This window comes from Schistocerca serialis, chromosome 8, assembly GCF_023864345.2.
Source record: "Schistocerca serialis cubense isolate TAMUIC-IGC-003099 chromosome 8, iqSchSeri2.2, whole genome shotgun sequence".
Classification (NCBI taxonomy): Eukaryota; Metazoa; Arthropoda; class Insecta; order Orthoptera; family Acrididae; genus Schistocerca; species Schistocerca serialis.
The window spans coordinates 145,043,895-145,332,252 of record NC_064645.1 but is presented as its reverse complement, the minus strand read 5'-3'; the positions used below and the strand labels follow the sequence as shown (position 1 = coordinate 145,332,252).

The 288,358-nt window shown below is 42.7% G+C and overlaps 1 protein-coding gene across 1 annotated transcript; it reads left to right on the top strand.

The window, feature by feature from the left end:
- Window positions 1-87,230: 87,230 nt before the first annotated feature.
- On the top strand, window positions 87,231-228,852 carry LOC126416876 (testis-specific serine/threonine-protein kinase 4-like). Its single transcript, XM_050084759.1, has 7 exons — window positions 87,231-87,234; window positions 95,035-95,258; window positions 137,728-137,897; window positions 164,147-164,296; window positions 177,087-177,366; window positions 195,165-195,347; window positions 228,622-228,852. The coding sequence occupies exons 1-7, from the start codon at window positions 87,231-87,233 to the stop codon at window positions 228,850-228,852; spliced, it is 1,242 nt and encodes a 413-aa protein (XP_049940716.1).
- The last annotated feature ends 59,506 nt before the right edge of the window (window positions 228,853-288,358 follow it).

Sequence of the window (288,358 nt, the reverse complement as noted above, 5' to 3'; positions counted from 1 at the left end):
ATTTTTGTTTGTGTGATGTCTTTGTGTATGTGACATGTGACGCAGTTAGAAACGAATCCACCTTAAAAGTTAGTATAAAAAATGGTTGTTCAATAATATTCGGCCCAAATTATTGCCATTTGGAAGGAACTGTTGTACTTGCTTATACTCTGCAAGAGCTGCTCGATCGAATTTCTTGACCAGAAAGCAATAATGACAGTGGCTCTGGTGGCGGTATCAACTATGGTAATTTGACCGTTACGCTCGCGCACCATAGTCCTGGCGGTTCGTGCAGAAACCTCAAAGCACTGCAGTGATTACAAAGATTGTCTTTGTTCTGAAGTCGACCTGCGGCATAATCGACATTGGATAGTATCCGCACGCTAAACGTTCACTTCCAATTTTCACGTTTAGCTATCTGTTCTGACGATTTTCCAAGTATTGTATCCGTTGTTCCGGAGTCGTCATGGATCGCGTTTGAGAAATTCTTATCCGATTTGCCTCTATACGTTGTCTATGCTCTTCTTCAGCCCCATTGACACGACAGTCATCTAGTTGGCTTAGGTTGCGCGTACGCCGACCGATATTTCGGCGCCTCACTGGTGGCATTTCTTTCCAAAGAAATAAACCACGAACTAAAATCAACTGAACGTTTTCAACACACCATATCACCAGGAATTGATATCAATTCAGTCTTTGCAACACACGAAAGATATGATTCCCATCCATAACACATTGAAATATCACTTTCACTTGTATACTTGTACATCTACATCTACAGGGATACCTGCAAATCACATTTAAGTGCCTGGCGGAGGGTTCATCGAACCACCTTCACAATTCTCTATTATTCCAATCTCGTATAGCGCGCGGAAAGAATGACCAACTATATCTTTCCGTACGAGCTCTGATTTCCCTTATTTTATCGTGGTGATCGTTCCGCCCTATGTAGGTCGGTGTCAACAAAATATTTTCGCATTCGGTGGAGAAAGTTGGTGATTGGAATTTCGTGAGAAAATTCCGGAGCAACGAAAAACGCCTTTCTTTTAATGATTTCCAGCCCAAATCCTGTATCATTTCTGTGACACTCTCTCCCATATTTCGCGATAATACAAAACGTGCTGCCTTTCTTTGAACTTTTTCGATGTACTCCGCCAGTCCTACCTTTTCCGCAAAATATAGTATCCATTGCGGTATTTGTAGTTGTTATGAAAACATCTACAGCAGAAAAATAATGTGACTGCAGAATTGTCAAACCGACCTTGAGATGTTTTTGATGGAGATTTTCATATAAAAATACCATGCAAGTTTACGACTTTTTCTGGTGGATTTCCCAAAAATGTCATACAAACCTTCCATGACATTTATGAACACAAAAACAACAACAACAACAACAACAATAACAACAAAAATCAGCCAAATCGGTCGAGCAATTACCTAGCGTTGATGTTTCATAGATGCAGCAACTGATTTTTATTAATATAAATACTATTGCTGCAATAGACCAAGTGTGTAATGCACATAGTGTGCAGGATATAGTTCAGGTCACAGGCGGATCTGTGATATAAAGGAGGTGTTTTCCGTACCATGACATGTGCCCGCTCGTTCAGATTACCGTTAACATGAAACACGATTTTTATTGGAATGTTCTCTGTGACCAACTGGTTCTGTTCCTTTAGCATCTTCATCATGAGCATGCTGTGGACAATTCCGCCTTTCAAGATAGCAACATCTGTGTTCACAGGGCGGCACATATACCTTCCTGCTTGACGAACATTCAGTTACACTACAGTATCTCGAATGGCCCAGAAAATCACTCATTCTGAAGCCCGTAGAAAAATGTCTGGGACTATTTGGAATAGTGGGTGATACGTAGCAAACAACATCCTGCAGTTTGGTAGTTCTGCAGGATGTATTCAGCAATGAGTGGTTTCAGCTTGATTTGGCAAACCCGATGAAACAAAAGGACTTTCTTCATTGTTGTACTGAATCCATTATTAGTGAGAGAGGCGGTGATACACGGTATAAGCGAGTTGTCTCCTGGGGTTGCCTGATGCTTTTGTCCAATGTACTTATTTCGTCAATAAGTAGTGTAGTACACGTTCTAACTGCCACAATCGTATTTCTGCTATGAAACTAAAACTCCCAAAAACTGGAGTTTGGATCTCTCGCTCGTCCTTTTACTCCAAGCGACGAGCGATGGACGGCCATAAAAGATTCTTTCCAAAATGGAACGATGACTCTGAGCGAAGGGGAGATAAGGGGCGGAAAAAAAGCGAAAAAAAAAGAAACTACGAGAGGAAGACAAGACTAAGAGCGGCTTGGCGCGCATATTTCGTGGATTAAACGGCGTCAAAGAATCGAGCCCGAGCTGAAGTAATTAGGCAAATGAAGGCAGCGGGAACAAAAGCCTGCGACCGGGAGTGTCTGGGGAGGAAGGAACAGCGCCCGGCCATCAGCACAGGCACGGAGATCCCGCCGTCCCTCCAGGGAACTACGGCCAGCAGAGGCATACGCACGCTAATGCACTGCGTGGTAATGGGCTCTGTCATCTCTGCTCGGTAGAACATTCGAGCATTTAACAGAGAACACACAAATTGCCAGGCTTGTGTAGCATTTATTTATATTGTAGAAAATGTGTTGACCGACATATTTAAACAAACCGGCATTGATACAGATGAAATTATGATCGATTTGGATGTGATCCCTTTGTTCACTTAAGTCCCGGTGGAAAATACATTAAAATTGTTAGCAAACCACTTTCCTCCGGAGACCATAAAATTACTTCGCCAGACGTGGGTGCACCACACCAGCTGTGCATGGCAGAGTGTGCTTCGCACCAAAGTTGAGTAGCAACGGCTGCTTTGTACCGATGTTGCGTGGTAAAGGGTACTTCATAACCAATGTTTCGAAGCACAGAGTGAAGCCTGTCGATTTTACGTGACAGAAGGTACTCTTTAGCGGTGTTCCATTTGGATACGTGCGGAAATGTCACACAGAAAATGTAGCTCGCGCCAGACTGGTTCTGAAGTCGGACGGCCCACAAATGACCTTAGCTCGCATCAGAATTTTTATCATAAATCTATGCAATGTCCCAGGACCAAAATTACCGCCATGGTGCTTAAATCTTTCAGCCATAGAAACGTAAAGGTTACTAGTGTACAGGCAGAGCTGGTAAATATGACATATTTTTGGCAGACTTTCGCGAAACCCTTGACATCTGTCTTCAGGGTTCCACCGGCACTGGTTACTCACTGTTTATTAAACTCTCCAGTAAGTCAGACAAACTTATGACCATTCGCGTCGCCCTTCTTTTATATGTTCAATAACATCTAGTGTTAGTCGCATTTGCTACGAGTTCCACATACTTTAACATTTTTCTAAGTTGGGTCGTAGGAGTGTTTTGTAAGCAGTCTCCTTCGTACACTGACTGCATTTTCCCAGTAACCAACTAACGACCGAAGATCTGCCATCTGCTTTCCCTATGATTATGTCTATGTGATTATTCCTTTCTTGTTCCCAGAAATCGTGACACTCTGGTGTTTGTGCCAACTGAGATTCCAATTGTGTAATATTGTAGTCTTAAGAAGCCAACGTTCCCTGTAAGATAATTATCGGTAGAGCCTACACCTGCAACAGACTTTAAAGTTTCCAAACAAATTGTGAATGGAAGGTCAGGCGATAGGAATATGTGTTCCACTAATGACAGTGCAGAGACAGGCTCATTTATAGTGGTGGAGTGAAGGAAGGAATATTAGGATTTAACGTCCCATCGACGACGAAGTCATTAGAGAGATCACAAGTTCCGACTGGATAAAGAAGGGTCTGGAAATCGGCCTTCTCCTCGTCAAAGGAATCACCCCCGTATTTGCCTTAAGATATATAGGGAAATCATGGAAAACCTAAATCACTATAGCCCCCCAATGGCGATAAGAACTGTACTCCTCCAGTGACTTCCATCCTTCCGGATGGAGGGGTGAGCTACATCGACATTTTACCATTACTGAACAAGATATTCACAGCTGAATTCCGCTTCTGCACAATGCTTCTCGTCTCACACTGCCTAGAAGGAACTGTGATAAAAAGCAGACTCACAGAAATGTGGTTGAAACTAACTAGTGAAAGGTGGCTACACTGAGCCACTGCGCCAGAGATTGCGCCAAAGAGTACTATTAAGCCGCCTCCACAGTGCTTGTTAAGAACTCGTAGCAGACAGTGCGTGGGCAGAGCTCGTAGAAGACAGTTCGTGTTGAGATGTGCGAGTGGGCAAGGCTTGTCGAGATGTTGTAGTTAGGAGTGCTTGTTCCATGTTTTATCCAGTTATTTGATGGGAGAGATAGCAGATGTTATTTTAATGAAGATATTGTAACGATCAGAGTGCTTTTCGTCAATATATATGAAGGTAAAATATTGCGTGTTTTTTCATTATTTCCGTGTTTTAAATAATGCATCATGACAGGTTCTTGTATTAGAGTGTAGTTCTGCTTTCATTACGCGATTATAGTATTTGTAATTTTCTTTTATCACGTCAGTAAAATTGGTATTTAAAAATTCATGTCTTGTTGAAGAAGAACCGTGCCAGATGTGCGTTGAGTCATACTTCCACATACAGAACAGTGATACTTGTGCTTGGTTTAGTAGGTTTTATAGTTGCTGGGGACTTAATTAATTAACTGTGTTAACGAAAATTTTCATTTTATTCTGTGTTGTAGTTCTATGCAGTCAGATTGCGTAATAATGCTAGTCAGGGCCAACCGTTTATGAGAAATAGCGTAATCGGACTTACAGCTATTAAAAACAAAAAGTATTTGCAAATTTATTTAATTAAGCCCCCATGCACTAGGCGGTGGCTGAAATAAGACTTTTAATACCAGATAGAAAGAAGGTTGTAACCCCAATAATTTAGATCATTCATAGGTTTCAGTCTATTTAGGATTGTGTTTTGTTTGTATTTTTTACTATTTCTGTTTATTCTGATTTTGTACCAAGCATAAACCATTTCTATATGCATAACATAAGCTACGAAATCATTGTAGGGTTACTGGTGCACATGTAGGATCGACAGAATTTTAGCGATAGGACAGGAAAAGCTGGATGGAAGTACCCCTGTGCTAAGGAGGAAAAAGCAAGCAAATGGAAAAGGTGGAAGGCGCGAGGAGAGCGTGCTGAGATCAAGGGTCCAGTCAGTAGTCAGCCAACATAGTGCATATCTAGAATTGTATACGGGGCTAAAATCTTTACAGCTATATAGAAAAATCGGATTGTTGCTGGCTCCATGGTACAAAATGAGGAGTGTTTTAACACAGCTCCATGATAAGTTGTTAAGTAGATGAATTTTGCGTGAGCTTTGTAAACGCTGAGGCTGAATCAATATAATATTTGATGCCATCAACGTAGTACTTGACATTGTCAACGTAGTTTGATGACAACCTACTCTTCGTTCAATGGAAAATTTTCGGGGCTGACAATAGTCAAGATTCTCATTTACTCCAGCAGCGACTAATATCTTTACGGAACATTTCGAAGAACATGTGTTAAATTCGGCTCCATCTTGCTTTTTTTGTTATTATAGTTTGCATTATGGCAACGCCCTTGCCGCAGTGGTAACAGCGGTTGCCGTCAGATGACCGAAGTTAAGCGCCGTCGGGCTAGGCTAGCATTTGGATGGGTGACCATCCGGTCTGCCGAGTGGTTTGGCAAGCGGGGCGCACTCAGCCATTGTGAGGCGAACTGAGTTGTTACTTGATTGAGAAGTAGCAGCTCCGGTCTCGTAAACTGACATATGGCCGGGAGAGCGGTGTGCTGACCACATGTCCCTTCATATCCACATCCAGTGACGCCTGTGGTCTGAGGGTGACACGGCGGCCGGTTGGTACCCCTGGGCCTTCCAAGGCCTGTTCGGACGGAGTTTAGTTTTTTTTTTAAATTTTACATTACGTTATGTTACACCAATGATACCATTACCGCTTTCGACTCTCACGATAGAGTCAATCTAACTTCTATACCAAACTGTACGTCCTTGAATATTTTGAAAGCCCACCGCACCTTGTAAAACTATAAGTGCTAGTTCAGATAAACTTGGAACAAGTTCCAAACAGAAATTTATATCAAAACTTGAAAAACGGTACCCTGTATTATGCTATCTGACTTGTAAAAGGTAAGAAATGACGTGCTGGAGCCCTTGCACACAGAATTTTATCCCAGATCTTCTGTGATGGGATCCTGAATGACGCTGCCTGACTGGCAAAATGTAAATAGTGGTGTGCTAGAATCTATGCAAGCGCAACAGGGGTGTTTCTTTGTAAAGTATTTCCAAAAAACATAGATTAAATACTACGTATACACACTGCCCAAACAAACACCAAATTTATAATGAATCTCGCCTTATAAGGCATTATTGCAATGATTATGTGACCATTTAGGCTGATTAGATCATTGCTATGGTACTTTTATTTCACAATGCTGATTCTGTTTTCCAAGGCGACAGGGTCCACGTTAACATAGTTCTCATCGTACGGCACTGGTTTTATGAGTACGAGGATGCACTGTCGCGTTTCAACTAGTACCACAGGCACCCCATATCAATGTTATTGAGTCCTTGTGATCTACATTGGAGAGAAGGGTACGTGATCCCTACCACTACCATCTTCGTTACCTGAACCTGCCACTATTTTGCTGGAAGGATGGTATAAGTTTCCATTAAAAACCATGTATTTACCCATTCCGAGACGACTGGAAGCCGTTTCGAATGCAAGCGGATTTCCTACACCGTATTACACATGGTAACGTGTTCTGTATTTGATGCCGTCACACTTTTGTCAACCCTCTGTACATAGTGCGACAGTGTGTATTTATCCAAGCTTGATCGTGAGTATTAGCACTATGCTATAATTGTAACGAAGTGTAGCAGCATAGATCTCGCCGTTGCAAAAAAACTATTGTGGCGTCCCTGAAAAAATTCACCACATTCAGAGAATTCTAGACTCTCATTTCATTCATGAAAGGTATGGTCACTGAACTTGTAAGTAGGCTCTTTAGGTTTTTGTGTTAGTAACGTCACGTAGCGCTCTGTATGAAAATCACTGACTGTGCTGCGTGAAGTCTGTGGCTGGTTTGCATTCTTCAAAATTTCGACTGACTCTGCTGTAGGTGTGCTCTGTTGTGGCCCATTACGTGTCTGCATGCCAAGAGTCTGCATTGTCTTTCTGTTGGAAGGACCACACTACTTCTTCAAGACTGCATGGAAATCCACTACTTCCGCGTGTATTTTCTTTTACTGCTCAGACTTTAAGAAAAAAAAAGTGCAATTACTACTGTGATGAATGATCAGCACTGTCTTTATGGACTGTGAGAAAATCTTTGCTTTTGACCAAAAGTGTATCAATAAGTGTGTGCACATGATATCTTTGCTATCGTAATTATGAATTTTTTTTTTCAAATCTGTATTGGCTAATGGCCAAACCAATTTGTTAAATTTTTGTGGGGAGCATGGTGGCTATGTAAGTAGGCTGTTCGGGTTTTTATGTTGGTAACGCCGCGTAGTGCTATGTACAGTATGAAAATCACTGACTGTGCTGTGTGCAGTCTGTGGCTGGTTTGCATTGTTGGAATATTTGCTATTGTAGTGTTGGGCAGTTGGATGTGAACAGCGCATAGCGTTGCGCAGTTGGAGGTGAGTCGCCAGCAGTGGTGGATGTGGGGAGAGAGATGGCAGAATTTTGAAAGCGGTCGATCTGGACGTGTGTCCATCAGCAAGAGTAAATTTGTAATACTGTCTACCATGAATGATGACTTTTGAATGTTGTTAAGGTAAATACATTGTTTGTTCTCTATCAAAATCTTTCATTTGCTAACTGTGCCTATCAGTAGTTAGTGCCTTCAGTAGTTAGAATCTTTTATTTAGCTGGTAGTAGTGGCGCTCGCTGTATTGCAGTAGTTCGAGTAACGAAGATTTTTGTGTGGTAAGTGATTCATGAAAGGTATAGGTTATTGTTAGTCAGGGCGATTCTTTTGTAGGGATTTTTGAAAGTCAGACTGCGTTGCGCTAAAAATATTGTGTGTCAGTTTAGTGTTGATTAGAATAAGTAAAGAGAGTAATGTCTGAGTACGTTCAGTTTTGCTCAGCTGTTTGAAAATCAAATAACGTGGAGGTTTACTAGCACAGTAATTCAATAATTTTTCAAAGGAGATGTTTCAAACTGTCGAATCAGATCTTAAGCGAGAGCTTTTACATAGAGTGGTTCAGACCACATGTTGCTGAGGCTGTTACACTATGCTGCAGAAGTTACTTTTTTCCATCTGTCCCATGTGACTGCCACGTGTAACTGTGACTCAGACTGTGACGTGTGACTGTGACTGGCACTGTGAAGCTCTCTGTGTGGGTCACGTCCCACCAATAAAATTGTGATCCTAGGAAGAGAAAGATACAGGGTGACGTTTTAATTTATTACTTATTCGTTTCTAAATTTATTTGCAGCACACTCTGCAGATAGTGTCCACATGTACCACTGAATGTATCTGCAAAGTTATATCGTGGTGTGATTCGTAGTTCAGGAAAGAGGATGCCACAAAGAGTAAAAGGGGGGACATTGAAACAACTCAGGAACACATGGAACAGTTTAATACAAATTTGTTATGTACACGACATATTTTTATAAAAATATTGTGGGAAGATACCACTGCTACTCCTAGGTTTGGGAGTGTGAATAAAAGAGGCGACGTAAAAATGATCCTGACGAAACGACGGGGTGAAATTCGCTAAACATACAGGATGTATCATAATTGATGGCGTAAACAGATACAGTTGAAAGTACACGATACTGGAAGCAAAAAAGTCTTAGCAAACATAAGGTCGAAAATGCATACCTTAAGAGCTACGAGCAATTTTTCATCTTCGACACTGTGAAGCAAATCTCTTCTACTGCAAGTTCTTTGCTTTCCATATTTTGGGAACTGGTTGTATGGCACAAAACAAGAAGAAAAGTCCAGTAAACATGTGCTCTAAATTGCATTCCTTAAGAGCTATGAGCACTTGTTCATCTTTGCTACTTTGAAACACAACTCTTCTAATGATCAAGTGCTCGTAACTTTTAAGGTATGCGTTTTTGAGCGCATGTTTCCTGGACTTGTTTTTCTTATTTTGGTCCTTACTACCACTTCCCAAAACATTGAAAGCAAAGGACTTGCAGTAGAAGAGATTTGTTTCACAGTATCGAAGATGCAAAATTGCTCGTATCTCTTAAGGTATGCATTTTCGACCCTATGTTCGCTGAGACTTTTTTGCTTCCGGTATCGTGTACTTTCAACTGTATGCGTTTACGCCATCAATTATGATACACCCTGTATAGGTGAAAAACGTATGCAGATGTGTGTGAAATATGTTAAAGACTTGTGAGATATTTGACATGCGCGGCGGGTAAAAGGCAAGCTACATACATTGATTGATAAGCGAAAGCGTTATGACCACTGCCCACAGCGACGCTGGATACAGCTGGTCGCGTTGCGGTCACGTGACGCGGTAATAGAAATAAGTAAGCGGAGCAGACACGGAAAAGCGATCACCATACCGAAGATATGGGCTGCAAATGGGGAAATCCATTAAGGTAAGCGGCTTTGAAAAAAGGTCAAATTATTATTACACAGAGCCTATGAACGAGTATCTCGAAAACGGTGAAGCTGGTCGGATTTTCGCGTGCTACTGTCGTGAGCATCTACGGGAAGAGGTAGAGGACAGGGGAACTACCATTAGGCTTTAAATGGTTGAACGTCCACAACTCTTCACAGAACATGAGGTTCGGAGGCTTGTCTGCTCTGTAAAGCAGTATAGATGGCGATTTGTAGCATCTCTGCTGAAAGGGCACGATGCTGGTGCACGTACAAGTCTTTTGGAACACACAGTTCATTGTACATTGTTGAACATGGAGCTCCGCAGCAGGCCACCCCTACGTGTTCACATGTTGACCCAACGACATCGACAATTATGACTGCAGTGGGCACGGGACCATAGGGATCTGACCGTCGTTCGATGGAAACGTGTCGGCTTTTCGGGTGAATCACGTTTTTGCTATAGTAGGTCTAAGGTCATCTCCACAAACGCCGACATCGAGGTGAACGGCGGTTGGGAAAGTGCAGCGCGGCTCGGACACAGGCTGGTGGGAACAGTATTATCCTACGGGAGACATACTCCTGCGCTTACATGGAACCTGCGGTAGTCTTCAAAGACACACTGGCAGCTGCGTCCCTTCATGCTTGACGTCTTATACGACGGCAATGTCATATTTGAGCAGTATAACTGTCCGTGTCTCGGAGCCAGAACCGTGCTACAGGTGGTTTTACGAGCATTATAGTGATATTGATGTTGATGTCTCTATATCCAAATTAGCCAGCTGTAAATCCTATGGAGCCTATGTGGATCGCTATCGGGCGCCATCACCACTTACGCAAATCAGTGACCCATTATTTATACGAATTACAACACCTGTGCGTAGACTCTAATACCAAATACCTCCACAAACCTACCAAACAACTGTCGTAACCACGATACCCAGTAAGAGTAATGTATTTCGTTCCAAAGACGGACAAACAAGCTATTAATACTTTGGTTCATCAGTGTATAAAGAGACGGACTCTGAGTACCAAAAAGAAGGAAATTTGTGAGTACACAATGTGGGGAGTACAGTGACAACGTTTGTTATGCAATTTTATTGAAGACTGGTATACTACGCAGCCATCGCCATATTACATCAGCAAAACATCTGAATAAATCCAATAAATTTATGTTACGACAAAAAACCCTCGTGTTAGGCGATCAATGTATGTCTCGGTTACAATGTCGCAAAAAATCCACTATTACTCTAAGTTTTCACATTTCCTGATACAAGCGTGTTGATAATAGTAGGAAACCGGTAACATTCCCCCCCCCCCTCCCCCCCCACAGTTTCTCAAAGAATGGAATTCTCTTGCATAAAACGGCCTTAAACATCTGATTGCTTTAAAAACGAATTAATGTGTTAAATGTTTAAAGTTAATCAAATAAAATCTTACAAAAACTACTGAAAGGTGGCTACACTGAGTCACAGCGCCAGAGATTGCGCCAAAGAGTATTATTGCGCCGCCTCCACTGGGGCAGTAGTAGTTCAGAGGTTGCCGTGGGCAGTGCTTATTAAGAGGATGTCGATAGCGGTACTAGTTGAGGGCATGTCGTGTGCAGTTGTTCTGTTGGGCGAGACAACAGATGTTGTTCGATTGGGGATGTTGCAGTGATCACAGTGTATTTTTCGTCAATATATATGAAGGTAACAAAAAATTTTTTATTTCAAATTTCCTAAATAACAATGCCTCTTGGTCACAGGTTCAGTCAACAAAGCATCTGGCTTGTGTTCATGTTGTTGTTGTTGTGGTCTTCAGTCCTGAGACTGGTTTGATGCAGCTCTCCATGCTACTCTATCCTGTGCAAGCTTCTTCATCTCCCAGTACCTACTGCAACCTACATCCTTCTGAATCTGCTTAGTGTATTCATCTCTTGGTCTCCCCCTACGATTTTTACCCTCCATGCTGCCCTCCAATACTAAATTGGTGATCCCTTGATGTCTCAGAACATGTCCTACCAACCGATCCCTTCTTCTGGTCAAGTTGTGCCACAAACTTCTCTTCTCCCCAATCCTATTCAGTACCTCCTCATTAGTTATGTGATCTACCCATCTAATCTTCAGCATTCTTCTGTAGCACCACATTTCGAAAGCTTCTATTCTCTTCTTGTCCAAACTATTTACCGTCCATGTTTCACTTCCATACATGGCTACACTCCATACAAATACTTTCAGAAATGACTTCCTGACACTTAAATCTATACTCGATGTTAACAAATTTCTCTTCTTCAGAAACGCTTTCCTTGCCATTGCCAGTCTACCTTTGATATCCTCTCTACTTCGACCATCATCAGTTATTTTGTTCCCCAAATAGCAAAACTCCTTTACTACTTTAAGTGTCTCATTTCCTAATCTAATACCCTCAACATCACCCGACTTAATTCGACTACATTCCATTATCCTCGTTTTGCTTTTGTTGATGTTCATCTTATGTCCTCCCTTCAAGACACCATCCATTCCGTTCAACTGCTCTTCCAAGTCCTTTGCTGTCTCTGACAGAATTACAATGTCATCGGCGAACCTCAACATTTTTATTTCTTCTCCATGGATTTTAATACCTACTCCGAATTTTTCTTTTGTTTGCTTTACTGCTTGCTCAATATACAGATTGAATAACATCGGGGAGAGGCTACAACCCTGTCTTACTCCCTTCCCAACCACTGCTTCCCTTTCTTGTCCCTCGACTCTTATAACTGCCATCTGGTTTCTGTACAAATTGTAAATAGCCTTTCGCTCCCTGTATTTTACCCCTGCCACCTTTAGAGTTTGAAAGAGAGTATTCCAGTCAACGTTGTCAAAAGCTTTCTCTAAGTCTACAAATGCTAGAAACGTAAGTTTGCCTTTCCTTAATCTTTCTTCTAAGATAATTCGTAAGGTCAGTATTGCCTCACGTGTTCCTGTATTTCTACGGAATCCAAACTGATCTTCCCCGAGGTCGGCTTCTACTAGTTTTTCCATTCGTCTGTAAAGAATTCGAGTTAGTATTTTGCAGTTGTGACTTATTAAACTGATAGTTCGGTAATTTTCACATCTGTCAACACCTGCTTTCTTTGGGATTGGAATTATTATATTCTTCTTGATGTCTGAAGGTATTTCGCCTGTTTCGTACATCTTGCTCACCAGATGGTAGAGTTTTGTCAGGACTGGCTCTCCCAAGGCAGTCAGTAGTTCCAATGGAATGTTGTCTACTCCGGGGGCCTTGTTTCGACTCAGGTCTTTCAGTGCTCTGTCAAACGCTTCACGCAGTATCGTATCTCCCATTTCATCTTCATCTACATCCTCTTCCATTTCCATAATATTGTCCTCAAGTGCATCGCCCTTGTATAGACCCTGTATATACTCCTTCCACCTTTCTGCTTTCCCTTCTTTGCTTAGAACTGGGTTTCCATCTGAGCTCTTGATGTTCATACAAGTGGTTCTCTTATCTCCAAAGGTCTCTTTAATTTTCCTGTAGGCAGTATCTATCTTACCCCTAGTGAGATAAGCCTCTACATCCTTACATTTGTCCTCTAGCCATCCCTGCTTAGCCATTTTGCACTTCCTGTCGATCTTATTTTTGAGATGTTTGTACTCCTTTTTGCCTGCTTCATTTACTGCATTTTTATATTTTATCCTTTCATCAATTAAATTCAATATTTCTTCTGTTACCCAAGGATTTCTACCAGCCCTCGTCTTTTTACCTACTTGATCCTCTGCTGCCTTCACTACTCCATCCCTCAAAGCTACCCATTCTTCTTCTACTGTATTTCTTTCCCCCACTCCTGTCAATTGGTCCCTTATGCTGTCCCTGAAACTCTGTACAACCTCTGGTTCTTTCAGTTTATCCAGGTCCCATCTCCTTAAATTCCCACCTTTTTGCAGTTTCTTCAGTTTTAATCTACAGGTCATAACCAATAGATTGTGGTCAGAGTCCACATCTGCCCCTGGAAATGTCTTACAATTTATAACCTGGTTCCTAAATCTCTGTCTTACCATTATATAATCTATCCGATACCTTTCAGTATCTCCAGGGTTCTTCCATGTATACAACCTTCTATCATGATTCTTAAACCAAGTGTTAGCTATGATTAAGTTGTGCTCTGTGCAAAATTCTACCAGGTGGCTTCCTCTTTCATTTCTTAGCCCCAATCCATATTCACCTACTACGTTTCCTTCTCTCCCTTTTCCTACACTCGAATTCCAGTCACCCATGACTATTAAATTTTCGTCTCCCTTCACAATCTGAATAATTTCTTTTATTTCATCATACTTTTCTTCAATTTCTTCATCATCTGCAGAGCTAATTGGCATATAAACTTGTACTACTGTAGTAGGCATAGGCTTCGTGTCTATCTTGGCCACAATAATGCGTTCACTATGCTGTTTGTAGTAGCTTATCCGCATTCCTATTTTCCTATTCATTATTAAACCTACTCCTGCATTACCCCTATTTGACTTTGTGTTTATAAGCCTGTAGTCACCTGACCAGAAGTCTTGTTCCTCCTGCCACCGTGCTTCACTAATTCCCACTATATCTAACTTTAACCTATCCATTTCCCTTTTTAAATTTTCTAACCTACCTGCCCGATTAAGGGATCTGACATTCCACGCTCCGATCCGTAGAACGCCAGTTTTCTTTCTCCTGATAACGACATGCTCTTGAGTAGTCCCCGCCCGGAGATCCGAATGGGGGACTATTTTACCTCCGGAATATTTTACCCAAGAGGACGCCATCATCATTTAATCATACAGTAAAAGCTGCATGCCCTCGGGAAAAATTACGGCCGTAGTTTCCCCTTGCTTTCAGCCGTTCGCAGTACCAGCACAGCAAGGCCGTTTTGGTTATTGTTACAAGGCCAGATCAGTCAATCATCCAGACTGTTGCCTTGCAACTAGTGAAAAGGCTGCTGCCCCTCTTCAGGAACCACACGTTTGTCTGGCCTCTCAACAGATACCCCTCCGTCGTGGTTGTACCTACGGTACAACTATCTGTATCGCTGAGGCACGCAAGCCTCCCCACCAACGGCAAGCTCCATGGTTCATGGGGGGGAGGTGTGTTCATGTATTAGACGGTAATTCTGGTTTGTATGTGCAATTGTAGTATTTCTGTTGTTTTTTTTAGTTACTTCATTGTAAATGTTGTTTAAAATATCTTGTCGTATTGAGGAAGAATCGTGCCAGATGTGTACGTTGAATCACATTTCCACACACAGAACAGTTACACTTGCGCTTTGTTGTTTTGTAGCTTTTATAGTTGCTGGGGACTTAATTAATTAATTGTGTTAACGGAAATTTCCTTTCATTTTTTGTTGTTATTCTATGCAGTCAGATTGCGTACTAATACTGCTCAGGGCCAACCCGTTACGAGACTTCGTAACCGGATATACAGCTACTACTAAAAATATTTTCATTTAAAATAATTAAGCCCCCATGCACTACTTTTTCACGCATGCCAATTTTTATGACACCATATCTCCTGACCTATCTGTCGTACCTTCAGTGATATATGTGGATAATGTATGAGAAAAGTGTTGTGAAAAGTGTTAACAGTAAAAAAATGAAAAACTAAAACGTAATGTGTGATGCTGAAATTTTCCTGCATGAACAACGAAAATGTAGTAAGCGATAAACTTTTTTCCTTCCATTATTTTCTGAGCTATGTTAGCGATAAAAAGTGTGGAATGTATTTGAATTATGAGTAAAGTTTGTTCGAAGTCACTAAGTGCTATCATTCTCGAACATTTTTTAAATTCGGTCAATAGTCGTGCGAATACTGAAAATCAATTTTTTCTGTTCCTGGAAGCCGTTGGAGAGGCAACCTTCATCTGGAGTCGGGTGACCAGCTGTTTTCTAAGACAGATAGATGTTTTATTTTGCAGAAAGTTAATTGCCGATCGTCATACCGTCAAAACACTCACACAGAGACAAACTACAATTTAACTCATTTTGCGATGATGCGTAACACGAATAAATTGGGGATTCTCTAGTAAATATCCTTTGGAGGTGATTGGGAAGTTTCGGTGAGGAAAACGCATATTCAGTCTGTAAACCATGAACTTCAGGGGGAAGGGTGAGGGGAAGAGGCGACCTGTTGCAAAAACGTTATATTATTGTTTACTTTTCAGCCATTGTATTTCTTCCCACTCTTCATTCCACCCATTAAGGTCCTCGCTTTATGTTCAAGGGTGTAGTGGGGTACATTGAAATCCGAGGACAAAACTTAATATGTGCCCAGTTTGCGCTGCGTTCTGTGAGAGCAGGTCACCGTACTCGTTTTATTGGAGGCTTTCACACGTTGGAAATCACTTGCATTATTACCTAATGGTTGGAATCGATCGTCCAAACTCGACCGAACCCTAAGCAAACATGAAGCTTAAGCGATGTTTCACCCTCTAACTTAGAAGTCTGCTCCGGTCAGTTCTATGCAAGTTAATGTGGTGCTTCATAAAGTGTCTCTCTCTCTCTCTCTATCTCTCTCTCTCTCTCTCTCTCTCTGTGTGTGTGTGTGTGTGTGTGTGTGTGTGTGTGGTCCCGTCAGAGTGTAGGCTTTCAAACGTCTATCAAACGACACAAAGTGTTTAAGAACGACGCGTGGAACTTCGACGCTACAGTCACCTGCTACAAACGCACAACTGAACACCACATCTAGGTGTCCCATTAAACGGACTACTTGATCCTTCCGAGATTCGATCAATCAAGCAATCTTCCGAATTTCGTCTGGCGGAGGAATCATTAAGACAACATACCAGTGTCGATTTCGACAGAGTATGAAATACGGTACCGTACTTTCAGAGGTTGGCTCTGGTGAAAAATGAAACAGTGTCTCAGTACAAATATCCCTTAGCCTTTCGCCAGAGAGCACCACCGGTCAAGAGGGCGAGCAGGTGGATCATATCTTTGGCTCTGGAGTGGTATGTGTTCAGCTGCTACTGTCTGCGGTACCAAGCGCGTTTGGCACGTCTACATGTTTATTAGGCAGGAGGGAGGGCTGCACCAACAGCCTCCTCCGAGAAGAGACAGAAAATTGCTGAAGTATTAGACTAGGAGATGAGATGGATACCGCTGCACGTCTCAGAGTATTTGGATCCGGCGGCAGTTCCCCAGAGTACCATACGTTTGAGTCGCAGCCTGACACTAGCAAGGCAGGCGGCAGTCGCGAATCATGCAGCGCGTGGAAACCAAAATCTGTAAAAATCCGATGGTGGAAAATGCTCTGGACAGCAAATGTTAAGTTAAATAAAATCAACATCGATGAACAAAACCATAATCATCTTACACAACCTCACACAATGTCATAAAGTTCCAAATCAAAGCAAAGCTCCAGGAAAGACAGATACAGTAGTGTTCGAGTACTGGCGGAACGAAGGCTTCAGTGACAATCTATGAACTACCGATCGCCCTCTTTTTTGTACGTAAGTTTCATACTTTAGGAAGAGTGGGATGTTCGAGTCAGCAGCCCATTGTCAGCAGCCGGACTAGGGTATTACCGACCCATATGTAGGACGCCGTGAACACGACAACACAAACGACTGCCCTCGGAATGGTGCCGTGACTGGAATAGTGATAAAACGCGTCATTTCGTTCACTGACGAATCGCATTTGTCAACTACCCGGATGGCCAGAATTGGTGAGTATGGCGGCCATCTGGTCAGAGGTCCCATTCTTCCAATGTTTTGGACAGGCAGAGAGGTGTTACACCTGGCTTCACGGTATGGGAAATAGGGGTGTTGATAAAATATCGACATTTTCGCAAACAAATTCGATATACATCGGTAGCGTTTTTGCATTGAAGTATCGATATCAGAGCGAAAATGCTGTATGGCGACATTTTTATTTTCTATTATATCTATTATGTTTTTTTCACAATTTTCGGTAGAAATTTGAAGGTGTTGTTTTGAAATTGTACTAGAACATAACATTACTTTCACTGTGTGAAGAAACCTCACTACTTTTTGAGCTGTCATCACGTCTGACTGTGTGAAGTAAGTTATGTGGCACAAAATAAACCCTATTGCACTGAGATGTGGCGGCGAGAATGGTATAACAAGATTTCGGATGTGAAAAAATATCACACCAGCTGCGTTAAAAAACAACTTTTAACGCAACTAGTATGCTATTTCTTCACATCGGTATTCTTCAAAAACAGTTGCTGAAAATGATGAACAAAAGTCTAAATGACAACAAGATTGATTTGCCATGGACAGAGACGTGACAGGGGAAATGCTGACGGAATCGACGCTCGGCCCTTCCAGTAGAAACTGGAACGGTTAGCTTCACAGTGCTATTTTGACACTACAGCTGTTAGATGACTGGTGTTGTCAGAAATTAAAAAAATAGGGTAGTCGAAATGAACCGTTTCCGGACAAATCCGATATGTGACGAAACCGAACGACGGACCCACCGCACACCTTTTATTGCGCCACTCACATGCAGTTACCATTGCTAGCAAAGTGGTTATCGCCAAGCTTGAACATGGATCGTTTTCCTTCCAATTCTTGCTCTAAGGTGGACAGACAGACTGCTAGCTTGTTGGTGTACAGAATGTCTAATAATAAATGAGTACTTAAATATACAGCTTTAAAACCGGCAGTATATTTACAATGTGCAGCCGATATTTTTATAGGCCGTTACGTCTATATTTTTTCCGTTGTTATATCGATATAACCATGTACTTTTCCGACATACCGAGAGCCAATAATGATAATTTTTTAAATATCGATATATCGGATTCCTGATATTTTTAAAAATATCAATAGTCCTCTGGAAACAATCGGGTAGCACTTCAGATCATGGCTGCCAGTGACTGAGCGAACTCTGTGGACATCCTGCACCCTCCCGTGCTACCTCTCATGCGGCAGCATTGTGATGCCATTTTTGAACAATCTATCCTCGTCCACACATGGCACGTGGCTGTTTCAACATTCTTAAACCATTTAGTAACGATTCTGTCAACAATGGCAGTATTTACGAGGGCGGTTCAGAAAGTAACCTACGATTGGTGACAGTGCGGGTTGTGGGGGGAGTAGCGACGCCATCTGTGCGTTCACGCACTCAACAGGTCAGTCGGCATCAAGCTGTGGTCGAGTGAACGTCGTACCTGCGCTAGTTTAGTTTTTGTGGCAGTTTGAAATGTGTGCTGCAATAGAAAATCCCGCCAAATGTGAAGTGCGTGCTGTCATAAGGTTTTTTACAGCCAAAGGATATTCTGCAGCAGCTATTCATCGTGAGCTTTGTGCCGTGTACTGACCAAAAGTTATGAGTGACGGAGTTGTCCGTGAATGGGTACGTTTATTTAAAAGTGGACGAGAAAACGTTCATGATGAAGAGAGGAGTGGTAGACCATCATTGGTGACTGACGAACTCGTTCAGACAGTTGATGCAAAAGTTCGTGAAAATCGACGTTTCTCAATGTCGGAGTTGTCTACTGGTTTTCCACAGATTTCTAAGACTCTCTTGTACGAGATAGTGACAGCAAGATTGGGTTACCGTAAGTTCTGTGCACGATGGGTGCCCAAAATTCTTACCGACCACCACAAAACTCAAAGAATGGCCTCTGCATTAGACTTTCTGTCACGTTATGAGGACGAAGGAGAACCATTGTTAAACAGAATCGTGACCGGTGACGAAACCTGGATTAAGTACGTGAACCCTGAGACAAAAGAACAATCAAAGATGTGGGCACATTCAAATTCGCCTACCAAACCAAGAAAAGCCTCGCAAGATTTTTCTGCCAGAAAACTGATGGCAACGGTGTTTTGGGATGCCAAAGGGGTGTTGTTGGTTGAATTCATGGAACGTGATACGACCATTAATCAAGATGTGTACTGTGAAACAATAAAAAAGTTACGACGGGCTATACAGAACAAACGCCGTGGTATGCTGACTTCCGGTATCGTTTTTTTGCACGATAACGCCCGTCCTCACTCTGCTCGCAGAACAACGGCCCTTCTTGAGTCCTTCAAGTGGGACGTTATCAACCATCCACCTTACAGCCCAGACCTGGCGCCAAGTGAATATCACCTCTTCATGCATTTGAAGAAATGGCTCGGGTAACAGCGGTTTGATGACGACGAAGAGCTCAAAGATGCGGTCACAGGCTGGCTCCAGGCACAAGCGGGTGATTTTTATGCAGAAGGAGGAGGAGGAGGAGGATATTAGTGTTTAACGTCCCGTCGACAACGAGGTCATTAGAGACGGAGCGCAAGCTCGGGTGAGGGAAGGATGGGGAAGGAAATCGGCCGTGCCCTTTCAAAGGAACCATCCCGGCATTTGCCTGAAGCGATTTAGGGAAATCACGGAAAATCTAAATCAGGATGGCCGGAGACGGGATTGAACCGTCGTCCTCCCGAATGCGCGTCCAGTGTGCTAACCACTGCGCCACCTCGCTCGGTGCAGAAGGAATTTCAAAGCTTGTGAAGAGATACAATAAGTGCCTCAATCGCTATGGAGACTATGTAGAAAAATAGTGCAAAGATGTAGTTGTAAGATGTATATATTAAAATATTTTTATTTAACTCGGTGTAGTTTTTTAAATCAACCGGAGGTTACTTTCTGAACGGCCCTCGTATATTAGGCGACTAGTTTCAAACCTTACAGGTTCACTTTGAAGCCTGGCCTAATGAGACTGCACTGAGAGTGCCTGCTCTTAGTAATGGAAATGAGCGTTTGGCGTCATTGGCCGGGAGGCCCCTCGCGGGGCAGGTCCGGCCGCCATATCGCAGGTCTTATTACATTCGACGCCACATTGGGCGACCTGCACGCCGGATGGGGATGAAATGATGATGAACACAACACAACACCCAGTCCCTGAGCGGAGAAAATCTCCGACCCAGCCGGGAATCGAACCCGGGCCCAGAGGACGGCAATCCGTCACGCTGACCACTTTTTTTTTGTTTTTTTTTTCTTTTTTTTTCTTTTTTTGTTTTTTTATTAATTTGTTTTTCTACCCCCTTTTTTTAATAAAATGGAACTAAAAAAAACAAGTGCCACCGCCACTTTTCATCCTATAAAAAAAAAAAATAAATAAAATAAAAAAATCTGGTCCACTTCAGGCGTTGGCTCCTGACTAAACCTACCCCAGAGAGCTGCCTATATACCAGGGGAAATATGGGAAATCAAGGTTAGGGCTATCCTTACAAACAAAACAAAATCTACCTTTTTCTGAAGTTTATTTTAATATTTTTTTGTTTTATATTTATTTATTTATTTTATTTTATTTTATTATTATTATTTTTTTTTTATTTTTTTTAATTTTTTTTTGTGTGTAATTGATCAGAGGCCTTCTGCGCCCCGCTGGTAATATGTTGAGTCACGTCTTCTCGAAATTGATGTGTTCCGTTCAATTGTTCAGAAATGTTCATTGGTTCAAACAGGAAACCTTCTCCTCTCTTGGCTTAACACATTCCAGCTGCAAGGCGGCTCGTGGAAAGCACTCCCAAGGAAGTTCGAGAAAAATTGTCTGTATTTTGGGTGACGGACAACGACATAATGACGGTCATTGAGGTATGTCCAAAAATCGAGTACAGAGTCTACAGTTTGTCCAAATAAGTAGTGAATGGCATGTCCGCGAATCCAATTCACAGCATTGGTCTTTGTCCGAGGAAAATAGTCACGTTCCGGAAATAATAATGAAAGGGGAGTAATCCGATCCGGAATGTCCCGCGTTAGAAAAGCCACAATACGTCGAACCAAGTGCCAAACCTCCGCCGCCGGTCCGCAAACAAACTGATGTTCATCATTGTCTGGCACTCCACACGTGGAGCATAGAGGTGATTGGGCGAGGTGGATACGATGAAGGCGAAATTGGTTGATTTGCTTACCATTGACAGTTATGTACCAGACAGATTGAACATTCGTGTCAAGGTAACAGGCGAACACCGCGCGCCATACATGACGCCAGTCAACCTGTGGGAACTTTTGTTCAATCGGGTTGGGTGGACGACCTAATTGGAGGACATTGTATACTGCCTTTGTCTTGAGTAAAAGCTGTCTTGGTAAGGTGAGGCGTAGATAACTGAGTTCCAGAAAGAAGTACCGTATATAATGGAACTGGGCCGGAACATCCGAGATCATCACTGGGGCTGACAGTGAGACCGGCGAGTATGCCGACAGGAGGAGACCAGTGAGGCTCGTTGGGCAACGTGTCCATACCGTCATCTGGGAGCTGACAAATAGGGCGCGAGCTCTATCCGGCACGTGAAACAGACCTATCCCACCTCGTTCACGGGGAAGAGTAAGGGTCGCATAGTTAACTTTGAACAACATCCCAGAGCTGACGAAAGATGCCATCGCTGCCAACATGCGACGTGCCACAGTAAGCGGGAAAGGTAGAACTTGCGCTACATGGGGAACTCGGGATGCGATATATGTATTGACATATCGAGCTCGTTGGAGAATATCTAGGGATCGAAGGCGATGGTCCATAAGACCTGCTCTGATCATTAAAAGGAGGCGTCGGCAGTTGATGGTGGCTGAACGCCGGAGATCAGATGAAAAATCTATTCCCAAACAACGAATGGTATCAACGGTGGTGAGAGGTGTAACGCACTCCACGAGAAGTCCCGTGCCAATGAACATAACTTGTGACTTACGTACGTTTAAAGAGCTACCCGACGCCTCACCATAAGTCGCTACCCACGTCAAAACAGCTCGAACTTCGTCGGCATTACGTAAACAGATGACGACATCGTCAGCATAGGCCGTGCAACAGAATCGGAAGCGATCTATGGACAACCCTACCAAACGTTGTCTTAGTCCACATAGCAAGGATTCCAAGGAAAAGGCGTACAAAATTGCTGATAGAGGGCAACCTTGACGTACGGATCGACCTATTATTATCGGTGGAGTGAGTCTGCCATTGTACATAATCCTGGATGAGGCACCCCGCAGAAGGCGCATCACTACCGTGATAACGGCGACCGGGAAACCCATATGGTGGAGAACGGCCGTAAGGAACGAATGGTCAACCCTATCAAAAGCTTGACTGAAGTCCAAAGACGCAAGTGCCCCAGAGAGGCGTTGTGCCTGGGTAACGGCGATCATATCCCTGTAGCGGCATAAAGCCGTGCGAATATTGTTGTCGCCTCCCAAAGAGGCTTGGTCTGGCGACACAACATATCGGGCAACGTTTTTAAGTCGTGCTGCCAAAAGGCGAGTGAAGATTTTCATATCACTGTTAAGGAGGGTGAGGGGCCGATAATCACTGATATTGTTGCCACCGTGCGGTTTATGTACAGGAATAATAATTCCTTCCATGAAAGCGTCCGGCACAGGTACTTCCGGAGACATCAGTTCCCGACAGATGGAGGTGAAGGTGGACTCTAACAAATCACGGAAGGTGCGATAAAATTCGAGGGGAAGACCGTCGGGGCCCGGGGAGCGATTGATGGTTCCTGCTCGGATCGCATCGCGGACTTCCTCATCAGTCACCTCCGACATCAATTCAATCGACGCATCTCCTGGGATACCACCGAAGTTGAGCTGTGAGACTTCCTCGATCAACTCTGGGGAATGTGGAACTGCGGCGTAGAGCTGCCGGTAGTGGGCGTGAAGCACATTCCCTATGGCAGATTGGGTTACGTAGCGACGCCCTTCTTGATCCGTTAGGACGTGAATCAATTTTCGGCGTCGATTTTGTCGTTCTTGGATGATATGGTACATTGACGGATGTTCATGAGGCATGCGATCAGCAGAACGAGATCGTACTATCGCCCCTTCCAAATGCCGTCGCATGAGATTGGAGATTTGGGCCTTAGCTTGGTTCATCCTTGTATGGCGCTCAGGGGAGGCTGGCATCGTGGAGCATTCTCGTAGGATCCTGTAGTAAAAGTCCATAGTGCTCTTCCTCCAGGCGACAACATCTTTGCCATACCGGATTAAAGTTTTTCGAAGAGCAGGTTTTGCACACTGGATCCACCAGGATATGGTAGACGGATACGTGGGTCGGCGTCTATTACATGTGATCCAAGTGTCTTCTATTAGAAGTCGACAGTCAGGTGAATTAAGAAGTGCCGTGTTCAGTTTCCATAAACCACGTCCGTGCCATACTGCCTGTCTTGTGAGAACAACATCACAGAAGTAAGCCTCATGGTCTGAGAAAGCAACAGGCCAGATTTCAGCCTGTCGAGTGTGTTGAATTAGGGATCGCGAGATGTAGATGCGATCCAGTCGGCTAGATGAGTGCGCAGTGTGGTACGTAAAGCCCAAAAGATCACCGTGAACATGTCTCCACGTGTCGACAAATTGTAGCCGCGTGACGACTGTTTCCAGAGCTGCGCATGGTGAGTGACGCGGCAATTGATCCTGAGGTCGCTGGGTGCAGTTGAAGTCTCCACCCATGATCCAGTCATCGTGTGGTCCCATAAAAAGGGGTGTGACTTCATTCGCGAAGAAGGCATTGCGTTCACGACGGTAGCTGGAGCCCGACGGCGCATAAATATTGATGATGCGTACACTAAAGAGAGTAAGGGCCATACCTCTGCCGCTGGGGAGGTATAGGACATCTTCGGCAGGAAGACCTTCGCGTAAGATGATGGCAACACCACTACCGGTGTCCGAAGCGGGAGAAAGATGCACCGTGAAGCCATGTGGTGGTGAAAAATCGGCGACATGCACTTCCTGAAAAAGCGCAATATCTATGTCCGCATCATAAATCATATCGCGGAGCAGCGCTAGTTTGTGGGGCGCACGAATGGTCGCGAGGTTAATCGTTGCGACACGATAATGCTGGTGTTGGAGTCCCACAGGCACAGGCGGGGCTTCTTCTTCAGGAGCGAGAGGTCGTCGATCTTGCCGGTCCGCTGAAGAGGCTGCTATTGTGGAGAGTTTGCGGGCGCGGGCGCAACCGATGGGGGTCCCCCATCATCAGCAGCATCCACCCCAGTCCCTTCGATCTCCACGTCGTCTGCCCAGGAGACTGATGCTGCGGTAGGGCATCGGCTGTGCACGGCATCCACGTGGAGAAGAGACGTAGTTTTCGTCTCATCGGATAGGTTCTCTTCAACGTCGACCTGTGGGGGCGACGGCGTCAGTAATGAGGGGTGTTCGTTGCCAGTGGTCGCCTGTGGCGGGTCTGTCGCATCAGCCTTTCGGTCATCAGAGATCGGTTTGTCGTCCATCTTCGGGTCTACATCCCCGGTATCCATCCGTAGAATGGATTCATCAGGGGGTGTACGGCTACGTTTCTTTCTCTTTCGTGTCGACCCTTGTTTTCGAACAAGTCGTTCAGAGTCCGATGGCGGGTGGCTTTCGTCTGACTCCGGACCAGTCTGAAGGAAAGCAGAAGTAGGTACCACTCCCGGATCAACGTCCATCTCAGTAGCATTTTCAGTCACAGTGCTGCGATGATTCGGCAGGTTAGGATCTGGCGTCTGGGGCACCTCAGAAGGAATCTCAGGAGCGGTTGCATCTACCTGATCAGACGTCGTCAACGGAGCAGGAAGACTCTGTGTAGACGTGCTACCTTCCTGGGCAACCTTGGCGTATGTGACAGGGATCTGAGTCATCACCGCTGGGGACGCTTCCTCCCCGACCGGCGTCTGGATCAGGCGGCGTCGCATGCAGGCGGATCTGACGTGGCCTTCTTGTCCACAACCCGCACATGTTCGGGGTTGGCCGTCGTACATGACAATGGCTCGCACCCCGCCAATGGTCAGGTATGATGGTATATGCTTTTTCAGTTCAATTTTGACCTGACGCACACCATTAAGGACATGGTAGGTCGTGAAGGTTTGCCATTTTTCCTCTACGTAACCGATGACGTTACCGTATGGTTGTAACGCAGAGACAACTTCGTCCTTCGGCACTTCAAAAGGTAGTTCAAACACCCTAATCGTGCGTTGACCGTACTCTGCGAGTTCAAGTGTTACAGCTCCGACGTGACCATCAGAGTATTTGAACTTAAGTCCATTGGCATGGCGGCGAATAACATCTTCACACACCTCGGTGTTTGTCATTTTAATATGAACGACACTACTCGTGATCGAAAAATGGATTCCGATAACGTGGTTAGGATCTAAACGAACTTCTTCACGTATGAACGTTTCAACTTCATGTGCACGAGGTCGCGCATGTTCAGCTGGGAAGGAAACTTTAAGGGTCGCGCGGCGGTAAGCGCTCGACATGTTGTTCACGGTGGACGGACGCAAGCCTGGAAGCTACGACGCGGAAGTAAACAACGCCTGCAGCGGAGCACTGGCCGGCGCGCGGGGCCGTCCGCACGCTGCCACGGCTGAGAGCCGACTTACCACTCAGCTACTGGGGCGGACCTCTTAGTAATAAACATCAAAGTGGCAACACATGATTTGTAAATGTTTGCAGAGTTAATGCCATAATCCACTCGTGCCTTCTCTCAAGTCAAAATCAAACCGGATGTCAACATAGCCAACAGCACCAGCAAGAGTACCTTTATCATGCCTTCTGAGACTCTAGTGGCATTTCGCGATAATTGATAGCTGGTAATGCAAGAGTATTAGGAGGGGTCTGCATGGCGCGATCTCTAGGATTAAATGATTTTTAGATAAAGCGTGCAGATGACGTGCAAAAGGGCTCGTATACAGAGGCCAGAGGCATTTATTAAAATTTTCTTTCTTGACTTTTTATATTTTATTTCTTAATTTTAGTTTAAAAAATGTCTCTGAGCACTATGGGACTTAACATCTCAGGTCATCAGTCCCCTAGAACTTAGAACTACTTAAACCTAACTAACCTAAGGACATCACACACATCCATGCCCGAGGCAGGATTCGAACCTGCGACCGTAGCAGTCGCATGGTTCCGGACTGAAGCGCCTAGAACCGCTCGGCCACCACGGCCGGCAATTTTAGTTTAATTTTATTCCGTTTTTAGTTGAGAGTATGTAGGTTTTCACTTTTAGGCAACACATAATGACGTTTTCAGTTTTTAACGGCTGCATTAGCTACCCAAGATAGTGTATTATGATCTCACAGCGAATAAATAGGAAATACTGCGCACTGTGTGACACGTAGCACTATGTTTCGCACGAGACCGCTTTGTAGCGGATATCGTACCATTTTAATGCAATACGTGGTTATGTATGCATGTCAAGCTAGAAAATATGTTAGATCATGATGTCTGAATTTGAAATAATGTTTCGAAGGAGAGTACTAACGTGCATCTGTAATTAGATTAGCATGTTTAGTTAGCAAATTATGTCTGGTGTGATGCTGGCGTAATCGTTGGGGCACTGTATGGAAAACGTTGTTCATGCAGCATGAATGACCAGTAACGCAAAATTGTTCAGAGCCATGTAAAATGCTTGAGCATCCGCATTTAAGTATTCGTCCTCTGTGACTTACGACAACAGGACTCTCATGAACGGATACGAGCTATGAGTACAGGACAAGACGATTTCAATGTGGTCACGCTTGACTAGAGGTGGTAGTCCCGTGAGACGCTGTTTAGTGGGACTATCAAACTGTTTTTTTACTAAAAAAACCATATTTACTGTTTTTTAAATGTTTTATGTATTTAAACTGTTTATGTATGTAGACTTTTGGAAGATCACCATGCATATATACGATGCAAAACTTGTAATGAAACAACAAATGCGAATTTCATTTGATTCATTGTACTTTATGTTAAATGTGGCTGGTTAATAAGGGCGCTGCGGGACCCCATTTTAATTCGATGATCCCATTGGCTGTTCAAATATGTAACGTGTACACGCCACACTAGTACACTACTGGCCATTAAAATTGCTACACAAAGAAGAAATGCAGATGATAAACGGGTATTCATTGGACAAATATATTATACTAGAGCTGACATGTGATTACATTTTCACGCAATTTGGGTGCATAGAGCCTGAGAAATCAGTACCCAGAACAACCACCTCTGGCCATAATAACGCCCTTTATACGCCAGGGCATTGAGTCGAACAGAGCTTGGATGGCGTGTACAGGTACAGCTGCCCATGCTGCTTCAACACGATACCACAGTTCATCAAGAGTAGTGACTGGCGTATTCTGATGAGCCAGTTGCTCGGCCATCATTGACCAGACGTTTTCAATTGGTGAGAGATCTGGAGAATACATGCTTCCAATCTGCATTCACCGCGATGTCGCCAAACACGGATGCGACCATAATGATGCTGTAAACAGAACCTGGATTCATCCGAAAAAATGACGTTTTGCCATTCGTGCACCCAGGTTCGTCGTTGAGTACACCATCGCAGGCGCTCCTGTCTGTGATGCAGCATCAAGGGTAGCCGCAGCCATGGTTCAAATGGCTCTGAGCACTATGGGACTTAACATCTAAGGTCATCAGTCCCCTAGAAATTAGAACTACTTAAACCTAACTAACCTAAGGACATCACACACATCCATGCCCGAGGCAGGATTCGAACCTGCGACCGTAGCGGTCGCGCGGTTCCAGACTGAAGCGCCTTTAACCGCTTGGCCACTCCGGCCGGCACGCAGCCATGGTCTCTGAGCTGATAGTCCATGCTGCTGCAAACGTCGTCGAACTGTTCGTGCAGATGGTTGTTGTCTTGCAAACGTCCCCATCTGTTGACTCAGGGATCGAGAAGTGGCTGCACGATCCGTTACAGCCATGCGGATAAGATGCGTGTTATCTCGACTGCTAGTGATACGAGGCCGTTGGGATCCAGCACGGCGTTCCGTATTACCCTCCTGAACCCATCGATTCCATATTCTGCTAACAGTCATTGGATCTCGACCAACGCGAGCAGCAGTGTCGTGATAGGATAAACCGCAGTCGCGATAGGCTACAATCCGACCTTTATGAAAGTCGGAAACGTGATGGTACGCATTTCTCGTCCTTACACGAGGCATCACAACAACGATTCACGAGGCAACGCCATTCAACTGCTGTTTGTGTATGAGAAATCGGTTGTAAACTTTCCTCATGTCAGCACGTTGTAGGTGTCGCCACCGGAGCCAGCCTTGTGTGAATGCTGTGAAAAGCTAATCATTTGAATATCACAGCATTTTCTTCCCGTCGGTTAAATTTCGCGTCTGTAGCACGTCATCTTCATGGTGTAGCAATTTTAATGGCCAGTAGTGTATCTGTATTTGTGTAATACTTGTAGATTTGTTGTTATTCACTGTTTGAGTTAATGAAGGTGTTCAGACGCATCTACATTTAAAACGCGACACTCCTACTGGCTGCGGACGTGCGCTTGTACGTGAGGCGCGACGCTAGCGCCATTGAAAATCCTAACAATAATACAAATCCAAAAAGTATGAAATTAAAGAAATATGGCCTGCCGGTGTGGCCGAGCGGTTCTAGGCGCTTCAGTCTGGAACCGCGCGACCGCTACGGTCGCAGGTTCGAATCCTGCCTCAGGCATGGATATGTGTGATGTCCTTAGGTTAGTTAGGTTTAACTAGTTCTAAGTTCTAGGGGACTGATGACCTCAGATGTTAAGTACCGCAGTGCTCAGAGCCATTTTGAAAGAAATATGAAACTACCTCCACCTCTGTTAATTGCGTAAATTCATTTCAATCACGAATCCCAATAGTGGAAACCCCATTGCTTTTCATAACTCATTTACCTCACAGAAAATCTTCATAACACGAACTACAGCAAGTACTGCAAGTAGCAACAACAGCCAGCTAAATAAAAAGATTCTAACTACTATACACTCTAACTACTAGGAGGCAAAAGCAAGATTTTGTTGAAGAGCAAACAATGTATTTAGAAAATTTTACCTTATTCACGTGACATCCAGTCCCAAAAATTATATAGTTGATAATAATTCCAATATCCAAACATTATCAACAACTTGTATCATCATACATTTCCTTACATATTTTCTTATAAACTCATCATTTCATCTCAATTTACATTGTGTGTTCTACCAACACAGAGTTTCCACTAGGAAAATCATGTCCATACTCGCTAAATGCCCGTCCGTCCAAGCACAGAATATCTTGCCAGGGCGCAGAAGGCTTTCAGTGATATTAACACAGTCTATAGCTCTGCCAACATACAAACAGGCTACTTACATAGCCCCCCTGCACCCCCTAAAAAAATTTTACAAAGTGTTTTCGGTAGTGGCCAAGACTACTTTGTTAAAATTTTTATATTAACAATATCAAATAGAGCAGATGTACAGAAAGGTCAAGTAATATGCTGTTGGTCAATAAAGTACAAATTCTCCTCACTGGGACAGTGAGGAGAATTTGTACTTTACCTTTGTCATGTGACATCCAGTTCCAAAAATTATATATTTGTTAATAATTCCACTATCCAAACATTATCAACAACTTCCATCATCATAAAGACAGTCCCAATAATTCAACAGAAGAGAAGTCGACTCCAGTTTTACGCACAAATGCTAAGCAGTATATGAAAATGTACAAGTAAGCCGTGCACAACCATGCAATGCTGAAGAAGTAGTGTTGTCCTCCCCACGGAAACACAGTACTGACTCTTGACATGAAGATTTGAAATGGTATCGTAAACTGATAATGGGCGAAAACAGAGCAGGCCCACAGCAGTATCAGTCGAACTCTTGAAGAATATTGGTGGAAGAGCCTACTAGCTCGGTGGTAACGTGCTCGGCTCCCATGCAAGCGGGCCCGGTTTCGGTTCCCGGTGGGGATGGAGATTTTCGCTGCTCAGGGGCTGGGTGTTGTGTTGTCCTCCTCCTCATTTCCTCCTAGTCACCGGCGCACAAGTCACCCACTGTGGCGTCGAGTGAAATACGACTTGCACTTGGCGGCTGAACTTCTCCGAATCGGGGCCTCCCGGCCAACGACGCCATCCGCTCCTTTCCATTTTGGTGGAATCGGTAGGTCACCACAGAGCAGACCCACTGTAGTCTTGGTATAGATTGTGATTGTAGTGAGCCACCAAAGGTGCAGACCCTCTGTAGTCCTTGTAAAGATGGCCAGCAGCCATCCGTTGCAAACAATGTATTTAGAAAACTTTACCTTATTCATGTGACATCCAGTTCCAAAAATTATATATTTGTTAATAATTCCACTATCCAAACATTATCAACAACTTCCATCATCATACATATCCTTGTATATTTTCTAATAAACACATCATTTCATCTCTCTTTACATTGCGTGTCCTACCAACACAGTCTCCACTAAGAAAATCATGTCCATACATTTCTCTATCCACTCGCTAATTGCTAGTCCACCCAACCACAGAATCTGTTGCCGAGGGTGAAGAGCACTGTCAGCGAAATTTTCAGTCTATAGCGCTGCCAACATACAAACAAGCTACTTACAATATCAGCAGCTCTCTTCCAGGATATACTGTCGAGTGAAACGTTCAGCATAGAGAGGGGAGGGGGTCCGTCTCTCACCGCCTGTTCCATTCTATTCCTGCATTTTTTGCTGTATTTATTAAATTTATTGTGATTGTAACTGTGCTCCAAATTGTTCTATATTCTGTTGACACTATACATACGCCCAGTCTAATTAATGAATGCTGGGAGCGACCTTAAGAAATTCTGCCTATTCCACTGCTGCCAGCATCTCTCACGCAGTATACTAAGTTAGACTGTGTGCGTATTCGGTACTTCTTACCTGCAAGAAGTATGATTCTGCATAGTTACTGATATTCAGTTTATTTTATCTATTTCCTGTTACAGCTGCCAACGATATCCATTACTACCACTCGTACTTAGGGTATTAGGTTGTTTCACCACGTTTACAGCCTTTCAGCTGAGTGTTATTCTTATCTCATGCTGTGCTCCTTTTCCACTCATTCTCTCTCTCTCCCTCTCTTTCATACACACACACACACACACACACACACACACACACACACACACACACACACACGGACGCACAAATATACTCTTTTTTCGATGTTTAGTCTTATTACTTTCTGGTTCGATCCATTTACATTTATTTACTGTTTAACATTTTCAGTTACATACTACAGCTCTGTCAAAGGTGACAGTTACTCTGTATTTGCACCTGTTCCCCTTTTGTAATATCTTTTCCAGTGCTGTTCACAGGTACCGTGTCCTCATAGATGACGGTAGTCAACTGCAGTGTGATGGTAACTCAGTAAGCCGAAAAGCCGGCCGTTGTGGCCAAGCGGTTCTAGGCGCTTCAGTCTGGAACCGCGCGACCGCTACGGTCGCAGGTTCGAATCCTGCCTCGGGCATGGATGTGTGTGATGTCCTTAGGTTAGTTAGGTTTAACTAGTTCTAAGTTCTAGGGGACTGATGGCCTCAGATGTTAAGTCCCATAGTGCTCAGAGCCATTTGAACCATTTTTTAAGCCGAAAACCAGTGAACTAAATAAGTTGCTATTGTAGATTCACAGTTTTGTGCTTTGCATTCATAATAGTACATTGGCTTAAGAGGTATCTTCCCGAGAAATGACTGCACTTGTACAGGATGCTTTAAAATAAAATGTGTCATATTCCAACACGAAAAACTAGAAGAAAAGATCCTATGATGATAAGTCCAGGAAACGAGATACGGGCTAATGTGTCCCCTGATTCCCAACTGTCTGTAACGCCGAAGTAGACATTACGGGCAGTGCTGCACGTCGTTGCCACTCATTCTGGGACATCCTTCGCCCTTCATCGCAGTGATCTATTGTCTTGTTCAAATACATCTGGCTCCATTCGGATTCTGTCACATGCATTGGTCGCACGCTCCTGTATCGTTTACACGTTGCCGATAGGTTAGATATTCATTAGCGCCTGTAAATGTCACCATGGCCAGAAATCCAACGGATTCAAGTGCAGCTGACGCGGAGGCCATGCTACGGGACTTCCCTGACCATCACATCGTTCATGAAACGTTGTGGTGAGGTGATATAAGACGTGCTCCATTTTACGTAAGCCACAGGCACTGTGTTCCTGCAACAGAAATGTTCTCCATTAGCTCTGGTGATTTATCGCACAGAAATCTCTGATCAACAGAACCACCAAGTCTGTTTGGTAATGTGAATAGCCCTATGAGTCTGCCACTGACAATTCCTACGCGTACACTGACACTGAAGCGATTCTGAGGCTTCGCCTCAGTGGTCGATACAGAACTTGCATCTGGCCTGAAGTGCATTTTGTGGTAATTTACTAATCCATAACTTGTGAATCCTGTTTAATCTGTAAATACTGGCACGTTATCGTCTTGTTCCAGATCTCAACAGTTGTTGGTTTCAAGTCATACCAACTGCAGAGAAAAAAATTAGTAGACCCTTTTTGAGGTTTCCAGTTCACTCAATATTGTCGCAGAAGAATCTGAGTAGCACAGTAACCGTGATGTAGTGGTTATGATAATAGACAGTTACATGGAGAGTCGTGAGTCCTAAACTCACCTGAATTGTAAAATTTTGATTTATACAGGGTGAGTCACCTAACATTACCGCTGGATATATTTCGTAAACCACATCAAATACTGACGAATCGATACCACAGACCGAACGAGAGGAGAGGGGCTAGTGTAATTGGTTAATACAAACCATAAAAAAATGCACGGAAGTATGTTTTCTAACACAAACCTACGTTTTTTAAATGGAACCCCGTTAGTTTTGTTAGCACATCTGAACCTATAAACAAATACGTAACCAGTGCCGTTTGTTGCATTGTAAAATGTTAATTACATCCGGAGATATTGTAACCTAAAGTTGACGCTTGAGTACCACTCCTCCGCTGTTCGATCGTGTGTATAGGAGAGCACCGAATTACGTAGGGATCCAAAGGGAACGGTGATGGACCTTAGGTACAGAAGAGACTGGAACAGCACATTACGTCCACATGCTGACACCTTTTTATTGGTCTTTTTCGCTGACACACATGTACATTACCATGAGGGGTGAGGTACACGTACACATGTGGTTTCCGTTTTCAATTACGGAGTGGAATAGCGTGTGTCCCCACATGTCAGGTCAATAGATGTTCAATGTGGTGGCCATCATTTGCAGCACACAATTGCAATCTCTGGCGTAATGAATGTACACGCCGCAGTACATCTGGTGTAATGTCGCCGCAGGCTGCCACAATACGTTGTTTCGTATCCTCTGGGGTTGTAGGCACATCACGGTACACATTCTCCTTTAACGTACCCCACAGAAAGAAGTCCAGAGGTGTAAGATCAGGAGAACGGGCTGGCCAATTTATGCGTCCTCCACGTCCTATGAAACGCCCGCCGAACATCCTATCAAGGGTCAGCCTAGTGTTAACTGCGGAATGTGCAGGTGCACCATCATGCTGATACCACATACGTCGACGCGTTTCCAGTGGGAAATTTTCGAGCAACGTTGGCAGATCATTCTGTAATTGAAAACGGAAACCACGTTTGTACGTGTACCTCACCCCTCATGGTAATGTACATGTGCGTCAGTGAAAAAGACCAATAAAAAGGTGATAGCATGTGGACGTAATGTGCTGTTCCAGTCTCTTCTGCACCTAAGGTCCATCACCGTTCCCTTTGTATCCCTACGTAATTCGGTGCTCTCCGATACACACGATCGAACAGCGGTGGAGTGGTACTCAAGCGTCAACTTTAGGTTACAATATCTCCGGATGTAATTAACATTTTACAACGCAACAAACGGGTCTGATTACGTATTTGTTTACATGTTCAGATGTGCTAACAAAACTAACGGGGTTCCATTTAAAAAAAAAAAACGTAGGTTTGTGTTGAAAAACATACTTCCGTGCATTTTTGTATGGTTTTTATTAACCAATTACACTAGCCTCTCTCCTCACGTTCTGTCTGTGGAATCGGTTCGTCAGTATTTGATGTGGTTTACGAAATATATCCAGCGGTAACGTTAGGTGACTCACCCTGTATATTCGGTTCGAGCACAGTCTAGAAAAAAAATGGCTCTGAGCACTATGGGACTTAACATCTATGGTCATCAGTCCCCTAGAACTTAGAACTACTTAAACCTAACTAACCTAAGGACATCACACAACACCCAGCCATCACGAGGCAGAGAAAATCCCTGACCCCGCCGGGAATCGAACCCGGGAACCCGGGCGTGGGAAGCGAGAACGCTACCGCACGACCACGAGATGCGGGCAACAGTCTAGAAGTATTCAGAAATGTTAAGAATCATTGTGAAGGAATGTTTTGTAACTGTATATATACCGAATGCGTTCTGGCCCGAGGCAGTTAGCTCCACGCTCTTGTACATGCAAATGCTAAATAAACCCTCGTTAAGTGAAGTTAGTGTTCGTCATTCATCTAACTACACCTTCTTATAAGTGACAATATTTATTGTTTCCACAGTGCATATGGAGTGCACGAAAGGATTCCATTTGCAGATCAATAGCGCAAGCGGTTCTGAGGCGACAGGTATCGAGCCATGCTGAAACAACCATATTAGTATGTGGTATAGGCTCCAAGGGCGGCAATGCAGGAACTGACTCTGGCGTGCCGTCGATCGTACAGATGGCGAATGGTGTTCTCCGATACGTTACACCACGCCTGCTCGACCTGTTCACATAGGAGTTGTTGGTTGACGGGTCGTACGAGTCGCTTCTGGTCCCATCGTATCCCAGACGTGTTCGACTGGCAAGTTTGGAGTTCGTACTGGCCAGGGAAGTTGCTGCACTTTTTGTAGAGCACGGTCAGTTTCACAGGCGGTGTTTGGGCGAGCATTATCCTGTCGGAACAACATATCACTCTCCTGATGCAAGAGCAGCAAAAAAAAAGTCTGACAAATTTCTGCATGTACCGAGCACTGGTTAGCGTCCCCTCCAGAAACACCAAAGGTGTACGAGAGTTGTAGCTTGTCGCTCTACAGGCCGTAAGGCCTGGGATGGGCCAGTGTGTCTTGGACGAATGCACTCTACGAGGCAGCGCTCACCAGACCTACGTCGTACGCGCAAACGGCAGTCACTTGCCTGCAAGCAGACTCTGTCTTCATTGCTGAAGACCACGGCGCGCCATTTCATCTTCCAAGTGATCGTCTGATGGGACCAGCCGATCCCAGATCCCTGTGGCGTTAGTGGAAGACGGGCTAGAGAAGTGCATGCCCCTTGTCCCGCTGCTAATAACCGGTTCGCAACAGCCCTTTTAACATGTCTGGGCTCACAATCCATTTCATCTGTGCTGTAGCAGCAGTAAGAACTACCACTGCTGCGCTTACAGTACCACGATTCGGGCGGGCGTCTGTGCTGCGTGGATGTCCAGAACCTAGCCTACGGGCCAGTCTGTTCACGTGACCACTGATACCAGCATTGTTGCTCAACTGACGCAGCAGATCCGACTTGTGTGGCAGTTCTCCGAAAGGGCCATCCAGCCGCTCGGAAGGCCCCACCCCGCTCAGTTGGCTCTAGGAAGCACGAGTGCATATCCGTGGCAGAAATGGAAAGCGTTTTAGTGTCAGACCACAGGTGGCGCAGCGGTTAGCACAATAAATTCGGTATTATGGAGGACGACGGTTCAAACCCGCGTCCGGCCATCCAGATTTAGGTTTTCTGTGATTTTCCTAAATCGCTTCAGGCAAACGTCGGTATGGTTCTTTTAGAAGGGCACGGCCCATTTCCTTCCCCGTCCTTCCCTCATCCCAGTTGACCGATGACCGTGCTGTCTGGTCCCCTACCCGCAAGTCAGCCAATGAACCAGTGCCAGACCAGGGAATTTTGTCTCTGTTCACACGTGGTGGAGGGACCCCACCTATAACCATAGTTCGATACAACTTCGCACTGCCGCGTAATGAAGAGAAAACGAAAGCACAAAATATCAGACAAACTGTGTGGTTGGACTGAAGAGTTTCTAGCAAACAAAACATAGCATTTCGCCCTGAATGGAGAGACGCCTTCAGACATAAAAGTAAATTCGAGCATGTCCCAAGAGAGTTACCTAGGATCATTAATTTTCACAATATACGAGGTGCCACAATAAACTAATGAGACTGATGGGAAAAAAATGTTGCTTTCCGTTTTAGTCAAGTTTATTGTTGTCTCCTTCAAAGTAGTTCCCTTCAGATTGCACACTTTTTACAGCGCTTCTGCCATTGATGGTAACATTTCTGGAACTCATCTTCTGTAATATCCTCCAAGACCCTCGTCACAGCTTTTGGACATCTTGTGTTGTTTGAAAATGGTGTCCCTTGACCGCCATTTTGACTCTTGGAAATAGAAAAAAATCGCACTGACCGATATCTGGTGAATAAGGTGGCTGTGGTAGTACTGAAATTTGTTTTGAAGTTAAAAATTGCCGTACTGACGGAGCAGTATGGGATGGCGCATTATCGTGATGCAGAATCCAATTATCAGCAATGTTGGCACGGACACGAAGAACTCTTTTTACGAAGTCTTTCTAAAATTTCTTTGTAGTAATATTGGTTAACTGTTTGTACAGGAAGCACCCAATCTTTATGAATAATTCCCTTGGAATCAAAGAAGCACACAAGCTAGCATTTCATTTTTGACTTTGACATGCGAGCTTTTTTTGGTCTGGGTGATCCCTTTGAGCACCATTCCGAACTTTGGCGTTTTGTATCTGGATCGCACTGAAAAAACCAACTTTCACACGGTTCAACAGTTCTGGATTGATTTCCGTTTGCTCTAACAGATCGGCTGCCACATTTTTCCGTGTTTCTCGCTCATGTGGTGTGTGATTTTTGGGGACTATTTTTGCACAAATCTTTCTCAAAGCAAGATCTTCAGTTATTATTAGACGAGCCGTTTTTCGATTGATGTTCAGTTGTTCTGCAATAATTTTCACGGATAATCTTCGATAAGATCGTATGAGTTCACGCACCCTAGCCAAGTTGACATCCGCCAGAGAGGTTCACGGTCGTCAACTTCGGTCTTCGTCTTCAACATTCGTTCTGCATTCACTAAACATTTTATGCCAACGAAAAACTTGAGCTCTTGACATAACCTCCTCTCCAAAAGCCTTCTGAAGCTTACCATAAGTTGTCGTCGCGTTTTCCCCCAATTTAACGCAAAAAGAAATGGCATACTGTTGCACAATATTATGCGGTTCCATTCGCTGACGAGAGACACAAACACGTGTTAACTCACGACTGAGCAGTTGCATCGATGTGCCGCTTGGACTAGAAGCAGCTTTAGACGAAGGTCAAAGATATTATGCCTACGCAATCCTGCAGGGTTGCCACATCTTGCAAAAAAATAAGTCTCATTACTTTATTGTCGCACCTTATATAATTAAAGTAGCAGGTAACATTTCGCTGATGATGGTTCAAATGGTTCTGGGCACTATGGGACTCAACTTCTGATGTCATTAGTCCCCTAGAACTTAGAACTAGTTAAACCTAACTAACCTAAGGACATCACACACATCCATGCCCGAAGCAGGATTCGAACCAGCGACCGTAGCGGTCTCGCGGTTCCAGACTGCAGAGCCTAGAACCGCACGACCACTTCGGCCGGCTCGCTGATGATGCTAGAAAATCGTAGTGAAGTGCAGAAAGACCTGAAGAGGATTGAGTTTGACGGAGAGAGTGGCAATTGACCTTCAACATAGACAAATGTAACTTATTGCGAATACATAGACAGCAAGACCTTTATTATTCGATTGCGCGACCCCAGAACAATGACTGGGAGTATACGCATGAAGCGATTTGTAGTGGAACGACCACATACAATTGAGGTTAAGGCAGGTGCCAGACTGAGATTCGTTGGAAGAATTCTAACATTCTGCGTGGTGTCTGTTTGTTCTAAGTCGTGTCTCCCTACCACTTTCGCGCAACGACGCTCTGAGCGTGTTTTTTTAGGGAATTGACTAGTTTGAACCTGGGACTTGTTGCTGGTAAGAAGACGCCAGACCACACATGACATGTAGAGTTCAGAAGAATTTAGTGAGACTAGCGATGATATAACCAAATACTTAATGATTTCAGCGTCAGCTCCACTGCACTCCCTGTAAAAGAATCTTAATACTAACTAAATTTAGTGGAAGGGGTTCAAGGCTTTCCTATTTTTTGTTAGCTGGTAAAAAAGCAGTCGAAAAAGCAGTTAAGTTGACCATTGGAAATTTTATTCTACTCATAAAACATTGTTTATAAATTGCACTATTGATAAAAGGAAATGTTTTAATACAGGATGATAAAACACCAACTGCGTTCAACAAAAATGTGAACGAATATTCCCTGAACGGGTTTCCAAGTTCTACAATGGATCGAAGGATGACCTATGCCATATCACATCTATAATCTAGGTTTAAATTATCTTTCACAAAAGAGAAAACTATCAAAATGCTCTACAGTGACCCTTAATTATCTTTAATTACTTATCTAACTTGTCGTAAATTACAGTGGCTGATGTGACTTCTCAATAATTATATAACATAAAAATCATCGCGTTTCAGATTTTAACTCACGTAGCAAATGTGAATACCATGAGCTTTAATTGACGATCGACACTAGTATTACGCAAAACGGGGGTGTAACAGATGAGACTTCTGCAGTTCTGAGTGAAGCTTTATGCGCTGTTATGCAGCATCGCGTGCGTTCATTACCTTGTCGTTGGTTAGGCAGCTTCAGGGGGGCAGCGGGCGGCGCAGCTTCACCTTCGCCGTCTCGGAAGCAACTCCTTTCTCTAACTTCTCCTTACTACAATTTACCGAAGTTGGTTTTAAAAAAAACTATCTGGCTGTATTTTCATCTGACCAATCAGGGTCTTAATGTTAACTTTAAGCTCTGCCTACAAAAATTCTGTCTATCCAATGAGAAACGTTATACTTTTCGTGGTGGGGCAATGTTTTTAACGTTTGCAACATAACAGAGACGCGAAAAAGTCTCACGCTAAAACCTGCGGCTGGTGTGGCCCTTTTAGTGTCATCGTAAGATCTACTCTGTTCTTCTGGAGGGCTCTAGCTTTTAACATGGGCTTGGGGGTGGTCCTGTCGGTTAGCTGGCAACGTGGGTGTCCGTCCCTTATCGTGGGAGCTTCTAGCTTAAGACGGTTCTGCTCTCGGCTTCTGTTCTCGTTTCTCCCCTCGGAACTGCGTCTGTCTCACGGTGGGAAGGTATGACATGCATTTAGGCATTCTTGTGTTAGTCTGTGGTATTCCATTTGCTCACTCGTTACTCGTATTACTTTGGTTAATTTAATGTCACAATTTATTCGGAGCTATGTGACATACTACTGGATTTGCTTATCATGTCAGGGTTTTCATGGAAGGTGTTGGATTTGCCTGACACCTTACAGAATCCTCGGGAAATGTAGTCAGTCAACAAAGGATGTAGCTCTCAAAGCACTCGTTCGACCAATACTTGAATACTACTCGTCAGTGTGGCATCCGTACCAAATAGGACTGACAGAGAAAATAGAGAAGATCCAAAGAAGAGCAGCACGTTTCGTTACAGGTTCATTTCGTAAGGACGAAAGCGTCACGATGGTGATCAAACTCCAGTGGGAGACACTGCGGGGGAGTCGTTCCGCATCACGGCGTGGCTCGTTGTTTTGACGCAGGAGAAAATCGCAACAAGAAGAAGGAGCTGTGCGACATAAACGGACGTTGGTAGCCGTGTTTCTACTTCTGAAAGATGGTGCCTATTCAGATTTCGCTCCAGGAGCATGAGAGTCGCGCTAGTCCTGCCACCATAAGGATGCGTATCAGGCTTGGTTTACATACGCGCTGAAACGGTCGTGAGCGTTACTTACCTTTGAAACGGGACGTGGTGAATTGATATTAGTAGAGAATGTCTTTAGGGCGACAAAGACGCCTTTGTCAACGACCCACCGAGCTTGAGCGAGGTCGTGTAATAGTGCTACGAGAAGCTGGATGTTCCTTCTGCGATACTGCAGAGAGATGTGACAGGAACGTAGCCACTGCATACACCTGCTGGCAGTGGTGGTCGCGGGAATGTACGTTACCGAGAAGACTAGGCTCCAGACGGCCACATGAAACTACTGAGGCGGAAGACCATCGTGTTCGATGTGTGGCTGTGGCGCATCATACTGCATCTGCAGGAGCAAATTGAGCACCGGTTGGCACCACGTTGCCTAACGAATTAAAATGATTACTTCAAGGACAGTTCCGAGCCAAATGCCCTGTAGCGTGCATTTCACTGACCCCAAACCACCGCCATTGGCGACTTCAGTGGTGTCAAGCGACAGCTCATTCGAGGGCAGGGTGGGAGGCGTGTTGTGTTTCCTGATGAAAGCTTGTTCTGCCTCGGTGCTATGGGTCGTGTGATGGTTAGGAGGAGGTCAGATGAGGGCCTGCAACCAACCTGTCTGCGTTCTAGGTACATTGGACCTACGTCTGGAGTTGTGGTCCTGGGTGCGATTTCGTACGACAGCAGGAGCACTCTTGTGGTTACCCACGCACTCTGACTGCAAATTTGTACCCGAGTCTGATGATTTGCCGTGTTGTGCTGCCATTAGCAAACAGCATTCCAGGGGATGTTTTCCAACAGGATAACGCTCACCCACATACCGCTGTGTAGCCCATCATCCTCTACAGAGTTACGACATGTTATCTTGGTCTGCTCGAACACCAGATCTGTCTCCAATCGAGCACATACTGGACATCATCGGACGACAACTGCAGCGTCATCCACAAACAGCATTACTCGGTCCTATATTGACCGACCTATAGCAACAGCCGTAGCACTCCATCCCACAAACTGACATCCAGCACCTGTACAACTCAATCCATCCACGTTCGAATGCTTGCATTCAGCATTCTGGCGCTTGCACTGGCTATTAATGCACCAACATTTCACATTTGTTGTGACTTATCTCGCGCTCATATTAACCTGTGCTCTTGTTAACCACTTACATACGAGGGTCACTCCAAAATAAATGCACACTGTTTTTTCTTAAATCCATCTTTTATTCTACATGTTTGAAAGTTTTACAGTGTGTAGATACATCCTTTAGGAACAGTATTTTCATTTCTCCACATATTTTCCATCCCTCTCAACTATCTTACGCCATCTTGGAACCAGCGCCTGTATACCCGTACGGTAAAATTCTGGACCAACCTGTTGGAGCCACTGTTTGGCAGCGTGCACAAGGGAGTCATCATCTTCAAACCTTGTTCCACGAAGAGAGTCTTTCAGTTTCCCAAAGAGATGAGAGTCACATGGAGCCAGGTCAGGACTGTAAGGTGGGTGTTTCAGTGTTGTCCAGACGAGTTTTGCGATCGTTTCCATGGTTTTTTGACTGACAACGTGGCCGCGCATTGTCGTGCAACAGCAAAACATCCTGCTTTTGCCGATGTTGTCGAACACGACTGAGTCTAGCTTGAAGTTTCTTCAGTGTCGTCACATATGCATCAGAATTTGTGGTGGTTTAGCTTGGCATAATGTTCACAAGCAAGAGTCCTTCGCAATCGAAAAACACCGTAGCCATAACTTCTACAGCAGTAGGTGTTGTTCTGATTTTTTTTTCTTGGGTGAATTTGCATGATGGTACTCCATTGATCGCCTCATCGTCTCTGGCGAAAAATGATGGAGTAATGTTTCATCACCTGTCGCAATTCTTCCAAGAAATTCATCTCCACCATTCTTGTACTGTTCAAAAAGTTCGCTGCATAGCGTTTTTCTTGTTTCTTTGTGTGCCACTGTCAACATCCTGGGAACCCACCTGGCACAAACCTTTTTTAACGGCAACACTTTCAGTATTCTGCAAACACTTCCTTCCCCTATCCCAACGTAGCGTGACAAGTCGTTCAGTGTGATGCGTCTGTCAGCAGTCACCTATTCGTTAACTCTCTGCACATTGTCTGGAATGTGTGCAGTACGAGGCCTGCCGCTGCGAGGACAATCCTCAATATTGCCGTGCCCGCTTTCATAACGTAACCTCCTTGCCCACCGACTAACTGTACTGCGAACGACAGCAGCATCTCTATACACCTTTTTCAACCTCTTATGGATGTTTCCCACTGTCTCGTTTTCACAGTACAGGAATTCTATGACAGCACGTTGCTTCTAACGAACGTCAAGTGTAGCAGCCATCTTGAAGACATGCTGTGGCGGCGCCACTCACGGAAACATGTTGAACTAAGTTTGAAAACAAGTGGGAAGGGTGTATCTATGCACTGTAAGGGTCAATTCTAGTGTCCGATACCACCCGTCAGCTTTGACCAATGACGATTTGTGTGATGTTGTTTTGTTTGTGCCGCAGTTGCTGTCGATGAGCGTTAAATGATTTCTTTGGATTTTCTCGTTGCGCTTCTATATTAAAAATTCGATGTAGATTGTTTTGTTTTCATCTCGTAATTTGTTCTCGGCAGCTTTTGTTAATGAAAGTAGTCGTGATTTATAAGTAGTCGTGATTTATAAGGTCTTGATTTCTCACGCTGTTCGTTATGGATGAGTCAGTTGTTTTTACTGCGAAAATTCTGCTTCAGAAAATGAGTGACCGTAAATCAGCTATAAAATTTTTGCAATCATTGGGCGTCATTGCGGGGAAAGAGAAGGATTTCAGTGTTGCAAGGCCATTTAGATGAATACTGTTGGAGGAAGGTTATTGTTTATTTCTTGCATTTATGAAAGTAGTCAGCAAAATTACATGCCTCGTTTTGTTAGTTATGTGTTGGTGGGTCTGATACTTTTTTTTTTGTTTTACGTTGCGTTTTTTTATGTTACTGTATTGTGCGAGTGTTACTTTTTTGGTTTCTCTGGAGGGAGGTTTTTCTGTCGTTTTAATACTTTTTGGTTACAATGGTAAGCCGAGGGGTATTGCTGTGTCTTTGCCGTAGGGTTTATGTGATTGTCTCGTGGTTTCATTCTTTTTATTATTTTAAACTTTTGCGTCTGATTGAGGGCGGGAAGAACTGATTTGAGCGGTACCTCATTCGTGCCTGGACTTTGTTTTTCTTATCATTTTTCGTTAGTTATACCTTCTAACATTATTATTTCTTGTTATGTTCTTATTTCGTTCTTGTCAGCCTAGATCTTTGACTCCTTTGGAAGTTCATATGAGGTAAGTTTCTTTTTATGTAGCCACTATTATGTTTTCCTTTTTGATGTTTTTGGTACACTTGTCTTATTTTTACTGTCACACCTGGTGTATCGATTTTACTGAGTGTTATTTGGAGCTACTGCAGCTGGTGTGACTTTCGTGTAGTATAGTTACCGGTTGCAAGGTTTGGTCTTTTTTGCATTTTATTTCTTTGCGTGTGCAGTAATGTGTGTAAAGATTTTCATTTTTTGAAAGTCTAGTCGTATTCTGTAGTTCAGTAACAAGATTATTTTTTACGCACGTTTCTGATATGTTGTAAGATTTTTGCGCAACAAACAGTAATATTGGAATCGGTAACTAGAAATGACCTCCTACATAGGTTGCTTCTAGTTACCGTTTCCAACTATTCGACGATTCATTATTTAGATCGGTTTTGCAGTACGTGTGGAAAATATGATAGAACAGGCTCTGTTAACGGTATACTGCGCCTTCCACATCGGTGGCAACAGGATCTACACAACGCTGTTCTATTATATTACATAATATATGTTCTCGTAATTGCTCTCGTGTTCTTATTTATTTCAGTTATCTTCAACTCGTTTAAATGAAATGAGCGCGAAAATAATAGTAGCATCAAATGTGTTATTTTATGACATACTACATTCATTTGTTTACGAATATAATCTGTTCCATTCATAGATTGTCCATTGCAGCATCTTTGCCTTACGTATGACGTGATTGGTCAAAGCGGACGGGTGGTATCGGCCACTAGAATTTATCCCACTGTAAAACTTTCACACATGCAGAATGAAAACTGTATTTTTACAAAAATAGTGTGCATTTCTTTTGGAGTGACCCTCGTATCTTACCTAGAAAAATATTCAGGAAATTTTATTAATTATTGTTTAGTGTTGTGAATTTTTCACGTCATTGGGGTCTAGTGAAGCAGGGGATGCAACCCGTCGGCTTTGACCAATGACGTCATACATTAGTCATAGTGATGTCTTCACTTCGAGGCATAGATAATAAAACAGTTCTGTGCTCCGGATAAACGCTATCATTGTACATTAAAATAATTATTCGTAATGATATTGAGGTAATTTAGAGTATTAGTTTGTTATTGTAGAACAATATTTAGTGTCTTATTTTCATTATAGGAATGGATTTGTCTGTTTGTGGGTATGTAATTTTCTTTACTGTCTGTCTACGCGAGCTTCGGTTGCTCCTCGATATTTCCGTGTGGTAAGTTCACTTTTCCATTTGCTTCTTTCACTATTTTGACATATTTCACTGTTTTATCCCACCAATGTGTGTATTTTCGTGTTATGAAGTACGTAACAGAAATTTCTCACCTGTCGATCTTCTTTCGTTTCCCAGCACTAGTACTAGTGACACATTTTCGAATGTGTACTTGCTATATTACAGGCGAAATCCCCGACACAACTAAAATTTGTATCCCGACCTTGACTTCGCCTTTATACTGACACTATATATGTCAATTGGCGAGCAAGATAACAAATGTAACGGATGGGATACTATTAGCGTCCAAGGCAACAAGAAAACTGTACCCCATAGTGAAGTACGGGATACAAATTGTACATGTGTCGTCTTCTTGTCTCCGTGTAGTTCGATTGAGGCACAGGTTCATATGTAACGTACGTCTATTTCCACCTTTTCGTTTCCAGTGTACATATATAGAGGTCAACGGAAGTCTGGTATACATATATTACATACGTAGGTCATTCTGTCATCAGTAGTACTGATATGTACGTAACAAAAGACTGTTAATAATAGCGGAGACGAAATATACAACACATCTACAAAACTTCCTGGCAGATTAAAACTGTGTGCCAGACCGAGACTCGAACTCGGGACCTTTGCCTTTCGCAGGCAAGTGCTCTACCAACTGAGCTACCGAAGCACGACTCGCGCTCGGTCCTCACAGCTTTTCTTCTGCGAGTATCTCGTCTCCTACCTTCCAAACTTTACAGAAGCTCGCAGGAGAGACGTGTACTTCCTTCCTCGTGGAATGACTGGAACTGATCGGCTGTCGGACCTTCTGCAAGGATCGCAGGAGAGCTTCTGTAAAGTTTGGAAGGTAGGAGGCGAGGTACTGGCAGAAGTAAAGCTTTGAGGACCGGACCTGTGTCGTGCTTCGGCAGCTCAGATGGTAGAGCACTTGCCCGCGAAAGGTAAAGAGTTCGAGTCTCAGTCTGGCACACAGTTTTAATCTGCCAGGAAGTTTCATATCAGCGCACTCTCCGCTGCAGAGTGAAAATCTCATTCTGAACACGTCTACAATTTGTATCTCGTTTTCCACTTAGGGTTTGATGCATCGTTCGAGTGAAGAACAGGACAGAAATGCTAATGAAAACGAAGAAATCGACGTACGCTGAACTTGTATCCCGTACTGCACTTAAGCAATACAGTTGTTTCGAGATACAACTAACACACATGTAACGTGATGTATTCTTTGCTAGTAATATGTTTCATTCATTTCTTTCCATTGTATTTTGCGGAGAAATACTAAGATACAAACACGGGATATCGTTAACGTGAAAATACTACTGGGCCTTATATATGTGAGGTACAGTTTTTCTCTCTTGCATTCCTTTGTTTCTGAACATTCTTCTCAGCTCTTTCATCTTTGTAATACATGCTCTCTGGCCAATTCTGACGTCATTGGTCAAAGCCGACGGGTTGTATCCCCTGCTAAACTAGACCCCGTCATTGTGTATTGCTTCCTCCTATGTGTTGCTCGTGAAAAGGTCGCGAAGGAAAAAAAAATTAGAGAGATTAGAGTCTACACAGAGGCATACCAGCAACCGTTCTTCGCTCGAACCATAAACGACTGGAACGGCTTGTGGGGTATAGATGTGAGTGTACGCGGCCGCTCGGGCTGGTGACGGCTGATGTCCACCGGCGGTCTGTTGCGGGGGCGGGCGCCGTCTCCTAGCGACGGCAGCAGCGACCGCGGCAGGATGGTGCTGAGGGAAGCGCCGGCCCCAGCCACCGCCGCCGCGCCCGCCCACGCGCACTCCTCCGCCCCCGGCGGACGCGTGGCCCCCGGCCCACAGCCCTCGGTTCAAGTCCCCGGTACGTACCCTCAGGCCGAGGGCCAACTGCAGCCGTATCCGTCCCACTAGTTGGACGGCCGCATACTACCGCACTCGTCCGACCAATCGCACGACACGTAGCTGCACTGGAACGCGTCCACAGCACGCGACAAAGTTGGCCGCGTACCACCGTACGCGGCTGCTTGACGGAGGGATCGTAATGCAGTCGGATTGGTCGGACGTAGTCGGCGCAAACGAGCGCTCGTTCCTGTTTTTGTCTGGGTGTATTTTGTTCTTAATTATGAACTGTGGGGTAATTTCCAAGAATGATTGCCTATCGAAGTCGTGGGGTCCAAACGATACATATCGAACGTGCGGTTGTAAATCGATCATACGACTCCGGTGTCGGGTGTTGTGAGTATGTTTACAGTGGTCACTGCAGCAACGACAAAAGACGATCGTTGCAAAAATGCTTGTAATTGCAAAGGAGACGACTTACCTCACTCGTCGTCGGTGTTGTCGTCATGTGAAAGTCCATTACGGTGGTCTGGATGGATGATTTGGAAGAGTCGAACCATGTATTCTTCCTGATACTCGTTCGTTTTCTGCACTGTCCGCAATGATATTGTAGCGGTATTTCAGCATCTAATCAGTTCTTACGAATTTTTCACACTTCGCACCACCACAGTCCACACAGTCCCTTCTTTCCTCGTCTGGTAGTACTCCATATTTGCGACAAAAAGTCAAACAATTTTTAAGCTGGATAAACATGGAATTAGATTTTTCCATGTGAGAGAATCCGCCAAACAAATGTCAAAAGACATCCCACTCACTAACGACATAAATCGTTTGAGTTTCCCTGGCAACTCACAAACACTTTGCGAAGGTGTGTAATTTAGAGCAACTAAAGGAACGACGGAAAACAGATAAAAATGACGATCACAAATAATTGATCACGACACCCGCCACCGGAGTCGCATGATCGATTTACGATGGCACGTTCGATATGCATCGTTTGGACCCCGCGAATTCGATAGGCAATCATTCTTGGAACTTACCAAATGTGGACGTGAAGAGTTTATAGCTGTTGTGAAAGAGAACAGGCCACGGCTAAAGTCTAGATCAGGGAGAGCAGAAGCCTGGGCGGTGCTTGTCTACTGCTCATAGGTTGGCAACGCCTCATTTCGCGTTGCCAGTTGGATGATTCGGTAATTTCCAAGAATGATTGCCTATCAAAGTTGGAGGTCTCCAAACGATACATTTCGAAGATGCGATAGCAAATCGATTACGGAAGTCGCGTGGCGCGCGTTACGAGTATGTTTGAAGGTGTCACTACAGAACGACAAAAGAAAAGCGTTAGAGAAGCTCTTATAAATTGAAAGGAGACGACTTACCTTACTCGTCGTCGGTGTTATCGTCTTGTGACAGTCCACGTGATGTATAAGCTGCAGGGATAATTCCTTTTTTCCCGTACCCAGGGTAAACTCTGCCAATATCGCGCAGGAATATCGGCAGAGTGTCGGATGCGTCGACTTTCCCCTGCGAACGCAAGTTGTGAAAGTATAGGCACTGGAACAAATACAGTTCGTCCCTCTGTCCTTTTTTTTTAAATAGTTTTTAAATAGAGGTGGAGCCCCTCCACGCCCACACCGGCATGATGGCCAACACAATAGGTCTACTGCCATCTCTGCATAAGGGTTAGTATTCACTAAAGCCAGGTATCGCAGGATGTGGGTACTGCGATCTTTGCGTACGTCTGGTTAAGGTTAACCATTAATACGCTCTCGTCTGGAGATAGATTGGGTCGAAGTCGAACGAAGGGTAGCGGTTTGAAGGGCAGAAGAAAAAAAGTGCCAGGGCAAGAGCCTCTGCGATAGTTAGGTCGGGTGGTAAGAGCAGTAGCCGATGGCTTGCTGCCTGCGATAGGTCGTGCATGGGTAGGCTTTGTTAGTAGTGGGTATCATGCATGTCGATACCTTGACGTTGTGCGGTTGTGTTGCTCTGAGGCTTGCGCTGGGTGCCGGTGTAGAGTCCTCGTTCAGCGTCAGCAACCTGCAACACTTAGGTTTATTAGCGTTTTGGTGTCCGATAGGTCATATATCGGATGCACAGTGTAAGGTGATGTTGGCGGTTTGTTTGTGCGTCAGTGGGCGAGCTAGTCGGTGTCCCTGCTGTGGCCTGTTGGTCGGCTCTAATAGCAGCTGGTAGTTACCAGTGTTGCTGGTATGCAGGGGCTTGCCGACGTTTGTCGCTTGTTTGCGTATGTTAGTTTACGATAGGTGGCTATGCCCTAGCTAGCAGTGTCTTTGGCCGCTTGTGCTTCCACCTATGGTTGTGATCGTAGTTTCCCAGAGTGAGGATGAAAGGATTGTTCGAGTATCTCGAGTTCCTGTATAGTCGTGTGGCGTGTTTTTTTCTCTGTACTGGACGCCCTTCTCTTTTTATGCTGGACTTGACAGACTTCCACAACCGTTCTATATTCTGGGTATGGAAACTGGCGTCATCTGAAGAGACAAACTCAACGGAGTGGTTCACGAATTCGCAGTCGAATCCTTCAGCATTGAGCGTCTGGTACGACTGAAACCCTTCTGTGACGACTTTTGTTCCAGGCAGTATGAAATGTTTTATGAGACCCACTAAAGTCACCTCAGTTTCTGATGCTGTGGTTTGCAACGTATAATCTCGAATCTAGCACGATACGAGAATTACGCTCGTCTGAATCGATAATTTAGAGGACTCGAACCACGTATTTTTCCTGATGCTGGTTGGCTTTCGGCAAAGTCCGCAATGAAATTGCAACGGAATCTCAGTGTCCACACTCCTCTTACGCAGTTTCACAGACTTCGCAGCACCAATCAACACAGTCCCTCCTTTCGTCGTCCGGTAGAAGTCCGTATTTCCGGCAAAAAGTCAAACATTTGTCTACACTGGATATGCATGGAATTAGAGTTTTCCATGTGAGGCAATCCGCAGAAGAAACTTGAGAAGCAGCACACCTTACACTCGCTATGAAGAGAAACTGTGTCGATTTCCCAATGGAATGACAAATAATTACGGCGGTAATGTAATGTACTCGAATTGAAGAAACAACGCAAAACTGATAAAAATGACGATCAGACATAATTTATCATAACGCGCACCACGAGACTTCTATAATCGATCTACTATCGCATCTTCGATATGTATCGTTTGGAGCCCTCCAACTTTGATAGGCAATCATTCTTGGAAATTACCGAAGATTCTATGACATAACCAATGAGAGGCGAGTAGAGGAGGAATCTATTTGTAACGCCGAAATTGTAACCACTGGCTTGTTTGCGTTTTTCCGGTATATTAGTGAGTTTATAGAGAAATATTTTGTGATTGCTATAAAGTGAACTGATTTATGTGATTTATTTCTGCACGGCCCCGACGTCCGTTAGTGCATGTCTCATGGTTAGTTACAAAGACACGAAAATGTATCAAATGTGGTGTTGAAATGACTATGCAATCGATCAGTGCGACACACGGACTAAGTGGATGAAAATTTCTTAATTAAACCATAGGACAAGGTGGGTGGATCAATGTTTATTAATAACAGAGTCGCGCGTTCGATGTATTAATAAACATTGCTCCACCTACCTTCTTCCATAATTTAATTAGAAAAACATAGATCCACCTATCCTCTCCTATGACTTAATTTAAGAACATCGATCCACCCACCTTCTCCCATGATTTAATTGGAAAGCATTGATCCCCTTACTAAGTGTCCTCATGCAGATCGATTGCGTAGCAACGCAGAGCAGAGAAATATTTCACTGCTTTTTCGAATATAATCATTTACAGCAATATGTCACCCTTCTTTCCAAATGTATTACCCCGAAACACGTCGTCTCCCTGCTGGTCTCTCATTAGCTGCGTAACACATGCAACTGATACATCTTCTTTTGATCCCGTCATACCACACGGCGAGCGCTGACAACATTCCTGTAAGAAAGATGTAAATATGGCACTGACCCTTCTCTAGACTTTTGCCCAGGCCACTACAGTGACCCAAGTGAAACGGTCCCTAGGCCGACTGTGGCCGTCTATGTATCAAATCTCCCAGACAACAGTGCAGATCTATTCCGTATACACACATGTAGATACAACGACCTCTCCATTGTTACACATTTTTCGTAAATTATTTTTAATAAATTTCAGAAATGTTATTATAAGTTTAACTTTGTACAGTTTCTTTTCTTTTGAGACCGTTAAATATGTGTAACGCTCACGGCAATGTTAAACTCAAACGCTCCCCAGGATGCGTAGTTTCCCTGAAAATGGATCATTTCGTAACTGTGAGCTGAGTAGCTGTGAGGATCTATTGAAACCTATCAGTGTTCATTCTGCAGAAGCTGAAAAATTTTCCCGGGTCTCTCTCGAATTATTCATGTAAGTGATACAATTCTCCTGACCTGCTTCGTATAGCGCTGACCCAGAGCTTTCTTCGCTTGGGTTTGGTCCGTTCCTCGTAAAGTATGCATTTTCTAGAAACCACAAATCACTATACCTTGCCCGATAAAGCAGTTCAGTTACCTCGTGAGTGCCAGGCTTGTGGTGAATGTTATTCGGCAGCTTAGGACGAGCTTCATCGGTTGGGCAGAGTCGTACAGCGATACGGACGACATGTTTGCGGAACGCCCAGCCTCGCACCTCGCCACTGCTGCCGCTTTCGGTACCGCTACGTCAGTGTGTTACGGGATAAGGAAGAAATTACGATACTGAACTTCGGCTTTGACCAGTAGCGTAGCTTACGAACTTCAAACGACGTAAACAATACGGCTGTTGTAACGTTATGTCACTGGTCACTGGCGATATTCTGAAAGACAAAGAATACATAAGATTTTGTGTACGACAATTTACTACATCGGTGGAGGGGGGAGGGGGGAGTAGTGCGATTTTCAACTGTGATCAACCACATAGACTGATGATTCCAAATATTATGACCACCTGCATAACGGCTAGTTTGTCCGTCTCTAGAACGAAATGCATAAATTATTCTGCGTATCAGGGATCCGACAGTTTGTTGGTAGGTTCGTGGCATTAGATGTCTGCGCACAGGTCATGTAATTCGCGTAACTAACAGGCCATTGACTCGCGAATGCGGTGATGGCGCCCGATAGCGACCCAGATAGATCACATGGAATTTACGTCAGGCGAATTTGGTCGCTGAGACGTCAACGTGATTTCACTCTAATGCTGCTCAAATCCCTGCTTCCGGTTCTGGCTCCGAGACACGGACAATTATACTGTTGAAAGGTGTTATCGCCGACTGGGAAGACATCAAGCATGAAGGGATGTAGGTGGTCTGCAGCTGTCAGCGTGTCTTCGATTACTACCACAGGTCCCACGCAAGCGCAGGAGAATGTCGTCCACAGCGTAATACTACTCCCACCAGCTTTCGTCCGTGGCGCGCTGTACGTTTCGAGCTAAGATTCATCTCGATGACGGTGTTTGTGAAGATGACCATCGACCTAGTGTAGCAAAAATGTGAATCACCCTAAGGGCCGACAAGTTTCCATAGATTGACGGTCGAATCTCGATGGTCTCGTGCCCACTGCAATCATAATTGACGATGTCGTTGGCTCAACACGTGAACACGTAGAGGTGATCTGATGGGAGCTTCATATTCAACAATGTACAATGAACGGTGTGCTCCGAAGCACTTGTGCGTGGACCTGCACTGTTCTCTTTTGGCAGAGATGCCACAAATCACCATCTATCCTAATTTACAAAGCAGGCAAGCCTCCGATCCCCGCGATCTGTGAAGTGTCAGAGGCGTCCAACCATCTAGCACCTAGTGGTAATTCCACTCTCATTTTACCCCTTGCTGTAGATGCTCACGACAGTATCTACATCTACATCCATACTCTGCAAGCCACCTGACGGTGTGAGTACCTCTATCGGTTCTCCCTGCTATTCCAGTCTCGTATTGTTCGTGGAAAGAAGGATTGTCGGTATGCTTCTGTGTGGGCTCTAATCTCTCTAATTTTATCCTCATGGTCTCTTCGCGAGATATACGTAGGAGGGAGCAATATACTGCTTACTCTTCGGTGAAGGTATGTTCTCGAAACTTCAACAAAAGCCCGTACCGAGCTACTGAGCGTCTCTCCGGCAGTCTTCCACTGGAGTTCATCTATCATCTCCTTAACGCTTTCGCGATTACTAAATGACCCTGTAACGAAGCGCGCTGCTCTCCGTTGGATCTTCTCTATCTCTTCTATCAACCCTATCTGGTACGGATCCCACACCGGTGAGCAGTATTCAAGCAGTGGGCGAACAAGCATACTGTAACCTACTTCCTTTGTTTTCGGACTTCATTTCCTTAGGATTCTTCCAATGAATCTCAGTCTGGCATCTGTTTTACCGACGATTAATTTTATTTGGTCATACCATTTTAAATCACTCCTAATGTCTACTCCCAGATAATTTATGGAATTAACTGCTTCCAGTTGTTGACCTGCTATATTGTAGCTAAATAATAAACGATCTTTCTTTCCATGTATTCGCAGCACTTTACACTTGTGTACATTGAGATTCACTTGCCATTCCCTGCACCATGCGTCAATTCGTTGCAGATCCTCCTGCATTTCAGTACAATTTTCCATTGTTACACCCTCTCGATAAACTACAGCATCATCCGCTAAAAGCCTCAGTGAACTTCCGATGTTATGGACAAGTTCATTTATATACATTGTGAATAGCAACGGTCCTACGACACTCCCCTGCGGCACACCTGAAATCACTCTTACTTCGGAAGACTTCTCTCCATTGAGAATGACATGCTGCGTTCTGTTATCAAGGAACTCTTCAATCCAATCACACAATTGGTCTGATAGTCCATATCCTCTTACTTTGTTCATTAAACGACTGTGGGGAACTGTATCGAACGCCTTGCGGAAGTAAAGAAACACGGCATCTACCTGGGAACCCGTGTCTATGGCCCTCTGAGTCTCGTGGACGAATAGCGCGAGCTGGGTTTCACACGATCGTCTTTTTCGAAACGCATGCTGATTCCTACAGAGTAGATTTCTAGTCTCCAGGTAAGTCATTATACTCGAACATAATTCGTGTTCTAAAATTCTACAACTGATCGACGTGAACATTCGACCAGCTTCTCAGTTTTCGAGATACTCGTTCACACGCTCTGCGTAATAATAATCTGTCATTTTTGAAAGTCATTTATCTCAATGAATTTCCCTATTTGCAGCCCATATCTTCGCTAGTGTGGATCGCCCGTGCCTGTCTGCTCGGCCTACGTACTTTTGTTGCCACGTCACGTGCCCATAAGGCCACCAGACGCCATTCAACGTCGCGTTGAGCAGTGGTCGTAATGTTTTGGCTTATCAGCGTAAGAGGTGAATTCAGAAAGCAAGTTACACATTATTGTGGCTGTCCAAGTAACTTTCATTGAATGCTGGTCAACATGTCAAAGTAACAGATACCTGACACTGTTCTTGAATGTAGTCACCAAGTCTCTGCAAAAAACTATCGGAACGTTCTAGCAATCGCTCAGTATCCCGACAATGCAAATCCGCTCGTTAATCGCGAAGTCATTCCAGAACAGCCGTGTAAACGTCCTCATCGCTAGAACATCTTTTTCGCCCCCTGATGCTCTTTCAACTTGCAGAAAAGATGAAAATTGTACGTTTCAAGATTTGGAGTTCCCGATCAGCTTCACCTACGTTCGCACGCTCTCGGTCAAATTGATGGCACCATTTCACCAAGGCTGGTCCCGACACTTGTGTTCGGTCCGTATTCCACCAGAATTCCACGGCGAATCGGTGTGCAACTTAGACGTTTTGTCCACAAGGGTCGTATTGCCCCGCGTACTTCAACTCTATGGTGCGTTTACAGTTACCGCTCCACGTCACACTGTGGTGCACCTGTTAACCCTACCACAGCAGAACTCTGTGTGCAGGAAACCGGGGACACGCACGCCCTTCTGACAGTGTGTGCGTGGGTCGACGTGTGTAACTAACTTTATGAAGTCCCCACGTATAAATGAGAGAAACATTTCTTGATAAGAAAAGAAGTCTATTCCAGTATCATAAAAACATGTTCTGCCCTAGCAGTAGACATCAGCACACACTGTAAGAACTAAAAAGTTCATTATCTTCAAAAATCTTACAAGGAACCCCTTCACTGCGAGGTCGCAAGTTCGATCTACAGTAAGGCTCATATGAAAGTGCTGTGTTAACAGTTATGAAGGGGAAAAAATATTAGCTGCTAAAGACTCACCATGTGCATCAGAAGGGCGACAGAAAATGAGTGTCCGTTAGGTGTAGAGATCAGCCTTCTATGCAATGTACGTATTACATTTCACAAAATGGATACCGTCGACATTCAAGAAATGTTAAATCAAAGCACCAACTTGCACCGTGAACCCGGATGATAAATGGCGCACTACAGTGATCACAAAGGTTCGAACTATCAAGGTCGAAGGCGAACTCCTTGGGAGTTACAAACCGTGCAGAACGTTCAGGTAGGTATCTAGTCTTAAAGAATGCATATAGAATCATATTGGTACAACGCAGCGACGAGAACTGATGGAATGTGATAGCATGCAACCGAATGCGGCAGCGTCTGTCTTGGAGTATATGGTGAAATTGGCTATCCCTTAAGACCTAGTGCAGATAGTACGATAACATGTTTGATAGGTACGGAAAAAACATCGGGAGGCTGATTTTTGCCAGTGGTTCTAGACAGTATGAATTGCAATGTCACACGCTTATTATGATGGATAGTTTTCTCTAAAGGATTGTTACAAGCGGACTAGAAATCAAGCAAAAGCAAGTGAGTTTGAACAGAAATTAGCCAATAGCTTTGGTCGTACTATAGTTGTAGTTCTCTTACGCCGATTTTCCCACTCTTGCTTGCTGTGACGTAAATATTCCCTACTGCTCTTGCAAGATCACGCACACGATGAAGGATCGTAAGGGGAAGAGCACCACCAGTTTCTCGAAGCACAATAAATAACTTTACAGCCAATTTATCATCCCGACTAACGATAGGCGTAATTGTATACGAATGTGTTAGGGCATTGATGTTAGGTGATAATGATACAACTCTCTTGGTATTTTCATATGCATTTACTCATCAAGTTCAGCTTGGTCGAAGTTGAAAACGAATTCCTTACTGAACGATAGGATAAGTTAGTTTATCTCATCTACAAATTTTCGCACCGATTCCGCTGTTTGATGTGCATCGTCAAGTTGACGCGTTGTTCGAATTTCGATGACTTATGTCTTCCAGTTTTGTAGCACTGAAGTTGTACAACCATCTACTGCATCCCTTGAAAGCATTGTAATCTGTTTCGCGCGCTCAATATCATGCACATCCCGTAAACTGTATCGAGCATCCTTGAAACGCGCAAACACCGTTTTTGGTAACAAGTGCGCTTCGTCCTCCCTTGAATACCCGTAGTTTTTCTAATGCGCTGTTCGGTCATATTGTTGCGGACTTATTCGAAATCTGATCATAACTTCTTCTTTTTTTTTTACAATGTTGCGGATTATCTTCCATATACGTAATTATGTTTAATACCCGCTCTTTGGACGACAATTGTCCTTCACTACGTTTCACTGGAGACCTGCTTTGTGGCTCCTTGTCTGACAAGGACGACGAAGTACATGGCTCGAAACCTGTTGCAATATCACATTCAACTGTTAAGCACGTATCATCGTCTTTGTACTTCTCATGTACATTGTCCACACAGTCGAGCGTATACGACGCCACACTTTCCACTGACTCATCTTGCAGAAACGCTAATATTTCATCTGCCACCTCTTTCTCACTCTGCGACAGTCCTTAGGTTCCTTCCTGACGAAGTATAGACTTGGGCAACTGATATTGTAGATATAATGCGATGTTTGCTTTGTTTATCGTTGCCAGTGCTCTGTTTTGTATCAACACCACTAGCACTGTAGCACTTGTGGGTTACTCGATGACTAAGCAGTTGAACTATGTTCCATAGCCTCATGCTGTGTTCACTGTTAGATACCTCAGTTCCCGTCCCATGTTGCCATTAACAGCCAACATTGTGCTTGCATGATAGACAATGTGTGGGGCGTCGAATGCCGTAAACATCATTGATCTTTTGACACCTCGCTCTCAAGGGGTTTCCGTAAGCTAGTATTGGTAGAGAATTTCACCTATAAAGCTCAGGTTTCGCGTATATGGACTTTTCAGCAGCAAATCGAAAATGGTTTGACCAGAAGAACTTTAGCTATTTGTCAATAGCTTATCGTAAAAACAGCACTACAGATGGGGTGAAGACAGCGATGAACAGTGTGAAATTAAAAAAAAAGAAAAATAAATCAAAACTACTATCGGTAAATGCACATACGCCACACAGCTCAAGTGGATACTGCGATACGCAGCTCGCAATAGAATTGTGTATTAAGTGTAAATATAAATGGTTGTCACAACAGTAACTTCAACTATTTATCGGGAAGAAAACACCTGAGTGTCGAGGAAAAGCACTGCATTTGTACTGGCGATACCAGATTATGCATAACATACATATACCTATGTGTCGTGAAGGCGTTCGGAAGAGTCAACTGGAGTATACTGCTGACAATTTTAAAAGATGTTTCCATAGACTGGAAAGAAAGATGGTTAGTAAAAATGTTCACAAATCTGAAAATGACAGGGTAAGGAATAAGGAGAAGGGGGGAAATGACTATTGGAAAGGGTGTGAAGCAAGCAGTTTCACTGCCACCGAAGCTGTTCAGCATATATGGAGAAGAACTGATGATAGGTAACGCCTTAGAGGACACAAGAGGCGCTGTAATTGGCGAAGAAAGGATGAAGACTATAAAATACGCGGATGATCAAACAGTACTGGCGTAACCGGAAAAGGAGTTATCAGACATGCTGAAGAATACTGCAAGAACGGGCGAGGAGTATGGAATGAAGATAAATATAGTAAAGGCAAAAGTGATCAGAATAAGCAAGAAGAAAGCATAAGTGAACACATTCTTGTACGAAGAAAAAACACGGAATATATAAAATCTTTATTGGTTCAAATGGTTCAAATGGCTCTGAGCACTATGTTACTTAACATCGGTGGTCATCAGTCCCCTAGAACTTAGAACTACTTAAACCTAACTAACCTAAGGACATCACACACATCCATGCCCGAGGCAGGATTCGAACCAGCGACCGTAGCGGTCACGCCGTTCCAGACTGAAGCGCCTAGAACCGCACGGCCACACCGGCTGGCAAAATCTTTATTGTACCCGGGAAGTTTAATGGCATGGAACGAAAGCTCTATTGAAGATATAAGGAAGAGGATATTCACGGAGAAGAGAGCATCTAGGAAGGTGAAGCAATTACTAACTGGTGCATTGTAACGGAGCTGAGAAACGTATTTGTTAAACATTGTGTTTGAAGTGTAGTGTTAAGCAGCAGCGAATCATAGGAGGAGGATGGTTAAGATGAAGGGAACTGATAGACCTAAGAATGAAGGAGTAATAAAGAAAACAGGGGAAGAAAGAAGATTATTGAAAGCGATCAGAAAGAGAAAATAATCTTCGCTGTGGCATCTGCCGAAAGTGAATTGTTTGCAACCAAGAATTATAGAGGGATAAATGGAAGGAACGAGAGGAAGAGGACGAAGGGAACTGGAATATTGAACGACAGGAGAAATAATATAACATAGGAACAGATGACGGAAGATGCCCAGAAGGACGCGATGGACAGCCTCCAGTTTAAAGTGTCGTAAGATAGATACTCTAAAGAAGAAGGAAGAAAAATATACCTAGTAAAGAAGAAATAATAATAAATCCATTAAATATTACAACTCCATCCGAAACAGAAGAGCCAGTATATTGTTTTTCTTTCACAGCAGAGATTTCAACTGTAATTTATCTATAAATCAACGAAAATATGGCAACAAATAGAGCTGGAAAGAAACGCAGTTTAAAATGCTTACCTAGAAATGGCGTCACAAATGGCTCTAAGCACTATGGGACTTAACATCTAAGTTCATCAGTCCCCTAGACATAAAACTACTTAATCCTAACTAACCTAAGGACATCACACACATCCATGGTCGAGGCAGGATTCGAACCTGCGACCGTAGCAGCAGCACCGTTCCGGACTGATGCGCCTAGAACCGCTCGGCCACCGCGGCTGGAAATGGCGTCACAGCAACCATTACAATTTCGTCAGTGATCAGAGCCGTCGCTTAGTATCGCCAACTCTTCTTGACTCTATACGTACCAGGGTACAAATACGGGCTGTGATACCGCGTTCTGAAACGCACACCTCTTGTATTTCGCGGACGGTTCAGGATATCGAAAGGAGATCCCATATGTGGTAGTAATTCGAGGGATACCTAAGTCTGTTGTATGGGTAAGACCCTTAAATTTGCTATCGAGCAAGATATATCAAACAAATGTTTTTTTAATGGTACAATATACAGTACAAGGTGTTTATACCAACACGCCCTATTGTCAATTTACTTTCAATACAAAATTGAACGAAATATATTTATTTACTTCTCAAAAATAAGTTATGTGTCAAGTTAAGTTAAAAAATTTACAACTTCAAATCAAAACACATCCACGTAAGGCTCTGCGACGACGAGAAGAATGTGTAGTCTCTATTCACTGTCCGTCCAGGTCCACTGCAGCATGTCCGGAGGTACGATGCCGATGATTTCCACAGTCCGAGTACGAAAGTCTTGAAGATATCGCGCTGCAGTGGAGAACGTCCTGTTCTTCACGCAACCCCAGAGAAAAACATCCAGTTGTGTGATATCTGGAGAACGTGGAGGCCAATTCATGGTCTAACCAGCCCAATACAGCGTTCTGGAGATGTTCGATTCAGAGTTGTCCGAGCATACAACGACCATTGAGGTGGAGCTACTTCTTGTTGAAACCAAAGGTTTGGTTGCAAGTAGTCAACCTTGGGAAAAGCAAACACCCCCAAGAAGTCTAGGTACGTCCTTCCTGTAACGGTCTCCACAACATCGGAGAACGCCCCAATCGTCTTGTTTGTCGCGTTGACAGAGGAGATAGAGAAGATCCAAAGAAGAGCGGCGCGTTTCGTCACAGGGTTATTAGGTAAGCGTGATAGCGTTACGGAGATGTTTAGCAAACTCAAGTGGCAGACTCTGCAAGAGAGGCGCTCTGCATCGCGGTTTAGCTTGCTGTCCAGGTTTCGAGAGGATGCGTTTCTGGATGAGGTATCGAACATATTGCTACCCCCTACTTATACCTCCCGGGGAGATCACGAATGTAAAATTAGAGAGATTCGAGCGCGCACGTTCTTCCCGCGAATCATACGCGACTGGAACAGGAAACGGAGGTAATGACAGTGGCACGTAAAGTGACCTCCACCACACACCGTTGGGTGGCTTGCGGAGTATAAATGTAGATGTAGATGTGGATCACGCCAAACGGTCACTTACGGACTATTCGCACCTTATTACTGATACAGAGTGTATTCCGTTACGCCCCACATGCGAACGTTACTTTTATTCAACGTTCCAGAAACATGGAATATGGCATCTTCTCAAAATACTGCGCTTGACAGGAAAGTAGGATTCCAGCCGATTCGGTTAAGCATTTTACAGGCAAATCCGTATCGCCCTTGTTCGTTATCTGCCTTCATGGCTTGCTGAATCTGCATCTTGTATGAGTACTGTCACAACCGCTTTTTGGGAACCTTATGAATTTGTGCACGTTGTATCTTGAAGACACTGTTAAGTCTGACGTACTGACTTGCGTGGGCTTCGCTAGAACGCAAGGCGGACTTTTTCAACGTGTTCTTCAGAGACACGCCGAACCCCTGCATGCGGCTTAGAATGCTGTTAGTGTCCAGAAACTGCCTTCACCATGCTTTTATCCTCTTGGCGTCTGGTGCTGCTTTCTTGTGATCAGAACGAAACTGCCTTTGTATCGTAGCAATGAATTTAAACTCTACGCACCAAAGCATCTACATCTACATCTACATTTATACTTCGCAAGACACTCAACGGTGTGTGGCGGAGGGCACTTTACGTGCCACTGTCATTACCTCCCCTTCCTGTTCCAGTCGCGTATGGTTCGCGGGAAGAACGACTGTCTGAAAGCCTCCGTGCGCGCTCTAATCTCTCTAATTTTACATTCGTGATCTCCTCGGGAGGTATAAGTAGGGGGAAGAAATATATTCGACACCTCATCCAGAAACGCACCCTCTCGAAACCTGGCGAGCAAGCTACACCGCGATGCAGAGCGCCTGTCTTGCAGAGTCTGCCACTTGAGTTTGTTAAACATCTCCGTAACGCTATCACGGTTACCAAATAACCCTGTGACGAAACGCGCCGCTCTTCTTTGGATCTTCTCTATCTCGTCCGTCAACCCGATCTGGTACGGATCCCACACTGATGAGCAATACTCAAGTATAGATCGAACGAGTGTTTTGTAAGCCACCTCCTTTGTTGATGGACTACATTTTCTAAGGACTCTCCCAATGAATCTCAACCTGGTACCCGCCTTACCAACAATTAATTTTATATGATCATTCCACTTCAAATCGTTCCGCACGCATACTCCCAGATATTTTACAGAAGTAACTGCTACCAGCAGAGTTTGTGCCTTCTCCTGAACTGACGCTACTTTCGCTTGGACGGATGACAATCAAACAATGAAAACTCACCAAACGTTGAAAAATTTGGGCATCAACTTTAGGTCTTTCTACACCCTGCGCAAAAATGAGACCTGAAACAAAGAGAGATTTACTGTTTTTAGACAGCCTAAAAATATGGGTCATTTTGGTGTAGGCGCCTTGTACTTTTTAACGGCCCTTCTGAAGACGCTCATAAATGGTGACGTCGAAGATTCTCACAAAAAATATGGAGCGTGGGAGTGGAAGACGTTTTAAGTGTCTTTATTTCCACGAAACTCGTTTTCAGTGCTGCTGTGTTTTCGGTAGTCCGTTCCATGTCGCTGGAGATGATCCAGGTGCCAAACCACGGAGAGTCAAACATGCGTAAATGGCTGACGCATGGCATGCTTTCCTCTGGAATTCCATATTGTAAAAGATATGAAAAGTGGCTTTTGTTGACTGAAATTTCTCATAATCAGAGATGGGAACGAGCGATCTGTATTTGCTTTGAAGCAACTTTTAATTGCCAAGATCGCATTCAGTCCTGTTTGTTCCCGATGAGCGGTTTCAGAAGAACTCTGTCATCTTCCCATCTTCAGAAGTTTTTGCTGTTACAAGTTCTGCCGTGTTTACATTATAGTGGATCGTATGTAGCACATTCCACACAGGTTTATTAAAAATAAAATAAAAACAGGTTTGTCACAAATAAAAACAGTACTGTTAAGAAGCACCTTGTGTAACCGGGGTTCTTATACACCTCTGACATTGCACTTATAACCTGTTAGAGGTTGAATTGCGTAACAGTGCACATTTTTACACACACATTACGGGCTAAACACATGATGTATCGACATTCTTTGAACTACACAGTTCACTGCATAAAAGTACAAAATACAGGTTGATCCTTGCAAAGAAGAAAACAGCAACCAGCGACTGTTAATAGTGCTATCTATTCCCAAAAATAGCGCCGTTACTGGCTTCGAACCAACAGTTTTGTCTTCAGACGGCGGTTCAATTTCCCATTATATTTGTTGCGAAAAAAGTGGTCCAACTGAAACATTCATATTTCTTTACGTACTACACGAATATGTAATAAAAATGGGGGTTCCTATTTTTAAAAAAACGCAGTTGATATCCGTTTGACCTATGGCAGCGCCATCTAGCGAACCAACCATAGCGCCATCTGGTTTCCCCCTTCAAGCTAGACAAGTTTCGTGGCCGATCGGTTCTAGGCGCTACAGTCTGGACCGCGCGACCGCTTCGGTCACAGCTTCGAATCCTGCCTCGGGCTTGGATGTGTGTGATGTCCTTAGGTTAGTTAGGTTTAAGTAGTTCTAAGTTCTAGAGGACTGATCACCTCAGAATTTAAGTTCCATAGTGCTCAGAGCAATTTTTTTCGACAAGTTTCGTTCTTTGTAGTTTTTTCGTTTGACGCTTATATCGTGAGATATTTGGCTCGGTCACGATCAATGTATAATTCGGTACTTAGAAAATTTTCCACTATTTCTTTTCTTCACATATAAATGTCCCAGTGAATAACATCAAAATCTCCATGAGGCTTTTAGCGGATGATGCTGTTGTATACAAAGACGTCGCAACGCTAGAAAATTGTAGAGAAATTGTAGAGAAGAAGACCTGCGGACTATCGACACTTGGGACTGGCAGCTGACCCACAATGTACACAAGTGTAAGGTATTTGCGTACAAACAGGCGGAAAGAAACTTCATGTTTTGAGTACAAAATCGTCGAGCAATCAGTGGAGACAGTAATGTCCATTAAATACTTAGGAGAACGAGTTCAGAGCTCTTTATAGTGGAATGACTACCTAAAACTATTGGAAGGAAAGGCAGATGTCAAGCAGCTTCATTGGAAGAATCCTTAGAAAGTGTAACGAAGATGCCAGAAGACGTTTTCTCGGGATGACCTGAAACTATTAACTTCCATGACTTTATTTTTTTTCGCTGTCTCACTTTGATTTTTTATTGGTGGTTGAAGCGTGAAAGTTCTGCCTGCAAACTGGGGCGCTATTTATGCTGCTCGCTGCACTAACGCTGTAATTAGTGTACTTCTGCAAATGACAGCTCGTGGCTAATTACACTCGGAAACTCGCAACTAGCTGTTCCCTTTTATTGACGAGCTATAACACTCAGTCAGTTTGCGCTAGACTCTGGTTTTAACATCACAGCCTGACGCAACAATTAAACCCTTTATTCCGGTAATGGACTCTGGTCATGACGTAGGGCCAGAATCCACAATTCCAGCTGTCCTGGTTATTTTCAGTTTTGAAATCCGCTAAAATCTGACATTCAACGTTTTTGCAGAAATCCAGCAAACTGACTTCGATTGAAGCAACTCAGAAAAAAAGTGATATCACACAAAGGCAGAGGTACAAAACACTTTGCTTAAACTTGCGAAATAATACACATGGACGTCAGGTGACTAATAAAAGAAAGAGATAAAATCTCCGGACCCCGACCATGATTTTCATGTAATTTCACTCGATTATAACACAAAAGCTATGTTTGGAAATCCCTTATCAAATCTCTCCAATATGAGATAGTCCTTCATGATTTCTGCTCTCTGATATGTGACTGGCTCTGTTCGTATTGGTATATAATTAAATTTGTAATGAGAGGGTAAATAAATAAAATATAAAAACAAAGATGGAAGTCTCTATTGATCCATCATAGACAGAGGACATCAGCTTGTCAGGTAATTATCCACGAAATTCGCCAACAGCTCTGTGATTAAGATGTTATTTTATTTTATTTTGACTAGCAGTTTCGTGATTCTACTATCCCATCTGCAGGCCCCATATGCATCTTCTAGAAATAAGCGATACTGTCCTATAGTTCCATTTATTCCTGGATGTCGTGAAATGAAAACCGTGTCTCAAATGCTTCATTGGAAGACTTGATTACAATCAAGCACTTGGGATACGGTTTTCAATTCACGACATCCAGGAATATATGGCACCATATGACAGTATCGGTTATTTCTGGAGAGATGAAATGGGGCCTGAAGATGGGATAGTAGATTGCCGAAACTGATAGTCAAATTAAACTAAAATAACATCTCAATTACACGACTGTTGACGAATTTCATTGGTAAAGATGGAAATGTTTTCGTAAGTGAACGAAAAGTGATTAAATCCAAGTGTACAGATGTCAAATTATGATAGTATCCAATGAAAAAGTGATGATACAAATAAATTTATAAAAACATACTCAGAAGACGAAAGGATCTACTACTAAAGACAAATACAACGAAAAATCTGTCAGGAACAAAGAGGGCTATAACAGATATTTGCGGATTAAAAGACTGGAAATGGAAATGAAGTTCCATGTTTCTTGACAGAGCGTGGGGGAACGATGCAGAAGACCCGCACCGCCGTACTAGGCAAGGTCGTAATGGAGGTGGTTTGCCGTTCCCTTCCACCGACCGTAATGGGGATGAATGACGACGAAGAAGGCGACACAACAACACCCAGTCATCTCGGGGCAGGTGAAAATCCCTGACCCTGCCGGGAATCGAACCGCGAGACCACTAAAAGACTAGCTCGTGTAAACTGGGTCTGACAAGTAACAATATGTGGAAATACGAACTATGAGCAAGGAATTAAACGTAGCATAAATATGCTGTGAGTGCAACAATAAAACTAATATTCTATGCACGGATTCCATAATATCAGGGAATAACAACACTGAATTAATAAATACGCTGGCACACTATGTGATCACAAGTATCCGGACACCAGGCTGAAAATTACTTACAAGTTCGTGGCGCCCTCCATCGATAATGCTGGAATTCAATATGGTGTTGGCCCACCCTTAGCCTTGATGACAGCTTCCACTCTCGCACGCTTACTTTCAAACAGATGCTGGAAGGTTTATTGGGGAATGGAAGCCCATTCTTCAGGGAGTGCTGCATTGAGTAGACGTATCCATGTAGGTCTGTGAGGCCTGCCACGAAGTCGGCGTTCCAAAACATCCCAAAGATGTTCTATAGGATTCAGGTCAGGACTCTGTGCAGGCCAGTCTATTGCAGGGATGTTACTGTCCGTCAGAGGGCGTGCATTATGAACAGGTGCTCTATCGTGGTGAAAGATGCAATCGCAATCCCCGAATTGCTCTTCAACAGTGGGAAGCAAGAAGTTGCTGAAAACATCAATGTAGGCCTGTACTGTGATAATGACACGCAAAACAACAAGGGGTGCAAAACCCCTCCATGAAAAACACGACCACATCATAACGCCACCGCCTCCGAATTTTACTGTTGGCACTACACACGCTGGCAGATGGCGTTCACTGGCCATTCGCCATACCCACACTCTGTCGTCGGATCGCCACATTGTGTACCGTGATTCGTTACTCCACACAACATTTTTCCATTGTTCAATCAACCAATGTTTACGCTCCTTACACCAAGCGAGGCGTCGTTTGTCATTTACCAGCGTGATGTGTGGCTTATGAGCAGTCGCTCGACCGTGAAATAGAAATTTTCTCACTTTCCGCCTAACTGTCATAGTACTTGCTCTGGTTCCTGATGCAGTTTGGAATTTCTGCGTGATGGTCTGCCTATTACATATTACGACGCTCGTCAACTGTCGGCGGTCTCTGTGAGTCAACAGACGAGGTTGTCCTGGACGCTTTTGTGCTGTACGTGTCCCTTCACGTTTCCACTTCACTAACACATTCGGAAACAGTGGACTTAGAGATGTTTAGGAGTGTGGAAATCTCGCGTACAGACGTATGACGCAAGTGATACCCACTCCGTGAGTTCGCGGAACGCCCCATTCTGCTCTCTCACGATGTCTAATGAGTACTGAGGTCGCTGATATGGAGTACCTGGAAGTTGGTGGCAGCATAATGCACCTTATATGAAAAACGTATGTTTTGGGGGTGTCCGGATACTTTTGATCACATAGCGTTATCTCTTACAATCAGTATCATCTGAAGAACCCAAGGTCATGTAAATAGCTTCAGCAAAAGGAACTGTTCTTTTGGAAAGATGCATGTAAACACCAATATTCAGCGTTCAATGAACGCATCATCGAAAATTCATAATCACTGCAAGACAACTAAAAATTGTGACACGTTCGTACGAATAAAAGAAATAGCCATTCCTTCGGTTCACTGGCCACATCTGCGGATTTAGCAGATTTGACACTCAAATATTATCAGATATTTCGCTGTGCTGCTCTTTGTATGTCAGATGCACACAGCCACAAACATGACACAGTTTAAATTTTTTTAACAACATTTAATGGTAGACTGTGTAAATCACGGAATTTCCTGATTTTTTAGAATGGTTTGAGAAATTTGCTTTTCAACATTGTCTCTGCTCGCCATTAAAACTTCAGGAGTAGTACGGAGCGTAAATACAGAAATTTTGACTTGTTGTGCATTTACAGTTTAGTAAGAATACATAATTACATTTGTAGGTGGTTCGGAGGTACGCGAGGTTTGAAATTTAGTTACATTGCTGCCACGTCTTCCAAAAATGGTTCAAATGGCTCTGAGCACTATGGGATTTAACATCTGAGGTCATTAGTCCCCTAGAACTTAGAACTACTTAAACCTAACTAACCTAAGGATATCACACACATCCATGCCCGAGGCAGGATTCGAATCTGCGACCGTAGCGGTCGCGCGGTTCCAGACTGAAGCGCCTAGAACCGCTCGGCCACTGTGGCCGGCCCACGTCTTCCGAAGGGCCGAGTAATCCGGTGGGTGGGCCATGTAGGCCACATGCCGGAATAAGATAGGTAAAGAAGGCTTTTAAGAGGAAACCAAACATCAGATGCCCCATAGGATGACCATGACAGTGCTGGATAAACGACTTGGTGAAGGATCTGGCAGCTCTGGAGGAACCGAGCACAAAACAGAAAGTAATGGAGACGGTTTGTGGAAGCAGTGCGTCGTCAGCAGGGCTTGTGATCCCTGGATATCGGTACGAATGCAACAGCATGTGCTACCAGTATGTGCTACCAGTATGTTCCAAAACGCCACGCATAAAAACAGGATTTCACCGGGGCTCATGCCTCGGGTTCTATTGGATTGCCGTTGAGCTAGTGACCATTTGCATGTCCAGCAGAAGGATCGTCTGACTGCAACTATCCTACAGTACAGAGTCAAAGTTTGATTATGACACACTTCCTCCAGCTTAGGCAAATCGAGCAAATCGGTTGGCTATTTTTGCATTACATGTGATCTGCAATGTGTCTTAAACGGCTTACAGAGGTACCGTTTAGATAATGGGCCGTTATTGAGGAAATCAGAAAAAAGCGTTTGTCACCAGGTTTTCGCAGTCAGGGCCAGATACCTAAATAACTAACCGCAGTAAATTGGTCAAATTTGAACGGTATGTTCACTAGGCGTTTATGTAGAAGTGCCACCGTCCAGTTTTCAAGAATCTCTATCCGTTATCGGGAAACACAACAGAAACATTGTTTTTGGATACCATAATAGAACCCCGGATTCCAAGAGGCTATGCACAAAAAAAGGGCTGTAATTTTTACCATGTATTATTAAGAGGTCTTCTCTAACAACATTGAAAATTTTCTTGGTATCTTTATCCATTTCCGAGAGAACTGATGATCAAACTTATCCTACTTGCACACGTAAAATACGCAAGTAAAATCCGGCGTGAGGTGAAAGCGTAGCATAGAAAGTGACGTAACACGGATAAATAGGTTCATTGGAACCCCATGTTGTAATACGGAAGTACATGCAAAATTTTTATGCTTGTAAAATATGGTCTGAGCTGTAAATAAAATTAGTTTTCCGTTATTTCAATTTCAGATAAGTAAACTATCAAAATTTTATAACCAATGAAGTTCGTTTCATACTTTATACCTGTAAAGTTCTTTTCATATGAACGACACGCCCTGCTGTAGCAGGGTAAAGAAGGGAACGAGCGGAAAAATGTTCCTGTCGGAGCACCAAAAAAAAGCGAATACGTTCATGTTTAAATGACTCTGACTGAAAATTGAAGTATCATCTGCCTCATTCCACATTTATCAGTACCTTTAAACTTTTTCCCAAAAATTTTGGTGTGTGAACAGATTCGAATATTTCCAGAATGAATTTTCACTGTGCAGTGGAGTGTGCGCAGATATGAAACTTCCTCGCAGATTAAAACTGTGTACCGGTCCGGCACACAGTTTTAGTCTGCCTGGAAGTTTCATATTCGCATATTTTTGTACTGAGAGAGAAGTGGGAAAGAGACGGAGAAGTAATAAATAGTGGAAGATAGTGGACAGTGATTGTGGTATAAAAAGAGCGAAGGATACAATGGCAGTGTGAGAGGAAAAGAGGGAGACAGTGGCAGTGGAACGTATTTGATAGTAACAGAACAGTGCCAGGAAAAGTGACGAAGGAGACAGTGCCAGTGGGAGGCTAATAAAGAGAAGGAGAATGTTGAAGTGGGTGAGAGCCAGTGACATTGAGACACAGAGTCTATAACAATGACAACGAGGAAGAGAGAGACAGTGATCGTGAGAAGAGACAGCAGCAGTGGAAAAGTATGAATGAGATTGCAGCAGTAAGAGAAAGCAAGAGGGAAACATTGACAGTGAGAGAAGACGGTAGTAGTGGGACAGAACGAAGGAGACTTTCACTGTGAGATAGGAGACAGTGAAAGCTAGTGAGACAAAAGGAGATAATAACAATGGGTTGGGACGAATGAGTGAGCGAGAATGGACAGGTGGGAGTGTACGGGCATGAGCGACTTATGGTGATGGACTAGTGGGTGTGAGTGAGATACAGATAGGGGAGCTCGTGGGCGTGACATGTGAGTTGTATGTTAAAAAGAGTGCAAGTATGTTCGAGTGCCAAAATTTTGGTAAAATTTTTAAAGTTACTAAGGAAGGTAGAACGAGGCAGCTGGTACCTCTCTTTTCAGTCAGTCTTTTTAAAAACGAGCACATTCGCCTTTTTTGTGCTCCGATAGGAGCATTTTTTGGCTGGCGTATGTACGTACTTGTGTGTATGGTGCCACCTCTTGCAACGAGAATGGCTCAACCCGGCTTCACACCGAGTCGAACTGAGCTTGGATGACTGATACGGGTGCGTCATTGCATACTCCTCCAATTCTACGCCACAGTTCATCAATCTTAGTAGCTGGTGAGAGGTGGCATGCCAGACTAAAGTGCCTGATGTGACTGTACTATCCAACATGACTGAGTGATCTGTCGTATCCCACACGTAAATGTTGCCTGCGACAGGACGACAGGGTTTGGGGAGAAAGGGAGTCTTGACCTATGTTACTAAATTCCCTTATGAAAAAAAGATAAGGATTGGAAATAGTACTTCTGAGTTTATTCAGTGAATACCTTCCACCTGGTATACATTTGCTCTAAATGAATTGTATCCATGAAATACCAACTGTTTATAAAGAGATGGTGACTAAAAGCACCGTTTCATGTATTAAAAGAACCAGTCAGTACTAATGGCATCTGCACCCACGACACAGCAGTCCTCAGCTACCAAGGATAGAACTCCGTGTTATGTTCCGAACTACAGCAGAAAACTCTGCTCAGCCCTGCTGCACTAATAACTTCGGCTGTTTCTGCCAATACTACTATCTCTTCACTTCCACAAGGACTTACCTATCCTATCTATTTTCTATCCTGACTGCTGTAACTGCTTCCGAGTTTTAATAAATTTCCCCTTCACCCTTATCTTGTCGTAATGAAGGTCCCTCGCCATCTCATTGGCTCTAATTATGCAGAAGCTGAGTGGAGGAAGGGAGACATCTGTTGTAAATTCATGTCCTTCAGCTGCTATAGGCCATTCGTGACGTTTATGTGCCTCTTCCAGACACTCTCTCGCTTATCCCTCTCTTCAGCCGTCGGCACACGGGACGAGGCAGCTAACGTTGACATGCACACAGACGGTATATCCCACGTTGCGAGACTCAGCGCCGTCGGCCACAGCACGAGCCGGTTAACGTGATTTGCACTCTCAGCGCTCTCCAGTGGTAGTTGTCGGCTTTATATGGTTCGTAAACCATACGGTTTGTTCACAAAAATGGACGTGCGTAGAAATCCTGCGAAAGCTCTATTAAAACGAACATTTCCTTTTCTGACCATAAGCTAGTCACATCATTTTTCTACAGTATATATAAATAATGTGTAATAAGACAAACATAAAAAAAATTACATGTCCACTCGGGAAAGACATCAGCTGACAGAAGTTCACCAAATCAAGCAAACTCAGTCCTGACAGACAGCGCACTTATAACATCAAATACTACAGAAATTATTTCTATTAATTACATACGAAACCCCCACAACCTTTTAGAAAACACGAAGGTGGAAGAAAAATGGGTACAGCCAGATGCGAGCCTTCATCCGATATATTCGCATTTCCATATCGCGATGCCTCATACAACTCCTTCATAGTGAAATTCGACTTATGCTCACCTCGTTTTGTGTACTTTAAGCACTGGAGTGTTATTGATATTTAATTGTACAACAAATCCTAATGAGAACGACATGTGACTTCGTAGACCTTCCCAGCGTAATAAGTTTTGAAAGTCTCTTCGGGTTTGCTGCCGGACCCTAAAATCAACTCGAGTCGATATTTCGGAAGCACAACTGTTTTTCATCTTCAGGAGTACGCTGCCTGTGCTGTTGAGTCCCGCTGGGAACAGTTTATTAGCTGTATAACTCCTCCAATAACACGATAATAGTGCTGAACTTGGTGCAGAAGTCAGAAATTTCTTGCGTGGGCCCTGTTTATGATACAAGTACGCTTATCAGGCAGAACGTTATGACTACCATCTAATAGCCCGTATGTCCACCTTTGGCACGGGTAACAGCGACGATCACCGTGGGATGGAAGCAATGAGGCCTTGGTAGGTCACTGGAGGGAGTTGGCACACAAGTCACCTAATGCCCATAGATTCCGGGGATTGGGGCGATGAGCTCTGACAACACATCCAATCACATTCCAGATGTGTTCCATCGGTTTCAGATCTGGCGAGTTGGGAGGCCAGCACGTCAACTGGAACTCTCCACTTTGTTTCTGGAACCACTGCATCACACTTCTGGCCTTGTGACATGGTGCATTATCTTGTTGAAAAATGCCACTGCCGTTGGGAGATACAATCATCATGAAGAGATGTAGGAGGTTTGCAACGAGTGTGCGATGCTGCTCGGCCATTACTGTGCCTTGTACGAGCCCCACTGGACACGTAAATGCTACCCAGAACATAATGGAGCCACCGCTAGCTTGCCTCCGTCCCGCAGTACACATGTCAAGGAGCTGTTCACCTGGAAGACGACTTATTCGCATTCGCCAGCTCCCCCCCCCCCCCCCCCCCCCCCCGCCCTCAGCATGATTAAGAAGGCAATCAGGTTTCATCAGACCATGCACAACGCTCTGACACTGCGTCAACGTCCAGTGCCGATGGTCACGTGGCCATTTCAATCGTAGCTTCCGATGTCGTGGTGCTAACATTGGCACACGCATGGGTGGTCGACTGCGAAGGTCCACCATTAGGAAGGCTCGGTGCACTGTGTGTTCAGGCACACTTATACTCTGTCCAGCATTAAATTCTGATATTAACTCCGCGACAGTTCGCCGCCTGTCCTGTTTTACCAATCTGTCCGCCCTAGGACGTGCGACATCTGTAATGAGGGGTGGCTGGACCTTGGATTCTCCACGTATTGAAGACACTCACCACAGCACACCTCGAACACCCGACAAGTCGCACAGTTTCCGAAATGCTGCAGCCCAGCCTCCAGGCCATCACAATCGGCCCTCCGTCAAACTCAGACAGATCGTGCGACTTGACCATTCTGCACATGGACAGCACGCTCACTGATAGTACATGCACCGTGCGTGTGTCTGATTCACAGTCATTCCTCGCCAGGTGACGCTGCTATCGCCTGGACGGGTTTTTATCGATAGTAGGTCGTTGGTTATAGTGTCCTGGCTGATCAGCGTAAGCGTAGCAACTATTGTGTCTTTGTTTACCGCAGTGTTGGCTGTCTTACACAGTCTTATTGTTTACACAAGAAATAGTGGAGTCAGTAGTATTCTTGGTTTCGTCGAACGCTCTGTTACCCTGAATCAAATGCATGCAAAACAATCGGAGCATCTAAACGCTTAAAATGGTTTCTAATGTTATCATACTTACAGGCGAATGACATCAACGTATGTTCATAAACAAAATTACTGGTACAAAAATCAAAATGCTGTGGACGTACAAGTCTCTCGAAGACTACCTGTACACGAACAAGCGTTTAGAGGGTGATCACCACAGACAGAAAAACAATGCCTGTCAAAAACAGATAGTACTCAGAAGACATGGCCGATGCCAATGTAATATCGTACACAAACACATCTTCGCTAGGTATGTGAGCGACTAGACTTGCAATTCAGAATGAGATATTTACTCTGCAGCGGAGTGTGCGCTGATATGAAACTCCGTGGCAGATAAAACAGTGTGCCGGACCGAGACTCGATCTCGAGACCTTTGCCTTTCGCGGGCAAGTGCTCTACCAACTGAGCTACCCAAGCACGATTCACGCCCCGTCTTCACAGCTTTACTTCTGCCAGTACCTCGTCTCCTACCTTCCAAACTTTACAGAAGCTCTCCTGCGAAACTTGCAGAACTAGCACCCCTGAAAGAAAGGATATTGCGGAGACATTGCTTAGCCACTGCCTAAGGGATGTTTCCAGAATAAGATATTCACTCTGCAGCAGAGTGTACGCTGATATGAAACTTCGTGGCAGATAAAACTGTGTGCCGGACCGAGATTCGAACTCGGGACCATCACCTTTCGCAGGCAAGTGCTCTACCAACTTTTTTTAAATTTAAACACGCTTTTTCTGAACGACAAACGAAATATGCCCCTTCTGTTGTCTTTGTTTGCAACTTGACTTGAATAAAAATAAATGTAAATTCCATTGAGAAGGCAGTTACATAATTGTTATGGAAATGTAACTGCATCTGTAAATTTCGTTCTCTGTGCGTGAAAAAACGGAAAGAAGCAAACTCATTATTGCTGAAAAGTAAAATTTCCTTATTCTGAAGGTAATGAAGTAAAATAAGCTTCTTTTGCTTGATTTTACACATAATTAACATAAATGTGTCTTCGTGTGAAAAGAAAAGGAAAGAAAGACAGAAACTAAATAAAGGGTGTATACCAGTTCCATCACTGTGCTTCCCCGTAAACAAAGTAATACACATAGGCTTAACTGGTCTATACTGATGATCTTCTCTGATTATTTTCTGTTGGAAATCCTCCTCCTGCTACGTGAAGTACAAACTTTAACCGAAAATCATTCGTCAAATATACGAAATGCTAGGATGTGTAATGTAAATTACGCGTTTCTATTGGTTACAGGATTGTTGTAGTTAATAAATTTGCGTAATTTTCTTGTATTTTTAGTACACATCAACTTGTGATGCTCAGTTGTAAGGTATACCCAGAAGTCCTCCTAATTGCTCGATTCTTTTGTTAGGATGTAATGCATCGTTTGGCCTTTCAACCAGTTAATTGCATTTCGGTTTGTTTTAAGGTAAGGTATACCGTCAGGGTTTAAAAATTCAGCAGTCGTAACGGCATTGGGCGTAGTTCTGCTGACGCTCGCTATCTTTTGTCTTATGTAGAGCCATATTTCTTTTACCCTGTCACACAGCAATCTATGCTCTTCGGTATCTGGTATATTACATAATGTACACAGCGGTGACTCGGCCAATCCAATAGAGTGAAGTTTAGAGTTTGTCGTAATTTTTCTGTTTACAGCAAAGTACCAGGTCGATTTGACATACGTTGGCAGGTTCCGGCAGTGAATATTTTCCCATATTGTTTCCCATTTATAACAAGGATACTTTTGTTCTACGTCGTTTCTGGGTTTGTCTTTCATCAAGTTATTGTAAAGTTCTTTTACTTTCATGATGATGTCGTTTTCAGGAATCCTTGCCTGTATGTAGCTGTATTCTACGAAAAAGTATTTCAAGTGGTATAGTCCGTTGGGTATGTGTTGGACATTTATAGGTGCACTGACGTCAGCAGGAGCTATTTCGTTTAACAAATGTGCAGTAAGGGTACCACTTGGCTCTTTCCATTGTTTGTATGTGGTAGCAAGGTATAAGGCTTGCGCTTTTATGCTGACATCGGTGAGATTTAACCCACCACGTTTCGTAGGGAGCATGAGAATGTCATATTTGACTTTGAAAATACGTCCGCGGCTCACAAAGTGTCCTAGTGCAGATGCGATGCTTTTCAACAAAGTCGCAGGCGGTGGCAGAACTTGTGCTACATAATTAACTTTGGATGTGATGTATACATTTGCCACTGTTACTTTTTGAAACTCATCGAGTTTCCTAATACTATGTGCTTGTACAGAGGCGCGTATGCTGTTAAGTAATTTTCGATAACTCGCAGCAATAGTGGGCTTGATATTTCTTTTAAAATCTATGCCGAGACATTTCATGGTTACAAGCTCGCGTAAGAGATCCTGCGTTTGCGTCCCAATTCCACGGCCGATGTTGAAAATCCCCGACTTTGTTCTATTAAGTTTTGCACCAGATGCCTGTTCATATTTTGTTACTGTTCGTAGTGCGCTCTGTACTTCAGCGCCATTCACGACTAGGAAGCCAACATCATCAGCGTATGCCTTGCACACGATCTTTTCTCCATGTATTTGTAGTCCTTGTAGATGTTTCATAAGGGAGGCAAGCAGGGGCTCGATGGCGATGGCGAAGAGTGCCATTGACATTGGACACCCTTGCCTAATGGAGCTGATGACGTCAGTTGGGCGTCTAATGTGTCCATTGATGACAAATCTGGCTGAGTTGTTTGTTAATGTATTTCTTACTACCGCAATGAATCTAGGTGGGAAGCCCATTGCGCCCATGGTGCGAAGGAGGAAACTATGATTAACTCTGTCGAAGGCTTTATCAAAGTCGAGTGAGATGAGTGCACATTTTATTTTGCAGACTTCGGCCGTAGAGATTAGGTCCCTGTAATCACAAAGGGTCTGGAGAATTCTCCTATCTTTGCCCACACTTGTTTGATAAGGGCCAGTGACGCTAGTCACTGTGGTTTTCAGCCTGCGAGCGAGGATACGGCCAAAGATTTTGTAGTCGCTGTTTAAAAGCGTAATTGGCCTCAGAGCGCTTACAGATTTCGTATTGGTAGTTTTTGGCACTAACACTACGAGTCCCTCACGAAATTCTTTCGGGATGTCACTTTCAGGGTTTAGCAGTTCGTTGCAGATGAGAGTAAACTTGCCTTTTACGAGGCCACTGAATCTGCGATAAAATTCTGCCGGAATTCCATCTGCCCCTGGAGCCTTATTTTTCGTGCTTCCATATATAGCTTCTTCGACGTCTTGTTCAGTCACTTCCGAGATGAGAGTTTGTGCTTCCGCGTGGCATACTCTGCCCTGGAGGTTGATCATTAACTCGTCTTGAAGCTGTTCGTCAACCGGCTGACTAGACATTAAGGATTCAAAATGCTGTACGATTGCCTCTTTACTCTCTCTTTGCTTCGTCAGCTTCCTTCCATCATCAGTTGTTATTTCAGATCTTGCGAGACGCCCCTTTGCTTTCACGAATGACATGATAAATGGAAGTGACCTCGTGCTGTGCTATATTCTGGGCACGCGACCTTATTTGGTAGCCTTCCAGTTGTTTACGCCGTAGTGCTACAATTTTTGCTTTAATTTTGTTAATTCTGTCGTAGTTGTCCACAACTGTTGCATCGGACTTGTACAAATCCCTTAGACATTGAAAGTAAAATTCTATAGTTGATTTGTACCAAAAGTTTTTGTCTTTTGAGTAGTTTATGAAAAACCTCCGTATTTTAGGTTTGGCATGTTTCAGCCACCAGTCAGTGCCAGAGTTGTACGAGCTAAATTTGCTTTCACACTCTCTCCATACCTTGTAAAATGCCTCCTGACAAGCATGGTCTTCCAGATGTGACACGTTGAGCTTCCATGTGCCTCTACCTCGGAAGGTCCCTTGTTTTATCAGATTGGTTGTGCATATGTATGCAGCATGATCCGAAAAAACGATAGGCAATACTTCGGACTGCAGAGTGAGGTGTTTCAAATTGTGCGTTACATATATCCTGTCGAGACGGCTCGCCGAGTGACTTGTGGCGTAGGTGAAGCCAGGGGCTGCACCGTGCATATGCTCCCCTGAGCCTATTACTCTTGTAAGAGGTCCGAGCAGATGTAATTTCGATGTATTGCTCATGCGCTGCCTGCGATATGCAAGGTATAAGAGAATCACTGACCAGAGAGCAGTGTTGACTGAGTAGGAACTGTGTAGCTGTAGCAGTAAGTTGTTGCTAGTCTGCAGTCTGCTCTGGTCTGGAATTGTGTATCGTGTTGGCTGGGCTGGTCGCGGTGTAGCGATGCTGGAGCCTGAGTATTCTTGTATAAGATAAAAAGCAGCCTCGCGCATATCTAGTAATGTTATCTGAACTCCCATGTAAATGTTTTTAACACTGTCCTAATAATAATCTTTGTCATATGAAGCAATTGTTTTAACAAGCATTCATTTCAATTTAAAGAATTTACTAATTTCTCCAATCCATGAGCATTCCGATTGTTGTAAAAAAAAATCACTTGTTTCCTTTCATAAATGACAAATCTATCGGCCAGCATTGCACAGAGCTGTGTCGGAAAAATTTATTGTAAGAGCAGATATATTCGGCAATTTTATTGAGGTAAGAATTTTTCCTTTTTTATTCAGAATGATCTTACAGGGCCGTGACGCAGCACTGCTGTCGTCCAAAATGTACCAGGTTACTGAATTTATTTTTTATTACGAGGTTTAGGAATTTTTCTGTTTCGAGCTTACATTAAATGAGAAAAGAATTTGCAGAACGCTGCAAATAAATTTTAGATTCTGCGTTACAGACAATGCCGGTGAAACTTCAAAAGCAAATTGTTGCATCCAGGCCAATTCTAGTTTCTGCATTACAGGCCAAGCTGATGAAAATACAAAAGCAAATTGTCGTATCCAGTCCAAAGGATGACTCCGTATTCTGTCATTATTAATTACCTTAAATTTTCTCACGGTTAGAAAGTGCTTGTAATCAAAATTATCGTCTCTGAGTGTCTGAGTATGTTCAGGATTGCATGAGACTCTATTTGCCTGTGTCTGTTCGGAATCTTCTAAGTCACGTACTCTCTGTAAATTACCTAAATTATACTGGCTGTGTGAGTCTGACAAATGTTCGCAAAGTGGCGTATGCTGTGATGTGTTAAAGGCTGAAACATTTTTCATCTCTGTCACTTCTTGCTGTAAAGTTGACAATTTTCTACGTAATGTATTATTGGACGAACCTATCTCACTGATTGTCTGCTGTAAATTTTGGAATTCGGGTGTTTGATTAAACGAAATTGGTGACGTATCGTCTGATTTGGTGTCATTATTACTTTCGATAACATCAACACGACTGGCCAATTCATCATATTTTTCAGTCAGTATTTTTACCTGATCGTCGTTTTTAGTATCGCAAGCATTAATTTGTTCTTGTATTTTACGTGTGGTTTTGTTTAATTTCTTAACGTCTGCTGTGACGGCATCGGGATCCTGTATTAGTTCTAATTGTTCAAGTCTGTCGGTCACTGTCTGAAAGTCTACTGTGTGTGTGTCTGTTTTTGTTTTAAGATCAGAGATTTCATCATGTAATTCGGTGTTCAACTGTTTGATAGTATTAATTTCGTCTGATACTGCAGCAATATTGTTGTCTACGTATGTTTTTGCTTTCGTAAACAATTTACGCTTATCTTCCTGTCTCTGTGCAGTAATTGTTTCCATGACTTGTTGCTTTACTTTATTCTGTTCCTGTATAAATTTACGGTAACGCGTTTCACTGTTTTGTAGGTGGTGATTAAAACGTTCGTCAATTTGGCTGTTCTGTTGGTCAAATTTCGCGTCTACTTTCGCATCCAACGTACGTTAAAGTTCTGCTAACATTAATTTAAACTCGTCGCGTAACTGTGTTGCGTTTTCAGAGCATTGTTTAGCGACTGCACTAATTTCATCTCTAAGTAATTTAGTTGTGGCTGCATGTGTATTACTTAATTCTTGAGCCACAGATCTAATTTCTTCACTACTACTCCTAGCACAAGCCTTAATTTCCTCACGTAATTGTTCTTTAGTATCATGACATTGCGCGGCAACGGCTGTAATCTGTTCACTAAGTTGTTTGTTCTGTTCATATAGGTTGTCGTGTTTCTCATTCAACTGTTTGAAATTTTCATTAAGGTTGTCTTGTTTTTCATTAAGTTGTTTGGTCGCCTTGTTCTTTCTTGAATTGTAGTAATAATGCTACAACTTGATCCATGCCAAAATTACCTACTCTATTCTCTGTGCTGTTTGATGGCGTACCTGCAATTGTCATGTTTTGTGTAACCATTTGGTCATTCTGCGATACTCGAAAAGGTTTGCCAATCGGATGTGCACTGTGAGTCACTACCTCGGAACCAAATAAATCTGACGTATTTTGACTACATTGTTCATCTTCGTGAGAAAAATTTATCTGTTCACAATTCAAATTTTGCAAACCGGGTGTGTCAAACTGGGCAGCGTTCATTGTATCGGAACGTGCCGCGTCATCAATTGTTAAATTTAGTGTGGACATAATTGAATTTATTTGCCCATCATTAGGATCTGACTCAATATTAGTGATCGGCAGGCACTGATTATCCGTAATTAGGGGATCATCATTATTACACTGAGTGTCGCAAATATTATCGGTCAAATTACTCGACTCGACTATTTCACTCATTGCACATCGCGATGTACTGTTAACAGTTTTTCGAGGCATTTTTCATAAATCAAAATTAACCACAAAATGAAACAAAGACAAAGTGAAATGGAACAAACAATTAGAACAAAGAGCAATAAATTGCCGATGATCTGTGAAAGAAAAAGTGACAAATTAGTAAATGCGTTGCGCCAGATGCAAACTACGTTTACGTAAATAAGAGGAGATATATGACTACTTCTCAGAGATTCACAAAGAAATACGATCCTGGCCGGTTGTCGCCAAGTGTAACCTCCCCACAAAATTTTAATAAATAATAATAATGAATATGATTCTAATTTTAGTGCAACCTCAGAACAAAATTGGTTCTCATTTATAACCTCCCTACAGAAATTCATTCACATTTAACCTCCACACAAAATTTGTTTCCCATTTAATGTACCCACAAAATTCTTTTCTCATTTAATGTAAGCTCGAAACAGAAAAATTCCTAAGCCTCGTAATAAAAAATAAATTCAGTAACCTGGTACATTTTGGACGACAGCAGTGCTGCGTCACGGCCCTGTAAGATCATTCTGAATAAAAAAGGAAAAATTCTTACCTCAATAAAATTGCCGAATATATCTGCTCTTACAATAAATTTTTCCGACACAGCTCTGTGCAATGCTGGCCGATAGATTTGTCATTTATGAAAGGAAACAAGTGATTTTTTTGCAACAATCGGAATGATCATGGATTGGAGAAATTAGTAAATTCTTTAAATTGAAATGAATGCTTGTTAAAACAATTACTTCATATGACAAAGATTATTATTAGGACATTGTTAAAAACATTTACATGGGAGTTGAGATAACATTACTAGATATGCGCGAGGCTGCTTTTTATCTTATACAAGAATACTCAGGCTCCAGCATCGCTGCACCGCGACCAGCCCAGCCAACACGATACACTATTCCAGACCAGAGCAGACTGCAGACTAGCAACAACTTACTGCTACAGCTACACAGTTCCTACTCAGTCATCACTGCTCTCTGGTCAGTGATTCTCTTATACCTTGCATATCGCAGGCAGCGCATGAGCAATACATCGAAATTACATCTGCTCGGACCTCTTACAGTCTTAAGTCATTAACTATACGTTCCAGTTCAGTACACTTGTTGAAATTGGGAGTTTGGTCTTTGGCATGCAAAACTCAGTTAAAATCTCCTCCCAGGATAAGGTGTTCATATCGAGTTCCAAATAGTGGGACAATTTCTTCTTTAAAGAACTCCGTTCTGCGGTGCCTGTTACTGGATCCTGAGGGGGCACACACGTTAATGAGTCGTATGTTGTTTATTGTGGCCGCTATGCCTTTACTGTTTGGTAGTTTTACTACATCTTGGACTACTATGCCCTCCTTTGTGAGCAGAGCCGTGCCCATTTCCGCTCTATGCCCTGGGTTTGTAATGGCGTTGAAGTCAGGTACGTTATCGAGCTCAATGTCTGTCACTTCTTGTAAAAGTACAATGTCACTGTCAGAAGCATATATATATAAAATCTTTTAAGTTCCGTAGTTTGAAGGATCTATGAATCTTATTAAGGTTTACTGTCGCGACTTTGTATGCTTGTATGTCAGACATTGTTCGTTGTACTTGATCTAACTTTAAAAAACATTCTTCTGTTTTGTCTCGCAAGCGTCAGCTTTAAAACGCATTTTAATAATATTCACCGGTAGCAAATGTTTCAGTAGTGTGTCCTTGTGCTTTAGAATGTTCGTTCGCGGAGACTTCTTCGTTGAAGAAATCAGCCACCTGTGGGGCTAGCTTACAGTCTGTCTTCGTTTCTGAAACTTCTGTCATTTCTTCGTCGGCATTGTTATGGTCGCTTTCGTCTGCCCAGCTGGTTGAGGTTGTCGTCGTGGGTGGGACGAATGAAGCTTCATGAGAGTGACTCGTTTCTTGGGGATGGTTGGATGCTTTCTTTGTTGGCTTTCCTTGGACGTCTCGTTTTTCCAGCGCAGAAGGGGAACGCTCCTCAGAAACTGGTGTCGCTTTCGTGTTGCTATAGATCTGTTGGCTTAAGGTACCACCTATTTCCTTCGCTTTTTGTCGGAGTGTGGGAGCTGTCTCCTCTGCACCTTTGCGCGCCAGCCGGCGTTTCTTATTTTTCTTTGGAGAATTGCCTCTCGACGGCCTTTCTTCAGGATCCAAGTTAGTGCCGCTTTCCTGCAAGGTGTGTCGGTCTTCAACTTCCGGCGGACCTGCTGCCTTAACAGTTGCAGGTACCTGTTTCGGTGGAACTTCAACTGTTTCCGTAGATTGGCGGGACTCTTGTAGGTCGTCAGCTATGACGGCACTGACGTCCATCGGAATTTCAGTGTCGGGAGAATTCGTATTTGCACACGATTCTGGGGCTGAGGAAGCAGTCGGTCGTTCGCGTGCCACGGCGGCGTAAGTTCCTGGCAGTGTTGTCATCGTCGGTGGCCTGGCGGCCTCGCCGGCCGGCAGCTGCGCCACGCGCCGCTGTACACATTCTGCACGAACGTGCCCAGGCTCGTTACAGGCGGCACAGGTTCGCGGTTGGTCGTCATAAATTACAATCCCTCTATATCCGCAAACATTGATGTACGACGGGATGTGCTTTTGTAACTCTACTCGAAGCTGCCGTACGCCATTTAGTATTGGGAATTTATGCGCGCTTGACCATTTCTCGGCAAAGTTGCTGAGCACTTTCCCGAATGGTGAAATTACGGCATTTATTTGGTCTGTTGTAATCTCAAAAGGCAACTCGAAGACTCGAACTGTGCGAATGCCAAAACCAGCATGTGCAACAGTAACTTCACCAACGTTTCCGTCTGAGTGCTTAAATTTCATGACACCTCCGGAAGACTCAACTATTTTCCCGCACAACTCGGAACTACGCATTTTAACAAACACGACACAAGCTACAATCGACAGGTGGATCCCAATTACATCATTAAAGGAGAGCTTCACATCTTCTTCTAACCAATTTTCTACTTCAAACGACTTGGGTCTGGCATATCTAGGATCAATTTCAACGTATCTTTTCGACTTGGTTGAGCCATCACTGCATGCTACTCATTACTTCTCGAAGTGTTCTATAAACAGAGTTTTAAGCCGCAGCAAGCGCAACACTTACCACGCGGAAACACAGGGGGCGCAGCGCACACCACACTGCGTACTACCTCCACGCCGTCCGCCGGCGAACTATCAAACCATCTGAGCTACCCAAGCACGACTCAGGCCCCGTTCTCACAGCTTTACTTCTGCCAGTACCTCCTCTCCTACCTTCCAAACTTTACGGAAGCTCTCCTACGAACGTTGCAGAACTAGCACTCCTGAAAGAAAGGATATTGAGGAGACATGGCTTAGCCACAGCCTAAGGGATGTTTCCAGAATGAGATATTCACTCTGCAGCGGAGTGTGTGCTAATAAGAGACTTCCTGGCAGATAAAACTGTGTGCCGGACCGAGACTCGAACTCACGACCTTTGCCTTTCGCGGGCAGGTGTTCTACCAACTGAGCTACCCAAGCACGACTCACGACCCGTCCTCACAGCTTTACTTCTGCCAGTACCTCGTCTCCTACCTTCCAAACTTTACGGAAGCTCTCCTACGAAAGTTGCAGAACTAGCACTCCTGAAAGAAAGGATATTGAGGAGACATGGCTTAGCCACAGCCTGGGGGATGTTTCCAGAATGAGATATTCACTCTGCAGCGGAGTGTGTGCTGATATGAAACTTCCTGGCAGATAAAACTGTGTGCCGGACCGAGACTCGAACTCGGGACCTTTGCCTTTCGCGGGTAAGTGCTCTACCAACTTTTTTTTTTTTGAAGTTTTTTTTTACTGTGTGCCCAACCAAGACTCGAACTCGGGACCTTTGCCTTTCGCGGGCAAGTGCTCTACCAACTGAGCTACCCTAGCACGACTCACGCCCCGTCCTCACAGCCTTACTTCTGCCAGTACCTCGTCTCCTACCTTCCAAACTTTACGGAAGCTCTCCTACGAACGTTGCAGAACTAGCACTCCTGAAAGAAAGGATATTGCGGAGACATGGCTTAGCCACAGCCTAAGGGATGTTTCCAGAATGAGATATTCACTCTGCAGCGGAGTGTGTGCTGCTATGAAACCTCCTGGCAGATAAAACTGTGTGCTGGACGGAGACTCGAACTCGTACGACACACGGTTTTGTCTGCAGGAACTTTCATATCAGCGCACACTCCGCTGCAGAGTGTATATCTCATTCTGGAAACATCCCTTAGGCTGCGGCTAAGCCGTGTCTCCGCAATATCCTTTCTTTCAGTAGTGCTAGTTCTGCAAGGTTCGCAGGAGAGCTTCTGTAAAGTTTGGAAAGTAGGAGACGAGGTACTGGCAGAAGTAAAGCTGTGAGGACGGGGCGTGAATCGTGCTTAGTAGCTCAGTTGGTAGAGCACTTGCCCGCGAAAGGCAAAGGTCCCGAGTTCGAGTCTCGGTCCGGCACACAGTTTTATCTGCCAGGAAGTTTCAGACTTGCAATTTTCTACGTCATGTAAAACGATCACCAGAGTTCACTACTATTGTTCGTGTTCAGCTGACAGACCTGGCAGGGCATATAATGGGCATGGATAGCACTAAAAGTTGAGTGACTATTGCTCAGGACATAGAGATGCCGCGCTCTCGAGTAAGACAGTTTTATCAGCACCGGCAGAATCTGAAAGGGGCTTCATTTTGGGTCTCCACTGTCCGGCTGGTCGAATCATGCAATATTAGGATTTATGAGCTATTTAGATGTGAAAGTGTGCCGATGTTGGACTCCGGGGGCAGGCACTTCCGTCGCCAATGTACCGATCGACCATGACTGACCACTGGGGGTGTAAGAGAGGATCGCCATATTTTGCATCAAAAACATCGCACCACCCCCTTCACATTTGCTCGTGCCGTCCGAGAACAAGAAATGGAGTGATGAAATCTTCTCGAGTGGTCAGTCGAGTGGTCATGTCGTCTTGTCGCAACGCCTCGAGACGTTTCGTATCTGTCATCTTCGCTTGAAGATGAAGGGTGCGAAACTCAGATTTCATCATTGGAATACGCCGAGTACGATTGCAACCACATATAAGAAGTGGAATCTCTGTAACATGCTGCGGCATCCTGCATAATTGGTTGAAGGCAAGAAGCGGCTGGACTAGAGAATTGCCGCCCCATACGTAGGCTACCGTTACCACCACAACAGAAACTGCTGCGTCTGGAGTGGTGCCGTGACGGGAAAGCATGGGCTGCTAATGAATGGCTTAGCACTGTGTTCAGCGATGAATCACGGTTCTCCATTATCCGGGGTGACAATCTGCGGTCACTATGGCGGTGACCTGGCGAGAGATCCCATTCATCGAATGTTTTGGAGAGACCCAGCAGTGTTACTGATGGCGTCATGATATAAGCAGCCATCGGGTAGGACTTCTGGTCGCAGCTGGTAGTCACTGACGGAACTCTGAAGACAGAATGACACGTCACGTGTTTGTGTGTTACCTCTCATGCGACAGTACTATGGTTCTATTTTTCTTAGATGGAAATGCCCGTTCACCCATGTCTCGTGTCTCCATGCACGATATTGAGGTATTCACGTGGCCAGGAAGGTCCCTATGTAGTCCCAGACATAACATGCGTGTGACCAGCTCGGACTTCCTACTCCACCCCATTGCCATTCTCTGGGATGCTGGAGACTAGCTATAACAGTTGTGGACCATCATTCTGCAGGAGAATGATACAATGACTTTATGACATCTTTCTCAACCGAATCAGTGCATACATCCAAGCCAGAGAGGGTGCGATGTCATACTTAAATGGGCACTTCCTGCCAATTTAAATGACGTCACATACCCTCTCAAGCCATGAAGTTACATTTTATTTTCTCCTCCCCTTCCAGGTGCTTCACTTTTTTGTCAGGCAGTGTGGTAGTGTAAATTACCGGTTGTGCATGAGTTTACGTGTAACTGGAATCCATACATGTTATAAAAACGGATGTACATAGGTTGAGGCACCCACATGCGTTGCTCATACTGTGGCATCAAGCAGTCAGGCCTGCAATATGAGAGGTCTGCCAAGCGAGTGGATTTATTCTTATTTATCGAGTAACATCAATGACTGATTATGAACTCTATTACTCACAATTAAGCTACAAATTATTCTTCAGTTTGAATATTACGCAACGGAAACGGATAACACACGTCTGACTTTGTAATTTACACAACTCTGATTGTTCACTACGCGCTGGCAATACCACACTTTCTTTCTTACCCAACGGCTTTGATCAACACGTGGCCATCGCACCGAATATGAATGGCGCATGCATTATAAATTCTGGTTATCATGACTACACAATATGCGATGAACAAGGCCACCAATCTTTTTCTTTTCACTATCTTTTTTATTCCGACAAATTCTATTCTGATTCAAAGATAACCTAAACACACCATTACATGTTATACAACAATTACATATGAGAAACTCCGCCCAGTGGGCATGGCTTTACATTGGTGATTCTCTATCTTATGGTCTCCTAATGATCTAACGCTACAGTGCATTTTCTTGATAGGATGGTGGATCTTTTGCTATATCTCACACTTCGACTCTCACACCCATCATCAGGAAAATTTCCTCCACACCGAGCGGTACAAAAAGCAACATGCATAACGCACTGCCTCTGAAGCTATCTTGCTACTCTTCCATGCAAACCACACATAATTAAATTATGTGAAATACATCACACTGGCAACATAGAATACAATCACAAAGAATAGTCACAATGTTAGAATCACTTCACTTTCAGCTTTCCCACTTCAATTAATATTCATTCCAGTTTCACACGACACTGCCCCACTTCGAAACTTTTCTTCCCTACTACGAACTCTGGAGGATATATGCACGTCTTCCTGTGCAATGCAAGCCAAGTGGCGTTGCTGGATAGACGGCTGACTCACCTTACTTCTCTCTCAGAGTATTATCGTTTGAATCAAGCGTCACACGGAAACGTAACACGCAAAATAATATTAAGAACATATTCATCACACACGCGAGTCCTCAACTGATACCGTGGACGAGTACTTCTCTTTATCCTTTGTCTCACACACAGATTGAGAATCACACAGTACTCACCACGTGGAAGTACTCGTCTCTAATTTCAAGTCCTGCACACACCATTTCTTAAATACTTCCAACTTATAGTACACACGCCAGTAATTCAGCTTAACTTTAGCACTCGGAAGTATTTGAACTTAGTACTAGCACTCGCAAGTATTTCAACTTATTGCTACACGTGGTTCCATTGTGACCATTGGTCACTTCAGAAGATTACTTCGATCCCCTTAATATTACCTGCCTGTCATTTAATTCTCCCCCCAAAAGTTCCTGAAATAGGTCATCTCGCACCTCTGCCGAGGTGGGGGAGCACCGTGCTACTGTATTGGCCAGCCACATTTCAGGTGCTCAAAGCTCAGGTAAATTTCATTTCTTTGGTTCACCAAAGGTGACCAAAGGACCGTCTCAAAGATGATCATATATTGCACATTCACTATCTGCGGTTAGCAGACGACCATACATTCATTCATTTCACAGATCTCACCAAATTGGCGTAGGGATTTATTTTGTGCGAGTGCACATGTGATCAATTAAATAAATAAATTGTCCTTCTTTCCTACACTGGTATCTGGCTTCGGTGTATTAAGTGAAATTGAGTTATTATTACAAAAAGTATGTTGTTCTGACAAGAATAACGAAGAATATTGTACCTATTTTCAATGTCGGGCTGTACTGTACCCTTTAAATGTACATGCGCATGTAAGTAAGTATGTGCGTGTGTTCCACATCATCTCCTAAACCACTGGACCAATTTCAGTCAAATTTGTTGCTCATATTACTTAATGTCAGGAAACAGTCGCTGTGGGGACAAGAACCACTTACCTATTAGAAGGGAGTGAGTGAGAAAGAAGTGTTTCCCACAACGCGCGAATTCCCAGACTTAGTTGATACGTTACTTGAAACTGAGACCACTTAGTTACTTGCAACAAAATTAGACATAATTTCAAAATTCCCAAAACTTTTTCTCTCTGACGACCCCCCACGATACGACGAGAGCGAAAAAGTTTGTCGCTTGCTACATTTTAGCTGTTCATGCAACAAAACTGCCGCATCAGGCCGACATTTTAATTTATCCCTTCTTTACTATTAACTATATCCGCGATATATTTTGTAGACAGTATTCACATATATCAATGAACGTACATGCAAAATTGTATCATTATACGAAACATAACTCAGAAGATACTACATCTTAAACACCGAGGTGCGTGGAACTCTTCCAAATCATGCATGACGTTCAAAGTTATTATTTCTTTGCTACTAACTCTACTCGCAATACATTTTGCGGACAATGGGTAAGGAGGAGATGGACAGAGATGGGCAGGAGGAAATGAATAGAGAGTAGCAAGAACAGATGGACAGAGAAGGGTGAGAAGGAGATGGACAGGAAAAGGAGGGAGGAGTGATGGAATGCTAGATGAGGAGATAGAGGGCACAGGAGGAAATGGACTTCGAGGAAGGGGGGGGGGCAGATGGACAGAAGGGAAGGAGCAGATCGACAGAGGGGGAGGAGCAGATGGGCGGAGAGAGTGGGGAGCAACAGATAGCTAGCGAGAGGAGGAGTAGTAGCAGATGGACAGAGAGGGGAAGAGGCAGACATGGATAGAGAATGGGGAATGGGGGATGGAGGAGGTGGACAGGGAGAGGGAGGAGAAGGAGATGGACAGCGAGGTAGGTGGAAAAGAGGGAGAAAGACGAGGAGATGGACTAAGAGTAGTTGATAGACTAAGAGAACTGTAATAAATACATACCTGGACAATTCCGGATACTCAGCTAGTAAAGACATAAACTTGATTTTAAATTTCTGTTCATGTACTTGCTTTTCTTTTAGAAGGGTGCTTCCACGCATATCGTCCATGCTGTAATTGGAGTTACTCCTATCAATTTCGTGGTGTTAACCTTTTATTCCGTACTTTTCTTTGGAACACCAAATGATCTTTTTTGTATTTGTAATTGTTCAAGGATGTCTGGAAAAACAGTGAAAAAATAATACATTCTTAATTTGGAAAAAAAAAATTATTTACACTTTGCATTTATGCAAAATTATGTGGAACTTACTACATGTGCTCATAAACGTCACTCTGCATTTATGGAAAAGTGTGTGAAATTTACATTATTAATAAACCTTTTCATCGCTTAAAACAGAGTTTTATACACCAGATGAACAATAGTTAAGACTGAATTAATGTTAATATCGAAAATTACATAGATGTATAGATGTGTAATAACTGTTCAAATAGTTTTTCTAGTTCTGGTCCCTTGGAATTTCCCTTACGAGGCTAATCACAACGTTTCCGCATGATCAGTATCTGGTTCATTATCTGATCTGAATTATAGATTATTTCCTTCCCCACTGTCAATTTTCGTTTGTGTACAAACTACATTTCTGCACACAGAACGAAAAGTTTGTATCCCCATTTATGTGGTTTATCTTTAACATAAATTTTCATGTGTTCACATTGGTTACGTTGCACAAATTTGTTAACCAAATGACACTCACTTTTTGCAACCGAAAGATATTTTTTATTCATGTGATCATTTATAGGACTAATTTTGTAGAATTTGACACGATCTCGACTCTCGAGGGCTGGACCCTTTGTATTGTCCTTGAAATGAAAAATTGTCGTCAAAATCTCAAAGTACCTCTGAGACACTGTCTGTTTTACCAGCTCAGCACCAGTAACATCATTCCAGTGTTCACAAACAGCAGTAGGAGGAGCCAGATTACTAATAACAGTTAGGCCTGTAAATATGTAAATATCATGAGCATTACAGTTATAGGTTTTGTTTGGTTTCTTCTGTGCACTGTAAAGATTAGTTTATCTATAATTTTTACCATTAATTCGTCAATTTAAAAAATATTGAAAAACTAATACGGCGTAGATAACGCATTGACTGGCCCAATGCGGTGTTTCCTTTGAATCTAATAAGGTCATTTACAAATGGAGCACTTTGTTTTTACAAAGTGATTCGATTTTTCTGTACCTTTGGGTGTTTTTCAGAAGTTTGTAGTAGTCGTATATCAGAAAGAAGTTCATTATATCATCCCCCCCAAAAAAATATTTGAATTATGTGTAGTACATATAGTAATATCAGGCTCTTCAGAACTAAACCCCCAAAATCACAATTGTTACCATTTTTCATTGTCTTGGCATACTTCGCATTAAACTATCACAACGTCATTGTCACTGTCATTGAGAATTTCATCAATCCATGCACAGTTACTTGTTTCACATAGATCAGCTCTATGGTAATTACTTTTAAGTAATAAAGTCGAATACAGGTTTTTAATCACCTTTCTAAGGCTTTCATATTTCTCAATAGCATCACTATTTAAACACAAGTTATATAAGAAGATCTATTTTCATTCAAATTATTAAGCAGCCTACTGTCACTGCCATAGCTGGTAAATGAATTAATATGATCATCTATACATGTCTCCTTGCTAGTATTTAAATAAAGAGTTCATTTGCTGTGATACGGTCTTTAACATCTCTTAATCTTTTAACAGTGTCCTTGGGTACCTACACAGCAGCATTGTCAGTACTACACATTTCTTCACTAATACCTAATGCCTCCAATTCTTGTTTAAAAAAAAAATGGTTCAGATAGCTCTGAGCACTATGGGACTCAACATCTTAGGTCATAAGTCCCCTAGAACTTAGAATTACTTAAACCTAATTAACCTAAGGACATCACACACACCCATGCCCGAGGCAGGATTCGAACCTGCGAACGTAGCAGTCCCGCGGTTCCGGACTGCAGCGCCAGAACCGCTAGACCACCGCGGCCGGCTTCTTGTTTAAACAACCAAAATACTTTTCTTCTTCATTACTATACTCAGTATCACTTATTTACAATTGATTATATTAATTGACGTCAGTATTACCACAAACATCATCAATATCACTACTCATATTACCAACATCACCATTTCGTATTTCATTACTGTTTAACTATCCTGTTTCACTTAAGTTGCAGCCAGTTAATACATATTCACTTTTTTCGTACCTGCTTCTTTCAATAGTTCCTGAATTTCAAAACCATCGCAAAAACCACTTACTTCAGCGTCTGACAAATGACAAGTCTGTATTCTGTTACAGAATTCCGATAAATTAATTTCTTCTGTATTCTCTTTTCCAATTTCTGTGTGCTGACTTTCGTTATTTGCATATTTTGCTTTACTTGGTGATCATACTTCTTTCTCAAGAGATACAGTGTTAACAGGACAGTACACATCTTTAAGATTTAAGATAGCTACTGATCGCTTCACTAGAGTGTTTTTCTTGTGTGTCCATATTAGTGTAATTTCTGGTCCGTTTGTTACTTACTTCATAAGCACCTAACATGTGGACTGACAATGGGACACTAGCTAGTTTTTGTTTCCTGAATTAATACCCCATCCTGCTTCATAGTGTAGTAGTTATCATCTCTATTCCAGTTTCTGTTCCATCTACTACATGTTGCTCTCCAGAATGAAAATTATTACCATTTACTCTATTGTGTTCCTTCTGATAGTAATTGTTACCATTATGGTTACTATGTTCCCTTCTCTTGTGATTATTACTGTGCCAATTTTCTTACTACCTACTTGAAAATTGTTGTGCCTATTATGGTTGTATTTCCCTGTTTTTTTTTTTTTTTTTATTCCCCAAGACTCTATCTATGAGGGCTCTTCGGAAAATAAGTTCCGATCGGTCTCCTTACCTTGTAATCTTACCCCCCCCCCCCCCCCCCACGCACATCACTATTAAAATTCTGTCTCTGCACAAGTTTTGAAAGCTTCGTGAGGCGTAAGATATACAAAAGGCAAACTTCTTAGTTATCTTCATTTCCTCTTGTTGTTGGCTCCAGTTCTGCGGTACTCACAATATGCTAAAGAATTTACAAAGCCAAAGAATTTACAAACTTTCTTGGCAAAAGAAGAATCTTCTCTAAAATATAACATAATTTTATAAGTGAATCCAGAAATAAATTTAATAATTAGCTTTATATTGTGCAATTAATAATAGGAATTTTAAGTATACCATAAATTTGGTAATTTCAAATATTTATAAAAGAAGAGTAATTTTAGCTGTACATACAGAGTACTATTAAATTATTTTTTTACAAATTTTAGCCCGAAACATAACACATCGTATACAAAATCGTATGAAGTTCATTCAGTTAAATAGCTGATATAATGTTCACCTATACAAGAATCGATGGTAAACGTGGTATCGGTTATTTCTATAAAAAAAGGTTATGTTAGAGGAGGGTGTCTCATTACAACCTTCCAGTTATTTCTCTACATAGTCACCGCTGAGGCTTAGACGTCTGTCGTTGCGTCATACCAACTTACAAATACCCATGTCACAGAAGGCAGCCGCCATTGCTTTCCACCAATTCTCTGTACTGGTCTATAGCTCGTTGTCTGTGCCAAAATGTTGTCTTCCTAGCCGGCAGTTCATGTGAGGAGAGATGATACTCAGTGCGAGCCAATTAAAGGCTGTATTGTGGGAGATCAAACATTCACATAGAAAACGCTGCAGGAGCTTCTTCAATGCCCCTGCAGAGTGCCGCCGAGCATTATCATGAAGAAGGAAATGCTTGGCAGTTATGTTGTGTTATGTTATGTGGGCTGCATAATATCATGCGAAACCTCTCACCAGGCCCTTGTATTTGGCGGGAGACACTGTTTCCTATATATCTTTACGTGCTGAGAAGAGCGACGTGACGCGGTCGACATATACATTAGAGGCACTGGCCAAAACGTATGAGCAACGCATCATCAGATTTTAACTGTTGTTTCCATTTCGCGCCCAATCGGACCTTACTTTCCGAAGACCTCTCGTAACTCATCTACATATTTCCAAAATTAGCCTTTCGTGTTGTTTGGCTCATAGACCAGGTCCCACTATACCTCAGCTGGTAACTTTCTTTTTGAGGCATCTATTTGGGTGAGTTCATCTAAAGGCTTGCTCAAATCAGCTAACTTTTAAGTTGATTTTTGCAAAACTGTTTCATGCTGATATGCTCTTCCCTGCAATTTGGTCCATTGAGAAATTTACTTTTTGTTTTAGCTTGTTTAGTCTCTGACCAAAATCTATCTGCAAATCCTTCCTCGAAATTTGCATAGTCTGAGTCATCATTAGTATACCGATTAGATCAACTTAATGCTTCAACTTCTAGAACTTTCTTAACAAACTTAATTTTCATGATGTCAGTCATATTAAACACAAAATTATATCTGCAATGCTGCAGAAAATCTACAGAATGTGAATCATATTCACCTAAATGTTTTTCACTGGAATGTTGCAAAACATGGTACCAACATTGTTAACAAGATTCCTGTTAACTACATCATTGGGCAATACTTCAACTTTTGTGCACAGAACTGGAACACTACTTTCTGGGGTGCTGGTTTTGTTGTTACTTAATATTACATTCTCTGGAAATTGATTGTATGCTGTCCTGTTTGACAAAATTACTTTCAAAAAGTACCAGTTTAGCAACGACATTAGTTTCCAAAGTTGAAATTTGACTTTTTAGCTATCTTCAGTGTTTTCATCTTTGATATTTTTGACTTCAGTTTTAAATTTAAGTTCAGTTTCTTTCGTCTTGGACACAACATTCTATACTCAACCATCTAATCCACTAATTTTTCCATTGATATCGTTTAGTTGAGCTGTATTCTTACCGATACAATCAAATAACGCTCCTATTGAATGATCGAATTCTATGAACTGGTCCTTACTTTCGTGTTTAAATTTTTTGAACAGACCATTACGATTTCAAGTTCCTCATTAACATTTTAAAACTGAACTTTATTATCTTTAAGTTGATCTTATTGTTTTAATAGTTTACCAGTGTCTTTTTCCTGTTCTACTAATTCATCAATAAAGCTTTCTTGTTCTTGTTTCATAACACTACTTAAGTCTCCCACGTCTATATTATCCCCCACGTCTATATTCCTGTTCAATTACTGTCATTGTCAACGATTATGCAATGAAACACTTCACCATTGAAAGAAAGGAAAAAAATAAAGAAAATATTTCTTTTAAGTACTTTAATTGGTTGTTGGACGTCGACGGTGTTAATTGTTCACCACAAATTTTATTTTTAATCCTTTTCTTCTTCTTGATTACGAACTCCTTTTGCACTTATTGTTACTATTTTGTAGCTGTGGTTCAAACTTGTCTGACTGGTCATATAAATTACGTACTTAAAATTTTCACAGCATATATACTTTTTAATCTGCAGCAAGAAAAATAATCCAACATAGTATTTACATTTTACTTTCAGAAGATCCCGGACGAGCCCCCATATTCTAACCATAACCGCCGTCTTATAACCCAAAGTCGATTCAGCAATTTTCAGTAATTCTCAAGTAAGTTTAAATTTGGGTGGCTGGCCACAATTTCACAGCACTTGGCTTGCTGAGATAGTGACGCACTGTAGAGAAAGGTAGCAGTGGTAGAATTTAAATAAACATTTTTCATAGTACTCGTTTGTTACAGTACTTCGTTGTTGTCGAAAATTATAGGACTGTAATCCAATCCATGCTAGATTCTGAAATACACCTTCATATACTTGTCTAAGGGGTGCTCGGTTTCATTTTCATAAACGGTATGAACACTGGTTGAGTTTCAGTCGTCGAACAGATATACTTTTAGTTATTTCATTTCACAATACACTTAAATTCAACCTCCATGCTAACTAAAGACGTACATTACTCGTACTCCATAATACACTGAACAAGAACAAAGATTTACCTATAACAACCTGTAGCAAAGAAAATAATAATACATATCAATCTATGCAAAATTGTCCATGGAAAGGAGATTACAAAAACAAAGCTAAAGTAATTGTTTATCATTGCCTGTCTTTTTAAGAAGTCAATAATAATCATAGTAATTACAGAAAGTGTTTTTATATGTTGACGTTTATACATTTTAGTATAGCTGTTTTGTAGTGGGTTTCTGGGTTTTGAGTCTTTAACTTGGGAATCAGTGACTTCATATTACTGAAGATCGTCTAGTGCATTTTACCTCACTATAACAAGTTTTATTACAATCTCCAGACACATCTTCGGCTTGGAAGATCACTGACTTTAATAGAATTGTCTTTAGAGATGAGTACCGTTTTCTTTACTCCTGAAGACCTGCGAAGACGTGTCTGGAGACGCCCCGGACAATGGTGGGATAACAATGTGACTCTGACTCGATGATGGTCCGGAGTGCCCTTTCGTAACAGATCTCCTTTTGTTGTCAGCCGCGAGAATCTTATGCTACATAGGTACGTCGTCGATACTGTATGCTCCATTTTGTTGCCATCCATGCGAAGCCATCCTGAGCTTACATTTCAGCAAGATAATGCCCGCCCGCACACGGCGTGAGTTTCTATTGCTTGTCATCGTGCTTACCAAACCCTACCTTACCCTGCATGGTTGCCGTATCTCTACCCAATTGAGAGCGTTTGGAGTATTATGGACAGGACCCTGCAACCAGCTCGGGATTTTGATGAAAAGGGGCAGAATTCGACACGATTTTCCTGAGGAGGACATCCAATAAGTCTATTAATCAACGCAAAGCCCAAAAACTACTTGCGTAAGGGCCAGAGGTGTGACAATGCGTTAACGACTGGCTCAATCTTTGAAGGTCTTTCTCTTAAATAAACCACAGAGTTTTTCTGACATTTCAATAAGTTGTTGATCTGTACATATATATTGAATCTGCTGTTACCCGTCCCATTCGGAAAATTCCTTCGTGACATGACTGCTGTTTTTTAAAGAGTGTATTAACTACCGGAAATACAAACTGCTACCAACAGTCACCATCAAAAGAGTGACAATGCTACAGAGGCAACACACATTGTCGCGTCATGAGCTGAGTAGCGCATTCTAGTGGCAGTTTCTTTTCAGTTCCTTTCATAATGCAACGCTGCCATCTGCAAGGCTGGTTCAAGTGTTAAACTTCAAGGACAAATATAAAAATGGGAACTGAAAGAAATGGTTAAAATTTAGTGTCCATTATTCGCTCTATTAGCAGCTGCTACTACACAAGAGGCAGACAGTGAAGCAGTAGCGGTAAGGTGGTGGTGTGTGGTCTAATCAGGGGTGCGCGAGCACGAACGAAGCCGCGAGCGCACGCACCATCGCGACCTGCCACGGCGGGCGTCCAGCGAGTACCTGCTGGACGAGGAGGAGGCGCGGTCGGTGTCCGTGGCAGACATCCGCGCGCCCGCGGAGGACCTTTGGAGGGACCGCAGCACAGTCCTGGAACGACACGGCTTCATCCCGGAGGAGGTCATCGGATCCGGCTCCTATGCTGTCGTCAAGGTGACCACCTACGTCATCCACATCTACGTCTATATTTACACTCTGCGAGCTACACTGTGTGATCAAAAGTATCCGGACACACCAAAAACATACGTTTCTCATATTAGGTGCATTGTGCTGCCACCTACTGCCAGGTACTCCGTATCTGCGTCCTCAGTAGCCATTTGACATCGTGAGAGAACAGAATGGGGCGCTCCGCGAAATCACGTACTTCGAAAGTGGTCAGGTGACTGGGTGTCACTTGTGTCATACGTCTGTACACGAGATTTCCACACTCCTAAACATCCCTAGGTGCACTGTTTCCAATGTGATAGTGAAGTGGAAACGTGAAGGGACACGTACAGCACAAAAGCGTACAGGACGACCTCGTCTGTCGACTGACGGAGATCGCCGACAGTTGAAGAGGGTCGTAATGTGTGATAGGCAGACATCTGTCCAAACCATCACACAGGAATTCCGCACTGCATCAGAATCCACTGCAAGTAGTTATGACAGTTGTGCGGGAGGTGAGAAAACTTGAATTTCATGGTCGAACGGCTACTAATAAGCCATACATCACGCCGGTAAATGCCAAACGACGCCTCGCTTGGTGAAAGGAGCGTAAACATTGGACTGTTGAACAGTGGAAAAAAGTTGTGTGGAGTGGCGAATCACGGTACACAATGTGGCGATACGATGGCAGGGAGTGAGTATGGCGATTGCCCGATGAACGTCATCTACCAGCGTGTGTAGTGCCAACAGTAAAATTCGGAGGTGGTGGTGTTATGGTGTGGTCGTGTTTTTCATGGAGGGGGCTTGCACCACATGCTGTTTGGCGTGGCACTATCACGGCACAGGCTTACATGGAGATTTTAGGCACCTTCTTGCCTTCCACTGTTGAAGAGCAATTCGGGGATGGCGATTCCATCTATCAACACGATCGAGCACCTTTTCATAACGCACAGCCTGTAGTGGAGTGGTTACACGATTATAACATCCCTGTAACGGACTGGCCTGTACAGAGTCCTAACCTGAATCCTACAGAAAACCTTTGAGATGTTTTGGAACGCTGACTTCGTGCCAGGCCTCACCGACCGATATCGATACCTCTCCGCAGTGCAGCACTCCGTGAAGAATGGGCTGCTATTCTCCAAGAAACCTTCCAGCACCTATCTGAACGTATGCCTGCGAGAGTGGAAGCTGTCATGAAGGCTAAGTGTGGGTCAACAACATAATGAATTCCAGCATTACCGATTGAGGGTGCCGCAAATTATAAGTCATTTTCAGCCAGGTGTCCGGATACTTTTGATCACATAGTGTATCTGGCGATGTGTGGAGGACAGTACGTTTGATGTCTATATCTTATTCCCCTTAACCGTTTCGCTGAAGGAAAAGTGTCTCCGAAGAACTATTTTTAGTGTGCCTTCGCACGATCTCCATCACATTTACAATAAGGAATTTTGCGCAATGCTCTTAATTTCTGAGCGATTTTGCAGTTTTCCGTTTCTTTTCCAACACTGCTGCAGCCGTTTGTCAGTTGCAAATTACATTGAAGTATTATGAAAAACAAAAGTTATGAACAAAAGTTACAATGAGGTAGCCCGGGGAGTGGGACGCAAAGATGATTTTTACACTAAGGTGACAAAGTAATGGGATAGCGATATGCACACACACACACACACACACACACACACACACACACACACACACACACACACACACACAGATGACGGTACTATTGCGTATAGAAGGTGTAAAAGGGTAGTGCTTGACGGAGCTGTCATTTGCACTCAGGCGATTTGTGTGAAGAAAGTTTCCGATGTGATTACGGCTACACGAAGCGAATTAAAGAGTTTGAACGCGGAATGGTAGTTGGACCTAAAAGCCTAGGACATTTCATTTCGGAGATCGCTAGGAAATTCAGCATTCCGAGATCCACTTTATCAACAATGTGCCGAGAATATCAAGTTCGGGCATTACCTCTCACCACGGACAACGTAGTGTGGCCGACGGACTTCACTTGACAATCGAGAGCAGCGGCGTTTGCGTAGTGTTGTCGGTACTAACATGCAAGCAGTACTGCGTGAAATAATTGCAGAAATCAATGTGTAGCGTACCACGAACGTATCCGTTTGGACAGTGAGCAGAAAATTGGCGTTGATGGTCTGTGGCAGCAGACGAACGACGCGATTGCCTTCGATGACAGCACGACATCGCCTGCAGCGCCTCTCTTGGGCTCGTGATCATATCGGTTGGACGCTAGAAAACTGCAAAACCGTTTCTTGGTCAGATGAGTCCTGATTTCAGCTGGTAAGAGCTGATGGTACGGTTTGAGAGTGGTGCAGACCCTTCGAAGCCACGGACCCAAGTTGTTAACAAGGCAGTGTGCAAGCTGGTGGTGGCGTCATAATGGTGTGGGCTGTGTTTAAATGGACTGATCTGGGCCCTATGACCCAACTGAACCGTTCATTGACTGGAAATAATTATGTTCGACTAGTTGGAGACGATTTGGTGCCATTCATAGACTTCAAGTTCTCAAAACATCTAGAAAATTTTTATGGCTGGCATTGCGCCATGTCACTGGGCCATAATCGTTCGCGATTATTTATGGATGTGAGGTCCGCCAGTTATGCAAAACACCGTTTTTCTCAGTACCCAAACATGTTTCGGCACCACTGTGCCATCATCAGTGATTTTTCGTTTTTATTTATTCTGCAATGTGAACATTTTTCTAAATGATAATAAAATTATGTGCATTTTTAGTTCAAGCAACAGATCGTTTCTTATTGTAAATACCTTTACATTTGGTGTGCATGGATTTTCTCATCAACATCATGACAAGCTACCTGTAGTAATTAACACAAAAGTGATCCAGAAAATTCATGCACACCAAATGTAAAGGTATTAAAAAAAAACGATCTGTTGTTTGAACTAAAAATGCACATAATATTATAATCATTTAAAAAAATGTTCACATTGCAGAAAAAATAAAACGAAAACCCACTGATGATGGAACAGTGGTGCCGAAACATGTTTGAGTACTGAGAAAAACGGTGTTTTGCATAACTGGCGGACTTCACATCAAAAAGTTTTAACTGCAAACACGGCCAATACAAGGAGCTGCAAATAAAAAAGATGGATAATTCGTTCGCGATTAGTTTGAAGAACATTCAGGACAATTCGAGCAAATAATTTGGCCACTCAGATCACCCGACATCAATCCCATCGAATATTCATGGGACATAATTGAGAGGTCAGATGGTGCACAAAATCTTGCACAGGCAGTGCTTTGCGATTATGGACGGCTATAGAGGGAGCATGGGTCAATATTTTTGCAAATAAAAAAGATGGATAATTCGTTCACGATTAGTTTGAAGAACATTCAGGACAATTTGAGCAAATGATTTGGCCACTCAGGTCACCGGACATCAAATTCACCGAATATTCATGGGACATAATTGAGAGGTCAGATGGTGCACAAGATCTTGCACAGGCAGTGCTTTGCGATTATGGACGGCTATAGAGGGAGCATGGGTCAATATTTTTGCAAATAAAAAAGATGGATAATTCCTTCGCGATTAGTTTGAAGAACATTCAGGACAATTCGAGCAAATGATTTGGCCACTCAGATCACTGGACATCAAACCCATCGAATATTCATGGGACATAATTGAGAGGTCAGATGGTGCACACGATCTTGCACAGGCAGTGCTTTGCGATTATGGACGGCTATAGAGGGAGCATGGGTCAATATTTTTGCAAATAAAAAAGATGGATAATTCGTTCGCGATTAGGTTGAAGAACATTCAGGACAATTCGAGCAAATGATTTGGCCACTCAGATCACCGGACATCAATCCCATCGAATATTCATGGGACATAATTGAGAGGTCAGATGGTGCACAAGATCTTGCACAGGCAGTGCTTTGCGATTACGGACGGCTATAGAGGGAGCATGGGTCAATATTTTTGCAAATAAAAAAGATGGATAATTCGTTCGCGATTAGTTTGAAGAACATTCAGGACAATTCGAGCAAATGAATTGGCCACTCAGATCACCCGACATCAATCCCATCGAATATTCATGGGACATAATTGAGAGGTCAGATGGTGCACAAAATCTTGCACAGGCAGCGCTTTGCGATTATGGACGGCTATAGAGGGAGCATGGGTCAATATTTTTGCAAATAAAAAAGATGGATAATTCGTTCGCGATTAGTTTGAAGAACATTCAGGACAATTCGAGCAAATGATTTGGCCACTCAAATCACCCGACATCAAACCCATCGAATATTCATGGGACATAATTGAGAGGTCAGATGGTGCACAAGATCTTGCACAGGCAGTGCTTTGCGATTATGGACGGCTATAGAGGGAGCATGGGTCAATATTTTTGCAAATAAAAAAGATGGATAATTCGTTCGCGATTAGTTTGAAGAACATTCAGGACAATTCGAGCAAATGATTTGGCCACTCAGATCACCCGACATCAATCCCATCGAATATTCATGGGACATAATTGAGAGGTCAGATGGTGCACAAAATCATGCACAGGCAGTGCTTTGCGATTATGGACGGCTATAGAGGGAGCATGGGTCAATATTTTTGCAAATAAAAAAGATGGATAATTCGTTCGCAATTAGTTTGAAGAACATTCAGGACAATTCGAGCAAATGATTTGGCCACTCAGATCACCGGACATCAAACCCATCGAATATTCATGGGACATAATTGAGAGGTCAGATGGTGCACAAAATCTTGCACAGGCAGTGCTTTGCGATTATGGACGGCTATAGAGGGAGCATGGGTCAATATTTTTGCAAATAAAAAAGATGGATAATTCGTTCGCGATTAGTTTGAAGAACATTCAGGACAATTCGAGCAAATGATTTGGCTACTCAGATCACCCAACATCAAACCCATCGAATATTCATGGGACATAATTGAGAGGTCAGATGGTGCACAAGATCTTGCACAGGCAGTGCTTTGCGATTATGGACGGCTATAGAGGGAGCGTGGGTCAATATTTTTGCAAATAAAAAAGATGGATGATTCGTTCGCGATTAGTTTGAAGAACATTCAGGACAATTCGAGCAAATGATTTGGCCACTCAGATCACCGGACATCAAACCCATCGAATATTCATGGGACATAATTGAGAGGTCAGATGGTGCACAAGATCTTGCACAGGCAGTGCTTTGCGATTATGGACGGCTATAGAGGGAGCATGGGTCAATATTTTTGCAAATAAAAAAGATGGATAATTCGTTCGCGATTAGTTTGAAGAACATTCAGGACAATTCGAGCAAATGATTTGGCCACTCAGATCACCCGACATCAATCCCATCGAATATTCATGGGACATAATTGAGAAGTCAGATGGTGCACAAAATCTTGCACAGGCAGTGCTTTGCGATTATGGACGGCTATAGAGGGAGCATGGGTCAATATTTTTGCAAATAAAAAAGATGGATAATCCGTTCGCGATTAGTTTGAAGAACATTCAGGACAATTTGAGCAAATGATTTGGCCACTCAGATCACCCGACATCAATCCCATCGAATATTCATGGGACATAATTGAGAGGTCAGATGGTGCACAAAATCTTGCACAGGCAGTGCTTTGCGATTATGGACGGCTATAGAGCAAATGATTTGGCCACTCAGATCACCCGACTTCAATCCCATCGAATATTCATGGGACATAATTGAGAGGTCAGATGGTGCAAAAAATCTTGCACAGGCAGTGCTTTGCGATTATGGACGGCTATAGAGAGAGCATGGGTCAATATTTTTGCAAATAAAAAAGATGGATAATTCGTTCGCGATTAGTTTGAAGAACATTCAGGACAATTCGAGCAAATGATTTGGCCACTCAGATCACCGGACATCAAACCCATTGAATATTCATGGGACATAATTGAGAGGTCAGATGGTGCACAAAATCTTGCACAGGCAGTGCTTTGCGATTATGGACGGCTATAGGGGGAGCGTGGGTCAATATTTTTGCAAATAAAAAAAATGGATAATTCGTTCGCGATTAGTTTGAAGAACATTCAGGACAATTCGAGCAAATGATTTGGCCACTCAGATCACCGGACATCAAACCCATCGAATATTCATGGAACATAATTGAGAGGTCAGATGGTGCACAAAATCTTGCACAGGCAGTGCTTTGCGATTATGGACGGCTATAGAGGGAGCATGGGTCAATATTTTTGCAAATAAAAAAGATGGATAATTCGTTCGCGAATAGTTTGAAGAACATTCAGGACAATTCGAGCAAATGATTTGGCCACTCAGATCACCGGACATCAATCCCATCGAATATTCATGAGACATAATTGAGAGGTCAGATGGTGCACAAAATCTTGCACAGGCAGTGCTTTGCGATTATGGACGGCTATAGAGGGAGCATGGGTCAATATTTTTGCAAATAAAAAAGATGGATAATTCGTTCGCGATTAGTTTGAAGAACATTCAGGACAATTCTAGCAAATGATTTGGCCACTCCGATCACCGGACATCAAACCCATCGAATATTCATGGGACATAATTGAGAGATGAGATGGTGTACAAAATCTTGCACAGGCAGTGCTTTGCGATTATGGACGGCTATAGAGGGAGCATGGGTCAATATTTTTGCAAATAAAAAAGATGGATAATTCGTTCGCGATTAGTTTGAAGAACATTCAGGACAATTCGAGCAAACGATTTGGCCACTCAGATCACCCGACATCAATCCCATCGAATATTCATGGGACATAATTGAGAGGTCAGATGGTGCACAAAATCTCGCACAGGCAGTGCTTTGCGATTATGGACGGCTATAGAGGGAGCATGGGTCAATATTTTTGCAAATAAAAAAGATGGATAATTCGTTCGCGATTAGTTTGAAGAACATTCTGGACAATTCGAGCAAATGATTTGGCCACTCAGATCACCGGACATCAAACCCATCGAATATTCATGGGACATAATTGAGAGGTCAGATGGTGCACAAAATCTTGCACAGGCAGTGCTTTGCGATTATGGACGGCTATAGAGGGAGCATGGGTCAATATTTTTGCAAATAAAAAAGATGGATAATTCGTTCACAATTAGTTTGAAGAACATTCAGGACAATTCGAGCAAATGATTTGGCCACTCAGATCACCGGACATCAAACCCATCGAATATTCATGGGACATAATTGAGAGGTCAGATGGTGCACAAAATCTTGCACAGGCAGTGCTTTGCGATTATGGACGGCTATAGAGGGAGCATGGGTCAATATTTTTGCAAATAAAAAAGATGGATAATTCGTTCGCGATGAGTTTGAAGAACATTCAGGACAATTCGAGCAAATGATTTGGCTACTCAGATCACCCGACATCAAACCCATCGAATATTCATGGGACATAATTGAGAGGTCAGATGGTGCACAAGATCTTGCACAGGCAGTGCTTTGCGATTATGGACGGCTATAGAGGGAGCGTGGGTCAATATTTTTGCAAATAAAAAAGATGGATGATTCGTTCGCGATTAGTTTGAAGAACATTCAGGACAATTCGAGCAAATGATTTGGCCACTCAGACCACCGGACATCAAACCCATCGAATATTCATGGGACATAATTGAGAGGTCAGATGGTGCACAAGATCTTGCACAGGCAGTGCTTTGCGATTATGGACGGCTGTAGAGGGAGCATGGGTCAATATTTTTGCAAATAAAAAAGATGGATAATTCGTTCGCGATTAGTTTGAAGAACATTCAGGACAATTCGAGCAAATGATTTGGCCACTCAGATCACCCGACATCAATCCCATCGAATATTCATGGGACATAATTGAGAGGTCAGATGGTGCACAAAATCTTGCACAGGCAGTGCTTTGCGATTATGGACGGCTATAGAGGGAGCATGGGTCAATATTTTTGCAAATAAAAAAGATGGATAATCCGTTCGAGATTAGTTTGAAGAACATTCAGGACAATTTGAGCAAATGATTTGGCCACTCAGATCACCCGACATCAATCCCATCGAATATTCATGGGACATAATTGAGAGGTCAGATGGTGCACAAAATCTTGCACAGGCAGTGATTTGCGATTATGGACGGCTATAGAGCAAATGATTTGGCCACTCAGATCACCCGACTTCAATCCCATCGAATATTCATGGGACATAATTGAGAGGTCAGATGGTGCAAAAAATCTTGCACAGGCAGTGCTTTGCGATTATGGACGGCTATAGAGAGAGCATGGGTCAATATTTTTGCAAATAAAAAAGATGGATAATTCGTTCGCTATTAGTTTGAAGAACATTCAGGACAATTCGAGCAAATGATTTGGCCACTCAGATCACTGGACATCAAACCCATTGAATATTCATGGGACATAATTGAGAGGTCAGATGGTGCACAAAATCTTGCACAGGCAGTGCTTTGCGATTATGGACGGCTATAGGGGGAGCGTGGGTCAATATTTTTGCAAATAAAAAAAATGGATAATTCGTTCGCGATTAGTTTGAAGAACATTCAGGACAATTCGAGCAAATGATTTGGCCACTCAGATCACCGGACATCAAACCCATCGAATATTCATGGAACATAATTGAGAGGTCAGATGGTGCACAAAATCTTGCACAGGCAGTGCTTTGCGATTATGGACGGCTATAGAGGGAGCATGCGTCAATATTTTTGCAAATAAAAAAGATGGATAATTCGTTCGCGATTAGTTTGAAGAACATTCAGGACAATTCGAGCAAATGATTTGGCCACTCAGATCACCGGACATCAATCCCATCGAATATTCATGAGACATAATTGAGAGGTCAGATGGTGCACAAAATCTTGCACAGGCAGTGCTTTGCGATTATGGACGGCTATAGAGGGAGCATGGGTCAATATTTTTGCAAATAAAAAAGATGGATAATTCGTTCGCGATTAGTTTGAAGAACATTCAGGACAATTCGAGCAAATGATTTGGCCACTCCGATCACCGGACATCAAACCCATCTAATACTCATGGGACATAATTGAGAGATGAGATGGTGTACAAAATCTTGCACAGGCAGTGCTTTGCGATTATGGACGGCTATAGAGGGAGCATGGGTCAATATTTTTGCAAATAAAAAAGATGGATAATTCGTTCGCGATTAGTTTGAATAACATTCAGGACAATTCGAGCAAATGATTTGGCCACTCAAATCACCCGACATCAAACCCATCGAATATTCATGGGACATAATTGAGAGGTCAGATGGTGCACAACATCTTGCACAGGCAGTGCTTTGCGATTATGGACGGCTATAGAGGGAGCATGGGTCAATATTTTTGCAAATAAAAAAGATGGATAATTCGTTCGCGATTAGTTTGAAGAACATTCAGGACAATTCGAGCAAATGATTTGGCCACTCAGATCACCGGACATCAAACCCATTGAATATTCATGGGACATAATTGAGAGGTCAGATGGTGCACAAAATCTTGCACAGGCAGTGCTTTGCGATTATGGACGGCTATAGAGGGAGCATGGGTCAATATTTTTGCAAATAAAAAAGATGGATAATTCGTTCGCGATTAGTTTGAAGAACATTCAGGACAATTCGAGCAAATGATTTGGCCACTCAGATCACCGGACATCAAACCCATCGAATATTCATGGAACATAATTGAGAGGTCAGATGGTGCACAAAATCTTGCACAGGCAGTGCTTTGCGATTATGGACGGCTGTAGAGGGAGCATGGGTCAATATTTTTCCAAATAAAAAAGATGGATAATTCGTTCGCGATTAGTTTGAAGAACATTCAGGACAATTCGAGCAAATGATTTGGCCACTCAGATCACCCGACATCAATCCCATCGAATATTCATGGGACATAATTGAGAGGTCAGATGGTGCACAAAATCTTGCACAGGCAGTGCTTTGCAATTATGGACGGCTATAGAGGGAGCATGCGTCAATATTTTTGCAAATAAAAAAGATGGATAATTTGTTCACGATTAGTTTGAAGAACATTCAGGACAATTCGAGCAAATGATTTGGCCACTCAGATCACCGGACATCAATCCCATCGAATATTCATGCGACATAATTGAGAGGTCAGATGGTGCACAAAATCTTGCACAGGCAGTGCTTTGCGATTATGGACGGCTGTAGAGGGAGCATGGGTCAATATTTTTCCAAATAAAAAAGATGGATAATTCGTTCGCGATTAGTTTGAAGAACATTCAGGACAATTCGAGCAAATGATTTGGCTACTCAGATCACCCTACATCAAACCCATCGAATATTCATGGGACATAATTGAGAGGTCAGATGGTGCACAAGATCTTGCACAGGCAGTGCTTTGCGATTATGGACGGCTATAGGGGGAGCGTGGGTCAATATTTTTGCAAATAAAAAAGATGGATGATTCGTTCGCGATTAGTTTGAAGAACATTCAGGACAATTCGAGCAAATGATTTGGCCACTCAGATCACCGGACATCAAACCCATCGAATATTCATGGGACATAATTGAGAGGTCAGATGGTGCACAAGATCTTGCACAGGCAGTGCTTTGCGATTATGGACGGCTATAGAGGGAGCGTGGGTCAATATTTTTGCAAATAAAAAAGATGGATGATTCGTTCGCGATTAGTTTAAAGAACATTCAGGACAATTCGAACAATGATTTGGCCACTCAGATCACCCGACATCAATCCCATCGAATATTCATGGGACATAATTGAGAGGTCAGATGGTGCACAAAATCTTGCACAGGCAGTGCTTTGCGATTATGGACGGCTATAGAGCAAATGATTTGGCCACTCAGATCACCCGACATCAATCCCATCGAATATTCATGGGACATAATTGAGAGGTCAGATGGTGCACAAAATCTTGCACAGGCAGTGCTTTGCGATTATGGACGGCTATAGAGGGAGCATGGGTCAATATTTTTGCAAATAAAAAAGATGGATAATTCGTTCGCGATTAGTTTGAAGAACATTCAGGACAATTCGAGCAAATGATTTGGCCACTCAGATCACCGGACATCAAACCCATCGAATATTCATGGGACATAATTGAGAGGTCAGATGGTGCAAAAAATCTTGCACAGGCAGTGCTTTGCGATTATGGACGGCTATAGAGGGAGCATGGGTCAATATTTTTGCAAATAAAAAAGATGGATAATTCGTTCACGATTAGTTTGAAGAACATTCAGGACAATTCGAGCAAATGATTTGGCCACTCAGATCACCGGACATCAAACCCATCGAATATTCATGGGACATAATTGAGAGGTCAGATGGTGCACAAGATCTTGCACAGGCAGTGCTTTGCGATTATGGACGGCTATAGAGGGAGCATGGGTCAATATTTTTGCAAATAAAAAAGATGGATAATTCGTTCACGATTAGTTTGAAGAACATTCAGGACAATTCGAGCAAATGATTTGGCCACTCAGATCACCGGACATCAATCCCATCGAATATTCATGGGACATAATTGAGAGGTCAGATGGTGCACAAGATCTTGCACAGGCAGTGCTTTGCGATTATGGACGGCTATAGGGGAGCATGGGTCAATATTTTTGCAAATAAAAAAGATGGATAATTCGTTCACGATTAGTTTGAAGAACATTCAGGACAATTCGAGCAAATGATTTGGCCACTCAGATCACCGGACATCAAACCCATCGAATATTCATGGGACATAATTGAGAGGTCAGATGGTGCAAAAAATCTTGCACAGGCAGTGCTTTGCGATTATGGACGGCTATAGAGGGAGCATGGGTCAATATTTTTGCAAATAAAAAAGATGGATAATTCGTTCACGATTAGTTTGAAGAACATTCAGGACAATTCGAGCAAATGATTTGGCCACTCAAATCACCCGACATCAAACCCATCGAATATTCATGGGACATAATTGAGAGGTCAGATGGTGCACAAGATCTTGCACAGGCAGTGCTTTGCGATTATGGACGGCTATAGGGGAGCATGGGTCAATATTTTTGCAAATAAAAAAGATGGATAATTCGTTCACGATTAGTTTGAAGAACATTCAGGACAATTCGAGCAAATGATTTGGCCACTCAGATCACCGGACATCAAACCCATCGAATATTCATGGGACATAATTGAGAGGTCAGATGGTGCACAAGATCTTGCACAGGCAGTGCTTTGCGATTATGGACGGCTATAGGGGAGCATGGGTCAATATTTTTGCAAATAAAAAAGATGGATAATTCGTTCACGATTAGTTTGAAGAACATTCAGGACAATTCGAGCAAATGATTTGGCCACTCAGATCACCGGACATCAAACCCATCGAATATTCATGGGACATAATTGAGAGGTCAGATGGTGCACAAGATCTTGCACAGGCAGTGCTTTGCGATTATGGACGGCTATAGGGGAGCATGGGTCAATATTTTTGCAAATAAAAAAGATGGATAATTCGTTCACGATTAGTTTGAAGAACATTCAGGACAATTCGAGCAAATGATTTGGCCACTCAGATCACCGGACATCAAACCCATCGAATATTCATGGGACATAATTGAGAGGTCAGATGGTGCACAAGATCTTGCACAGGCAGTGCTTTGCGATTATGGACGGCTATAGAGGGAGCATGGGTCAATATTTTTGCAAATAAAAAAGATGGATAATTCGTTCACGATTAGTTTGAAGAACATTCAGGACAATTCGAGCAAATGATTTGGCCACTCAGATCACCGGACATCAAACCCATCGAATATTCATGGGACATAATTGAGAGGTCAGATGGTGCACAAGATCTTGCACAGGCAGTGCTTTGCGATTATGGACGGCTATAGAGGGAGCATGGGTCAATATTTTTGCAAATAAAAAAGATGGATAATTCGTTCACGATTAGTTTGAAGAACATTCAGGACAATTCGAGCAAATGATTTGGCCACTCAGATCACCGGACATCAAACCCATCGAATATTCATGGGACATAATTGAGAGGTCAGATGGTGCAAAAAATCTTGCACAGGCAGTGCTTTGCGATTATGGACGGCTATAGAGGGAGCATGGGTCAATATTTTTGCAAATAAAAAAGATGGATAATTCGTTCACGATTAGTTTGAAGAACATTCAGGACAATTCGAGCAAATGATTTGGCCACTCAAATCACCGGACATCAAACCCATCGAATATTCATGGGACATAATTGAGAGGTCAGATGGTGCACAAGATCTTGCACAGGCAGTGCTTTGCGATTATGGACGGCTATAGGGGAGCATGGGTCAATATTTTTGCAAATAAAAAAGATGGATAATTCGTTCACGATTAGTTTGAAGAACATTCAGGACAATTCGAGCAAATGATTTGGCCACTCAGATCACCGGACATCAAACCCATCGAATATTCATGGGACATAATTGAGAGGTCAGATGGTGCACAAGATCTTGCACAGGCAGTGCTTTGCGATTATGGACGGCTATAGAGGGAGCATGGGTCAATATTTTTGCAAATAAAAAAGATGGATAATTCGTTCACGATTAGTTTGAAGAACATTCAGGACAATTCGAGCAAATGATTTGGCCACTCAGATCACCGGACATCAAACCCATCGAATATTCATGGGACATAATTGAGAGGTCAGATGGTGCAAAAAATCTTGCACAGGCAGTGCTTTGCGATTATGGACGGCTATAGAGGGAGCATGGGTCAATATTTTTGCAAATAAAAAAGATGGATAATTCGTTCACGATTAGTTTGAAGAACATTCAGGACAATTCGAGCAAATGATTTGGCTACTCAGATCACCCTACATCAAACCCATCGAATATTCATGGGACATAATTGAGAGGTCAGATGGTGCACAAAATCTTGCACAGGCAGTGCTTTGCGATTATGGACGGCTATAGAGGGAGCATGGGTCAATATTTTTGCAAATAAAAGGATGGATAATTCGTTCGCGATTAGTTTGAAGAACATTCAGGACAATTCGAGCAAATGATTTGGCCACTCAGATCACCGGACATCAATCCCATCGAATATTCATGGGACATAATTGAGAGGTCAGATGGTGCACAAGATCTTGCACAGGCAGTGCTTTGCGATTATGGACGGCTATAGGGGAGCATGGGTCAATATTTTTGCAAATAAAAAAGATGGATAATTCGTTCGCGATTAGTTTGAAGAACATTCAGGACAATTCGAGCAAATGAATTGGCCACTCAGATCACCCGACATCAATCCCATCGAATATTCATGCGACATAATTGAGAGGTCAGATCGTGCACAAAATCTTGCACAGGCAGCGCTTTGCGATTATGGACGGCTATAGAGGGAGCATGGGTCAATATTTTTGCAAATAAAAAAGATGGATAATTCGTTCGCGATTAGTATGAAGAACATTCAGGACAATTCGAGCAAATGATTTGGCCACTCAAATCACCCGACATCAAACCCATCGAATATTCATGGGACATAATTGAGAGGTCAGATGGTGCACAAGATCTTGGACAGGCAGTGCTTTGCGATTATGGACGGCTATAGAGGGAGCATGGGTCAATATTTTTGCAAATAAAAAAGATGGATAATTCGTTCGCGATTAGTTTGAAGAACATTCAGGACAATTCGAGCAAATGATTTGGCCACTCAGATCACCCGACATCAATCCCATCGAATATTCATGGGACATAATTGAGAGGTCAGATGGTGCACAAAATCTTGCACAGGCAGTGCTTTGCGATTATGGACGGCTATAGAGGGAGCATGGGTCAATATTTTTGCAAATAAAAAAGATGGATAATTCGTTTGCGATTAGTTTGAAGAACATTCAGGACAATTCGAGCAAATGATTTGGCCACTCCGATCACCGGACATCAAACCCATCGAATATTCATGGGACATAATTGAGAGGTGAGATGGTGTACAAAATCTTGCACAGGCAGTGCTTTGCGATTATGGACGGCTATAGAGGGAGCATGGGTCAATATCTTTGCAAATAAAAAAGATGGATAATTCGTTCGCGATTAGTTTGAAGAACAATTCGAGCAAATGATTTGGCCACTCAGATCACCGGACATCAAACCCATCGAATATTCATGGGACATAATTGAGAGGTCAGAAGGTGCACAAAATCTTGCACAGGCAGTGCTTTGCGAATATGGACGGCTATAGAGGGAGCATGCGTCAATATTTTTGCAAATAAAAAAGATGGATAATTTGCTCACGATTAGTTTGAAGAACATTCAGGACAATTCGAGCAAATGATTTGGCCACTCAGATCACCGGACATCAATCCCATCGAATATTCATGCGACATAATTGAGAGGTCAGATGGTGCACAAAATCTTGCAGAGGCAGTGCTTTGCGATTATGGACGGCTGTAGAGGGAGCATGGGTCAATATTTTTCCAAATAAAAAAGATGGATAATTCGTTCGCGATTAGTTTCAAGAACATTCAGGACAATTCGAGCAAATGATTTGGCCACTCAGATCACCCGACATCAATTCCATCGAATATTCATGGGACATAATTGAGAGGTCATATGGTGCACAAAATCTTGCACAGGCAGTGCTTTGCAATTATGGACGGCTATAGAGGGAGCATGGGTCAATATTTTTGCAAATAAAAAAGATGGATAATTCGTTCGCGATTAGTTTGAAGAACATTCAGAACTATTTGAGCAAATGATTTGGCCACTCAGATCACCCGACATCGATCCCATCGAATATTCATGGGACATAATTGAGAGGTCAGATGGTGCACAAAATCTTGCACAGGCAGTGGTTTGCGATTATGGACGGCTATAGAGCAAATGATTTGGCCACTCAGATCACCCGACATCAATCCCATCGAATATTCATGGGACATAATTGAGAGGTCAGATGGTGCACAAAATCTTGCACAGGCAGTGCTTTGCGATTATGGACGGCTATAGAGGGAGCATGGGTCAATATTTTTGCAAATAAAAAAGATGGATAATTCGTTCGCGATTAGTTTGAAGAACATTCAGGACAATTCGAGCAAATGATTTGGCCACTCAGATCACCGGACATCAAACCCATCGAATATTCATGGGACATAATTGAGAGGTCAGATGGTGCAAAAAATCTCGCACAGGCAGTGCTTTGCGATTATGGACGGCTATAGAGGGAGCATGGGTCAATATTTTTGCAAATAAAAAAGATGGATAATTCGTTCGCGATTAGTTTGAAGAACATTCAGGACAATTCGAGCAAATGATTTGGCCACTCAAATCACCCGACATCATACCCATCGAATATTCATGGGACATAATTGAGAGGTCAGATGGTGCACAAGATCTTGCACAGGCAGTGCCTTGCGATTATGGACGGCTATAGAGGGAGCATGGGTCAATATTTTTGCAAATAAAAAAGATGGATAATTCGTTCGCGATTAGTTTGAAGAACATTCAGGACAATTCGAGCAAATGATTTGGCCACTCAGATCACCCGACATCAATCCCATCGAATATTCATGGGACATAATTGAGAGGTCAGATGGTGCACAAAATCTTGCACAGGCAGTGCTTTGCGATTATGGACGGCTATAGAGGGAGCATGGGTCAATATTTTTGCAAATAAAAAAGATGGATAATTCGTTCGCGATTAGTTTGAAGAACATTCTGGACAATTCGAGCAAATGATTTGGCCACTCAGATCACCGGACATCAAACCCATCGAATATTCATGGGACATAATTGAGAGGTCAGATGGTGCACAAAATCTTGCACAGGCAGTGCTTTGCGATTATGGACGGCTATAGAGGGAGCATGGGTCAATATTTTTGCAAATAAAAAAGATGGATAATTCGTTCGCAATTAGTTTGAAGAACATTCAGGACAATTCGAGCAAATGATTTGGCCACTCAGATCACCGGACATTAAACCCATCGAATATTCATGGGACATAATTGAGAGGTCAGATGGTGCACAAAATCTTGCACAGGCAGTGCTTTGCGATTATGGACGGCTATAGAGGGAGCATGGGTCAATATTTTTGCAAATAAAAAAGATGGATAATTCGTTCGCGATTAGTTTGAAGAACATTCTGGACAATTCGAGCAAATGATTTGGCCACTCAGATCACCGGACATCAAACCCATCGAATATTCATGGGACATAATTGAGAGGTCAGATGGTGCACAAGATCTTGCACAGGCAGTGCTTTGCGATTATGGACGGCTATAGAGGGAGCGTGGGTCAATATTTTTGCAAATAAAAAAGATGGATGATTCGTTCGCGATTAGTTTGAAGAACATTCAGGACAATTCGAGCAAATGATTTGGCCACTCAGATCACCGGACATCAAACCCATCGAATATTCATGGGACATAATTGAGAGGTCAGATGGTGCACAAGATCTTGCACAGGCAGTGCTTTGCGATTATGGACGGCTATAGAGGGAGCATGGGTCAATATTTTTGCAAATAAAAAAGATGGATAATTCGTTCGTGATTAGTTTGAAGAACATTCAGGACAATTCGAGCAAATGATTTGGCCACTCAGATCACCCGACATCAATCCCATCGAATATTCATGGGACATAATTAAGAGGTCAGATGGTGCACAAAATCTTGCACAGGCAGTGCTTTGCGATTATGGACGGCTATAGAGGGAGCATGGGTCAATATTTTTGCAAATAAAAAAGATGGATAATCCGTTGGCGATTAGTTTGAAGAACATTCAGGACAATTTGAGCAAATGATTTGGCCACTCAGATCACCCGACATCAATCCCATCGAATATTCATGGGACATAATTGAGAGGTCAGATGGTGCACAAAATCTTGCACAGGCAGTGCTTTGCGATTATGGACGGCTATAGAGCAAATGATTTGGCCACTCAGATCACCCGACTTCAATCCCATCGAATATTCATGGGACATAATTGAGAGGTCAGATGGTGAACAAAATCTTGCACAGGCAGTGCTTTGCGATTATGGACGGCTATAGAGGGAGCATGGGTCAATATTTTTGCAAATAAAAAAGATGGATAATTCGTTCGCGATTAGTTTGAAGAACATTCAGGACAATTCGAGCAAATGATTTGGCCACTCAGATCACCGGACATCAAACCATCGAATATTCATGGGACATAATTGAGAGGTCAGATGGTGCAAAAAATCTTGCACAGGCAGTGCTTTGCGATTATGGACGGCTATAGAGGGAGCATGGGTCAATATTTTTGAAAATAAAAAAGATGGATAATTCGTTCGCGATTAGTTTGAAGAACATTCAGGACAATTCGAGCAAATGATTTGGCCACTCAGATCACCGGACATCAAACCCATCGAATATTCATGGAACATAATTGAGAGGTCAGATGGTGCACAAAATCTTGCACAGGCAGTGCTTTGCGATTATGGACGGCTATAGAGGGAGCGTGGGTCAATATTTTTGCAAATAAAAAAAATGGATAATTCGTTCGCGATTAGTTTGAAGAACATTCAGGACAATTCGAGCAAATGATTTGGCCACTCAGATCACCGGACATCAAACCCATCGAATATTCATGGAACATAATTGAGAGGTCAGATGGTGCACAAAATCTTGCACAGGCAGTGCTTTGCGATTATGGACGGCTATAGAGGGAGCGTGGGTCAATATTTTTGCAAATAAAAAAAATGGATAATTCGTTCGCGATTAGTTTGAAGAACATTCAGGACAATTCGAGCAAATGATTTGGCCACTCAGATCACCGGACATCAAACCCATCGAATATTCATGGAACATAATTGAGAGGTCAGATGGTGCACAAAATCTTGCACAGGCAGTGCTTTGCGATTATGGACGGCTATAGAGGGAGCGTGGGTCAATATTTTTGCAAATAAAAAAAATGGATAATTCGTTCGCGATTAGTTTGAAGAACATTCAGGACAATTCGAGCAAATGATTTGGCCACTCAGATCACCGGACATCAAACCCATCGAATATTCATGGAACATAATTGAGAGGTCAGATGGTGCACAAAATCTTGCACAGGCAGTGCTTTGCGATTATGGACGGCTATAGAGGGAGCGTGGGTCAATATTTTTGCAAATAAAAAAAATGGATAATTCGTTCGCGATTAGTTTGAAGAACATTCAGGACAATTCGAGCAAATGATTTGGCCACTCAGATCACCGGACATCAAACCCATCGAATATTCATGGAACATAATTGAGAGGTCAGATGGTGCACAAAATCTTGCACAGGCAGTGCTTTGCGATTATGGACGGCTATAGAGGGAGCGTGGGTCAATATTTTTGCAAATAAAAAAAATGGATAATTCGTTCGCGATTAGTTTGAAGAACATTCAGGACAATTCGAGCAAATGATTTGGCCACTCAGATCACCGGACATCAAACCATCGAATATTCATGGGACATAATTGAGAGGTCAGATGGTGCACAAAATCTTGCACAGGCAGTGCTTTGCGATTATGGACGGCTATAGAGGGAGCGTGGGTCAATATTTTTGCAAATAAAAAAAATGGATAATTCGTTCGCGATTAGTTTGAAGAACATTCAGGACAATTCGAGCAAATGATTTGGCCACTCAGATCACCGGACATCAAACCCATCGAATATTCATGGAACATAATTGAGAGGTCAGATGGTGCACAAAATCTTGCACAGGCAGTGCTTTGCGATTATGGACGGCTATAGAGGTAGCATGGGTCAATATTTTTGCAAATAAAAAAGATGGATAATTCGTTCGCGATTAGTTTGAAGAACATTCAGGACAATTCGAGCAAATGATTTGGCCACTCCGATCACCGGACATCAAACCCATCGAATATTCATGGAACATAATTGAGAGGTCAGATGGTGCACAAAATCTTGCACAGGCAGTGCTTTGCGATTATGGACGGCTATAGAGGGAGCATGCGTCAATAATTTTGCAAATAAAAAAGATGGATAATTTGTTCGCGATTAGTTTGAAGAACATTCAGGACAATTCGAGCAAATGATTTGGCCACTCAGATCACCGGACATCAATGCCATCGAATATTCATGCGACATAATTGAGAGGTCAGATGGTGCACAAAATCTTGCACAGGCAGTGCTTTGCGATTATGGACGGCTGTAGAGGGAGCATGGGTCAATACTTTTCCAAATAAAAAAGATGGATAATTCGTTTGCGATTAGTTTGAAGAACATTCAGGACAATTCGAGCAAATGATTTGGCCACTCAGATCACCCGACATCAATCCCATCGAATATTCATGGGACATAATTGAGAGGTCAGATGGTGCACAAAATCTTGCACAGGCAGTGCTTTGCGATTATGGACGGCTATAGAGCAAATGATTTGGCCACTCAGATCACCCGACATCAATCCCATCGAATATTCATGGGACATAATTGAGAGGTCATATGGTGCACAAAATCTTGCACAGGCAGTGCTTTGCGATTATGGACGGCTATAGAGGGAGCATGGGTCAATATTTTTGCAAACAAAAAAGATGGATAATTCGTTCGCGATTAGTTTGAAGAACATTCAGGACAATTCGAGCAAATGATTTGGCCACTCAGATCACCGGACATCAAACCCATCGAATATTCATGGGACATAATTGAGAGGTCAGATGGTGCAAAAAATCTTGCACAGGCAGTGCTTTGCGATTATGGACGGCTATAGAGGGAGCATGGGTCAATATTTTTGCAAATAAAAAAGATGGATAATTCGTTCGCGATTAGTTTGAAGAACATTCAGGACAATTCGAGCAAATGATTTGGCCACTCAAATCACGCGACATCAAACCCATCGAATATTCATGGGACATAATTGAGAGGTCAGATGGTGCACAAGATCTTGCACAGGCAGTGCTTTGCGATTATGGACGGCTATAGAGGGAGCATGGGTCAATATTTTTGCAAATAAAATGATGGATAATTGGTTCGCGATTAGTTTGAAGAACATTCAGGACAATTCGAGCAAATGATTTGGCCATTCAGATCACCCGACATCAATCCCATCGAATATTCATGGGACATAATTGAGAGGTCAGATGGTGCACAAAATCTTGCACAGGCAGTGCTTTGCGATTATGGACGGCTATAGAGGGAGCATGGGTCAATATTTTTGCAAATAAAAAAGATGGATAATTCGTTCGCGATTAGTTTGAAGAACATTCTGGACAATTCGAGCAAATGATTTGGCCACTCAGATCACCGGACATCAAACCCATCGAATATTCATGGGACATAATTGAGAGGTCAGATGGTGCACAAAATCTTGCACAGGCAGTGCTTTGCGATTATGGACGGCTATAGAGGGAGCATGGGTCAATATTTTTGCAAATAAAAAAGATGGATAATTCGTTCGCAATTAGTTTGAAGAACATTCAGGACAATTCGAGCAAATGATTTGGCCACTCAGATCACCGGACATCAAACCCATCGAATATTCATGGGACATAATTGAGAGGTCAGATGGTGCACAAAATCTTGCACAGGCAGTGCTTTGCGATTATGGACGGCTATAGAGGGAGCGTGGGTCAATATTTTTGCAAATAAAAAAAATGGATAATTCGTTCGCGATTAGTTTGAAGAACATTCAGGACAATTCGAGCAAATGATTTGGCTACTCAGATCACCCGACATCAAACCCATCGAATATTCATGGGACATAATTGAGAGGTCAGATGGTGCACAAGATCTTGCACAGGCAGTGCTTTGCGATTATGAACGGCTATAGAGGGAGCGTGGGTCAATATTTTTGCAAATAAAAAAGATGGATGATTCGTTCGCGATTAGTTTGAAGAACATTCAGGACAATTCGAGCAAATGATTTGCCCACTCAGATCACCGGACATCAAACCCATCGAATATTCATGGGACATAATTGAGAGGTCAGATGGTGCACAAGATCTTGCACAGGCAGTGCTTTGCGATTATGGACGGCTATAGAGGGAGCATGGGTCAATATTTTTGCAAATAAAAAAGATGGATAATTCGTTCGCGATTAGTTTGAAGAACATTCAGGACAATTCGAGCAAATGATTTGGCCACTCAGATCACCGGACATCAAACCCATCGAATATTCATGGGACATAATTGAGAGGTCAGATGGTGCAAAAAATCTTGCACAGGCAGTGCTTTGCGATTATGGACGGCTATAGAGGGAGCATGGGTCAATATTTTTGCAAATAAAAAAGATGGATAATTCGTTCGCGATTAGTTTGAAGAACATTCAGGACAATTCGAGCAAATGATTTGGCCACTCAGATCACCGGACATCAAACCCATTGAATATTCATGGGACATAATTGAGAGGTCAGATGGTGCACAAAATCTTGCACAGGCAGTGCTTTGCGATTATGGACGGCTATAGAGGGAGCATGGGTCAATATTTTTGCAAATAAAAAAGATGGATAATTCGTTCGCGATTAGTTTGAAGAACATTCTGGACAATTCGAGCAAATGATTTGGCCACTCAGATCACCGGACATCAAACCCATCGAATATTCATGGGACATAATTGAGAGGTCAGATGGTGCACAAAATCTTGCACAGGCAGTGCTTTGCGATTATGGACGGCTATAGAGGGAGCATGGGTCAATATTTTTGCAAATAAAAAAGATGGATAATTCGTTCGCGATTAGTTTGAAGAACATTCTGGACAATTCGAGCAAATGATTTGGCCACTCAAATCACCGGACATCAAACCCATCGAATATTCATGGGACATAATTGAGAGGTCAGATGGTGCACAAAATCTTGCACAGGCAGTGCTTTGCGATTATGGACGGCTATAGAGGGAGCATGGGTCAATATTTTTGCAAATAAAAAAGATGGATAATTCGTTCGCGATTAGTTTGAAGAACATTCAGGACAATTCGAGCAAATGATTTGGCTACTCAGATCACCCGACATCAAACCCATCGAATATTCATGGGACATAATTGAGAGGTCAGATGGTGCACAAGATCTTGCACAGGCAGTGCTTTGCGATTATGAACGGCTATAGAGGGAGCGTGGGTCAATATTTTTGCAAATAAAAAAGATGGATGATTCGTTCGCGATTAGTTTGAAGAACATTCAGGACAATTCGAGCAAATGATTTGGCCACTCAGATCACCGGACATCAAACCCATCGAATATTCATGGGACATAATTGAGAGGTCAGATGGTGCACAAGATCTTGCACAGGCAGTGCTTTGCGATTATGGACGGCTATAGAGGGAGCATGGGTCAATATTTTTGCAAATAAAAAAGATGGATAATTCGTTCGCGATTAGTTTGAAGAACATTCAGGACAATTCGAGCAAATGATTTGGCCACTCAGATCACCGGACATCAAACCCATCGAATATTCATGGGACATAATTGAGAGGTCAGATGGTGCACAAAATCTTGCACAGGCAGTGCTTTGCGATTATGGACGGCTATAGAGGGAGCATGGGTCAATATTTTTGCAAATAAAAAAGATGGATAATTCGTTCGCGATTAGTTTGAAGAACATTCAGGACAATTCGAGCAAATGATTTGGCCACTCAGATCACCGGACATCAAACCCATTGAATATTCATGGGACATAATTGAGAGGTCAGATGGTGCACAAAATCTTGCACAGGCAGTGCTTTGCGATTATGGACGGCTATAGAGGGAGCGTGGGTCAATATTTTTGCAAATAAAAAAAATGGATAATTCGTTCGCGATTAGTTTGAAGAACATTCAGGACAATTCGAGCAAATGATTTGGCCACTCAGATCACCGGACATCAAACCCATCGAATATTCATGGAACATAATTGAGAGGTCAGATGGTGCACAAAATCTTGCACAGGCAGTGCTTTGCGATTATGGACGGCTATAGAGGGAGCATGGGTCAATATTTTTGCAAATAAAAAAGATGGATAATTCGTTCGCGATTAGTTTGAAGAACATTCAGGACAATTCGAGCAAATGATTTGGCCACTCCGATCACCGGACATCAAACCCATCGAATATTCATGGGACATAATTGAGAGGTCAGATGGTGTACAAAATCTTGCACAGGCAGTGCTTTGCGATTATGGACGGCTATAGAGTGAGCATGGGTCAATATTTTTGCAAATAAAAAAGATGGATAATTCGTTCGCGATTAGTTTGAGGAACAATTCGAGCAAATGATTTGGCCACTCAGATCACCGGACATCAAACCCATCGAATATTCATGGGACATAATTGAGAGGTCAGATAGTGCACAAAATCTTGCACAGGCAGTGCTTTGCGATTATGGATGGCTATAGAGGGAGCATGGGTCAATATTTTTGCAAATAAAAAAGATGGATAATTCGTTCGCGATTAGTTTGAAGAACATTCAGGACAATTCGAGCAAATGATTTGGCCACTCAGATCACCGGACATCAAACCCATCGAATATTCATGGGACATAATTGAGAGGTCAGATGGTGCAAAAAATCTTGCACAGGCAGTGCTTTGCGATTATGGACGGCTATAGAGGGAGCATGGGTCAATATTTTTGCAAATAAAAAAGATGGATAATTCGTTCGCGATTAGTTTGAAGAACATTCAGGACAATTCGAGCAAATGATTTGGCCACTCAAATCACCCGACATCAAACCCATCGAATATTCATGGGACATAATTGAGAGGTCAGATGGTGCACAAGATCTTGCACAGGCAGTGCTTTGCGATTATGGACGGCTATAGAGGGAGCATGGGTCAATATTTTTGCAAATAAAAAAGATGGATAATTCGTTCGCGATTAGTTTGAAGAACATTCAGGACAATTCGAGCAAATGATTTGGCCACTCAGATCACCCGACATCAATCCCATCGAATATTCATGGGACATAATTGAGAGGTCAGATGGTGCACAAAATCTTGCACAGGCAGTGCTTTGCTATTATGGACGGCTATAGAGGGAGCATGGGTCAATATTTTTGCAAATAAAAAAGATGGATAATTCGTTCGCGATTAGTTTGAAGAACATTCTGGACAATTCGAGCAAATGATTTGGCCACTCAGATCACCGGACATCAAACCCATCGAATATTCATGGGACATAATTGAGAGGTCAGATGGTGCACAAAATCTTGCACAGGCAGTGCTTTGCGATTATGGACGGCTATAGAGGGAGCATGGGTCAATATTTTTGCAAATAAAAAAGATGGATAATTCGTTCGCAATTAGTTTGAAGAACATTCAGGACAATTCGAGCAAATGATTTGGCCACTCAGATCACCGGACATTAAACCCATCGAATATTCATGGGACATAATTGAGAGGTCAGATGGTGCACAAAATCTTGCACAGGCAGTGCTTTGCGATTATTGACGGCTATAGAGGGAGCATGGGTCAATATTTTTGCAAATAAAAAAGATGGATAATTCGTTCGCGATTAGTTTGAAGAACATTCAGGACAATTCGAGCAAATGATTTGGCTACTCAGATCACCCGACATCAAACCCATCGAATATTCATGGGACATAATTGAGAGGTCAGATGGTGCACAAGATCTTGCACAGGCAGTGCTTTGCGATTATGGACGGCTATAGAGGGAGCGTGGGTCAATATTTTTGCAAATAAAAAAGATGGATGATTCGTTCGCGATTAGTTTGAAGAACATTCAGGACAATTCGAGCAAATGATTTGACCACTCTGATCACCGGACATCAAACCCATCGAATATTCATGGGACATAATTGAGAGGTCAGATGGTGCACAAGATCTTGCACAGGCAGTGCTTTGCGATTATGGACGGCTATAGAGGGAGCATGGGTCAATATTTTTGCAAATAAAAAAGATGGATAATTCGTTCGTGATTAGTTTGAAGAACATTCAGGACAATTCGAGCAAATGATTTGGCCACTCAGATCACCCGACATCAATCCCATCGAATATTCATGGGACATAATTAAGAGGTCAGATGGTGCACAAAATCTTGCACAGGCAGTGCTTTGCGATTATGGACGGCTATAGAGGGAGCATGGGTCAATATTTTTGCAAATAAAAAAGATGGATAATCCGTTATCGATTAGTTTGAAGAACATTCAGGACAATTTGAGCAAATGATTTGGCCACTCAGATCACCCGACATCAATCCCATCGAATATTCATGGGACATAATTGAGAGGTCAGATGGTGCACAAAATCTTGCACAGGCAGTGCTTTGCGATTATGGACGGCTATAGAGCAAATGATTTGGCCACTCAGATCACCCGACTTCAATCCCATCGAATATTCATGGGACATAATTGAGAGGTCAGATGGTGCACAAAATCTTGCACAGGCAGTGCTTTGCGATTATGGACGGCTATAGAGGGAGCATGGGTCAATATTTTTGCAAATAAAAAAGATGGATAATTCGTTCGCGATTAGTTTGAAGAACATTCAGGACAATTCGAGCAAATGATTTGGCCACTCAGATCACCGGACCTCAAACCCATCGAATATTCATGGGACATAATTGAGAGGTCAGATGGTGCAAAAAATCTTGCACAGGCAGTGCTTTGCGATTATGGACGGCTATAGAGGGAGCATGGGTCAATATTTTTGCAAATAAAAAAGATGGATAATTCGTTCGCGATTAGTTTGAAGAACATTCAGGACAATTCGAGCAAATGATTTGGCCACTCAGATCACCGGACATCAAACCCATTGAATATTCATGGGACATAATTGAGAGGTCAGATGGTGCACAAAATCTTGCACAGGCAGTGCTTTGCGATTATGGACGGCTATAGAGGGAGCGTGGGTCAATATTTTTGCAAATAAAAAAAATGGATAGTTCGTTCGCGATTAGTTTGAAGAACATTCAGGACAATTCGAGCAAATGATTTGGCCACTCAGATCACCGGACATCAAACCCATCGAATATTCATGGAACATAATTGAGAGGTCAGATGGTGCACAAAATCTTGCACAGGCAGTGCTTTGCGATTATGGACGGCTATAGAGGGAGCATGGGTCAATATTTTTGCAAATGAAAAAGATGGATAATTCGTTCGCGATTAGTTTGAAGAACATTCAGGACAATTCGAGCAAATGATTTGGCCACTCCGATCACCGGACATCAAACCCATCGAATATTCATGGGACATAATTGAGAGGTCAGATGGTGTACAAAATCTTGCACAGGCAGTGCTTTGCGATTATGGACGGCTATAGAGTGAGCATGGGTCAATATTTTTGCAAATAAAAAAGATGGATAATTCGTTCGCGATTAGTTTGAGGAACAATTCGAGCAAATGATTTGGCCACTCAGATCACCGGACATCAAACCCATCGAATATTCATGGGACATAATTGAGAGGTCAGATAGTGCACAAAATCTTGCACAGGCAGTGCTTTGCGATTATGGATGGCTATAGAGGGAGCATGGGTCAATATTTTTGCAAATAAAAAAGATGGATAATTCGTTCGCGATTAGTTTGAAGAACATTCAGGACAATTCGAGCAAATGATTTGGCCACTCAGATCACCGGACATCAAACCCATTGAATATTCATGGGACATAATTGAGAGGTCAGGTGGTGCACAAAATCTCTCACAGGCAGTGGTTTGCGATTATGGACGGCTATAGAGGGAGCATGGGTCAATATTTTTGAAAATAAAAAAATGGATAATTCGTTCGCGATTAGTTTGAAGAACATTCAGGACAATTCGAGCAAATGATTTGGCCACTCAGATCACCGGACATCAAGCCCATCGAATATTCATGGAACATAATTGAGAGGTCAGATGGTGCACAAAATCTTGCACAGGCAGTGCTTTGCGATTATGGACGGCTATAGAGGGAGCATGCGTCAATATTTTTGCAAATAAAAAAGATGGATAATTTGTTCGCGATTAGTTTGAAGAACATTCAGGACAATTCGAGCAAATGATTTGGCCACTCAGATCACCGGACATCAATGCCATCGAATATTCATGCGACATAATTGAGAGGTCAGATGGTGCACAAAATCTTGCACAGGCAGTGCTTTGCGATTATGGACGGCTATAGAGGGAGCATGGGTCAATATTTTTGCAAATAAAAAAGATGGATAATTCGTTCGCGATTAGTTTGAAGAACATTCAGGACAATTCGAGCAAATGATTTGGCCACTCAGATCACCGGACATCAAACCCATCGAATATTCATGGGACATAATTGAGAGGTCAGATGGTGCACAAAATCTTGCACAGGCAGTGCTTTGCGATTATGGACGGCTATAGAGGGAGCATGCGTCAATATTTTTGCAAATAAAAAAGATGGATAATTTGTTCGCGATTAGTTTGAAGAACATTCAGGACAATTCGAGCAAATGATTTGGCCACTCAGATCACCGGACATCAATGCCATCGAATATTCATGCGACATAATTGAGAGGTCAGATGGTGCACAAAATCTTGCACAGGCAGTGCTTTGCGATTATGGACGGCTGTAGAGGGAGCATGGGTCAATATTTTTCCAAATAAAAAAGATGGATAATTCGTTTGCGATTAGTTTGAAGAACATTCAGGACAATTCGAGCAAATGATTTGGCCACTCAGATCACCCGACATCAATCCCATCGAATATTCATGGGACATAATTGAGAGGTCAGATGGTGCACAAAATCTTGCACAGGCAGTGCTTTGCGATTATGGACGGCTATAGAGCAAATGATTTGGCCACTCAGATCACCCGACATCAATCCCATCGAATATTCATGGGACATAATTGAGAGGTCAGATGGTGCACAAAATCTTGCACAGGCAGTGCTTTGCGATTATGGACGGCTATAGAGGGAGCATGGGTCAATATTTTTGCAAATAAAAAAGATGGATAATTCGTTCGCGATTAGTTTGAAGAACATTCAGGACAATTCGAGCAAATGATTTGGCCACTCAGATCACCGGACATCAAACCCATCGAATATTCATGGGACATAATTGAGAGGTCAGATGGTGCAAAAAATCTTGCACAGGCAGTGCTTTGCGATTATGGACAGCTATAGAGGGAGCATGGGTCAATATTTTTGCAAATAAAAAAGATGGATAATTCGTTCGCGATTAGTTTGAAGAACATTGAGGACAATTCGAGCAAATGATTTGGCCACTCAGATCACCGGACATCAAACCCATTGAATATTCATGGGACATAATTGAGAGGTCAGATGGTGCACAAAATCTTGCACAGGCAGTGCTTTGCGATTATGGACGGCTATAGAGGGAGCATGGGTCAATATTTTTGCAAATAAAAAAGATGGATAATTCGTTCGCGATTAGTTTGAAGAACATTCAGGACAATTCGAGCAAATGATTTGGCCACTCAGATCACCGGACATCAAACCCATCGCATATTCATGGAACATAATTGAGAGGTCAGATGGTGCACAAAATCTTGCACAGGCAGTGCTTTGCGATTATGGACGGCTATAGAGGGAGCATGGGTCAATATTTTTGCAAATAAAAAAGATGGATAATTCGTTCGCGATTAGTTTGAAGAACATTCAGGACAATTCGAGCAAATGATTTGGCCACTCAGATCACCGGACATCAAACCCATCGAATATTCATGGGACATAATTGAGAGGTCAGATGGTGCACAAAATCTTGCACAGGCAGTGCTTTGCGATTATGGACAGCTATAGAGGGAGCATGGGTCAATATTTTTGCAAATAAAAATGATGGATAATTCGTTCGCGATTAGTTTGAAGAACATTCAGGACAATTCGAGCAAATGATTTGGCCACTCAGATCACCGGACATCATACCCATCGAATATTCATGGGACATAATTGAGAGGTCAGATGGTGCACAAAATCTTGCACAGGCAGTGCTTTGCGATTATGGATGGCTATAGAGGGAGCATGGGTCAATATTTTTGCAAATAAAAAAGATGGATAATTCGTTCGCGATTAGTTTGAAGAACATTCAGGACAATTCGAGCAAATGATTTTTCCACACAGATCACCCGACATCAATCCCATCGAATATTCATGGGACATAATTGAGAGGTCAGATGGTGCACAAAATCTTGCACAGGCAGTGCTCTGCGATTATGGACAGCTATAGAGGGAGCATGGGTCAATATTTTTGCAAATAAAAAAGATGGATAATTCGTACGCGATTAGTTTGAAGAACATTCAGGACAATTCGAGCAAATGATTTGGCCACTCAGATCACCCGACATCAATCCCATCGAATATTCATGGGACATAATTGAGAGGTCAGATGGTGCACAAAATCTTGCACAGTCAGTGCTTTGCGATTATGGACGGCTATAGAGGGAGCAGGGGTCAATATTTTTGCAAATAAAAAAGATGGATAATTCGTTCGCGATTAGTTTGAAGAACATTCAGGACAATTCGAGCAAATGATTTGGCCACTCACATCACCGGACATCAATCCCATCGAATATTCATGGGACATAATTGAGAGGTCAGATGGTGCACAAAATCTTGCACAGTCAGTGCTTTGCGATTATGGACGGCTATAGAGGGAGCAGGGGTCAATATTTTTGCAAATAAAAAAGATGGATAATTCGTTCGCGATTAGTTTGAAGAACATTCAGGACAATTCGAGCAAATGATTTGGCCACTCAGATCACTCGACATCAATCCCATCGAATATTCATGGGACATAATTGAGAGGTCAGATGGTGCACAAAATCTTGCACAGTCAGTGCTTTGCGATTATGGACGGCTATAGAGGGAGCAGGGGTCAATATTTTTGCAAATAAAAAAGATGGATAATTCGTTCGCGATTAGTTTGAAGAACATTCAGGACAATTCGAGCAAATGATTTGGCCACTCACATCACCGGACATCAATCCCATCGAATATTCATGGGACATAATTGAGAGGTCAGATGGTGCACAAAATCTTGCACAGTCAGTGCTTTGCGATTATGGACGGCTATAGAGGGAGCATGGGTCAATATTTTTGCAAATAAAAAAGATGGATAATTCGTTCGCGATTAGTTTGAAGAACATTCAGGACAATTCGAGCAAATGATTTGGCCACTCAGATCACCCGACATCAATCCCATCGAATATTCATGGGACATAATTGAGAGGTCAGATGGTGCACAAAATCTTGCACAGTCAGTGCTTTGCGATTATGGACGGCTATAGAGGGAGCAGGGGTCAATATTTTTGCAAATAAAAAAGATGGATAATTCGTTCGCGATTAGTTTGAAGAACATTCAGGACAATTCGAGCAAATGATTTGGCCACTCAGATCACCCGACATCAATCCCATCGAATATTCATGGGACATAATTGAGAGGTCAGATGGTGCACAAAATCTTGCACAGTCAGTGCTTTGCGATTATGGACGGCTATAGAGGGAGCAGGGGTCAATATTTTTGCAAATAAAAAAGATGGATAATTCGTTCGCGATTAGTTTGAAGAACATTCAGGACAATTCGAGCAAATGATTTGGCCACTCAGATCACCCGACATCAATCCCATCGAATATTCATGGGACATAATTGAGAGGTCAGATGGTGCACAAAATCTTGCACAGGCAGTGCTTTGCGATTATGGACGGCTATAGAGGGAGCATGGGTCAATATTTTTGCAAATAAAAAAGATGGATAATTCGTTCGCGATTAGTTTGAAGAACATTCAGGACAATTCGAGCAAATGATTTGGCCACTCAGATCACCCGACATCAAACCCATCGAATATTCATGGGACATAATTGAGAGGTCAGATGGTGCACAAAATCTTGCACAGTCAGTGCTTTGCGATTATGGACGGCTATAGAGGGAGCAGGGGTCAATATTTTTGCAAATAAAAAAGATGGATAATTCGTTCGCGATTAGTTTGAAGAACATTCAGGACAATTCGAGCAAATGATTTGGCCACTCAGATCACCGGACATCAATCCCATCGAATATTCATGGGACATAATTGAGAGGTCAGATGGTGCACAAAATCTTGCACAGGCAGTGCTTTGCGATTATGGACGGCTATAGAGGGAGCATGGGTCAATATTTTTGCAAATAAAAAAGATGGATAATTCCTTCGCGATTAGTTTGAAGAACATTCAGGACAATTCGAGCGAATGATTTGGCCACTCAGATCACCCGACATCAATCCCATCGAATATTCATGGGACATAATTGAGAGGTCAGATGGTGCACAAAATCTTGCACAGGCAGTGCTTTGCGATTATGGACGGCTATAGAGGGAGCATGGGTCAATATTTTTGCAAATAAAAAAGATGGATAATTCGTTCGCGATTAGTTTGAAGAACATTCAGGACAATTCGAGCAAATGATTTGGCCACTCAGATCACCCGACATCAATCCCATCGAATATTCATGGGACATAATTGAGAGGTCAGATGGTGCACAAAATCTTGCACAGGCAGTGCTTTGCGATTATGGACGGCTATAGAGGGAGCATGGGTCAATATTTTTGCAAATAAAAAAGATGGATAATTCGTTCGCGATTAGTTTGAAGTACATTCAGGACAATTCGAGCAAATGATTTGGCCACTCAGATCACCCGACATCAATCCCATCGAATATTCATGGGACATAATTGAGAGGTCAGATGGTGCACAAAATCTTGCACAGGCAGTGCTTTGCGATTATGGACGGCTATAGAGGGAGCATGGGTCAATATTTTTGCAAATAAAAAAGATGGAGAATTCGTTCGCGATTAGTTTGAAGAACATTCAGGACAATTCGAGCAAATGATTTGGCCACTCAGATCACCCGACATCAATCCCATCGAATATTCATGGGACATAATTGAGAGGTAAGATGGTGCACAAAATCTTGCACAGGCAGTGCTTTGCGATTATGGACGGCTATAGAGGGAGCATGGGTCAATATTTTTGCAAATAAAAAAGATGGATAATTCGTTCGCGATTAGTTTGAAGAACATTGAAGACAATTCGAGCAAATGATTTGGGCACTCAGATCACCCGACATCAATCCCATCGAATATTCATGGGACGTAATTGAGAGGTCAGATGGTGCACAAAATCTTGCACAGGCAGTGCTTTGCGATTATGGACGGCTATAGAGGGAGCATGGGTCAATATTTTTGCAGCGGACTTCCAACAACTTGTTGAGTACATGCCACGTAGACTTGCTTAACAACGCCATGCAAAAAGAGGTCCAACACAATATTAGGAGGAATCCCATGACATTTTCCAGCTCAGCGAACATTTTCTGCAGAGAAGTGTGTGTGTCGATTTTAATCGTTCTCCTCGTATTTTCAGTTTGCTTGTCAATTACATTTGAAGGACACTATTCTGTCTTTGAAAGACTCTGTGACGTTCCTTGGCCTCATTTTCTGTTCCAAACTGTCGTGTTTACCACACCTGAAGGACGTGAAAACAAGGGCACAAGAGGCACTGAACATCTTAAAGTTCCTTAGCCACAGGTCTGAGGAGCAGACAGGGCGCGTCTGTTCCAGTTTCATAGAGCTTTCGTGAGATCACGGCTGAATTGTGGGTGCACGGTATACATATCAGCAAGACCTTTTTACCTGCTGATCATTGATGCTGTTCACCAAGTTGGTGACGGATGCTAACAGGATCAGCCCCATAGTTAATATCTGTGCTGAGACTGGGGAACCGCCACTTACCATTCAGCAGCAACTCCTCATAGTGCGTCGAGTATACAAGATCTTCGCTGCACCGACTTCACCAACGTACCATAATGTTGCTCGTTCAGCTATGGAACGCCTTTTCTCCAGTCGGAGAATACGGTATTACAGTGCCTATGTTGTTAAGAAGTGCGATGTGATGTACCTTGCGACATGCACAGGAACAGGCACTATGGTGACCACAGCCGTTATGTAAAATCCCAGTCATTGTTGTCATTCTATCATACGCCGGAGTCCCCCCCCCCAAAAAAAAAACAAAAAAATCAAAACGCAATAACATTTCTGTGAGTGGAGCCTGTGTAGTACGTATTTCTACCACTAGGCGTGTATACTGCAACTGAGTGCCAGTTCAGTGCCTCCTGTATTCCCGACCTGGTTTGTTCTCTTTATCTGCAGTGACTGTTTTTGCTAGCGTTGTTGTCTTCTTGTGTCTTTTTTATGACGGAAAGCTTAAGTGTACAACGTGCGGCTGTAAAATTTTGTTTTCTGTTCCGTAAAAATATCATTGAAACTGTTTCTATGTTGAAAACAGCTTACCATGATGGCGCTATGGGAAAAACTCAAGTGTACCACTGGTTTCCGCGATTTAAAAATGCCGACAGGTCGATTGATGACAAAACTCGCTCTGGGCGTCCATAAACTGTCCGAAATGACGGAAATATTGAAAACATTCGAGAGCTTGTGCTCACAGACCATCATCAGACAACTGATCAACCGTCGGAGATTTGTGGGTTACCTTGGAGTTCGGTTCAGCGAATTTTAACGGAAAATTTGAGAACGAAAAGCGTTGCTGCCAAGCTTGTTCCTTTGGTTCTGGCTCACAATCAAGAGGAACGGCGAGTTGAAACATGTCGTGCTTTGAAACAACAGCTAGAAACTAATCCAGATTTTCTGTCAAAGTGGTGATGAGTCTTGGTGCTATGGTTACAACCCAGAAACATAGCAACAATCAAGCCAATGGAAGATGTCATCGTCGGCTCATCCAAAAAAAAAAAAAAAAAAAAAAATGTTGTCAAGTCAAGTCAGGTCAAACATCAAAACAATGCTGATTACCTTTTTGATGCCAAGGACGTAGTTCATTCAGAGTTTGTTGGCCCAGGTCAGACCGTCAATCAAATCTGTCATTTGGAAGTTTTAAGAAGATTGCACAACAGTGTTCGTCAAAAAAGATCCGATTCGTGGCAGAGAGGAGACTGGTTTTCCCACCACGACAAGACATCTGTACACACAGCCTTCTCCGTTAGACAGTTTTTGGCTAAAAATGATATGGTTCCGCTGACCCACGCACCTTACTTGCCTGAACTGGCTCCGTGCGACTTTTCTGTATTTCCAAGCATGAAAAGGATCATGAAAGGACACCGGTTTGGCAACATTAAAGAAGTCAAGAAAAAACGACGGAGGATCTGTCAGCCATTTCCAAAGAGGACTACAAAAATGTTTCGAAGGGTGGAAGCACTGGTGGGACAAATGTATTGGTTGTAATGGAAAGTACTTTTGAAGGGTATATGGTTGTTTTGCAAACAATTTGAAAATACATAGTTTTGTAAAATAATTGTGGTTTTGTTTGGGTACCCTCTCCTACAGCTGATGATTATCCATGTTCGAAATTTAGAATACATTTCATACTTTTCTCCAATCGTTCACGACGAACCAGGCGTTTGAAATCCGCGTAGAGTGTGAGCTGCAGTCGCTTGGTGTGAGGCAAGTACAGACCCAGATCCAGAGTTTTAACCGACTGCCACCCTGGTTACTGCAAGGCACAGCGTAATTTTAGATTTAGTGCAGTACATGGGAGGATAAATTCCTGTTTATGCTTTAAATACATATTTTCCAACATTTGAAATGAGCAGCACAACTACTTTGCCATGTTCACGGATGGGTCTAAACAGGGGGACTCCGTTGGTTGCTCTATTGTTTTTCCCTGATCGTGTCCTCAAGATTCGGTTTCCTCCAGATTTCACTGTCTTCGATGCCGAATTATACGCCATCCTGAGTGCGCTGGACCATATGAGATGTGCCACGTCCTCTTTAGATGTGCCATGTCCTCTTTAGAAATTGCTCGTCTGCTCCGACTGCCTAAGTGCTCTTCAGTCTCTACAACATTTATACCTGGCAGATAAGGTAGTCCAGCGCATCCAGGACACCTACCCAAATTCCAAAGGCTGTAGAAGGAAACGTTTTGCTGCTTGGTTCCAGAGCAGGTGTGTACAAAAGGGAGCGAAATGTCGAATGTAGCTAGCCAAGGAGGCGAGTCGTGACCCTCAGTTCGGTGAGCGTGTCATTGATAACCTCGTCTTTCAACGCCCCTAATCCATAAACACACACAAACACAAGCACGATATCCTGTTTTTCTGCTTTCTCCCGTCGTCGTCATTTCGGGAGAGAGAGACTGAAACTGATAATATGTGTTACACCATGTGGCACCAGTTTGATGTTTATCAAATTTTGTGGAGATATTCATCATGTAACGTGTATTAAATGATTAAATTGTCATTCCATTTTGAACTGAAGATCACCATCGACCTCACTATGAGGTATTTGGAAGCAAATAGCCACCACCGTCGACTAGAGGATTTTCTAGTCATGCTTGAAACACCTGCTGTGTCAGTTTGTGAAGACTGGTGAATGGAAGCCAGTATGAAATTATAGGTCTTCTCAACTCATGCCATACAACCTCCATGGCTGACGAATCAGGGGACTGGGTAGGCCGTTCAGGAGTCCGTACGTTCCTCAACAAGTCTGTGGAGTGAACTGCAGTGTGCCGTCTTACACTATCCTGTTGGAATGTGCCATTTGGCGCACTGGTCATGAATGCTATTCTCGCCCATTACTGGAGAGCATCCAGTCTTCCTTCAACAATTACGGCCCGGCCGAAGTGGCCAAGCAGTTCTAGACGCTACAGTCTGGAACAGCGCGATCGCTACGGTCGCAGGTTCGAATCCTGCCTCGGGCATGGATGTGTGTGATGTCCTTAGGTTAGTTAGGTTTAAGTAGTTCTAAGTTCTAGGGGACTGACGACCTCAGCTGTTAAGTCCCATAGTGCTCAGAGCCATTTGAACCATTTTTTCAACAATTAAGAAATAAGTATTGATGTTTAATGAGAAGCTATAGTTACAATATTGAAATTTCTAGATGAAATTCAACATAACTTTAATAGATAGGCCTATAGAAATACTAACCAAAACGACATAAGAAAATCTATGCAGGGCCGGTACTCGAACTCGTATTTCCCGCTTGGCTTACCATGTCGGTAACTTGACTATAATGCAATAATGTTACAAAAGGTTATTTCTAGTGTCTTTTTTGCACAGTCATCCATTTTTATCCACCTCTATCTCAACACCTACCAATTTCTGGGGCAAAACCCAACAATTATTGCTTGAGCTAAATTGTAAATTTCTTGGTTATTAGCAATGCGACAGACATGCAATTTGGGTGGTTTATAGATAACAGCCCATCCTACACCTACAATTTGAAATAGCGTGAAAATCTACCCCTCACTGACTACAGTTTTAGAAAAACTGAAAACTGTGGGGCCTTATCCCCACTAGCCTAGGTGCATGACATGGAAGTTTGTGTCGGTCTGGAAAGCTGATATGAAACTTTCTGACAGATTATAGCTGTCTGCCGGACCGAGACTCGAACTCGGGACCTTTGCCTTTCGCGGAAAGTACTCTACTAACTGAGCTACCCAAGCACAACTCACGAACCGTCCTCACAGCTTCAATTCTGCCAGTACCTCGTCTCCTACCTTCCAAACTTCACAGAAGGTCTTCTGCGACCGTTGCAGAACTAGCACTCTTGGAAGAAAGGATATTGTGGAGATATGGCTTAGCCACAGCCTGGGGGATGTTTCCAGAGTGAGATTTTGACTCTGCAGCGGAGTGTGCGCTGATATGAAACTTCCTGACAGATTAAAACTGTGTGCCAAACCGAGACTCGAACTCATGAAACTTCCTGACAGATTAAAACTGTGTGCCAGACCAAGACTCGAACTCGGGACCTTTGCGTTTCGCGGGCAAATGCTCTACCAACTTTTAAAAAAAATATAATTTTGTTCGTTTTCATTCGTTGTATCTGCTTGGGGCGAACGTCGCAAGACACCCGTTTCAGTTCGTCGTTGATCCATTAACTCAGATTTTTATTGCAGAGAGCTTCTAACACTCTGACCAAATACGCTGAGTTACCGTGCCGGCACCAACTGAGCTACCCAAGCCACGCCTCATCGCCCGTCCTCACAGGTTTAATTCTGCCAGTACCTCGGCCTGGCACACAGTTTTAATCTGTCAGAAGTTTCATATCAGCGAACATTCCACTGCAGAGTGAAAACCTCATTCTGGAAACATCCCCCAGACTGTGGCTAAGCCACGTCTCCGCAATATCCTTTCTTCCAGGAGTGCTAGTTCTGCAAGGTTCGCAGAAGAGCTTCCGTGAAGTTTGGATGGTAGGAGACGTGGTACTGGCAGAATTGAAGCTGTGAGGACGGGTTGTGAGTCGTGCTTGGGTAGCTCAGTTGGTAGACCACTTGCCCACGAAAGCCAAAGGTCCCGAGTTCGAGACTCGGTCCGACACACAGGTATAATCTGTCAGGAAGTTTCATATCAGCGAACACTCCGCTGAAGAGTGAAAATCTTTCGGGAAACATCCCCCAGGCTGTGGCTAAGCCATGTCTCCGCAATATCCTTTCTTCCAGGAGTGCTAGTTCTGCAAGTTTCACATAAGAACTTCTGTGAAGTTTGGAAGTTAGGAGACGAGGTACTAGCAGAACTGAAGCTGTGAGTACGGGTCGTGAGTCCTGCTTGGGCAGCCCAGTTGGTAGAGCACTTACTCGCAAAAGGCAAAGGTCCTGAGTTCGAGTCTCGGTCTGGCACACAGTTTTAATCTGCCAGGAAGTTTCATATCAGCACACACTCCGCTGCAGAGTGAAAATCTCATTCTGGAAACAGAAAACCTCTTCTCGCAAAGCCAATAAACATATTCTTGTGGTAAGAAAAGTCAATTTGGGAAACCATTAAATCTTTCATGGAAAAAGAATAAAATTCTTCTCTAACAGCATTAAAAACGTTTCAGAAACCAATTAACTCTTTCTGGAAGAAACTCTCAGTACTAGCGGGCCCATCGGCACCGACCGACTACCGTGTCACCCTCTGCCAATGCTTCACTGGATACGGAATGGAGGGGCACGGGGTCAGCGCACAGCTATCTCGGCCGTTGTCAGTTTTCGTAACCTCGAGACGCTACTGCTCGGTCAAATAGCTCCTCAGTTGACACTTTACACCGCCTTCATTTCCTCCCATCAAGGAAATCTCTCTGCCAGTACCGGGATTCGAACCAGTGTCCACATGTCAGTCAGCTGTGCTGACCACTCAGCTAAGGAGGTGGACTTCTGAAACAAAAAAAGTAGTTGTACTCTTCTGGAAAAGAGAGAAAAAAGCAACTCTTCTTTACATTTGCGTTGTAGCATGTTTTTAATTCCCAGTATTTTTGAGCGAAATAATTCCAATTTTGATGTCGTAACTATATAAGGAACTGATATGACCATGTGTGACACGTACCGTTTATGCTTTGTGGTCAGACTGAAGAGCCAATCATGTCGTTATGTACTGAGTTGTGGTACTGCTAAAAGTGCCGCACGGATCATGTGGACCGATCTTTTGCGGCTCTTGACCAGAACATCAGTAGAAGCTCGACACGCTTATCTTTTTTAGGATCCTAAACACTCGAACAGTATTCAAGACTGGTTCTCACTAATGTCCTGTACGCAACCCGTCTATATAGATGAGCTACACTTTCCTAGAATTCTCCCAATAAACTGAAACCGACCATTCGCCTTCCCTACTACTCACCTTACAAACTCGTTCCGTTTCATATCGCTGTGCAACACTACGCCGAAATATTTAAACGAATTGATTCTGTCAAGCAGTGCACCACTAATAATGTATTTGAACATTACAGGGCTGTTTTATCCTTTCGTCGGAATGAATTTAAATTTTTCTACATCTACGAATTCCTGTCATTCATTAAGTTAGTGAGAAATTCTGCCTAAGCTACCCTGTATCTTCCTATAGTCACTGAAGGACGCCGGCCACGGTGGTCTAGCGGTTCTAGGCGCTCAGTCCGGAACCGCGCGACTGCTACGGTCGCAGGTTCGAATCCTGCCTCGGGCATGGATATGCGTGATGTCCTTAGGTTAGTTAGGTTTAAGTAGTTCTAAGTTCTAGGGGACTGATGACCACAGATGTTAAGTCCCATAGTGCTCAGAGCCATTTGAACCATTTGAGCCACTGAAGGACGATACTTTCTCGCAGACTACAGCGTCGTCGGCCAACAGCTGCAGATTTCTGCTCAACCTTTTTGTCAGATAGTTTATGAATATACAGGGTGTTTCCGCAAGAGGGAGCAAGAATTTAACAGGATATAGAGGATGCTCCATTGAACAGTCTGAGGTAGGGAACCTGGAATCGGAGAAGCCAACGTAAGAAGGTAATAGGCTTAAAATCACGTTACTGTGTACTTTTTTATTTACATTAGTTAAAGATAACTGCAAATACCATCACTGACACAATGAACGTACCATTTGTACTGTATCTTATAGAATGTGCTGAAACTGACGGCCATAAACCTCAATGCAAGCATGACATCGGCGAACAATATTCTGACGCAGCTTGTCAAATATTCCTGGTGCGTTTCGAATCACATCACAGGCAGCTACAATTCTGGCAACTAATTCCATCTCCGTATCCACTGGTGTCTCACACTCAAGTGACTTTAGATATCCCCATAGGAAATAACCAAGGGGGATCCAGATCAGGTGACGCCGCAGGCCATGGAATAGGACCTCTCCTTCCAATCCTGCGACCAGGAAGTACAGCATTGAGATGCTTGTGGACATCCGCACTGAAGTGAGGTGGTGAACCGCCATGCTGTATCCACATCCTCTCACGAACAGCCAAGTATACGTCCTCCAACAACTCAGATAGAACTCTTTGGTTGGCCGGCGTGGCTGAGAGGTTCTAGGCGCTACAGTCTGAAACCGCGTGATCGCTACAGTCGAAGGTTCGAATCCTGCCTCGGGCATGGATGTGCGTGATGTACTTAGGTTAGTTAGGTTTAAGTAGTTCTAAGTTCTAGGGGACTGATGACCTCAGATGTAAAGTCCCATAGTGCTCAGAGCCATTTGAACCATTTAGAACTCTTTGCACGAACTTCAAGCACAGGTGGCCCTTCAGATAGCCAGTTAGACTTCTTAGTAATCAGGTTCGTCCTCCTTGTTTCTTTGCAGGAAGTAAATAATGTACATGTAAATAAGCGGCACAGTACGTGTAAAGGTGTACGTACCTTAGTTGTAAGTAAGATGGAAAACAGTAATGCTAGACAAAGCGGTAGACAAGTTTACTTCCATATCTCCTTATGCTGGCTTCTCTGACCCCAGGTTCCCTATCTTAAAGTGTTCAGTGGAGCATTCTCTATGTCCTGTTAAATTTTTGCACGCTCTTACGGAAACATCTTTGATAGAGCAGAAGAGTGATCTTATGACCCTTCATTGAAGCATTCCTGACGACTTCTCTGACGAACATTCACTATACAGGAAAATATAGTGTTTACACGAATTCTTTACAGACGAATGGAAAAACTGGTAGTAGCCGACCTCAGGGAAGATCAGTATGGATTCCGTAGAAATGTTGGAACACGTGAGGCAATACTGACCCTACGACTTATCTTAGAAGAAAGATTAAGGAAAGGCAAACCTACATTTCTAGCATTTGTTGACTTAGAGAAAGCTTTTGACAATGTTGACTGGAATACTCTCTTTCAAATTCTGAAGGTGGCAGGGGTAAAATACAGGGAGCGAAAGGCTATTTACAATTTGTGCAGAAAGCAGATGGAAGTTATAAGAGTCGCGGGGTATGAAAGGGAAGCAGTGGTTGGGAAGGGAGTGAGACAGGGCTGTAGCCTATCCCCGATGTTATTCAATCTGGTATATTGATCAATCAGTAAAGGAAACAAAAGAAAAGTTCGGAGTAGGTATTAAAATCCATGGAGAAGAAATAAAAACTTTGAGGCTCGCCGGTGATACAAGCAAAACAAGGATAATGGAATGTAGTCGAATTAAGTCGAGTGATGCTGAGGGAATTAGGTTAGGAAATGAGACACTTAAAGTAGGGATCAAAATAACTGATGGTGGTCGAAGTAGAGAGGATATAAAATGTAGACTGGCAATGGCAAGGAAAGCGTTTCCGAAGAAGAAAAATATGTTAACATCGAGTATAGATTTAAGTGTCAGGAAGTTGTTTCTGAAAGCATTTGTATGGAGTGTAGCCATTTATGGAAGTGAAACATTGACGATAAATAGTTTAGACAAGAAGAGAATAGAAGCTTTCGAAATGTGGTGCTACAGAAGAATGCTGAAGATTAGGTCGGTAGATCACATAACTAATGAGGAGGTATTGAACAGAATTGGGGAGAAGAGGAGTTTGTGGCACAACTTGACTAGAAAAAGGGATCGGTTGGCAGGACATATTCTGAGGCATCAAGGGATCACCAATTTAGTACTGGAGGGAAGCGTGGAGGGTAAAAATCGTAGAGGAAGACCAAGAGATGAATACACTAAGCAGATTCAGAAGGATGTAGGCTGCAGTAGGTACTGGGTGATGAAGAAGCTTGCACAGGATAGAGTAGCATGGATAGCTGCATCAAACCAGTCTCAGGACTGAAGACCACAACAACAACAACAACAACTATTGCTACAAAGTCTTCGAGGTACCCACTTATCCGAGAACATGTTCCGTGTGCACGGTCCTTCCAGTGAGGCACTGGTCAAAGGCTTTCTGGAAATATGGGAATAATGAATCTGCCTGTTGCCCTTTATCCATGGTAAGAGCGAGAAAAGAGCAGGCTGAGTTTCGTACGAGCGATGATTTCTAAATCTAGGATTCCACTTGAGACCGTTCGTATTCACCGCTGACTCTGGTCTTATTATTTGCAGAAGGCACACTCACTGAAGTACAACAGGGATGTGGCGATCAAGATAATCTCCAAGTTCTACGCTCCTTCTGACTATATGAGGAGGTTCCTGCCGAGGGAAATCGGAGTGGTACAGAACTTGAAGCACAAGAATATGGTCAGATTCCTGCACGCCATTGAGACGACTCATCGGTAAGCTGTAAAGTGTTTGGTTTGTTGTTTAATTGTTGTATTGGAAACTGAACTGGACTGGACTGGTTTCCCATTCTTTAACTTTGAGTATGTTGTATGTTGTAGTCCTGAGCAGTGCAAGTGGGGTAATTACGAAAAATATATCTGATAAAATGAGTCACCAAACCATTCTAAAACTGTAAAACTGTATATTAATTAACTTTTACTACAACAATCAAAAAACTTAAAAATGTGTACTAAATAAGCTGTTCCATGAAATTCTGTGCTTCACAGTACTGCGAACAGTAGTACAATGCGTGACATCACAGTGACTGATGGTGCCACACACAAAGCTAACAGAATAAAAATTATACATAAAATTACAAATCAAATTTTGAGGGAGTAAATGTCCAAAATGATTGTGTAAAAATTTCCTATAATTTAACGTATTAAAACTCACTAAACAAAATTCCAAACATTAAAAGACATACACGTGAACGTAACACTGCACGGTGAGAATAAGACTGCGTGCGTAAGAAATGAGATCTGCGCGAAACTTACCCGGAAGTGATTTAACTGTATCCCACTGTAATGTTAAACTGGCCCTAAGAAATTATCATGGCTTATGGCTAGGGAAACCCGGTACTGCCCGAATATGATGAACATGATAGCACAGCGCAACTGCAAACCATCTAAAGAAAAGAAAGCCCTGCGCAGTGCAGCATATGCAGCTATTCTAAGTATATTAAGTTTTAGTTTTACTTTTGTACAAATGTGTAATGGGGGAAACTGTTATTAGAATATTAAACTTTCGTGTGGAGACGATGGAGGATATTGCATTTACTGAATGATGTAAAAGAGACTAGCAGTCAAAAAATGTATTGAAACTCTGATCCTTTAACAATTGCAATCAATTTTACAAAAAGCATTTATACAAAAACCATGCCATGATACTAGTTACTGAAATGATAAAGAACTGGTGAATTTCCAATGCTGAGTGCAGGCGATGTGAGCAGATACCGTTTTTTAATCACGTCTGATCAATTAAACTACATAACCCGAACCAATAAGAAAAAATCCCACTTAAACTTCCACTTTTTTAAACACATCATAAATTACTCACAAGCAAGCAGTGCGGCGACAGCAGTACCTGCAAATCGTCAGCGACAACATTAACAGAAAATCGTCTGTGCTCCGTTAACAATTTGTAAGCTGCTTAGCAGTGTGACCAACACCCAAATAGATCACATACTACTCTTAGAATGCGGTTCGCAACGACAATGCTAGTGGCAAGCATAGATCACACTACTCATATTCAGAACCTCTGTAGCGTAATATGTCGACTATTGAAGACTTCTGTTTAAAAAGTATCAAGTGTACAGATATGAAGTACGACACATTGTGAAAATATAGAGCTCAATAGAGCTCGCATCACTTTTATTGAATACTAAAAATAAGCCAGAAATCTTAATATTATATCAACTTGTATGACGCCAAGTTTTATCCAAAGTGGTTGCTTACAATATTAAGAAAACATTTTTGATGAAAATATGATTTTTCTTCTGTCTTGGTGAGAATGTTGCCAACCTTTTTGGCTCATTAACCTGAGAAACAGTGTTCTGGAAATGAATACACATAGAACAAACAGTAATAATTGTCTCATAAAAAATCACTGTCTCAAATGAGAAACGAATAAGTCTTGAATGTAGAAAGGGTCAAGCTATTCATGCAGTTCCGCGGCATTCTTCTGGCATTGCTTTTATTTCATGTTACAAATTAACTAACACTTCGTTGATCATCTTAGGCTGTTTCTGATTTCTCCAATGTTTCTTGAGCTACTTGCTTCTTGTTTTCTCTCTTCTACTATTCACTTTTTTCTTAAATTTTTTGCGTTTAGAAAAACTCCCTATACCTCAGTTACTTTCGTTTAACTTACTTTTCTTCTGATCTTATAGAATTTTTTAAACCAATTAGGTTTACCTGCTAGTATTTCAAAGTGTCAACACTTTTCTCGAGTAGCCTGCTATAAATCAGTGTTTTTTGTTATGTATTTATCGTATGGCTTTACCAGTGCAAGTGAGGTATTGACATCGTAAATTTACATAACATAACATATAAATACAAATATACATATACACACATACATAATAATATAAACAGAACAAACACCAGTCATTATTAAATCTGAGCAAAGTTGAAATGTAATCACAGCTATAATTCGTCAAAAAGTTATATCCAAATGTGACAGCCATTTAATGGCAGCAGGGCTGGCCTCCACGAAGTCTCTCCAGTCACCACAGAATCTTCGCAGTGGGCAATCTTGCACTAGATGTTGTAATGTTTGTTCAACAGTTTCACAGTCACACATTGGGTTATCATTGGCGCTCCATTTGTACAGCACGGATTTAGTTCTCGCGTGTCCAGTTCTCACACGGTTAAACTGGCGCCAGATTTTACGAGGAAGCTGCATTCCTGAGAATTATTGGCTGGGGTCCTCTATATTGTGTCGGTTAATGTCACTATTGCTCCACTTGGTTTTCCAGGATTTGTGGCAGTCATAGGTATTTCCTTGGGCAAGTGTTCTGTCTTCCCATATTGTCGCTCTTGATTTAAGGCGATGTCGACAGCGGTCATCTAGTACTTGGTGTATCGGTAGTATACTTGCCTTATCTGCATGATTTATTTTCTGCCATTCCTGAATTGTTGCCTGCTGTCTACGGATTTCAGGCGGAGGGATGTTTGAGAGATCATGAAGCCATTCTAGAGGTGTTGACTTTAGTGTCCCTATTATTGTCCTCATGGTTCATTGATCTGGGCGTCAATCTTCTTCATATGGGCACTCCTGCTCCACACAGGGGCACAGCACTCTGCCACGGAATAGACGCGTGATAGTGCTGCAACACGTAGTGTATTTGCATCCGCTCCCCATGTGGTACCTGCCAATCTCTGGATGATGTTATTTCGGGATTTCAATTTCTGGCTAGTTAGTTCCAGGTGTTTCTTGAAGGTAAGTGACCTGTCAAGAGTTATGCCTAAATATTTGGGAAATTTGTTATGTTTAATTCGTTTTCCGCAGAAAGTAATGTTTAGTTCTCTGTCTGCTAGTCTGTTATTTAAATGGAAGGCGCAAGTGTCTGTTTTGTTTGGGTTTGGGCACAGTCTCCATTTTTTGTTGTACTGGTTTAGTACTTCTAGGTCAGCTGTTAGAGTTCTTTCACCATCTTCTAGCCATTTGCTTTGAGTAGCTATAGCCATGTTATCAGCGTAGCAAAACTTGCTTGACTCAGTGTCTATCAGGTCACTGATGTAAACATTAAAAAGCATTGGAGCCAGTACAGATCCCTGGGGGAGTCCGCTTTTTATTCCTTTTGACATGCTGCTTTGTGACCCCAGGTTTCCTTTGAAATATCGGACTTTCAGCATTTTTTCCAACAGGTTTGTCAATTTCAAGCATGGAATCATCTTTGAAATTGATCAGTGTTAGGATGTGCCCACAGTACAATAATATTCCTGTTTCTAATCGGACATATAGCTCAGCCACTTATTTGAGTCCTCCTTCTACGTTGCTCTTCATGTGAAACATTCCTGCTGGTCAATATATTTCTGATAATTTTCCTTTGTTATTTAATAATATACAGACGGAAAAAATCACCACACTAGGAAACAATTATGCGACATAAACGAAATTTGGTAGGAGTGCTTATACACCTGAAAGATGATGTCTATTCAAAGTTCGTGTCAATCGCACAAGAGTGGCTCTAGTAGCGCAGTTATGAGGGTGCCAATCAGATTTGCTTTAAACACACGCTGTAACGGTCATGAGACTGGACGTGCTGAGTTGATGTTAACCAAGAATGTCTTTAGAGCGACAAAACAGCCATTATCACCACCTCAGTGGGTTTGAACGAGGTCATGTAATACGAAAATGAGAAGCTGGCCGTTCCTTCTGCAGTACTGGAGAAAGGCTTGGCAGGAAAGTAGCCACTGTACTTGATTGCTGGCAGCGGTGGTCACGAAAATGTACAGCCGCAGCAAGACCGGGCTCTGAACGACCACGTGACACTACCAAGAGGGGCGACCATAGTGTTCGGCGTGTGGCTCTGTCTCATCGTACTGTATCTGCAGCAGCACTGTGAGCAGCAGTTGGCACCACAGTGACACAACGAGCTGTTACAAATAGGTTACTTCAAGGACAGCTCCGAGCTATATGCCGTGTAGCGTGCATTCCGCTGACCCCAAACTACCACCGTTTGCGATTTCAGTACTGTCAAGCAAGAGCTCATTGGAGGGTGGCTTGCAGGTCTGTTGCGTTTGCTGATGAAAGCTGATTCTCCCTCGGTGCCAGTGATGGCAGTGTGGTGATTAGAAGGAGACCATATGAGGGCAGGCACACTGGACCTACAGCTGGAGTTATGGTCTGAGGTGCGAGTTATTATGACAGTAGGAGCACTCTTGTGGTTATTCCATGCACCCTGGCTGCAAATTTGTACTTCAGTCTGGTGATACGATCTGTTGTGCTGCCATTCATAAACAGCATTCCAAATGGTGTTTTCCAACAGGATAACGCTCACCCACATAAACGCTGTTGTAACCCATCACACTCTACAGAGCCCCGACTTGTTGCCTTGGCCTGCTCGATCACCAGACCTGTCTCCAGTCGAGCACATATGGCACATCATCTGACGATAACTTCAGCGTCATCCACAATCAGCATTAATCGTCCCTAGGCATGGAACTCCCTCCCACAAACTGACATTCGGTACCTGTGCAACATAATACATACAAGTTTGCATGCTTGCACCCAACATTCTGGCGGTTACACTTGTCATTAATGTACGAGCATATCCCTTTTGGCTGGTCGGGTGGCCGAGCGGTTCTTGGCGCTACGGTCTGGAACCGAGCGACCGCTACGGTCGCAGGTTCGAATCCTGCCTCGGGCATGGATGTGTGTGATGTCCGTAGGTTAGTTAGGTTTAAGTACTTCTAAGTTCTAGGGGACTGATGACGTCAGCAGTTAAGTCCCATGGTGCTCAGAGCCATTTATACCATTTGAACTTCACTTTTGCAACGGCTGGTGTCGCGCTTACATTAACCTATGGTCTTGCAATGTTAATCACTTGAATATATTACCTAGGAAAATGTATTCCCGAAGTTTTATTACTCTCCAATAATTATTTTCTGGTGTTGCGATTTTTCCTCCGTCAATGTATCTTCGTTTTCAAATTTAGTACCTTAGACCACAGTTTTGACGTATTCGTGCGTTACAGCTGATTTATTATGATTTAGTGCAAACTTCGCGGGTTGTTATTGTTTTCTTGTTGCGAACATCTTTTGTTAATTTTATTGCTAAACTTTTACTTATTAATGTTTCATTGATAATTTTTTTAGAAGTTATTACTCTGTATGACCGCCAGATGCCAGTGCTGATATTTTTCATCATTTTCCCGTGATTTGTGTCTTACCTATTTTCTCTGTATGTCCTATCTGGTGATTGTCCCAGACGAGAAGCAATACCACAATAACGGCTGAACGTGGATTTTGTAAGCTACCTCCTTTGTGGCTAGACCACAGTTTCCGAAGGTTCTTCAATTGAATCTCAGTCTGGCGTCTTACTTTTTTTAAAATACACTCCTGGAAATTGAAATAAGAACACCGTGAATTCATTGTCCCAGGAAGGGGAAACTTTATTGACACATTCCTGGGGTCAGATACATCACATGATCACACTGACAGAACCACAGGCACATAGACACAGGCAACAGAGCATGCACAATGTCGGCACTAGTACAGTGTATATCCACCTTTCGCAGCAATGCAGGCTGCTATTCTCCCATGGAGACGATCGTAGAGATGCTGGATGTAGTCCTGTGGAACGGCTTGCCATGTCATTTCCACCTGGCGCCTCAGTTGGACCAGCGTTCGTGCTGGACATGCAGACCGCGTGAGACGACGCTTCATCCAGTCCCAAACATGCTCAATGGGGGACAGATCCGGAGATCTTGTTGGCCAGGGTAGTTGACTTACACCTTCTAGAGCACGTTGGGTGGCACGGGATACATGCGGACGTGCATTGTCCTGTTGGAACAGCAAGTTCCCTTGCCGGTCTAGGAATGGTAGAACGATGGGTTCGATGACGGTTTGGATGTACCGTGCACTATTCAGTGTCCCCTCGACGATCACCAGTGGTGTACGGCCAGTGTAGGAGATCGCTCCCCACACCATGATGCCGGGTGTTGGCCCTGTGTGCCTCGGTCGTATGCAGTCCTGATTGTGGCGCTCACCTGCACGGCGCCAAACACGCATACGACCATCATTGGCACCAAGGCAGAAGCGACTCTCATCGCTGAAGACGACACGTCTCCATTCGTCCCTCCATTCACGCCTGTCGCGACACCACTGGAGGCGGGCTGCACGATGTTGGGGCGTGAGCGGAAGACGGCCTAACGGTGTGCGGGACCGTAGCCCAGCTTCATGGAGACGGTTGAGAATGGTCCGATACCCCAGGAGCAACAGTGTCCCTAATTTGCTGGGAAGTGGCGGTGCGGTCCCCTACGGCACTGCGTAGGATCCTACGGTCTTGGCGTGCATCCGTGCATCGCTGCGGTCCGGTCCCAGGTCGACGGGCACGTGCACCTTCCGCCAACCACTGGCGACAACATCGATGTACTGTGGAGACCTCACGCCCCACGTGTTGAGCAATTCGGCGGTACGTCCACCCGGCCTCCCGCATGCCCACTATACGCCCTCGCTCAAAGTCCGTCAACTGCACATACGGTTCACGTCCACGCTGTCGCGGCATGCTACCAGTGTTAAAGACTGCGATGGAGCTCCGTGTGCCACGGCAAACTGGCTGACACTGACGGCGGCGGTGCACAAATGCTGGGCAGCTAGCGCCATTCGACGGCCAACACCGCGGTTCCTGGTGTGTCCGCTGTGCCGTGCGTGTGATCATTGCTTGTAAAGCCCTCTTGCAGTGTCCGGAGCAAGTATGGTGGGTCTGACACACCGGTGTCAATGTGTTCTTTTTTCCATTTCCAGGAGTGTAGTTTAATATGATCTTTCCACTTTCATTCGCTTCATGCGCATAGTATGGGTATTTAATGAATGTGACTGCTTCCAGTGTATATTGGCTAATCGCGTAACCATATCATGAAGGGATTTCCGGCTACGTATGAGCGATTTGGAGGGTTTTCTCCATCATAAGGTGGCAGTTCCAATTCTTCGCTCAGGTTCATTCCTCCTGAAAAACAAATGATGTCGAATATTTTTTTTTTAAGGAACATGCCGCCATTTGACTACTTTACCGTTTATTTGAGTACAATCCAGTTTTTAAGCATTTGATTTTACGTCTTTAACATATCATGCAGGACACTTAACATGTTGTCAGGCTCAAAGTTGGCCATGAATTAAGACAAACACTGGCTCCCCACGAAATGCCAGATGTAAAATCACCGTCTTGTAACAGACCTGTAAATAATCGTGAGAGCATGTCAAACTTACTAAAAACAGGCTTACGTTGCTAAATAAAAGATGAGCACATGTCATTTAAAAACTTGTTTTAAGTTTATCACCTTCACCACAGAATACATCTGCGGGATTAGTAAGGAAAAAAAAAATGTTTTGGAACTGATGTATCATCGCCTCCTCCTGTGAATCTAGGGGCTTCAGTCTGCAACCGCGTTGCTGCTGCGGTCGCAGGTTCGAATCCTGCCTCGGGCATGGCTGTGTGGCTTCCCTTAGGTTAATTAGGTTTAAGTAGTTCTAAGTCTAGGGCACTGATGACCTCAGATGTTAAGTGCTTAAGGGGACCCGGAATGTCCTATACCTCCAATGTTTAATATAAGGAACATTTTATAATGAACTATTAACACCAGAATGATGAAACTTTTACAGTGCAATATTACATATATTTGATACCATGTATCACATGGATTTTAATTTATTGGCGTTTTTTGGGAAGATATTAATTATTTTGTTACTGAAAATAACTGACACATTTTTGGCATAGTATCTTTGAAATAAAATCTGTTATCAATTATCTATCACAAAAAGGCTATGGTACAAGGTGTATATTGGCACTGTTTACATTCCTTGAAAATCTTAATTCTTTATCTCTAATAGTTTAGCAGAAAATGTTCCTTATATGGCAAAAAAGTGAACTTGTGGAAAACGAGTTTCAAAGTTTCACTAACATTTTAGTGGAGTCCAGCACCATAAGAGGGGTTTTCACTGTCACTAGACATCTCCCCATCTAGCCTTCTTTTCACGCCTTTCATTCTTTGTGTGGCTTGCCTCTCACACTCCTTTTCTTTCCTTTCAGCATCCCGTTTCCTCTCTTTGTCTATCGACATCATTGCACTCAACATGTACTTTCCGGGCATCACATCCAACTTCTGCAGCACACTGCACTTTACAATGTTACCTTTGTTGTACGTAGCAATGGCATCATATACTACAAAATGAGGAGTATGAATTTCCACAAACACATTTTTTGGGATTCTGGTCCAAATTACATTATTCACACTCTCATTTTGATTTTGTGTACGTCCATGGAGACATTTGTTCAAAAGTTCAGTTGCAGAAAGATCTCCGAAAATTGGTTTTATAGCCTTCATGAAAGTTTCTGGTAGACTGTGATGATGCTTGTATACACGTTCAGATCGCTGATATTTGTTGTACTTGCACCAGGAATTGGGTCCCTGTGGGCATAGTCATGTATTGGTTCCTCGTCAGTCGATAAGGTGTGGTAGTAAAGTGCCATTGTAGCATTTTCCATTGCATCAGTACTGTGAGTATTTTGTCTTATTGCCAGTCCATAGTCTCTCTGCAATCTGTTGATTACCTCGTCTGTCAATCCTTTAGCTCCACCCAAAGGTTTTTCATCACTGAGTACTTGGCCTTTCATTGTGGTCTTCAGTCGACGCAGCCTTGTTCCCATACGTTTCTGAACGTGGCTTGGCTCTGAGCACTATGGGACTTAACATCGATGGTCATCAGTCCCCTAGAACTCAGAACTAATTAAACCTAACTAACCTAAGGACAGCACACAACACCCAGCCATCACGAGGCAGAGAAAATCCCTGACCCCGCCGGGAATCGAACCCGGGAACCCGGGCGTGAGAAGCGAGAACGCTACCGCACGACCACGAGATGCGGGCTCTGAACGTGGCCTGTGCACTCTTGTTTAGTAATGGTAACATCATTTCCATAAGGTTTCAGCTCAGATACAGCAGCAAAAGACTTCGAATCACCATCACCCAGGAACTGTAGGTATCTGACCTTGTACCACAGAAGACAGCGACTGAAAATGTCTTTCACACCGGAAACCTCCATGGCCCCACTAGACCCACTGTAATTCCTTCGACAGTTTTCTGCATGCTCATCCTTCAATCTTTTAGGACACCTACAGTGCTTGAATTTAATTACAACATCTATAACTTTTGTAGTATCAGCACTTGTTGCCGTTATTACGCCATTATGTGAAGTGTGCCCGCGCTTCTCCCACGTACCATCTAGTGCGACAGTCAGGTCCCGAGGATTCTGAATATCTGGAATTTCTTCATTCACCGCCACAGCCTCCTCCACTGCTTCTTTCATGGATTCTTGGGCAACATCTTCAACACTGGATCCAACAACCGAGTTATATTTTGAGAATTTCGTTGGTGCTGGTGGTAGATTCATTACACCAAAAAACATTTCACCAGCAGAGTATCCCTTACCGATTGGCCTTAGAGCATAAACGCATCTAATATTTACACCATAGTACTTGCTTTTCTCACTATCAGTTTCACCTTGGTCTATTTCGACATATTCTGAGTTCCAAAGTGAAACACTGTAATGACAACTAGTACAATGGAGACAGACATTGCTGCAAGTCCTATGTGTCGCTTCACATTTACTGACGTACTCAATTTGCAACATTCCTTACACAGTACTGAACTCTCAATCACCTTTGAGGGCAATGAAATGTTAATTCTTTCGTTCACATTATCCTCACTACACTTCTCCAATAAACTGCAGTATTTTCCAGTTGATCCTTGCAACTTCTTGCTTGTGCTAGAGACAGGAGTGGATTTCCCTTCATGAATAACCTCACTATTTTCAGAATCATTTCCCAAGGTCGGAGAAATTGTCACAGTTCCACTAGCATACCTCGAAGGAGGCTTCTTCCTCTTGTAAACCCAGTTACTAAATTGAGGCATATTTGATAAGTTTCAGTTACACAATAGAAATACAACACAAATCGTCCAATAACCACCAAATGCTCAATGTAAACTACAGTATCCAAAGACTACAATACGCAGACAAAACAATTGCCTATCAAATCGTGTTGCCAACATAATATAAAGTCTTTGGATAGATCAGAAGTTTAGAAAAACGATGTTTTCAATGAACATGTATCCATGGAAATTCAATGTCGCGATATGCCCTCTACAGCACATTATTCAAAATAATATTTTCAATACTTGGAGTTACGCTAGAGGTAAGATTAATATGTCATTTTAAAGAGGAAGATCTGTAGTATTTTATTTCACAATAAACTGAAATAAACTGAAAACCCAAAAGTTCATCATTTTTAGGTTCCGGGTTCCCTTAAAGCCATGTAAACCATTTGTGAATCTAGGTTGTGTACTCTCTTCAAGAACTCTGCATTCTGTGTTTCCAAACTTCACCAGTAATGTATCAAGTATTTGGCATATTTTGGCTTACAGAGATGTGGTAAGGTTTTAGTCATACGACGTACAAAGATGATTAAAAAGTTAAACCACAGAAGATAGTGTTTTTTACACTTTCGTCACAATTTCTAGTCAGCAAAGGTTTACTTGAAAATAGGTCCAATCGTGGATCATACATGACTTGATGACTCTGAATGCCTCTCTAAATACGACGTTGGCACATTTGCACTGTGACCCTCATGGCTGCTCAATCAACTGCACATACTCGTAGAACTGGAGCACCAGTGTCCAGCATTCCATGCTGGCGGAAGAGATGGACCTCGCTCACATTTATTAGTGCAAACCCGTGTAGTCCACAAGCGCATTAAAATCTCTTCGTCATTTCCAATCGGAAACAAGTGTTCTTCTTGCTCACTTCTTCCGTTATAAATTTCGGAGACAGTCACAGGTTCTGTTGTATGCTACACTTTCTTGATATTATCTAATGTCATGCTTAGGTGAAACATTAGCGAGTGTGAAGACCATGCAGTTGCTCTTACGTTTGGAAGCCAGCACAACAACCACAAGAGAGAGGTTACATGCCGTGAAGTATTTATGTTGATATAAGGGTTGCAACCGGTTGATACTCAATAGGAAACGAATTTTGAACACATGTTAAAGTTCAGCACTTTATCGCACTGGTTTAGCTAGCGTCATCACCAAGTGCGAAGATTAGGACTAATTAATTAACAAATGTAACGAATATGATCATGGCTATCAAATCGTGTTGCCCTCTGTTGCCCTCTGAAACGAAAAACTATTAGTAGTCTTGTGGCGCTGTATCATTTGAGAGATACAGATGCGAGAGAGTGTGCTGGGACTTACCCCAGTTCATTGCTACTGGCGCCACATCAGCATAACGCGCCTGTGCGTATCATACAAAGTATTGCGCCATAATCTGTGAGTGAAGCTAAAAATTGAAACACCTTTTCCAAACTTTGCCAGTATATGCTTCAGTATATTAATGTTAAAGCTGTTAAAATCTCAGAATGAGCAAATGAATAAGTTTTGTTAAATATGTTATTTCAAGAAAAAAACATGTGGCGATTAATAATGAAGCTGGAAATCCAAATTTTTTTCAGAATATCCAAATGCATGCCACAATAAAAAGTAACGAGTCTCAACTTGATTGGTGCAACATTTTCGTCAAGATTGGCGTTTTTACGAAACACTGCAAGGGTTAAATATTACACTCAGGAAGATGATAAGCTTCCGTTTTATATAAAAAACATGAACTATGTGACTTCATTAAGCTACCTCTAATAGTTTTCAGGTATTTACTAAAAACCAAATTTGGAAGAGAAATGTCGCTATTCGTAATACATTAAGCATCATTTGTATTTGGGGTAGAAAGTTCTAATTACAGCATTCGATTACATTACAGAAACAACACATTTGTACCAAGTTTCAAGACTTTAGTGTAAATAACAGTCAATACGAGGACTCTTAAAAGAGGTAGTTCAGAGGTCATGTTATACTGTCGGTTCCGTTCTAGAAATTCTAGGCGGCAAAGTTTAAGTGCAGTCGAGCTATAACTTTTTCAGTAACTAAGGCAAACTTAACTTTAATTATATAAAGATTGTGAAGATTGTAAATTGTTACACAACAGAGTTATTAATTAATACACGTCCGAGAAGGCGGCCATTTAGATGCTTCTACCTGTGCGTACAGTGGTTGATAGCAGACGTTCCGTTCGGCGGCCCGCTACGCCCATATGTAAATACTGCCAGAGAGGCAGTAGGAGAGACACTTCGCACAGACACACTTCCGCGTCAGTCAAACGCCGGCATACGCTGTGTCTCGGATGACGTCACAGACAGGCAGCTATCAAAAAGTGTTTTCGATAAAAGTAGGAAGTGAACTCGCGAGGACTGTACACCGTCCTGGAACTGCTTAGATTTCACGGAAGTAACCGTTAACGTGCTGCCTGTAATGTTGAAAAAACCGCTTGACAACTGGTGAGATTATTTTCCACTTTTGTAGCGAGCAAAGAACTTTGATGATTAGAAGTCAGAGCGATAGATATTTTACTTGGAACTTACCGTAGAGGTCGCCTCTGAACTAATAATAGTGCTGCTTACGATAGGGACATTATTATTATTATCAGGAATATTATTATGTTTGTATTGTCACCGCCAGACACCACACTTGCTAGGTGGTAGCCTTTAAATCGGCCGCGGTCCATTAGTATACGTCGGACCCGCGTGTCGCCACTGTCAGTGATTGCAGAGCGAGCGCCACCACACGGCAGGTCTAGAGAGACTTACTAGCACTCGCCCCAGTTGTACAGCCGACTTAGCCAGAGATGGATCACTGACAACTACGCTCTCATTTGCCGAGACGATAGTTAGCATAGCCTTCAGCTACGTCATTTGCTACGACCTAGCAAGGCGCCATAGCATTTGATATTGAGATTATAACATGTACCGTCAAGAGCGATGTACACCAATTGTGGATTAAAGTTAAGTATTATATCTACTACGTACTTTATTTGCTACTATTAATTCCCTTAACTGTTCCAGACCTCGCGCCAGTCAGCGTGTAATTAAACGCGTGCATTTCGGCCTCCTCTAGCAACACAGTGTTGGCTCTTCTGCCAACACTTCAATGTTTATGCTTGTGAACTTTTACTGAACATATTAATCAGTTGGAACTCAAAACTTTGTTTATAGTCTTAGTATATGATCGCACTAAGTAAATAGCAAGTAAGAACATTTTCTTTCATTGAGCAAAAGAAGAATGTCAAAAATGGTTCAAATGGCTCTGAGCACTATGGGACTCAACAGCTGAGGTCATAAGTCCCCTAGAACTTAGAACTACTTAAACCTAACTAACCTAAGGACATCACACACATCCATGCCCGAGGCAGGATTCGAACCTGCGACCGTAGCAGTCGCGCGGTTCCTGACTGAGCGCCTAGAACCGCTAGACCACCGCGGCCGGCGAAGAATGTCGACTTGCAGGCTAGAAATTACAGTCAGTATGTTCTCCAACGCTTTCTGGCTGATCCCAAAAATAGTTTTCAGGCTCTTGTAAGTACGGCGACGAATATTATAATTGGAATCCACCCGTCTCCTCCAGTCTCTTGTGAGTGGTCATGATAGCATGTTAGTGACCATCTAACTGACAGCATCCACAAGAGTAATCTTGCGTGTTTATTCCCAACACAGTGTCATTCGTTGACTGAAGAACGTCTCGCCATGACATTAATCTTCAAAGTGTGTCCTTTAAAAGACGGCCACTGTGGTGGGACCGTCTCTCGTAACTGCACACCCGCACGCCACCCGTGAGTCACTTGTCAACTGAAAGACGATGCTTTGAAGGCCGACGCTGTCTGCTGGAGAGGTATACAGGAACGGGCAGGCATCTCTTAGGCAGATGCGAAAGTTATGACTGCTGCCGGTCAGTCAGAGCACTACGCATTATAAGCCTCGTGCAGTTTAAGCGCAAAATACTCTCACTCCTGGCAGGAAATCGAGAAATGTTATTTAAATGCTTGTCTTGTGCATTTGAGATAGGGGCATTTGACCAGCAACTTCTAACATTGAGGTGAGACTACAACAAATGTCGAACAATCGAGTTGTATTCACATGACTGGAAAACATTCGTGTGTTAGGGCTCTATAAAATTGTGTTATTTTCGCGTTGCATTTTGCATTCAGATGGTTCAAATTGCTCTAAGCACTGTGGGACTTAGCATGTGAGGTCATCAGTCCCGTGGACTTTGAACTACTTAAACCGAACTAACCTAAGGACGTCATACACATCCATGAACGAGGCAGGATTCGAGCCTGCGACCGTAGAAGCAGCGCGGTTCCGGACTGAAGCGCCTAGAGCCGCTCGGCCTCAGCGGCCGTCTTTTGCATTCAAACTTGCCGTGGAATACGTTACGGTGGTATTAGTGAACGCAGGAAATGGGACAGGGGCAGTCAGAGTGGCGGAGTGAGAATCGAATGTGGCGAATGCAGCCAGTGTCCAGTGCAATACGCGTCCTCCACTTTTGCTCATTCCCTCCTTCCCCTGTGTTGCCACAGATAGCATGTAGCTGTTCCCATTTATACTGAAAGTACATGACGTGTGAGAGGACTATATGTACTCTGCTTCATCAAGGCAGAACACTGAGCTTCTGTAATGGCTCAACCACCTAACCTCTTCCAAAAATGGCATTGTCCTTCTGCAAACTCAACACTCAGGTTACGAGTCCGTTTTTCTTGAGATGAGGCTATAAGAAATTAGTGGGATAGCTAAGGCTCTCAGCACTGCGAAACAACCAATCAAATTTCAGTCAGAGATTCCAGAGGTTTTTAAAAGATTTGATCAAAAAATACGATGAATAATTTTATTAGAAACAAAATAATAGGCTTACATGGAATTTGATTTGCTCTCCTTCAAACTACTGTCCTTGGCTAGCAATGAACTTATATCAATATGAATCCATGACTAAATGCATTTCTGGACGGTTTATTTTGGAAGGGCGATCAGTTGGTCTGTTGCGGTCCTCCCAGCGTCAGGAAAACGTTTTCTTTTAAGCCAATTTGAACTTTTGAAAAGAGCCAGAAGTCGTACGGTGCCAAATCTGGTGAGTAAGGTGGATGAGGACAGACAGTAAGACGTTTTCCTACCAAAAACTCGTGGATCAAAAGCAGGGTGTGGGATTGTGTCATTTTTCTGATCTCTTTCTACGTGCATAGTTTCGCAAACGATGCAGTAGGCCCTAGCAAAATTCGGCGTCTACAGCTGTTCCCCTTGGAACGAACTCTGATTGCACTACATCCTCAATATCGAAAAAAATAATACGCAGGGATCCGGTATTCGATTTTGACTGAAGTGCCTTTTTTAGGGCGAGGAGTTTCACTGGTTTTGCATTGGAAACTCTGAATTTTCGTCTCATTGTCATCCCCATAGCCACAAGCTATATCTCCATTTACAATTTTGGACATGAATTCACGATCTGAATGAAGACGAACCGTACCAGCTGACACACGAGTTTCCTTCTCTTCATCACTTAAAAGCCTGGGAACAAATTTTGCACTCACTCATCTCGTTTGCAAATTATCGGTTAGAATACTTTGCATGGACCATTATGAGATTCTAAGTTCTTCGGTATGCTCCCGAATAGTTATCAGCCTGTTTGAATGAACAGTTTTTGTCACTTTTTGCACGTTTCCTTCTGTTTTCAATGGTTAATGGAAGTCTGGAAAGTTGCTCGTCTTCTACCGACTCATTTCCGCTTTTAAATCGCTCTCTGACCAGTACTGAAATTACAACATTATGATCAAACACCAGTTTCGACATTTTATGAGTTTCTTTGTCACTTTTCTGCAGCTTGAAACAGAATTTAATGTTCATACTTCGTTCGAAATTTATGAAGCGCGACAGACACTTTAAACTCAACCTCACTCCAGCGTCTCTGGACGCTGACTGAAAAGTCAGAAAGTGTCGCATTTGAAGCTGCCTGTCTCAGCATCACGCTATCGGATAAATTAAATCAAATGGCTGTAGCCTCAGCAGTTACTGCTAAAAAGACTCATTCACCGTATATTTTTATCACAACACGTATAATTACCACAGCTGACAAAACCTCAATCTGCTGATAATATTTTTACAAATATGCGCTCATAAAGTCACATGTTTCACAGTTAAAATTAATAGCAGCACTTGTAATCCTTGTACGTTCAGTAAATTGGAGAAATTACATTCGCGAAGTAACTTACACACCACCCACTCTGTTATTCTGTGCTTTGCACACATATTCGTGATTATTTAAGATGATGCTATACGGCGTGTAACTCAGATTTTAATCGTGCGTAACACGAACTGTACCATACAATTTCTCGTGCGCGACTGGTAGTCGGCATTAATCACTTCACACGGCGTGTACTTTTGGTGGGAGCCGAAGATGCACAAAGTACTTCTTCTGAATATCGTTGTTCTAATAAAGTTAATGGAAGTTGTTATTAAATTGTCACCTGAACTGCTTGTATGATAGCTTCTATTGAGAGCTGGTATTTAGCACAATAGTCAATAAGATCTAAATTATACTTTTAAGATATAAGTAAATGAAAATTAGAGATTTGGCACCTGGCTGCTGTAGTAATTGCCAACAAGTTCGTCGTCCTGCTAACTGGTGCAGTTTCTCATGGGACTCGTGTCTACTATACCACCTGTCATTTGCTCTCACTCTGTCTTTCATGTCATTCATCAGCTACTGTGATCTCAGCCTCAGTATGAAGTGAACTTTGGAGTTGGATTTTAGGTCTTCTAAAGCCAGAAATGTCACAGTGTTAAGCCTTTGTTCTCGTCTCACCCTCAGTATGAAGTGAACCTTGGAATTGGATTTTAGGTCATCTAAAGCCAGAAATGTTACAGTGTTAAGCCTTTGTTCTCGTTTTCGACCTCATGTTAACACGAAGTGAGCGGTATTTGTTTCTTAGTCAACCATCCATAAATTCAAGTGACTCGGAAGCAATCTCTCTCTCTCTCTCTCTCTCTCACACTCGTAAGATTATACTTCAGAATCGTGTAACTTCCTTTCTGATTATATTTGTACGACGATGTTCTGATGGTCTGTTAGTTTAACCCGATATATAAGGAGTAATTTTATGCACATTGCTTACTCAAACATTATAACCGTTATTCGCGAATTTCACTGTGTGTACCGTGTCTCCACATGCGAATCATTAAGATTTACTTCATAAAAAAGTGTTTATATTTTCATCTGTAAGGCGATGTAAATGTGAGCGGTAGAGAAGGCGTCATCGAGAACTTTTGCTTCCACCAGACAATCTCTCAGTTTTTAAGTGGCCAAATATGACAAACGTTTTTGTCTTCCACAAACTGGGTCTATGGCACATAACTTATTACACTTTGAGTCACTCTAATACGAGGGTTTTAGTCTATGTTTTAACGTAAATCTCGTCTGTGTTTCTTTCAAGTAACCTCCTCCCTTTGCGTAAAGTTTACCATCTCCGAAAGTTAACCCTATGGAACGTCTCTTTTCCAGTCGTCGCAGGGCAACGAGACCATTTGGGATTCGTGCCAAGCATTTGCTTGAGTCCCTTGGTGTGGAGCGTGTGGCACCCCGACTCCAGGGTTTTACCCGCCTGCCTCCCTGGTTGCTCCAGAGGCCCAGCGTCCTTTTAGACTTGTCAGAGTACCGGAGGAGCTGCACTCCTGCGTTTGTTTTTACCTCCTTATTTTACGATATTTTAAACCAGCATCCCGACCATGTACCAGTATTTACAGATGGCTCTAAACAGGGGGACTCTGTTGGTTGTGCTGCTGTTTTCCCTGATCGAGTCGTCAAGTTACGGCTTCCTGCGGCGTTTACCATCTTTGATGCCGAATTGTTTGCGATCTTGCGGGCACTGGAGCAGATGAGATGTGTTCCCAGTCTTAAGTTTCTCATCTGTTCTCACTCCCTGAGTGCCCTTCAGACCATGCAACACTTGTACCCAGCGGATACGGTCGTCCAGAACATCCATGATGCCCTACTCCACCTGCAACGGCAGGGGAAGTAGGTTTCTTTCTGCTGGGTGCCGGAACACGTGGGTATTAGGGGAAACGAACTGGCGGATGTGGCTGCCAAAGATGCATGTTCCCTCCCTCACGTTGTTGAGTGTGCTGTCCCCCTCCACGCTGTTACCTTCCTTTTGCGTTTTCGTGTAATGCGTCAATGTGAAGAGGAGTGGCTGGCAGTCGGTGAAAATAAGCTGCGTCTGGTCAAGGCCATCACGCGGCCATGGTGTACGTCCTACAAGTCGTGCAGGCGGGATGAGGTTCTCCTCACTCGCCTCCGCATCGGGCACAGTCCCTTAACACATGGTTTTTTACTCCGGCGGAAGGACCCCCCCAATCTGCAGTGCTTGTGGCGTCCAGATTACTGTCCGCCACATTTTACTTGACTGTCCTTTATTCTCTGACCAGAGGGCGGTGGTTTCCCTGCCACCGGATTTACCCTCTATTTTTCAAGACGACGCAACGACTGTGGTTAAGGTCTTACGGTTTTGTGTCCTGTCCAACTTGTTGCCTCAGATTTTAGGGAGTGGATTTTAATGTGCTGCTGGGTGACTGGCTCACCCAGGTTTTAGGTAAGAGGTCCGCCAGTCACGATTACCTACTTGTTTCACTTCGATTTCTGTTCTCTTTTCCTTGTGTTTCGTTTCCTTTTTTTAGTGCGTTTCTTCTCCTCTTGTTTTGCCTCTGTATGTGAGGATTTGGAACTGCGTCAGGTCTGTGTCTTTTAGCTGTTCTCCTTGTTCGCTGTCCGTCTTCGTCCCTTCACCGCATGTGTTCCTGTTTCTATGCGTTTGGGAGCTGATGACCACACTGTTTAGCGCCCGAAAAACTAAAACCACACACACACACACACACACACAATAGTAGTCAGATTGTGCTGTTAATGGGTCATGTTCAATGTCCTTTCCCCAGAAAGTAATTCCATAGCTAAGAATTGAATATGCATATAATTAGTATGTAACTAAAAGTCACTGGCTGGCACATGCTGATGACAGGACGTTAAGGGCACAACTTGCTGACGACATTCTCTTTGCACGTATCTCACATCACTTCAACTGAGAATCTCAATGACTATAATATTACTGTCATCATCAAACACAAATTTTTACCCGTGATTAACACTAATGGAAAAATCATTGTTATATTTAGGAACAGTAGTGGGACCTAATATGCTACCCTCGGGAACTCATGTTTTAAGATACTTTGGTTCTGATAAGTGTTTTAGTGTGGGTTTAGACTTACTTGATGTAGATGCTATCTCTACCCTTTGTGCTCTATGCATTAGGTTTGATAGGAACCAGTCATTATCCATGCATTTCATTCCTAATGCTTATAATGTATATAGTAGAATCTTTTGGTCAATAGAAACAAAAGCCTTAGAAAGACCTAAAATATGCCTGTGACACACTTATCTCTGTCACAGCATCAAGTACTACTTTTTTTAATCCCACTACGGATGATTCTGTACCTCACCACTTCGGAAATAAAATTGCAATTCACACAAAATGTTGGCCGGCCGGAGTGGCCGTGCGGTACTAGGCGCTACAGTCTGGAGCCGAGCGACCGCTACGGTCGCAGGTTCGAATCCTGCCTCGGGAATGGATGTGTGTGATGTCCTTAGGTTAGTTAGGTTTAATTAGTTCTAAGTTCTAGGCGACTGATGACCTCAGAAGTTAAGTCGCATGGTGCTCAGAGCCATTTGAACATACAATGTTGCGTTTGTTCAAGTAATACAGTAATCTGTACTTCATATATGATTCTATTATGCTTGAAATGGCTGCAACTGAAATGGGCTGGTAGTTTTCAGAGTCTTCTGCATTACCGCTGTTTAGCAGAAGTACAGCTCTTTTTTTTTAGTCATCAGTCTTCTGACTGGTTTGATGCAGCCCGCCACGAATTCCTTTCCTGTGCTAACCTCTTCATCTCAGAGTAGCACTTGCAACCTATGTCTTCAATTATTTGCTGGATGTATTCCAGTCTCTGCCTTCTCCATTCCTTACCTTAGCAGTCCACTTGCGTGTTTAAAATATTTTAGAAATGTCCCTATGTGAATGATTCATTTATTATCTTTCCTATGTGCGCTTGGGTACTCTGTGTGTATTGCTTTGGCACGGAAATTGATAATTCATTTAACCTACTGAGTTTTATTTTTTCATATTTTATAGTTTTGCTGACATGCTCTGTGGTCAGTAGTAACATCATTGTACTTATTGCATAAATATTTACGTATGATATTTTTTTCTGAGAATTTTCTGTTGTAATTTCTCTGCTATACTTGAAAATTCTCATTCATATAGTTTGCAAGGTGGTGTGGATCATTTATTACTTTGTCTGCCCTCTATTATGCTATTATGTCTTTTTTATCTCTCCCTGTTTCCTTTTACTGATTTACCACACTGTTTTGCTTTTATTCCCTGCATCCTATAATATTTTGTCATTAAGTGATTTTTCTTGGAGCGATCAGCACCTTCCTATAAATATTTTCTACCTATGATAGAAATTTAAAAACTCTTGTTCTTTATGACTTTTTTTGCATGTAACTGAGGTACTTATGAGTTGAGAAGGACTTATTGACATCAGCTGTTACCCATTTGTTTTTTTTGAGACCTTGATACTAACGTGGGTACTTTTGGAAATAACTTTTCAAAGTTAATTTAAATAATGTTGAAAATTTAGAGAATTTCGCAAGTACATTGGTGTCTCTCTACATTTCATCCCAACTTTTGTTTGCTGATTATCTTGAAAAATTTTGTGTTTTGATTTCTGATAAATATCTTTCTTAGGCTTTTTCCCATACCTGATTCCACTGTTATTTTTTTGGCAGAAATGGCCTGGTAGCCTAAGAGCTTTTACAGATACATCTTAATTATCCCATGAAATAATAATGAAATCAAGGCCCTAAGCTGTCGACAAGCGTTGATATACATCACCGGGGACAGTTGAAATTGTGTGCCCCGACTGGGACTCGAACCCGAGACCTCCTGGTTACATGGCAGACGCTCTATTCATCTGAGCCACCGAGGGCACAGAGGATAGTGCGACTGCAGGAATTTATCCCGTGTACGCTCCACGTGTGACCGACATTCCCAACTTAATGCCCACACACTACATTCGTAGTGCCCCTGCCCATTACACTCATTACTCGCGGCAGACAATCTTACCGAGTCCCGTAAGAGTTCGGGCAATGCGTGTGCATCCAGCACAGAAGAAGAAGGTCAATGGCCGGTTAGCCTTAACCGTATATGAAGATGGTATCCATTCTTTCGGACATTTCCGAAAGAACAGATACCATCTTCATATAACTATCCCACACATTTGTAGCAACAAGGTCGACTAATGATGCCGTGACTGTAATAACACTTGTTGCACTAGGGACCAACAGGGACAGTCCATAACTCTGAAGGATATTTGTAAGGCTCCTGTTGGTTTCATTTGTGATATTTCTGTTTATGTTCATGTATCTACATGGAATTATGTTAACTTTTGTACTTGAGAGTTTATTTAGGACTTCTGTTAATTTACGGGAAAAAGGTGCACATTGTCACTGAGTGGTCGATGCAGACACAAAATGATTTGTTTCTTTGTGAGGTCAAGCCCCGTGAATTGAATAGCTGGTATTTCAAAGAATTTGTCTTCACTAAGGTCACATCTTCATTTAAACTGTGTTCCTCTTCTGATAAAAACGCATGGTCCTCCAGTTTTGAAGTAGTCCTACAGTAAGAGTCTGTCTTATCGTACAACGATAATACTATATGTTGGATTTCTGCACATCTACACCGTTTGTCACTGACATAAATTACGTGCAGTTCAGACGTTCAAACTCTACTTCAAACTACCGTTGTTTATTTTTTATTGATTGAATGTTTTGAAGAAGAATTGTTAAGTCTTTGAAACGTCTCATGTTACTTTTTCTGATAGTTGTTGTTCTATATCCTATATGGCATGTAGTATATGCATCATTTGGTGTGTTACATTCTATTTTATAAGTGATTATTTCAGAATTTTTTAGACTGCTTGAGATGCTCTTTAGGCAGTGGATGCTTTTGTTGGGATTTTTGCTGCACAGACAGCTCTGTTCCTGTCAGGGAAAAAGGTCTAGACTGAAGTTATTGCGTTTGGCCAAAAAGAATTAACATAACGTTAAAAACAGCATTTTCTGCCAAGGAATAAAACTGTATAATAAATTGCCCACGGAGACTAAAAAGATTACCAAAAAGAACTTACTTAAAAAGGAAGTAAAATGTAATAGTTAGGCAACACATTCAGTACTGTGATGGATTACTTAGGTAAGACACTGTAAGAGTATGGTAAAAAAATGGAACACAAATAAGAAATAATAACAATACTAAAACATATACCATTTCACAAACCGCTTTCACTTTAAGTCTTTTCCTCCATTTTTCCTTTTCTCAAATTTGTGCAATGCATGATACTAAGCGCGTGTAGTGTTACATTATGAAACAATTGTGTATAGTGTCTGCAGTGACTGGGAGAGAGAAAGGAATGAACAGTGTTGCGCTAGTCTTTTACATATTAAATAAGGCATTTGTAAAACAGTATTGTACACCATCGATAAACCCAATGAGGAAACACTGTTTTCAACAGACTGGCCTTGCATTAGGGAGAGTGGGGGTTCCAGTCTTCATACCGTTATCCTGATTTAGATTTTCCGTGGTTTCCCTAAATTACTTCAGGCAAATACCGGGGTAGTTCCTACTGTAATGTATAAGGCCTGTTCCATCGTTGTCAGACTAGACTTGTAAGTATGTAAATGCCTGTATCCAGGGTGAATACGTGATGATGTTAATAACTTCGAGGAACGATGGAAAAGAGGAAATGCATCAATTTGAGATAAGGGACTCTGGTGCAGAAATCACCGAGACGAAAATTATAAGCGAAATTCGTTCTGGTGACCTCTGACAGTGGGTAAGTGTACCGGTACTGTTATTCCTATGGTTGAAGGTAAGCAGCTTTCAGAATTGGTAACATGGACCAAACAAGGAAAAAATCTATAGTAAACATGAGCTGTGAAATCCATACCTTAAAAGATATGAGCACTCGTCCAGTAGAAGAGTTGTGTTTCACTGTAGCGAAGATAAACAAGAGCTCATAGCTCTTAGGTATGGATTATAGAGTCTTACTTATTTTGACCCATATTACCACTTTTAAAAGTTGCCTACCTTACAACCTCAGCAACAACATTACCCGTACATGCATTCGACTGTAAGAGGTTGTTTTTGTAGTCTTCGGTTCAAAGACTGTCTTAATGCAGCTCTCCATGCTACTCTATCATGCACTCATGCACAAGCCTCTTCGTCTCCGAATAACTACTGCAATCTACATACTTGTAAATCTGCTTACTGTATTCGTCTCTTGGTCTCCCTCTACGATTTGCATCCCCCCCCCCCCCCCACATACACACACACTTTCCTGCAATACTAAATCGGTGTTTCCTTTCTGTCTCAGAATGTGTGCTATCAACCAGTCCCTTCTTTAGTCAAGTAGCGTCACAAATTTCTTGACTTCCCAGTTCCATTCAGTATTTCCTCATTAGTTTCCTGATCCTCCCATCTAATCTTCAGCATTATTCTGTAGCACCACTGACGACTACTTCCTTTTGAGGAGTCCCCGCCCGGAGATCCGAATGGGGGCCTAGTTTACCTCCGGAATGTTTTACCCACGAGGATGCTTCAGACGATTCAAATGACTCTGACAAGGGAACCTCCCCATCGCACCCCCCTCAGATTTAGTTATACGTTGGCACAGGGGATAGGCCTTGAAAAACTGAACACAGATAAATCGAGAAAACAGGAAGAAGTTGTGTGGAACTATGAAAAAAATTAGTAAAATATACAAACTGAGTAGTCCATGCAAAGATAGGCAACATCAAGGAGACTGGGAGTCAGGGAGCGCCGTGGTGCCGTGGTTAGCGAGAGTAGCTGCGGAACGAGAGGTCCTACGTTCAAGTCTTCCCTCGAGTGAAAAGTTTAATTTTTTATTTTCAGTTTATGTGACAAACTCTTATATTTTCATCACTTTTTTGGGAGTGATTATCACATCCACAAGAAAACCTAAATCGGGCAAGGTAGAAGAATCTTTTTACCCATTCGCCAAGTGTACAAGTTAGGTGGGTCGACAACATATTCCCGTCATGTGACGCACATGCCGTCACCAGTGTCGTATAGAATATATCAGACGTGTTTTCCCGTGGAGGTATCGGTTGACCTATGACCTTGCGATCAAATGTTTTCGGTTCCCACTGCAGCGGCACGTACTTTCGTCTACAAATCGCACGGTTTTGCGGTGCGGTCGAAAAACAGACACTAATCTTATTACAGTGAACAGAGACATCAATGAACGAACGGACAGATCATAACTTTACGAAAGTAAAGAAAGTAAAATTTTCAGTCGAGGGAAGACTGGAACCAAGGACCTCTCTTTGTGCAGCTACTCACGCTAACCACGGGACCACGGCGCTCCTGAGCTCACATTCTCCTCGATGTTGCGTATCTTGTGCATGGACTACTCAGTTTGTATATTTTACTAATTTTTTCCATTGTTCCACACAACTTCTTCCTATTTTCTCGATTGATATGTGTTCAGTTTTTCAAGGCCTATCCACAGTGCCAACTTATAACTAAATCTGAGGGGGGTGCGATGTGGAGGTTCCCTTGTGAGCACTATGGGACTTAGCATTTGAGGTCATCAGTCCCCTAGAACTTAGAACTACTTAAACCTAACTAACCTAAGGAAATCACACACATCCATGCTCGAGGCAGGATTCGAACCTGCGACCGTAGCGGTCGCGCGGTTCCAGATTGAAGCGCCTAGAACCGCTCGGCCACACAGGCCGGCCCAAGAGGATGCCATCATCATTTGATCGTACAGTAGAGCTACATGCCCTCGTGAAAAGTTACGGACCTAGTTTCCCCTTACTTTCAGCCGTTCGAAGTACCAGCACAGCAAGCCCGTTTTGGTTGATGTTCCAAGGCCAGATCAGTCAACCATCCAATATGTTACTTCTGCAACTACTGAACAGGTTGTTGCCCCTTTCAGATAGCCCGCCGTGGTGGCCGAGCGGTTCTAGGCGCTTCAGTCCGGAACCGCGCGACTGCTACGGTCGCAGGTTCGAATCCTGCCTGGGGCATGGATGTGTGTGTTGTCCTTAGGTTAGTTAGGTTTAAGTACTTCTAAGTTCTAGGGGACTGATGACCTCAGATGTTAAGTCCTTTAGTGCTCAGAACCATTTGAACCATCTTCAGATACCACACGCTTGTCTGGCCTCTCAAAAGATACACTCCGTAGCGGTTGCGTCTACGGTACGGCTATCGGTATCACTGAGGCACGCAAACCACCAAATCGGCGGCTTGGTCCATGGTTCATGAGCTCAGACCAATTTTCGCTTATTCGTTTGTTACCGGTCTAGGACCCCTAACCTGAAACTGATACATTTGCCCTCCTCCATCATCCATTTATTTATTTAATCGTATGGCTAGGGCCCCCCGTCGGGAAGACCGTTCGGCGGGTGCCGGTCTTTCAACTTGACGCCACTTCGGCGACCTGCAGTCGATGAGTGTGATAGGATTAAGATGAGGACAACACAACACGCAGTCCCTGCGCGGAGAAAATTCCCCGATCCAGCAGGGAATCGAACCCGGGCCCATAGGATTGACAATCCGCCACGCTCACTATTCAGCTACCGGGGGCGGACTCCATCATCCATGAAAGTTTGTGATATCGTCACGGAATCACCTTGAATGTGAATTACATTATTTTTGCTGTTCTCATATTTTAATAGCAATAAATGACCAGTGGTCTATCGTTGAATATCACTACTAACACCGATACTACGATTACTCCTATGCACACAGCATGACTTACATGTCCTGCTATACGAAACGATATTCCATTTTTGGAAGGGAGCCAAACTAAAACTTACTGAGTGCGTTGTCTCACAAACTGCGCCACCTCGCTTGAATTTAGTGCGCCTTGTGGACGCTAGTGCAAGATGTCGTCATGAGAACTCTGGTACCTGCAGGATCTACATCGTGATGGAGTTCGCGCCGAACGGCAGTCTGCTGGACGTGATCCAGAAGGACGGACACATCGACGAGGTGCGCAGCCGCCACTGGTTCGGGCAGCTGGTTGACGTCGTCTCCTACATCCACAGCAAGCGCGTTGTCCACAGGTAGGTCCGCCGCTCCGCCACGGCTTTACAGGGCGCACGGCGGTGCCGATGCGATCATCATGTTACTCGGGTCAATACGGAAACTAACGTTTGTTCAGTAAAACTCGGGTCAATACGGAAACTAACGTTTGTTCAGTAAAAGTGGTTTATTTTTGAGCTTTTTGGTATGGTGAATCCCAGTATGTTACGAGTAAACCGTGTCACTCAACATCTTTAACAGTTGACATTCAACATTTAAAGGGCTGTATTTTTAGCTATTAATTGTACGACGGTCACTCCAAAAGAAATGCACACTATTTTTTAAGTTCATCTTTTATTCTACATGTTTGAAAGTTTTACAGTCTGTAGATGCATCCTTTAGGAACAATATTTTCATTTCTCCACATAATTTCCATCCCTCTCAACTGCCTTACGCCTTCTTCGAACCAGAGCCTGTATACCCGCGAGGTAAAATTTTGGACCAACCTGTTGGAGCCATTGTTCGGCAGGGTGCACAAGGGAGTCTTCATCTTCAAACCTTGTTCCACGAAGAGAGCAGCGAATTGACGCATGGTACAGGGAATGGCAATTGAATCTCAACGTAGACAAGTGTAATGTGCTGCGAATACATAGAAAGAAAGATCCTTTATCATTTAGCTACAATATAGTAGGTCACCAACTGGAAACAGTTAATTCCATGAATTATCTGGGAGTACGCATTAGGAGTGTTATAAAATGGAATGATCATATAAAGTTGATCGTCGCTAAAGCAGATGCCAGACTGAGATTCATTGAAAGAATCCTAAGTAAATGCAATCCGAAAACAAAAGGAAGTAGGTTACAGTACACTTGTTTGCCCATTGCTTGAATACTGCTCAGCAGTGTGGTATCCGTACCTGATAGGGTTGATCGAAGAGATAGAGAAGATCCAATGGAGAGCAGCGCGCTTCGTTACAGGATCATTTAGTAATCGCGAAAGCGTTACGGAGCTGATAGAAAAACTCCAGTGGAAGACTCTGCAGGAGAGTCGCTCAGTAGCTCGGTACGGGGTTTTGTTGAAGTTTCGAGAACATACTTTCACCGAGGAGTCAAGCAGTATATTCCTCTCTCCTACGTATATCTCGCGAAGAGACCACGAGGATAAAATCAAAGAGTTTAGAGCCCACACAGAGGCATACCGATAATCCTTCTTTCCATGAACAATACGAGACTGGAATAGAAAGGAGAACCGATAGAGGTACTCAAGGTACCCTCCGCCACACACCGTCGGGTGGTTTGCGGAAAATGGATGTAGATGTAGAGTCTTTCAGTTTCCCAAAGAGATGATATTCACATGGAGCAAGGTCAGGAGGGTGAGGCGGGTGTTTCAGTGTTCTCCATCCGAGTTTTGTGATCGCTTCCATGGTTTTTTGACTGACAACGTGGCCGCGCATTGTCGTGCAACAGCAAAACATCCTGCTTTTGCCGATGTGGTCGAACACGACTCAGTCGAGCTTGAAGTTGCTTTAGTGTCGTCACATATGCATCAGAATTTATGGTGGTTCCACTTGGCATAATGTCCACAAGCAAGAGTCCTTCGGAATCGAAAAACACCGTAGCCATAACTTTTCCAGCAGAAGGTGTGGTTTTGAATGTTTTTTTCTTGGGTGAATTTGCATGATGCCACTCCATTGATTGCCTCTTCGTCTCTGGTGAAAAATGATGGAGCCATGTTTCATCACCTGTCACAATTCATCCAAGAAATTCATCTCCACCATTCTCGTACTGTTCCAAACGTTAGCTGCATACCGTTTTTCTTGTTTCTTTGTGAGCCACTGTCAACATCCTGGGAACCCACCTGGCACAATCCTTTTTTAACGGTAACATTTTCAGTATTCTGCAAACACTTCCTTCCCCTATCCCAACGTAGCGTGACAATTCCTTCACTGTGATGCGTCTGTCAGCAGTCACCAATTCGTTAACTCTCTATGTATTGTCTGGAGTGTGTGCAGTACGAGGCCTGCCACTGCGAGGACAATCCTCAATATTTCCGTGCACGCTTTCATCACGTAACCCGCTTGCCCACCGACTAACTGTAATGCGATCGACAGCGGCATCTCCATACACCTTTTGCAACCTCTTGTGGAATGTTTCCCTCTGTCTCGTTTTCACAGCACATGAAGTCTATGACAACACGTTGCTTCTGACGAACGTCAAGTGTAGCACCCATCTTGAAGACATGTTGTGACGGCGCCACTCACGGTAACAGGTGGAACTAAGTTTGAAAACAAGCGGGAAGGATGCATCTACACACTGTAGAACTTTCACACATGCAGAATGAAAACTGTATTTTTACAAAAATAGTGTACATTTCTTTTGGAGTGTCTCTCGTATATATAACGGGCGGTTAAATGAAAACCCAACACCTGCCACAACCGGACCATGGAGTGATTCCGTTCAGAAGTAATCACGATACGTGTTAAGACATTTATACCACAGCGAGACGAGACGATCGATACCTATAACGTAGAACGCGGCTGGCTCTGCGAAATCCACAACGGCACCGTTTATTGCACTTCCTCGTCCGGCTGAAACCGACGTCCAAAGCTGTCTCTCTCCATGTCGGCAAAGATGTGAAAATCAATCGTTGAAGAACTTGGCTTGTACTGACGAAGTTGCAGTGTTCCCCAGCCAAGTCGCTGAAGCGTAGCCTTCGTTCGATTCGCAGTGTGGGAACGGGCCTTATCGTGCTGTCCATCCGACAGCATTCCTGGGCGTTTTGACATAAGGCGCGTAGCAGTTTCTGCAAAGTGTCTTCATAGTGCTGCTCATTGATTGTGGTTCCACACTCGAGGAACTCGACGAGCAGAGGGCACCTGCAGTCGAAGAATGAGGTCATCACGACTTTACCGATACTTCTGTAAACAGCTGTGGCCTTCCGTGACGGAGGAGACGTAGATTATTTCCGCTGGCGACTTTACCGTTTGTCCTTGGGCTGTCGGACTGAATCATCGTGTTGCACTATAACGCTCGTCCCCACACTACCAACCTGTCGAAGGCTATGCTTCAGCGATTTGGTTGGGGAACACTGGAACGCCCTTCCGTGGGGCCCGGCTCTTACACCGTGTGATTTTCACATCCTTGGCGACCTGAAGAAAGACAGGAGTGGATTTCAGTTTCAGTCTGACAAGAAGGTGTAAGAGTGGGTTGCGGTTGTGTATCTGTTAGCGGCTGACCCCGTTCTATGGAGCAGGAATTGATCGTTTCATCTCCCAGTGAGATAAAAGTCTTAATGCTCGCGGTGGTTTCTTTGGAATGGAACTATTCGATGGTTCTGTTGTGGCGGATGTTCGGTTTTCATTTGACTGCCCCTCACATTTCAAAAACTATATTAATTAATAATAATAATAATAATAATACTTTCCTATGTCGATGGAAGCGTTGCATTGGTTAGTACACAATAACAAACCTGGCAGTGGTGTGGCCTGGAATTCTAACGCAAATGGTGTGTGGGGCGTAGTACAGCCCGTCTACTTTATTACATATTTTGAATATTTTAACGCTGAAATTAGCTGTTTAATCAAATATGACTTATTGCTATTGATTATTATTATTGCATATTATTAATATACAGTGACAGTAATGAAGCTGAATATCATTTATTAGTTATTAATCACATACCACTCACAACTGTTGAGTCATACGCTTCTAATTTCTCATCCAGAGTAACATATTCACTGACAGAGAGAAATGTCTTACAGTTACTAACAAAGACGTAAGAACGTCTCTGATCGGAGCCCATGTTTCTACTTCTTTCGTGGCAGCTCAAGTATGTTAGTCATCAAAAGTAAAACGGCTCAAGAGTAATCTGAGTCTTGGGGGGCTCATAGTAGCCCAAAAGTCCTTACTCCACTTCCATGAAATGGCCAAAGATATTCCAAATCCAACCAACTGGCCTTGCTTGTGGGTTGCTGCAGAATACAGGAGCCCACTGCCATCATTTCGTGCTTCGTTATAAATTTTAGTAAGTTTCCGTGTCAATACATCCCTCTCTCACTCCCTATCCGCTAATTTGTAAGCAATTTCATCAATGATATCAGAAAACATAAAAAGATTGCAACACTTTAATGGTGTAGCATAATGTTTGGCACCAACAGCGATTCTTGGAAGAGGGGTAATCATGTACCACCTTGATCTAACATTATGTCGTCAAAATTATTTTCTCCATTTAGTCATTCCATATTTTCCATGTAATAACTATCACTGACCTCACTTTCATCGTTTTCATCTTCTTCCTGCCCTGAAGATATGTCTTGATCGTTGTCAATAACTGTATCCTCTTCATCTCCATCATCGGAAGCAACTGACCTCTCATCAAGTACGTGATCAATCAATACTAGGACTTTGTCCCCTTCTGGTTCATAACAATCCATATATAACAATATTTACTATTAATTGTACGATCAGATATCATATCTTATGCAAAATTGACAGAAACATGCATGAAACAGCTTACTTGCTTTTTTCTTCTTGTGGGACGAGAATGGTGTGTAGGGGCTTTACAGGACAGATGCTCGTTTCAAGAGCATCTCACTAAGTTCTGTTCTCAACTGAAGTTACAAAAACACACTTGTACCACTCTGCTGACATCTCGTAGCAAATACCTGGACTATAAAGCAGTGTGACGTGTCATCTAGCAATTAACTATAGAAATTCGTCATAAGGGGTGTACCACACCCCTACACACTACTGCCGGGTTAACAGCGTGCTAGTCAACCTTCGCAACGTAACACGGCAGCGATCCTCCGCGGCATGAATTCTACGTGTCTTGGTAGATTTTCGCAGGTATGCAGCATCAGATAACGTTGCTTATGTCAATCAATCACTTACCGTAAATTACTGACAGGTGGGTTTTTAAGGGCCGGTTGCTACAAAAATGAAAATTTTCTTCGTAACCCAAGATGCGACCTGTTCGTTGTTTAATAAAGAGACAGCTGAGGGTATAACCAGGGTCCACAAAGAGGGAAATTATGTGGTTAATCGTACGGAAAATGTGTTACAGAAAGCACCATTAAGTGTCACTGGACACGACTGTTGTATTGTACTGTATGGAACTGGGGACGTAGAAACGACGGAGAGGCTTCGTCCCCTCCGTAGCCCGCAGTGGTACACAACCCCACAACAGGCTACAGCAGTCCACTCACCCCACCGCCGCCCCACACCGAACCCAGGGCTATTGTGCGGCGGTTCGGTCCCCGTTTCCAATATGCTCCTGCCCAAGCACCAGACCATAACGATCTATCCTTTGTTCAGGTCGCTTATATCAGAGGATTTCCTTGCCCATATTGTCACTAGAATGATTTGCCATTCGTCTCTGCTCCGAATTCCATCTTCGCCGCTTCCGAGATGCGTCTCCCGTGAGCCGGCCGCGGTGGCCGAGTGTTTCTAGGTGATTAAGTCCGGAACCGCTGCTACTACGGTCGCAGGTTCGAATCCTGCCTCGGGCATGGATGTGTGTGATGTCCTTAGGTTAATTAGGTTTAACTAGTCCTAAGTTCTAGGGGACTGATGACCTCAGGTACTGAGTCCCATAGTGCTTAGAGCCATTTGAACCATTTTCGTCTCCCTTGCATTGGACTATAATAATCTCTCCTTTGTAAAAGTCGCTCGACCCTACAATCGCTAGAATGATTCCTTAGTCGCACCTGCTCCTCTTATGTAGTTTCGTTTCCACGTTACTTGCTCAGAACGTCACAATGCGGTACTCAGTCTCGCGGTGCGCGGTAGTCATAGTGTTCGGTCTCATCAGTATTAACTGCTATGAACAGCTCTTCGATTCTTCTTACTTCTGTCCAAGAACCATTTCAATGCGAATAAAGTGCTAATACGATATTCTACATTTATTAGCGAAATAGGTTGGTAAACCTGTACCCAAAGAAGAAGAACGAGGCGGCTGCTGTGACCGTGCGGTTCTAGGCGCTTTATTCCGGAACCGTGCTGCTGCTACGGTCGCAAGTTCGAATCATGCCTCGGGCATGCATGTGTGTGATGTCCTTAGGTTAGTTAGGTTTAAATGGTTCTAAGTCTAGGGGACTGACGACCTCAGATACTAAGTCCCATAATGCTTAGAGCCATTTGAACGATTTGAAGAAGAACGTTCCAATCCGTGCAAGAAGTTTCCTCATTTGTCAGATGTGAGACAGAGATAATGCGTGTTTGTTCGACCTGACATTGGAAAATTGGTATTAAGTTCCAACTTTGAATAAGTAAAATATGATGAATGGATTTCATTTAAGGCGTTTGTTACTAAATTCGAAGGTAAAAAGAGGGAGTGCATTATATCTGTGCTGTAGCATATGTGCTGGAAAAATTCAAGACGTTGGGTTACATGACAAGTCTTAAGATGTAGTTTCTGAACAGCTGTCTTTATTTATTCCCTGAAACTACGGTTGATGTCAGTGACGTACAAGGTGAGCGCTCTATCAAGATCTGAAAGTAAAGGAAATCTGGTATACGGACCGTTCAAATACCAATATGATGGAAAACACGTGTTGGTCACTTTATCGATACGCACAAAAGGCAACTCTTCGAAGATAATGCTGTATTAGATCCTTTACTAGGTGATAAAAGGAAAATATAAGCCACAGAACATTTAACTTCTACGTAATTACTTGTCAATGAAACCTTTGTTCACGTTAAAAAGTTAAATTATATTTTTGTTCACTTTTCTATATTAGAACGAAGTGAAATAGTAACACAACTGTACGTGATACAAGAAGGTCGTATTGAGGTCCAACAGTAGCGGAAATCAACAAGTTCTCATATCTGGGCTACGACATTACTATACATCTCGTCGTCATGTTATTGCTACAAAAACTTCGATGTGTGTGTGTGGAATTGTCAAGAACTTTCGAAGTTGGGGATACAAGACATTTCTGAAACTCTACAAAGTTATGTTAGTGCCAAACATGCTGTATAGAAAGGCTTTTGGAGTAAGACAGATAAGAAGAAAGCACAGAAAAGGGATTTCTCAGGAGGTTTCGCGTCACAAGACAAGAAGACAAGTGAGGCGATCAGAAAGGAACTCGAGATACACTCCTGGAAATTGAAATAAGAACACCGTGAATTCATTGTCCCAGGAAGGGGAAACTTTATTGACACATTCCTGGGGTCAGATACATCACATGATCACACTGACAGAACCACAGGCACATAGACACAGGCAACAGAGCATGCACAATGTCGGCACTAGTACAGTGTATATCCACCTTTCGCAGCAACGCAGGCTGCTATTCTCCCATGGAGACGATCGTAGAGATGCTGGATGTAGTCCTGTGGAACGGCTTGCCATGCCATTTCCACCTGGCGCCTCAGTTGGACCAGCGTTCGTGCTGGACGTGCAGACCGCGTGAGACGACGCTTCATCCAGTCCCAAACATGCTCAATGGGGGACAGATCCGGAGATCTTGCCGGCCAGGGTAGTTGACTTACACCTTCTAGAGCACGTTGGGTGGCACGGGATACATGCGGACGTGCATTGTCCTGTTGGAACAGCAAGTTCCCTTGCCAGTCTAGGAATGGTAGAACGATGGGTTCGATGACGGTTTGTATGTACCGTGCACTATTCAGTGTCCCCTCGACGATTACCAGTGGTGTACGGCCAGTGTAGGAGATCGCTCCCCACACCATGATGCCGGGTGTTGGCCCTGTGTGCCTCGGTCGTATGCAGTCCTGATTGTGGCGCTCACCTGCACGGCGCCAAACACGCATACGACCATCATTGGCACCAAGGCAGAAGCGACTCTCATCGCTGAAGACAACACGTCTCCATTCGTCCCTCCATTCACGCCTGTCGCGACACCACTGGAGGCGGGCTGCACGATGTTGGGGCGTGAGCGGAAGACGGCCTAACGGTGTGCGGGACCGTAGCCCAGCTTCATGGAGACGGTTGCGAATGGTCCTCGCAGATACCCCAGGAGCAACAGTGTCCCTAATTTGCTGGGAAGTGGCGGTGCGGTCCCCTACGGCACTGCGTAGGATCCTACGGTCTTGGCGTGCATCCGTGCGTCGCTGCGGTCCGGTCCCAGGTCGACGGGCACGTGCACCTTCCGCCGACCACTGGCGACAACATCGATGTACTGTGGAGACCTCACGCCCCACGTGTTGAGCAATTCGGCGGTACGTCCACCCGGCCTCCCGCATGCCCACTATACGCCCTCGCTCAAAGTTCATCAACTGCACATACGGTTCACGTCCACGCTGTCGCGGCATGCTACCAGTGTTAAAGACTGCGATGGAGCTCCGTATGCCACGGCAAACTGGCTGACACTGACGGCGGCGGTGCACAAATGCTGCGCAGCTAGCGCCATTCGACGGCCAACACCGCGGTTCCTGGTGTGTCCGCTGTGCCGTGCGTGTGATCATTGCTTGTACAGCCCTCTCGCAGTGTCCGAAGCAAGTATGGTGGGTCTGACACACCGGTGTCAATGTGTTCTTTTTTCCATTTCCAAGAGTGTATAAGGGGCAGTCAAATGAAAACGAGCAGATGGGGAGAAAGCAAGTAAAATGTTTATTGTCTCAAAAGTAATCGCCATTACTGTTAACATATTTACACCGTTGTGAGACAAACGGTCAGTGTCTTCATGGAGGCATATTTGCGGTTGCCTGCGGTAACATGTTGTACTCAGACGTGCATCTCTTCATCCGAGGCAAATCGACGACCAAAATGTGGAAATCGCATGGGGAGACATTGGGACTGTATGGAGAATGTGTATAGGCTACCCAGCGGCACTTCTGCAGTCTCTCTCTCTCTCTCCCCATGCGATTTCCATATTATTGCTTTCCTGAAGAAAGACATTCGTGGCCGTAGATTTGTTTCGGACGAAGAGGTGCACCCTTGGATACAGTCACGGTTCCATAGGCAAACACAAACATTACTTCAGGAAGACACTAACCGTTTTGTTTCGCAGTGGATAAATGTATTAACAACTATGACGATTGCTTCTGAAATAATAATCAGTTTACGTACGTTTTTTCCACCTCTCTCATTTTAATTTGACTACCGCTCATATTTAACCGTAATGAAGAGATAATAAACTACAGAATGGAAAGGAAACAGTCATTTAGAAAAATGAATGACACAAGAATTTCAATGGTGTTCTGAAATACGTGACGAAAATAGGAAAAAGAAAAGTATTCTTGCTTGTTTTATTTATCGACATCCAGACATAACACATAAAGACAGGCACCATGTACTTTATCCACTTACACATACACTGCGTCGATGAAGGCAGGGAATATGATGTACATCGTAACATGCCATAATGAAACATAACATAATGGTTATGTAAGAAATATAATTTGGTGAGATTATTTTGACAGAAGTTCATCACTTTTTGATGTATGTTGCTGAGACTTTGTATCTTTGTCTCTCTAATGAAAAGTTGTATAGCCGTCTGTATTTGGTAATACCGTCCGTTGTTAATAATGTTATCACGTTCGTTGGTTGTTTGTTTTCTGGAGACACAACTTCCTACGGTAATGTGTTGTCTTATGCTGTAGTTTGGAGTGGCCGAGCGGTTCTAGGCCTACAGGTTCGAATCCTGCCTCGGGCATGGATGTGTGTGATGTCTTTAGGTTAGTTAGGTTCAAGTAGTTCTAAGTTCTAGGGGACTGATGACCTTAGAAGTTAAGTCCCATAGTGCTCAGAGCCATTTGAACCATTTTTTTGTAGTTTGGAGCCGCCGAAAAACAATATGATTCAGTTATTCTTGAGAACTGCAGTCACAGTAGAGACGCGGCACCATAATGCGTCAACACGGATGCTGGTGGTACCTCTCATGGTTGAGTCAAAGGACTGATGTTGTCACTTGGAATTTTTGCTGCAGTTATACTTTTCATAACATTGATGTTACATGAATTTAGGGACCACTGTTGTTTAATCTCTTACTAGAGAGCTAGGTAATGGTGGAAGAGACGACTGGATCAAATCTTTCGAGGGTACAGCAAATCAAGGGTAGTTTAATCTTTGGTGTTATAACAGATACGTACGTCAACAATTCAGTTGAGGCAGCGACCACAGCGAGTGAGATATGTCGACGCTGCGAGCCGACATGCTGAGATTCAGTCCTCTGTAGCCCATGAATCGTAGAGTTTGCAGGGGAAGCAGCCAAGGAGCGGAATTTACCTTTTCTTGTTTTGGGTTAGAAAGGGGCTGAAACTCTCCCGATACCTTCTTGTTGTCAGTAACAGGTAGATTTTTCTTCGAAATTCTTTTCTTCAACGTATTCCTTCGAATTCGATATGTGATTGCACTAGTTTTGAAAGCCATGCCGTCCTCCATGCCATACTCATTCCGTAACTGAATGCCTCCCTTGCCATTAAATGTGCACACCATCGCTGTAAGGAAAAAATAATTTTATTTCATAATAATAATAATTATTATTTATGTTATCATTATTTATTAGGTAATTATTACATTTATTTTTAAAATTATTATTTAAGATGATTTATCATTTGTTACAGTACATTCAGTAGTTTTTTCACATAAATAAAAGCCAAAACACAAGACCGAACGTGGTGGCACATGATTAGCACACTAGACTCGCAATGCGGAGGAAAACGATTCAAACCCGCGTCCGACCATCCTGATTTAGGCTTTCCGTGATTTCTATATATCGCTTCAGGCAAATGCCGCGATGGTTCCTTTGAAAGGGCACAACCGAGTTACTCCCCCATCCTTCCCCAATCCGATGGGACCCGTGACCTAACTGTCTGGTCCCCTCACTCAAATCAATCAATCAATCAAAAACGCATTAAACGAAATTAATTCGCGGCGGGTATATTGTTCAGTGACTAGCTAACGTGCCCGCATAAACGTTGTTCCCCAAAATCTGTTGTTAGTGGGCTCTCCCACAAAGCATTTGTAAACATGAGAATTTGTCACTGAGTACGAGGGTCACTCCAAAAGAAATCCACACTATTTTTTCTAAGATCCATCTTTTGTTCTACGTGTTTGAAAGTTTTACTGTGTGTAGCTACACCCTTTAGGAACAATATTTTCATTTCTCCACATAATTTCCATCCCTCTCAACTACCTTACGCCATCTTGGAACCAGCGCCTGTATACCCGCACGGTAAAATTCTGGACCAACCTGTTGGAGCCACTGTTTGGCAGCGTGGACAAGGGAGTCATAATCTTCAAACCTTGTTCCACGAAGAGTGTCTTTCAGTTTCCCAAAGAGATAATAGTCACATGGAGCCAGATCAGGACTGTAAGGCGGGTGTTTCAGTGTTGTCCATCCGAGTTTTGTGATCGCTTCCATGGTTTTTTGACTGACATGTGGCCGTGCATAGTTGTGCAACAGCAAAACATCCTGCTTTTGCCGATGTGATCGAATACGACTCAGTCGAGCTTGAAGTTTCTTCAGTGTCGTCACATATGCATCAGAATTTATGGTGGTTCCACTTTGCATGATGTCCACAAGGAAGAGTCCTTCGGTATCGTAAAACACTGTAGCCATAACTTTCCCAGCAGAAGGTGTGGTTTTGAATATTTTTTTCTTGAGAGAATTTGAATGATGCCACTCCACTGATAGCCTTTTCGTCTCTGGTGAAAAATGATGGAGCTGTGTTTCATCACCCGTCACAATTCTTTCATGTAATTCATCTCCACCATTCTCGTACTGTTCCAAACGTTCGCTGCATACCGTTTTTCTTGTTTCCTTGTGAGCCACTGTCAACATCCTGGGAACCCACCTGGCACAAACCTTTTTTATCGCCAACACTTTCAGTATTCTGCAAACACTTCCTTCCCCTATCCCAACGGCGCGTGACGATTCGTTCACTGTGATGTTTCTGTCAGCAGTCACCAATTCGTTAACTCTCTGCACATTTCTGGAGTGTGTGCAGTACGAGGCCTGCCGCTGCGAGGACAGTCCTCAATATTGCCGTGCCCGCTTTCATCGCGTAACCTGCAATTCCACCGACTAACTGTACTGCGATCGACAGCATCATCTCCATACACCTTTTTCAACCTCTTGTGGATGTTTCCCACTGTCTCGTTTTCACAGCACAAGAATTCTATGACAGCACATTACTTCTGACAAACGTCAAGTGTAGCAGCCATCTTGTAGACATGCTGTGACGGCGCCACTCACGGGAACAGGTTGAATTAAGTTTGAAAACAAGCGGGAAGGATGTATCTATACACTGTAAAATTTCACACATGCAGAATGCAAACTGTATTTTTACAAAAATAGTGTGCATTTCTTTTGGAGTGACCCTCGTAACAACTCTTTCAACACAAGTAAGTTAGGGAAACGTAACTCGTTACGTCAATTTATAATAATCACATGGAATGAAACTTCAAAAAACCACAGAAAACGGGACAGCGAGGTAACGCGAAATTTTGTCTCATTCAGATAACTACGAGCAACTGAGGGTTTTTTCGGTGACACCTGTACGACGTTTTCGTACCAGTGCCGCACTGCACGGACTCACAAATTCAAATGGCCGTTATGCTCTCACTAGCCAATACCCCTGCAGCCCTCTACTTCTATTGGTATTTGTATTCGGCTATGAAGGCTGCAACAGGATACAAGCGCATAGGATGGTGATGAGAAACTACACGCCCTCACTTTAGTTGCTCTTTGCTGGGAACCACCGCAGCTCGTAGTAGTTACACCTGGGTCCATCACTGCAGCACCAAAGTGGATTATCTACAGTGCTGGTGGAGACTAGCTTTATGCCACTGTGTGTAGACTGCCTACTTGTAACGATGCAGGAGACCTTGAGCAGCGGCATAATTTAGAGCGAGGCCGGGTCTCCGCAGGGACATCAAGTGCGAGAACCTGCTGATGGACGCCGAGATGAACGTGAAGCTGTCCGACTTCGGGTTCGCGCGGCGCTTCACGCCGCCGTCCAAGGACGGCCCCGGCAGCCCGCTCAGCGAGACCTTCTGCGGCAGCTACGCCTACGCCGCCCCCGAGATCCTCAAGGGCAGGCCCTACCGGCCCGACCTCAGCGACATCTGGTCCATGGGCGTCGTGCTCTACGCCATGGTCTTCGGGCGCCTGCCCTTCGACGACTCCAACTACACCAAGCTTCTCAAGGTGCGTGCATGGAGGAGCCCCCTAGCACTGTTCACACTAGGGATGCAGATAAGATACAGATATATCGAAATTTTACAAAAGCCATCGACATATACTAGCGATTCCCGTTTCCATGGCAATATCGATACCAAAACAGCAATATCGAGTGCCGATATTTTTATTTTACATTGTTTTGAAATTGCAGTAGAACACAATTTTATATTCCCTGTGTGAAGGAATCTTACTATTTTTTGAGGATTCATCATGTCCAGTCTTTCTCTTTGACTGTGTGAAGCAAGTGTAGACTATGACTGTGTGAAGTAACTGTAGACGGCACAAACAAGTGGTCCCATTGCCCTGTGAGAGGGGGGGGGGGGGTCGGAGAGAGAGAGAATGGAATAATAAGATTTTCGATGAAAAGAAATAGAGAAATAGCACATTAGCTGCATTAAAAAACGATTTTTTAACGCAACTAGTGCGCTGTTTCTTCACGTCCGCATTCTTCAAAAACAGCTGCTGAAAATGATGAAAAACAGCTGCTGAAAATGATGGACAGATATCTAGGTGACAAGAATGGCCTTTGCTGTGGGCTAAGACATGTGAGGGGAAATGCTGACTCGGAGTTACCAACAGAAACTACAATGTTTAGCTTCACCACGAAATTTTGATACTACAACTGCTAGGTCGCTGGTGTTGGTAGAAATGAAAAAACAGGGAAGTAGACAAGAAGTATTCTGGACAAATCCGATATGTGACGAAACCGAACGACGGACCCTTCGGACACCTTTCATTGAGCCACTTACATGCAGTTACCATTGTTGTCGAAGTAATTATCGCCAAACGTGAAAGAGCATTGTTTTCCTTTCAGTTCTAGATCTAAGGGGGACAGGCAGGCTGCTAGCTTATTGACGTGCAGAATATGTAATAATAAATCAATAGTTAGATATACAGCTCTAAGACTAGCAGTATATTTACAACGCGCAGCTGATATTTTCATAGGCCAGTAGGTCGATATCTTGTCCTTCGATATATCGATACTTTTCCTCGATATACGTAGAGGTGTTAATATATTCTTTTAAACATCGATATATTGGATTACCGATATTTTTAAAAATATCAACAGTCCTAGTTCAAGCCTGAGCTACGGGAGTCCTCCAATGGGACATCCGATACAGTGTTGGGTATCGATAGCAATATACATTGCCTAAATCAACGCAGCACTCATAAAGACTGTCTTCAGTGGCACAGGGGTCAAATATCTGAAGACTGAAGAAATGTAGAGTTACAACGCGGAGTGGCCGCGCTGTTCTCGGCGCCATGCCACGGATTGCGCGGCCGTTCCCGCCGGTGGTTCGACTCCTCCCTCGGGCACGTGTGTGTGTGTGTGTGTTGTTCTTAGCATAACATAGTTTAAGTAGTGTGTAATTCTAGTGACCGATGACCTTAGTAGTTTGGTCCCTTAGGAAATCACACACGTTTGAACATTTGTACAACGCCACTGAGACAGCACCTTGAGCTCCTGTTGCAGATACGGCGGGCGAGTACACTGTTCGTTTCTACGATGGCAGTTCAATAAGTAATGCAACACATTTTTTTCTGAAACAGGGGTTGTTTTATTCAGCATCGAAATACACCAGGTTATTCCCCAATCTTTTAGCTACACAACACTATTTTTCAACGTAATCTCCATTCAATGCTACGGCCTTACGCCACCTTGAAATGAGGGCCTGTATGCCTGCACGGTACCATTCCACTGGTCGATGTCGGAGCCAACGTCGTACTGCATCAATAACTTCTTCATCATCCGCGTAGTGCCTCCCATGGATTGCGTCCTTCATTGGACCAAACATATGGAAATCCGACGGTGTGAGATCGGGGCTGTAGGGTGCATGAGGAAGAACAGTCCACTGAAGTTTTGTGAGCTCCTCTCGGGTGCGAAGACTTGGGTGAGGTCTTGCGTTGTCATGAAGAAGGAGAAGTTCGTTCAGATTTTTGTGCCTACGAACACGCTGAAGTCGTTTCTTCAATTTCTGAAGAGTAGCACAATACACTTCAGAGTTGATCGTTTGACCATGGGGAAGGACATTGAACAGAATAACCCCTTCAGCGTCCCAGAAGACTGTAACCATGACTTTACCGGCTGAGGGTATGGCTTTAAACTTTTTCTTGGTAGGGGAGTGGGTGTGGCGCCACTCCATTGATTGCTGTTTTGTTTCAGGTTCGAAGTTATGAACCCATGTTTTATCGCCTGTAACAATCTTTGACAAGAAATTGTCACCCTCAGCCACATGACGAGCAAGCAATTCCGCACAGATGGTTCTCCTTTGCTCTTTATGGTGTTCGGTTAGACAACGAGGGACCCAGCGGGAACAAACCTTTGAATATCCCAACTGGTGAACAATTGTGACAGCACTACCAACAGAGATGTCAAGTTGAGCACTGAGTTGTTTGATGGTGATCCGTCGATCATCTCGAACGAGTGTGTTCGCGCACTCCGCCATTGCAGGAGTCACAGCTGTGCATGGCCGGCCCGCACGCGGGAGATCAGACAGTCTTGCTTGACCTTGCGGCGATGATGACACACGCTTTGCCCAACGACTCACCGTGCTTTTGTCCACTGCCAGATCACCGTAGACATTCTGCAAGCGCCTATGAATATCTGAGATGTCCTGGTTTTCGGCCAAAAGAAACTCGATCACTGCCCGTTGTTTGCAACGCACATCCGTTACAGACGCCATTTTAACAGCTCCGTACAGCGCTGCCACCTGTCGGAAGTCAATGAAACTATACGAGACGAAGCGGGAATGTTTGAAAATATTCCACAAGAAATTTCCGGTTTTTTCAACCAAAATTGGCCGAGAAAAAAAATGTGTTGTATTACTTATTGAACTGCGCTCGTAAATTATTTTTACGACCTTCAAACAGGAACGACTCATTTCGTTACTGGCACAGTTTTTTAATTTCCTGCGTGTTTGTGTGCTTACTAGGTGCAGTATGGACATGGACTGTGACAGACGTGAGCTGAGTTGGTCACCCTTCGCTCACAGCTCGAATGATATGAATTACCTCGAAGAAAAAGTTTTATTGACAAACAGCCAACATGGATTCAGCAAATATCGTTCTCTTGAAACTCAACTAGCTCTTCATTCTCACGAAGTAATGAGTGACATCGACTGTGGAATCAAACTGAGTCCATATTTTTAGATTGCCAAAAGGCTTTCAACACCGTTCCTCACAAGCGCCTTCTAATCAAGTTGCTTGCCTATGGAATATCGCCTCTGTTGTCCGACTGGGTTCTTGATTTTCTGGCGGAAAGATCACAGTTCGAACTAAGTCACGGAAAGTCACCGAATAAAACAGAAGTGATATCTGGCGTTCCCTAAGGAAGATCTACTGGCCCTCTTCTATTCCTGATCTACATGCACAATTTAGGAGATAATCTGAACAGTGCTCTTAGATTGTTTGCAACTGACGCTATCATTTACCGTCTTGGAAAGCCATTAGATGATCAAAACCAACTGTAAAATGATTTAGATCCACATGAGTACTAAATATAATCCGCTAAATTTCAGTTACATGATAAATTACACAAATCTGAATGGCGTAAATTTAAATAAATACTTAGGGGTTACAATTACGAATAACTTAAATTGAAATTATCAGATCAATTTATTGGCAGAACAGTTAGAAAATGTTACAGGTCTACTAAAGAGAGTGCTTGCACTACACTTGTCCGGCCTCTTTTAGCGCATGACTGTACGGTGTGGGATCCACAACGGATAGGATTGACGAAGAGAATAAGTCCAGATAAGGGCGGCACCCTTTGTGTTATTACTAAATAGGGGAGAGAGGGCCACTGATGTGATACCCACACTGGGGTGGCAATCATGAAAACAACGGCGTTTTTCGTTGTGACAGGATCTTCTCATAAAATATGAAACAGCAGCTTTCTCCTCAGAGTGTGAAATTATTTTGTTGGTGACCACCTACATAGAGAGAAATGATCATCATTATAAAATTAGATATACCAGAGTTTGCACAGAAAGATTTAAGTGTTGGTTTTTTCCACGCGCTGTTCGAGAGTGAATCAATAGAGAGATACACAATGTGATCAAAAGTATGCGGTGATCCTACAAAACATTCGTTTTCATATTACGTGCATTATGCTGCCACTTACTGCCAGGTACTCCATATCAGCGACCTTAGTAGTCATTAGACATCGTGAGAGAGCAAACTGGGGCGCTCCGCGGAACTCACGGACTTCGAACGTGGTCAGGTGATTGGGTGTCTGTACGAGAGATTTCCACACTCCTAAACATCCCTAGGTCCACTGTTTCCGAGATGATAGTGAAGTGGAAACGTGAAGGGACATGTACAGCACAAAAGCGTATAGGCCGATCTCGCCTGTTGACTGACAGAGACCGCCGATAGTTGAGAGGTTCGTAATGTGTAATAAGCCGACATCCATCCAGACCGTCACACAAGAATTCGAGACCGCATCAGGATCCACTGCAAGTACAATGACAGTTAGGCAGGAGGAGAGAAAACTAGGATTTCATGGTCGAGTGGCTTATAAGCCATACATCACGCCGGTAAATGCCAAACGACGCCTCGCCTAGTGTAAAGAGTGTAAACATTGGACGATTGAACAGTGGAAAAACTTTGTGTGGAGTGACAAATCAAGGGTACACAATCTGGCGATCCGATGGCAGGGTGTGGGTGTGACGAATGGCCAGTGACCGTCATCAGCCGGCCGAAGTGGCCGTGCGGTTAAAGGCGCTGCAGTCTGTAACCGCAAGACCGCTACGGTCGCAGGTTCGAATCCTGCCTCGGGCATGGATGTTTGTGATGTCTTTAGGATAGTTAGGTTTAACTAGTTCTAAGTTCTAGGGGACTAATGACCTCAGAAGTTGAGTCCCATAGTGCTCACAGCCATTTGAACCATTTGAATCATTTGACCGTCATCTGCTAGCGTGTGTAGTGCCAACAGTAAAATTTGGAGGAGAAGGTGATATGATGTGGTCGTGTTTTCATAGAAGGGTTTTGCACCCCTTGTTGTTTTGCGTGGCACTATCACGGCACAGGTCTACACTGATGTTTTAAGCACCTTCTTGCCTCCCACTGTTGAAGACCAATTCGAGGATGGCGGTTGTATCTTACAACACGATCGAGCACCTGTTCATAATGCACGGCTTGTGGAGGAGTGATTACACGACAATAACATCCCTGTAATGGACTGGCCTGCACAGAGTCCAGACCTGAATTCTACAGAATCCCTTTGGGATGCTTTGGAACGCCGACTTCGTCCCAGGCCTCACCGACCAATGTCGATACCTCTCCACAGTGCAGCACTCCATGAAAAATGGACTGCCATTCCCGAAGATACCTTCCAGGACCTGATTGAAGGTATGCCTGCGAGAATGGATGCTGTCACCGATAGAAGGCGCCACGAACTTGTTAGTAATTTTCAGGCAGGAGTTCGGATACTTTTGATCACATAGTGAAGTTTGAAGGTGGTTCGATCAGCCCTCTGTCATGCACTTAATTCTGAATTGCAGACTAGTCATGTAGAGGCAGATACAGAATTTAGATGTAGTGTTTCATTTTGCACGGCCATCGGTGATCAGATGGTGTTCAGGAGAACTGTCTGTGCGCCCTCTATTTCGACTCTATGGGCAGTAACTGAGAAGAATTTAGAGATGAACAGTGTTTGAAACATTCATTCTGGGGTACAACCATGCCTCACGATGAGAATGTACTCATGTTGAACTGCTTCAGCCGTTTGAATGCGGTCGCACTGTGGGCCTGCAAAGGCTGGATGGATGTATCGATGGATTGCTGGACATGTGGGGCACAATGTATCGGTGGTGTGTCCCGGCTTTCGGCAGTGATCTGGAACGTGCCTATATCTATAGGCAAGATTCTGGATGTCTGCGTAGTACAGAAGCTAGTCTAGGCCGAAGTATTGTTCTAGTAGTGGTGGCCGACGGAAGATTATCCAGCGATGAAATCCGGTCATCTGCTGTGTTATCAGTGACCGCTGGGAACAATCTTTTTCCAGCAGGACTAAGACTACTGGCGCCTCTGTCCAGGTTACTACTTATACAACGACACCACCAGGCGCAGCTATTCTGGTGTCCTGGAGTAGTCCAACGGAGAGCTGAATGACGCTTTGTTGTCTTCAGTGGAATGATTACATTCTGTATGTAATTCATGGATGTATACATGGAAGGCATACACCTGGTGAGGAGCCTACTCCGGAATGCATTAGCCAAAGACACAAAAATCCTACCCTAGGCTTCACAGTGTCAGAACCATCAGTTACAAATCGTGGTCACTTTTGATGTTTCTGCAGCATAAAGTAACCTGTGCCCGCTACATTGCACAGGATGTTATCTCTGCGCACTGCCATTTCTTCGACAGGCAGATGACGTGCTTGCTCAGCAGGATGGGGCACCTCAACGTACATCTGCTGCATCGCTACGTCCTCTTCCTGGTGAGTTAACAACTGACCTAGACAGCGAGGTCACCAGATCTCTCGCCAGTTGGACACATATCGGACATGATGTAAAGGGAACATAATCGTTATTCAAGGTCTGTAAGAACAAATGCTGTGTCGAAACAAAAGATGGGGTTACTCAGACGGGGGTGTTCTGTCTACTGACGCGACTCTTTGGGCACCCTGTACTGTTATACTGATGAGCTAAAACATTATGACCACCTGCTGAATAGTTTGTTTGTCCGTCTTTGGAACGAAATGCATCACTGATTCCGTGTATCGGGGATCCCACAGTTTGTTGGTAGGTTTGTCGAAGTATATGGCATTAGGTATCTACTCACAAATCATGTAATTTGCGTAAATAATGGGCCGCTGATTTTCGCACTCGTGATGGGGCCCGATAGCGACGTAGATGGATTCCATAGGATTCATATCAGGCAAATCTGGTGGCCGAGATATCAACAACGTGAATTCACTATAGTTCTCCATGAACCACTGTAGGATGGTTCTGGTCTGTGATATGGACATTTATACAGCTGGAAGATGACATCGCTGTTGCGGAAGACATCAAGCATGATGGGATCCAAGTGGCTTGCAGCTGTGAGCGTGTCTTCGATTACTACCCCAGGTCTCATGCAACTACAGGGGAATGTCTCCCACAGAACAATATTGCTCCCACCAGTCTGCGTCCGTGACACGCAGCACTTTTCGAGCCGCCGTTCATCTCGACGACGGCTTTTGTGGAGACCACCATCGACCTAGTGTAGCAAAAATGTGATTCACCCGAAGAGCCGACGTGTTACCATTGATGGAGAGTCGAATCCTGATGGTACTTCACCCATTTCAATCCTAATTGACAATGTCGTTGGGTCAACATGTGAAGACGTAGGGCTGATCTGCTGTGGAGCTCTATGTTCAACAATGTACGACGGAACGGTGTGCTCCGAAACACTTATGCGTGCATAAGCATTGTGCTCTTTCGGCAGAGATGCCAGAGATCATCATCTATCCAACTTTACAGAGCAGACAAGCCTCAGAACCCCATGTTTTGTGAAGAGTCGTGGTCGTCATATCATATAGCCCCTTGGTAGTTTCACTGTCCTTCTACACAACGTGATCAAAAGTATCTGGACACCTGGCTGAAAATGACTTACAATTTTCTGGTGCACGCCATCAGTAATGCTGGAATGCAATATCATGTTGGCCCACCCTTAGCCTTTATGACAGCTTCCACTCTCGCAGTCATACGTACAGTCATGTTATTGAAGGTTTCTTGTGGAATGACAGCCCATTCTTCTCGGAGTGCTGTACTGAGGAGAGGTATCGATGTCGGTCGGTGAGGCCTGGCACGAAGTCGGGGTTCCAAAACATCCCAAAGGTGTTCTGTAGGATGCAGGTCAGGACTCTGTGCAGGCCAGTCCATTATAGGGATGTTATTGTCGTGTAACCACACCGCCACAGGCTGTGCATTATGAACAGGTGCTCGATCGTGTTGAAAGATACAATCGCCATCCTCGAATTGCTCTTCAACAGTGGGAAGCAAGAAGTTGCTTAAAACATCAATGTAGGCCTGTGCTGTGATAGTGCCACGCAAAACAACAAGCGGTGCAAACCACCTCCATGAAAAACACGACCACACCATGACACCACTGCCTCCGAATATTACTGTTGGCACTACACACGCTGGCACATGACGTTCACCGGGCATTCGAGATATCCACACCCTGCCATCGGATGGCCACGCTGTATACCGTGATCCCTCACCCTACTCAACGTTTTTCCACTGTTAAATCGTCCAATGTTTAAGCTTCTTACACCAAGCGAGGCGTCGTTTGGCATTTATGGCGTGATGTATGGCTTATGAGCAGGCGCTCGACCGTGAAATCTAAGTTTTCTTACCTCCCGCCTAACTGTCATAGTACTTGCAGTGGATCCTGATGCAGTTTGGAATTCAGGTGTCTGCCTATTACACATTACGACCCTCTTCAACTGTCGGCGGTCTTTGTCAGTTAACAGATGAGGTCAGCCTGTACGCTTCTGTACTGTACGTGTCCGTTCACATTTCCACTTCACTATCATATCGTAAACAGTGGACATAGGGATGTTTAGGAGTGTGGAAATCTCGCGAACAGACGTATGATACAACTGTCATCCAATCACCTGACCACGTTCGAAGTCAGTGAGTTCCGCGGAGTGCCCCATTCTGCTCTCTCACGATGTCTAATGACTACTGAGGTTGCTGAGATGGAGTACCTGGCAGTAGGTGGCAGCACAATGCACCAAATATGGAAAACGTATGTTTTTGGGGGTGTCCGCATACTTTTTGTCACATAGTGTGCCTGTTTCCATAGATGCTCACGACAGCAGCACGTGCATATTCGACCAGTTTCACCCTTTTCGAGTTTCTCGTTCACAGGTTCTGCGTAATAATAATCTGCCCTTTGATAAAGTGGCTTGGATTCCGCCTTTTGCAGCCCATATCTTCGCTATGAAGATTCCCCATTCGTGTGTGTTCCGCTTACATGGTTTCGTTCCCGCGTCAAGTGAACGCAACGTTACCAGGCGGCATCCAACGTCTCAATGGGCAGCGGTCGTAACGTTTTGGATATTCAGTGTATGTTTTTGTTTCATTTGATCTGAATTTTTTATCATACATTCCTACAACGATAAACTACCTGTCGCATCACTTGTCAATAAAATCACCTTCTCGTTGGTGGTGTTGCATTTTTTCCGGCAATGTTTAACACTGGAATAATTTCAGCCATTACGACAGTGTTGAAATGTACTGATTGTTCTTTTGTGTAAAATCTCCATTCTTCTGCACCTCCACAGCTGAATAATGTAGGTATTTAGTGAATACCCCATAGCCGTGTTCCAGTTTCGATTCTTACGCCAGAAGCCAAGGTGTAATTAGATGAATGACGAACACTAACTTCACTTAACGAAGGTTTATTCAGCACTTGCACATACAAGAGCGCGGAGCGAACTGCTTCCGGCCAGAACACAAACGGTATGTATACGGTTACAAAACATTCCAGTACAATGATTCTTGGCATTTGTGAATACTTCTAGAATGTACTCGAACCGAATATAGAAATTAAAATTTTACAGTTCAGGTGAGTTTTGAACTCACGACCCTCCATGCAACAGTCTAGTAACATACCCACTGCACCACGGTGATTGTGCTGCGGAAGTTCTTTTGCGGCAGCAAATGAATGTCTTCACGTAACTAAAGAGCATGAAGAAGTCAGGATCCCTGCAGGCACTGTTTGCTGGCGTGTGTCAGGCGGTCAGCGAAGTCGTTTCAGTGTCCTCGTCGTGTTCTAGACCTTGTAACCTTGTAGGGTTATGTGTGGCGTTTAGACATTTTCGAGTCATGCCAACGCACATTACTGTCGTTTTGTGGGAATCAGTTAAGAAAACTGTAGATGGGTTTTCGGTCACTTGAAGTTGTTCGTTTAGAACGAAACCATCTGTGTCACAATAAACATCCCTGAAATATGGCTTTGGCGCTTTTTATTAACATTTACGTCTTTATATATCTTTGAGTTTTTTTAAGTGCTTATTTATGATAAAAGATGAAATATAGAAAGTGCAGTATGTTTACGTGGACCAAATTGCATACAAGGTGATATGAAAATGCGTGTGGTAAAATATAAATATTTTATGTACAAACAATAATAAATCGTTTGATACAAATGTATTCATGCCATTATTAAAAGCATTTATAAGACAAAAGTTCTCATATTAGCATGAAAGGCAAAATGTGGTATTAATGCTATATTTTCATGAACCAATCCGAGAATAATATCAAGTGCAGCCGTAAGCAGTAAAGGAAAAAATATTCCAACAGTCATGACATCAACCAAAACAAATCACTTACTTGTGACAGCTACGAAGTGCTATAATTCCCTTTGAACTGATCTGGAGTGTGACCGTTAGTGAGGAAGGTATTTCTCTGCAAATGCATGATTGTTCCTAACCAACAAGTACCCCATATGCTGAACTATCTTAAACATCAGAGAGTCCTTATTTGATTGGTGTTCAAAAAAATGGATCAAATGGCTCTGAGGACTACGGGACTTAACATCTTTGGTCGTCAGTCCCCTAGAACTTAGAACCACGTAAACCTAACTAACCTAAGGACACCACACACATCCATGCCCGAGGCAGGATTCGAACCTGCGACCGTAGCGGTCACGCGGTTCCAGACTGAAGCGCCTAGAACCGCACGGCCATACCGGCCGGCTACGTTGGTGTTCCTATTCATGTAGTGCATTTTGAGAGTCCACAGTACCACAGTCTTCAGACTAATTTCTGTGAGGTATACTATAGCGTCACTGAAATTTCTGTGAATTCTGCTGATGTAAACCATGTATCTGGGCGTAATTAAAACCGTCTTGCATCTGCCGATGCGTTGACTCTGTACGCACGGCATGTGCCCGTATCGTCTTCGTCTGTACATAGTAATATATCAGTAGCTGACTATACGAGATACTGTTACACGCTGTTATCACACAACCTCTTACAGTACATTCATAAGGATTACGAATGATCTAACTATTCAGTTTTGGAAATTCTGCGCAAGGGGGAACGGAACAATGAATAACGACAATTAAACATGAAAGATGAATAGGATGGGTCTGACACACTGACTCCAGAAGGCACTAGAATAAAAGCAACAGGTTCAGCAAACATGACTACGATTGTAGCTAGCAGACGCTTGGACAGTTACAGATGAGCAGGTTTTCAAGATAGCACCAGATAATTTTTGCCTAGATTGAAGGTGGGAACACTAAGACAATGAGATATTTCAGCGAACTGTACTTGTGTGATACAATACACTGTTCTGTAAAACGTAAGGATAAGATAGATAAGCTATCTCAGCGTATTAATTATTCGGTGGAAATAAATGAAAACGCGGGAGCATGTTGCCGGAAGTCTCCCAGTCGAGCAAAGAACGTTGGACGTCAAGTGGCGTGAGGTCAGCGTTACTTATAGCGTAAATGGGGCCGACCATGCAAAGCGAGGCAGTTGAAGGAACGGGAGAAGACTGTGCCTGTTGATAGGCGAGCAGTTACGATGCTCTGTGGTGGTGTTCTTCATTACAACTTGGCCTAGAGACAACATTTGAATGACATCAGACGTGGCATAATCATCGGGAAACTAGAAGAAGGACGAAGTGTGACGATTGTTGTTATGACCAGACAAAATTACAATCGTCCGGCCTCAACCGTGAATTCTTTGCTCGCTCTGAGAGACAGCTCATCGAACAACAGCAAATGAAATATAAGTTCACTTTATTTCGCGAATGATAAAAAGATTTACTTAACTTGGTACAGTCCTTTGCTGCAGGAGTACTTGATAATTTACAAGTGTCATTGACTATTAAAATATCACTTGATGAACTAATTAACAAACTTTTCTCTGGAAATACAATGTTCATCATTTACAAAAGTACATTTCCATCTAAAACTTGAATAACACTTCAGTCCCACGCGGCGATGTTGACTGCTTCAGCTGAGGTCACGAACTGGGGCTGAGTATTTTCATGCTCGGCTCTGTAATGACCTCTGCGCGGGGACATTGCTGTGGTGAGACAGATGGCGTGTCTTCTTCAGCTTCTCCCGTTCGTCTTTTGGATTGCAGCCAGATCTCACCATCGATGTGCACTGTCGACTTTGCTGCGGCACTGCTATCTCTGGACCGTATCACAACTCCAGACCAGGAGTCTGGTGTTGCTCAGAGCATTGCTTCACGTGCATGGGGAGCGTTCTGAACCACAAGCACCACTGCCGGAAAGAGAGGAAGTTGTCGATCACGGTCAACTACAGCAAACAGATGACCGATATACGGCACAACAGACAAGAAGGGGCGCACGACAAACATTGGTTGGAACCGTATTTAACAGGACTGGAAGGCATGCAGTCGCAAGCTCCAGTGGCACTGTGCTTGTATAGGGTGGTGGTTTTCCTAGCGACCTATCTGTTGTGTTCCCTTGACAACCGCCCAACGGTGGCAGTATTTGCAACAGTACAAAGAGCATAGCAACTGGGCCAACAAACAGTGGGGTCGCATGTTCATCTCGGACGAGGGCGGAATCATCCTCTGTAGTGATTTTGGGCCCTCATATGGCGAAAGGTGGAACATGAAATGCACCAAGGGACATTGTCGAGTATGACCGTTTCGCTGGTCCCAGAGACATAGTGTAAGGAGGCCTTATCTTGCATGGGCGTACTGACCTCCACATCTTTTCACACGTTACACTCACCACTCAACGTTATTGTGACGTTGTGCTACTTCTCCAATTGCGTCTTTTCAAGGACACATTCGACCACGGCTTCATTCATTTTTGTGGATGACAATGCGCGTCCGATTCGAATAGCGCAGATGAAGGTGCTCTTGTAATGAGAGGATATTCGGTGAATGGACTGGCGTGCCCCTGTTTCCCACTTACATCCCATCCAGCAGGTGTGCGATGCGTGGGGAGACTCATTGCAGTGACTCCACATCCACCAACGACCATCCACAAGAACTCCCCATCAACCTTGTGACCAACATGGCAGCGCGTTGCAGAGCATGCATTGTTGTCCGTGGTGATCACACATCCTATTAAGAAAAGTGTCTCGACTATTGTTATGTCTAGGGGACCATCATAAACCGCGGTGTCTTTACACTAATTATTGTCTTTCAATAAAGGTGTAATTTCTGTTCGTCTCATTGCGTATTTCTTTCAGTTACCGTCTGTAATCGACCTCAGTGGTTCTTTCTATGTATGGTCCAAGTTTCATCGATCTGTGTTACACGGTAGTGACACATCATGCGGAAATCGCTTTCATCCTTAAATTTTGCACACCAGTATTTTACAGGGTGGTACACTGATAGTGACCGGGCCAAATATCTCACGAAATAAGCATCAACCGAAAAAACTACAAAGAACGAAACTCGTCTAGCTTGAAGGGGGAAATCAGATGGCACTGTGGTTGACCCGCTAGATGGCGGTGCCATAGGTCAAACGGATATCAACTGCGTTTTTTTTTAAATAGGAACTCCCATTTTTATTACATATTCGTGGTGTACGTAAGGAAATATGAATGTTTTAGTTGGACCACTTTTTTCGCTTTGTGATAGATGGCACTGTAATAGTCACAAACGTATAAGTACGTGGTACCACAGTGTGGATGGTATTTGCTTCGTGATACATTACCCGTGTTAAAACAGATCGTTTACCAATTGCGGAAAAGGTCGATATCGTGTTGATGTATGGCTGGTGTGACCAAAATGCCCAACGGGCGTGTGCTATGTATGCTGCTCGGTATCCAGGACGACACCACCCAAATGTCCAGACCGTTCGCCGGATAGTTACCTTATTTAAGGAAACAGGAAATGTTCAGCCACATGTGAAACATCAACCAGCGACCTGCAACAAATGATGATGCTCAAGTATGTGTTTTAGCTGCTGTCGCGGCTAATCCGCACATCAGTAGCAGACGAATTGCGCGAGAATCGGGAATCTCAAAAACGTCGGTGTTAAGAATGCTACATCAACATCGGTTGCACCCGTACCATATTTCTATGCACCAGGAATTGCATGGCGACAACTTTGAACGTCGTGTACAGTTCTGCCACTGGGCACAAGAGAAATTACAGGACGATGACAGATTTTTTGCACGCGTTCTATTTGTCGACGGAGCGTGACTCACCAACAGCGGTAACGTAAATCGGCACAATATGCACTGTTGGGCAACGGAAAACCCACGAGGGCTGCCACAACTGGAACGTGAGCGACCTTGGCGGGTTAATGTATGGTGCGGCATTATTGGAGGAAGGGTAATTGGCCCCCATTTTATCGATGGCAATCGAAATGGTGCAATGTATGCTGATTTCCTAAGTAATGTTCTACCTATGTTACTACGTTTCACTACACGACAGAATGGCCATGTAAATCCAACATGATGGATGTCCGGCACATAGCTCGCGTGCGGTTGAAGCGGTATTGAATAGCATATTTCATGACAAGTGTATTGGTCGTCGAAGCACGATACCATGGCCCGCACGTTCACAGGAGCGGACCAACCATAGCGCCATCTGGTTTTCCCCCTCAAGCTAGACAAGTTTCGTTCTTTGTAGTTTTTTCGTTTGACGCTTATTTCGTGAGATATATTTCCTGGTCCCGATCAATGGACCATCCTGTATACCGACATTACTCGAAATTTTTGTTTAGTATTTATAAAGTTAAGAATAATGTCAGGTTAAGAAACGTCACTGTATAAACTGTAGTTAGGTCTCAAGGTACCGATATTTCAGACATGCTGCCCCAAGGATTCAGCAGGAGAAAGGGTCAGAGGTTTTTGTGCTATGGCTGTAAGAACATCGGACACCTTTCATTGGTATCGAGGGCAGTTTGACAGTGTGCAGTGTCGGGACATGATCCTCCTACCTATTGCCGAGACCATCCGCCAGATGGTTTCTTTCTGTAATTTCCGATTCTTTGGTGTTGTTTCTTTCAAGTTCTTTCTTATTTCTGTAATCCATGTTGATTTCTTTTCGCAGAAGTAGAATATTAATTTGTTTCATTAGCCTGCTGTAACTTATGCATTGGCGATGTCAAAAGAAGGTTAATCTTTGCTGTGCCATTACTTCTGATATTTTCTCTATATTTTCGTACATCTCCTCGTTATTTCATATTTTGCAAGCATCAGTAGTTTGTATTGCACGAATTGTATTTTAGTTAATCTTTTATGTTGCTCTATTCTGTTCACTATGTTTTTGATCGTTAAGCATTCACATAGAGATAAACATCCTGGTATTACTGCAGTGGCATAATATTTTAGCTCTGTTTCTCTAGATATGTATTTCATATTGTAGATTTTTTGGGCAAACCAAATGCCTTTTGCACTTTGTTAACCCTTATATCTATTGCAAGTTTTTAAAGTCCTTCCTGATGTATAATTTCTTCAAGATATTTGAATTTACTAACTCGCTCTATTTTGGCTATTTGTGTTTATATCTATTTTGGTGCGTTTTCTAAAATTCGTTATGAATTTTGCTTTTGGTTCTTTTCTTCAGCTGAAATCATGAAACCTATATCCTGTTTTTCCAGTATATTTATGTGTGTTACTGCTTGTGTCGTATTTTGTGAAAGTATTGCAAAGTAGTCTGCAAAGACTAGGCAGTTAATTTGAATTCGATTTCTTTCCCTTGCCAGAATTATTGATTATAACTAGCTGAACACCCAGGATTGCTGGGGTTTGTGTATATTCCAATCTTTCACCTCTCTCTGTGCATCTTTTCCTGCCCCCTCTCTTTTTATCTCCTCCTCTCCTCTCTCTGTCCATCTCCTCCTCTTTCCTGTTTCTGTCCAGCATCTATTCTCTCCTCTATCTGCCCATTTCCTCCTCCCCTCTTTCTATTCATCTCCTCTCTGTCTAGTTCCTCCTCCCCCTCTCTCCCCATCACTTTCTCTCCTCCTCTCTTTTCATCTCCTAATCTTTCTTTTGTCTCCTCTTCTCCCCTCTCTGTGTCCGTCTCCTCATTCTCCCTTTCTGTCGATTTCCCCCTCACATTCTTTCTTTCCATCTCCTCCTTCCTCTATCGGCGTCCATTTCCTGCTTTCCTCTCTCTGTCTGTCTGCATCCTCCTACTCCCTTTCACCACGTTATCATCCCCACCCTAATATGATGTTGCTGGTTCTTACCCTCACACTATTTCTCTACAGATAGTAACTGCTTTGTGTATCAAGTTTGGTTGAAATGGAAGTTTGGATGAAATGGGCCCAGGAAATTAGGAGGAGCTTTTCACCTGTGGTTTTGCCTATGTACGCCCATGTCACATGTATTTCACTTACATTTACCATATTTCACACATATTTCTAAACATATGTCACCTATATCTCCAGCGAATCACGCGCTGCACTTCCGTTTTCACGCAGTTCAACGTTCATGACAATTAAAACGTCATGCATGATGAACGACAGTGTTACTTCATGAACAGCAAAAATCTAGTAGCCGACAAGCTTTTATCCTTTTATCTTTCTTTGGTGGGCGTCAGTGAGAAAAAGTATCTTAAAGGTTTGAAATTACGTGTAAAGTTTGTTGCAAATCACTAAGTGCTGTCGTTATCAGATGCTGGGTGAGTCGGGCTATTTGCTCGTCTTGAGCTACTTTTCTTTTCCAATCATACCCCAGCCCTGTTGAGAGGTATGTGGTTCTTAACCCCATAGTAGTTATTTACTCACACTAAGCGATATGTGGGTCAAGTTTGGTTGAAATCCGTTCAGTCTTTTAGGAGATATGGAACATGAATACATACATCCACTTTTATTATACGCCATGAAATTCTGACTTCTTAGGTGCAGAATCGAGATTCTGACAGTTTTTTTTTTCTAAAATGCAGCTAAACAGTATAGCAACAGGCCGTCCCCTTGTCTAATACCATTGTTGCGTTTCAAATATTTAACTTCACTTACGGTTTTTGTAACAGTTTCACGAATTATGTTTTTTACATCACATTCTCCAATGAGTTTATTTATTGTTCCTATACCTACCAAATCAAATGCTTTCTTGAGATCAATAAATGTTAATATTATAGCTTAATGGTTGACACTCTGCGGCGAATTGTTGATTTTAAGTAAAAAATGTGTTGTGTCCAAGACTTTCCATTTCGAATATCACCCTGTCATTTTCCTAGTTGTCAGTCTAAAGTTTTTCCAGAGAAATTTTTGGAAAACAGCTACTGATTTTCGAAACTGTATTATAAAAACAGACTATATCGCCAATATCAAGATTTGTTGGTGACTGGCCTCAGGTCAAAGGTCGACCGTCTTCGGACCATACTCCAAAATTGACGTGTGGAGGCTGCTGAGCAGTTGACACCATCTGGGGGACTACGGCAGTTCTTGCTATCTGGATCGGTCTCCACACATCAACTTTGGAGTACAGTCTGAAGATGGTCCGCCTTTGGACTGTAACCGGTCACCAATAAATATATATTTGTGCGGTATAGACTGTTTTTTTAAGTACTAAAACTTTGTCAATTTAACTTTAGAAGCATTATTGATAATATATTTTGTGTACCGCAGTTGTTATTATTATTTAGCTATTTAAGACGTATTGTATCATCCTTACTCCCCTTGAATTGAAGCCCACCCGTGGTCACAGATGTGATGAAAATGAAATTAAACGTGCTGCTCCTCCTTGACAAGTGTTCTGACAGTTTCTTCCGTAACGGAAGCGAGGGTCCAGTAGGCAATAAGCCACGTGAAGAGTGGTTGAGGACGGGTCGAGTCTGTGACAGGGGCTATTCTGCCCGCGCTGCGCAGCAAGTGCAGAGCCGGGTGGTGTTCCCCAAGGAGCCGCAGGTGTCCTCGGCGTGCAGGCTGCTCATCACGCGCATCCTGGCGCCCATTGTGAGCCGCGCGCGCCTGCCCTCCATCAGGGACGACCCCTGGATGGCCTTGGGCGGCGAGCGCGGTGCCTCCACATCTTCCGAGGACGGATCCCAGGTACGTGTCCTTTGCTCGTCACCACTGACGGCGGATGCATTAATCGTAGGTATCTACACTACGTTCGTAAAACATTTACAGCCTGTGCAAAATAAAAAGAGCCTAGAAATACATCTACGAGGGGCGTTTAACAAGTAATGAAACATTTCTTTTCTCGGCCAATATCGATTGAAAAAATACAGACTTTTCTGTGAGACATCATGGGATACTTACAACCAGCCAGGATACCCGAGAGCGCTAACGCGCTGCTTCCTGGACTCGGGTAGGCGCGCTGGCCCCGGATCGAATCCGCCCGGCGGATTAACGACGATGGCCGAAGTGCCGGCCAGCCTGGATGTGATTTTTAGGCGGTCTTCCACATCCTCCTAGGTAAATATCGGGCTGGTCCCCACGTCCCGCCTCAGTTACTTGACTCGCAGACATTTGTAACACATTCACACTATTTCACGCTTTACACTCGACTCAGACAGCTGGGGTACCTTTAATTCCGTCCCCATGGTATGAGGTGGCGGCAGGAAGAGCATTCGGCCACCCCTTAAAATTAACCATGCCAAATCCGTACTTAACCCTGCGCACAATGCGGGATAAAGGCACTAGCGAAAGAAAGAAAGAATCATGGGATACTCCCGATTAACCCCCTATAGCTTCATGAAGTTCCGATAGGTCGCATGGCTATTTGTAGCCCTAAAAATGGCGTCTCTAAGCAGAGTGGAAACACATCAGGACGAGATGAGATATCTGTAAGATTCTACAAAGATTACGAGAAAGGACTTACTCACCTATTTACCAGCAGTTCACCGTAGGTCGCTGGAGCATCGGAGGATATCTAGCGACTGGAAAAAAGGGTCGTAGGATAGGTGTACATAATTATAGACCTACATCACTAAAGTCAATCTGTTACAGAATTATCGAATATGTTTTGTACTTACGTGTTATGAATTTTTTGAAGAACGAAAATCTCCTCGAAGTTCAACATGGGAAGACGCAGAGATCTTGCGAAAGTCAGCTCTTTCTGATCCTCCAAGAGAACCACAATGCTGTAGACATCAGCGCTCAGATTGATGCAATGTTCGTAGAATTCAGGAAGGTATTTGACCCCACCCCGCACCTCCATTTACTTAAAAGATACGAAATTACTGAGCATCGGACCAGCTTTACGACTGCATACAAGACTTTCTTACAGAGAGAACTGATCACTCGCTATTACCGGAACAAAATCGACGGATGTAATGGTAATTTCAGTAGTACAGCAATGAAGTGTGGTAAAGTCTTCACTGTTTACAATATCTGAAATATATATGAATATGTATGAAATATATATACAGGAAACGTCGGAAGTTCAGTGATGCTATTCGCAGATAATGCTCTTGATTCCAATAAGGTAGCAACACCAGGAGACTGTAGCTATTGGCAGAATGACCTGCAGAGCATTGATGAACGATTCAGGGTCTGGCAGTTGACACTGAACGTAAATAAATGTAAAATGTGGTGCACACATAGGAATAGAAATCCACTAGTTTACAGCTATACCACTGATGAAAAATTGCTGGGAACAGCATCTGCCGTAAGATATCTAAGAGTAACCATCCGGAGCGGCTTAAGTGGAATGGCTGTACAAAACAAATAGCAGGCCGCTGTGGCCGGGCGATTCTAGGCGCTTCAGTCCGGAATCGCGCCGGTACTACGGTGCAGGTTCGAATCCTGCTCGGGCATGGATGTGTGTGATGTCCTTAGCTTAGGTAGGTTTAAGTAGTTCTGAGTCTAGGGGACTGATGCCCTCAGATGTTAAGCCCCATAGTGCTTAGAACCATTCTTTACAAAACAAATATTATGAAAATCAGAAGGTAGACTGACATTCATAGAAACAATCTTAAGGAAATGTAACTCCTCCACGAAAGACCGGTTCTTTAATATTGATCATCACGCTGGGGCCTTTAGCAGATAGGACAAATAGAAGAGATGGAGAAGATCCAACGAAGAGCAGTGCCTTTCGCACAGGGTCGTTAAGTCGGCGCGAGAACCGTTCGCGAACAGAACAGGGAAAGGGGGAACAGACAGTGCTATCAGAAGTACCCTCCGCCACAAACTGTCAGGTGGCTTCCCCAGCATTGAGGCAAATCTAGAAAATGTTTAATGCACATTAAGATGGGCAACCCAATATACACTACTGGCCATTAAAATTGCTACACCAACAAGAATTGCAGAAGATAAACGGGTATTCATTGGACAAATATATTATACTACAACTGACATGTGATTACATTTTCACGCAATTTGGGTGCATAGATCCTGAGAAATCACTTCCCGGAACAACCACCTCTGGACGTAATAACGGCTTTGACACGCCTTGGCATTGAGTCAAACAGAGCTTGGATGGCGTGTACAGGTACAGCTGCCCATGCAGCTTCAACACGATACCACAGTTCATTAAGAGTAGTGACTGGCGTATTGTGACGAGCCAGTTGCTCGGCCGCCAATGACCAGACGTTTTCAATTGGTGAGAGATCTGGAGAATGTGCTGGCTAGGGCAGCAGTCCAACGTTTTCTGTATCCAGAAATGCCCGTACAGGACCTGCAACATGCGGTCGTGCATTACCCTGCTGAAATGTAGGGTTCGGCAGAGATCGAATGAAGGGTAGAACCACGGGTCGTAAAACATCTGAAATGTAAGGTCCACTGTTCAAAGTGCCGTCAATGCGAACAAGAGGTAACCGAGACGTGTAACCAATGGCACCCCATACCATCACGCCGGGTGATACGCAAGTGTGGCGATGACGAATACACGATTCCAATGTGCGTTCACCGCGATGTCGACAAACACGGATGCGACCATCATCATGCTGTAAACAGAACCTGGATTCATCCGAAAAAATGACGTTTTGCCATTCGTGCACTCAGGTTCGTCGTTGAGTACACCTTCGCAAGCGCACCTGTCTGTGATGCAGCGTCCAGGGTAACCGCAGCTATGGTCTTCGAGATGATAGTCCATGCTGCTGCAAAAGTCGTCAAACTGTTCGTGCAGATGGTTGTTGTTTTGCAAACGTCCCCATCTGTTGACTCAGGGATCGAGACGTGGCTGCACGATCCGTTACAGCCATGCAGATAAGATGCCTGTCAACTCGACTGCTAGTGATACGAGGCCGTTGGAATCCAGCACGGTGTTCCGTATTACCCTCCTGAACCCACCGATTCCATATTCTGCTAACAGTCATTGGATGTCGACCAACGCGAGCAGCAATGTCGCGATACGATAAACCGCAATCGCGATAGGCTACAATCCGATCTTTATCAAAGTCGGAAACGCTATGGTACACATTTCTCCTCCTTACACGAGGCAGCACAACAACGTTTCACCAGGCAACGCCGGTCAACTGCTGTTTGTGTACGAGAAATCGGTTGGAAACTTTCCTCGTGTCAGCACGTTGTAGGTGTCACCACCGGCGCCAACCTTGTGTGAATGCTCTGAAAAGCTAATCATTTGCATATCACAGCATCCTCTACCTGTCAGTTAAATTTCGCGTCTGTAGCACGTCATCTTCGTGATGTAGCAATTTTAATGGCAAGTAGTTTACATTATCCGCCATTGGGGTTGATGATGTAAGTTGGGTTTCCTATCTTACGGTGCATGAAACATTTTCAGAGCCAGCTTTTTTTGCCTAGCCTGTACATCTACGAGTGGTATTCGTAAATTAACCTGTCTCTGGCTGTTCAGAAGAAACAAATGCTTCTAGCATTATGGCGTCTGCATTGTTGCAGAAGGATGCTTTATTGAGTGTGTAAGCAGCAAGCGATTGAAATAGTGTTATTGTGTCTCCGACGAGTTACGAGGTACGTTCTGCCATTCGCTTCCTGTGGGCAGAAGGAGACAATGCTGTCGAGATTGACCGTCGATTGTGTCGTGCGCATGGCCATGGGGTTATGAGTGATGGTTTTGTGAGGGAGTGGTTCAGGAAAGTCAAGGTTGGTCACACAGATGTGAGTAATGAAAGTGGTCGAGGGTGATGTGTCAGATTTGACTGATGAAAGTCTGCAACACGTTAACGTAGTAGAACGTGCGCGATGGCGGTTCAAAACTTCCGAACATTCTGAACATGTGCCTAAGGTTTCAAGGGCTATCATCCTTGGCACCGTGACAGACAAGTGGGGTTACCATAAGTTTTGTGCATGGCAGATACCGAAATGTCTAACCGTCGTTCTCAAAACTGAAAGAATGGGCTCGACCTTGATATTCCTTCCGCACTACATGAAGAAGAGAAGGAATTTCTGAACAGGATTATGGGTGAGGAAAAGACGTGAGTGCAGTACGTGAATTCTGAATCGAAGGAGCAGTCCAAGCAGTGGATGGTGGATGGATACTTATTCTCCCAATTGACAAAAAAAAGTTCAAGCAAACGATATCAAACCACAAAATAATGGTTGAAGTTTTTTTGAGATCACAAGGGAATTTCAACAACAGATTTCGTGACGCACAAGAATATTGTGACATCACAGACTTGTTGTGAGACTCATACAAAATTCGGAGGGTCAATCCAAAATAAACAGTCCAGGATGATTACCGATAGAGTCATCTCCTTCCTCGACAATGTGCTACCCCATGCTGCAAATCGAGCTTTGACATTCTGGCTGTGGTTATTTTTCAATATCTTCCCTATAGTCCGGAGTCGGCACCAAGCGATTTTCATATCTTTGTGGAGAGGAAGGAGTTCAGCACTTCACAACAGGTGATGGAGGGATAAATGAGCCGGCATCACGGCATGATAAAAGTTTGAATTTGTATCATGACTATGTGGAGATGCAGTGTCAACATGTGTGTACAGAGATTATACAACTTTTTTGTCAATTGCTTTCTTTTCTCAATAACCAGTCTGTGGTTAGTAAATCAATACCTACGTTTACATTTACAGCAACATAAATATCTACATTTTGATCTACATCGTCATCCACATCAACATCTATGTCTACACCTACATACATATATACTCTGCTAGCCAGTCCGCAGTTCGCAGTCTACATAGCAGTGAGAACGTTTGTGATTCGGAGGTATTTGTTGAAAGCAGGAAGGGTAACATGTGATGAACTGGGTGTCATGATAGGACCATCAGGATGAATGCATTCGGCGTTATTCTGCGCAGTTTATCGTAAACAGGTTCTGTCAGGACACGAATTTTTATGCAAACAAGCTGAGACATCACGAAAGCTCTTACAAAAGCTATCATTAACTATTTTTGCAGACCTTTTAGACAGTGAGTCGATACACGCGCATTTCACGGCAATGTGTCAGCCACAGAGGGCAGATTAGCATGGCTAGACGCAGCTCGCATGTCCCGTTAGGATAGCTAGGGAGAAAGCAGTCGATGTTATTGTGGAACAGATTTCTGTAGCGGGACCTGTGACGTCAGTATCCATAGGTAGAAGGGTATCGCACCAAGAATGGTAAACACGAATGCCCAGAGGGGCTCGCAAAGTGGACCGGAGTGAGCACGCCGCCCGGCTTGCGTGCCTTGCAGTTCTGTAGGAGAGCAGTTCGCTGGTATGTCGTGGTTGACTGTAGTTTGAAAGCGTTTTTTACATGCACTGAGTGTTCCTGCAGTGCATATTTTCTGCTGTTTGTGCATTGTGAACATGTTGGCAGAGTGTTATATATGCATTATGTCAGTGATTTACGAGTTGTTTTCGTGTCTATTGCATTAATATGTAGGCTGTGCAATCCATGATTTCGACAGTTGATGATTAGCAAAAGTGTTTGCAGAGCGTTTTTCATGCATTATTTCGACAATTTACGAGTTGTTTGCGTCTCTGCACATCAGTGTACTGCATTATTTCGGTGATTTATGAGTAGTTTGCAGTTCTGTAGGCTGTTCAATGCATTATTTTGTCAGTTTACAATTAGCAAGCGTGTTTGCAGAGCATTATACATGCATTATTTTGACAATTCACGAGTTGTTTGCCTGTCTGTACATCAGTTTACTGCATTATTCAGGTGAATTACGAGTAATTTGCAGATCTGTAGGCTGTGAATTGCTACTCCAAGCACGTCAGAATGTGTTTTGTATCAGTGTAGTAAATGAACTACGTGAAATCCGTCCCTAAATAAATTGTTCCGAAATAAATAAAGTGCACTCCTTCCGCTCTACAGCAGCCCAGCACAGTTGGCAACAATTGAGATTGGGGTCGCACATAGTATGTTCTGCTAGTGACGGTGATGCTACCATGACACTGTGCGATTTTACAACTGTGGTGCTGAATTTGAGGCCCGCAGGTCTGAGTGTCTGTGTCTTTCGAGGAGCGAGTTGTAACAAGAACACTACTGTAAGTGCCAGGTGGATAAACGCAGGGCTTTCTACTAGCCAACAACTTCCGAGAGACCAGTTTAGGCACTTTTTCCTTCACCCATATCTCCTGGATGGCCTGCTCATTGACATAGACGGGACAATCTCAGGAAGTGGCTGCATGGTCGCCATTGATACAGTGGGAGAAGGAGGTGAGCAATCGCCCTTGTGGGCATCCCTACCGCAAGTAACATATTTGGCCATGTTCCGACAGGACATTCGAATATGTTTGTAACATTGAGACTGGTAGCAGTGCATCGGTTTTGGAATATACAGTCCGACTGTGATGACTTCATAGCCTACTTTGGACTTTGATGGAAGCACTATCACACCAAACGTTTAGGCACTAAGGTTGCATCAACCTTTTTCGTTACCTGATGAACTGCAGTGATGTCCTGATCAGTGAGGTAAATTTGGATTTCTCCCTTGGTCAGACGATCGAGCAGCCTAGTGTAAATACCAAGCAAAGACTTCAGTGTTCGATGGGTCTCAACATGACAAAAACATACATGGAGAAGCGAAGCTGAAAGCAGTATTTCGGCTTAAGAATCACAAAAGCAAAGTTCCATTACGTAAACGAGAGCAGCATTTCACAGGGCTGGCAAATGCATCAACACCTTTCTGAATTACAAACGAATTAACTGTAGCAGACCTTCCTCTGTACGTGACGCCATGAGGAACCGAGGTACAGATGGAAGAGTCTTGGAATCTTTAGCCTTATTCCGTTTAAGCTTAGTATACGTATACTGAGATGGTGACTGGCTCATTTCGAGAAAATCCCACATGGTTGACTGCGTCTCCGATGGCGCACTCCTTCCAACTGGGGGCTACCCTCAGAGTCGGCCTCACCCACCTTATGTGGTTGCTCACATGTGACGAAAAATTGTGGTCTCGACTATTTCTGCAGCAGTTCACAATTTCCGAGAGGTCAACTTGGTTCTTATTTTACATAGCCATCTGATGTCCATATAACATTGAGAACCTTTTAGATGGTGAGTCGCCACGCACGCATTTCGCGGCAGTGCATCCGCCACACTGGGCAGGTAAGCACGGCTAGATGCTGCTCGCACGTCCCGTTACGATAACTACGGAGAAAGCAGTTGATGTTATTGTGGAACAGATTTCTGTAGTGGTCCCTGTGATGTCAGTATCGATAGGTAGAGGGTATCGCGCCAACAATGGTAAACACGAATGCCCCGAGGAGTCTTGCGTATGGGACCAGCGTAAACACGCTGTCTGGCGTGCATGCCTTGAAGTTCTGTAGGGGAGCAGTTCGCTGATACGTCGTGGTTGACTATAGTTTGAAAGCGGTTTTTACATGCACTGAGTGTTCCTGCAGTGCATTATTTTCGGCTGTTTAAGCATTGTGAACATGTCAGCAGAGTGTTATATATGCATTATTTAGGTGATTTACGGGCTGTTATCGTGTCTACCGCATTGTTTTGTGAATAGGTCTGTAGGCTGTGCAATGCATGGTTTTGACAGTTGATGATTAGCAAGTGTGTTTGCAGAGCCTTTTACGTGCATCATTTTGACAATTTATAAGTTGTTTGCATGTCTGTACATCAGCATACTGCATTATTTCGGCAAATTACGAGTAATTTGCAGGTCTATAGGCTGTGAATTACGACCCCAAACACGTCATAGCATGTATTTTGTATCAGTGTAATAAATAAACTATGTGAAATCCGTCCCTAAATAAATTGTTCCAAAATTAATAAAGTACACTCCTTCCTCTCTCTAGCATTCCAGCAGAGTCTGAGTATTTTTGCCCACCATTTTTGCCCCAGGCTGCGACAGAGTGAAAGTGCACTCTGGTGGCAGTACTGTGTACTAGGTCAGTTGGATTCCAGATCTCGTGGTGGAGACACTGGATGGAGCTACTGCCTTAAATTGTTTAAATAAAGACTGAAAATAAAGACTTACATCCATCCTATCCACCAAACCAGCACAAGCTGAGTTCTTTTCCCACAATTCCCCCCCCCCCCCCCTCCTCCCCTGACTGCCTTTTTAGATTACTTCATGGAAGGGATGACAGCACCCTCTGGTGGCGATACTGTGTACTGTGTCAGTTGGACTCCAGACCTCATGGTGAACACGCTGGGTGTAGGTACTGCCTCTAACTGCTTAAATAAAGTCTGCCTGCAAAATAAAGACTTATGTCCATCCTATCCAGTACAGGCTCAGTCCTTTTCCCCGCCGGTTTCTAGGAAGAGTTGATGGTTGGATGACTTAGGCTAGTGAAGGTAGTGCAAGGGACCTTTTTCCCGCCACTTTCATCGGTTAGTGAGGTAGCTGTGGTGTGTTGCATTGTCCTGCTGGAATTTGGAACTTCCCGCCATTTTCTGTTGGAGGGGTAGGAAGGGGGAGGGGTTAGGTTAATGGAGTTAGCCTAATTGACCTATTTTCCCGCCAAAATTTGAACTTCGCACCATGACATCATTGCGAAATTGCCATATCTATCGCTGTCATCTTGGATCCGCCACCTTTAATACATTTGGCAACAATGGAGTGTGGGGCCACACATAGTTTGTAGTTTGTTCTACTACTACCGTCTCCTTCTCCTCCTCCAGCTGTGCAAAAAGCCACCACATCTTCGCCTCCGGCTTCGAAATCATCTGCTACACAACTGGCAGAGCAGAAAGGACAGAAGGAATACTCCCACGAAGAATTTTTACATCCTTCCAACCAACAAACATCTGAGTCTTCGTCTGACAACGGAAAAGGCTCCAAGAAGTCAAACAAAGGCAAATGGTCTTCTCCTTCACCGACTCGACGATCCTCACCTGGTCTAACTCCTTTCGCCAGTGTTTTTTGCCAACAATTTTTCCCTCCCGGAATCCACAGGCTGACCTAGTGAGAATGCCGATGCCTCTGTAAGTGCCATGGAGCAGGACCCTCCAGCCTATGCGTCCTGTAGCTGTGAGTTTTCGAGTGCTGGCATTTAGCAGCAGCTGAGGTGACAACTCTTCATTTTTTCCCTCCTATGCTTTGCCCAGCATGAGTCTCCTCCAATGGTTCGTGGCATTAGATCCATCAAGGGGCAATTACAGTTGCCCTTGGAATGGTTGTGTCCATTTGTTTTCTGCCATTCGAATTTCTTTGCAGGCCACTTTAATCTTCTCCCTGAGGATGGCATTCCATCTGAGATGAGATTCATAGTCAGAAAGTCTGTAGCAGTCCGCAGTTTCCTTCACCTTTTCTCTTTGTGATGTCTACATCCCTTTATCATTCAGTCCACCAGTGAAGACATCCTCCACTTCCTCACCCCTTTCTGCTGATTGGTGACTTTAACGCACACTGTTCTCCCTGGGGCTGTTCCAGAACCTGTCCAACAGGTGCCCTCGTTGCTGACCTTCTAAATCAACTCAACATCATGCGCCTTAACACTGGAGCATCCACATTCCCTTCAGACTCTACACACAGCTATTCCTATTCGGACTTCTCGTCCTGCACTGTCCAGCTTGCCTGTTGTCTCGAGTGATTCGTTCTCTCTGACACATACTCAAGCAACCATTTCCCATGCGCTATCCGTTCTTTGTTAAAAAAATTCTTTATTCTTGATCTTTATATATTAAACAACCCACAACTCCGTGTGGTTAGTGGGTCCTTAAGTGTTACAACATCATTATTATTAGCAGCTAATTACAGTGTTTACAGGTGAGCTACAGTACAGAACAAGGTGTTGCAATGGGCGATTTATTTTCTACATATTACTCTGCTTATTCTAATGGCTACTCATGAGTAAACCTGTACTGCCTGCAGTGTCACAGGTGTGTCAGTGAAGTGTATAAACCCACTGAACCGCCTTGCCCACCGAGCTAACCCCGATGAGCGTGCCCCTGACACTAGGCAGACCAAGGATGACCTGAATCGCTGCAGGTTCCTGTTTTTGTTTCCTATTTTTAAGACCTACTAACAAAGATTCTATTCAACGTCAAGTCCGGTGCACGTCTCAAAAAAAATTTGGAAATTTGTCGTAAGGTTTTATGAGAACAAACTGCTGAGGTCATCTGTTCCTGAACGTAAGCACTACTTAACCTAACTTACAATAAGGATAACATTCACACCCATGCCCGAGGAAGGACCCAAAACTCCAAGGAGGGGAACCGCGCGGACCGTGACAAGGCGCAGTAGACCACTCGACAACCCCGCGCGGCGCATGTCTCAGTTCGGTTTATTGTACTCCACTCCCCCTAGTCCTGCATGTAGAGGATTCCAACTGAGTTGTAAGTCGGCCTATCGTCGCAAAGTCGGTACAGGATCAGGGTACTGGGACACATTTGGTTACTTGTTACTGTCCACGAATGTCCCTCTGATATTCTGACAGAACTTTCCGTGATACCTCGTTTGCTAGGTTGTTTAAAGTTCGAAATGTATCCTCACGTCTCAGTAGGAAGTACGTGTCATTGTTTGGTAGTTGATGTCGTAACGCAGCTGCTACATCATTGAGAAGCGGGCAGTCATAAACCACATGGTCGGGAGTACCCTCCGATGCGCCACAGTCACACGCAGGCGTAGCCCTCCTTCCAAACCGACATAGATATGTCGGATAGGGCCCATGACCAGTGAGAAAGTGGAGCAATCCCCGGGTTGGCTCAAAGTACTTCATTCCTAACCGTTCTTTCACGTAGGCAAGAGTTGAAATGTTCGTCGGCCAGTATCATCAGTCTTCCACGATTCCTGCCACAGCTCCTCGCCTCTTCTAATCGCACCCTTGTCCCAAACCCTAACGCCCAGTGCTATCTGTTTGCTGACTACTACCCAACTCACGTGTAAACCCACCTGGCAGCTTTCTAAAGCTGACTGGAGGCTTTATTCCTCCCTGGCAATCTTCACCGGACAACATTTTCCCAGTTGTGATGACCAGGTAGAATACCTTACAAACGTTATCCTTACTGCCACAGAACGTTCCATTCCTCTAACTTCATCTTTACTGCGCTGTGTCCCTGCCCCTTCGTGGACTGAGGCTTGCTACGACACCATTCGTGCGCGGAGACGTAATATCCTAAGATGGCGAACTGTATTCGTTACAAGTAATTGCGTGGGCAGTGTCGTCACATTCTTCGAGACAGCATCAAAGGTTAGTGGCATTTCATTAACTAGTTCTTTTAACAGCTCCACTCCCTCTTCCATCATGTGGGTCAACCTCTATCGGGTCTCTGGCACCAAGATCCATTCCACAATTTCTGGCCTGATCATGACATTGTGGACGCCATTCCTATCTCCAACGCCTTAGGCCGCTATTTGGCGGAGATATCGAACTCTGCCCTCTACCATCCTGTCTTCCACCATTGGTAAGGAGTGGAAGAGGTTCGAGTGATACCCTCCACCTCTGAGAACAGTGAATGCTGCAACACCACCTTTATTATGAGGGAGCCAGTTCGTGCTCTCACTTCATCCCTGTCTTGCGCTCCAGGGCCGGACGATGTTCACACTCAGATGTTCTTTTGCGGGCAAGCAATTTCTCCTTCATATGTACGAGGGTCACTCCAAAAGAAATGCACACTTCTTTTTTTTTAAATCCATCTATTTATTCTACATGTTTGAAAGTTTTACATTGTGTAGATACATCCTTTAGGAACAACATTTTCATTTCTCCACATAATTTCCATCCCTCTCAACTGCCTTACGCCATCTTGGAACCAGCACCTGTATACCCGCATGGTAAAATTCTGGACCAACCTGCTGGAGGCACTGTTTGGAAGCTTGCACAAGGGAGTCATCAACGTCAAACCTTGTTCCACGGAGAGAGTCTTTCAGTTTCCCAAAGAGATGATAGTCACATGGAGCCAGGTCAGGACTGTAAGGCGGGTGTTTGAGTGTTGTCCATCCGAGTTTTGTGATCGCTTCCATGGTTTTTTGACTGATATGTGGCCGTGCATTGTCGTGCAACCACAAAACATACTGCTTTCACCGATGTGGTCGAACACGACTCAATCGAGCTTGAAGTTTCTTCAGTGCCGTCACATATGCAGCAGAATTTATGGTTGTCCCCTTGGAATGATGTCCACAAGTAAGAGTCCTTCGTAATCGAAAAACACCGTAGCCATAACTTTCCAGCAAGGGATGTGGGTTTGAATTTTTTTTTCTTGAGTGAATTTGCATGATGCCACTCCATTGATTGCCTCTTCATCTCTGGTGAAAAATGATGGAGCCATGTTTCATCACCTGTCACAATTCTTCCAAGAAATTCATCTCCACCATTCTCATACTGTTCCAAAAGTTCTCTGCACACCGCTTTTCTTGTTTCTTTGTGAGCCACTGTCAACTTCCTGGCAACCCACAGGCACAACCTTTTTTTAACGCCAACACTTTCAGTGTTCTGCAAACACCTCCTTCCCCTATCCCAACGTAGTGTGACAATTCGTTCACTGTGATGCGTCTGTCAGCAGTCGCCAAATCGTTAACTCTCTGCGCATTCTCTGAAGTGTGTGCAGTACGAAGCCTGTCGCTGCGAGGACAATCCTCAATATTACCGTGCCCGCTTTCATCACGTAACCTGCTTGCCCACAGACTAACTGTACTGTGAGCGACAGCAGCATCTCCATACACCTTGTTCAACCTCTTGTGGATGTTTCCCACTGTCTCGTTTCGCAGCACAGGAATTCTATGACAGCACGTTGCTTCTGACGACCGTCAAGTATAGCAGCCATCTTGAAGACATGCTGTGTCGGCGCCACTCACGGGAACAGGTAGAACCAAGTTTGAAAACAAGCGGGAAGGATGTATCTACACACTGTAAACCTTTCACACATACAGAATCAAAACTGTATTTTTACAAAAATAGTGTGCATTTCTTTTGGAGTGGCCCTTGCACAATCGCATCTGGGCAGATAGCTCGTCTCCCAGACGCTGGCGTGAAACCACTGTCGTACCCATACCGAATCCAGGTAAGGAAAATACCTGCCTTCTAGCTCGCGCCCCATTTCTTTCGTTCGCTGTGTTTGCAAGGTGATGTACCGTATGAGCCGGACGGAGTGGCCGTGCGGTTCTAGGCGCTACATTCTGGAACCGGGCTACCGCTACGGTCGCAGGTTCGAATCCTGCCTCGGGCATGGATGTGTGTGATGTTCTTAGGTTAGTTAGGTTTACTTAGTTCTAAGCTCTAGGCGACTGTTGACCTCAGAAGTTAAGTCGCATTGTGCTCAGAGCCATTTGAACCATTTGAAACGTATGATTCATGCCCGGCTGGTATGGTGGCTCGAGTCTCACATTTACTAACAACTGCACAGTGTGCTATAACCATAAACCATTTATGGTCCGTCTGCCACCCGGCATTGCTGGCTCCCTTTTTGTCGACGATTTTGCGATGTATTGCATTTCTCCAAGGACTTGTCTCCTTGAGCAGCGTCTTCAGTAATGTCTTGATCGCCTGTGCTCGTGGAGCATAGACAGTGGCTTTCGCTTTTCCACTGACACTACTGTTTCTGTGAATTTCTGGTGGCGCAATGGGTTTCGTCCACCGTCTTTACAGCTTGAGCCTGTTGCTCTTCCGTTTTCTGAAACTATCAAATTCCTGAGGCTCGTGCTTGACAGAAAACTTTCTTAGTCCTCTGAAGCGTCTTACCTGCCTGCCCACAGCACGCAGTCCCACAATGTCCTACGTGTCCTGAGCGGTATTTCCTGTGAAGTGGATCGGACCACACTCCTCCGTTTGTAACGATTCCTTATCCATTCGAAACTAGACTGTACGTGTTTCGTTTATGAACTTATACGTCTGTCCATCTTACACTGTATAAATAAAATCCACCATTGTACAATCCATGTGGCCACTGGCGCCAATCACATTGGCCCAGTTGCAACTCTCTATGGAGAAACTGCCAAGCTACCGCTGCCATACCGTCTACTCAACAGATACGCATGCCGTTTGTCCGCAGTGCGCGGCCACCCGTCCTATGTCTCGTTCTTCGATGACTCATTTGACCGCCAGTATGGGGCGCGTCTCTCTTTTTTGTTACCTTCCAAAGTTCACTTTCAGATATTGCTCTGGCAGCTTAACTACACGCTACATGCTACTTTCCCAATGGGCGTGAACCCTTCACCACCTTGGCTTTTTGTGACGGCCGGTGTTCACCTTGGACTTAATTCGTTTCCTAAGGAAATTACTCTGGATTCGATGTATCGCTGTAAGTTTCTCGACCTTCGCACGGAATTTAGGGATAGTACCTTTGTGTATACTGATGGCTCTCGGACTGACCACGGTATCGGATGCGCCTTCGTCATTGGCACCAACGATTTTCAATATCGCCTGTAAGTGGGCTGTTTAGGTTTTCTTATTGGTAACGCCACGTAGCGCTCTGTATGAAAATCCCTGGCTCTGCTGTGTGCAGTCTGTGGCTAGTTTGCATTGTTGTCTGCCGTTGTAGTGTTGGGCAGCTGGATGTGAACAGCGCATAGCGTTGCGCAGTTGGAGGTGAGCCGCCAGCAGTGGTGGATGTGGGGAGAGAGATGGCGGAGTTTTGAAATTTGTAAAACTGGATGTCATGAACTGCTATATACATTATGACTTTTGCACACTATTGAGGTAAATACATTGTTTGTTTTCTATCAAAATCTTTCATTTGCTAACTATGCCTATTAGCATTTAGTGCCTTCAGTAGTTTGAATCTTTTATTTAGCTGGCAGTAGTGGCGCTCGCTGTATTGCAGTAGTTGGAATAACGAAGATTTTTGGTGAGGTAAGTGATTTGTGAAAGGTATAGGTTAATGTTAGTCAGGGCCATTCTTTTGTAGGGATTTTTGAAAGTCAGATTGCGTTGCGCTAAAAATATTGTGTGTCAGTTTAAACACAGTCATGTATAATTTTTTCTAAGGGGAATTTTCATATGTCGAACCTTAGCCGAGGATACCTCACTGGAATCTTCTGATTTTTTCTTGTAGTTTGTGTAATTAGTGTAGATTTTGTTTATTGCTAGCGCGTAATTGTAGAGAGAATCTCCTTTGTAGTTGCAGTCTTTCATTGTTGTACAGTAAAACAGGTGTGGCATGCATGTAAATTTGCACCAAGTATTTCGCAGCTGCGCTTGCAATTAACTAGATATCGTTTTCAGTGCTATGTTAATGTGTTTTCTTATTTTGCTCTTAAAATTGTGCTTTTCTGTGTTGTCTTGTGAAATATTGTGACAATAATGGCGTGTGAAAAACGTAACACTAGGCTCCAAAGTAAACTGAGAAGTAATAGTGACGACGAGTGTAGCTTATCAGCGCCACTACTACCAGCTAAATAAAAGATTCAAACCACTGAAGGCACTAACTACTGATAGGCATAGTTAGCAAATGAAAGACTTTGATAGAAAACAAACAATATATTTACCTCAATAGTGTTCAAAAGTCATAATGTATATAGCAGTTCATGACATCCAGCCTTACAAATTTCAAAACTCAGCCACCTTTCTCCCCACATCCACCACTGCTGGCGGCACACCTCCAACTGCGCAACGCTATGCGCTGTTCACATCCAGCTGCCCAACACTACAACGGCAGACAACAATGCAAGCTAGCCACAGACTGCACACAGCACAGCCAGTGATTTTCATACAGAGCGCTACGTGGCGTTACCAATAAGAAAACCTAAACAGCCCGCTTACACGCCTTCCGGAACACTGTCCAGTATTTATAGCAGAACTCTTTGCCCTGTATCAGGCCACGCAGTACATCCGGCAACACAGGCTTTTCAATTGCGGTCATCCGCTCCGACTCACTCAGTACCCTTCAGAGTTTCGGGCTCCAAGAAAGTGTCCACTTGCTCACTCTTGAGGGAGCCACTGTAACGTTTATGTGGGTTCGTGGATACGTCGATCAGACGGGAAACGAGGCTGCTGACGTTGCTGCCAAGGCTGCAGTCCACATACGTTGCCCGCTAGTTCTTCCATTCCCTACAATGATCTATGTGTTGCCGTCTGTCAGCAGGTGGTGTCACTTTGGCATCACCACTGGTCTCCCCTTCATGCGAACAAGCCCCGGGGAATTAAACCGCTCCCAGCGGCTTGGCCGACCTCCTCTCGGCTCTCTCGCAGTGAGGAGATCATTTTAGCTAGGTTGCATGCCACTGTTTTTTAAGTGACGAATCGCCACTTGTCATCAACCTTTGCCAGTTCACTATTTCCTAACTGAATGCCCTTTTATTTAACCATTTACTTTCTAGTATCTGTTTGCCGCCTGAGTTGTCAGCCACTTTAGAGAACGACGGGCGGGCTGTGGCCCGCGTTTTTCTTTTTATCCGTCGTAGCAATGTGGCGAAGGACATTTAAACTGTAGCCCGGAACCTCCGTTGTCTCTGCGGCGTAGTTTATGGGACTTTCTCCAAGAGTAGATCCTTGCTCTTATCTCTCTCTTCTCTCATCGATTGGGCTTAAAGTGCAACTATTTTTAACTCCTTTTTCGTATTGGTGTTCTAAGGTTCTGACATTGGCTTCAGGTCATGACGCAACTTAACCAAAGTTTTAATGTAGGCTGCAGCATTCACAGTGATCCTGCGTTCAGTAAAACCCACCAAAAATACACCATGCATATCCTAGAACAGTGTCACAAGTACTTTCCTAACAGACTGGGTCACTTTGATTTTTTTTTCTACTGGGGATCCAGCATGTTTCTGATCCATAGAGGTCTGCATGGTTTCGGACGTGTAGTGGTATGCCCACGACTCATCACCAGTGACGATTCTTTTCAGAAAGTCGCGCCCTTCTGCGACGTAAAGCGTTAAGTTATCCAAGCTTGTCATCATTCGCTGGCTCTTATGGTTGTCTGTCAGGTTCTTAGGCACTCAGCGAGCACTAACTTTACCGACTTTCAACGTGTCATGATCAATAACTACACCGCACCATAGGAAATACTGAACTGCTGCGATAAGGTTCGCAGCTGCACATGCCGGTCGTTCAGAATTGGTTTCTCAGTGACATTCTGCGGGGTCGCAGCTGTTACCGGCCTCCCGGAGCGTGGCGGATCACTAAGGTTCACATTCCCTTCTTGGAAGAATGCTCACCACCTGGAGATGTGCTACGTTACATACAGTCGTCTCCATACACGCGCATGTCGCTGTGAATTTTACTCGGTTTATGCCCTTTTTCACCACAGATATCGAACTTCACTTCGATACTCTTCTCAAGCTGACGACAGTAACATGCGTGCCATGTTTATTTCGAAGTTCAGGCTTCTCTCACTAAAGCTCCACACGAAAACAAAATCCCCTCTGTATCGAAATCTTCAAACCGTATCGTCGTGAAATTTTAACATTCCAGCTGCAATATCAGGAGAGAAAAAAGTTATTATTCGTAACTTTCCGATCCTTCCTCCTACTTTTCGAACTATTTGTATGACATGTCGACAGATAAGCCATATTTCGTAGGTCGTGCAACATCTTTTATCTTGAAACAGAAGCAAGTATTTTATCATGGAACACGTGATAACTAAAAATGAACTGAGTTTCTTTAATGTCTTATCAATTTTCCTTGTCTTGAAAATGGAAATTCGCGTTAGTTTCCAACATTTTCTGTTGTAAAATGTATTTAAATTGTAACCGGTTTTCTTCCATCACGGCTTCAGTTAACATCAAGAACTCATTTCGGAATATGTACCCAGGAATTCTACCTCCTGTATCAAATTGATGGATCATTTCGCCCAATTTTCAGCAGTATATTGTGACACACATTTCGAACGTTTCTGAATGTTTCATCTCTGTCTTCCTTCTTGTCCATGCTTCACGATCACACAGAGCCGTGCTCCAGGCCGGCCGGAGTGGCCGTGCGGTTCTAGTTGCTTCAGTCTGGAACCGCGTGACCGCTACAGTCACAGGTTCGAATCTTGCCTCGGGCATGGATGTGTGTGATGTCCTTAGGTTAGTTAGGTTTAAGTAGTTTTAAGTTCTAGGGGACTGATGACCTCACATGTTAAGTCCCATAGGGCTCAGAGCCATTTGAACCATTTGAACCTAGGAGCTACAACTGCCTCATAAGCGAAAAACATCACGCTGATTTTCCGTCTGTGCCAAGAGTCACAATCTGAGATAGCCCCTTCCTTCCATCATTACCTCTTCATACATGAAATTCCTCACTTTTGTTGTCTTTTTACTTATGTAAACCAGGAACAGAGATGTTACGTGGTTTTACGAACATAAATAAAAATTTAACGAGAGGCTGGAGTCATAAAAGGTACATTTCACTGTTTTTCAATTGTTGCAACCCTTATTTTAATCCACTGTCTGTATGCACAAAACAGGTCGTACTACCGCCTGAGACTTTACTCTTAGCCAGCACATCTTGGCTTTACTGTGTCTAGCCAGTTGTAGATATAGAAGTTGTGTCCTCTTTTATGGTGATTTATCTGTGTACTGTCAGAACTACTGTATAATCTTAATAATCGATACAAGATACTCTCGATATTATATATTATACACTAGAAACACAAAGAAAAAAGTTATGATCTGATTTAAGAAGAATAATAGAAAGAACACATGATGAATCCTTAACTAACTCTAAGATAATGTTTTACTTCCCACTTTCTATTACATTTCTTACGTGCCCTTCTTGGTACAGTACCCAGGCATGATGTGAGGTTCAAATGGCTCTGGACACTATGGGACTCAACATCTGAGGTTATCAAACCCCTAGAACTTAGAACTACTTAAACCTAACCTAAGGGCATCACACACATCCATGCCCGAGGCAGGATTCGAACCTGCGACACTAGCAGTCACGCGGTTCCGGACTGAAGTGCCTAGAACCGCATTGCCACCGCGGCCGGCATGGCATGATGTGCTGTACTGTTCTACTATTACTAGTTTCACTCTAACATGTCCTTATGGATACAATACCTGAACATGACATGTACTACAACGATTTTCATACATTTTTTTGCAGCTCTTTGGATAAAATCCGACACTGTTACATGCAATTAGAGTTTTCTACATTTAAAAAAAGCTACTAACTAATCTAAACATGTATTTCAGATCCTTTGCTTTCTCCGATTTATTGATCAGTTATACGTTTGACGATTTACAGTTTGCAATCATATCTTTAGCATTTCACAATTTTCAGTTTCTGAGGTACAGTTGTCAAGATATTATTATTATTATTATTATTATTATTATTATTATTGGCACCATAAATTACAAAACAAGAAAAATAAAATACAGTATCTATATGGAAAATTACACATATAAATGAACATGCAATAATCATACATAAAAGATTATCGGACTATCTCATCATAATTGTAGTTATGAGTTAGTCCCTTGATCTAGTTCCAGCCGATGGAGCCCACATAGCGACAGTACTGGGCAGCGTCGTATATATTTGGTCATTTCGAATGAACAGTTCCAGTTCTGTTTTAAGCTACTGTTCCACAACATCAGTGACCGTAGTACACATTCCTGGATCGCATATTGCATCAAATACGATCTTCCCACTTATTCATATCCTTACGAAGGCAGCACATGAAACGTTCTGGTGTACCAACCAGAACAACAACCGCACCACAGGGGCAGTTATCACTGGTCTCCTCCTGCATGTCGTACAAAGAACTGGAATATGGTCCATTTGAAATGAAATGGCTCAGGCCTCTTATTGGCTTTAGGTGATTCATTATCCATCTCTCTACCACATCTGGAAGGTCACTAACCCCTGTCCTCGTTGTGGCGTTGTCTCACTAGAATTTCTATGTACAAGTCATCATTTTTACACAGTTTTTGAGTTCGGTGGGTGCCACATTATGGCGTGAACACCACGATTGCGGATTTGTGTAGCTTATAAAGTGAGTTACATTGAGCCGCATAGGATGCTCATACAGCAGTTCCTGCACTTGCTCTAGCAGCCATCTATTTTAGGTAGCTGAAAAATGAAACGTTCCCAATGATTATAAGAACGTACAGCTCATTCCTGTTTTCAAGAAATATCAACGAACTGACGCACAAAACTGTAGATCTATGACGCTGACCTTAGCCTGATGGAGAATTTCTGAATACGTTTTATGCTCGCACATTACGACGTTTATGGAGACCAAATATGCGCTTCTGCAGAAATCAACACCCACAACTGTCGTTGTGTAATTCAGCTCATTCTGTTCGTTCACAAGAATCAGAATTCGCCCAGGTTGATCCTATTGTTCCCTGACTTGCGGCAAGCGTAGGTCGCGTTTCCCCGCTGTGACATAACAGGCAAAATACATAAACTAACGTATTGTATTGCACGTAAATGGGAGGAAAGATCCATTATTGCATGAGTGGACCATTGCAGAGATTCCAGAAACACTCACACGCGGTAAATACCTCAGGGTATGCTTACAGAGCGATTTAAAGTCAAACTGCAATATAAAACTAATCGTAGGAAAGACAGACGGCTGACTGAGACCTCAGCAAATGTAGTCAACTACCGAAGCACACAGCATACAAAACCGTCGTTCGACAGAAACTTGATATTGCCCTTCAATCTTGGACATGTACCAGAAGTGAATGGTGGGTAAAATAGTGATGATACAAAGAAAAGCAACGCGTTTCCTCACAGTTTCGTTTACTAACACGAAAGAGTGACGAAGATACTCACCCATTTCCAAAGGCAGAGATAACAAGAGCGGAGTTGTGAATCGCGATGTGGTTTACTGTTAAAATTCCGTGACTGTACGTTTCTAGAAGCGTCAACCAGCGTATTGTTTCCTCTTTCGTATTTTTCGCAAAAAGATCACGATAGCAAGCGAGAGTTTCGAGCTCACACGGAGACTTACTAACAATAATTATTCTCGTGCATCATTCGCAACTAGAATAAAAAAGCATAGATGCGACAGTGTGACACAAAGTATTCTTCATCATATAACATAACGTGACTTGCAGAGTATAGATGTAGATCGAAAGTTACAGTACTCTTGAATGAGTAGGGGATACCGGGGTTAGCCAAAGATATTGGTTTCTGATGTTTCTATTTCTTTGTCCGGTACCTGAAGGGATTGTGCTGAAACTGGCGGTGGCGTAACAGTTTTTACTACAAAGTCATGTAGGACCCTTTAGTTAAAATATGTATTTAGGTACATCAAAGAACACTTTTTCTAAAAGCTTACCCCTGTTCCAAATAACCCTAGGTGTGGTGTTAGTTGGCATACCCCTGGGTGTGAGTTGGCGCAACCTGACGTAGATAGTCAAGAATACTTTTGGCAGAACAGAGCAGTTTTCAAGGAAAAAAAAATGTTTTATCAAAACTTGGGGTACGCTCCTTTTCAAAACGTAAATTCTTCAAAACATGAATTCTTCATGAAGAAATAATACGTGACCAAAATTGCATTTGTTCTACATGTATAAACAACAGTATGAACTAAACTGTGTCAACAAACAATGAATTCGTCTAGGAAAATGTGTTCTGCGTATTATTATGGCTACCTGAAGTTATTCAAATAGAATTAGTTCAATGTTTTAAGTCAAACACGAATGCAGGAGTTGGGCACTCGTTTATTTGAACAGACGGGTTCAAGTTACGCACAATTTTACATTTTTCGTACCAAATTCAATCATCCCCGACTGAGTATTTCCAATTTTTCCCTTTACTGCCTCGAATCTGATTTGCCATCGGTTTCGACAAACTTACCAGGGTACTGACAGTCATGGCACATCACCAAAAAAGTCATTTAAGGTATTTAGGTGATCACGAGATCCTGAAGTTTTTGGTGCATTCGTTGTTGATCATGTTCGGTTTCACCTGTTGGTATAGCTATGCCAACTAACACCATACCTAACTATACTAACTAGTCCCAAAGGGTTGTCAAAAATAAAATGGGTACCACACAATCACATACAAAAAAAAAAAAAAAAAAAAAAGAAGAAGATGAAACAGGGGTGTTTCCTTCGTGACGTTTCCAAGCAGAGTGAAGTTACGGCGGATGGCGCACCTCTATGTACAATTCCCACTAGCGCGATGGAGCGCTGTAGCTCCACGGTGTCAGGAAATAGAAACTGTGTGCCAAATAAAGCCCGGCTTTTCCTAAGTATTGGTTGGAGGCATCTGCAGAGTAGCGGAGAGCTCGATCATTTACACCGCTGGCTCCAAGGATGAAGCACCTTTGTTATTGGGGAAGGCGGTTTTAGATAGGCCTTTTAGCCCAACTCTCGATTTTTAATACAAAGCTATTTTTTATCAGGCTACCTTGTACATCTAGCAGTATGAAATTTCCGAATCTGTTGCATACTCTGATTCAGTCAGAGCTCTCCAGAGCGTCTGTGCCATGTACACGCACGATCTTTTGTGGTGTGCGTACTGTAAGACCTTCGGTACACACACGATCAGATTATTTGACTTGTCGCTCTAACGAAGTAGGCCAGTGTCAGCAATATGTCTCGTGGTCTTATCGTGGCGTGTTTATCTTCTGCCATTAGGTCAGACGATAGAAATGCCACTTGCACGCATAGAGTGGCAGATTGACGGTGACCAACTTTAAACAGAACTTGATTAATTTTCACACACATTTATTAAAATAATAAAAAGTATAGACATTACGTTACTTGATTCTGGATGCTGTTTACAATTGACAATCTGAAGTTCCTTTGGTCTTGGTACGTTAATCTTATTCTCACATATCTCTGATACTTGACAGTGTCTATACATTTCTCTTCATGGCCATGTACAGGAATATGATAATCTTATTAGGCGCAGACTGAAACTTGACTGCAGACTAATGCCGACTAATGCAGACTAATGCAGACCAATGCAGACTAATGATCGGAGGTCTGTACACTCGTTATAATACCTCGAGCATTTAGGTATCACTGAGCGAGTGTGATTCGCGAGGAGGAAAGGTTCTACGTTAGCAGCAATCTCATTGGCTGCATTACATATTAATACGCGGATTGGCGGAAGCAGAATTTGGTCCGTCTCTAAGACAGCGCCATCTCGTATTGCGGAGACGGACGAGCGCTGCGCCTGCGCTGTTGTGCTTAGCGGGGCGTGCTGTAGTTGGAACGTTGTGTACACGCTGACTACGCGGAACTATGTACACAACATCTTTTAATACAACGAATACAGAATACCTTCATTCTCTCGCTGACGGAGGTAACAAATTGTCACTCGTTTGGGTTATTGGACATGCAGGTGTGTTGGCAAATCAGGCTATTGATGCTGCAGCCAAGGCTTCAACTCTACTAGCTAGGACGTATAGCGCTTCTTTCCCGTGAGACGATCTCAGCTATGATATTTGTAGGAAAAGTCTGTGATTCTTGTATGAACACGGGTCGTCTCCCTGATCAAGTAGATTACCCCCTACCTGCGTCTTCAGCGTATTCATGTCGTCCATCGCGTTCAAGAAGGTAACTTTAAGTAGACAGCGTATTGGGCGCTGTTTTCGTATCAATCATCATGTATTAAACGGGGACCATGCACCGCTTCGCTCTCACTGTAACAAAACACTGACGGGGCGTCACTTTCTTGCCCATTGTTACTTTTTTAGCTCTTACACTAAAATTCGAGATATGAGCAGACACAGCACAGATCATAGAACGCGTTCTACTCTGTACTTGCCACGCCAATATGGCGTGGCAGATTTATTCCCATTTGCGGTTGCCAGTTGTCCTAGAAACTCTTACCACAACTGTCTCTTAGAAAAGGTACTCGTTGTAATGTTTAGTTCTATTTTGCCACTAGGGGTTTTGCTTTTTAACTAGCACTCCAGATTCAAGGTTGCTACCAGTTACACACTGCCACAAAAGTTGCAAGACTCCTCAAGGACTGTGTTCAGTGGCACCCTACTGTAATATGTGCGTTCGGAAGGGTTGTAGAGTTAATGATTCATTTTTCATAATCATCGACCATCAGATGGTGCTCAGGTAGCGTGTCTGTGCAACCTCTCTTTTGACTGTGCAGGCAGTAAGTGTGCTGAATGTAGAGCTGAATAGTGCTTGCAACATTAATTCTGCCGTATAGCCACGCCCCAAGTACGTCCTGCTGTTGAACAGCTTCAGTCCTTTGAGTAGTGTCACGGTGTACGCCCGTGGGTAGCTGGGTGGACGTAACGATGGATTGCTGCATTTGTTGGGCACAATGTATCGGCGATGTGTTGCTGCTTTCAGCAGAGGTGTGTGCAACATTTCCGTTTCCACACCTGTAAGCCAGATTCTGGACGTCCGTGTAGTGCATGTGCACATCATTATGCGAAGAGTGGTGGCCGACAGAATACCATCTAAGGACGAAATCCGGACGTATATTGCACCTGATGTTTCGACAAGGTCCATTGGCAGGATTACAACCACTCGTACCTTCGGCTACGACTGACACGACAACACCGCCATATATGGCTATTCAGGTGTTATAAAAGAGTCGACTGGAGAGGGAATGGCACTCTGTTGTCGCCAGTGTTGAGAGTCGGTTCTGTCTGTGTGCGAGTAATTGATGTACACGTGTATGACGAAGACCTGGTAAGCTGGTCCCTCCATAGTGCACTGCCACGACACACAGGTCCCATCGCCATGGTGTGGCGGTTTGGGGAGGGGGGGGGGGGGCGGAATGAGTTATAACTCACAGTTACATGTGGTGTTTCTGGAGGGTAAAACACCCAGTGCCCACTACATAGCAGAGGCTATTATTCTCGGATTTCTGCCAATACTCTCAGAGGAATGTGATGTAATTGTACATGTCGGCAAAATATCTGAATGGTGCGAAAAGTGGCAGTTGACCCTAAATAACGAAAAGTGTGAGGTCATCCACATGAGTGCTAAAAGGAACTCACTAAACTTCGATTACACGATAAATCAATCTAATCTAAAGCCGTAAATTCAACTAAATAGCTAGCTATTACAATTATGAACAACTTAAATTGGAAGGAACACATAGAAAATGTTGTGGGGAAGGCTAACCAAAGGTTACGTTTTATGGGCAGGACACTTAGAAAATATAACAGACCTACTAAGGAGACTGCCTACACTAATCTTGTCCGTCCTCTTTTAGAATACTGCTGCGCGGTGTGGGATCCTTACCAGGTAGGACTGACGGAGTACATCGAAAAAGTTCAAAGAAAGGCAGCACGTTTTGTATTATCGCGAAATATGGGAGAGAGTGCCACAGAAATGATGCAGGATTTGGGCTGGAAATAATTAAAAGAAAGGCGTTTTTCGTTGCGACGGAATCTTCTCACGAAATTCCAATCACCAACTTTCTCCTCCGAATGCGAAAATATTTTGTTGACACCGACCTACATAGGGCGGAACGATCACCGCGATAAAATAAGGGAAATCTGAGCTCGTACGGAAAGATACAGGTGTTCGTGCTTTCCGCGCGCTGTACGAGATTGGAATAATAGAGAATTGTGAAGGTGGTTCGATGAACCCTCTGCCAGGCACTTAAATGTGATTCGCAGAGTATCCATGTAGATGTAGATGTACATGTAGATATAGATCTCTAGATCTCTCGCCAATTGATCAGGTATGGCATGTGATAAAGCGGTAATTTACTCGTTTTGGAGGGCCTGCCAGAACTACTGCCGAATTGCAACAAAAGACGCAAGATGCTTGCGACAATACTGAAATGTCAGTGGACGCCTCACGATAAGGAGACAAACTGTCATGGAAAAGGTGCAGGCTATTTATTACAAGTCATTTGTTACTTCACAAGAGCCCAATAATCTTTTATTCCACAGATCCCAAAAACACTTACAAAACACAAATGATTCAGACAGTTACCCCCAAATTTCTTCAACCAATTTACGATTAATTAGTTAATTTAAACGAATAAGATGCAATAATTTAGTCAGGACTACAAGCAAGTAATACAATCAAATATAACTCACCCACGCGCTTAGTTCTGGGCGACAATGATGCTAAAGATTACAATTCCAACACTGGCTGGCCAAAGGGGTTGCTTGACATTCATGAATATAACTTACGATAAATGTAGCAAAATAAAAAAAAAAAAAAACTAAGCAAGTCCGGTATCTGACGATCTGAGACCCGCTAAGTATTTTATACAACACAAATATTCAATATTCAACACAAATATTCAGTATTTGATCAATCAGAGAAGCACCTTGGGCATAATCGAAATACTGACGTGGAAAAATAATAAAATACCATTTAACATATTGAGCATTACACCAGTATTGAAACTATTACATTGAAACCAAACTTCAAACAGGGAAAACGTGGAAAGGGCAGGTACAGCCGCCCAGGTCTGAGCAAGGTAGTTTAGAACAACGGGAACTTGTGGTTAAATTAATGCCCGACTGCAACGAGATAGAAACTCAGCTTATGAGGGATGCCGTAGCAAGTGAGGAGGCCGCAGTGTCTCATAGGCTACGGTCAGACGGGGAGCGGCTCGCCGCCCGCGCTCACACACACAGCCGACGCGGACAGGCTACGCCCGATAAACCTGTGGGTAACAGATAAGAGCCTGGGGAAGCGTCTGCAAACACTACGAACAGCTCGGAGAGCCGAAAGAAAACAAACATATAGTTCGTGCATAATAATCATAGAACATATGAAGATGCTCAGAACAAGACAACAAAATCAATGTGAGCGTGACCACAAGCCACAAAAAACATTACAATAAGAATTACTAAAAGGATTAACCGGTTAAACTTACAATAAAATATAACAACAAGTTAATGTAATAAGCAGGAAATCATAGGGTATTCAACACATTAAGTGGCTTACAAGACAACATGCAAATCTTGACGGCTAACACTTGAACAACTACAATGGTAATTATATTCAGAACAATAAATATTAAATTTTCTGAACGAGGCAAAATCTCACCAGAGTAATGGCACTTAATTACCCAAATGATCCAAGATTCACTGGGCAGTTAGCGTTTGCTTACCACGGCTATAGGCAATTTTATAGTCGTTACCTCGGTGAGGGAAGCAACAACTTTCAGTACCAATAAGACTCAATCCCGAATTCAGTGGTTACTATTACACGTGGTGACCTAGAACATAAGACACAACTACTTTCAGGCCCGAATGACAAGGTAAGCAGGCTCTGAAGAATTTACAATTAAAGGAAATTTTAAAACACACAAATAAAGCACTCAGATAATTTCAAACAGAGACATCACAAGGTAAATTTAACACTTGAGACAGAGTGATGGAGAACCTCAGGCGATCCAGAGTAGTGCGAGTAACATCAACACGGCAGCACACACGCTAATCAAGTAACGAATTCCTTACCGGCAATGGGCAGAACAGATGGCACCAGAAAGTGAACAGCACTCCAATACCCACATCAGCAACTACGCCTCCTCAATCCAGGGTGGACCGGCTGCGCCGACATTAGGCCCAAGTACTGCCGAGCAACACGGCTCTACAGACGACCAGCCACTTAGATAGTGGTGCACCCGGAAGATCCGTGTACGGCTCGCAGTACGTCACATGTGCCTCTTCTCTCTCTGATTGCAACCAAGTGACTGCCCATGTGGTCAACAACCCACTCGCTGGAACTATAATCAAGGACTCAACTAAGAGGCGACCGAAGCGCCACCTGGCGACAAGACAGAGACGGATAGCGCCAGCAGGAAAAGATGTAAAAACACAGAACGAGCAGATACGGCTCCAATATATAGTAGAATTCCGTTAGACGCCGTTATGGTCATTCTCTTATGAGTGTGAATACCTGCGTTGCCGCCAGAGGCTGTTACACTCTGTACTGATGCGACCGTTTGGACACCTTTAACTGTTACGTATGTGTTTCATTTGATCTGAATTTATACCTACGTCTACAATGATGAATCACCAGTCACATCAAGTGTCAATGAAATGACCTTCTCTTGAGGATTTTTTTTTCTGGCAGTGTATTACCCACCCACTGTCACAGGTGTCAACTATCTTCTACATTTACATCTACATCCATACTCTGCAAGCCACTTGACGGTGTGTGGCGGAGGGTGTCTTGAGTACCTCTATCGGTTCTCCCCTCTATTCCAGTCTCGTATTTTTCGTGGAAAGAATCTTGTCGGTATGCCTCTGTGTGGGCTCTAATCTCTCTGATTTTATCCTCATGGTCTCTTCGCCAGATATACGTAGGAGGGAGTAATATACTGCTTGACTCCTCGGTGATGGTATGTTCTTGAAACTTCAACAATAGACCCTACCGTCCTACTGAGCGTCTCCCTTACAGAGTCTACTACTGGAGTTTATCTATCACCTCCGTAACGCTTTCGCGATTACTAAATAATCCTGCAACGAAGCGCGCTGCTCTCCGTTGGATCTTCTCTATCTCTTCTATGAACCCTATCTGGTACGGATCCCACACTGGTGAGCAGTATTCAAGCAGTGAGCGAACAAGTGTACTGTAAACTACTTCCTCTGTTTTCGGACTGCATTTGCTTAGGATTCTTCCAATGAATTTCAGTCTGGCATCTGCTTTACCGACGATTAATTTTATATGGTCATTCCATTTTAGATCACTCCTAATGCCTACTCCCAGGTAAAATTTATGGAATTTACTGCTTCCAGTTGCTGACCCGCTATATTTTAGCTAAATGATAAAGGATCTTTCTTCGCAGCACATTGCACTTGTCTACGTTGAGATTGAATTTCCATTCCCTACACCATGCATCAATTCGCTGGAAATCCTCCTGCATTTCAGTACAATTTTCCGTTGTTACAACCTATCGATATACTACAGCATCATCCGCAGAAAGCTTCAGTGAACTTCCGATGTTATCCACAAGGTCATTTATACATATTGTGAATAGTAACGGTCCTATGACATTCCCCTGCGGCACACCTGAAATCACTCTTACTTCGGAAGACTTCTCTCCACTGAGAATGACATGCTGCGTTCTATTATCTAGGAAATCTTCAATCCAATCGCACAATTGCTCTCATAGTCCATATGTTCTTACTTTAGAATGAGATTTTCACTTTGCAGCGGAGTGTGCGCTGATACGAAAGACGAGGTACTGGCAGAAGTAAAGCTGTGAGTACCGGGCGTGGGTCGTGCTTCGGTAGCTCTGTTGGTAGAGCACTTGCCCGCGAAAGGCAAAGGTCTCGAGATCGAGTCTCGGTCGGGCACACAGTTTTAATCTGCCAGGAAGTTGCTCTTACTTTGTTCATTAAACGACTGTGGGGAACTGTATCAAACGCCTTGCGGAAGTCAAGAAACACGGCGTCTACCTGGGAACCCGTGTCTGGGGCCCTTTGAGTCTCGTGGACGAACAGCGCGACCTGGGTTTCACGGGATCGTCTTTTTCGAAACCCATGCTGATTCCTACAGAGTAGATTTCTAGTCTCCAGAAAAGTCATTATACTCGAACATAATACGTTTTCCAAAATTCTACAACTGATGGACGTTAGAGATATAGATCTATAGTTCTGCACATCTGTTCGACGTCCCTTCTTGAAAACGGGGATGACTTGTGGCTTTTCGAACGCTACGCTCTTCTATAGACCTACGGTACACCACTGCAAGAAGGGGAGGGGGGGGGGGGGGCAAGTTCCTTCGCGTACTCTGTGTAAAATCGAACTGGTATCCCATCAGGTACAGCGGCGTTTCCTCTTTTGACCGATTTTGATTGGTTTTCTATCCCTCTGTCATCTATTTCGATATCTACCATTTTGTCATCTGTGCGACAATCTAGAGAAGGAACTAAAGTGCAGTCAGTCTTCCTTCTTTGAAAAAAGACATTTAGTATTTCGGCCTTTAGTCTGTCATCCTCTGTTTCAGTACCATTTTGGTCACAGAGCGACTGGACATTTCAGTTTTGATCCACCTACCGCTTTGATATAAGACCAAAATTTCTTAGGATTTTCTGCCAAGTCAGTCTTCAAGAACCACTCAATGCTTGCCCTGGAAAATGGCCCATTTTTTTGTTTGATCGGGGCGCTTTCAACTTCAACTGTGTTATACTTTACACTGAGGTGACAAAAGTCACAGGATACCTCCTAATATTGTGCTGAACCTCCTTTTTCCCAGCGTACTGCAGCAACTCGGTACGACACGGACTCAGCAACTTGCTGGAAGTCCCCTGCACAAGTGTAGAGCTATGCTGTCTCTGTACCCATCCATAATTGCGAAAGTATTGCCTGTGCTGGATTTTGTACATGAACTCAACTCTCGATTATGTCTCATAAATCTTCGATGGGATTCGTGTCGGGCGATACAGGTGGACAAATCACTCCCTGGAATTCTCCATACTGTTCTTCTGATCAATAGCGAACAATTGTATCCCAGTCGACATGAGACATTATCATCCACAAAATTTCATTCTTTCTTTGGGGGCATGAATGGCTGCAAATGGTCTGCAAGCAGCCGAACATAACTATTTCCATTCAATGATCGGTTCATTCCACGTAAACACGGCCAGCACCAGCTTGCACAGTATCGAGTCGACAACTCGGGTCCATGGCTGCGTGGGTCTGTGGCACACTCGAACGCTACCATCAGCTCCTAATGTGGTATCGATAGCCACGATGCCACGGCGTAAGTTAAGTTGGCACTACTACGAGACACCGACGACAGCGCCCTCTAGCAGGCGCTGTTGAGATCTACGAGTTCCGCTGCAGATTCTCCCCCATTTCATCGAGAGCAGACGGCTTGGAACATCGCTTAAACTACAGTGTGTGTTGACTTGCTATTGAGACCTTATACTACTCACGACGGGATGTACGCAAAGTTATGTAACCATTTATTACCTTGTTTTTGCGTATAGTAAACATCTAATATTTTAATCGCAGTACCGAAGTGCTTGTCCCCTCCTGGTCCTACTCGCTTTCTTCATTCGGCCTGCCCTTCAGTTTGCAGGAGCAGATCCACGCGCCGCCTTCCAGGCGGGATACAAAACCTACCAACTGAAATCGGGAGTCACCTGACCAGGCCACTGTTTTCCAGTCGTCTAGGATCCAACTGATATAGCCACGGACCCAGGAGAGGCGCCGAAGGCGATATCGTGCCGTGCCATAAGCAAAGGAACTCGCGTCGGTCGTCTGCTGCCATGGCCCACTAACGCCATATTCCGTCTCACTGCCCTAAGGATGCTTTGATCTTACGTCCAGCATTGATTTCTCTGGTTATTTCGCGCAGTGGTGTTCGTCTGTTAGCACTGACAACTCTACGCAAATGCTGTTGCTCCCAGTCATTAAGAGACGGCCGTCGGCCACTGAGATGTCTGTGGTGCGAGTACTGCCTGAAATTCGGTATTCTCGGCACACTCTTGACAGTGTGGATCTCGGAATATTGAATTCCCTAGCGATTTCTGAAATGGAATGTCCCATGCGTCTAGCTCCAAGTCCCATTCATCTACATCTACATCTACATTTATACTCCGCAAGCAACCCAACGGTGTGTGGCGGAGGGCACTTTACGTGCCACTGTCATTACCTCCCTTTCATGGTCCAGTCGCGTATGGTTCGCGGGATGAACGACTGCCGGAAAGCCTCCGTGCGCCCTCGAATCTCTCTAATTTTACATTCATGATCTCCTCGGGAGGTATAAGTAGAGGGAAGCAATATATTCGATACCTCATCCAGAAACGCACCCTCTCCAAACCTGGACAGCAAGCTACACAGCGATGCAGAGCGCCTCTCTTGCAGAGTCTGCCACTTGAGTTTGTTAAACATCTCCGTAACGCTATCACGCTTACCAAATAACCCTGTGACGAAACGCGCCGCTCTTCTTTGGATCTTCTCTATCCCCTCTGTCAACCCGACCTGGTACGGATACCACACTGATGAGCAATACTCAAGTATAGCTCGAACGAGTGTTTTATAAGCCACCTCCTTTGTCGATAGACTACATTTTCTGAGGACCCTCCCAATGAATCCCAACCTGGCACTCGCCTTACCAACAATTAATTTTATATGATCATTCCACTTCAAATCGTTCCGTACGCATACTCTCAGATATTTTACAGAAGTAACTGCTACCATTGTTTGTTCCGCTATCATATAATCATACAATAAAGGATCCTTCTTTCTATGTATTCGCAATACATTACATTTGTCTGTGTTAAGGGTCAGTTGCCACTCCCTGCACCAAGTGCCTATCCGCTGCAGGTCTTCCTGCATTTTGCTGCAATTTTCTAATGCTGCAACTTCTCTGTATACTACAGCATCCGCGAAAAGCCGCATGGAACTTCCGACACTATCTACTAGGTCATTTATAGATATTGTGAGAAGCAATGGTCCCATAACACTCCCCTGTGGCACGCCAGAGGTTACTTTAACGTCTGTAGACGTCTCTCCATTGATAACAACATACTGTGTTCTGTTTGCTAAAAACTCTTCAATCCAGCCACACAGCTGGTCTGATATTCCGTAGGCTCTTACTTTGTTTATCAGGCGACAGTGCGGAACTGTATCGAACTCCTTCCGGAAGTTAAGGAAAATGGCATCTACCTGGGAGCCCGTATCTAATATTTTCTGGGTCTCATGAACAAATAAAACGAGTTGGGTCTCACACGATCGCTGTTTCCGGAATCCATGTTGATTCCTACAGAGTAGATTCTGGGTTTCCAGAAATGACATGATACACAAGCAAAAAACATGTTCTAAAATTCTACAACAGATCGACGTCAGAGATAAAGGTCTATAGTTTTGCGCATCTAGTCGACGACCCTTCTTGAAAACTGGAACTACCTGTGTTCTTTTCCAATCATTGGAACCTTCCGTTCCTCTAGAGGCTTGCGGTACACGGCTGTTAGAAGGGGGCAAGTTCTTTCACGTACTCTGTGTAGAATCGAATTGGTATCCCGTCAGGTCCAGTGGACTTTCTATTGAGTGATTTCAGTTGCTTTTCTCCGCGTTCAAAGTCTGTCAGTTCCCGTCGTGTGGCCGTAATCACGAGGGAAAACTTTTCACATGAATCACTTGAGTCCAAGTGACAGCTCCGCCAATGCACTGCCCTTTTATCCTTGTCTACGCGATACTACTGCTATCCCTCTATGTGCGTGTCGCTATCCCATAACATTTGTCACCTCAGTGTGAGACACCAACAAGCAGACCGACAAGTTTCGTAGACTGGAGAGTTGGCAGCTGTTGGCGGTGTTGCAGAGAGCCTCCACGGCGTCGGAAGGCGGTGCGCAGGCGGGCCCCAGCCACCAGGAGCCACAGCCGGTGCCGCTGGTGACCAAGGAGGCCCTGGAGCGCGCCGCCAGCAAGGGACTGGCGCAGGCAAAGAGCGACAGCCGCCGGCGGGCGCTCGCCACGTCGCTGCACACCGAGCGGGCCAACTCCGATTCCGACGCCTCGCCGATCACGTTTGAACGCCCCTCCAAAACCTGAACGCCAGCCGGTCGCTCCATCCAGTCGACGCGAGAGAAAATCTGCTCCCGAGACGTCGACGCTGCTGAGCGTCTCTGCTGCCCCTTATCGGCATTAGATCTGTTTCGAAGAGAGTGTCATAGATACATGCACACTAAGTGCTTGTCGAGAAAAATTAATTCGTCGAAAATTCTACCATGTCCGCGGCAATCCTTAATAAATTGGATGTATGAATGGTAATTGAAGCATTAAAATTATTAAAATAGTTTCAGGCTTCCTCAAGAGAGAGATGGTTGGCTGGTTGGTTGCATGATTAAATGGACCAAACTATTTGGACAACAGTCCCTTTTTCCTTGATCAGACAGGTCTAAGTGACTGTAGACCCGCCAGGTTAGCCGAAAGCGCTAACGCGCTGCTTCCTGGACTCGGGTAGGCGCCCCAGCCCCGAATCGAATCCTCCTGACGGATTAACTACGAGGGCCGGTGTGCCAGCCAGCCTGGATGTGGTTTTTAGGCGGTTTCCCACATCCCTCTAGGTGAATACCGGGCTGGTCCCCAAGTTCCGCCTCAGTTACACGGCTCGCATACATCTGACCACTTTCCCACTGTTCCATGGATTACACTAGTCGCAGACATTTGGGGTACACTAATTCCTTCCCAGGGAGTACGGGATGGCGGCAGGAAGTGCATCCGGCCACCCCTTAACCTAACATTGCCACATCCGATTAACCATGCCGACCTTGCATCACCGTGGAAAAACAGGCACAAGCAAAAGAAAGACAGGTCTACGTGACTGTACATCAGACATGGCTTACTGTGCAAAACCCAGGGGAAGAAACCCTCAGGGGCTACCAAAGGTCAATGAAGGCTAGATAAGGAACAAAAAAGATGTAATGGAGACATAGGAAGAAAGGCAGGTGAGGTGCCCCATCTAGGGAGCAACCAGTAGTCGACAAAAGCAAAGTGCTATGAAGGGACATACATCCCCAAACCCCCACCACTTACCAGAGGTACCCCACCCGCCTACTGCGTAGGAAAACTAGCATCACCGACAGGGCAAGAGAAGCACAGATAGACAAAACGTGAACAAGTCGAACAGACCACTCTAGAGGAGGGAGAAAGAGTAAAACAGCAGGTAGCGTGAAGGCCCAGGTGGACCACAAAACCCAAACAGCAGCAACCCAGTCAGGACAGAGAATGCAACAGAGTGTTCTGCCAACCCCTCAGTGGTTTGGTAAGGTTAATAGGCCCTCCCTTAAAGAGTGTGGTAAAAGCCCACATCATGAATAAAAAGTAAAAAAAAAATGGGACAAATGCCTCTGAGCACTATGGGACTTAATATCTAAGGTCATCAGTCAATGTGGTTTAGTCAGTCCCTACACATCCTGCAACTGCTCCCATTTCTGCAGCTTTGCGCATGTGATCGTTCCAATTTAAGTTGGAACTGAGCAAAGTCGGAGAAAGCCATATACAGCACCTTCTGCAACACGTGTAGAAACAGAACGACCTGAGTTAGTGCAATACAACCGTGTTTCGACCATTCGGTGGAAATGTGCGCCTTGTGGTGTATCTTCAAACTAGATACAGCCGGCCGAAGTGGCCGTGCGGTTAAAGGCGCTGCAGTCTGGAACCGCAAGACCGCTACGGTCGCAGGTTCGAATCCTGCCTCGGGCATGGATGTTTGTGATGTCCTTAGGTTAGTTAGGTTTAACTAGTTCTAAGTTCTAGGGGACTAATGACCTCAGCAGTTGAGTCCCATAGTGCTCAGAGCCATTTTGAACCAAACTAGATACAGATATTACAGTCCGAAGCAGATCCGCGTCCATTCACATCTATCAGTCCAACATGCTATCATCGTTATTCTGTACCATCCAACAGAGAAAATTTAATAACTATGAAAGCTCCACTAACTTCATCCGATATAGAACTCACCTAGGTGATGTTTTTGACGCGATGACACACAGCTGCGATGTGGGTCCAGTGCAGAGAGGAAGTTGTTGCGATGCTTCCCAGAATAGCATTCCTCCTAGCATTCCCAATGGGACACCCGTCCGTCATTGAATTTACCTGTCAAACTGCTGCTGCTGTCGGTGCAGGACGATCCTATTAAATATACAGCTTTTGATCCACTGTGTAGGTCAGTTTAAGGTTTCTTCACCTCTGCTGTAGGAGGATTATCGTATCCCGCGGAATATACAGTAAATCGTAAGAGACGTTCCCTGTGGCCCTGTCTCGTTGTTTCAAACATTAATTTTTTTTCTGCTGTAACACGCTTTTTACACTGCCATACATTTTGTTTTTCTGCTACGACTTCGATGTCTGTGTGAGGTTCTAAACTGACATTAAGAGGTTCTGGTCCACGACCTCCCGCAGAAAACTAGACGTCGCACAATGTAAATCGTATTGTTACTGTGGCTACCATAATACGCCACAGATATTGGATAATTTTAAATAAAAGAGAGTTACAACATAAGCTAACTGTGGGAATTTTGCGGCGTTGTGGATGGTTTCCAAACTACAGTCCGAAAGTGATTCACGAACTCTATATTTAACCTAAGGACATCACACACATCCATGCCCGAGGTAGGATTCGAACCTGCGACCGCAGCGGTCGCGCGGCTCCAGACTTAAGCACCTAGAACCGCTCGGCCACACCGGCCGGCCAATAAAAAGTAAAACTAAGTCAGTCGTAGAGGCATCGTCTCATAACGTCAGGGGTAGCGACTCAGGGAGATTAAGAATCAGTTGCAGGGCAGCTAGGTTGGGACAGTTCAGTAAAATGTGGACCACCGTCAAACAAGAACCACAATCGCAGTGAGGTGGGTCCTAGCGATGGAGGAGATGACCACGAGTCAGCCAAGTGCGACCGATGCGAATATTCTCACCCATTTGCTGTGGCGGCAAATCGGCCGCCCCTGCTCGCATGTGAAGAACCAGATCCTTGTTCATCAGAACACGGATACTGTGAAGTCCAATCCACCGTCTGAACTTCCGATGTCTAAAACCAGCCACATTTCACTTCCACATCAAAACCAAGAGCGCCTTTTCATTGTGTCCCTTCTCCTGACTCTGCTGGCTGCGCCGTTGCGGCCGCAGCCGATCAGGAAATAAATTGCTGTTTCCGCCAATAGCGTGAAAAGAACCACGTTCAATGAATTCCCACGACAGAATGTCTCCAGACCCAGGCCAGTCAGAGCACATCTTCCATCCTCCTAGCCAGTTTCCTCTAGAAATTCCCGTCTGATGACAGTAGGAGAAGAGCGAATCAGAGCGTTGTTTATACACTTCCTAATTTCCAGAAGCCTAACCATCGTGATGGGAACTCCACCAGGCTTCTTTTGCTTTCAGAATTCTGTACGAACCTGGTGGTTCTCACACATTCTTAGAGTTACAGGACTCGACCGACAAAAAATGAAGTTTTATAAAATACATTCCCCAGCATTAAGTAACGTCGAGACTTTTAGAATGATGAAACTAAAGTCTCCCGCCTATCGCCAGTCGCGACAAGGCGCAGATGAATTTATCATATAAGTGGAAGGAGGAAAGCCAGACGGCTTGTAACCTTTCATATTCACTAGTTTTTCATTGTGTACCTGTGTCATTGCTATATTATTTTCGCCTATTTTAATCCAGTATGCGAACTATGGACGAGTGAATGGTACGTAGCAATTGCCGGTAGTCGTAGACTGCTTGAGTAGTTTTCCCAATTAGTAGCAGCATGGGCACAAATGCATAGGTTTAATTTTTCCATCAGGGCAGGTGTTTGTTCAGGTGGACCCAGTTAGGTAGGTAGGGGGTACCGTAGACCTTTTTTATGGCTACTACCTCTCTCCCTGATAAAAGTCAGAGGGATTATGGTACACCTGGTGTGGGACAATCTGCCTACAGAGACCTGGTAAGACAAAAGTGCCTTTTGCACGTGTTGCGGCCTGAGATATTGGAATGTACTTAGTGTCTGACATTTTTTACGTAATAATCTTTATTTCAGCATTTTGGAAATTAGGGTGAAATCACACTAGTTATTATTAGGGTAATTTCATATGATATTCATTATTATGCTTTCGTTAGGAAGTACTTTGTGTATGACATGCTTTGGTACCGCATAGAGTACAGTACAAAGAAATTTTTTCTCTTTTATAGCTAATAATGTGGAACTGATTTCAATGTATAAAATAAATTTGTGAAGTATGATTGTGCAAAATATAGGGTTGAATTTTTATATTTTTTATGATTTGTAGGAAGCTGAAGGTCGGTGGCTTTGTTCAGCCGTGACTCCACATGGCCGGTGGAAGAAATCAAATTCAGTCTTTCATTTATCTTTAGTACATACTTGCACTTTCACTACTTACGCAATATATGCTTAGGTTACCAAACTGACGATGATTTTTCTCATAGAATAAAAGGATTATCTTTGTGCATAAGCATGTATGGTTCAACCACATGTTCCTCAGAGTGCAACTAGGTGGTAGTTATCAGTAGCGCAGAATCACCTATATTACTATCTTTTTGATAAATGAACATTGATGTGAAAACATTATTTTCTGTCCTAAACACCATGCTCTTTTGTGTACATATCTAAGCCTTCCACAACGTTGTACCGTCCGATAATACAAATTGCTCATAAGGGGTTAACTATTCACTATTCATACGTTGACAAATTTACTTTTTTTTAAGTGCAGACCGTGCTGTACACTATGTTGTGTGTATTTTTATGTATACATGCAGTCACATCAATCAAACTTAACAAGTAAATCATTTCTGTGGAATAACTGGAAGAGACCCATCTCTTGTATATTAAGATCCTTTCAAATACTTATTGCACTGCTGTTTAATGAGACAGGTTTTCACGTGTAAACGTAGATTTTGTGAGCTGATTTTTCCACTGAATGGTTTAAATCAGGCAAAATTCTCTGTTATATGCTATAAGAAATTTTATCAGATCAAAATAAAGATATCAGACCTATTAAATCAAATAACAGATCAAAATAAAGATATCAGACCTATTAAATCAAATAATAACTGAAAGAAAAGTAAGGATATTAAATTTACAACTTTTTTATGTGAAAATCAACCCAATTTAGGTACTCTAGGCTGAGCCAGTTACAAGAGAGGGTATGAAAGGCTCATTTTACATAATTGAGCCTGCCAGTCTATATTATTTCTTTATTTCGCCATGTCTGACGCAATCAGGATCATTTATACTTCATTTAGATAAGTTTTACATAGGTGATCCAGCCAGGATAGCTTCTTTTATTTAGTTAGATTCGTTTCAATATAATACACATCTAGAGGAAAGAAATAATCAACACAAGATATTTCGTCAAATTTTTATCGATGGAGTACTCCACGCAACTGTTTATCGAAACTTTGCAACATGATGAGATGACGACACTGCTTCAAACGGGTTTAAAGTATTTGTTTGGGGAAAATGAAGTGTGATCCACACCGTTTGTTCACTGTGGATGAACAGGATGATTATTTACATATACCAAGAGTTCCTTCTTTGGTAACTGACATCTGTCATTCGCTTCTCCAACCATTGTTTAATCTTGCACCCTGTACACCCACAACTCAACTAAAAACTTAACCTCCTTGTTACTGTACTGTGTAAGGTTCTTGCTACATTTTAAAGATGGATGATCTGTGAAAGTAAGTCTGAATATGCCTTCAATGAAGAAAAATGTCCCATTAAATACAATGCTTACCACCCATCTCCCCCGTCACCCCCACCCCACGAATGATATTAGTACTGTGATGTGACTGCCATGAGAACGAGTTAGTATAAAATTAACTAGACACTGACCACAACTTTTCTGAACAACAATTTACAGTGGGCATAGAAAAAGAAAATTGAATTTACGTGAACATGAGTAAACGCATCAAATGTCTCACCACTCATAAATATGTTTAAAGCAACATGCAGGGCAGTGGGTATGTGGACGCAATTTGTTGTAATCCCTCACAGATACAAGGAATTAGATAAGCACAATTTCTATAGAATGGAGCACTGAATTTTTTCCCAGCCGTAGCTACAAAACCACACAAGCGCTTACCTAATCCCCTTGAAGTGCGGCAGCATCAGACTACCGGCAACTGGGAAGGTCTAGCCGTGTTAGCAGCTCGACGTTCATGGCTTCAGAATCGTAACAGCATGGAGGCGGTGCCTGACTTCACAGTGACTTCAGTATTACTACTGAAAGGAACTTTTGCTTGTAGTTTTATAGAATTAATCTTCTTATTTTAGGAACAACAATTTTTATGAGTGTAAATAATTAATATTCCAAATCAGACAAGATAAGTTCAATTAATGAATATACAGGTGATGAGATTGTCATACCGGGAAGTGTTATTAATGATGAGGACCATTTTCATGAGTTTGTTAATCATGAGGATGATACTTAACGACCTGTAAGTGAATACCATAATGTAGCATATGGCGAAATTCTTGAGGCAAATGTTGTCTTATGATGTAGCATACAACAACATTGTTGAGGTTAGTGAGCAACAAGGTAATAATGAAAATGTGAGTCATGTTGAATCATCCGAACTGTCAAGCAGTGTTGATGAGATTTGTATTGGGACTCCCAGAGAATCTAATTATAGGATATTATTACTCTAAAAGAGAAAGACGCCAAAATGTTTGCGTGGGCAGACTGAACAGAGTAATAACAACAATACGAAAATTTGGGTAGGAAAATCGAACAAGCAAATAACAGCTTACAGCAAACTAATAATAAGATTGATGAATCGAATAAGTGAATCAATCAGCTAACCAAATCTTTTAAAGAATTAAGAATGGAATTTAAGGTTGAATTGTCTAAGTATCAGAATAACATGTCAGCGAAAGAAAATGATAAAAATAACTAAAGCAGAGTTGATTAACTGAGTAAGTCGCTGAAAAAACGCAGGGGAAATTAGCAGGAAAAGATTAGTGCTCACAAGATCAAAATCCAGGAACATGACTATGAAATTATTTAACCAACTCTGATATTGGGAGGATAGTAACTAAATCTGACCAAACTGCTAGATTTTCTCGTAACAAGATTACAAATTCCGAGTCAGAAATTAAAGAGGTAAAAAAATTACGTGAAAATTCTTGTGAGTTATGTAATGTCATAACTCAGTCACAACAAGGCAGATGAGGTTTATGTAAAAATCGATTACTGAAAATATACGAATAGATGCTAATAAGCAGGAATTGAATGAATATGGCGCTCAATTTGAAAACAGAATTACAGAAAGGCTAGAGGCTCGGTATGTACAGGAATGGAGCCGAAAAGGTGTAGGTGGTTCTGATGCAACTGATGACAGTTTCTTGGGGTGTGCAAGTTCCACGAGGTTTCGAAAACAGGCTCAATTCATCCTGTTTCTTTCGTGAAGCAATTTCATAATACGTTCAGTGATCGCAGGATCATAACATGCAAAACATATGACAGATCTATTAATACTTTTCTTAGCCAATACTGATCAAACACTGCATAAAAGACAGTGCATAAAGATATTTTCATAAGAAAAAAATTTCTTGATGGTGGGTGTCACAGCCACAAAGATTTCTTCCAGAATTACTGGGAAAGGAATTTTTATTGAGATTTAAGAAAGGGATCAAATTTCAATTGTGTTAATTAAATTGCCTGTAAGTGTACAAGAAAAGATATTGCGAATTTCAAAATATTCTTGGACACCTGGATTTTTTTGTCTGGCATACATCAACATAGAGAATGGTATAGAGGTAATGGCTGGAGCAAGAAAAACGAACAGAGACAGTTTTAGGGGACCACTTGCTAGAGGTAGAGATGGATGGAGTTGTGGAGGTTATCTTAATAATTATGGACATATTCAAGGAGAGGTCAGAAATGACGAGTAAAGGATAAGGTTAGATGAAGTAAATGATACGGGGGAAATGGAAAGACCCAGCAAGAAAAATAGTTAGGGATTTTGACGCAGTCCAGCCAAAATCTGAACCAGAAAAAGGGCCACTCAATGTTAACTACTTAGGCTATGATGAAAGAGATGCTGTTAATGAAGACTTTTTGTCTGAGGGTGAAAAGGAAGTAAATGAAAGCTGCCAGAAGGCATTAAATTTGTGGCTATGTGGTACTGAAATATTAGCTATTCGCGTGTCAGGAAGTGATATTTGTGGGATTAATGAGGAACTTTACTTAAAGATAAAATAAGGAAAGAAGATTCCAATATTGCCAGTGAAAGGGATAAGAATTATTGGAGCCATAGGTGCAAAGAGTAAGCTCGTAAGAAACCAAGGAATGTTGGAAGTTGAGACAAAAGATAGGAGGTTTGATGTGAACGTGATTCTTCCAAGATTACGTGTAGTATTAACATTGCGAACGAATTGCTTAACAGAATATTGTGCAGTTGTAGATATTGCGATAGGTGCCATACAAATCAAAATAGGTGAAGGTTAAGCTGAATTAATATTTGTAGGATGTGTGAGCCCAAAGAATAAACAGAGTGAGGTTCACATTAAAATTTTGAAGAACAAAGGTAATGACTACCCTGATGAAAGTGGCAATTAAATAATGGAAGTTACAGACAGTACAAATGCAGCTTCTAGAGATGATTCGAATTGTACTATATATGATGAGCAAAATGTGCCTTTTTGATAATGTTACTGAGGGAAGAGGACTTGAAACATGTGAAGTTAAATTTCATAGCATCCGAGGAAGACACTGATGAAGTAATTACTGAGAAGGTGTGTCGTTTGGTAGGTGCTGGATATGATAAGGAAGAACTACGATAGGTGTTAATTAGGAATCATATAAAAGTATTCTCTTTAACAGCTGTTCGGGGAAGGGCTATGTTTACCTGTTTGAAGTAAAATAACATGGCCCTTTCAAGCTGCGGCCACATGTAATTCCTATAGCAAAACGAGAGGCTGTAAATAAAAAGTTCAATCCATGCTAGTATGGAATATTATTGTGAGACTGCTAAACAAATATTGTAGCATTATTGTTGTGATAATGAAATCAAATGGGTCTGTTAGAATTGAAACGTCCCCTTAGAAAAATTATACATGACTGTCCTTAAACTGACACACATAATTTTTAGCGCAACGCAATCTGACTTTCAAAAATCTCTACAAAAGAATGGCCCTGCCTAACATTAACCTATACGTTTCACAAATCACTTACCTCACCAAAAATCTTCGTTACTCGAACTACTGCAATACAGCAAGCGCCATTACTGCCAGCTAAATAAAAGGCATAGTTAGTAAATTAAAGATTTTAATAGAGAACAAACAATGAATTTACCTTAATAGTCATAATATGTATAGCAGTTCATGACATCGAGTCTTACAAATTTCAAAACTCCGTCATCTTTCTCCCCACGTCCACCACTGCTGGCGGCTCACATCCAAATGTTGTCCCCACGTCCACCACTGCTGGCGGCTCACATCCAACTGCGCAAAGCTACGCGCTGTTCACATCCAGCTGCCGCTGCCCAACACTACAATGGCTGACAACAATGCAAACTAGCCACAGACTGCACACAGCACAGCCAGTGATTTACATACAGAGCGCTATGTAACGTTGCCAATAAGAAAACATAAACAGCCTACTTACATAGCCCCCATGCTCCCCACAAAAAATTTTACAAATTGTTCTGGGCAGTGGCCAATAATGATTTGATAAAATTTTTCATAATTACAATAAAAAAGAAATCAATTGAACACACTTATTGATACAATGTTGGTCAAAAGCTAAAATTTTCTCACAGTCCATAAAGACAGTCCTGATCATTCATCACAGTTAAATAGCAGTGTTTTTCTCAAAGTCTGAGCAGTAGAAGAAAATGCACACGGAAGTAGTGGATTTCCATGCAGTCTTGAAGAAGTAGTATTGTCCTTCCAATGAAAAGACAGTGCTGACTCTTGACATGCAGACAGGTAATGGGCCACAACAGAGCAGACCCACCGCAGAGTCAGTCAAATTTTTGAAGAATATTGGTAGGTAGGTCATCACAGAGCAGACCCACTGTAGTCCTGGTAGAGATTGTGGTATTGGTGGGCCTCCAGAGGTGCAGACCCACTGCAGTTCTTGTAGAAATAATGGTATTGGTGGGTCATAAAAGGTGGAGACCCACTGCAGTCCTTGCAGAAATAATGGTATTGGTGGATCATCAAAGGTGTAGATCCACTGTAGTCCTTGTAGAGATGGCCAGCAGCCATCTGTTGCGACTGTGCAGGTGCACAATCACCATCGAAGAGTCTTGCGGAGAATATAGCAAGTCCATAAACCACCACTTGTCCACTCACAAAAAATTTGTTTGAAATGTCCTTAGAACCAGCAATGCTGTTATCCAGTCCCTTGCTGAATTATTAACACACGTGCAAACACTATCAGTCCCTACTTCTCACATATTGTCCATATACTATGACCAGCAGAAACGTGTGCAGTGAAATGGAACTTACAAGTTACTTAATTTGATGAACTGGTGTCAATTCCAATATTATAACATGAGAATACAATAACAAAGGTACAAAATACATCATCAAAGAACATAACAATACAGATAACATTTGTAGTAATACGGGCTTTACAAAAGAATCGAAATAACATATACATCAGTGTTACAGGAATTATGACATAAGTAAATACATAAAAGATCAGAATAACTTTTGAAACATCAACTTCACACATGAGCATTAAAACAAAACAGAATAAATAATGTCTAAGCATATTTACAAGGTAAATAACATATTATCAGAAAAATTCTACAAGATAAATCTTATTAGCTAGACACATACAGACAGGAAAAACACAAATTCACATGGTGTAATAACACAAAAATACAGGACAGGGTTTGTTTTCAGTGTGACATTTGGTACTGCAGTCCACCCCAAAACTTCATTCCATATATCTTTCCTCTTATTTCAACATCTGTTCCACCAAAAAAATTCTATCCAAGCATGCTTTCTGTATTTATATGCTCACACATTTCTTACCTCATTATTTATTTTCCATTATCTTACCTCATCATTTATTTCCAAGAAAATCCTACCTAAACCTGTTGTCCCTAAACCCTACTTTTTTGGTTCATATCCTCTTTCAAAATACTTTTTTGGCCAAACCATTTTCTTATAGCTTCTCAATGCATTTCTTCCAATTCATCATAGTTAGTTTCTTATATAGCCTACCCCCTCTTAAGCTAACTTAAATCTACTGAGCTCAGATGCTAAACTAAGGGATGAGGCAATGCAGCAGCACAAAACAATTAACGCAAGCAGCAATGACAAAAAATTCAAATTGGCAAAGCAATTGCAATATTACAACTAATATAAGGCACTGTGCAGCAAACAAGAAAAATAAATCCGTAGTAAAACTGGCTAAACAGCGTAATACAAAGTCAAATTCAGTAGCACTATAGCTGGCACAAAGCAGCAGCAAATGCAATAACTTATATCTAAACATGACAAAGCTCAAGCAGAAAAATATTACATTAAAGACAACAATGCAGACAAGGAAAATGTATATTCACATCTTAATGTCTATGTAATTAAAGTGGTGCACCACAAGAAGCTATTCTACCAAAAAAATTACCAAGTAGTTGAAAAGAAAATTCCGCATGCAATTCCTGTGAAGGGAAATGTCTCTTTATGCTCCTTCGTTTTTTTGAATAGATCATAAAATTATTTACTGGATCTGTAGGTATAAAATAGTACAACTATTAAATTTTATTTTAACCAATGCTGCAGTGCAGCTGGAAACTAGATATTAAACAAAATGAGTAATAAATACATAAAGCAAGCCATATGGCATTTCTCTCAACTAGCAAGACAATAGCTGTGAAATGTTTCTTATCGTTTCATTAGGCATTTTAGTAAATATCATAAATTAAGAACTCCACAGTATAATCATATGTTTTCAAGTTTGAGCGTGTCGTATTTGTGATGCTTTCTAAAAAGGAATGTCAATAGTGAGGATAATGGGCTCCCTTTTTTTTCTACCTGTGCCTCTGAAACGGCACACACTAATGGCTTTTTCTCCAGGCATCTGACACAGCTGGGTGCCCACGACGCAATACGTGCGGGTGGTCACTTAACTTTCTTACGGAAATATTTACGACAGCAGTTTCCGCTACAGTGACAGTCTCATACAAGAATATTTCACAGGTCAAGAATTTCCGTTACAAATCTGTAGAAACAAAATCCCATTGATATTACAGAGTCCAAAAAATTTTCGTCGGCATTGTAACACATTCACGCATTTACATACATTTCATAACTCTTAAAGTACGATTCTTGGTTTCCAACAACCTTTTTCACAAACCAGAGTCCCTAACCACTACTCATTATTCGTCAACACTTCTTCAATATTTCATCATTACAGATACGTAGCATACTCAAATAACTCATATAGCATCAGCTTATTGATCATAAACATACCGCAACAGCATAATACACATAGTCATCGTAATAATAACATCATAACACCTCAGTCAACTCTCAAAATCGTCATAGCTTCCTCCAATAATTTCAAAACCTAAAAAAATTCTCTGCTTATGTCAAAAGTGTCATCTGCCTCAAATGTACTTTAAAAATCGTGATCCCATACCAAATATATCATTCAAAGCTCTCATAATATCACAATGGGTCCGAAAAAATATGAACAGTTCACAAAGTACAGACGAAATACAATTTCGTAAGTGTGAAGTAATCCAACTCTGTAATTGCGTAAACATGTGTCACTGACGTAGTAAAAAGATGTTTATCTCTCAGTTAAATGATCAGATACCTGTGTAATTTGTGTGTTAGAGAAATATGGTACCGATGTGTAATGTTGTATAAGCAAATACCATATTAGCTAGGGCTCCTTGTGCTTGCCAAACACATGGTACACAAAATAAGTGTGTACCCCCCTGAGGATTAATGTAATTATACCCTCAGGTGTTACAGATTACAGCAATGGAATGAAATGTATCACGGAAAACCCTTGTATCATTGTACTTCAAATATCTTAAAAAATAAATGTTTTAAGTGCGAAATTAATCACTCAAATACGTGTACTGTAGCGCTAAACTGTGCGTCATGTTGTAAGATAATCTCTGTGGAAGTCTCGCAGTTACTGTCCTCCGAAAGCTAAGTTCTGCAGAAGTCAATGTACTTACCTCATGATAAACAAAAGTGAAATGCTTTGTGTATAGATATCGTAGTTATTACGCTTATTGTTGTGATGAAGAAAGTACTGTACTGTAATGTATTGTTGAGCTATGGAAAAGGCTGTCTCATTGTAGCTATACCACAAAAGTTACTACTAAAACATGTTTTACTTTCCAGAATAAAACAGAAAACTGTGCAGATATAAAACAGAAACACTGCATAAGCAACATTTAAAATTGTCACTCATTAGTAGCGTCGTGATAAAATCGTGTAGCTGTCACATCAACTAACCACTATGTCATCTGGTATCTCACTGAAAGTACTTTAAATCCAGAATGTATTTTCAAGTAAACCAAAATGTTGCATTAAAATCTCATTAGCAGTACCAGTATATGTCCTAAGTATGTAAGCCTGATAGTCGTTACGTAATCGTGCAACTAACAAGCAAGAATGTACAAATACAACACTGTGTCGTCTGTTCACTGTAACAATGCATTTGTAATTTCTGTTTAAAAATGTTCCCTAGGTTCTAGACTGGATATTTAACTTCAAACATTGTTGCATGTTAACAGTTTCTTAAGTCTGACAAAGCATACTAGAAATGTGAAGTGAAAAGTTTTATGGCAAAGACAAAGTTAAAAAGCAGATTATCTTTCAATAAACGGTTTTACATGTGAAACGTGATGTAAACCTTTACTCTTCCTAGTATGCAGAGTTTCAACTTCAACGCAATTATCATGCGGTATATGTCAGATTCTGTAAGGTCCATTGTAAACTAGAAAGAATTTGTGACTCAAGTGTTTCTTCTTATGTGACAATGAATGAGCTTTAATGAGAACTTTCTGACCAATATATAATTTCTTTGCATTTGCTTTACCATGTAGTTTTCTCCTTTTGTCTGCTGCAGATTTTATATTTATAATAGCCAAATCAATTATGTCTTTGTGTCGAAGTTTACGTGTGTTCGGGAAAGGTATAAGCTCTCTGATTCTATTCAGTGGTTCTTCATTCTTTACTACAAGAGTAGGTGGTAAAGCAGTGAAGTCGTGAGGCATTTCATTCAGCACGTTTTGAAATAAATGTAAATATCTGTCCCAATGCTGATGCTTTCTGTGACAATAAAGTCTGCAAAGCTTATTGATTTCTTTCATAATCCGTTCAGACGGGTTACAATGTGGTGAGTACAATGAAATAAAAACAGGTTTGATTTTATGATTCCGAAGCATGCGTGACCAAACAGCAGATTTGAATTGCGGTCCGTTATCTGAAATGACTTTACTGATGTGTCCAACTTCACGTAAGAAATTTTTAACAAAGGCGTTGGATACAGACCGTCCAGTGGCTTTACGTAAGGAGTGAAAGAAACAAATTTTGAAGTAAGTTCAACAGCGACTAGAACGTACGAAAATCCATTAGATGTTCTGACAAGTGGTCCCAAGAGATCAACAGCAGCAAATTCTTTTAATTTAGAAGGAATAATAGGAAACAACGGAGCATGATGTGAGACAGTAGATGGTTTCGCCTTTTGACAAAGTTTACAAATAGACAAGACTCTTCGAGTTCTCTTTTCCATATTGTTAAAATAACAAGTCGTTCGAAGAATATAATAACATTTTCGTGGACCAAAATGTGCGTAGCTGAAATGAATGTACCAAATGAGCTTATTAACAAAATCGTCTGGAATGCAAAGTACCGATAGCTTGTCATCAACAGTGCAGCATTTGAACAGTATGTTGTTTCTAACCAGGTAATAATGCCGAATCTGTGTGTGTGTCTTTTCATGCCATTTGCTCTTGATGTCTTTCCAAATCAGATCTTTATCTTGTTCATGAGCAATGTCCTTCAAAGATGTGGTGATGAAGTTTTCAAAGGCGACTTTCTGAATGTAAAGAATACTGAAATTTTTCTCGAGGTTGCCTTCTGTGTTACTTTTCTCAAGCCCAGCCGGTGCGCGTGACAGTGCGTCCGCAACAATGTTCTCCTTGCCGGGAATGTAGACTATTGTGAAGCGGAATTCTTGCAGAAACAATGCCCAACGTTTTAACCTGTCATGATTTAATTTTGAAGACATAAGAAATTGTAATCCACGATGATCACCTTATTCTTTTACGTGCTTACCAGAAAGTAAGGAACGGAATTTGTTAAATGCCCAAACGATAGCTAAAGCTTCTAATTCAGTAACGGAATATTTTTTTTTAGTTTTTGTTAGCACTCGGCTAGCAAAAGCAATGGTTTTCTGAACAGTAGTGTCATTTTCTGTGGTTTCTTGAAATAAATGGGCACCAAGACCGGCTTTAGAAGAAACCGTGCTAAGGCAGAAATCTTGTGACAGATCTGGATGATCCAGTATTGGCGCATTAAGTAACGCTTCTTTCAAAGAATTGAATTCCAACTGTGCTTGTTCGTCCCAGTTCCAAATAGTATTTTTTCCAGTGAGAGTACAAAGTTTTGGTGTAACAAGAATTTGCATATTCTGAAAACGACGGTAAAAATTTGCAAGACCTAGAAAACTGCGGACTTGTTCTTTTGTGGATGGAACTGGAATGGCTCTTACTGCTTCTAACTTTTCAGGATCCGGCTGAATACCTTCAGAAGAAATAATATGTCCCAAAAACTTCACCTTTGTCGTTCCAAATTCAGACTTTTCCAAGTTAACTGTAATTCCAGATTCTGCAAAAATATGTAACAGGCTGTTGAGGATGCGTTTCTGTTGTTCCCATGAGGCTTCTGCTATCAGAATATCGTCCACATATAAAGTGATGTGACGTTTTAAGAACTCAGGTAATATGGAATTTATCCCGCGAATGAATGCTGCCGAAGAAATGTTCAAACCAAAAGGAAGTTTCCGAAACTGATAACAAACGCCGAAACAAAGGAAAGCTGTGTATTTTCTACATTCTGGATGAAGTTCGATCTGATAAAAACTGGATCTGAGATCAATAGAAGACAACACTTTTACGCCATTAAAATTTTGAAGAAGTTCTTCCATCGTTTGCGGCCTGTCTGTTTCAGGAATGATGATAGTATTGATTTGTCTCGAATCTAAGACAAGTCTGATCGATCCATTTTTCTTCTCAACAACATGTAATGGATTGTTGTATGAGCTTACTGCAGGCTCAATAATGCCCTCATTAAGCATAGATTATATTTCTGTTCTAACACGGTCCCTATAATGTGCTGGAATTACGTATGGTCTGACACAAAATTTAGTATTCTCACGAACACGAAATTGGTGTTGAAATCCCTTGATTGTTCCTGTTTTGTGAGTAAAAACTGTGGAATGTGCTTGTAAAGTCTCAAAAAGGTCTTGCCTATCAGTGTCATTACAATTCTCAATTGTTCGAATTTTATTCTGAATTAACTCATTAGTATCAAATATGTCGTCGATATCATCCCTGTCAGTACTTGCAGAGTGATTGTTAGTGTCTAGTTCCGTAGAAAATTTCGAACTGTTGTCTAACAGAAGGTAAAGCCGATTAGTTTCCTCGTCATGGTTTGAGAGCCAATCTTCAAATTTCAAAGCTATTGACTTACCTTCTTTCTCTAAACTTATTTCAGCATCGTGAAAGTTTAAGATTGCTTTGTATTCATTCAAAAAGTCTACTACCAATATAATTTCCGTCAACAGTAATGGAACAATGAGAAAGTTCATAGAGAAGCTGTGGCTTTGACAAAAGAATTCTAAGTTTGTTTATTGGCGTACATCTACACTTTTTCCAACGATTGCACCTTGTAATTTAATCTTACGTAACGGAAGTGTGGGCCAATCGTTCGATTTGTTGCATTTGCTAAAGGCTGTTTCACTAATTACTGAAATGGGACTGCCAGAGTCAAGTACCGCAGTAAATTTTACGTCACTTACTGTAATGTGAATCACAGGATATGCAATGTTGTTATGTTTTATGTCGTGTTCCTGGAGTAAGATGTCCCTAATGTCTTCCATTTTTACGTAACTACTAGCTACGGCAGCAGCGTCGTCAGTTTCATACGTACGTTTTGTGGCTGCCAGCGGTATGAGTCATTGCTATTGTCTCTTTGTTGGCGTGCTTAGTTATTGGGATTTGGAGACCTAACTTCTACAAATTCACCTTGTCGAGAGTGCCCTGCTCTGTTTGAATTCCGCCAGTTCTGATGGAATTCGGGTCTGTCGTTTTGTCGGTAGTTTACATAGTTTCTTGTTTGTCGGTCATGTGGTGGAGAATTTCTCCCGGAATCGTAACTGCGCGCTGAACTGTTGCGTCTGAAGTTATTCTGTCTCCCTTGATAATAATTGTTTTTGTTCCCATATTGTCTGTTTGTATGGTAATCTCTGTCATATTCATTACTACGGAAATGCGATCTTTCTTTGTAACTATTATTACTCTGCCAGTGGTTGTCATATGGGTGGTGTCTGTTTTGGTCACGATTTGCGTTGTGAGAATATACTTGTCGTGTCCAGTTATTCTTTCTGTCGTCACGGAATTGTGACGGATGTGACCTGTAGTGATTGTTTTCCTGTTTTCGCATCCTGCGACTGTCTGAGTCAATTTCTAATTCTTGTAAGAGTCCCTGAAAAGCTTCAATGTCGTCTTTGCAACGTCCTGCCAAAATAATATTTCTTAAATGTTCAGGCAATTTCATTAAGCAAATGCGGATGAGTTCTGAAGGGCTGTATGGGTTTGACAGGTATTGATTCTTGTGCAACATGTCTTCAAAATATTTGACAAGACTGGAAAATTCAGATTGTTCAAAGTGTTTCATCATCATGATGTTATCTTTTACTCGGTCTTGCGTAGCTTGAGACCAATATGCTGAGAGGAAGGCATGATAAAATTCTCCTTCACTGTGACAATCGTGAATAACCGATCGCATTCTTACAGCTGGTTCATTCTCTAAGTAGCCACACATAAATTCTAATCTGTGCTCTAATGACTAGTTGGGAGGAAAACAATGAGAGAATTGATGGAGCCATGCTTGTGGATGAATGTCGTTGCCAGAATTCTTAAATGTTTTGAATTTACTTGTAGTAATGAACAGCTTATAGTCAAAATCATCGTGTCGGCGAGTCACATGTCGGTCACTGTTACGTTTCGGCGATTCCATCTCAAAATTCGGTGTGCTTGCCAATTTCTTTCATAATTTCCGAAGTGTCCCGTGTTATTTTTTTGTGGTTGTTTCGTATTTCTAAGTCCCTCTTCCCGTGTTGGAGCGCGAGTCTCCTCTGAAATATGTAATTCTTGTATTACTTGTGCCAACTGATCTTGTACTTCCCGGATTTCTCTTTGGTGTTGCGTATTAATTTGATTCTGATTTTGTTTGAATTTTCTAATTTGTTCGCACTCTTCTGTGTCATTAAAGACTACCGGTTTTGTGTCATGCAGATTATCATCTACCTTCGTAGATAAATTATTTAGTTGATCCGAAAGTTCAACTACTTTCTCTGATAATGAACTAATTTCCTCCATGTGTCTTTCTACTGTGTCCTTTAAGTTTTCTTGAGTTTTTTCAAGTTGCGTAACCGAATCGGTAGATGCAACTGAGTCAATTTTAGCTTGCAAGGTCTCATGATTTTCATGAACAATAATTTGCAGTTCTATTATGGCTGCTTTGTGATTCTGTAATGCATTTTCATGCCGCGTAAAAATAGGTTGAAAATGCTCACAAATTTGTGTTTTTACGTCGTTACAGGCTTTTTGACATTTCGATTCGATTTTATGTAACTCAGTAGTTAAATCTTCACGTGTTTGTTCAAGCGTGATGTGAAGATTTTGTTCCATTGCGTCTAACTGTTGCTGTGTTTGTCTCTGGTGTTGTTCCATTGTGTCTAACTTTTGAAGCTTTTGCTGTGTTTGTCTCTGATTTTGATCCATTGTGTCTAACTTTTGAAGCTTTTGTCCCATTTGTTGCATTAATTGTAATAACAATGCACTGCTGTCTGAAACATGTTCCCCAGTGCTTTTCGGCAGTGAATTTGCACCGGCAACGTTCACATTTTGACAAGCGGAAAATGTGTCTTGACTCATTTGAGAAAACGCTGAGAACCCAAAACCTGAGTCTACAGTATTTGCAATATTGTGTTCTGTCATTCCCGATTCCTGAGGCGAGCTGTTGCCGACCGATCGATCGATAATGCTTCCCTGTTCACTACCTGTTTCATTGTCTACACCATTGTTTGACGCCCACTCCATTTCCCTATGCACAGTTACCAAATTACTACTTTGAATGTCTGTTAATTCATTACACAGCGGTGCTGGTAAGCTACACTCGTCGTCACTATTATTTCTCTGTTTACTTTGGAGCCTAGTGTTACGTTTTTCACACGCCATTAGTGTCACAATATTTCACACGATAACACAGAGAATAAGAGAACACATTAACATAGCGTTGAAAATAATATCTGGTTAATTGCAAGCTGCGAAATACTTGGTGCAAATTTACATGCGTGCCACACCTTTTTTACTGTACAACAATGAAAGACTGCAACTACAAAGGAGATTCTCTCTACAATTACGCGCTAGCAATAAACAAAATCTACACTAATTACACAAACTACAAGAAAAAAATCAGAAGATTCCAGTGGGGTATCCTCGGCTAAGGGTTGACATATGAAACGTCCCCCTAGAAAAATTATACCTGACTGTCCTTAAACTGACACACAATATTTTTTAGCGCAACGCAATCTGACTTTCAAAAATCCCTACAAAAGAATGGCCCTAAGTAACATAGCCTATACGTTTCACAAATCACTTACCTCACCACAAATCTTCGATACTCGAACTACTGCAATACAGGAAGCGCCACTACTGCCAGCTAAATAAAAGATTCAAACTACGGAAGGCACTAACTACTGATAGGCATAGTTAGCAAATGAAAGATTTTAATAGAGAACAAACAATGTATTTACCTTAATAGTCATAATATATATAGCAGTTCATGACATCCAGTCTTACAAATTTCAAAACTCCGCCATCTTTCTCCCCACGTCCACCACTGCTGGCGGCTCACATCCAACTGCGCAACGCTACGCGCTGTTCACATCCAGCTGCCGCTGCCCAACACTACAATGGCAGACAACAATGCAAACTAGCCACAGACTGCACACAGCAGAGGCAGTGATTTTCATACAGAGCGCTACGTAACGTTGTCAATAAGAAAATATAAACAGCCTACTTACGGAATATGTCGGATGTTAGGGAAATGTTTAGAGGTAGAGAATTGATCTGTATCAAAAACGGCAATAAACTCAGAACAGAACCCTGTGGCACTCCGCCACTTTACATGCCCCGTTCCAACACAAACCTCTTTCTGTTTGTTGACATTGAAGCACAAATTTCTGCTCCCTGCATTCCAAAAAATGGTTCAAATGGCTCTGAGCACTATGGGACTCAACTGCTGAGGTCATTAGTCCCCTAGAACTTAGAACTAGTTAAACCTAACTAACCTAAGGACATCACAAACATCCATGCCCGAGGCAGGATTCGAACCTGCGACCGTAGCGGTCTTGCGGTTCCAGACTGCAGCGCCTGCATTCCAGACATGAAACATAGCATTGTGGGGTTTCTTCCTTTAGCTCATCGTTTTTCAAGTTGTGTTAAAATTTTACTTAATCCACACAATCAAATGATTTTGTTAAATAAAAAAGTTACTGTCCTCAGCCTATCGTTTAGCCCCTGATACTGCCCAAACATGAAAGAATAAATTCAGTTTTCTGTGGGAACTCCTTTCCTGAAGTCAAAGTGCAAATCTGACAGCAAATTACGACAACTGAGATGTTGCACCACTCTCCTAGACATCTGAGTGTATTTGGGCACCGTACACTTCAAGACAAAAGAACTAAACTCAGCTGGCGATCAAAGGTACATCTTTGAATGCTAGTCATCGGTTGGCTCGCAAACAACTGCGAGCACATTTATTCGACTTAGCTATTCGCGACAAGAAATGTACTTTTTATGTTAATTACATGGAAACGAGAAAATGACAGATCCGTAACAAAAAGAATATCCTCTTACAACGATCGATGTACACGCACAAGAATTCATTTTACGCATCTAGTTGTGTGGTTCCCCATCTCATAATACTTTAACACATTTTGCCACGTGCATAATTTTGACCCAGAGCGTTTCACAGCGCTTTAAAAATCATGGTAGATCTCAACTCCCAGTGTAAATGTTCGAAACCTACCGCCGCTAGTAAACATTTTATGGTGATCATCTTGATGGATTATTTTACATGGAACACACATAGATGGACTGCTAACCAACCTCTGTTGCAAGAGAGGCAGTCGTAATCTGCTGCCATATGGACTAAATATATTACAACTGAAACAAAGACGACAACATATGTGTTAGGACCATGCTATAAAGTGGTCAGCACATAAATTTATTGTGGTGGTATCTACGCTCTGAGATTGTTTTTTTTTTTTAAAAAAAAGCCTTTGTATATCGTCTAATTTCCCCTGATTTACTGTCGTTGTTATTTTTCAAGGTATAAGTGAAACTAAGTAGGAATATCTGGAGTAGCAACACAGTGTGGCGCATGGAAATGTATGGTGGTGGGTACTTCTGTTGCGACCAGCATTTCTGCCCTTATGCGCTGCTGTCAGGTAGTATGATTCGTCTGTCAACCTGATTTTGACTCATGCATGGTATACTCACAGCGCGCTACATACTGACAAGGGAACATCCCCATCGCACCCCCCTCAGATTTAGTTATAAGTTGACAGAGTGGATAGGCCTTGAAAAACTGAAGACAGATCAATTGAGAAAACAGGAAGAAGCTCTGTGGAACTATGAAAAAAATAAGCAAAATATACACTGAGTAGTCCATGCGAAAGATAGGCAACATCGAGGAACGTGTAAGCTCAGGAGCGCCGTGGTCCCGTGGTTAGCGTGAGCAGCTGTGGAATGTGAGGTCCTTAGTTCAAGTCTTCCCTCGAGTGAAACGTTTAATTTTTTATTTTCACACAATTATCAAAGTTCAGGCACTCACACATAATCAACTTCGCTTTACAGAATTCCAGGACATGTTCAGATTTGCTTGGACATATGCAGGATTTGACGGTCTGCACACGGAAAAATTTGAAAACGTTAAAAACGTATGTTTTGACAGAGCACAGGGAAAACTGTGCGACTGTGAAACTGTTGCATTCATTTGTTGCAGTTTATGTGACAAACTCTTATGTTTTCATCACTTTTTGGGGAGTGATTATCACATCCACAAGAAAACCTAAATCGGGCAAGGTAGAAGAATCTTTTTACCCATTCGCCAAGTGTACAAGTTAGGTGGGTCGACAACATATTCCTGTCATGTGACGCACATGCCGTCACCAGTGTCGTATAGAATATATCAGCCGTGTTTTCCTGTGGAGGAATCGGTTGACCTATGACCTTGCGATCAAATGTTTTCGGTTCCCATTGGAGAGGCACGTCCTTTCGTCTACTAATCGCACGGTTTTGCGGTGAGGTCGCAAAACACAGACACTAAACTTATTACAGTGAACAGAGACGTCAATGAACGAACAGACAGATCATAACTTTGCGAAAATAAAGAAAGTAAACTTTTCACTCGAGGGAAGACTTGAACCCAGGACCTCTCGTTCCGCAGCTGTTCACGCTAACTACCTTTTTTTAATTAGTCATAACATTCCACAGTAGTACATAATTTTCAGCTGACATTTAAAAGTAATAAAACAAACTAAAATTAATTACAGGTTCCTTGGTTAGCCGGCCGAAGTGGCCGTGCGGTTAAAAGCGCTGCAGTCTGGAACCGCAAGACCGCTACGGTCGCAGGTTCGAATCCTGCCTCGGGCATGGATGTTTGTGATGTCCTTAGGTTAGTTAGGTTTAACTAGTTCTAAGTTCTAGGGGACTAATGACCTCAGCAGTTGAGTCCCATAGTGCTCAGAGCCATTTGAACCATTTTTTTTTCCTTGGCATTTTAGAAAGAAATCCAAGTCTAAACCAGATAGTGATGTTCGTCACTTGATCGTATTTGTTTTTCAAAGATCATGTTGTCTCTCGTTTCTTCATGTTCTGAATCGAATCATCGAAAATGGAGGTCACATAACTATTCGTCTGAGGAAGTTGGCGTATGTATCATAATAATTATTCATGCGTAGTAGCTTGTGATTCTGGTCGGAAATGTTCGTCCAAAAATCTCCTTCGCTCCTTTCTTTACTGGACAGCAGGTAGAATACCGCATGTCCCTTCAACCAGTTGACGGCATTTTTCTTCCAGGTGGGGTATAGCTCCTCTTCTGGGTATAAAAGGCACGCTGGCGTTATCAAATTCGGCGGATTTCTCTCCATAGTTGTACATTTTTTTCTGATTGACAACCATATATTATTCGCATTTCCACAGACAAATTGACGTTCATCTGTATCAATCAGGTTGCAAGTGGTACAAAAAGGGGAATCAGCCAGGTGAATGGAATGTAGTCTGGAGTTCGTTGGAAATTTCCTATTCACAAAGTAGTACCACAATGACCGCACTTTTGTTGGTAAATACGGGTGGTGTATGTTCCTCCAGATATCATGCCAAGGGTGACCGACGTATTTTTGTTCTATGATGTTCTTGGTCTGAAAGTGCATTAAGTTTTGGTATATTTTCTTGACTTTGATGACATCTTTCTCGGGTGTTCCCAGTCCAGTTTCTACGAAGAAATGTTTTAGGTGGTAAAGTTCATTTGGGATGTGGTGAACGTCTATTGAGGCGTCCTGGCTGGCCGGCGCTATTTCATTTAACAGGAATGCGGTGACACTGTTGACTGACCGCTTCCACAGTTTATTGTTTTACAGACGTACAATGCTTGTGCTTCATTGTACACGTCTGTGAGATTCAATTCTCCATTCCCAGTCGGTAGAGTCAATGTTTGGTACTTCGACTTTGAAGATGTGGCCGCGGCTGACGAAGTGGCCAAAAGCAGCCAAAATCCTGTTCACCACTTCCCTCGGCATTGGCAGGGCTTGCGCCACGTAATTTAATTTAGAGGACAAATAGATGTTGACGAGAGCCACTCTTTGTATCTCATCAAGAGTACGGAGATTGTGCTGACGTATACAGGCACGGATGGTGTTGAGGATTCTTCTGTAATTAACTGCGATGGTCTGCCGAATATTCCTTGTATACTCCACAACAAGACATGTCATGGTGACAATTTCCTTTATTGGCCCATGAATGGGAACTCCTAATCCGCTTCCAATATTCATTATGCCAGACTTATTTCTATTCAGTTTCGCACCAGGTACTTGTTCATATTTGTTTATTATGTCGAGTGCTTTCTCTATCTCGTCGTTGTCTTTGACAATAAATGCAACGCCATCGGCATATGCCCTGCAGACAATCCTACGGCCGCGTGTAGTGAATCCTTGTAGGTTGTGGCTCAGGCGAAAAAGCAATGGCTCGATTGCTATTGCAAAGAGTGACATAGACATCGGGAACCCTTGTCGCACCGAACTTTTCATTACAGTGGGCCTACTGGACTGACCGTTTACCATAACTGTCGATGTTGACTTCTGCAGAAGATTTGTAATAATGTTGATAAAACCTTGCGGAAAGTTCATGGCACGCATGGTGTGAAAAAGGTAAGCATGATCGACTCCATCGAACGCTTTCTCAAAGTCCAATGATACGATGGCGCATTTTATTTTACAGGCTGCGGCAATGGAAATAATATCTCTGTAGTCGCACAGTGTTTGGTAAATTGATCTGTCTTTTCCTACGCTCGATTGATATGATCCAGTGACTGTGTTCAATGCTGATTTTAATCTTTCGTTTATGATGCGGGCAAATATTTTATAGTCCGAATTTAGGAGAGTAATAGGCCTAAAATTGGTTACAGATTTTCCTGCGGGATGTTTCGGGATTAGAACAATGGTTCCTTCTAGGAAGTCGCGTGGGACGCCATTGGCGGGATTCATTAATTCGTTACAGATACACGCTAATTTGGGAATCAACTGCCTTCTGAACATTTGATAAAACTCCGCCGGGATTCCGTCAGTCCCAGGAGACTTATTTTTCGGGCTTCGTGTTATAGCGTCTGGACCACGGCAACCCTGAGCTCACATTCTCCTTGGTGTTGCATACCTTGCGCATCGGCTACTCAGTTTGTATATTTTGCTTATTTTATTCATAGTTCCTCACAACTACTTCCTGTTTTCTCGATTGATCTGTGTTCAGTTTTTCAAGGCCTATCCACTGTGCCAACTTATAACTAAATCTGAGGGGGGTGCGATGGGGAGGTTCCCTTGTGAGGAACGGAGGACGTCTCATCCGTCTTCCAAGTTCACCTAAGGATAACTGGCAGGTGGCCAGTTGAAATACCAAGGAACGTACTGAACTACAACCGGCTGCAAGCTCAAAGTTTGTTTGAACATTTCTTCCCTTTGTTGTTCCATTTGAAGTTACTGCGTGCAAGCCTCTGCATATAATATAATTTCTCCTCTGAATTACCCGTCTAGATTTTTTGTCGAGGTACAAGTGGGACGAAGAACTGTATTTACTGAATATTAGCGTAACCTAAGGTTTCAGAATTTTAACTGTAAAGCTCTCCGCAATTGTCAGTTACTCCTTGTAGCGTTTGATACTGTTATTTGATGAATAGCTCCGTAACGCTCTTACTTACGGAATTATCTTGTGACGATACGTGCCACTCTCATTTGGATATTCTTCATCTTGTCTGCTGTCAATAACGCAAGAATCGGTCGAGTGAGTGTTTTGTAAGCCACTTCTTTCGAGAATTACTTAACACTCTCACAGTGAATCTAAGTGGGACATGCGCTTTTCTTGTTACTAATTTCGTGCTGTCGCTCCACCTCCGGTTGCACCGGGCCCTCACATTCGTATCTTTTACGGTTGTTACAGTTTCCATCGAATTGTCACCAGTAGTGTAATCGAATAGATGATGCTCATCGCGTTACATTTTGTTGTGTTGAGGACCAACTGTCAGTCCCTGCACAAAGCGTCAGATTTGCAAATCGCTACAGCTAACAGAACGCAGCAAGTCATTCTCAATGGAGAGAAGTCTTCCGAAGTGAGAGTGTTTTCAGGTGTGCTGCAGGGGAGTGTCGTAGGACCGTTGCTATTCACAATATATATATAAATGACCTTGTGGATAACATGGGAAGTTCACTGAGGTTTTTTGCGGATGATGCTGTAGTATATCGAGAGGTTGTAACAATGGAAAATTGTACTGAAATGCAGGAGGATCTGCAACGAATTGACGCATGGTGCAGGGAATGGCAACTGAATCTCAATGTAGACAAGTGTAATGTGTTGCGAATACATACATACAGGTCCACTTCATTATGAGGAAAACTAAAATGTTCTACTACGAAGTGGTCTTCTCAACGGACACTGAATTCAGGTACAAATATTCTCGTTGTGGTAATCATGTAAAACATATGAATTTCCACAGTGAAATGAGGGATGTTAATTTTTGGCGGACAGAACACAGCGTGTTACCCTGAATGGAGAGTGGTCGACCTAAGTAGTGGTATCTTCAGACATCCCACAGGGTAATGTGTTGGGACCTTTGTTGTTCATGTAATACATTATTGATCAAGCAGACAATATTAACAGCAACCTTAGACTTTTCACAGAGGATGCAGTTATCTGTGATGAAGTACAATACAAACTGTGCATGTATCTAATTAGATCTACATAAAATTTTACAGTTATACGGAGACTGGCAACCTGCTTTAAATACACAGGAACGTAAAATTATGTAGTTCACTAAACGAGAATAGGCAGTATTCCGTGTGTATAACATCAGTGATTCACAATTAGGATCAGTTAACTCATACTGAAGTATCTTGCGTTGGCGTAATCAAGTTAACCGCCCAGGTATAAACAAACGAAAAAAATTCATTCGAATAGAGAGAGACACAATTCAAGTTAATAAAGAGAAACCTTGGGAATCGTGAAACAAACAAAACTCGTTCGGTTAAACACTTCGACCCTTGGAAGGAGAAATTAAAGTTTTGCATTAAAATATCTGACATTATCGGCTGGAGAGCTATCAGTTAATTCAAGGTAAAGAAAGCTCCTGCTATAAAGTTTTTATTGCCTTGATCGCGTGTAAGTACAGGACAGGACTAACGACCATCTTCAGATTCACGAGTACAAGTATAAAATCATGCTGTCCGATAATCCGCACTTTTGTACACTATCTTCGTAATCGACTTGTAATAAAAATAAAGTAGAACATAAAAAATGTAGGTGTGTCTTCATGAGAGAGTCATACAAGTTTTGTAGTTATGAACTATCTCAGTAAAGTAAAAATCCAAATGATGTCTTTTAAGTAGAACATAAAAATAGTTCAAACGTCTGGTAATGACAAAAAAAAGTGCTGTACTAAGCTTTGGCCCTAAAAGACAGGAAAACAACTCTTAATCATAAGTTCTTAACACACTTCAGGTCAAGCCTGTTCAAAATTCACAACACAGTGTAATTACGAAGTCCGATAGAAGTTCTATATCTGACAACACGAGCAGGTGAAGAGCAGTTAAAGTTTCAAAGAAGAATGTTCTATGTCTAGCGAGGTCGAACGACAAGCAATCATAGAAATATTACGAAATTAAATTCAAAATGTTCAGATGCGTGTGAATTCCTAAGAGACCAAACTGCTTAGGTCATCGGTCCCTAGACTTACACACTACTTAAACTAAGTTAAACTGGAAAGTCTCTTCGGGTTTGCTGCTGGATCCTAAAATCAACTTGACTGGATATTTCGGCGATGCGACTGGTCGCCATCTTCAGGGGAATGCTGCTTCTGCTGATGAGTCTCGCTGATAAATGACGTCAGGCTGCAAATAGCCAGGCTCAGCGGGACTCACCAGCAGAAGCAGCAGTCTGCTGAAGATGGCGACCAGTTGGATCGCCGAAATATCCAGTCAAGTTGACGACTTTCAAGATTTATTACGCCGGGAAAGCCTACGTAGTCATGACCTAAACTTACTTATACTAAGAACAACACATACACCCACGCCCGAGGCAGGGCTCGAACCTCCAGCGGGAGGCGCCGCGCAGTCCGTGACATGACGCCTCAAACCAACGAAGTTAAGAATCAGTCTTCCTGTCGAGGCTGTGGTCATCTGCAGAGAGGCCACACTACAGGACACAGGGCGAGGAAGCTAACTTGTTCAACGATTGCAGGGTAGCGACGACCACGGAGTGTGCTCCTGATTGCGGAAATGCAATAAGCATTCGGCGTCTGGCCCAGTAAGCTCGCCCGGCGGGAACTCGCTGCCCAGGGCCCGTACGCCGCCCTTTTTACAGCCCTCAGTGCCAGCATACATTGTCTGGCCCCCTGTCAAGTGGCTGGCGTAAGAAAGATCCATGGCGTGAGCGACCTTTGCGGGCGCTTTGGTCGCCATATGATGGTCGAATGTGCCGCAGTAGCCTCCGAATACAAAGAAAGTACAAGTAGAATACTGTGGCCGGTAGATATGCAGTCGACAGTGCACGTGTGGAGAGAATCATAGCCGCGCGGAGTGGCCGTGCGGTTTGAGGCGCCATGTCACGGACTGCGCGGCCCCTCCCGCCGGAGGTTCGAGTCCTCCCTCCGGGCATGGTTGTGTGTGTTGTTCTTAGCGTAAGTTAGTTTAAGTAGTGTGTCAGTCTAGGGACCGATGACCTCAGCAGTTTGGTCCCTTAGGAACTCATACACACCCACCATCGTGGTGGGAGCTGCGGGCAGGCGCTGTAGGGAAATGCCGAGCTCTGGAGGGGAAGTGCCGTTCGAAACTGAAGCCTACACTCACTTTTTTTTTTTTTTTTTTTTTTTTTTGTAAATGTTATGCGGGGTCCCTTGAAGACCACACTTGCACGGTGGCCATTCAACAAGATGTCACCTCTTCTTTGGTTAGTGTCTAAAGAGAATACCGCCGAAAACGCAGCGATTTATTTTCGCTTGGTTTGTTAACCATTTGCAACTTTCAGAGAAGTCTCACGAGTGGAGAATTTTGAGTGAAATCTACACATTTCTCCTGTTGCCATGTTAAAATTTGCCTCTTTTGCCAAAACTCTCCAGAGTTTACACAGTCTCGCCTCACCAACACGTTGCGCACAGAATTCTGAAACTGTGGTCTATTAAGTGAATTATGACACTGTGGTGTATTAGGTGAAGAACTGAGGAAAAGTAAGGTCAGCATCATACGAAAGAGCACATCCTCGGTATAAAATAAAGGTGTAATGACTTCACTTACGTTGTTCCAAAACCCATAGCTATCGATCGCCCTTAAAAATTACATTCTTTCATCGGAAAGGTCTGTAGTCAGTGGAATAACACGGTAGATGATGAAATTTTGCCTAATAACGATATGGCAAAATACACTCCTCTTTGTGTGCTACCGTTTGCCAAAATCTCATTTCGATTTCTCAAACCGTCTATGAAGTATGTGGAATGTTGTGGACATTTCACTCTGGCTTTATTGCTGGCGCGGCGCCATCGCAAATGAGTGTGCAACGTCAGATCAGTTTTCTCTAGATTGGTGGCAGATATAGAGCTCTGCCCAAGCCTAAAGAAAAAAAAATCAATATGTTACCTAAATTTCAAATGCAGAAATATGTTATGTAATATGCACCGAAAGCAGAATCATAGCGACCCCTACTTTTCATTGCAACCTTTCTCGATGTCCGCGCCATGTCTTATTTCCACGTAAATATCACAATAACTATGTCGATTAACGAAATGATGGGTACATGATAATGCACCTGACAAGTAAAGCTACAAGTAAACCAAAAATGAAATTTTTTACCAGATAGTTTCTGTAAAATCGCTTGAGAAAAATTGCAGGGCGTGCGCGTCGATTCTCTCATCCCCAACTGGCCGAAAGATGCCAACGCTTATTGGCCTCCTCTTCTGAACAAACGATTGTACTCGACCAGCACTTTGGACGAAAACTGGTCACCGCACACGGCCAGCGTATCCTGACCAAACCTGTATCTTCTGCAAAGAAGCACACAGCCTCCTTAACTGGGATGTGGTTTAGATTGCAGGCTGCTTAGACGCTAGGTCTATCCATAGTACATACACACACCTGCGTGCAAAAATTTATGGGGATATGAAATGGAACGGTCGCTTTGGCTCAGTCTCAGGTAAGTCAGGTAGAAGACTTTGGTTCAACTTCAGCATTCTGGGAAAATGCAGTCAGTCTACAAAGCAGACTATTTACAGTCACTTGTGTATCCCATCTTAAAATATATCTCAAGTGTGTGGGACCCTACTAAATACGATTAGCAGAGGAGTTTGCATGTATACAAAGAAATGTGCCAGCAATAGCCACAGGTTCGTTTGATCCATGCAGAAATATCTCAGAAACGTTGAAGAACCTGACTGCCAAACACCTGAAGACAGATTCAGTTATGCAGCGAAGGGCTGCTTACAAAGTTTCAAGAATAAGTGTTAAGTGAAGAACAAAGAGACATTTATCAACCTCTTACGTATCGCTCCCATAGGGACCGTGAAGATGAGTTTAGACTAACTACCGCAGGCATGGAACATTCAATGCAAACATTGTTTCCGCGCTTGCACGCAACTGGAACTGGGAGAAATTCTAACATAGAGTACCATTATTAATACACTCTGTCATACACTTCACAATCGTTTCTGAATTATATATGTATCCATGTAGACATATACACTGAAGCACCAAAGAAATTGGTATAGGCATGCATACTCAAATACAGAGGTATGTAAACAGGCAGACTAAGGCGCTGCGGTCAGCAACGCCTATACAAGACAACAAGTGTGGCGCAATGGTCAGATCGGTTACTGCTGCTACAATCGAAGGTTATCAAGATGTAAGTGAGTTTGAACGTGGTGTTATAGTAACGAATGAAGTGTGGATTTTCCCGTACGGCCGTTTCGCGAGTGTACCGTGAATATCACGAATCCGGTAAAACATCAAATCTCCGACATCGCTGCGGCCGGAAAAAGATCCTGCAAGAACGGGACCAACGGCGACTGAAGAGAATCGTTCAACGTCACACAAATGCAACCCTTCCGCAAATTGCTGCAAATTTCAATGCTGGGCCATCAACAAGTGTCAGTGTGCGAACCATTCAACGAAACATCATCGATATGGGCTTTCGGAGCGGAAGGCCCACTCGTGTACCCTTGATTACTGCACTACACAAAGCTTTACGCCTCGCCTAGGCCCATCAAAATCGACACTGCACTGTTGGTGACTGGAAACATGTTGCCTGGTCGGACGAATCTTGTTTCAAATTGTAACGAGCGGATGGAGACAACCTCACGAATGCGTGGACACTGCATGTCAGCAGGGGACTGTTCAGGCTGGTGGGGGCTCTGTAATGGTGTGAGGTGTATGCACTTGGAGTGGTATGGGACCTCTGATTAGTCTAGATACGACTTTGGCACGTACCGTAGCACCCTATCTGACCACTTGCATCCATTCATGTCCATTGTTCATTCCGACGGACCAGGGCAATTCCAGCAGGACAATGTCACGCCCCACACGTCGAGAATTGATACAGAGGGGCAACAGGAACACTCTCCAGAGTTTAAACACTTCCGCTGACCAAGAAACTCCCCAGACATGACATTATTGAGCATATCTGGGATGCCTTGCAACGTGCTGTTCAGGCGAGATCTCCACCCGGTCGTACTCTTACGGATTTATGTACAGCCCTGCAGGATTCACGGTGTCAGTTCCCTCCAGTACTACTTCAGGCATTAGTCGAGTCCATGCCCGCGGGGCCCTACACGACATTAGGCACGAGTAGCAGTTTCTTTAGCTCTTCAGCGTGTGTAAACATAGAATTGCTAATGATTTAAGCCATATAAGATTACATGTTATGGAGACATATTAAGTCTCAACTTTAGATATGATAATGAATACAGGCAAAGCAATGAATTAAAATTCGTATCAAAGACATGATTTGAACCCTGGTGTTCTGCTCACTAGGCAGATGCACCAACCACTCCCCCGCTCCGGAAGTGGGGATAACACAGATCACATTCAGATCACATACCCGGATCACATTCATTACCATACTTAATGATTTTTGCGCAAATAATGTCTCTTTATTGAGCAGTGTGTTACACTAAACGCTCGAAGCAAAAAAATCGAGCCATGTGGTGCTGTGTATCAAACACTGGACTCACGCTGTGGAGGGCGGAAGTTCAAATCCCACCAAGGCCACACTCATTTAAGTTTCCTGTAGTTACCCGGAACTGGTTAAGGTGAATGATTTGATGGTTCGTCTGGAAAGACACTACAGTCCCCTTTGTCTGTCCTTACCCAATCTGGTTTTTTATTCCTTCCCCAATAACAGCGTCACGAACTCTACGTTAAATTCTAATCTGCAGTCTACGTGGAGAGGCGCCGGACAAAAAGCATTTCTCGCAGTCTACTAGCAGGGGCGATGACGCTGCAAACGGTTATAACCGACCTCTCCTCCCTCTGTCGGTATTGACCAGAAGTGAGACGAAGTGGTCTTCTTGTATCACTGAGTTACGATTTCTGTCAATGGAGAGGAAAATTGAACACTCGTATTTCGTCTGCTGATACACAAAGGGCCCTTGGCAGTGCTATCACTAGCCATACACGCATGGTCATTGCATTACTATCACATACCTTATATTGCCTCTTCCTTACGCTTTCGGAAGAGAGTTAACTTACAGTACAATGCAGTAACGTGATTTCAGCAGCTACTATATTGTGTGGCCAGCCATAGACATCGAGGGAGACGTCGTATGTGTCGTTCTACTGAGAGACAATTTGCTCCATAGGGCAGATACATAACATGATGAAAGTCGGCGCTGAGTTTAACGTACTGTTTGATGGAGGACAGGGAAGGGGTTCTGCGGTATGTGAAGGATGAATGAAGTATGAAATGGCTGTGCAAACCAGAAAAATGTTGTTATTTTACCCTCTTAGGATCTTGTGACATTCACGGCCGTTAATGATAGATAGTGAATGACGCAACCAGCCTCAAATACTTTTTAAATATCTTAGTTTGGTGTCTTAACCGATGGGTGCTATGCCCATCATCAGGTGGCTAATACATTCAGTTACACAGATGTTTTGATCAACAGCATGTTGTCTGCTCCTGTAATGCAAGGCGACGTGTATGTTGTTGAATTGCAAACAGCACATTGAAACGGTACAGTAGTTTCCGCTCTATAAGCAGCAGGTTTCGCTGCTCGCTCGCACCGGGAAATAGAAACAGAGGCGGCTCCGCGGCCAATTTTATTACACGACGCGGCCGGCCGCGGGTGCAACAGAACCCATGTGCACGAGTGGAAAGAAATGTGTCAGGCTTCATAATACGTATTTATATGTGCCGTGTATTATGCATTTCTTGTACGTGAATGTGAAACTGCACATGAACTTTCCTAATCCTCCTCACACCTTTCCGTAAAGCGTGGCCAAATCTTTGTTGGGAAGTAGTTCTGTAGTATAGTAGTGCCAACCTTACTCCTGGGTAGGGGATCAGAGAGACAGCACAGGCAGGTAAAAGTCAAAGACTTTCCAGTGTCACAAGATTTGGGGTGGAGAGGTTGGTCACGGCCAAGTGGTTCGACCACCCCCTCCACCGGGGCCCAGGAAGACCTCCGGGTGCTCGCCATATACCAGGAGTGTTACAGAAGACGGGTAAGTGAGCAGACGTGCCCTCAGTGCGTCTGTGTCAATGTTCAAGCATGGAAGAGAGGTATTTGAATATTTGTACTAATTCTTTTATTTCCACCTTCGGATCGTGTAAGGAAATGAAGGTTCTCGTTTAATTTCGGAAATTTGACCCCCTGTATTAATGTATCTGGTCCCCAGTTTGCCTGTTATCCTCCTCACGTAGTGGATGTCCTATGTAAAATATTGGGAGGCTTTGGTGATATACATTTGGCCAACGCAGTTCCGTCTTGCCCGTAGAAAAGTGCGTGCAGATTGGTATATAATATACCCGAGCTATAAGTTGTAAAATTGTCATATATGTAAACTGGAACAATTGCTGCAATCGCTGTAAAATCGAGTGATAATATTTAAAATAAATACGTAATCAATTGTCATCAATCTTTAACATACCTTAAAAATCACAAAGAAGTCAAGTTAAAGGAATTCATTTACAATAAAAGATATAGAATGCAGGGACGCACACATCAGCGTGTGAGCCCTCCGGCCCCTTGCCTAGTATCGTACAGAAAGGGCACGCTCTCTAGGTAGCGCTCTCAGGCTCCCCTCCCCAGTTATCCGTTGCGCAATTTTGATTCAGGGCTTGACGACATCAACTTTCATCTGACGTCACTAGGCAAGGAGGTTAGACGGTAAACTTTCAACATGTATGGCAAATAAATTACTGTGGGACACTTTATTATATTCTTGATGTCAGAGTTGAGTATTACACATGTGATACGTACTTGATGTTTCTATTTACAGTGAAAAGATTATCATTAAACAAAGATAAAAGATATTAGTTTCCTGCTAACCGAGGATGTAAACAGAGCAAGGATGATGTGTACGATGTGCAAAACGCAGAGTGTTTACTCTAAGAGTAAACTTCTTATTAAAAAACAATAGTAGAAATATTTTTAGTATGACTGCAAGCTACAAACTAGACACATATGTACACACAGCTAGATACCCAGATATTTGATTATGATTACAGTTTATAATATAGCAACAGGAAATACAGAATTAAAAAGCTGGAGGGTGGGATGATGGACTGAGACCAACACATGGTTCATCAGTATATCAGTAAAAAATTTGTTGCTGTCATCCCATCCTCCAATTTATTAATTTTGTATTTCCTGCAACTAACTCATAAACTGTAATGATAAATCTACACAGGATGTTAGGAAACTACCGTTACAGACTTCTAGGACTTGCAGAGGGAAGTCAGTACATAATGGTCTGAATAGGAACTCATGTTCGAAAACGTACCGTTTCCGTTCTAAGACGGTTTCAGTTTAGGTTCAAATGATTCAAATGGCTCTGAGCACTATGGGAATTAACATCTGAGGTCATCAGTCCTCTAGAATTTAGAACTACTTAAACCTAACTAATCTAAGGACATCACACACATCCATGCCTGAGGCAGGATTCGAACCTGCCACCGTAGCGGTCGCGCGATTCCAGACTAAAGAGCCTAGAACTGCTCGGCCACACCGGCTAGCTTTCAGTTTAGGTGTTTCACTCATCAACTTGAGGAACTGAATTAAGCGTGACGCAGTACAATTACTAGGCAACAATTCGGAAGGGAACATAATGTAACATCCTTTTGTCACTTAAGCACATTTGTTCCTATTAGCTCCAAAACATTAGGCATTTTCATTATTCCTAAACAAAAAAGAGCCCAACATACTCTACGTACAGAACAGTACTGATGCATTGCAACAGAGTCTCGATGTGGCGACCACCGCCGGCCGGGGTGGCCGAGCGGTTCTAGGCGCTACAGTCTGGAACCGCGCAACCGCTACGGTCGCAGGTTTGAATCCTGCCTCTTGCATGGATGTGTGTGCTCTCCTTAGGTTAGTTAGGTTTTAGTTCTAAGTTCTAAGGGGCTGATGACCTTAGAAGTTAGGTTCCATAGTGCTCAGAGCCATTTTTGGCGACCACCAACGCTGTTGCAGACGCTGTACCTACGAAGCACGTTCTGGTACACAGTCTCCACCCCACCTGGTATCTCTTCAGTTTCTAGTGCAACGGCTAGAACTCGTGCCAAAAGATAATTCTCTGTCTATTCATACAACCTCACATCAGATGACTGTCTGACGTAATACACGTCATCCAGTCTACCTTATTACATACCAAGACAAGCAGCTCTGAGACTTTTCTCTCTCTCTGTCTGTCTGTGTGTCTTTCTCTCTCTCTCTCTCTCAGCAAAAAATAAAAAAAAATGGTTCAAATGGCTCTGAGCACTATGGAACTTAACATCTGAGGCCGACAGTCCACTAGAACTTAGAACTACTTAAACCCAAGTAACCTAAGGACATCACGCACATCCATACCCGAGGCAGGATTGTAACCTGCTACCGTTGCGGTCGCGCGGTTCCAGACTGAAGCGCCTAGAACCGCTCGGCCACACCGGCTGGCATCTATCAGCAGATGTAGACGTGTTACACATCTGGATTAAAACCGTCGTAGAACGGAAACGCTTCCGGACATGGGTTCCTGTTCAGAATATTATGTACTCAATCTCCTACAGAAGTCCTAGAACTTTCTAACTGGAATTTCCAAACACCCTGTATATACTGGGTGTTTCAGAAATAATATAGGTAAACATTATAAGTATACAAATGTAGGGTTTCTGACTCATAGTTAGTGCGCTAGACAACGGCAAAGCACATTCGTTTTGCGAGGAGGAAACATCAGAAACATTACTGTACCTTGTGATTACTGCAATAAGAACTCGAAGTGTGAATTGATGGCATAACTCAAGCGTCGAACTAGGGAACGGTGGACAATGGTTATGATTCACTGGCTTGTTCTCGGACGCCTTCTGCAGCAACAGTAATTCGAACTACGAGTTATTCCACAGTGTTTACAGGAGTTTCATACACAAGAGCCTTCACGTGGCTTCAGAGATAAAAATCAAGTAGTTTGAGATCTTGGGATCATCCAGATCAGTGAACAGGTCCATTACGTTCAATCCAGTGTCCAGGGTAGTCTGTCCACGAATCTTCTCACTCCATTTTGTGAAATAGGGAGGTATCCCATCATGCTGGAAGAACATTCTATTCTGGTTTGAAGCAGCACACCTTCGAGAAGATCGGAAAGTACGTATTCGAGAAATAGGAAGTAAACACGACCAGTTAGACGATGTGGAAGAATGTAAGGCCCCACTACTTGGTTGTGAATAATTTCAGCCCAAACATTAGCTGAAAATCGCACCTGAAAATGGTGGACAGCCGTACCTCGAAGATTTTCACGAGACCATACATGTGAGTGTGAGTTGTGATTGTTGAACATTCTCTCGTGGATGAAAGTCGATTCATCAGTCGACAGAACAAAGTTTGCGAAGTCGGGACTTGACATTCTTTGCTGAAAAAACCATGCGCAACGTCGTTCCGAATTGGAAATCAATGGGTTGAAGGTGCTTTGCGTTACACAACTTGTAGGGATGACGATGACCGTCAGGAAGAGTCTTCCAAACACTGCTAGAATTAACATTTAGAGCATGATCAACGGAACGTATGCCATCTGAAGGATTGTTTTCGAACGTCTGTAGTACTTGTTCCTTGAAACCAGGATTGCGTACGCTCCGTGGTCGACTTCGAGCGTGGAAAGATTCCTCTAATATACTCCTTTCACGGAACGACGATCGACAGCAGCAGATGTTCTCTGATTTGATATTTGTTTGTTTGGATAACGTTCTACCTACAACCACTGTGCTTCTTCCACAGTTCCCCTAGCACCATAGACCAAGTGCGTGTCTGCAAGTTCATTTCAAGTAAAACGTTCCATGTCCTATGCATGACAACACAGAGTGAACAAACATTTTACTTTTGCAAGTGCATATCATTGTTCCATAACACAATACCTTGTAACCTCCCCACAAAAAATAAATAAATAAATAAATAAATAAGTAAGTAAATAAAAAAAATAAATAAATATTATCGTTAGTGATACTAATTTTTGTGTAACCTCAGAACAAAATTGGTTCCCATTTATAATCTCCGTACAGAAATGCATTCACATTTAACCTCCACACAAAATTTGTTTCCCATTTAATGTACCCACAAAATTTTTTTCTCATCTAATGTAAGCTTGAAACAGAAAATTTCCTCAGCCTCGTAATAAAAAATAAGTTCAGTAACCTGATAAATTTTGGACGACAGCAGTGCTGCGTCATGGCCCTGTAAGATCATTCTGAATAAAAAAGCAAAAATTCTTACCTCAATAAAAACGGCGAATATATCTGCTCTTACCTAAAATTTTTCTGGCACAGCTCTGTGCAATGCTGGCCGATAGATTTGTCATTTATGAAAGGAAGCAACTGATTTTTCTTTTGCAACTATCGGAATGATCATGGATTGGAGAAATTAGTAAATTCTTTAAATTGAAATGAATGCTTGTTAGAAATTACTTTATATGACAAAGATTATTATTAGGACATTTTTAAAAGATTTACATGGGAGTTCACATAACATTACTAGATATGCGCGAGGCTGCTTTTTACCTTATACAATAATACTCAGACTCCGGCATCGCTGCACCGCGACCGGCCCAGCCAACATGATACACTATAGCAGCCCAGAGCAGACTCCACACCAGACTAGCGCAGACTTACTGGTACAGCTACACAGTTCGTACTCAGTCAACACTGCTCTCTGGTCAGCGATTCTCTTATACCTTGCATATCGCAGGCAGTGCATGAGCAATACATCTGCATTACATCTGCTCGGACCTCTTACATAAAAGTCCACTGGGGGGGGGGGGGGCTAAAATTTGGCAGCAATGGTGAGTCAATTGGACTTGCCATGAGCAACAAATTTTTCTTAATTAACTAAGTTTACAGTCACAGAGTATATATATATAAGTGCAGAACATGAAATGAAATAGAGTGCACATGCACTGAGTACAGAACATATCAAGATTACAAAATGTATACGCAATGAGTTCAAAACATATTGACAACTGACATAACGTGCACATGCACTGTATATATTTCTACCAATTTACAAGAACTAGTATATGCAATGAGTACAAAACATATTAACAAATGATATAAAGTGCACACGCACTGTATATATTTTTACCATTTTACAAGAACTAGGATAGGAAAGGGAAGGATTGCATCATGGTTGTAGCACAGTCAGTTGCACGTAGCTGTACTGAAAGTCCATATCTTTGTACAGAAGCACAACAGCAAGTGAGACAATCCGAAGTTCTCTTCCCTGAAGTATTAATCAGTTTACCAAAGACACTGAAATGTATTAATATTCAATGTTATCATTTTAGTAGTACATTAGGTACACCAAACAGTGGGACCATAATAACATCTCCATCATTCAAGGTGGTGGACAGCATGTCATGTCAACACCACATTCTTGTAAGGTACACCAACGTAGAATTAGTGCAAAAACCAAGTATAGTGCTCCATGATCATGAGGATGGACAGGACAAAAGGATATTGCAGTAATTTCTGGTAATTAGGTCAGAATGTGAAGGATGTTAAGTCTTATGCTAGTCATCATTGAGAATTAAACTAGTCTATCAACCGATTTGAGTAATTGGTGGCACTCATTGCCTAGTTACTAAACATTTCTGTACTATGTATGAAGTATTACAGAATATTATTCATAAGTCATCTGATTACAGTGAATATTGGCACTCATTGGCCAGTTATAAACCATTTTTATGCATTATTCAAAAGTGATCATTCAAAGCAAGAGTTAATTAATGGTATACCATTTACATAATTCATCTAGTTATAGTAATCATTGGCACTCATTGGCCAGTTACAAACCATCAGATGTCATCATTAAGACAAATTTAAAATATAAGAAGTTAATTAATGACATAGCATTAACATAATTCATCTAGTTATAGTCATCATTGGCACTCATTGGCCAGTTACAAACCATCAGAAGTCATCATTCAAAACAAGAGTTAATTAATGGCATAGCATTAACATAATTCATCTAGTTATAGTAATCATTGGCCAGTTACAAACCATCAGAAGTCATCATTAAGACAAATTTAAAATATAAGAAGTTAAATAATGGTACAGCATTAACATAATTCATCTAGTTATAGTAATTATTGGCCTGTTACAAACCATCAGAAGTCGTCATTCAAAACAGGAGCTAATGAGTGTAGCATCAAGCTACTGGTATTCATATATAATAGCATGTAAGTGACATAAGACAAATTTAAAATATAAGAAACAGTGACATTCATTGGCCAGTTACTAAACATATAGCAAGTATTGAATATTACAAAACATTTTTCATCATTCAAGTGACATACAACATATTTAAAATAATTATTGGCACCCATTGGCCAGTTACGAAGTATTCATATCGTTTTATAAAACATTATTCAGTATTATTCAGAAGTCATCATTCAAAATGAGAGTTAATTATTGGCATAGCATTTATAGAGTATAACAAAAATATTATTTACAGAAATTATTGGCATAGCATTTATACATTGTTACAAAACATTATTCAGTATTACTCAGAACTCATCATTCAAGTGACATGGGACATATTTAAAATGTAAGACACTGTAACTATTACTCAAGGTCTGTGGTTAGAAAACATCATCCAGTATTACTCAGAACTCATCATTCAAGTGACATAGGACATATTTAAAACGTAACACACTGCAACTATTAATCAAGGTCTGTGGTTAGAAAACATCATTCAGCATTACTCAGAACTCATCATTCAAGTGACATAGGACATATTTAAAATGTAACACACTGTAACTATTACTCAAGGTCTGTGGTTAGAAAACATCATTCAGTATTACTGAGAACTCTCTTAAACTGGTAGCATTATTTGGGACTGGTAATACATTTTTTTTGTGCTAGCAATGCATTGCGTTGGGATCGATAATTAATTGTTGGGGCATGAAAATATTTGCTTTTGACTTATTGCTGCAAATAAGGATTACTAACGTCATTCGTCATGAGTCAGCTGTAGCAAGGTTATGAAATGAGTAGAGTATATGTGATCACATTCTTGAATGACACACACAAATGGGTAAAAAAAAATGCAAGTACTAGAACAGGTTTAATGACTAACTGCTTATAGCACATTAATTTCATGAATAGCTTCTCCTAGAAAAAATACAAAATGAATTATTCAGCTGAAAGAAGAAACGCATATTATGCTGAAAAGTAGTGAACTTCGAAGTAATAGGTAATGAAACGTGTACTCAATATGTATGTATTCTAGCTGTCCTTTCCAAAACATTCAGTCATTATACCATGTGATATAAGACATACTGTCAAAACGAACTGCAACAAATACTTAAATAACTACATAGCATTTCTTAACTAACGCTAAATATATGAACTTGATCATTATCCTCATCTGCAAAGAAAAACTTCATTATTCATATTACCATAACTTCATTACTATAATCACCTGCAAAGAAAAACTTCATTATTCATATTAGCATATTCTTCATATAACTATTCATCATCATTCATTATCATCTGCTAAAAGACACTTCATTTTTCATTATTCATATTACCATTTACTTCATACAACTATTCATAGTATAGAGTTTCTTATTTCTAGCATATTTCATCACTAAAACTAAGATGTGTAGATCTGTCTGACAGCCTGCATCAATCGCCTCGCATTCTGAAAGAAAAAATAGTTAAGACTGCTATCATACGATGTGTATAGTATATTCTTGTTAATGCTTGTTAATTCTGATCCATTTACTCTTCATGACGAGGTACTGCATCTTCTTTCGTTCATTCCGAAGGTGAAATTCCCATTTCATAGTAACCCACTGTGGTTTGTTTAATTTATTTCTTTTACACGTTATTGCTTTCTGAAAATGATGAATAAGGATTAATATCTTGCATTTAAATCATATACCCATTAAATAAAAACTGGTTTCTAGTGAATTAATTAAGCATACAGCATAGCATGACAGAATACATATTATGTCAAAAACATAGACAGTGTTCAGGTGGAAAAAATGTAGACATAGTCTCATAATGCAGTAGCCAAAAGTGTAGAATAGTCAAGATATTGATATATCATAAGGAAAAATGTCAAAGTCAACTGGTGTTTGTTACATCTTAAACATTTCATAGTGCATACAGACAAAACAGGAAAACAATCATACATACACGAAAAATGGAAAATGTGCACGGTCTGATATGTAACGACAAGAAAAGCGACCTGCTAACCTTACCTTGCCGGGCACTTGCCAAGAAAAAATATGATAATCATCAGTAAGTAGTCACATATATGTAATTGCATCATTGGTCATACAAAAATTAGAAAATGGCATTACAGTGTGATAAATCATAATGTATGTTCATTTAATAAAGGGTTTAATATTGGAGACATGGTGATTGCCTTTACTTTTTCTGGTTCTCAGAGTTTCGACGTGTACTACATTGGGGTGAGGAATGCTGCGAATTCGATATGGACCTGTGTATAGAAGCTCAAATTTACTACATCTACTCTTTCCCCTATTGGATAAATAGTGTGTACGTACTAATATCTTCTGTCCAATGTGAAAGTCACGGCGTGTACAAACCTGTTTTTGCTGTCTTCTCTGGCGCTCTGCGGCACGTTTGATGTTGTTCAGCGCAATGTCAATTATTTCATGGTGTCGTAGTCGACGAGATGTAGGAAAGGATACTAATTCTTTAATTTTGTTAGGTGGTTCAACATTTTTCAGTATAACAGTCGGAGATAGCATAGTAGATTCATTTGGTATGGGGTTAATTACATTCTGGAATGAGAGTATGTGTATTTCCCAATCAATATGTTTTTTATGGCAGTATATTCTACATAGTTTACCAATTTCTTTCATTAGTCGTTCACAAGGGTTCGAAGAAGCGTGATACCTGGATAAATAGATCGGAGAAATGTTTCTAGCTCGTAACATACGTGTCCATATAGCAGATCGAAACTGTGATTCATTGTCGGAAGTTACTTTCAATACATGTCCTACATGAAATAGAAAATGTTTTACAAATGCATTCGAAACAGATTTAGCAGTAGCTTTGCGTAACGGAGTGAAGGTAACAAATTTCGAAGTGTGTTCAACAGCGACAAAGATGTAGCAAAAACCTCTATTAGTTCTGGGAATCTGACCAAAAATGTGTACAGCGGCCATGTGTCTCAATTTAACAGGTACAATGGGATGTAACGGAGGAATATGTGAAGTCGTGTCTGACTTAGCTTTCTGGCAGATTTTACATGACGCTAAAACTCGTCGAATACGTTTCTCCACATTGGCAAAATAACAGTTCTGTCTCAGTATAAGAAAACATTTTCTGGCTCCGTAATGTGCGTAACTTAAATGAGTATACCAAATTAATTTGTTAACAAGCTCGTCAGGAATACATAACCAATTGTTGCTGTCAGGGTGAGAGCGGCGAAACAGAATGTTATTGCGTACCGTGTAATGGTATCTAATGGTAACATTATTCCTATCTTGCCAAAGGTGTTTCATTTCTTTCCATACGTTGTCTTTACTCTGCTCTTGTACTATGTCGTGTAATGACGACGAAATGAAATTTTCAAATGCAACTTGTTGAATATACATAACGTTGAAATTTGCTTTGCAGAAGTTGGTTACGATGTCTTGCTGATTGTTGCTGAGAGAACGGGATAGTGCGTCTGCTACAATATTTTGTGTACCGGGAATGTGAACAATTGTAAAATTAAATTCCTCTAAATAAAGTTTCCATCTGCTTAATCTGTCATGTGTAAATTTTGCTGAAAGTAAAAACTGTATCGCTCTATGATCTGTGTAAACGGTCGTATGTCTTCCATAAAGAAAATGCCTAAATCTCGTAAATGCCCATACAACACATAATGTTACAAGTTCTGTAACAGAATAATTGCGTTCAGCTGGTGACAGAATGCGACTCGCAAAAGGCAATGTTTTTAATTACTATAGAACCATCTTCTTCAATTTCCTGAAAAATGTGTACGCCTAAAGCGGTGTTAGAACTGTCGGTGGCAATGGAAAAATTTCTAGTAAGATCTGGATGTGATAAAAGTGGTGGATTCAACAAAGCTTGTTTCAGATTGAAAATTCAGAATGTGCTTGGGTATCCCAGGACCAAATGGTGTTTTTACCAGTCAATTGTCATAATCTAGGGGTGTCTAAAGCAGAGTAATGAATAAATTTACGAAAAAAGTTAATTAATCCCAGAAAGCTGCGTAGTTGTTTCTTCGTCGTAGGAACAGTAATGTCACGTAAAGCTTGAAGTTTCTCCGGGTCAAGCGCAATGCCTTCTGCTGAAATTACATGTCCAAGAAATTTTATAGAAGTTTTGCCAAAGTGCGATTTACTGAGATTGACTGTGAGTCTTTGTACACGAAAAGTTCGTAACAGTTGTTCAAGAATCAGATTGTGTCCAGGCCAGTTAGCTTCTGCAATAAGAATGTCGTATACATACGTCGTGATTCTGTCTTTTAATTCTGTCGGAAGTATAGTATTCAAACCGCGAATAAATGCTGCTGAAGAAATTGTTAAACCGAACGGTAATTTACAAAATTGATAACAGTCACCAAAGCAGAGAAAAGCCGTGTACTTTCTGCAGTTCGGATGGAGCTGAATTTGCCAAAATCCCGATTTAAAATCTAATGTGGAATAAATAGCAGTACCATGAAATTTCTGTAGAAGTTCTTCTAGTGTTTGAGGGAGATCTGTTTCATTAACAATAATGTCATTGATGTGGCGCGAATCACGCACGAGGCGAAGTGAACCATCCTTTTTCTTAACAATATGGAGTGGGTTTATGTACGGACTAACTGCCGGTTCAATAATTCCTTGGTCAAGCATAGCTTGCAATTCTTTCTTAACTTGTTCTCTGTGAATATACGGAATGGGATAATGTTTGGCTTTAAATGTGTCGTGCTGTTTAACTTGAAATTCATACATAAAACCGGACATAGTACCAGGGATATTGTCAAAAACTGGAGCTTTTTGTAATAGAATTCTGCGTAGTTGCGTGCGTTCGTCGTCTGTATTTGCACTGCTCTGTTTATTTTATCAGAAGTCATCTGCATAACGTCATAGTCGGCTTCGTCTGGAGTATTATAGTTGTGTACGTACGTATCTGTGAACAATGTGGAATGACAGTCTATGTTACGTGATGCGGAAATGACCTCTGTACGATTAATTGTTTGTTCTTCTGCAGATATAGAGTGCTAAAATTCTAAAGCCAGTTGTACATTTTCATCCTTTAACGTTAAATAAGAGTTTTGAAAGTCAATAATTGCGTCATGTTGTACCAGAAAATTCGTACCTAAAATAACGTCTGTTATCAATAAGGGAACAATCCAAAAATTTGAGTGAAACGTATGACCTGCAATACAAAATGATAAGTGTGTCTGTAATTTTACATCTACTCCTTTACCAGATATTGCTCCTTTACTTTAGTTTTGCCTACTGGTAACGTAGGATAGGTATTCTCTTTGTTACATTCGTTGAAAGTTTCCTCATTTATAACTGACATAGGTGATTCAGAATCGATTACTGCTGAAAATTTGTATGATCCAATCTTTACTTCAATGAGGGTGGGAAATGGTTTTCTGAATAACTGGTTTTTCCTGCAAAACAGTGTCTCGGATGTCGTCAAAAGTAATAACATTTTCGTGAACAAGATTTTGCGTGTCAAAAGTATTGCTTGCGTTGCTGGAAGATGCAACCTGTACCGTCCATAGTCAAATTCTATCTGACGTGTTATTTGCGGGAGGATGCTGTGGTATTTCAACTATTTGTACTGTTCTGTTATTTCTTCCTGACGTATTACGTTCGGGATGAAATCTACTGTCTGGTTCATTCATGATATTCTGTTGTTGCGGATGATTCTGCTGCTGGTAAGACCGACTGTTATTAAACGTACGCTGAAAATTGTGCTCATTACTTTTACGTCTGTCATGATAGTCATTTCTATACGGTGCATTGCGATATGAGTTGAAATGGTGTGTTTTCTGTACGTAGTTATTTCTTTGTTGCTGGTGCGTTACTATTTGGCGGAGCAGATGCTGTACGTGCAGGCGGCGAAACATTAAAGCTTGGTTGACCTTGCAGACTGCATTGTTGGTTAGGTATGCTAACCAGTTGGTTTTGTTGCTGTTGTTGGGAAAAACCTCTATTATTACCAAAATGTAGTTCCTGTTGCTGATAATTTTGACGATACTGATACTTAAAATTTTGTCTGTTATTAAAGTTCTGGTGGTTGTCGTTCCTGAAGCATCTATTACCTTTACTATTGAAATAGCGTGACTGATCGTAATTGCTGTATGCTTGTTGACCGTGGTTATTGTATGAAACATTTTTGTTGATGAAGGAATAATCCGACTGCTGAACTTCCAAAAGCTGTAACAGATCTCTGAATGCCGAAATATTTTCTTTCTGCTGACCCGTTAAAAGTGACACTCTTAATGATCGTGGTAATTTAGAAATGCATAATTGAATAAGTGCAGATTCACTGTATGGCTCACTTAAGTACTGGTTTTGTTGGACCATGTGTTCAAAAAATTGCGTGACAGTGGAAAAATTTGAGTTCTCATAATTCGGTAAACTAATTAATTGATACTTGATTCCGCGCTGTGTCGTCTTCGACCAATACCCTGACAGAAAAGCATTCTGAAATTCGTCTACCGAATAGCATTGTCTCGCGATCGGTCTCATATGAGTTGCCGGTTCGCCTTCCAAAAAACTGCAAATAAATTCAAGTTTATGTGTTACGGGCGAAGTCGGTGGAAAAGCAAAGCTAAATTGTTGTATCCAATCCAATGGGTGAATCTGTGTTCTGTCATTTTTACATACTTTAAATTTTCTCACGGATAGAAAATGCTTGTAATCAAAATTATCGTCTCTGTATGTCTGAACAGGTTCAGGATTGTATGAGAATCTATTTGTCTGTGACTGTTCGGAATCTAACTCACGTACTCTCTGTAAATTACCTAAATTGTACTGGCTGTGTGAGTCTGACAAATGTTCGGAAAGTGGCGTATGCTGTGATGTATTAAAGGCTGAAACATTTTTAATCTTTGTCACTTCTTGCTGTAAAGATGACAATTTTCTACGTAATGTATTATTGGACGAACCTATCTCATTGATTGTCTGCTGTAAATTTTGGAATTCGGGTGTTTGATTAAACGAAACAGGTGACGTATCGTCTGATTTGGTGTCATTATTACTTTCGATAACGTCAACACGACTGGCCAATTCATCATATTTTTCAGTCAGTGCTTTTACCTGATCATCGTTTTTATTATCACACGCATTAATTTGTTTTTGTATTTTACGTGTGGTTTAGTTCAATTTTTTAACGTCTGTTTTGATGGCATCGGGATCCTGTATTAGTTCTAATTGTTCAAGTCTATCGGTCACTGTCTGAAAGTCTACTGTGTGTGTGTCTGTTTTTGTTTTAAGATCAGAGATTTCATCATGTAATTCCGTGTTCAACTGTTTGATAGTATTAATTTCGTCTGATACTGTAGCAATATTGTCGTCTACGTATGTTTTTGCTTTCGTAAACAATTTACGCTTATCTTCCTGTCTGTGTGCAGTAATTGTTTCCATGACTTGTTGCTTTACTTTATTCTGTACCTGTATAAATTTACGGTAACGCGTTTCAGTGTTTTGTAGGTGGTAATTAAAACGTTCGTCAATTTGGCTGTTCTGTTGGTCAAATTTTGCGTCTACTTTTGCATCCAGTGTGCGTGAAAGTTCTGCTGACATTAATTTAAACTCGTCGCGTAACTGTGTTGCGTTTTCAGAGCATTGTTTAGCGACTGCACTAATTTCATCTCTAAGGAATTTCGTTGTAGCTGCTTGCGTATTCCTTAATTCTTGAGCCACAGATCTAATTTCTTCACTACTATTCCTTGCACAAGTCTTAATCTCCTCACGTAATTGTTCTTTAGTATCATGACATTGCACGGCAACGGCTGCAATCTGTTCATTAATCTGTTTAAAGTTCTCATTAATTTGTTCGATCGACCTGTCTTTGTTTTTCATTCGACTGTTTCGAATTATTGTCTAGTTTTTCAATTTGTTGTTTGAGATTTTCATTATTTTCATTAAGTTGTTTGTTCTGGTTGTCGTATTTTTCATTGAGTTGTAGTAATAATGCCATAACTTGATCCATGCCAAAATTAGCTGCTGTATTTTCTGTGCTGTGTGATGGTGTATCTGTATGTGTCACGTTTTGTATAACCATTTGGTCATTCTGTGATTAGAAAAAGGTTTGCCAAATGGATGTGCACTGTTGGCCACTACATCGGAATCATATAAACTTGACGTGTTTTGTGAATATTGTTCACCTTCGTTAGAAACAATTATCTGTTCGTTACGTACATTTTGCAAACCGGGTGTGTCAAACTGGGCCGCGTTCATTGTAACGTAACGTGCCGCGTCATCAATTGTCGTTAAATTAACAGAGGACACAATTGAATTTGTTTGCTCATCATTAGCATTAAAATCATTATTAGTGGTCGGTACGCACTGATTGTCTGTAAGTGGAGGATTATCGCTATTACACTGAGTGTTGCAAGTATTTCGGTCAAATTAATCGAGTCAGCTTTTTCACTCATTACACAACGTGATGTGCTGTTAAAAGTTTTTCGCGGCATTTTTCACAAATCAAAATTAAGCACAGAAATGAAACAAAGACAAAGCAAAAATGGAACAAATACAATTACAACAAAGAGCAATAAATTTTTCGATGATCTGTGAAAGAAAGAGTGACAAATTAGTAAATGCGTTGCCCCAGATACAAACTACATTTAAGTAAATAAGAGCAGATATATGACTACTTATCAGAAGATTCACAAAGAAATCCGATCCTGGCCGGTTGTCGCCAAGTGTAACCTCCCCACAAAAAAAAAAAAAAAAAAAAAAAAAAAAAAAAAAAAAAAATAAAAAAATAAAAAATAAAAAAAAATAATATTAATAATAATAATAAAATAAATATTATGGATAGTGATACTAATTTCTGTGTAACCTCAAAACAAAATTGGTTCCCATTTATAATCTCTGTACAGAAATGCATTCACATTTAACCTCCACACAAAATTTTTTTTCCTGTTTAATGTACCCACAAAATTCTTTTCTCATCTAATGTAAGCTTGAAACAGAAAAATTCCTAAACCTCGAAATAAAAAATAAGTTCAGTAACCTGGTAAATTTTGGACGACAGCAGTGCTCTCTCATGGCCCTGTAAGATCATTCTGAATGAAAAAGCAAAAATTCTTACCTCAATAAAAACGGCGAATATATCTCCTCTTACCTAAAATTTTTCCGGCACAGCTCTGTGCAATGCTGGCCGATAGATTTGTCATTTATGAAAGGAAGCAACTGATTTTTCCTTTGCAACTATCGGAATGATCATGGATTGGCGAAATTAGTAAATTCTTTAAATTGAAATGAATGCTTGTTAGAAATTACTTTATATGACAAAGATTATTATTAGGACATTTTTAAAAGATTTACATGGGAGTTCACATAACATTACTAGATATGCGCGAGGCTGCTTTTTACCTTATACAATAATACTCAGACTCCGGCATCGCTGCACCGCGACCGGCCCAGCCAACATGATACACTATAGCAGCCCAGAGCAGACTCCACACCAGACTAGCGCAGACTTACTGGTACAGCTACACAGTTCGTACTCAGTCAACACTGCTCTCTGGTCAGCGATTCTCTTATACCTTGCATATCGCAGGCAGCGCATGAGCAATACATCGAAATTACATCTGCTCGGATCTCTTACATAAAATTACATCTGCATTACATCTGCTCGGACCTCTTACATAAAACTACGTCTGCATTACGTCTGCTCGGACCTCTAACAACCTTACCTTTGGTACAACACTTGATTACGAATTACGTTGAGGTGGAAGCGAAGTATACAAAAGACAGCTCACTTCAGGTACACAGCACCGAATGAGGACAAGGGGAACTAGTACAGAGTTTCCTCGGTAGGGCGCGGGTAAAATGAAAGCAAATGACAATTACGGATGCGTACCGTCGGTTATTGCACCGCCAGACGGACCGATGACTTTTTGAGGTGGCCTACCGTTGTAAATAAGTATCAGCGACTCCATGTTCGTAGACTTAAAACAATTACCTATATCCAACCTACCATCCCATAAAAATTACGTACTTATTTCTGAAACATCCGGTATAAATGTGTGTACATATGAAGGGCTTGTTTCAATAGTGGTACAAGTCCATTACCTCCTCTTTTCTGTCTATAACGCTTCTGACAATGATCCAAACAAACAGAAAGAAAGATTCATCTCTAGCAAGAAGCCATATGCTTGAATATTTCTGGTATCTCAATTGCAGATTTTTCAGCGCTCATTTAACTTTAGGACTCTGTATCTCAGAATGAACAAAAGTGGACTTGTACCACTATTGAAATAAGCCCTTCATATATGACTGATTTATAGTATGGAGTCATAATAAAAACAATTTGTCCTATTTTCTTTTAATAATGATAAGTTTACTCTTCAATCGCAAACATTTTTTTGTTATTAACACTTTGCGTTTTGCACATCCGACACATTATCCTTGTTTTGTTTACATCCCCGGTAAGCTGGAAATTAATATCTTTTTATCTTTGCATAATGATAATCTTTGCACTGTAAACAGAAGTATCAAGTACATATCACATCTGTGACGCTCAAGTGCGACAATAAGAATATCACAAAGTGTGCCACAGTAATTTGTTTGCAATATGTGTGCTGTTTGCAAATTCAACAACATATACATCAACGTGAAAACTAAATGGACCACAAGATAACAAATTGCCATCTACTGGTACCTGTGTAAGTGAATAGAAGGATTTCGCATTATATCAAAATAAATGTGTTTTTATTAGTGAAACAACTTATAAAGTGACACTAAATATTCAAATATTCTTATGCAGTGTCGGAGCAGACGAGATGCTGTTGATCAAAACATGTATGTAACTGAAAATATTAGCCGTCTGATGATGGGCGTAGTAGACTGAAACCGGATATGACACAAAAATAAAACATTTAAAAAGTATTTGTGGCTGTTTTCATCATTTACCAACTAAAAATGGTGCCTGACGTGAAAGACATCCAACACGGTTGGCACACCAAGCGATACATGTGATGTAGTACATGATTTTAATGAAACACGTCAGAGGCGTAAGAGCAGTATTTGAAGAAAACATTACCAGCGGATGTGACGGTTCATCTTAAATTACAGTCTATTAAGTTTAAAAACAGACAGTATCTGTTATGATTTTGCTTAACGTTTCCATAACACTTGGAGCAAACACTGTCCGTTTGTTGTAAATGGAATTTACCTCAGTCTGTTTAAATTACAGGCTCTTCTGACTAGTTATTCCCACAAAACTTAAGAGATACAGGTGTCCAACGCAATAAGCAGTCTATTATTTTGCACTGTATTCTGACAGTTTGTTTGTCAAATACAGGGTGATCAAAAAGTCAGTATAAATTTGAAAACTTAATAAACCACGGAATAATGTAGATCGAGAGGTAAAAATTGACATACATGATTGGAATGACATGGGATTTTATTAGAACAAAAAAAAAAAAAAAAAAAATTACACAAAATGTCCGACAGATGGCTCTGGACAGCAAAACTGCTACCGTGACAGGTGAGAGGTACGCCAATATGTTACCGAATCGCATCATCCCCAGCCTGGCTGATAAACACCTGCTGGAACGTACGGTATTTATGCAGGATGGCGCTCCAGCCCAAATTGCTAGACGCGTGTAAGATCTCTTGCGCGCGTCGTTTGGTGATGATCGTGTGCTCAGCCGCCACTTTCGTCATGCTTGGCCTCCCAGGTCCCCAGACCTCATTCCGTGCGATTATTGGCTTTGGGGTTACCTGAAGTCGCAAGTGTATCGTGATCGACCGACATCTCTAGGCATGCTGAAAGACAACATCCGACGCCAATGCGTCACCGTAACTCCAGACATGATTTACAGTGCTGTTCACAACATTATTCCTCGACTACAGCTGTTGTTGAGGAATGATGGTAGACATATTGATCATTTCCTGTAAAGAACATCATCTTTGCTTTGTCTTACTTTATTATGCTAATTATTGCTATTCTGGTCACATGAACCGCCATCTGTCGGACATTTATGAACGTTTGTATTTTTTTGGTTCTAATAAAACCCCATGTCATTCCAAGCATGTGTGTCAATTTGTACCTCTCTATCTACGTTATTCCGTGATTTATTCAGTTTTCAAATTTATACTGACTTTTTGATCACCCGGTATACCATTCTGTAACGTAACACCTCACAATGTGTAATATCCATAGCTGTTTTATAATGTAAATGTACTTAAGAATTATTGACCTTTTCCCATTATACCATCATGTTACAACTTATACAAAAATATTAATTGGTGGTGGACACAAAAAATGCTTTTGTGAAAAAAAACTCCTGTGCTCAGTCTATTGTTTAGCCTTTGACAGTGCCTTAAACGTAAAAGATTAAATTGCAATTTCTGTGAGTACCTCCTGATGCCAAAGTGCAAGTCTGATATGTAAGTACTGAGAAGTTCCTCCACTTTCCTATAAACGCTATTCATACATGTTACGTACCGCACTCTCGAAGAACAACATCGATCAAATTATTCCATTGTCGCTATTGGTGATGAGAAATGGAGAAAGTAACTCTAATAATATAAAATATATTATACCCCTGACGCAAGTCCATTGCCTATTGTTTGTATTGACCGATGTGAGATTTTTTCCGCATTCAGATTCATCTATCTGCTCTGAGTCTTGTTACAACCAGGAGCCGAATTTTGGCTGCCCCAAGAGCAGCGCATCTTAATCTGCAAATAGAAGTGTACTGTGCTGAGACATTAACCCAGGAAGGAATCATTTGCATATGAGTAGATTATTTAAAGAAGGTAAAATTTCACTGCGTCAGACCCTCATTTATGTCAGGATACCTTTGTTTACCCGTTGTTACTTATTTCTACATCTACTTCATACTGAGCAAACCACAGCATGGCGTCAGGATACATCTGGTACCACTACCTAATGCCCCCATCTCTGTTCCACTCGCGAATGGCGCCTGGAAGGAAAGGCTCTCGGTAAGCCTTTGCATTAGCTCCAATTTCTCGAATTTTCTCGTCGTGGTCATTTTGTGAGAAATATATGGGAAGACGTAATATGTTGTCCGATGCTTCACTGTAAATGCGCACTCTAAATTTCAATAGTAAACCTCTTCGTGACGCACAACACCTCTATTATAAGGTCGAGCATAACAATTTGATGAACATCTCGTGCTGACTAAACGAACCTGTGACGAAAAGCGCGGCTCTTCGTTGGATCTTCTCCGCCTCTTTTATTAGTGAGATAAGGATCCCAGATCGATGAACGAAACTCAAGAATCGATCGAACATTGAGCCGGCTGTTGTGGCCGTGCGGTTCTAGGCGCTTAAGCCCGGAACCGCGGTGCTGCTACGGTCGCACGTTCGAATCCTGCCTCGGGCATGGATGTTTGTGATGTCCTTAGGTCAGTTAGGTTTAAGTAATTCTAAGTCTAGGGGGCTGACGACCTCAGATGTTAAGTCCCATAGTGCTCAGAGCCATTTGAACCATTTTTTTCGACCGAACAGGGACCATGCGAGTCACTTCCTTCGTGGACGTGTTACATTTCCTCAAGATTCTTCCTATGAATCTCAGTCGGGTATTTGCTTCATCTTCTATTTATTTTATGTGGTCATTCCACTCACGGCCTCTCTGGACGGTTACTCCTAGATATTTTACAGTAGACACTGTTTCCAGCAATTTGTCATAAATGGAGTAGAGTAGAGGATTTCTTTCTCCGTGTATGCGCAGTATGTTGCTTTTATTTGTGTTCCGTGTCAACTGCCAGAGCCTGCATCGTTCATTGGTCCTCTGCAGAGCGTTCTGCATATCGATACTGTTTTCGGGCGTTGCTGCTTTATTACAGACAATCACTTCATCTATGAACAGACTTAATGAACTTCCGACGCTTTCTGTTGAATTATTTACATACATTGTAGAAGTAATGATCCTATCAAATTTCCTTGCGGCACTTGGAAATTATCTGTACATGTGTCATTTGTGTTCTGTTAAGAGTTACGTGTTGAGTTCTGTGTGCAAGGAAGTTTTGAATCCAGTACCAAATCTGGTCCCATACTCAGTTAGCTCTTTTTTTTTCACTAAATGGCAGTGCGGGACAGCGTCAACTGCCACCCGTAAGTCAAGGAAACCGGGGTCAACGTGAGCGACGTTGTCTACAGCACTATGGATCTCACAGAAAAACAGAGCGAACTGAGTTTCGCAGATCTCTGTTTGAGGAATCCATGTTGATTTTTATAGAGATTTTCGTTCTACAACACCGACGTTATTCCTTAACATGAAACTTGTTCCATAATTCTTCAACAGATTAACGTCAACGATACAGACCCTTCTTGAAAACAGAAATGACCTGTGCTTTGTCCAGTGGCTAGGTTCCCCTCGTTGCTTCACCGTTGCTGGAAGGGATGCAAGTTTTTTCGCCTAACATTTGTAGAATATTATAGTTACATCACCTGGTACTGATGTCTTTCGACAGCTATACAGCTGTAGTTGCTTTTCTGTTCCGCGATCGGTTATCTTAGTATTTGCCACTTCGACTTAGGTGCTATGTTTGAAAGGGTGGACAGTGTTGCGACCTTCTGCGGCCAAATAATTTCAGAATACCGAATTCAGTATTTCGGCCTTCTCACTATCATCTTCCATTTCGGTGACGTTATGGTCGCTGAGTGATTTAAGAGAGGATTTTACGTAACACGAGATCCTCTTACGGGTTTTTAGTCAGATCGATTAACAAAATTTTACTTTCAAAGTTATTGAGCGCTTCTCTCATTGCTCTTCTTACGCTCATTTTTCGCTTGGTTCAGCTTTTGTTTATTAACTAGATTTTGACTCCTGTTCAATCTGCGATGACACTGTCTTGGTTTGCGTATCAATTTTCTGAAGCGGCTATTAAGTCACAGTGTGTCTTTCCCACTCCTTAAGACCTCTTTCGGGACTTTGTTGTTTGTGCTCCACATCTTTGTCCTCACTACTGAATATCAGAAGCTGACTTCTTAGATACCCGGCGATTTGCATCCTGTCACTCTTGCTCCACAAAAACATTTTGCTGTATTTCTTAACATTCCTTGTAAAACCCGTGGTCATAGTTGATATTACAGCCTTGTGATCACTGATACCTTCTGCTAAGTTAACTGATTCGATAAATTCAGGTCTGCTTGAACCTATGAGTTGATTTTTACATGTTTGAGTTTCAGCTAATGAAAGGACTCTTTTATTAGTTGAAACTTAAACATGTAAACCACGTAAAAACATGTAAACTAATGAAAGGCTTCTTTCATTAGTTGAAACTTAAACATGTAAAAATCAACTCCTAGTATCAAACAGACCTGAATTAATCGAATCAGTTAACTTAGCAGAAGGTATCAGTTATCACAAGGCTGTAATATAAAGTGGCGTCCTGCATATGCAGGATCACAAGGTGCAAGAGAAAGTGAGGAGTGCATAAATACTTACTGCCTCGCAGAACAGCTGGACTGTTGCTAATCAGGGTTCCTGCAAATACACCGTTAGAAACACAAGTTTTTTCCATAGCTAGTGTCATTATTTATTCATTGAAATTCAATTATATTATTCTTACTATCAAGGCAGTATTATGTATTTACGCCATTTATTTGTTGATGCGACAGTACGTTGCTGACTACTTTACAGGACTAAAAAGTACTGTGCATCTAATAAATGTGTTTTTATATTTTATATGGTGCACAAACCAAAGACAGACTAAAATCCAGAATTTCCAAGCCCATACTGATGAAAACGACTTTCGTCATTGGAATGTTTCTAGTCAGACTTTTCCTTATATCATGCGTTTTCGTTTCTCCACAAGTAGAGGTAGTTCAAACTTTCACTTGCAAACTGTAGTCAAAATTTTTCCACGTCAAATTCCATTAATGAATACAAGTTTTAGTATTGCACATAACGGCAGCACAAGAGTGTACAGAGCTTCTAGAAGGTGAAGTACTCTGAAAACAGATTATTTTTTGTTGTAGGCTATTTTGTCGAAAACTGACGTCTTGAGCTCTTGGCTGTTTACGTAGGAGATATCAGCAACCAGCCAGTTTTTACAATGCTATTTATTTTTTAAATATCTGTATTTAAATAAATAAACAGCATTGTAAAAAGTGTCTGGTTGCTGTTATTTTTTTATGTAAGAGTCAATCTATATTTTGTGTTCATTGGCAGCCATCTCATGACATTTTTAAACAGGAGATGCTTCATTGTGGCAGTATTGCTTTAGTAGTTTTGAAATCTAATAGTTATCCATTTACTTATTTTGTGCATTTTACTAATAACAATTTTTGAAAATGGAGGTGAATGTGCAAAGTTGAATGAGTAAAATCAGGGAGACGTAAACACTGTGCAAGAACAAGTTGACGAAATGTTGAGGAAATTTGAACTTTTAAGTATAGCCATTAAAGCTGCTTTAGCCACGAAAGTTGAAACGAAAACGGATTTTATTAACTGAAAGTGAGCAAATTTCTCGTGCAAAAGAAGATTAATCGCACAGGCGCTATCGTCTACCGTCAGTGGCAAAGTTCAGGCTGATCGTGTTAACCCTTTGACTGCTGTGCATGAGCTCACTTGTCATACTCCGCTGCTCTCCAGCTGCTGAGACCGTGGTTAAGAGTGGCCCCCGAAGATTTCCTTAAGCGCAATTGACGTGTTTACCCATCCCGTTCCTCCATCCCTCTCACTTCTGCGGGTGAGTTACTTACGCATCTAGCAGAACTTTCAAGTATTTATCATACCACAATCATGCCTCTCCGTGTGCTATCATTTTCAAAAAAACCTCTTTTTGATATCTTGAACCATTTATTAAAAGTGATATCGTCATAATAACATGATTTCTGGTCTGGAAGGACGGAATCAGACGTGTCGTGCACGATCATCTGCCAGATATATAAACCAATAACTCGAAAGTGAAATGAGATATTGTTTCATTCTCATTTTTAAATTGAGTTTCGATATCTTCTCTACATTTCATGCTCAGCAGTTTATGAGGTAAAATATACCGTACGCAAAGTATACACAATCTCTTTTTTACCTCTCCAAACTCCTAAAAATTTCATGCAATGCTTTACTGAATTTAATGCAGCACGGAACTATGACGAGAAATGAAAAGAAATTCAGTCCTTTATCGAATGATATTATCATACTGCAAGATGTGGAGCAATTTATGTGATGTCCAAAATAGCATGATCATGGGCTTTTGGGAAAATGGTGAAGTTTGTAAACCGTTCACATGCCACCGTGGTTAAAGTATACCGTTGTAATATTAGTAATTTTCGCCTCACAAACATTAATATACGCTCAATAGTAAACGCCTGATGGCCTAAACTTATCGAATAACTGTAAAGTAAAAGGAATGAACCATCGCTTAGCAGCGACAGAATCTACTATTCTTTATCTTTGCCGTTCTTGCGCGGTGCCTGTAAATCTCTATGTACATGTATCGATTAATGATATAAAAAAGAATTCTGTTGTTTCAAGACAAATGAGGCATTGGGCACCTCACCTTTTACTGTTTGTATTCCATGAAAGGCGGACGCGGAACTGCTGCGTTCCGCATCGGTATTTTATACACTCCTGGAAATGGAAAAAAGAACACATTGACACCGGTGTGTCAGACCCACCATACTTGCTCCGGACACTGCGAGAGGGCTGTACAAGCAATGATCACACGCACGGCACAGCGGACACACCAGGAACCGCGGTGTTGGCCGTCGAATGGCGCTAGCTGCGCAGCATTTGTGCACGGCCGCCGTCAGTGTCAGCCAGTTTGCCGTGGCATACGGAGCTCCATCGCAGTCTTTAACACTGGTAGCATGCCGCGACAGCGTGGACGTGAACCGTATGTGCAGTTGACGGACTTTGAGCGAGGGCGTATAGTGGGCATGCGGGAGGCCGGGTGGACGTACCGCCGAATTGCTCAACACGTGGGGCGTGAGGTCTCCACAGTACATCGATGTTGTCGCCAGTGGTCGGCGGAAGGTGCACGTGCCCGTCGACCTGGGACCGGACCGTAGCGACGTACGGATGCACGCCAAGACCGTAGGATCCTACGCAGTGCCGTAGGGGACCGCACCGCCACTTCCCAGCAAATTAGGGACACTGTTACTCCTGGGGTATCGGCGAGGACCATTCGCAACCGTCTCCATGAAGCTGGGCTACGGTCCCGCACACCGTTAGGCCGTCTTCCGCTCACGCCCCAACATCGTGCAGCCCGCCTCCAGTGGTGTCGCGACAGGCGTGAATGGAGGGACGAATGGAGACGTGTCGTCTTCAGCGATGAGAGTCGCTTCTGCCTTGGTGCCAATGATGGTCGTACGCGTGTTTGGCGCCGTGCAGGTGAGCGCCATAATTAGGACTGCATACGACCGAGGCACACAGGGCCAACACCCGGCATAATGGTGCGGGGAGCGATCTCCTACACTGGCCGTACACCACTGGTGATCGTCGAGGGGACACTGAATAGTGCACGGTACATCCAAACCGTCATCGAACCCATCGTTCTACCATTCCTAGACCGGCAAGGGAACTTGCTGTTCCAACAGGACAATGCACGTCCGCATGCATCCCGTGCCACCCAACGTGCTCTAGAAGGTGTAAGTCAACTACACTGGCCAGCAAGATCTCCGGATCTGTCCCCCATTGAGCATGTTTGGGACTGGATGAAGCGTCGTCTCACGCGGTCTGCACGTCCAGCACGAACGCTGGTCCAACTGAGGCGCCAGGTGGAAATGGCATGGCAAGCCGTTCCACAGGACTACATCCAGCATCTCTACGATCGTCTCCATGGGAGAATAGCAGCCTGCATTGCTGCGAAAGGTGGATATACACTGTACTAGTGCCGACATTGTGCATGCTCTGTTGCCTGTGTCTATGTGCCTGTGGTTCTGTCAGTGTGATCATGTGATGTATCTGACCCCAGGAATGTGTCAATAAAGTTTCCCCTTCCTGGGACAATGAATTCATGGTGTTCTTATTTCAATTTCCAGGAGTGTATTTTATGTGAAGATATTGAGTGAATATGCTAATTGTTATTTTTCCAACCAAAAAAACATGTAGTTTCTTGTAATTGATTACGAACAGACAGCATCAAGATGACATTTTGACTGTTATGTATGAAACATTTAACCACAATGGTCCTCTATTGTAATTTAATATGAAAAGGTACGTAGCATTAAAAAACGTGTGTTAAAGATAAGTGTGCTTATTTTAGTAAATTAACCTCGATGATTTCCATCTCCTCATTTACTTGAATTTTAATTATTTTGTGTTAGTTCATCATAAAAAAAACAAAACGATCACGCTGATGGGCAGAACGCATCATGAGGCAGAAGGAACATAAATGTTTTCCTATTATTTCTGAATCAGCTCTTTTTTTTTAATTGTGTAGTGTTGCATTTCTTTTAAAGTCTATAAATCTTCTGGTCCGTTAGTGTTGTTCCAGGTATGACTACATCGCGACTATAAAAATGCACAGAAATGAAAATGTTTCTTCCGAACGATCTCAAATAAATCTATCTGCTACCCTTGTTCAAAATAATCCAACCAGGTATTTAATGCTCAACGTATGTTATTATAATAGTGTAATCAGTCCCTGATTATGTTGCCAAGTGGCCCACCAAAATATTCACTTTTTCGACATTTTTCAAAAAAT

Coding starts and splice junctions, on each gene's coding strand:
- LOC126416876 (XM_050084759.1), top strand. Junction 95,259..137,727: donor GCTCCTATGCTGTCGTCAAG/GTGACCACCTAC, acceptor TATTATTTGCAG/AAGGCACACTCACTGAAGTA. Junction 177,367..195,164: donor ACTACACCAAGCTTCTCAAG/GTGCGTGCATGG, acceptor CGCGCTGCGCAG/CAAGTGCAGAGCCGGGTGGT.